The sequence below is a fragment of the Convolutriloba macropyga genome, chromosome 2, assembly GCF_964194025.1.
Source record: "Convolutriloba macropyga chromosome 2, txConMacr16.3, whole genome shotgun sequence".
NCBI classification, from domain to species: Eukaryota; Metazoa; Xenacoelomorpha; order Acoela; family Convolutidae; genus Convolutriloba; species Convolutriloba macropyga.
In genome coordinates, this window is record NC_134469.1 from 32,780,625 (window position 1) to 33,045,837 (window position 265,213).

The window sequence follows — 265,213 nt, forward strand, 5'->3', positions numbered from 1 at the left end:
AAATTGATGCATCACAAATATGTATATGTATTATTTGTGTCACATACTAGTAAATATAGATATATTTTGTGTCACATACTTGTAATTGTAGATAGATTATCTAGATATCCTTATGCACAAGTCTGTAAAGATTGTGACAAAAAACGACCAGTTCATACTTAGAAGATTATTACTCATTTCACGCGATCCATAGGTTATAAGGATGCGACCAAGCGCAATCATTTAACGCATGAATTATCAACCCTGGCTTTAGATAACAAACACTCAAGAATCCGACCAACCGCAGAGAGGTCATGTCGAACTACCACAAAGATTCATAAACCGAACTGCAAATCCAGTACAATTGAGTACCAACAAGAAGAACTCCCAGTGACGAGCCAAAAACTTGACTCCGAGGACTCAGAGAACGCGCCATTGTTTAGCCAGAAGCGCGCCTCTGGTAAGACCTCACCAATAAAACTAACACCATAAAAATTAGAGACAACATTCGGTGATAAAACACAAACAGTAATATTCGATAAGAAAAATGTAGCTCGAAAAGCAATAGCTCGTAGAGCATCAGAACCCAGAGGCACACTCAAGCCGCTATGGAATATCATCCTTGACCGAACAATTACAAAATGTTCTCCACATACTATAACTCTAGATACCCCAGTAGGGAAAAATAGATTTTGTGGCATGTAAGACCGTAGAGAATTACAAAAGAAATGCAGAAAAAATATTTTATGTAGATGAGGAGAAAGCAAAGAAGAAACCAGAATCCCTAGGAAAACAGCTGAATGCAAATAGGAAACAAACAAGCTCAACAGCCAATGCATCAACAACAATGCACAAACAAGCAAAAAAGTCAAACGCCGGACCCATAAACACCGCTTCGATCTCTCACAACAACTTCGTTCAACTAGCCAGACAAAATCAGCGTCAAAAGAATAGACGACCAATTCTAAAGACCCACGAAACGATGAATATTAAAATAACCTCTCAAACCAAGTGGAACAATACTTTCCTATGTAATTTTGTGTTAGTTTTTACTAATTAAACAACTTTTTCAACTTTTTCTCTATGTCTTGTACCCTAAAAGGGTAAAAAATGATAAATAATTGACCTTTGATAAACCACATAAACTTTATCTGAACAATATCGATATTTCCAAAGCAGTTTTGTGGTAGCTTTGACTAATTAAATAATTTATTTAAGAAAATTTTCTCTATGACTCGTACATTAGGAGCAATAAATGCCGTATAAATGACCTTTGGTGACTTACATTTACTTCTTGTGAGCAAAATTGACACAGAATTGACACAAAATTGTTAGTTTTCTTAAACGAAACACCTTTTTCTTAAATTTTTCTCTGTGACTTTACATTAGGAGAAAACTGATGTGCAATTGACCTTTGATGACTCATATTTAATTTAATTGAACACTATTGCTTTGTTCAAATTAGTTTTGTGTTAGTTTTCACTAATTAAACACATTTTACTGAAAATTTTTTCTATGAATTGCACATTAAGAGGAGAAAAATGATGTACAATTGAACTTTTGTGACTCACATATACTTTTTGCGAACAATATTGACATTTTTAAGTAGCTTTGTGTAGTTTTCACTAATTAAACGACTTTTATTTAAGAATTTTTCTCTATGGCTCGTAGATAACGAAAAAAATGATTTAAAATTGACAGCTCATATATATATATATATACTTTGTGGATAATATTAAAATTTTTTATGTAGTTTTGTGTTAGATTTCACTAATAAGCCAAATTTTACTTATAAAATTTTTATGAATAGTAAATTAGGATAAAGAAATGATTAATAATGTTCGGTCCGGACCCTCCGGACCGAACATTATTAATATTTTCTTATGTAGTTTTGTATTAGTTTTCACTAGTTAAAGGAAAATAATGTACAATTGAAGTTTGATGACTCACAAAAATTGGTGTGAGCAAAATTGACATTTTTTAGGTAGATTTGTGCTAGTTTTACAAGGTACTATTTCAGGATTTATTGTTTTAGGGGGTACTATTTTGAAAACCAGGTTTAGCGAACCTGGTTTTCGATAAGCTAAATTGGTGCATCACAAATATGTATATGTATATTTTGTGTCACATACTAGTAAGTATAGATATATTTTGTGTCACATACTAGTAATTGCAGATAGACTATCGAGATATTCTAATGCAGAAGTCTGTAAAGATAGTGACAAAAAACGGCCAAGTCATACTTAGAAGGTTATTGCTCATTTCACGCGATCCTTAGGTCATAAAGATGCGACCAAGCGCAATCATTTAACGCTCGTGAATTCGAAATATTCTTTAAAGACAGGAATTTTAAACTAATACTCGCTCCCGCGGGAGACCATAGAGTTACAGGCATGGTTGAACGCATAATTAAAACAATGAAAAGAAGACTATCGGTAGTGGAATCCGACCCGTTATGGTCAGATGCGGACCAAGCAGAAATGGTAAAGAAATTAATCGAAAATATAAAGTTTATCCCAAACAAAACAACAATAACTCCATTCGAAGCTCATTTCGGCCGCAAACAAAACACAGAGTTATCAAATATCATAACTAAACCATCAATATTGAACCTATCATACAAACAAATACGTTTGTTCGCTTTAGATAAACAAACACTCAAGTAGCCGGCCATCCGCAGAGAGGTCATGTCGAACTATCACGAAGATTCCAAACCCGAACTGGATATCCAGTACACTGAAAACAAAAAGAAGAATCCCCAGGGATGAGCCAACAACTTGACTCCAAGGAATCAGAGAAAGCGCCGTGATTTAGGCAGAAGCGCGCCTCTGGTAAGACCTCACCAATAAAACCAACAACATCAAAATTAGAGACAACATTCGGTGATAAAACACAAACAGTAATAATCGATAAGAAAAATGTAGCTCGAAAAGCAATAGCTCGTAGAGCACCAGAACCCAGTGGCACACTGAAAGCGCTATGGAATATCATCCTTGACCGAACAATTACAAAATGTTCTCCACATACTATAACTCTAGATACCCCAGTAAAGAAGAATAGATTTTGTGGCATGTAAGACCGTAGAGGATTACAAAAGAAAAGCAGAAAAAAGTTTTATTTAGAAAAGGAGAAAGCAAAGAAGAAACAAGAACCCCTAGAAAACAGCAGAAGGCAAACAGTGCAATTAGGAAACAAACAAGCTCAACAGCCAATGCATCAACAACAAAGCACAAACAAGCGAAAAAGTCAAACTCCGGACCCATAAACCCCGCTCCGATATCTCACAACGACATCGTTCAACTAGCCAGACAAACTCAGCGTCAAAAGAATAGAAGACCAATTCTAAAGCCCCACGAAACGAGGAATAATAAAATAACCCCTCAAACCAAGTGGAACAACACTTTCCTATGTAGTTTTGTGTTAGTTTTTACTAATTAAACAACTTTTACAGAAGAAATTTTTCTCTATGTCTTGTACCCTAAAAGGGAAAAAATGATGCGCAATTGACTTTTGATAAACCACATAAACTTTATCTGAACAATATCGATATTTTCAAAGTGGTTTTGTGGTAGTTTTGACTAATTAAATAACTTATTTAAGAACGTTTTCTCTATGGCTCGTACATTAGGAGCAAAAAATGCTGTATAAATGACCTCGGTGACTTACATTTACTTCTTGTGAGCAAAATTGAGACAGACTTGACACAAAATTCTAAGTTTTCAGAAACAAAACAACTTTTCTTAAATTTTTTTCAGTGACTTTATATTAGGAAGAGAAAACTGATGTGAAATTGACCTTCGATGACTCATTTTTAATTTAATTGGACATTTTTGCTCTGTTCAAATTAGTTTGGTGTTAGTTTTCACTAATTAAACAAATTTTACAGAAAATTTTTTCTCTGACTTGTACATTAAGAGGGGAAAATGATGTACAATTGACCTTTTGTGACTCACATATACTTTTTGCGAATAATATAGACAATTTCAAGTAGCTTTGTGTAGTTTTTCACTAATTAAACGACTTTTATTTAAGATTTTGTTCACTATGGCTTGTAGATAACGAAAAAAATGGTTTAGAATTGACAACTCTTATATACACTTTGTGGAAAATATTAATATTTTTCAATCAGTTTTGTGTTAGATTTCACTAATAAGCCAACTTTTACTTATGAAAATTTTATGAATTGTAAATTAGGATGAAGAAATGATGTACAATTGACATTTGATTACTCATTTCTACATTATTTGAACAATATTGATATTTTTTTTGTTGCTGTGTGTTTCAATAATTAAACATTTTTTGGTTAAGAAGTTTTTCTCTCTGGCTTATGTAGTACAAAAAAAAATGATGTACAATTGACAACTCATATATACTTTGTGAACACTATAAATATTTTTTAAATAGTTTTGTATTAGCTTTGTGCTATTAAACCCACTTTTACTTACGAATTTTTTTCTTTAACTCGTAAATTAGGACAATTGATGTAAAATTGACCTTTGAAGACTCATTTATATATTATCGGAACAAAATTATTGTTTATTTTGTAGTTTTGTGTCAGTTTTCACTAATTAAACAACTTTTACTGAAGATTTTTTTTGTATGACTTGTAGATTCGGAGGAAAAAATTATGTACAATTGGCCTTTGATGACTCATATAAACATTATATGAATATTATTGTTACTTTCTTATGTAGTTTTTTATTAATTTTCACTAGTTAGGGGGAAAATGATGTACAATTGAAATCTGATCACTCACAAAATTTGTGTGAGCAAAATTGAAATTTTTTTACGTAGCTTTGTGCTAGTTTTCACAAATGAAACAACTTTTACTAAAACAAATTTTATCTGTTACTTTTCATTAAGAGAGGAAAAACGATTTGCAATTGACTTTTGATGACTCATATTTACTATAATTGAACATTATTGCTGTTTTTTAAGTGTCTTTCTGTTACTTTTCACTAATTAAACAAATTTTACTTAACAAAGTTTACTCTTGGCTTGTACATTAAGAGGAGAAAATGATGTACAATAGACCTCTGATGACTCCTATATACCTTAGGCTAAGAATATTGACATTTTTGAAGTAGTTTTAAGTTAGTTTTCACTTGTTAATTTTAAAGTAGTTTTTTGTTAGTTTTCACTAATGAAATAAATTTACTTAAAAAATTTCTCTATGAATCGCCCAATGAGACGGAAATAACGATGTACAACTGAGCTCTGATGACTCATATATATATATATATATATATATATATATATATTATGTTAACGATATTGCTAATTTTAAAGTAGCTTTATGTTAGTTTTCATTATTTAAACAACTTTTACTTTTTTCTCTATGACTTGTGCATTAAGAGGGGAAAAATGATGTAAAATTGAACTTTGAGAAGTCACATATATTTAAATGATATGCATTTGACCTTTGATGGCTCATATTTACTATAATTGAACAATATTGCTGTTTTTAAAGTAGTTTTGTGTTAGTTTTCACTAATGAAACAAATTCTACTTAAAATGTCATCTATGGCTTGTACATAGATGAAGTACAATTGACCTTGATGACGCATATAATTTTTAGGTGAATAATATTGATTTTTTTAAAGTAATTTTGTGCTAGTTTTCAATAATCAAAAAACTTTTACTTAAATTTTCTCTATGACTAATGCAATAAGAAAAACTGATTGACCTTTGATGACTCCCATAATTTATGTGAAAAATATTGATTTTTTCATAAAGGAACTGTTTCAGCTTTAATTATTAAGAAATTTTTCTCTGACTTGTAAATTCAGAGAGAAAAATATGTACAATTGACCTTTGATGACTCACATGAAAACTATCTGAATAATATTGGCATTTTAAAAGTATTTCTGTGTTAATTTTGACTAATTAAATACCTCATTTAAGGAAACATTTTCAATGACGCTTACATTAAGAGCAAAAAGATTTATTTGCCCTACGATGACTCACGACACAAAACTGGTAGTTTTTACAAACAAAACAACTTTTTCTTAAGTTTTTCTCTCTGATTTAACATTAGGAAAAACCGATGGGCAATTGACCTTCGATGACTCAAATACATTTTATTTGAACAATATTGCCATTTTTAATCAGTTTATTGTTAGTTTTCAATAAATAAACAACTTTTACAAGACATTTTTTCTATGTCTTGTAAATTAAGAGGAAAAAATCATGTACAATTGACCTTTGATGACTCATATATACCTTATGTAAACAATATTAAATTGTGTATTAATATTCAACACGTAGTTTTATTATAGCTTTCGTTAATTAAACATCTTTTATTCAAGAAATTTCTCTCTATGTCTTGTACATAAAGAGGAAAAAAATGATGTTCAATTCACGTTTGATGACTCATATTTATTTAAATGAACATTATTGCTGTTTTTAAAGTAGTTTTGTGTTAGTTTTCGCTAATTAAACAAATTATACTCTACGACTAGTATAGAATGTACAACTTATATTCAATACTAGTCTCTAAGTATCTTTTCCATGAGAACATTAAGATGGAAAACTGATGTACAATTGACCTTTGTCGACTCACATACTTTATGTGAACAATATAGATACTTTTAAAGTAGCTATGTGTTAGCTTCCACTATTAATGTTTTTCATCTGAACTTAGAGCAAAAAATCATGTACAATTGACCTTTGATGACTCATATATACCTTATGTAAACAATATTAAATTGTGTATTAATATTAAACACGTAGTTTTATTATAGCTTTCACTAATTAAACATCTTTTATTCAAGAAATTTCTCTCTATGTTTTGTACATAAAGAGGGAAAAAATGATGTGCAATTCACTTTTGATGACTCATATTTATTTAAATGAACATTATTGCTGTTTTTAAAGGAGTTTTGTGTTAGTTTTCGCTAATTAAACAAATTATACTCTACGACTAGTATAGAATGTACAACTTATATTCAATACTAGTCTCTAAGTATCTTTTCCATGAGAACATTAAGATGGAAAACTGATGTACAATTGACCTTTGTTGACTCACATATTTATGTGAACAATATAGATACTTTTAAAGTAGCTATGTGTTAGCTTCCACTATTAATATTTTTCATCTGAACTTAGAGGAAAAAAACATCTACAATTGACTTTTGATGACTCATATATACTTCATAAGAACAAAATCAAAATTTTCTTATGTAGTTTGGTGTTAGTTTTCATTAACGAAACAACTGACTTCAAAAACTTCTCTATGACTTACACTACATTAAGAGGGAAAGAATGATGTACCACTAAATTTTGATGACGCACTGATAAAATGTGAACAATATTGATATTTTTTGAAGTAGTCTTTTGTTCTTTTTAACTAATTAAACAATTTTTACTCGACAAAATGTTCTCTTTGACTTCTTCCTAATGAAGAAAAAATAATGTACAATTGACCTTTGATGATAGACATAAGTTTATCTGAACCACCTTGTGACTCATATTTACTTTTATTGAACAATATTGCTATTTTTAAATCAATTTTGTGTTAGTAAGACATTTTTTCCCACGACATGATAATTAGGAGGAAAAATCATATAAAATTGACCTTTGATGACTCATACATACCTTTTATGAACAACATTAATTTTTCTTATTTGGTTTGGGTTAGTTTTTACTAACTAAACAACTTACTTAGAAAATTTTTCACTGACTTGCACATTAAGAGGGAAAAATGATGTACAATTGACCTTTGATGACGCTCATATACTTTCTTTGAACAATTTTGATGTTTTTAAAGCAGTTTTTTGTTTATTTTCATTAAGGAAATAAATTTTACTTAAGAAGTTTTCTCTGTGACTTGACCTTCAGAGCGAAAAAAATATGTACAATTGACCCTTGACGACTCATATATATTTCATGTGAACAATATCAATAGTTTCCTATACAGATTTGTGTTAGTTTTCACTAATTAAACACCTTTTACATAAGAAACTTTTCTCTATATCTTGTACCCTAAGAGGGAAAAAATGATGCGCAAATGACATTTGATGACTCACAAAAACTTTCTGTAAGCAAAATTTATATTTTTAAGTAGTTTTGAGTTAGTTTTCAAAAATGAACAATTTTACTTAAGAAATTTTTCTCTGTAACTTGACATTCAGAGGGAAAAAATATGTACAATTGACCCTTGACGACTCATGTATATCTCATGTGAACAGTATCAATAGTTTCCTATGTAGTTTTGTGTTAGTTTTCACTAATTAAACACCCTTTACATAAGAAATCTTTCTCTATTTCTTGTACACTAAAAGGGAAAAAATTGATGTGCAAGTGACCTTTGATGACTCACATAAACTTTATCTGAACAATATCGATACTTTCAAAGTAGTTTTGTGTTAGTTTTGACTATTTAAATAACTTATTTAAGAAAATTTTCTCTATAACTCGTACATTAAGAGCAAAAAATGCTGTATAAATGACCTTTGGTGACTTACATATAGTTTTTGGGAGCAAAATTGAAACAGAATTGACACAAAACTGTTAATTTTCTTAAAACAACTTTTTCTTAAATTTTTCTCTCTGATTTGAATGTTAAGAGGAAAAATTGATGTGCAATTGAGCTTTGATCACTCACATTTACTTTATTTGAACAAAATTTCAATTCAATCAGTTTTGTGTTAATTTTCACTAATTAATCAACTTTTAATTAGGACATTTTTTAAGACATGTAAATTAGCAGGAAAAAATCATGTACAATTGACCTCTGATGACTCATATATATTTTAAAAAAACAATATTAGCATTTTCTTATTTGGTTTCTGTTAGTTTTCACTAATTAAACCAGTTTTACTTTAAAAAATTTTATCTATGAATTGTACATTAAAAATGGAAAATGATGTGCAATTGACCTTTGATGATGCACATATAGAGTTTGTGAAACTTTTTGATGCTTTTAAAGTAGTTTTTTGTTAATTTCCATAAATGAAATAGCTTTTACTTAGGAAAATTTTCACTAATACTCTTACATAAAGAGGGAAAAAATGATGTACAATTGACCTTTGATGACGCACATATACTTTCTGTGAACAGTTTTGATGTTTTTAAAGTTGTTTTTTGTTAATTTTCATTAATGAAATAAAATTTAATTAAGAAAATTTTCACTATGACTAGTACACAAAGAGGGGGGAAAAGATGTGCAATTGACCTTTGATGACTCACCAAAAAGTTTGTGTGAGCAAAATTGACAAATTTTAAGTAGTTTTTGTGTTAGTGTTTACAAATGAAATAATTTTTACTTAAAAAGTTTTTCTCTGTGACTTGACCTTCAGAGCGAAAAAAATATGTACAATTGACCCTTGACGACTCATATATATTTCATATGAACAATATCAATAGTTTCCTATGTAGTTTGTGTTAGTTTTTACTAATTAAACACCCTTTACATAAGACATTTTTCTCTATATCTTGTACTCTAAGATGGAAAAATGATGCGCAAATGACATTTGATGATTCACATAAACTTTTTCTGAACAATATTGATACTTTCAAAGTAGTTTTGTGTTAGTTTTGACTAATTAAATAACTTATGTAAGAAAATTTTCTCTATAACTCGTACATTAAGAGCAGAAAATGCTGTATAATTGACCTTTGGTGACTTACATATACTTTTTGTGAGCAAAATTGAAATAGAATGACACAAAACTGTTAGTTTTCTTCACGGAACAACATTTTCTTAAATTTTCCTCTCTGATTTTTATGTTAAGAGGAAAAATTGATGTGCAATTGAGCTTTGATTACTCATATTTACTTTATTTGAACAAAATTTCAATTTAATCAGTGTTGTGTTAATTTTCACTAATTAAAATACTTTTAATTAGGACATTTTTTAAGACATGTAAATTAGGAGGAAAAAATCATGTACAATTGACCTTTGATGACTCATATATACTTTTTATGAACAACATTCATTTTTCCTATTTGGTTTGGGTTAGTTTTCACTAAAGAAACAATTTACTTAAAAAAATTCTTTTTGACTTGTACATTAAGAGGGGAAAATGATGTACAATTAACCTTTGATGACGCAAATATACTTTCTGTGAACAGTTTTGAAGTTTTTAAATTAATTTTTTGGTAGTTTTCTTTAATGAAATAAATTTTAATTAAGAAATTTTTCACTATGAGTAGTACACAAAGCGGGGAAATAAGATGTGCAATTGGCCTTTAATGACTCACAAAAATTTTCTGTGAGCAAAATTGATATTTTTAAGTTGTTTTTTGGTTTTCAAAAATGAAACAATTATTACTTAAAAAGTTTTTCTCTTTGACTTGACCTTCAGAGCGAAAAAAATATGTACAATTGACCCTTGACGACTCATATATATTTCATGTGAACAATATCAATAGTTTCCTATGTAGTTTGTGTTAGTTTTTACTAATTAAACACCCTTTACATAAGAAATTTTTCTCTATATCTTGTACTCTAAGATGGAAAAATGATGCGCAAATGACATTTGATGATTCACATAAACTTTATCTGAACAATATTGATACTTTCAAAGTAGTTTTGTGTTAGTTTTGACTAATTAAATAACTTATGTAAGAAAATTTTCTCTATAACTCGTACATTAAGAGCAGAAAATGCTGTATAATTGACCTTTGGTGACTTACATATACTTTTTGTGAGCAAAATTGAAACAGAATGACACAAAACTGTTAGTTTTCTTCACGGAACAACTCTTTCTTAATTTTTTTCTCTGATTTTTTTGTTAAGAGGAAAAATTGATGTGCAATTGAGCTTTGATTACTCATATTTACTTTATTTGAACAAAATTTCATTTTAATCAGTGTTGTGTTAATTTTCACTAATTAAAATACTTTTCATTAGGACATTTTTTAAGACATGTAAATTAGGAGGAAAAAATCATGTACAATTGACCTTTGATGACTCATATATACCTTTTATAAACAACATTAATTTTTGCTATTTGGTTTGGGTTAGTTTTCACTAACTAAACAATTTACTTAAAAAAATTCTTTTTGACTTGTACATTAAGAGGGGAAAATGATGTACAATTAACCTTTGATGACGCAAATATACTTTCTGGGAACAGGTTTGAAGTTTTTAAATAAATTTTTTGTTAGTGAATTTTTTGTAATTTTTTGTAATTTAATTAATTTAATGAAATAAAATTTAATTAAGAAAATTTTCACTATGAGTAGTACACAAAGCGGGGAAAAAAGATGTGCAATTGGCCTTTAATGACTCACAAAAACTTTCTGTGAGCAAAATTGATATTTTTAAGTAGTTTGTTGGTTTTAAAAAATGAAACAATTTTTACTTAAGATTTTTTCTCTGTGACTTGACCTTCAGAGCGAAAAAAATATGTACAATTGACCACTGACGACTCATATATATTTCATGTGAACAATATCAATAGTTTCCTATGTAGTTTGTGTTAGTTTTTACTAATGAAACACCCTTTACATAAGAAATTTTTCTCCATATCTTGTACCCTACGAGGAAAAAATGAAGCGCAATTGACCTTTGATGACTCACATAAAATTTATCTGAAAATATTGATACTTTCAAAGTAGTTTTGTGTTAGTTTTGATTAATTAAACAACTTATTTAAGAAAATTTTCTCTTCAACTCGTACATTAAGAGCAAAAAATGCTGTATAATTGATCTTTGGTGACTTACATACACTTTTATTGAGCAAAATTGAAAGAGAATTGACACAAAACTGTTAGTTTTCTTAATGAAACGGATTTTCTGAAATTTTTCTCTCTGATTTTTATGATAAGAGGAAAAATTGATGTGCAATTGAGCTTTGATGACTCATATTTACTTAATTTGAACAAAATTTCAATTTGATCAGTGTTGTGTTAGTTTTCACTAATTAAACAACTTTCAATTAGGACATTTTTTAAGACAGGTAAATTAGGAGGAAAAAATCATCTACAATTGACCTTTGATGACTCACATATAGCTTTTATTAACAACATTAAATTTTCTTATTTGGTTTGGGTTAGTTTTCACTAAATAAACAACTTACTTTAGAAATTTTTCACTGACTTGCACATTGAGAGGGGAAGAATGATGTACAATTGACCTTTGATGGCGCACATATACTTTATGTGAACAGTTTTGATGTTTTTAAAGAAGTTTTTTGTTAGTTCTCATTATTGAAATAAATTTTAATTAAAAAAATTTTCACTATGACTAGTACACAAAGAGGGGGAAAAAGATATGCGATTGACCTTTGATGACTCACAAAAATTTTGTGTGAGCCAAATGGATATTTTAAAGTAGATTTGTACGAGTTTTCAAAAGTGAAACAGTTTTTACTTAAGAAAGTTTTCTCTGTAACTTGACATTCACAGGGAAAAAAAATATGTACAATTGACCCTTGACGACTCATATATATTTCATGTGAACAATATCAATAGTTTCCTATGTAGTTTTGTTTTAGTTTTTACTAATTAAACACCCTTTACATAAGAAATTTTTCTCTATATCTTGTACCCTAAGAGGGAAAAAATGATGCGCAATTGACCTTTGATGACTCACATAAAATTTATCTGAAAAATATTGATACTTTCAAATTAGTTTTGTGTTAGTTTTGATTAATTAAACAACTTATTTAAGAAAATTTTCTCTTCAACTCGTACATTAAGAGCCAAAAATGCTGTATAATTGATCTTTGGTGACCTTCATACACTTTTATTGAGCAAAATTGAAACAGAATTGACACAAAACTGTTAGTTTTCTAACGGAAAAACTTTTTCTTAAATTTTTCTCTCTGATTTTTATTTTAAGAGGAAAAATTGATGAGCAATTGAGCTTTGGTGACTCATATTTACTTTATTTGAACAAAATTTCAATTTAATCAGTGTTGTGATAGTTTTCACTAATTAAACAACTTTTAATTCGGACTGTTTTTAAGACATGTAAATTAGGAGGAAAAAATCATGTACAATTGACCTTTGATGACTCATATATACCTTTTATGAACAACATTAACTTTTCTAATTTGGTTTGGGTTAGTTTTCACTACTTAAACAAATTAATTAAGAAATTTTTACCTGACTTGTACATTAAGAGGGGAAAAATGATGTACAATTGACCTTTGATGACGCACATATACTTTCTGTGAACAGTTTTGATGTTTTTAAAGTAGTTTTTTGTTCGCTTTCATTAATGAAATAAATCTTAATTAAGAAATTTTTCACTATGACTAGTACACAAAGAGGGGACAAAAAGATGTGCAATTGACCTTTGATGACTCACAAAATTTTTCTGTGAGCAAAATTGATATTTTTAAGTAGTTTTGTGTTAGTTTTCAAAAACTACTATCAGTTGCGAAGTTTGAGATCTGTGGACCGATCGTATTTTCTATTAAAAATGGGTTTTATTCCCCAATTCATTTGTTTTTCTAAAGTTGTGAGTATTGACTTTTGCAGCTCTATCAAAATTAAAGCGGAATAGTGCAGATGACTTGTTACGATTGCATTAAATATAAAGATTTTAGTTTTCTCTGGTAAACTTTTACTAAGTTTATTTAAAATTTTGTTCTAAAAGTCATTCTCTGGAAAATCTTTTTCACTTCTCCAGCAAATTTTAGTTTGCCATCAATAATTACGCCAAGATACATCACACTATTTATTCTGCTGTTTTTTCATTGTCAACATTCAGAACAGTATTCGTTAACCTCTTCCTGGTGCTGAACACAATATGTTCCGTTTTTTGTTTTTTCACCATTAACTGGGACTTCGCAAAAAATCGACAATTTTGAGATGTTATGTTCAAGTTTCAATTTTGACGTTATTTCATCAGCGTCGGATTTAAAAAGAAAAGCGTCGTCTGCATACTGGACGACCGTGCAATATTTTTCTACAGTCTCTATTAAATCGTTGACATGAATGTTCAATAATAGAGGTCCTAAAATAGTTCTTTGTGGAACTCTTCTTTTTACAAGGTACTATTTTAGGGTTTACTATTTTATGGTACTATTTTGGAAAACCAGGCTTAGCGAACCTAGTTTTCAATCCGCTAAATTGGTGCATCACAAACATGTATATGTATATTTTGTGTCACATAATAGTAAGTGTAGATATATTTTGTGTCACATACTAGTAATTATAGATAGACTATCTAGATATCCTAAGGCACAAGTCTGTAAAGATTGTGACACAAAAACGGCCAGTTCATACTTAAAAGATTATTGCTCATTTCACGAAGATTATTGCTCAAAAGTACTGCCTAAAAAAGTCATTAAGATGCGACCAAGCGCAACTAGTAACTGTAGATATATTTTGTGTCACATACTAGTCAGTGTAGATAGACTATCTAGATATCCTAGTAAGTGTAGATATATTTTGTGTCACATACTAGTAAGTGTATATAGACTATCTAGATATCCTAATGCACAAGTCTGTAAAGATTGTGACACAAAAACGGCCAGTTCATACTTAGAAGATTATTGCTCATTTCACGAAGATTATTGCTCAATAGTACCCCCTAAAATATTCATTAAGATTCGACCAAGCGCAATCATTTAACCCGCACGATTTCGAAATATTCTGTGAAGACAAGAAAAATAAACTAATACTCGCTCCCGCGGGAGAACATAGAGCTACATGCATGGTTGAACGCATAATTTAAAAAATTAAAAAAAGACTATTGGTATTTGAATCCAACCCGTTGTGGTCAGATGCGGACCTAGCAGAAATGGTATAAAAAACAATCGAAAATATAAAGTTAATCCCAATAAAAGGACAATAATTCCATTCGAAGCACACTTCGGCCGCAAACAAAACACAGAGTTATCAAATATCATAACTAAACCATCAACATCGAACCTATCATACAAATAAATACGTTCATTCATTTTAGATAAACAAACACTCAAGAAGCCGGCCATCCGCAGAGAGGTCATGTCGAACTATCACGAAGATTCCAAACTCGAACTGGATATCCAGTACAATGAAGAACAACAAGAAGAATCCCCAGGGATGAGCCAAGAACTTGACTCCGAGGACTCAGAGAACGCGCCGTGTTTTAGCCAGAAGAGCGCCTCTGATAAGACCTCACCATTAAAACTAACACCATCAAAATTAGAGACAACCTTCGGTGATAAAACACAAAAAGTAATATTGGATAAGAAAAATGTAGCTCGAAAAGCAATAGCTCATAGAGCACCAGAACCCAGAGGCACACTCAAGCCGCTATGGAATATCATCCTTGACCGAACAATTACAAAATGTTCTCCACATACTATAACTCTAGATACCCCAGTAAAGAAAAATAGATTTTGTGGCATGTAAGACCGTAGAGGATTACAAAAGAAAAGCAGAAAAAAGTTTTATTTAGAAAAGGAGAAAGCAAAGAAGAAACAAGAATCCCTAGAAAACAGCAGAAGGCAAACAGTGCAATTAGGAAACAAATAAGCTCAACAGCCAATGCATCAACAAAAAAGCACAAACAAGCGAAAAAGTCAAACTCCGGACCCATAAACCCCGCTCCGATATCTCACAACGATATCGTTCAACTAGCCAGACAAACTCAGCGTCAAAAGAATAGAAGACCAATTCTAAAGCCCCCCCGAAACGAGGAATAATAAAATAACCCCTCAAACCAAGTGGAACAATGCTTTCCTATGTAGTTTTGTGTTAGTTTTTACTAATTAAACAACTTTGACAACTTTTTCTCTATGTCTTGTACCCTAAAAGGGAAAAAATGAAGCGCAATTGACCTTTGATAACCCACATAAACTTTATCTGAACAATATCGATATTTTTAAAGTAGTTTTGTGTTTGTTTTGACTAATTAAATAACTTATTTAAGAAAATTTCCTCAATGACTCGTAAATTAAGAGCAAAAAATGCTGTATAAATGACCTTTAGTGACTTACATATACTTCTTCTGAGCAAAATTGACACAGAACTGACACAAAATTGTTAGTTTTCTTAAACGAAACACCTTTTTCTTACATTTTTCTCTGTGAGTTTACATTAGGAGGGAAAAAAATTATGTGTTATTAACCTTTGATGACTCATTTTTAATTTAATTGAACATTATTGCTCTTTTCAAATTAGTTTTGTTTTAGTTTTCACTAATTAAACATTTTTTTTAACCTTTATCTTGTACCCTATAGATTGTATTGTCGTAAAGAATACTGGTTGTATACTTTACGACAATCGTTTAATGATACCAAAACAAATTGAACAACTAGTTATCGGTTCAATACATCAGACCCACCCGGGTCAAGCCGGGATGCTCAAATAAGCAGATTTAGTGTGGTTCCCCTGCATCCAACGGGACATCACAGCTCACGCACAAGCATGTCCAGACTGCATAAAGGTAAAAAGCTAAAACCCGTTGTTAACAAAACAAAAATAGGTACTCTTCCAAAATTAAACAAAACTAACGAAGAAGTACAAAGACATTTCGTAACCACAAAGACATTTCGTATCCACATCCCATTTCGTAACCACAAAAATATTTACTGCATACAAAAAATAGGAACATTGTTAATTTCCTCTGATACAGAAGAGAATAAAATGCAAATGGTAAAATAGACAATGTAACGTTAAATATATAAAATTATGTAAAATTAAAAAAAAATTTATATTACTTAACTAATAATTTGACCTTGCGTTAGTAAAAAAATGCTAGCATAAAATGTTCTCACATTTTTGTCTGTACATAATGAAGGTTAAAAATTAAAATCTAATGCTCTCAATGTCATCTTTCATATCAGTTACTTTGGGTCATTCAAACGTTCCTTCCAAAAATATTCTTTTAGTTCTTTTTTAAGGAAGCTTTCGATGTTGTTTTCAGTCTAATATTAGAAGGCAGACTTTTATAAACTGGAATGGCTTGTGCAATAAAAGAATCAGTTAAAAACTTATTGTTATTTCTTCTATCGAACCTTATTTTTTTGACGCGCCCTGTCGTTTTATTCTCATGGTAGAGAGGCTCATTTTTATATGCTGGAAGAGGGTTGCTGAGTAAGCGAAAAAAATTTTGCGCAATGATATTTCAAGAGATAAGAGACTGTTAAAACTAAGTTGCGAAGTTTGAGATCTGTGGACCGATCGTATTTTCTATTAAAAATGGGTTTTATTCCCCAATTCACTTGCTTTTCTAAAGTTGTGAGTATTGACTTTTGCAGCCCTATCAAACTTAAAGCGGAATAATGCAGATGACTTATTACTACTGCATTAAATAAAAAGATTTTCCTTTTTCTCATCGTTTTCAATTCTCCAGAAAACTTTAGTTTGCCATCAATATTTACGTCAAGAAACATCACACTATTTGATTCTGCTATTTTTTCATTGTCGTCACTTAGAACAGTATTTGTTAGCCTCTTCCTGGTGCTGAACACAATATGTTCCGTTGTTTTGTTTGTTCACCATTAACTGGGACTTCGCAAAAAAATCGACAATTTTTGAGATGTTATGTTCAAGTTTTAATTCTGACGATATTTCATCAGCGTCGGATTTAAAAAGAAAAGCGTCGTCTGCAAACTGGACGACCGTGCAATACTTTTCTACAGTCTCTGCTAAATCGTTGACGTGAATGTTGAATGACAGAGGTCCTAAAATAGTTGTTTGTGGAACTCCTCTTTTTACAAGGTACTATTTTAGGATTTACTATTTTAGGAGTACTATTTTGAAAACCAGGTTTAGCGAACCTGGTTTTCAATACGCTATATTGGTGCATCACAAATTTGTATATGTATATTTTCAGCCACATACTAGTAAGTATAGATATATTTTGTGTCACATACTAGTAAGTGTAAATAGACTATCTAGATATCCTAATGCACAAGTCTGTAAAGATTGTAACACAAAAACGGCCAGTTCATACTTAGAAGATTATTGCTCATTTCACGCGATCCCTAGGTCATAAAGATAAGACGAAGCGCAATCATTTAACGCGCGCGAATTCGAAATATTCTGTAAAGACAAGAATATTAAACTAATACTCGCTCCCGCGGTAGATCATAGAGCTACAGGCATGGTTGAACGCATAATTAAAACAATTAAAAGAAGACAATCGGTTGTCCAATCCGACCCGTTATGGTCAGATGCGGACCTAGCAGAAATGGTAAAGAAAATAATCGAAAACACAAAGTTAATCCCAAACAAAGAGACAATAACTCCATTCGAAGCACATTTCTGCCGCAAACAAAACACAGAGTTATCAATTATCATAACTAAAACATCAACATCGAACCTATCATTCAAATAAATACGTTCATTCATTTTAGATAAACAAACACTCAAGAAGCCGGCCATCCGCAGAGAGGTCATGTCGAACTATCACGAAGATTCCAAACCCGAACTGGATATCCAGTACAATGAAGAACAACAAGAAGAATCCCCAGGGATGAGCCAAGAACTTGACTCCGAGGACTCAGAGAACACGCCGTGTTTAAGCCAGAAGAGCGCCTCTGGTAAGACCTCACCAATAAAACCAACAACATCAAAATTAGAGACAACATTCGGTGATAAAACACAAACAGTAATAATCGATAAGAAAAATGTAGCTCGAAAAGCAATAGCTCGTAGAGCACCAGAACCCAGTGGCACACTCAAAGCGCTATGGAATATCATCCCTGACGGAACAATTACAAAATATTCTCCACATACTATAACTCTAGATACCCCAAAAAGGAAAATTGCGGTAATAAGACTAAACGAATTAGCCATAATAACAGAAAAAAACCCAGACTTATAGATTGTATTATTAGTTGTGGCATGTAAGACCGTAGACGATTACAGAAGAAATGAAGAAGAAAAATTTTATTTAGTAGAAGAGAAAAGAACGGAGAAACAAGAATCCCTAGGAAAACAGCAGAAGGCAAATACTGCAATTAGGAAACAAACAAGCTCAACAGCCAATGCATCAACGACAAAGCACAAACAAGCAAGAAATCAAACTCCGAACCCATAAACACCGCTCCGATGTCTTACAACGACGTCGTCCAACTAGCCAGACAAAATCAGCGTCAAAAGAATAGACGATCAATTCTAAAGCCCCAAGAAACGAGGAATATTTAAAAAAACCTCTCAAAACAAGTGGGACAATATCTTCCAATGTAATTTTGTGTTAGTTTTTACCAGTTAAACAATTTTACATCAGAAAATTTTCTCTGTCTTGTACCCTAAAAGGGAAAAAATGATGCTCAATTGACCTTTGATAACTCACATAAACTTTATCTGAACAATATTGATACTTTAAAAGTAGTTTTGTGTTAGTTTTGACTAATTAAATAACTTATTCAAGTACATTTTCTCTATAACTCGTACATTAAGTGCAGAAAATGCTGTATAATTGACCTTTGGTGAATTACATATACTTTTTGTAAGCAAAAATGAAACAGAAGTGACAAAATTGTTAGTTTGATTAAACGAAACACCTTTTTCGTAAATTTTTCTCTGTGACTTTACATTAGGAGGAGAAAACTGATGTGCAATTGACCTTTGCTGACTCATATTTATTTTAATTGAACATTATTGCGCTTTTCAAATTAGTTTTGTTTTAGTTTTCACTTATTAAACAAATTTTACTGAATATTATTTTCTATGATTTGTACATTAAGAGGGGAAAAATGATGTACAATTGAACTTTTGTGACTCACATATACTTTTTGCGAACAAAAATTGACATTTTTAGTAGCTTTATGTAGTTTTCACTAATTAAACGACTTTTACTTAAGAATTTTTTCTCTATGTCTTGTAGATAACGAAAAAAGATGATTTACTTTGTGGAAAATATTAAAATTTTTTAAGTATTTTTGTGTTAAATTTCACGAAGAAGCCAACTTTTACATATGAAATTTTTATAAATCGTAAATTAGGATGAAGAAATTGTGTACAATTGACATTTCATTACTCATTTCTACATTATTTGAACAATATTGAAATTTATTTTGTATGTGTTTCACTAATTAAACAGCTTTTGCCTAGGAATTTTTTCTCTCTGGCTTATGTATTACGAAAAAAAATGATGTACAATTGGCAGCTCATATATACTTTGTGAACACTATAAATATTTTTTAAATAGTTTTGTGTTAGTTTTGAGCTATTAAGCCCACTTTTACTTACGAATTTTTTTTCTTTGACTCGTAAATTAGGGGGGACAAATGATGTCAAATTAAACTTTGATGACTCATTTATAAATTATTTGAACAAAATTGTTGTTTATTTTATAGTTTTGTGTCAGTTTTCATTAATTAAACAACTTTTACTGAAGATATTCTTGTATGACTTGTAAATTAGGAGGAAAAAGTCATGTACAATTGGCCTTTGATGACTCATATATACTTTATATGAACATTATTCTTATTTTCTTATGTAGTTTTGTATTAGTTTTCACTAGTTAAGGGAAAAATGATGTGTAATTGTAATTTGATGACTCACAAAAATTTGTGTGAGCAAAATTAACATTTTTTAGGTAGCTTTGTGCTAGTTTTAGAAGGTACTATTTTAGGATTTACTGTTTTAGGGGTACTATTTTGAAAACCAGGTTTAGCGAACCTGGTTTTCAATCAGCTAAATTCGTTCATCACAAATATGTATATGTATATTTTGTGTCACATACTAGTAAGTATAGATATATTTTGTGTCACATTCTAGTAATTGTAGATAGACTATCTAGATACCCTAATGCACAAGTCTGTAAACATTGTGACAAAAAAACGGCCAGTTCATACTTAGAAGATTATTGCTCATTTCACGCGATCCCTAGGTCATGAAGATGCGACCAAGCGCAATCATTTAAAGCGCGCGAACTCGAAATATTCTGTAAAGACAAGAATATTAAACTAATACGCGCTCCCGCGGGAGACTGTAGAGCTACAGGCATGGTTGAACGCATAATTAAAACAATTAAAAGAAGACTATCGATAGTGGAATCCAACCCGTTATGGTCAGATGCGGACCTAGCAGAAATTGTAAAAAAAATAATCGAAAATATAAAGTTAATCCCAGACAAAACGACAATAACTCCATTCGAAGCTCATTTAGGCCGCAAACAAAACACAGAGTTATCAAATATCATAACTGAGCCATCAACATCGACCCTATCATACAAACAAATACGTTCGTTCGCATCAGATAAACAAACAATCAAGAATCCGGCCATCCGTAGAGAGGTCATGTCGAACGATCAAGACGATTCCAAACCCGAACGAACTGGATATCCAGTACAATGAAAAAACAAAAGTATCCCCAGGGATGAGCCAACAACTTGACTCCGAGGACTCAGACAAAGCGCCGTGATTTAGGCAGAAGCGCGCCTCTTGTAAGGCATCACCAATAAAACTAACACCATCAAAAGTAGAGAGAACATTCGGTGATAAAACAAACCGTAATATTCGATAAGAAAAAGATAGCTCGAAAAGCAATAGCTGGTAGAGCATCAGAGCCCAGAGGCACACTCAAACCGCTATGGAATATCATCCCTGACAGAACAATTACAAAATATTCTCCACATCCTATAACTCTAGATACCCCAGTAAGGAAACATATATTTTGTGGCATGTATGACATTAGAAGATTACAAAAGAAATGCAGAAAAAAAACATTTTTTTTATAGAAGAGGAGAAAGCAAAGAAGAAACAAGAATCCCTAGGAAAACAGCAGAATGCAAATACTGCAATTAGGAAACAAACAAGCTCAACAGCCAATGCATCAACAACAAAGCAGAAACAAGCAAAAAGTCAAACTCCGAACCCATAAACACCGCTCCCATATCTCACAACAACATCGTTCAACTAGCCAGACAAAATCAGCGTCAAAAGAATAGACGACGCTGATTTTGAAAGAATTCTAAAGCTCCACGAAATGAGGAATATTAAACTAACCTCTCAAACCAAGTGAAACAATACTTTCCTATGTAGTTTTGTGTTAGTTTTTACTAATTAAACAACTGTACAACTTTTTCTCTATGTCTTGTACCCTAAAAGTGAAAAAAATGATAAACAATTGACCTTTGATAAACCACATAAACTTTATCTGAACAATATCGATATTTCCAAAGTAGTTTTGTGGTAGTTTTGACCAATTAAAGAAAAGTGGTAGTTTTGACCAGTTTTGTGGTAGTTTTGACCTACTTATTTTAGAAAATTTTCTCTATGACACGTACATTAGGAGCAAAAAATGCTGTATAAATGACCTTTGGTGACTTACATTTACTTCTTGGGAGCAAAATTGACACAGAATTGACACAAAATGGTTAGTTTTCTTAAAAGAAACACCTTTTTCTTAAATTTTTCTCTGTGACTTTATATTAGGAGAAAACTGATGTGCAATTGACCTTTGATAACTCATATTTAATTTAATTGAACATTATTGCTCTGTTCAAATTAGTTTTGTGTTAGTTTTCGCTAATTAAACAAATTTTACTGAAAATTTTTTTCTGTGAGTTGTACAATAAGAGGGGTAAAATGATGTACAATTGACGTTTTGTGACTCACATATACTTTTTGCGAACAATATTGACATTTTTAAGTAGCTTTGTGTAGTTTTCCTTAATTAAACGACTTTTATTTAAGGATTTTTCTCTATGGCTTGTAGATAACGAAAAAAAAATGATTTAAATATGCCAACTCATATACATACTTTGTGGAAAATATTAAAATTTTTTAAGTATTTTTTTTGTTACATTTCACGAATAAGCCAACTTTTACTTATGAAATTTTTGTAAATCGTAAATTAGGATGAAGAAATGATGTACAATTGACATTTGATTACTCATTTCTACATTATTTGAACAATTTTGATATTTATTTTGTAGTTTTGTGTTTCACTAATTAAACAGCTTTTGCCTCAGAAGTTTTTCTCTCTGGATTATGTATTACAAAAAAAAATTATGCACAATTGCCAACTCATATATACTTTGTGAACACTATAAACATTTTTTAAATAGTTAGTTTTGTGCTATTAAGCCCACATTTACTTTCAAATTTTTTTCTTTGACTCGTAAATGAGGGGGGACAATTGATGTAAAATTGACCTTTGATGACTCATTCATATATTATTTGAACGAAATTGTTGTTTATTTTGTAGTTTTGTGTCAGTTTTCACTAGTTGAGGGAAAATGATGTACAATTGAAATTTGACGACTCACAAAATTTTGTGTGAGCAAAATTGACATTTTTTAGGTAGCTCTGTGCTAGTTTAACAAGGTACTATTTGAGGATTTACTGTTTTAGGGGGTGCTATTTTTCAAACCAGGTTTAGCGAACCTGGTTTCAATAAGCTAAATTGGTGCATCACAAATATGTATATGTATATTTTGTGTCACATACTAGTAAGTGTAGATAGACTATCTAGATATCCTAAGGCACAAGTCTGTAAAGATTGTGACACAAAAACGGCCAGTTCATACTTAGAAGATTATTGATCATTTCACAAAGATTATTGCTCAAAAGTACCCCCTAAAATAGTCATTAAGATGCGACCAAGCGCAACTATTAAGTGTAGATATATTTTGTGTCACATACTAGTAAGTGTAGATAGACTATCTAGATATCCTAGTAAGTGTAGATATATTTTGTGTCACATACTAGTAAGTGTAAATAGACTATCTAGATATCCTAATGCACAAGTTTATAAAGTTTGTAACACAAAAACGGCCAGTTCATACTTAGAAGATTATTGCTCATTTCACGCAATCCCTAGGTCATAAAGATGCGACCAAGCGCAATCATTTAAGGCGCGCGAAGTCGAAATATTCTGTAAAGACAAGAATATTAAACTAATATTCAGTCCCCCAGGAGACCATAGAGCTACAGGCATGGTTGAACACATAAATAAAACGACTAAAAGAAGACTATCGGTAGTGGAATCCGACCCGTTATGGTCAGATGCGGACCTAGCAGAAATGGTAAAGAAAAAACTCGAAAACACAAAGTTAATCCCAAACAAAGAGACAATAACTCCATTCGAAGCACATTTCTGCCGCAAACAAAACACAGAGTTATCAATTATCATAACTAAACCACCAACATCGAACCTATCATACAAACAAATACGTTCGTTCGCTTTAGATAAACAAACACTCAAGAAGCCGGCCTTCCGCAGAGAGTTCATGTCGAACTATCAGGAAGATTTCAAACCCCAACTGGATATCCAGTACAAAGAAAAACCACAAGAAGTATCCCCAGGGATGAGCCAACAACTTGACTCCGAGGACTCAGAGAACGCGCCGTGTTTTGGGCAGAAGCGCGCCTCGGGTGAGACCTCACCAATAAAACTAACAACATCAAAATTAGAGACAACATTCGTTGATAAAACACAAACCGTAAAATTCGATAAGAAAAATGTAGCTCGAAAAACAATAGCTCGTAGAGCATCAGAACCCAAAAGTACACTCAAACCGCTATGGAATATCATCACTGACAGAAAAACTACAAAAAATTCTCCACATACTATAACTCTAGATACCCCAGTAAGGAAAAAAAATTTTGTGGAATGTAAGACCGTAGAGGATTGCAAGAGAAATGCAAAAAAAAGTTTTATTTAGAAGAGGAGAAAGCAAAGAAGAAACAAGATCCCCTAGGAAAACAGCAGAAGGCAAATACTGCAATTAGGAAACAAACAAGCTCAACAGCCAATGCATCAACAACAAAGTACAAACAAGCAAAAAAGTCAAACTCCTGACCCATAAACACCGCTCCGATATCTCACAACGACATCGTTCAACTAGCCTGACAAAATCAGCGTCAAAAGAATCGACGACCAATTCTAAAGCCCCACGAAACGAGGAATACTAAAATAACCTCTCAAACGAAGTGGAATACTTTCCTATGTAGTTTTGTGTTAATTTTTACTAATAAAACAACTTTTACATAAGAAATTTTTCTCTATGTCCTGTACCCTTCACCAATAAAACTAACAACATCAAAAGTAGAGACAACATTCGTTGATAAAACACAAACCGTAAAATTCGATAAGAAAAATGTAGCTCGAAAAACAATAGCTTGTAGAGCATCAGAACCCAAAAGTACACTCAAGCCGCTATGGAATATCATCACTGACAGAAAAACTACAAACAGTTCTCCACATACTATAACTCTAGATACCCCAGTAAGGAAAAAAAATTTGTGGAATGTAAGACCGTAGAGGATTACAAGAGAAATGCAGAAAAAATTTTTTACTTAGAAGAGGAGAAAGCAAAGAAGAAACAAGAACCCCTAGGAAAACAGCAGAAGGCAAATACTGCAATTAGGAAACAAACAAGCTCAACAGCCAATGCGTCAACAACAAAGTACAAACAAGCAAAAAAGTCAAACTCCTGACCCATAAACACCGCTCCGATATCTCACAACGACATCGTTCAACTAGCCTGACAAAATCAGCGTCAAAAGAATCGACGACCAATTCTAAAGCCCCACGAAACGAGGAATACTAAAATAACCTCTCAAACGAAGTGGAATACTTTCCTATGTAGTTTTGTGTTAATTTTTACTAATAAAACAACTTTTACATAAGAAATTTTTCTCTATGTCCTGTACCCCTCACCAATAAACCAATAAAACTAACAACATCAAAAGTAGAGACAACATTCGTTGTTAAAACACAAACCGTAAAATTCGATAAGAAAAATGTAGCTCGAAAAACAATAGCTCGTAGAGCATCAGAACCCAAAAGTACACTCAAACCGCTATGGAATATCATCACTGACAGAAAAACTACAAAAAATTCTCCACATACCATAACTCTAGATACCCCAGTAAGGAAAAAAAATTTTTGTGGAATGTAAGACCGTAGAGGATTTCAAGAGAAATGCAGAAAAAAAAATTTTATTTAGAAGAGGAGAAAGCAAAGAAGAAACAAGAACCCCTAGGAAAACAGCAGAAGGCAAATACTGCAATTAGGAAACAAACAAGCTCAACAGCCAATGCATCAACAACAAAGTACAAACAAGCAAAAAAGTCAAACTCCTGACCCATAAACACCGCTCCGATATCTCACAACGACATCGTTCAACTAGCCTGACAAAATCAGCGTCAAAAGAATCGACGACCAATTCTAAAGCCCCACGAAACGAGGAATACTAAAATAACCTCTCAAACGAAGTGGAATACTTTCCTATGTAGTTTTGTGTTAATTTTTACTAATAAAACAACTTTTACATAAGAAATTTTTCTCTATGTCCTGTACCCTAAAAGGGAAAAAATGGTGCGCAATTGATCTTTGTTAAACCAGATAAACTTTATCTGAACAATATCGATATTTTCAAAGTGGTTTTGTGGTAGTTTTGACTAATTAAATAACTTATTTGAGAAAATTTTCTCTATGGCTCGTAGATTTGGAGCAAAAAATGCTGTATAAATGACCTTTGGTGACTTACATTTACTTCTTGTGAGCAAAATTGACCCAGAATTGACACAAAATTGTAAGTTTTCTTAAACGAAACACCTTTTTCTTAAATTTTTCTCTGTGATTTTATATTGGGAGGAGAAAACTGATGTGCAATTGACCTTTGATAACTCATATTTAATTTAATTGAATATTATTGCTCTGTTCAAATTAGTTTTGTGTTAGTTACTGAAATTTTTTTCTATGACTTGTACAATAAGAGGGGAAAAATGATGTACAATTGACTATTTGTGACTCACATATATTTTTTGAGAAAATTATTGACATTTTTAAGTAGCGTTGTGTAGTTTTCACTAATTAAACGACTTTTATTTAAGAATTTTTTCTCTATGGCTTGTAGATAACGAAAAAAAATTATTTAAATGACAACTCATATACATACTTTGTGGAAAATTTTAAAATTTTTTAAGTAGTTTTGTGTTAGATTTCACTAATAAGCCAACTTTTACTTATGAAAATTTTATGAATCGTAAATTAGGATGAAGAAATGATGTACAATTGACATTTGATTACTCATTTCTGAATCATTTAAACAATATTGATATTTATTTCGTAGTTTTGTGTTTCACTAATTAAACAGCTTTTGTTTAAGAAGTTTTTCTCTCTGGCTTATGTATTACGAAAAAAATGATGTACAATTGACAACTCATATATATACATTTTGAACGCTATAAATATTTTTTAAATAGTTTTGTGTTAGTTTTGTGCTGTTAAGCCCACTTTTAATTACAATTTTTTTTCTTTAACTTGTAAATTAGGGGGGACAATTGATGTAAAATTGACTTTTGATTACTCATTTTTATATTATTTGAACAAAATTGTTGTTTATTTTGTAGTTTTGTGTCAGTTTTCACTAATTAAACAACTTTTACTGAAGATATTTTTTGTATGACTTGTAGATTAGGAGGGAAAAAATCATGTACAATTGGCCTTGGATGACTCATATATACTTTATATGAACATTATTATTATGTTCTTATGTCGTTTTTTATTATTTTATTATGTAGTAGGGAAAAAATGATGTTCAATTGACCTTTAATGACTCAAAAAAATTTTGTGTGAGCAAAATCGGCAATTTTTAAGTAGTTTTTGTGTTAGTGTTTACAAATGGAACAACTTTTAATCACGGCTGTTTTCTGTGATTTGACACTAAGAGGGAAAAAACGACGTGCAATTGACCTTTGATGACTCATATTTACTTTAATTGAACATTATTGCTGTTTTAAGTAGTTTTGTGTTAGTTCTCACTAATTAAACAAATATTACTTAAAGTTTGTCAATGGCTTGTACATTAAGAGGAAAGAACGGAATCACAATTGACTTTTGATGACTTTAGGTGAGCAATATTGATAGTTTTCAAGTAGTTTTACAATAGTTTTCACTAATCAAATAACTTCTAGTTGAGAACTTTTTCTCTATGACTAGTACTTCATGACGGAAAACTGATGTACAATTGACCTTTCTTTACTCATATACTTTATGTAAACAATATCGATTTTTTTAAAGTAGCTATGTGTCAGCTTTCACTATTAAGCATTTTTTCTCTGAATTGCACATTAAGAGGAAAAACACTTACATTTGACCTTTGATGACTCATATATATTTCATGTGAACAAAATCAATAGTTTCCTATGTAGTTTTGTGTTAGTTTTTACTAATTAAACACCCTTTACATAAGAAATTTTTCTCTATATCTTGTATCTAAGAGGGAAAAAATGATGCGCAATTGAACTTTGATGACTCACATAATCTTTATCTGAACAATATTGATACTTTCAAGGTAGTTTTGTGTTAGTTTTGACTAATTAAACAACTTATATAAGAAAATTTTCTCTATAACTCGTACATTAAGTGCAGAAAATGTTGTATAATTGACCTTTGGTGACTTACATATACTTTTTGTGAGCAAAATTGAAACATAATTGACAAAAAAATGTTAGGTTTCTTAAAGAAACAAATTTTTCTTAAATTTTTCTCTCTGATTTTTATGTTAAGAGGAAAAATTGATGTGCCATTGAGCTTTGTTGACTCATATTTACTTTATTTGAACAAAATTTCAATTTAATAAGTGTTTTGTTAATTTTCACTAATTAAACAACTTTTAATTAGGACATTTTTTAAGACATGTAAATTAGGAGGAAAAATCATGTACAAATGACCTTTGTTGACTCATATATACCTTTTATGAACAACATTAACTTTTCTTATATGGTTTGGGTTAGTTTTCACTAACTAAACAACTTACTTCAGAAATTTTTCACTGACTTGTATATTAAGAGGGGAAAAATGATGTACAATTGACCTTTGGTGACGCACATATACTTTCTGTGAACAGTTTTGATGTTTTCAAAGTAGTTTTTTGTTAGTTTTCATTAATGAAATAATTTTTAATGAAGAAAGTTTTCACTATGACTAGTACACAAAAAGGAGAAAAAGATTTGCAATTGACCTTTGATGACTCACAAAAACATTATGTGAGCAAAATTGATATTTTTAAGTAGTTTTGTGTTAGTTTTTGAAAATGAAACATTTTTTACTTAAGAAATTCTTCTCTGTGACTTGACATTCAGAGGGAAAAAAATATGTACAATTGACCCTTGACAACTTATATATATATATTTCATGTGAACAATATCAATAGTTTCCTATGTAGTTTTGTGTTAGTTTTTACTAATGAAACAACTTTTACATAAGAAATTTTTCTCTATATCTTGTACCCTAAGCGGGAAAAAATGATGCGCAATTGACCTTTGATGACTCACTTAAACTTTATCTGAAAAATATTGATACTTTCAAAGTAGTTTTGTGTTGTTTTGACTAATTAAATAACTTATTTAAGCAAATTTTCTCTATAACTCGTACATTAAGAGCAGAAAATGCTGTATAATTGACCTTTCTTTGGTGACTTACATATACTTTTTTGAGCAAAATTGAAACAGAATTGACACAAAACTGTTAGTTTTCTTAACGAAACAACTTTTTCTTAAATTTTTCTCTCTAATTTTTATGTTAAGAGAAAAAATTGATGTGCAATTGAGCTTTGATTGCTCATATTTACTTTAATTAAATTTAATCAGTTTTGTGTTAATTTTCACTAATTAAACAACTTTAAATTAAGACATTTTTTAAGACATGTAAATTAGGAGGAAAAAATCATGTACAATTCACCTTTGATGACTCATATATATACTTTAAAAGAGCAATATTAGTATTTTCTTATTTGGTTTGTGTTAGTTTTCACTAATTAAACAACTTTTACTTAAGAATTTTTTATCTATGAATTGTACATTAAGAGGTGAAAAACGATGTACAGTTGACCTTTGGTGACGCACATATACTTTCTGTGAACAGTTTTGATGTTTTTAGAGTAGTTTTGTGTTAGTTTTCAAAAATGAAACATTTTTTACTTAAGAAATTCTTCTCTGTGACTTGACATTCAGAGGGAAAAAAATATGTACAATTGACCCTTGACGACTTATATATATATTTCATGTGAACAATATCAATAGTTTCCTATGTAGTTTTGTGTTAGTTTTTACTAATGAAACAACTTTTACATAAGAAATTTTTCTCTATATCTTGTACCCTAAGCGGGAAAAAATGATGCGCAATTGACCTTTGATGACTCACTTAAACTTTATCTGAAAAATATTGATACTTTCAAAGTAGTTTTGTGTTGTTTTGACTAATTAAATAACTTATTTAAGCAAATTTTCTCTATAACTCGTACATTAGGAGCAGAAAATGCTGTATAATTGACCTTTCTTTGGTGACTTACATATACTTTTTTGAGCAAAATTGAAACAGAATTGACACAAAACTGTTAGTTTTCTTAACGAAACAACTTTTTCTTAAATTTTTCTCTCTAATTTTTATGTTAAGAGAAAAAATTGATGTGCAATTGAGCTTTGATTGCTCATATTTACTTTAATTAAATTTAATCAGTTTTGTGTTAATTTTCACTAATTAAACAACTTTAAATTAAGACATTTTTTAAGACATGTAAATTAGGAGGAAAAAATCATGTACAATTGACCTTTGATGGCTCATATAAACTTTAAAAGAACAATATTAGTATTTTCTTATTTGGTTTGTGCTAGTTTTCACTAATTAAACAACTTTTACTTAAGAATTTTTTATCTATGAATTGTACATTAAGAGGTGAAAAACGATGTACAGTTGACCTTTGGTGACGCACATATACTTTCTGTGAACAGTTTTTATGTTTTTAGAGTAGTTTTGTGTTAGTTTTCAAAAATGAAACATTTTTTACTTAAGAAATTCTTCTCTGTGACTTGACATTCAGAGGGAAAAAAATATGTACAATTGACCCTTGACGACTGATATATATATTTCATGTGAACAATATCAATAGTTTCCTATGTATTTTTGTGTTAGTTTTTACTAATGAAACAACTTTTACATAAGAAATTTTTCTCTATATCTTGTACCCTAAGCGGGAAAAAATGATGCGCAATTGACCTTTGATGACTCACTTAAACTTTATCTGAAAAATATTGATACTTTCAAAGTAGTTTTGTGTTGTTTTGACTAATTAAATAACTTATTTAAGCAAATTTTCTCTATAACTCGTACATTAAGAGCAGAAAATGCTGTATAATTGACCTTTCTTTGGTGACTTACATATACTTTTTTGAGCAAAATTGAAACAGAATTGACACAAAACTGTTAGTTTTCTTAACGAAACAACTTTTTCTTAAATTTTTCTCTCTAATTTTTATGTTAAGAGAAAAAATTGATGTGCAATTGAGCTTTGATTGCTCATATTTACTTTAATTAAATTTAATCAGTTTTGTGTTAATTTTCACTAATTAAACAACTTTAAATTAAGACATTTTTTAAGACATGTAAATTAGGAGGAAAAAATCATGTACAATTGACCTTTGATGGCTCATATAAACTTTAAAAGAACAATATTAGTATTTTCTTATTTGGTTTGTGCTAGTTTTCACTAATTAAACAACTTTTACTTAAGAAATTTTTATCTATGAATTGTACATTAAAAATAGAAAAATATGTACAATTGACCTTTGATGATGCACATATAGAGTTTGTGGACCATTTTGATGCTTTTAAAGTAGTTTTCTGTTATTTTCCATAATTGAAATAACTTTTACTTTGGAAAATTTTCACTATGACTTGTACATAAAGAGGGAAAAAAATGATGTTCAATTGGCTTTTGATGACTCATATTTACTTTAATTGACCATTATTGCTGTCTTAATTAGTTTTGTGTTAGTTCTCACTAATTGAACAAATTTTACTTAAAGTTTATCAATGGCTTGTACATTAAGAGGAAAGAAAAGAAATACAATTGACTTTTGATGACTTTAGGTGAACAATATTGATATTTTTAAGTAGTTTTGCAACACTTTTCGCTAATCAAATAACTTCTAGTTAAGAACATTTTCTCTACGACTAGTACATCAAGATGGAGAACTGATGTACAATTGACCATTCTTTCCTCATATACTTATTGTAAACAATATTGATATTTTTAAAGTAGCTATGTGTCAGCTTTCACTATTAAGATTTTTTTCTCTGAATTGCAAGAGGAAAAACACTTACATTTGACCTTTGATGACTCATATATATTTCATGTGAACAATATCAATAGTTTCCTATGTAGTTTTGTGTTAGTTTTTACTAATTGAACAACTTTCAATTGGGGCATTTTTTAGGACATGTAAATTAGGAGGAAAAAATGATGTTTAATTGACCTTTGATGACTCATATATACCTTTTATGAACAACATTATTTTTTTATCTGGTTTGAGTTAGTTTTCACTAACTAAACAACTTAATCAAGAAATTTTTTACTGACTTGTACATTAAGAGGTGAAAAACGATGTACAGTTGACCTTTGGTGACGCACATATACTTTCTGTGAACAGTTTTGATGTTTTTAGAGTAGTTTTGTGTTAGTTTTCAAAAATGAAACATTTTTTACTTAAGAAATTCTTCTCTGTGACTTGACATTCAGAGGGAAAAAAATATGTACAATTGACCCTTGACGACTTATATATATATATTTCATGTGAACAATATCAATAGTTTCCTATGTAGTTTTGTGTTAGTTTTTACTAATGAAACAACTTTTACATAAGAAATTTTTCTCTATATCTTGTACCCTAAGCGGGAAAAAATGATGCGCAATTGACCTTTGATGACTCACTTAAACTTTATCTGAAAAATATTGATACTTTCAAAGTAGTTTTGTGTTGTTTTGACTAATTAAATAACTTATTTAAGCAAATTTTCTCTATAACTCGTACATTAAGAGCAGAAAATGCTGTATAATTGACCTTTCTTTGGTGACTTACATATACTTTTTTGAGCAAAATTGAAACAGAATTGACACAAAACTGTTAGTTTTCTTAACGAAACAACTTTTTCTTAAATTTTTCTCTCTAATTTTTATGTTAAGAGAAAAAATTGATGTGCAATTGAGCTTTGATTGCTCATATTTACTTTAATTAAATTTAATCAGTTTTGTGTTAATTTTCACTAATTAAACAACTTTAAATTAAGACATTTTTTAAGACATGTAAATTAGGAGGAAAAAATCATGTACAATTGACCTTTGATGGCTCATATAAACTTTAAAAGAAAAATATTAGTATTTTCTTATTTGGTTTGTGCTAGTTTTCACTAATTAAACAACTTTTACTTAAGAAATTTTTATCTATGAATTGTACATTAAAAATAGAAAAAGATGTACAATTGACCTTTGATGATGCACATATAGAGTTTGTGGACCATTTTGATGCTTTTAAAGTAGTTTTATGTTATTTTCCATAATTGAAATAACTTTTACTTTGGAAAATTTTCACTATGACTTGTACATAAAGAGGGAAAAAAATGATGTTCAATTGACTTTTGATGACTCATATTTACTTTAATTGACCATTATTGCTGTCTTAATTAGTTTTGTGTTAGTTCTCACTAATTAAACAAATTTTACTTAAAGTTTATCAATGGCTTGTACATTAAGAGGAAAGAAAAGAAATACAATTGACTTTTGATGACTTTAGGTGAACAATATTGATATTTTTAAGTAGTTTTGCAACACTTTTCGCTAATCAAATAACTTCTAGTTAAGAACATTTTCTCTACGACTAGTACATCAAGATGGAGAACTGATGTACAATTGACCATTCTTTCCTCATATACTTATTGAAAACAATATTGATATTTTTAAAGTAGCTATGTGTCAGCTTTCACTATTAAGAAATTTTTCTCTGAATTGCAAGAGGAAAAACACTTACATTTGACCTTTGATGACTCATATATATTTCAAGTGAACAATATCAATAGTTTCCTATGTAGTTTTGTGTTAGTTTTTACTAATTGAACAACTTTCAATTAGGGCATTTTTTAAGATATGTAAATTAGGAGGAAAAAATGATGTTTAATTGACCTTTGATGACTCATATATACCTTTTATGAACAACATTATTTTTTTATCTGGTTTGAGTTAGTTTTCACTAACTAAACAACTTAATTAAGAAATTTTTTTCTGACTTGTACATTAAGAGGTGAAAAACGATGTACAGTTGACCTTTGGTGACGCACATATACTTTCTGTGAACAGTTTTGATGTTTTTAGATTAGTTTTGTGTTAGTTTTCAAAAATGAAACATTTTTTACTTAAGAAATTCTTCTCTGTGACTTGACATTCAGAGGGAAAAAAATATGTACAATTGACCCTTGAAGACTCATATATATTTCATGTGAACAATATCAATAGTTTCCTATGTAGTTTTGTGTTAGTTTTTACTAATTAAACACCCTTTACATAAAAAATTTTTCTCTATATCTTGTACCATAAGAGGGAAAAATGATGCGCAATTGGCCTTGGATGACTCACATCAGCTTTATCTGAACAATATTGATACTTTCAAAGTAGCTTTGTGTTAGTTTTGACTAATTAAATAACTTATTAAAGAAAATTTTCTCTATAACTCGTACATTAAGAGCAGAAAATGCTGTATAAATGAACTTTGGTGACATACTTATACTTTTTGCGAGCAAAATTTGAACAGAATTGACACAGACTTTTAGTTCTCTTAACGAAACAACTTTTTCTTAAATTTTTCTCTCTGATTTTTATGTTAAGAGAAAAAATTGATGTGCAATTGAGCTTTGATGACTCATATTTACTTTATTTGAACAAATTTCAATTTAATCAGTTTTGTGTTAATTTTCACTAATTAAACAACTTTTAATTAGGACATTTTTAAGACATGTTAATTAGGAGGAAAAATCATGTACAATTGACCTTTGATGACTCATATATACTTTAAAAGAACAATATTAGCAATTTCTTATTTGGTTTGTGTTAGTTTTCACTAATTAAACCAGTTTTAATTAAAAAAAATTTATCTATGAATTGTACATTAAAAATGGAAAATGATGTGCAATTGACCTTTGATGATGCACATATAGAGTTTGTGAAACATTTTGATGCTTTTAAAGTAGTTTTTTGTTAATTTCCATAAATGAAATAGCTTTTACTTAGGAAAATTTTCACTATGACTCTTACATAAAGAGGGAAAAAATGATGTACAATTGACCTTTGATGACGCACATATACTTTCTGTGAACAGTTTTGATGTTTTTAAAGTTGTTTTTTGTTAGTTTTCATTAATGAAATAAATTTTAATTAAGAAAATTTTGACTATGACTAGTACACAAAGCGGGGAAAAGAGAAGTGCAATTGGCCTTTAATGACTCACAAAAACTTTCTGTGAACAAAATTGATATTTTTAAGTAGTTTGTTGGTTTTCAAAAATGAATCAATTTTTACTTAAGAAATTTTACTCTGTGACGTGACATTCAGAGGGAAAAAAGTATGTACAATTGACCCTTGACGACTCACATATATTTCATGTGAACAATATCAATAGTTTCCTATGTAGTTTTGTGTTAGTTTTTATTGATTAATCACCCTTTACATAAAAAATTTTTCTCTATATCTTGTACCCTAAGAGAGAAAAAATGATGCGCAATTGACCTTTGATGACTCACATAAACTTTATCTGAACAATATTGATAATTTCAAAGTAGTTTTGCAATAATTTTCACTAATCAAATAACTTCTACTTAAGAACATTTTCTCTATGACTAGTACATCAAGATGGAAAACTGATGTACAATTGACATTTCTTTACTCGTATACTTTATGTAAACTGTTAAGGCTTATTCAAAACGAATTGGTTTGAATCTTCAATTTCTCTTTTCACCGAGGGATTCGGTTAAATTTTCTTTAAGTTCAATATAACATTCAATGTCACAGTTTATCTCACAACGATTCAGTTCAAGTTTTTGCGCTAGTCAGTTTTAAAGTGGAGAGATTCAGACGATAACAGAAGGTACCTGTCAAATCAGTTCCTAGTTACAGTTTGCAAATAAGTTCAATAACAGAAAGTTAATATGAGCAACAGAAGGAAATGAAAGTTTAGTGACATGAGTTTTAATGTAGATTACTGTAAGTATCCCTGGGGATTGGTGATTCCCTCACCACACACCCCCGTCGACCAAGAATTTTAGCGCAGTTAAAATTCGTCGGGGTTGTAGAAATCGTTGGGGTGGATGCTGGAGATGGAACTTTTAGTTGGTGATGTTGACAGGGGAGCATGTTCCTCATCCGTATTTTCGTTTGGATTGTCCGATGTTAACTCATTTCCCGTGATAGCGGGGGTTTCAGCTTGGTTCGTGGTTTCATCCTGTGTTCCCGTGTTTTGCGTGTTTTCGGATGAGTCGAGAAACACAACTGCGATTTGTTTGATTGGGGGTTGTACTGGAGAATCTTCAGTCGAGCTATCCCCGAGGATTATAACTTCGTCATGTCCTGGTGATTTCCATATCTTTTCGACGATCTTGTCTATTTTTGGGGACGACTTCATGATTCCTTTGGGGGGAGTGTACGAGCAATAGGGTAGACCGGGAGAATGTTGGAAGGTGAGTAGTATTGGTTGTCGGCTGTGGTTGTTCGTTCGTGTCTTGCATAAAGTCGTTTGGGTTTGACGACGTTAAAATTTCGATTGGTGGCGTCCCTGGGGACTCGATGCTCATGATCTTCACCGTTGGTGAGAATTTAAGTTTTTGCTTGTTTATGCTCGCGTAGCTTACGTTGTCGGAGGAACTCGAGTAGAGTTGTTTCCGTTTGTTTAGGTTGTCTTCTCTTGATTGTTGCAACGCAGCCGCTTTTGATTGTTGCAACGCAGCCGCTTTTGATTTTTGATCAAATTCAGAGGGTTTTGTAAGGCGTGCTTTAGCATTCTTTAGCCATTGTGGCCTCGTTTGCGTCACTGGGGATTTTGGTTTGAGCGGACGTTTTTGGGATTTTTGTACTTGTTTGGGTTGATGAGTTGTTGGTGCGGTTCGGGGTCGTTTTTGTGCTCTCTGGTTCTTTGTCGCCATAGCTACCACTTCCTCGTGTCCCATTGGTCGAGTGTTGATGATGTTAGAGGGTTGTGGGATTGCTGCTTGATGGAGGGGTGCGGACCTTGACTGTATTGCTTTGGCCTCTTGCTGTCTGGCCTGTTCCGCTTTTTCTTCTAAACAGAATTTTTTCATTTTTTCTTGATTTTGTTTGTGCCGACTGTTTTACATGCTAACATGTGTATTAAGCGTGGTTTTGGTTCCGGTTCATGATGTATTTTTTCTGTTACTATTGCTAAGTTGTTTTTTCTTATTACTGTATTCTTTCTATTAGTAGTGTCTAGTGTTATGGTGTGGGGGGAATAGTTTGTTATTGTACCGTCTTGAATTATGTTCCATTGGGGTTTTAGAGTTCCCCTGGGTTCAGGTGCTTTTCGTGCTATTGATTTACGAGCGATGTTTTTTCTATTGTATATTATTGTAGACGTTTTATCACCGAATGTTATTTGAAGTTTGTCGGGGATAATTTTACCAGGAATGCGCATGTGGCTAAGCAGCGGCGCGTTCTCTGAATCATCGGGGTCACTCGTGTGGGGCGTTGGCTGCGACTGAGCTTTGTATTCGATGTTTAGTTCCGGCTCTGAGTCGTTATCCCAGTCCCACATAATTTCCCTGGGGAGCACTGGGTGTCGGTGTCGGAGCGTCGCTTGATCTGAAGCAAATTTGTTTTTTAGTTTGTATGACAGATTTTTGCTTGACGGTTTGGTTATTATGTTTGACAGCTCCGTGTTTGGGGGTCTACCGAAATGTGCTTCGAATGGTTTTAATTTTGTTGTTGTGTTTGGAATAAGTCTTATGGATTCTATGATCTTGGCTACTATTGTTGCTAGGTCGGATGATGACCACAACGGGTCATGTTCCATAACGGCGATGCGACGTTTAATTGTTTGTATTAGCCTCTCTACCATGCCGGTTGCTCTATGATCTCCCGCGGGAGCTAGGATTAGTTTGATGTTTTTGTTTTTGCAGAATATTTCAAATTCTCTAGCTTTAAATGCTCGCGCTTGGTCGCAGCGGAGGGACCTAGGGATTCCGTGCAATCGGCAATATTCTTCTAAGTAATTCAAAGCTGTTTGTGTGTCGCAATCTTTGAATACTTGGGCGTGGGGGTATCTAGTTAATCTGTCGACTGATACTAAAATATAATAATTTTGTTTATGTTCCCTAAAAGGGAAAGTCTATTTGGACCTCTTCGTTTGGTTCTGTCAGTTTAGGTAAAATCCCTAGGGATTGTTTCGGAATTATTGGTTTTAAGTTTTTACCTTTTTTAATGCAATCTGTACATGATTGTGCTTTGGCGGTGACTCTCCTGTGGATTCGAGGGAACCAAACTAAGTCCGCCAAACGCAACATTCCTGTTTGTCCCGGGTGCGTTTGGTGTAGTGCATTTATGACTAGTTGTTTTAGGGCAGCCGGGACCATTAGGCGGTTGTCATAAAGTACACACCCTGATGGTGTGACTGCGAGGTCCCTTTTTAAAGAATAGAAGTAAGGGCTGACTCGTTTCAGCGTTTCCCAGTCCTTTTCTTAAATTAATTTGATAATTGGGGCCATGTTTTTGTCTTTTTGTGTGGCTTCTGCCAGAAATTCCTCGCCGAATACCTGACAGAGATTTTTTCGGTATTGCGGCAAATCCACGGTGTTGCTTAGAGGAAATATCGGGTCTTCTGGGTTCGGTCTTAGGGCTGATCTTCCTAGGCCTTCATTGGATACTTCGTCCGTTTGGGTAGCAATTGTGTTTTGTTTATGATTCATTTTTGTAAGTTGTTTATTTGTGGAACGTTTGCGTCTAATAATCTTTTGTTCCAATGTGTTGTGTTTCGGCCGATTTCTTGTTGTTACGTTTACTGAACTATATCCCTGGGGAAGGTAATTAGAATTTTTGTTTTGAAAGTTATGATTGGTAGGATGAATTGAGCTGATGGAATTAATTGAATTGTAATTTGGAGATGATATTCCCTGGGGATTGAATGTTCTAGTAGAATGAAGTTGATATTTTTTGAAATTTTGACTTGGATTAATGTTGTTTAATTTTGATTCAATTAGCGGATAAAGAAGAGGCGACTGTAAATTGGAACGATTACGGCAAAAAGCGCTGTCGCTATTATACGCGTGCGTATTATTATTTGCTGTTAAGTATGTTGTCTGGTATTTGTCTGTCATTGTGCGCGTAGCCGAACAGTGGTTAATCGAATTTTGTGTTAGGATTTGAAATTATTTATTAAGTTTATTATATATTGTGTGTCATCGGAAGCTGGTGGGGGTGGTTTTTGTTTTGGATGGCGGCTAAGGTAGTCCGCAAATCCCATGTTTTTCCCCGTGATATGTTCGAGGATAAAATTAAACGGAAGTAGTCTATCTACCCATCTAGTTAATCTACTTTGATATATTCCGTTCCCGCGGTTTTCGTTAAGAGCCGTAAGTAGTGCCCGGTGATCTGTTTGTAACGTGAATTCGGTGCCGTACAGATAATGTTTAAAGTGTGCGAGTGACCACACTACGGCGAGTAATTCGAGTTCGTTAGTACTGTATCTAGATTCATGGTTGTTTAGGAATCTGCTTGCGAATGCGATTGTATGCCACTCATTATTATGTTTTTGTTCGATGCTGGCACCTAAACCTTTTGCGCTTGCGTCGCATTTTACGCGTGTTTGTTTTGTAGTGTCGAAATGTTTGTTTTCGATCATTTGGTGTATTTTTTCTTTGATATTATTGAATGCTGAGCTATGTTCTTCTTTCCAATCCAGTTTATTTTTTCCCTCGGGATTTTTCTTTAGTAGGGGTCGGAGTGGTTCCGAAAGTTCCGCGAGTTTCGGGATAAATTTAGTTAGGTGATGTACGCTCCCTAGGAACGACCGAAGTTGTTTTAGTGTTTTTGGGTTATCGAGTTTTGTTATGGCTTCTGTTTTGGTGATTAATGGTGTTATTCCACTTGGTGTTATTGTAAAACATAACCATTCTATATTTTGTTTAGCGAACTCGTGTTTTTGAAGGTTAATTGCGAGTCCTTCGTTGTCTAGTTTTTTGAGAATTCTATTTAATTCTTTTTCATGTTCTGAAATTGAGCCTTTTGTGATAACCAGAATATCATCCAGGAAAGCGAATTTTGAGCTGATACCTTTCAGTGTTTTGTCGATCGTTTTTTGGAAAGTTGCGGGCATATCTGTTAATCCATAGAACCCATTTAGAAATCTGTAAGTTCCTGTTGCCCTGCCTCCAAGGATGCTAAAGTTAGTGCTTTGATATTGATTCGTCAAGGGGTATTTGACTGTACGCATACTTGAGGTCTATTTTTGAGAACCAAAATGTCCCTGGGGAATTTTCTCTTTGAGTAATATATAGTCCTACGGCATCCACTAGGTGGTCTATACTTTGCATTTGGTATTTGTTTTTGTGAAATGCCTTGTTTAGCTTTTTTGAATCCAGAGCAATTTTTACTGTCTTATCCTTTTTTTACCGTTATAACGACGGGGCTAACGAATAAGACGTCGGACATTTTTCAAGTTTTGTGATTTGTTTGTCTTGTATTAGCTTGTCGAGTTCCATCTCGACTTTTTCTAATAAATGTAGTGGGACTCGGCGTCCTTTTTGTTGTATTGGGTTTTGATTTCGTTTGAAGATTGACTTTGCGATGTGATTTTTTGATTTTCCGAGTCTTGTGCAAAGATGGGGGTATTTGTTGTATATCCATTTTATAACATTCTTTTCCGTTTCAACTGAATTAATAGCGTGAATTTTATTACCTGGGTATTTGCATTGTTGTTGCTGGAGGGTAATTCCCAGCTTCCGCAAAACATCTCTTCGCATCAAGTTGTTAGTTTTGTGGCCTACCACGAGGATTCTACATTGTTCTGCTGTCCACGATCCGGAACACAGTGTTAGACTCAATTCTCCCTCTATTTTGATGTTGTTGTTGTTGAAATATTTATATTTTGTTTGGCTTTTGTATGGCTGGAGTTGAATCTTGGGGTTGTTGGCCATGATTGTGTTTGCTTGCTCTTTGGATACAAATGTCCTTGGGGATCCTGTGTCCGCCAGCATTGTATTTTCGGATTGTTTGCTGTCACTGTTTCAACCCAAATTTCTTTGGTTAGGGATGTATTGAGTTGTGTATTTTTGACCTCTGACAATATCTCTGGGGCGATATGATTTATGTCTGCCCAGTCCTCTGATAATTCCTTTATGTACAATGCCGACTCAGGATTAACCGATTCGACTTCTTCGTCCTCTTGTTCTTCTTCTGTTATTAGCTGCTCTTGAATTTGTCGGACTTTGAGTTGGCTGTTTTGTCCCTGGGGACGTTGGTACGGTCCTCTTTGCTTTGGTTTCCGAGCTGGTAAGGGGGGGAATTTTTGATCGACACATTTTCGCGAAGTGTCCGGTTTTCTTGTAAATATTGCATATCGCTTGTTTTGCGGGGCATTGGTTCATGTGACCCGCTGAGAACGTTCCACCACATCTCCAGCATTGTTCGTTTGTTTTATTTGTTTGAGGACTTTGCTGTTGTTGAGGGCGGGGTGCCGGGCGTGTGTTGTTGACGGCATTGATTTGGTTATTCCAGTTGGGGGCCGATGACCAAAGAATTTCTTTCTGATTTTCCTGGCCTCTTGCTCTGGATAGTGCGAAATTGAGAAATTGGGCTGGTGTGCGTACCTCTGAGAGTAGTTCCATTTGGATCGCTGTATTATTCATTTTAGCAATGAAAAAATCTTTGATCAAATCTTCTTCTACGTTCCCCAGGGCCGCTTTTGAACCGAGTTTGCAAAGTCTGCTGAAGAAAGTCTCCAGGTTCTCGTTTGGGTTTTGTTGGACAGTGATTAATTGAAATCTGTCAAAGGTTAGATTGCGGGGACGAGTGAAGGTGAGGCCCAATTCATACACCAGTTCGGCGGTAGAACACTGATTTATCATGGTGTGTGGATTTCTCTGGTGGAATATCCTAGTTGCTTCGGTCCCTAGGGACAAATATGTTAAACTTTTGACTTTAAGTCGGCCTCGTCCCAGGTGAAACGATCAATCATTGGTCCTCTATTCCTAATTTGTTTGCACTCGTTCTCCCAGTCTGCTTTGCGACGTTCATCTTTTTCTTTCCTCTTCTTCGTTTGCGTTTTCTACCCGTTCTTCGAACGTTGGCATACTGGGGTAGAAGAGGTCGTTTATTGTGGGTTTTAGTCTAAGGAGGAGGTCCACGTGCATGTTTTCTTTTGCCATTACTGCCATTCGTTTGTTGGATTGGCTCCGCTTTCCCAGAATAGGGGTAAACCAATTGGTGATATCATTGTTGACTGCGCCATGTTAAGGCTTATTTAAAACGAATTGGTTTGAATCTTCAATTTCTCTTTTCACCTTGGGATTCGGTTAAATTTTCTTTAAGTTCAATAAAACATTCAATGTCACAGTTTATCTCACAACAATTCAGTTCAAGTTTTTGCGTTAGTCAGTTTTAAAGTGGAGAGATTCAGACGATACCAGAAGGTACCTGTCAAATCAATTCGTAGTTACAGTTTGTAAAAAACTTCAATAACACAAAGTTAATATGAGCAACAGAAGGAAATGAAAGTTTAGTGACATGAGTTTTAAAGTAGATTACTGTAAGTATCCCTGGGGATTGGTGATTCCCTCACCACAAACAATATTGATGTTTTTAAAGTAGCTATGTGTCAGCTTTCACTATTAAAAGTTTTTTCTCTGAATTGCAAATTAAGAGGAAAAACACTTACATTTGACCTTTGATGAATCATATATATTTCATGTGAACAATATCAATTTTTTCCTATGAAGTTTTGTGTTATTTTTTTACCAACTAAACACCCTTTAAATAAGAAATTTTTCCGCTATCTTGTATCCTAAGAGGTTTCAATGTAGTTTTGTGTTAATTTTGACTAACTAAATAACTTTTTTAAGAAAATTTTCTCTATAACTCGTACATTAAGAGCAGAAAATGCTGTATAATTGCCCTTTGGTGACTTACATATACTTTTTGTGAGCAAATTGAAACAGAATTGACACAAAACTGTTAGTTTTCTTGACGAAACAACTTTTTCTTAAATTTTTCTCTCTGATTTTAAGAGGAAAAATTGATGTGCAATTGAGCTTTAATGTCTCATGTTTACTTTTTTTGAACAAAATTTCAATTTAACCAGTGTTGTGTTAATTTTCACTAATTAAACAACTTTTAATTAGGACATTTTTTTAAGACATGTAAATTAGGAGGAAAGATCATGCACAATTGACCTTTGATGACTCATATATAACTTTTATGAACATCAATTTTTTTATTTGATTTGGGTGAGTTTTCACTAACTAAACAACTTACTTAAGAATTTTTTCACTGAAATGTACATTACGAGGGGGAAAATGATGTACAATTGACATTTGGTGACGCACATATACTTTCTGTGAACAGTTTTGATGTTTTTGAAGTAGTTTTTTTGTTAGTTTTCATTAATGAAATAAATTTTAATTAAGAAAATTTTTCACTATGACTAGTACACCAAGAGGGGAAAAAGATGTGCGATTGGCCTTTGATGTTTCTCAAAAACTTACTGTGTGCAAAATTTATAGTTTTAAGTAGTTTTGTGTTAGTTTTCGAAAATGAAACATTTTTTACTTAGGAAATTTTTCTGTGACTTGACATTCAGAGGGAAAAAATATGTAAAATTGACCTTTGACGACTCATATATATTTCATGTGAACAATATCAATAGTTTCCTATGTAGTTTTGTGTTAGTTTTTATTAATTAATCACCCTTTACATAAAATTTTTTTCTGTATATCTTGTACCCTAAGAGAGAAAAAATGATGCGCAATTGACCTTTGATGACTCACATAAAATTTATCTGAACAATATTGATACTTTCAAAGTAGTTTTGTGTTAGTTTTGACTAATTAAATAACTTATTTAAGAAAATTTTCCCTATAAATCGCAAATTAAGAGCAGAAAACACTGAATAATTGACCTTTGGGACTTACATATACTTTTTGTGAGCAAAATTGAAACAGAATTGACACAAAACTGTTAGTTTTCTTAACGAAACAACTTTTGATTAAAATTTTCTCTCTGATTTTTATGTTAAGAGGAAAAATTGATGTGCAATTGAGCTTTGATGACTCATATCTTTTTTTTGAACAAAAATTCAATTCAATCAGTTTTGTGTTAATTTTCACTGATTAAACATTTTTCAATTAGGACATTTTTTAAGTCATGTAAATTAGGAGGAACAAATCATGCACAATTGACCTTTGATGACTCATATATACTTTAAGAGAACAATATTAGTATTTTCTTATTTGGTTTGTGTTAGTTTTCCCTAATTAAACAAATTTTAATTACATTAAAAATGGAAAATGATGTACATTTGACCTTTGATGATGCACACATGGATTTTGTGAACCCTTTTGATGCTTTTAAAGTAGTTTTTTGTTAGTTTCCATTAATGAAATAACTTTTGCCTAAGGAAATTTTCACTATGACTTGTACATAAAGGAGAAAATGATGTTCAATTGACATTTGATGACTCGAAAAAACTTTGTGTGAGCAAAATTGACGATTTTTAGGCAGTTTTTGTGTTAGTTTTGACAAATGAAACAACTTTTACACACTAATTTTTTCTGTGGCTTGACATTAGGAGGGAGAAAACGATGCGCAATTGACCTTTGATGACTCATATTTATTTTAATTGACCATTATTGCTGTTTTTTAAGTAGTTTTGAGTTAGTTCTCACTAATTAAACAAATTTTACTTAAACTTATCAATGGCTTGTACATTAAGAGGAAAGAAAAGAAGTGCAATTGACTTTTGATGACTTTAGGTAAACAATATGGCTATTTTTTAAGTAGTTTTGCAATAGTTTTCACTAATCAAATAACTTCTAGTTAAGAACATTTTCTCTATGACTAGTAAATCAAGACGAAAAACTGATGTACAATTGACCTTTTTTGAGTCATCTACTTTATGTAAACAAAATTGATATTTTTAAAGTAGCTATGTGTCAGCTTTCACTATTAAGAATTTTTTCTCTCAATCGCAAATTAGGAGGAAAAACACTTACATTTGACCTTTGATGACTCATATATACTTTATGCGAATAAAATCAGCATTTTCTTATGTAGTTTTTGTGTTAGTTTTTACTAATTAAACACCCTTTACATAAAAATTTTTTCTGTATATCTTGTACCCTAAGAGAGAAAAAATGATGCGCAATTGACCTTTGATGACTCACATAAATTTTATCTGAACAATATTGATACTTTCAAAGTAGTTTTGTGTTAGTTTTGACTAATTAAATAAGTTATTTAAGAAAATTTTCCCTATAAATCGCACATTAAGAGCAAAAAACGCTGAATAATTGACCTTTGTGACTTACATATACATTTTGTGAGCAAAATTGAAACAGAATTGACACAAAACTGTTAGTTTTCTTAACGAAACAACTTTTACTTAAATTTTTCTCTCTGATTTTTATGTTAAGAGGAAAAATTGATGTGCAATTGAACATTGATGACTCATATTTTTTTTTGAACAAAAATTCAATTCAATCAGTTTTGTGTTAATTTTCACTGATTAAACATTTTTCAATTAGGACATTTTTTTAAGTCATGTAAATTAGGAGGAACAAATCATGTACAATTGACCTTTGATGACTCATATATACTTTAAGAGAACAATATTAGTATTTTCTTTTTTGGTTTGTGTTAGTTTTCACTAATTAAACAAATTTTAATTACATTAAAAATGGAAAATGATGTACAATTGACCTTTGATGATGCACACATGGATTTTGTGAACCCTTTTGATGCTTTTAAAGTAGTTTTTTGTTAGTTTCCATTAATGAAATAACTTTTGCCTAAGAAAATTTTCACTATGACTTGTACATAAAGGAGAAAATGATGTTCAATTGACATTTGATGACTCGAAAAAACTTTGTGTGAGCAAAATTGACAATTTTTAAGCAGTTTTTGTGTTAGTTTTGACAAATGAAACAACTTTTACACACTAATTTTTTCTGTGGCTTGACATTAGGAGGGAGAAAACGATGCGCAATTGACCTTTGATGACTCATATTTATTTTAATTGACCATTATTGCTGTTTTTTAAGTAGTTTTGAGTTAGTTCTCACTAATTAAACAAATTTTACTTAAACTTATCAATGTCTTGTACATTAAGAGGAAAGAAAAGAAGTGCAATTGACTTTTGATGACTTTAGGTAAACAATATGGCTATTTTTTAAGTAGTTTTGCAATAGTTTTCACTAATCAAATAACTTCTAGTTAAGAACATTTTCTCTATGACTAGTAAATCAAGATGAAAAACTGATGTACAATTGACCTTTTTTGAGTCATCTACTTTATGTAAACAAAATTGATATTTTAAAAGTAGCTATGTGTCAGCTTTCGCTATTAAGAATTTTTTCTCTCAATCGCAAATTAGGAGGAAAAACACTTACATTTGACCTTTGATGACTCATATATACTTTATGTGAATAAAATCAGCATTTTCTTATGTAGTTTTTGTGTTAGTTTTTACTAATTAAACACCCTTTACATAAAAATTTTTTCTGTATATCTTGTACCCTAAGAGAGAAAAAATGATGCGCAATTGACCTTTGATGACTCACATAAAATTTATCTGAACAATATTGATACTTTCAAAGTAGTTTTGTGTTGTTTTGACTAATTAAATAACTTATTTAAGCAAATTTTCTCTATAACTCGTACATTAAGAGCAGAAAATGCTGTATAATTGACCTTTCTTTGGTGACTTACATATACTTTTTTGAGCAAAATTGAAACAGAATTGACACAAAACTGTTAGTTTTCTTAACGAAACAACTTTTGATTAAAATTTTCTCTCTGATTTTTATGTTAAGAGGAAAAATTGATGTGCAATTGAGCTTTGATGACTCATATCTTTTTTTTGAACAAAAATTCAATTCAATCAGTTTTGTGTTAATTTTCACTGATTAAACATTTTTCAATTAGGACATTTTTTAAGTCATGTAAATTAGGAGGAACGAATCATGTACAATTCACCTTTGATGACTCATATATATACTTTAAAAGAGCAATATTAGTATTTTCTTATTTGGTTTGTGTTAGTTTTCACTAATTAAACAACTTTTAATTACATTAAAAATGGAAAATGATGTAAAATTGACCTTTGATGATGCACACATGGAATGTGTGAACCCTTTTGATGCTTTTAAAGTAGTTTTTGTTAGTTTCCATTAATGAAATAACTTTGCCTCAGAAAATTTTCACTATGACGTGTACATAAAGGAGAAAATGATGTTCAATTGACATTTGATGACTCACAAAAACTTTGTGTGAGCAAAATTGACGATTTTTAAGCAGTCTTTGTGTTAGTGTTGACAAATGAAACAACTTTTACACACTACTTTTTTCTGTGGCTTGACATTAAGAGGGAGAAAACGATGTGCAATTGACCTTTGATTACTCATATTTACTTTAATTGACCATGACTGCTGTGTTCTAAGTAGTTTTGAGTTAGTTCTCACTAATTAAACAAATTTTACTTAAAGTTTATCAATGGCTTGCACATTAGGAGGAAAGAAAAGAAGTACAATTCACTTTTGATGACTTTAGGTGAACAATATGGATATTTTTAAAGTAGTTTTGCAATAGTTTTCACTAATCAAATAACTTCTAGTTGAGAACACCTTCTCTATGACTAGTAAACCAAGATGGAAAACTGATGTACAATTGACCTTTCTTGAGTCATATACTTTATGTAAACCAAATTGATATTTTTAAAGTGGCTATGTGTCAGCTTTCACTATTAAGCATTTTTCTCTCAATCGCAAATAAGGAGGAAAAACACTTACATTTGACCTTTGATGACTCGTATATACTTTATGTGAATAAAATCAGCATTTTCTTATGTAGTTTTTGTGTTAGTTTCCACTAATGAAAAAACTTTTACTCAAATAACTTCTCCAGGACTTGTACATTAAGAGGAAAAATTGATGTACAACTGACCTTTGATGAATCATATATACATTATGGGAACAATATTGATATTTTTTAAAGTAGTTTCTTGTTAGCTTTCACTAATTAAACAACTTTTATTTAAGAATTTTTTCCCTATGACTTGTCCATTAACAGGGGGAAAATAATGTAAATTTGACCTTTGATGACTCACATACTTTTTGTGAGCAAAACTGAAATTTTTAAGTAGTTTTGTGTTAGTTTTCACAAATGAAATAACTCTTATTTGAGAAAACTTCCCCTATGACTTGTATATAAAGATGAGAAAATGATGTACAATTGATCTTTGATGACTCACAAAATTTTTGTGTGAGCAAAATTGACAATTTTTAAGCAGTTTTTGTGTTAGTGTTGACAAATGAAACAACTTTTACTCACTATTTTTTCTGTGGCTTGACATTAAGAGGGAGAAACGATGTGCAATTGACCTTTGATGACTCATATTTACTTTAATTGACCATTACTGCTGTGTTTTAAGTAGTTCTGAGTTAATTCTCACTAATTAAACAAATTTTACTTAAAGTTTATCAATGACTTGCACATTAGGAGGAAAGAAAAGAAGTACAATTCACTTTTGATGACTTTAGGTGAACAATATGGATATTTTTAAAGTACTTTTGCAATAGTTTTCACTAATCAAATAACTTTAGTTAAGAACATCTTCTCTATGACTAGTAAATCAAGATGGAAAACTGATGTACAATTGACCTTTCTTGAGTCACATACTTTATGTTAACAAAATTGATTTTTTTAAAGTGGCTATGTGCCAGCTTTCACTATTAAGCATTTTTTCTCTCAATCGCAAATTAGGAGGAAAAACACTTACATTTGACTTTTGATGACTCATATATACTTTATGTGAATAAAATCAGCATTTTCTTATGTAGTTTTTGTGTTAGTTTCCACTAATGAAAAAACTTTTACTCAAATAACTTCTCCAGGACTTGTACAGTAAGAGGAAAAATTGATGTACAACTGACCTTTGATGAATCATATGTATATTATGGGAACAATATTGATATTTTTTAAAGTAGTTTCTTGTTAGCTATCACTAATTAAACAACTTTTATTTAAGATTTTTTTCCCTATGACTTGTACATTAACAGGGGGAAAATAATGTAAATTTGACCTTTGATGACTCACATACTTTTTGTGAGCAAAACTGAAATTTTTAAGTAGTTTTGTGTTAGTTTTCACAAATGAAATAACTCTTATTTGAGAAAACTTCCCCTATGACTTGTATATAAAGATGGGAAAATGATGTACAATTGATCTTTGATGACTCACAAAAACTTTGTGTGAGCAAAATTGACAATTTTTAAGCAGTTTTTGTGTTAGTGTTGACAAATGAAACAACTTTTACTCACTATTTTTTCTGTGGCTTGACATTGAGAGGGAGAAAACGATGTGCAATTGACCTTTGATGACTCATATTTACTTTAATTGACCATTACTGCTGTGTTTTAAGTAGTTCTGAGTTAGTTCTCACTAATTAAACAAAATCTACTTAGAAGTTTATCAATGGCTTGCACATTAGGAGGAAAGAAAAGAAGTACAATTCACTTTTGATGACTTTAGGTGAACAATATGGATATTTTTAAAGTAGTTTGCAATAGTTTCACTAATCAAATAACTTCTAGTTAAGAACATCTTCTCTATGACTAGTAAATCAAGATGGAAAACTGATGTACAATTGACCTTTCTTGAGTCATATACTTTATGTAAACAAAATTGATATTTTTAAAGTGGCTATGTGTCAGCTTTCACTATTAAGAATTTTTTCTCTCAATTGCAAATTAAGATGAAACACACATACATTTAACGTTTGATGACTCATATATACTTCATGGGAATAAAATTAGCATTTCTTTATGTAGTTTTTGTGTTAGTTTCCACTAATGAAAAAACTTTTACTCAAATAACTTCTCCAGGACTTGTACATTAAGAGGGAAAAATGATGTACAACTGACCTTTGAGGAATCATATAAACATTATGTGAACAATATTGATATTTTCTAAAGTAGTTTCTTGTTAGCTAACACTAATTAAACAACTTTTATTTAAGAAATTTTCCCCATGACTTGTACATTAACAGGGGGAAAATGATGTAAATTTGACCTTTGATGACTCACATATACTTTTTGTGATTAAAATTGATATTTTTAAGTAGTTTTGTGTTAGTTTTCACAAATGAAATAACTTTTACTTGAGAAAAAGTCCCCTATGACTTGCATAAAAGAGAGGAAAACAATGTACAATTGATCTTTGATGACTCACAAAACTTTGTCTGAGAAAAATTTATATTTTTAAAGTAATTTTTTGTTAGTTTTCACTAGTCAACTAACTTTACTTGGGAAAATCTTCTCTAAGACTAGTATATTAAGATGGAAAACTGATGTACAGTTGACCTTTGATAACTCACATACTTTATGTGAACAAAATCGTTATTTTTCAAGTAGCTATGTGTTAACTTTCACTATTCAGAATTTTTTCTCTGACCTGTAATTTCAGAGGAAAAATAACATGAAAATTGACCCTTGATGTCTCATATGTACTTTATGTGTGTAAAACTGTTATTTCAAAGTAGTTTTGTGTTAGTTTTCACAAATGAAACATTTTTTACTTAGGAAATTTTTCTCTGTGATTTGACATTCAGAGGGAAAAAATGTATACCATTGACACTTGACGACTCATATATATTTCATGTGAACATTATCAATACTTTCCTATGTAGTTTTGTGTTAGTTTCCACTAATGAAAAAACTTTTACTCAAATAACTTCTCCAGGACTTGTACATTAAGAGAAAAAATTGATGTACAACTGACCTTTGATGAATCATATATATATTATGGGAACAATATTGATATTTTTTAAAGTAGTTTCTTGTTAGCTATCACTAATTAAACAAATTTTATTTAAGAATTTTTTTCCCTATGACTTGTACATTAACAGGGGGAAAATAATGTAAATTTGACCTTTGATGACTCACATACTTTTTGTGAGCAAAACTGAAATTTTTAAGTAGTTTTGTGTTAGTTTTCACAAATGAAATAACTCTTATTTGAGAAAACTTCCCCTATGACTTGTATATAAAGATGGGAAAATGATGTACAATTGATCTTTGATGACTCACAAAAACTTTGTGTGAGCAAAATTGACAATTTTTAAGCAGTTTTTGTGTTAGTGTTGACAAATAAAACAACTTTTACTCACTATTTTTTCTGTGGCTTGACATTGAGAGGGAGAAAACGATGTGCAATTGACCTTTGATGACTCATATTTACTTTAATTGACCATTACTGCTGTGTTTTAAGTAGTTCTGAGTTAGTTCTCACTAATTAAACAAATTTTACTTAGAAGTTTATCAATGGCTTGCACATTAGGAGGAAAGAAAAGAAGTACAATTCACTTTTGATGATTTTAGGTGAACAATATGGATATTTTTAAAGTAGTTTTGCAATAGTTTTCACTAATCAAATAACTTCTAGTTAAGAACATCTTCTCTATGACTAGTAAATCAAGATGGAAAACTGATGTACAATTGACCTTTCTTGAGTCATATACTTTATGTAAACAAAATTGATATTTTTAAAGTGGCTATGTGTCAGCTTTCACTATTAAGAATTTTTTCTCTCAATTGCAAATTAAGATGAAACACACATACATTTGACGTTTGATGACTCATATATACTTCATGGGAATAAAATTAGCATTTCCTTATGTAGTTTTTGTGTTAGTTTCCACTAATAAAAAAACTTTTACTCAAATAACTTCTCCAGGACTTGTACATTAAGAGGCAAAAATGATGTACAACTGACCTTTGATGAATCATATAAACATTATGTGAACAATATTGATATTTTCTAAAGTAGTTTTTTGTTAGTTTACACTAATTAAACAACTTTTATTTAAGAAATTTTCCCCATGACTTGTACATTAACAGGGGGAAAATGATGTAAATTTGACCTTTGATGACTCACATATACTTTTTGTGATTAAAATTGATATTTTTAAGTAGTTTTGTGTTAGTTTTCACAAATGAAATAACTTTTACTTGAGAAAAAGTCCCCTATGACTTGCAAAAAAAGAGAGGAAAACAATGTACAATTGATCTTTGATGACTCACAAATCTTTGTCTGAGAAAAATTTATATTTTTAAAGTAATTTTTTGTTAGTTTTCACTAGTCAACTAACTTTACTTGGGAAAATCTTCTCTAAGACTAGTATATTAAGATGGAAAACTGATGTACAGTTGACCTTTGATAACTCACATACTTTATGTGAACAAAATCGTTATTTTTCAAGTAGCTATGTGTTAACTTTCACTATTCAGAATTTTTTCTCTGACCTGTAATTTCAGAGGAAAAATAACATGAAAATTGACCCTTGATGTCTCATATGTACTTTATGTGTGTAAAACTGTTATTTCAAAGTAGTTTTGTGTTAGTTTTCACAAATGAAACAATTTTTACTTAGGAAATTTTTCTCTGTGATTTGACATTCAGAGGGAAAAAATGTATACCATTGACACTTGACGACTCATATATATTTCATGTGAACATTATCAATACTTTCCTATGTAGTTTTGTGTTAGTTTTTACTAATGAAACAACTTTTACATACGAAATTTTTTTCTATATCTTGTACCCTAAGAGTGAAGAAATGATGCGCAATTGACCATTGATGACTCACATAAACTTAATCTGAACAATATTGGTACTTTCAAAGTAGTTTTGTGTTAGTTTTGACTAATTAAATAACTTATTTAAGAAAATTATCTCTATAACTAGTACATTAAGAGCAGAAAAAGCTGTATAATTGACCTTTGGTGACTTACAAATACTTTTTATGAGCAAAATTCATACAGAATTGACACAAAACTGTAGTTTTCTTAACGAACCAACTTTTTCTAAAATTTTTCTGTGATTTTTACGTTAAGAGGAAAAATTGATATGCAATTGAGCTTTGATAACTCATATTTACTTTATTTGAACAAAATTTAAATTTAATCAGCTTTGCGTTCATTTTCACTAATTAGAGAACTTTTAATTAGGACATTTTTTATGACATGTAAATTAGGAGGAAAATATCATGTACAATTGACCTTTGATGACTCATATATATTATAAGAGAACAATATTAGTATTTTCCTAATTGGTTTGTGTTAGTTTTTACTAATTAAACAACTTTTACTTAAGAAACTTTTCTCTGTGAATTGTACACTAAAAATGAAAAAATGATGTATAATTGACCTTTGATAACGCACATTGATCTTGTGAACACATTTGATGTTTTTAAAGTAGTTTTTTGTTCGTTTCCTTAAATGAAATAACATTACGTAGGAAAAGTTTCACTATGACTTGTACATAAAGAGGGAAAAAATGATGTTCAATTGATCTTTGATGACTCACAATAACTTTGTGTCAGCAAAACTGACAATCTTTAAGTACTTTTTGTGTTAGTGTTCACAAATGAAACAAATTTTACTTTCGAATTTTTTCTGTGACTTGCCATTAAGAGGGAAAAAACGATGTGCAATTGACCTTTGATGACTCATATTTACTTTAATTGACCATTAATGCTGTGTTTTAAGTAGTTTTGTGTTAGTTCTCACTAATTAAACAAATTTTGAAGTTTATCAATGGCTTGTACATTAATAGGAAACAAAAGAAGTACAATTGACCTTTGATGACCTTAGGTGAACTGATCAAATAACTTCTAGTTGAGAACATTTTCACTATGACTAGTACATCAAGATGGAAAACTGATGTACAATTGACCTTTCTTGACTCATATACTTTATGTGAACAATATTGATATTTTTAATAGCCATGTGTCAGCTTTCACTATTAAGAATTTTTTCTATGACTTCTAAATTAAGACAAAAAACAGTTACATTTGACTTTTGTTGACTCGTATACACTTTTTCTGAACAAGATTAGCATTTTCTTATGTAGTTTTTGTGTTAGTCTCCACTAATGAAATAACTTTTGCTCAAAAAAACTTCTCCGGGACTTGTACATTAAGAGGGAAAAATGATGTACAACTGATCTTTGATGACTCAAATATACATTATGTGAACAATATTGATATATTTTTAAAGTAGTTTCTTGTTAGTTTTCACTATTTAAACAACTTTTATTTAAAAAATTTTTCTCAATGACTTGTACATTAACAGGGGGAAAATGATGTATATTTGACCATTGATGACCCACATATACTTTTTGTGAGCAATATAGATATTTTCAATTAGTTTTGGCTAGTTTTCAGAAATGGAGAAACTCTTGAGAAAATCTTTGTCTGAGAATTGATATTTTTAAAGTAATTTTGTGTTAGTTTTCCCTAATCAAATAACTTTACATGGGAAAATTTTCTCTAACACTAGTACCTTAAGATGGAAAACTGACGTACAATTGACCTTTGATAACTCACATACTTTATGTGAACAATATCGTTATTTTTCAAGTAGCTAGGTGTTAGCTTTCACTATTAAGAATATTTTCTCTGACTTGAAACTTCAGAGGAAAAAGAACATAGAAAATTGATCTTTGATGACTCATATGTACTTCATGTGAAGAGTATTAAAATTTTCTGATATAGTTTTGTGTTAGTTTTCACTAATTAAATAATTTTTATTAAGAAATTTCTCTCTATGGCGAAGGAATTAAACCTGTCTGATTCAAAATGGAGTTGAGGCAAGTCTTTTACATATTCAGGCAACAATCTTAACATACAGGAAATAATTGACAAGAACTTTCAATCCGCGCGCATGATCGAACATGTTTGGGGAAAACCAAAAAGTGGCCTAGGGTGTATAGGTTTGTTACTACTCATGGTTCTGAGTACAAAACTTTCCGGATTAAAAGAGTAGCTTGTAATAAATTAATTTGAAATAATTTAACAAATTGAATTAGTTCTTTTTCATAACCAATTGAAACCTTTTCGCTGCAACCGGGACACTTTTCATTGCAGTCAATGACATCAAAACATTCCAGTTTAGTTGACTTTTGAGTTGCAATCAGTAGCAAAAAAATTCCAGGATCAATTAATTTGAGTTGAATATGAAGCACATTTGAGCTAGCTACTCGGTAGAAAGAGCGAATAAAAATAGGGCAAATGAGAACAAAGCAGTCTATAATAGAAATTGAATTTGGACATGATAACAGTCGTCAATGGTTGACATGACATGTTGTTGTTGTTAGTACCATTGTAGCCTTCGATAGATGACACTATTGTAACCACCACGCACATGCAAGCCAATCAATCAGTCTGAGGAGTTGCGATCCTAGCATTTCTATTCATATTATTCATTTACTGCTCCGTTCACTCCTTTGAGAGCTTCAGGAATTCCCACAGGTTGCTATCTTCAACTGCATTGTAGAAGGCATCGTAGTCCTAGAAAACAAGTACATCACTTCTATTACTTCGTCGAATAACACTGCGTCAACTTCTTCGACAAAATGGTCGGAACAAAGAAAAATAATATAACTGTCAAAATAACTGCAATTTTTCTCAAATATTTAAAACATTTTTGTGCCCTTAACGTTGCCCAACAGTTCATAAAATTGACTTTGACACAAAACCAACTCAAAAAATACCCGGCAGATTGCCAGAAAATAGCCGCCGTTGATACCCATAGCTAAGATTGGGATTGAAAGAAGAGAAAAACTAATGAAAAAAATGATTTTTGTAAACTAACAATTTTATGCAAACTTTTTTGGTGTCAATTTGGAGCTGAATATACTCCTGTTTCCTAATGAGCCGACACAGGGGCTAGTATCAAAACCAATAAGAATTAGTATGGTAACAAACAAAGTTTGAGAAACGGCCATCTAAAATTGCGCTTCTTGGGTTTATCTCCTTTCTATTTCTGATTTCGTTTTTTGATACTGACTCTGTTCATTTTGAATTGCGTTACTGAGCAACTGCAGTTTTAAAACGCTTTTACCAGGATGAGAGAACAGTGAAATTTGCCTAAAAGATTCAAAAAGATTGAACGCAAAATGTTGAACAAGCTGTAAACTAAGGTAAAGCGAAAAAAATTTAGTACGACAGTAAAAAATAACTAAAATCTGAGCGCTATAATAGCCGGCTCACAAGCTTAGGCGGCTATTAACAAACGTAGCCGGCATATTGCCGAAAAATGGCTGCCGTTGACGCGCTTGATGCACATCGGGATTGCAACAGAAAAAAAAGAAGACACATTGACTGAATTTTTTATTTCTTTTTGTCAAATGTTCAAATTTGGCGTGCAGTTTCAGTTAGAGTCTAATACCATACTTAATTGAGCTTGTAAAAAGGAAGCTAATAAGCTTAATACAGATATCAGCCAGCAAACGCTCTAATGAACTTTGATAACCTAATTCTCAATGACTTTATCGGTTTATCCCGTCTCTTTTGATTTTGATCTTTTGACTTTGCAGTATTCAATACATCGCCTAATTCATTGAAAGAAATAATTTAAAAACCATTCAATTGAAACAATGAGAAGTAGGTCAGAAGTCAAACGTGAAAATCGTGATTTTATATATTCGTGTAAAACGAAAAACGGGATCAAAAGGAAAAGCGAAAACAGGAGAGCGCCTAAATAATAGCCGTTTCAGAGGCTGACGGCGGCTATTAACCACAAAAGATTGAAAAGCCTATAAACTACCATAAAAACAAAACCAACGCACACTAACTTGTGTCGGTAAAAAAGCGTAAAAAACTCCCTAGAAAGAGCAGGTGGACAAAAAAATTAATCGTCGACAGAAAATCTTCTTACACCTACTTCTCTCGCTCTTTTAACATAGCGGCGAGAACTTTTATGCTCTGCACTCCAATTGTGTTCAGCATTTTGACGGAAACACTTTCCCGTGCAGATTTCAAGTACACAACAACAAATTTGTCGATGAAAAAACAAGCCGAAAGATTTCCTGTAACAACTCAAAGAGTACTCTTTGGCAAAAATAACCTTTCGATTAAAAACCTAAAGACCTTGACGCAACAAATAAAGCCGCCAACTTTTGCGGTTGATCCGGCTGACGCATATCGGGATTGAAACAAAAAATGACCAAAATTGTTTCAAAGTTTCAAAAAATGTTCTTATTTGGTGTGCAGAGTCAATCAGATTCTAAAATTATACCTAAATCAGTCTCAAAGACCAGCTAGTAGTAAGAAATGAGGGCGTCTGTCGCCAACTTTTGACTCATTTCAAATATGTATAATACATGTATGGTACGCGTATAACACGCATAAACTGCAATTCGACGAAAACCATCAAAATCGTTTCAAATCTAACGCAAAGCATTCTCTCAAAATCGCTATCACCAAAAGAGCAAATTAAAAGTCTCAAAACCATTTCCATCACAAGTTTTTGTCAAAAAATGGAACATCACGTAGTTTCAAAAAGATTTTTGATAAATTTTGTCCCGAAATTTGAATTTTTCAACAAATGTCTGTCTCAGCTGTACTCCACGGGTAAGTTTGTATTTTGTTCCTCTTAAGTCTGAGGTTTTTCCTGGCTGCTTGGGTGCACCTTCTGACTTCAGAGGTCTTCTCTTTTTGGGGGGCTGCAAAAGTGGCCCTCAGCTCTTAAATCTTCGAAAATGAAAATTTCAGAACTAGAATTGTATTCTACAATGCTTGAACTATACAAAACAAATTCTCTCGCTACTAACTTGAAAATACCTAGCTATTTGATAGCAGATAATTAATCCAGCTTTGTGAATTTTCAACACAAACATCTTAATAGCTATTAACTCAACGGGCATATTCTAAAAAATTTTGCCCTTGACGACTTCAAGAATTTAGTTTTTCTGAGCCCAATCGAGCAATTGAAGTGCAGTATCATCCTAACTATTGAACTGTAAGCGGAACACCGAGAAAAACAGTCAACTTACATTAATTTCGTACTTATTATGATCCTAAATGTTTTAATACCCCATATAATCAATTTTTTGGGGTTTCTCAACAACCTTTCTTACTTTATACGTGTTTGAAATGGCAAGTAGGACTTAGTTCCTTAAGTCACGGCGGTGTCAGGGTTCCGCCGGCCCCAATAATCGGTTCGGGCTGCGCTTCCCAAGCTGCTACAGTAAGGTTCAGTTCTAATATTCAGCCTCGGGTTAATGCAAATTAGGTGCCGGGGTTGTCCGCCTGGAAACAAAAACCGTCTCGAGTCTCTAGAACGTCCCCCATTGTAGTATAGATGGCATGCTCTCTTCGTTTTGCTATAAATTGTATTTAATATATAGAACACACGCATCAAAGAAATGTGTTTCAACTGTTTCATTCAATGTAATCGCAATGCTAGTTCTCAAATAAGAATGGCTTTTTGCTGAATTATAGCTTAAACCAAACAGCTACGAAGAAACGATCCAGGGACTTTATTGACCCATTAAAGTTTTAAAAAAATAATTGCAGAGTATCATACAGATTTTAAGCCGCAACATTACTTAACGGTAAAATGAACAAAAGTGTTTTGTCAATTGTCTTTGCAGTACATTGCCTTGGAGAATTTTCTTTTCTGGGCTCTCTTCGCGCTGTGTTAAGCGCATTTTTGGGAATGATGTATTCGTTTTCATTATTTCGGCCGGAGCTTGATTCAGGCAAACTTCTGATGAAATTTGACCTCTTTTGATCACAGTGATAAAGAAAGAGGCCAAAGAACTCCCTAATACTCAGCGTCGCGTTGAATTCGGTAAAAATTTTGAAGTGAAAATTTGTGCTCCTCCTGTTTACTTCGGGATTGAAGACCACATAGTTGAAGCCAGCATACTTCTTTGCGTTTACTGATGCCGACTATGTATCGGCTATGCCAGAACAAACAATTTGAAAGTCTGGTTTGCAGATTTTCGTGCAGAATTTTAATGAAGCTTTAATCTCACCTGATACTGATGCCGACTATGTATCGGCCATGCCAGGACAAACAATTTGAAAGTCTGGTTTGCAGATTTTCGTGCAGAATTTTAATGAAGCTTTAATCTCACCTGATACGTCATAATTGTTCCTTCGTTGGCTTCTTGATTCAATCTTGCGTGGTCGGCAAACTTCACCACATGAGGGGATGAATAATATAGATCTCCATGGACAGTCACATATGCTGCCGGTATAGAGAGAATGTCTCCATCAGCCTCTCTTTAGCTTTTTTGCAACACCCAGCCTTGATGTAGTTTCCCCGATCTCTTGTGAACTTCTATCAAGTAAGTTTAACGACTGACTCTCGTTTCACAAACACTTCGCGAGAGAGAAAAAACTCTCAAAGGAGTCGACTTCCACAGTAGTCAATTTCCACAGTTCTCGCTCATTGTAGCAAATAAAGATTAGCTAAGTCTTAATTTAAAGATTTAATTTAGTTTTGGAGCAGATTTTCATTTGGCTGGTTAGAGAACAATTTAAATTAAATCAATTCACTGTGTAAACCGGGACAGGTGACAATATCAACCAACATATAACATCGTTCAAGCAAGGAAAAATGATTTTCAACTAAAAAATGGTAGAAACATTGGAAAAATGATATTATTATTCAGGGAAAATTAATTAAGTGATTAAATTTTCCACTTCTATTTAATCTAACGACATTAACGATCAAAAGGGCTTTGTTCAAGCTCCGAAAACCCATTGGCTTTATCTGAAACAACAGATTGAAGCAACAAAGACCAAGCACAGCAAATTTGAGAAATATCTATCAAGAAAAACTTTCGCACTAGAGTTAAGCGATACAATTTTTCGCCTTGAAGTACTTTGATACGTTACGTTCAAGAAAATTCAATACAAAAAACATGAATTAGGTAAAAAGAAAAAACAAAAGTTCTAAACACCGCCGCTTAGAGATAGGATTGACGTTCAACTTCAGTTAGGGTCAAATTCCCTGTGACAAGCATTTTGGGCGTCAATTTCAAATTAGTAGCAAAGACAAATCCATTTTGTTAATCAGGCTCGGAAAACATTTCGCTGAGAGAGCAGCCAAGCTAAGCGCAATCTAATCTGTAGCTGTTTCGGGATGAATGAGTCCCGGTATTTCGGCACGCGCCCATCCAAATGAATTTAGAAGTCCTCTGGCCGACGTCGGATGTTGAGCCATAGTAAAATAAATTCAAGCGCTGGCAGTATTCTACATGTTCATTGTATGATCCAAAAACTCCGTAAGAAGTGGCAATTACTTATATCGTCAACTAAAATGTTAGGTTGTTTCAGGCACCTACTGTCGCAACTTGATACACAAATGCACAAGTTGTAATGAATCCTTTGCCATTCTGTATGAACTCACTATACATAGAGGTCAACAGCATCCCAACAAACCAATAACGCATTTTTGTTACGAGCATTGAACGAGCGTATGTTCTTAGCTCGTAACATAGTGCAACACCTAAAAACACAGCATAAATTTCCACGATCTGAAATGAGTGCTCGAGCTTCCCGACCTTTTTCGGCACCCAAAACGCGTTGACGGAACGTTCGCATTTCAATCAATGTCAAACAACAACCAACGAGCTAGTCAAGGACTTTGGGGATAAGTCATTTGAACATTGAAAAGGTCGGCAAACGGTTTTTTCCGCACGTTTCGATTTACAATCAAAGACGAAGAGCATTATGATCCGTTCAAATCTTTGGTCAATTTGCAAATTGTTGAATCATGACCTCTGACCCAATGAAGTTCTCACTGCCTTCAAAATGAATTCGAAAAGCAGCTTAAAGGTGAAAAAACGATCTGTTTTTTCAATCGTAACATGGCGAATGTGTCATCATTAGGATTGTAAACACTAAAATTAGCGTATTGACCAAGTTCTGACGCAAATCAATTTTTTTGGGGGCGGATGGGCCATTAAGAGACTCCAACTGATCGACATAAAGATATAAAATTATCGTTCACTGGGCATTGGCTGCTTTATTACCAGGCCAAGATTCAGCCTCTCTGATGGACCATTCTTACTATTGAAAAATTTGAGATGTCTGGATTTACTGAGTCTCGGCAGCCCTCTTTCCAGTGCGTAACAATCAAGAACGCCCGAAAATATACTCCTCATGTGAAAAAATGAGGTTCAACAAGGATCGTATGCCACTGCCCCTCAGCCAAATAACGCGTTTTGAAAAAACTAACAGGGTGAATATTAACGTTTACGCTTTTGAAGAATTTTGCACAATGTTGAGCCATAGTAAAATAAATTCAAGTGCTGGCAGTATTCTACATGTTCATTGTATGATCCAAAAACTCCGTAAGAAGTGGCAATTACTTATATCGTCAACTAAAATGTTAGGTTGTTTCAGGCACCTACTGTCGCAACTTGATACACAAATGCACAAGTTGTAATGAATCCTTTGCCAGTCTGTATGAACTCACTATACATAGAGGTCAACAGCATCCCAACAAACCAATAACGCATTTTTGCTACGAGCATTGCACGAGCGTATGTTCTTAGCTCGTAACATAGTGCAACACCTAAAAACACAGCATAAATTTGCACGATCTGAAATGAGTGCTCGAGCTTCCCGACCTTTTTCGGCACCCAAAACGCGTTGACGGAACGTTCGCATTTCAATCAATGTCAAACAACAACCAACGAGCTAGTCAAGGACTTTGGGGATAAGTCATTTGAACATTGAAAAGGTCGGCAAACGGTTTTTTCCGCACGTTTCGATTTACAATCAAAGACGAAGAGCATTATGATCCGTTCAAATCTTTGGTCAATTTGCAAATTGTGGAATCATGACCTCTGACCCAATGAAGTTCTCACTGCCTTCAAATTGAATTCGAAAAGCCGCTTAAAGGTGAAAAAACTACCTGTTTTTTCAATCGTAACATGGCGAATGTGTCATCATTAGGATTGTTAATTAGCGTATTGACCAAGTTCTGACGCAAATCAATTTTTTTGGGGGCGGATGGGCCATTAAGAGCCCAACTGATCGTCATAAAGATATAAAATTATCGTTCACTTGGCATTGGCTGCTTTATTACCAGGCCAAGATTCAGCCTCTCTGATGGACCATTCTTACTATTGAAAAATTTGAGATAGTCTCTCTCATTTACTGAGTCTTGGCAGCCCTCTTTCCAGTGCGTAACAATCAAGAACGCCCGAAAATATACTCCTCATGTGAAAAAATGAGGTTCAACAAGGATCGTATGCCACTGCCCCTCAGCCAAATAACGCGTTTTGAAAAAACTAACAGGGTGAATATTAACGTTTACGCTTTTGAAGAATTTTGCACAATTTACCCTGCATATCTCTCAAAGATTAAAGGCGGAGGAAAACCAGTCAATCTTTTGCTTTTGAATGACGACAAAAGGTCTCAACAATTTACCCAGCATATCTCACAAAGATTAAAGGCGGAGGAAAACCAATCAATCTTTTGCTTTTGAATGACGACAAAAGGTCTCATTTTTGTTTGATAAAAAATCTGGATAGGCTTTTAAAGACATTTTTTGCGGTCTGACAGAACAGCTAGTTCTAAAAATGATCTCAGAAAACTTTGTGAGCAGTGTCTTCAGAGGGTTGCGGGAACAAAAAAGAAACAGCACCCACAATTTCGCCTTAACCAGCAACCCTTAAGGATTGAGATGCCACTTGAAGGCGCCGTCACTAAGTTTACAATCTGGTACAAGACAACAATGTCCTTTCGTTAATTACGCTTATCTGGAGGCATTCAAGTTAGAACAGATGGCTGCGATGATTTAACAATGCATGTTATTGAACAGCAATTTCTTCGCAGTTTTGGAGCCGTTCTGGTTGACGTGCAAGATGGAAAAGTCGAAAAAGAACAACGGAGAAAATTGTATCAAGTTTTTGGACACAACGAGCCATTGGTTAAGAACAGCGGTAGAACGGCACCTACATCGAAAAATACAAACAACTGATATTGCGAGACAGTTAATGATTGACAACTGGGTAGAGCCGTGTTGTATATGTGAAAGCGGTGGAGTCTCTCCAGACGATGGTGTTGAGGTCAAAGTTGTGCATCATTGTCATTCAACGGAAAATTTATTGGTGTCGCGCACTCTAATGTAGCTTGAAGGTTACTGCAAGTTATTTTGTTCCTACTTCTTCCAACAACCTTTCGCGTTACGCCTCGCACCACATAATAAAACATCCTTGACGCTTGAGCACATACAACTTTCAGTGATAGCTCGCACCGACGAAACGTTTAGTTCCTTTTCCATTAAGGTTCCAACTCGGACGTAATTTGACAAATTTGGTAAGGAGAAAACGATCAATTATGAACCACGTTTTCTCGACAGCATGAATTTTATGGCTTCCATCCTTGACTCGCTCAGTAAAACTCTTCAACAGGCAGATTTTCGAGTACTACGCCCAGGGTTTCAGCATCTCAATGACAACGATTTTAGAAAGATTGCGAAAAAAAGTGTATTTCCCCATATAGTTTTCCTGACAGCCAAGAAAAAATCAACGCCCTATTTCCTGTATTTAGCATGGGGTGGAAAAACACTCTTAACAGTAAAACTTGATATTTCAGAGCAGCAATATAACGAAGCGGTGCAGACTTATGATTTTGGAGAGTAATGACTTTGGAGACAATCACGATGCATAACTTAAAATTGATATTCTTGTTCTCGCTGACGTTTTTGAAAAATTCAGAGATGTTTGTATGAAAGCGTATAAACTTAATCCTGCTCATTTCTACAGTGCATCTAATCTCAATTGGTACGCAATGCTAATAACAACAAAAGTGATAATTGAGCTACTTGATGACATTGACAAATATATGTTTTGTGAGAAAGCAATAAGAGGGGCATTTGAACGGTTTCGGCTCTTTGCGGTTTTTTAAAGCAGACAACAAATACTTGAAAACCTATAATGAAGACGAGATATCGGCCCTGGAAGCTTTCTTTGACGCAATGTCTCTCGACAGTGAACTATCAGAATACCGGGAAGATAACGACCATGCTTACTTTTTGAGGTGAATTTATAACATCCAGCATCCTTGCATATCGCGCATCAAGACCTCCCTCTAGCACCTGCAAAACTTAGTATTCAAACCGACTGGCTGCCATCTTACAGCTCTCAACAAAATCTCAACGGGTCCCGATCTGAGCAAGTGCCCAAGTTGGTTGAAAGGCTCTTTGATAAAAACTCCTATGTTCATCACATCAACAATCTGATGTTCTATGAGCGGCACGGCCTCATCATAAAAAAATTCATCGAGCTCATCGCTTCAAAAAATCTGAATGGCTTCATTCGAACATTGAAATAGAACAGTTATGAGGAAGCAAGCTAAGACATTTGACAAGAAATTTTACAAGCTAAAGTCCAACGCGTGATTTGGAAAGACAATGGAGAACAACCGCAACCGTAGGCAAATTATTACCGTTTCAAAAGAACGAAAAGCAGAGCAGTCGACATCAAAACCGAATTTCAAGTCACTCAAAATTATTAGTAAAGAAATGCTTGGTTTTCAGGTCACAACCAGTCATAACATGGGACAAACAAAATGCTGTCGGTGCAGCAATTTTAGGTCTATCCAAATTGGCACTTAATGGTTCCACTACGATCAAATGAGACCGAGATACGGTAATCGAAGAATAGTTGTTTACAAGGACACCCACTTTCTACTTTATCGAATAGAAACGAATGACCTATGACGGAATTTAAGCACCTGCTTGATCATCCGGATTATCCATCGGACCAAGTCTTGAACGATCCATCGAACCAAAAAGTTCCACTAACAATGACAGACGAATTGAAAGTGCAAGCTCAGAAGAACGCAATTTGCTGAGATCGAAGATGTACAGCATTCAATTTGGATGGAGTGAAGCGGAGTACAAAAAACGTTCAACATCTTCATCACCATAAAAAACAGCAGTTGAAATCCACGATAAATATCACGATAAATTTCGAGATCAAAAACAAAGTAGCCCTTAATTGCTTTGATGACAAACGTTTCATCCTAAGCAATAGAATTAAACCTCTGCCTACGGACATTTCTGGCTCCAGCAGTCTGGCGATGAAAATAACCAAGGCTTTCTGAACGATGGCAACATGTCATCATGTTCACATGCTGACGATGGAAGGGCTAATAGTGAGAGCTAAGATTCCTCGGACAACCTATCAGAAATTTCCGTGAATGGCCGCTCTTTATTGAAATCTTCAATTCTGCAAGACTTTCGGCAACATGTTCACGGTAATTGTGCTGATTAAAGCCATCATGTTCCAAATTATAATATTGTACATCTGCCATTTCTTTCTGTTTGAATGTGTTTTTCGTCTGTTTTGCGTCTGGCTCTCTAAGACATGTTAGACAAGGCCAGCTTAGATGGTATTGCTTTTATAAACTCCATTGTGTTAAGTGTGTTTGCTGTAGATGTTTATTACTCAAAAAGATGGTCGGTTCCGGGGCAAAAACGGAAAATCATGAACATCAAACTCACGGAAAAACAAACATTAGCTCTTTAACTTTACTAACAACATTAGCAATTGAGTAATTATTAACTAAAAATTTATTGATTCTTAGCAGATGTCACGCTCACTGTTAACAAGACCTTGGCTAATTTTTTCAACAATTCGATAGAAGTCAACTGCTTCGGGAAGTGCTGGATTGAACGCAAGTTTCAGTTATTGGTTTCCTTGTAAGTTCGGAGAAAAATCTCAGGTTCTTCGATGCCTCTTCTGATGTCAAATCAAACGATAGCAGAAAATGGTCATCAAAATCTTCAAGTTCAATCCCTCGCTTCTTGAAGCCCAGAGCGGTTAGAGTGTTGTGATATAGTCGTGTATTGTTTCGAATGTCAACAGGTGTGCCGGCAATTGGGAGCCCGTTACAGCCACCGATCTCTAGGCGCGTTCATCAAAATTGGAGGTAATGAAAGGAATCTGTTGGCAGGGAGCTTCTGAAATTAGAGTTGGCTATCACGCAAACAGTTAGCCTTCGAATAGGTTCGGTTCCAAAAAAGGATTCTTTGATAAAAAAACTCTGTCCAAAACTACTCTGTATGCTGAAGCTTTTGTAAAGACATCAAGGCTCTCTATGTAAAGATATCAAGCAGCGGCCTTCATTAATGCCCTTTCTATGGAAAGTTTCACTGATTCTGTTAACGTGACTTTGCGAAAAAGGGACTCCTTCCCGACGACTGCGGTGAATTTATTTTTGGCGTCATCTCCCAGGCCGATGAGACTGAATTCGCTAATGGGACGACAAAGTTTGATCCGCATATTGACATCGCGCAAAAGAAGCCTTTCACAAGTGAACAAATCAACAGTGCCAAAAAAATTCATCCGAATGTCTGCTGCGATAGTTTGTTTAAATCTGTTCGCGTACCACTCAGTTCTTTGCTTATCGTAAGGAACCGGATTATTCGTGTAACCCTGGCACGCAGCCCACGTTTACTTGCTGTCTTGTTTTGTTCTGAGCTCTGTTTCTATAGAGGCCGGTGATATGTGTTGTTGCTTTCAGATATCAGGGAACAGTTCAAGTATAAAGTTCAACTTGTGAAAAGAGAATGTGAATTTAGTTGTTAACAAAGAAAAATCCCGCTCCATCGCTTGCTTTGATTTTGGTGTGACACTTCAACGTAGATAGCAGCCAACAGATAATCGGATGTAATTTAAGCCAATGCAATTTTCGTTGTCAGCGCTCACTACAAAATCCAAAGTAGGTCAATTAGCTCCCACCTGAGGGAACACCTGCTGGTCAAAAGCGCTCTCATAATTGACTACAACACTTGGTTTTTCAAAACAATCAAGTGCGGCATGTTTTACCGGATTTGCAATGTCGTCGGCACAGCTCTTGAATACTGTTGTTGTTGTAGTTGAGTGAGTGCGACTGAGCTTCATGTGGTTTGCCGGATGACTAAAAGTGGCAGATCTTTTCCGCTTGAGATTAACCGTGGTTGCAGCAATTTTTCTTATCTCTTTGGGCCTGCTCCCAGAAGTCAGTGACTCACCATCGGCTCCTCGGCCGCGTGTTTGCCCAAGATCAACGCCCCCCCGCGCGCGCTCGCTCAGAGCCAACAGCGAGCTGCCCCTAGAAGTGCCCGCTGTTGAGCCCGCTTCACTGGAATAGTTTTTGCAATAACTTGCGCACGGAGGATTTTACTGCGCTCTTCAGTTTATTTTTACCAGAAATTTTATGAAATCTTTTTAACTAGTGGCAACGCATACTTCTTCAGCAATGGGAAAGGAGTTCGACCAACATGAACCAACATGAGCTCCAGGTGCCGCGGCACCTGATGTGAACTGGCGCGCAGGTCCCCCAACATATTTGTGTTGCAGTATTTGAGCATCATAATGAGATTCCATGCATAGATAGATTTAGAATACAGACTCCAGTCGTACTTTTTGAAAACGCGAGGGGCTCCGACAGCGCTTACTGACTGTAGTAATAGTAATTTGTCTTCTTGTTCATTTCCTCAAGTTTTAATGACAACGGCGACGACAACCGTTTCTCATTTGATTCATCTCCAAAATGATCAAATTAGTGAGATGTTTCGGAATTGAAGTGTTAGAATAGTTCTAGCACGCGCTAAAAAGAGATCAAGACTTCCAGTTTCGTTCCGGAGACTGATCGATACGGACGGAAAGGATGATTCAACCAGTTTTCCACCGTAGTTTAGAGAAAGCGGTAGCGTGTGGTTGCACTTGCGTTTGTTTTATTCAGCGTTATACTGTGCAACAATGATGTTCTCTTGTCACCGACTACGTCGTCTTGTACCAAGTAACAGTACACGTGTAGAGTAGTGTATATAAAAAAGTGAAAAAAAGGCAGACCGAGGACAAAAACCAGTTTGTCTTTTACTAACTGCCGAGAAATTATATTTTGATTCAGAAAGAAAAGTATTAGTTGTGTAGTTTCTACGAGCTACCCTCAATTGGAGTGAAACATACTCAATTGAAATTCGCTTGAAGTAAGCAGAAGTCTCTTTAGAGTTAGCAAAGTTATTTTTGAGAGCAAGGTGCGTCACAGCAAAACATAAAAACAGCAAAATAGCAATGAAAGAGCGGTATGAAATAGTGAACAAAACCTGCTTTTTGAGGTTGGCGTCGTGAAAAATTGTAAAACGAAAAAGAGCGGCATTGCAACATTGCTTTGCAAAACTTACAGCTATAAGAACATCGATGAGAGCAATAATAGCCTCGCTATTGCTTTACGGCTATTGATAAAAACAGAAACAATAAGGACTCTTTGAGGTCCACTCAGCTCTCCACCAATACTGTTGTTCCAGTGGCGCAGTAATAGCCACCTGAGAAAATGGTGGCGGTCATAAAACATTTTACCATAGTATCTCACCGAGTTATGAAAAGGCGCCTAAGAAGTGTTTGGAAAAGTTTTATACACTATACTCTGGTATCGATAAATATTTCGCTTAATGATCCCAATTTTTGTGAGACTTTATGTGAGTCGCAATCATGTCGAAACTATAGTTATCTTATTTTTTTTATAATAGATGCTTATTGCAGAGTTAGTTGCTTACTCCCAAGTATCCGTCATCGTTGAAGAATTGAGGCACTGACGCCTTGTGATCATTCATCTTAGCCCTCATCTCCTCTAGGTGTTTGGAGTCTTGGGCGACATCTACCTCCTCGTAGTCTATCTTGCACCCTCCCAGTGTATCCTGAATCTTCTGCACCTTCTTCTTCACTTCTCGACTACCAGAGATGCTTGTGATGTACACTTTGATACCACTACTCATTTTAGCTAGTACTGCTGTCCTTTCGTGTTATAGCACTAATTTTGCTTGGGCACAGAATTGGGATTAGACAACTATGGTAGAACTGAGTGCCTCCTCTGAGAAATTACAGGCAACTGGTATAGCACCAGCACAAATTTATCTGAAAATGAATCTACAATCTTAACTTTGTACTCATCGACAGGACCAATTACAAATTCCAATTTACATTACCTGAGTGCTTTAAATTCAAAGAGATTCTTCAAATATTGTTAAATGATTAAAGCAGAATTCTTTTCTATCAAAGTTTGTGAGTCAATCGATCATTCCCTCATATTAAATTTAGTCCGTATAAAAATGTGTTCAAAAAGTCACGCCGATCAAATGATTTGAATTCCATCCACAAGTCAAAGTTCAAATTCTAGGAGTTCCGAATTTCAAAACACTTTCTTGAAATCATCGGAGGAATTTGGGTGGCGGCCAGGGTGCCCACCCGTGGAACACCCTCTTGAACTGCCACGGCTCGAAGCCCTTCTTAGTGGCCAGTAACTTTGCCGGCTTCTTCCTCTGCCTGTACTGCATGTACATGACAGCCGATTTGTACGCCAATCTAACTACAGTGTCAGAGGCATTCTCACCCAGCCATAGATACACATTGGTGCCAGTGTCCAAAATCATTACGTCACTCGAGGTCAAATCAGCCTACACACAAATTGGTTTCGCATTAACATAGATCACACTCGTATGAGAGCAGCTCGACTGAAAATTCGGTATCTTAAGTGAACATTTAAAGTTTAAAGTAGTGTATAAGTGTATAATAAGTGCTATTCAAACACTAAATAAATTTTTTCGAAGAATTTCCTCTTTTCAAGCATTTTTTTTTAAATAAATAAATTCCAAAAAACCACTTCTTCGGCGTATTTTCGGGATCTATTTTTTCGTAAATATGGCTTACAACATTACCCAAACACCTTGTCTAGTGATTATGAATAGCACTTATTATACACTACTCTAGCATAAAATAAATAAAAATAAAAACACTGTTCTAACTGTAAAAAATATACAAACAAAAACTTCCCATGTTGATGCGAGGCATATAAAATTTGGATAATATAAGATTACAACGGATGTATATAATTTGATAATAGTAAACTAGATCCGTACAATTGTTACATCTAAAGCAAAAAGAATTTGAACATCACAGGGTTACTCAAGGCCTAATTATCATATCACATGATCCGGCAACCTGCTTTGCAGACCAGTTTTATTAAATTATATCATAATTAAATTTATGACAACAAAATATGGCTAAAACTAAAGTACTTTATTACAACAGATGTAAAGTATAACTTAGTAGATCTCCATTAAAATCAATTGGTCTACCATGTTCATCTCTAACACCAAATTCAATATATTCTATTCAATCTTTCGTAACATTTTGATACAAAACATTTGTTGGTATAATAATTATAAAACCTGGTGGTTGTTAGATTAATTGTATACAACAGATCAGAGTTATTACCAATATCTTTAATACCTGATATAATATTACAGTGGATAACAATTGTATCAAAACACACTATCAACAACACTACTGGCTGTGCAATTACCAAAATGATACACTTGTTTTGAAAACCTAATAAGAATGCTATTCATTAACCTAGATCAAAATTAAGAACACGTTCTATTACATTCATCTTACATTCCATTGTAATCCAATTCAGTTCTATTATAACATTATCATTCGTTTCTTGTTTTATAATATTTGTTATTTCAGACACCTCATAAGATCCAGGTGATATTTCTATGATTGTACCATCATCAAGCCAAACTTCACCAGTAGAATTTACATTAAAAAAATTATATTCATTCCTACTCTATATGCAAATTTGTTATCAATCTCATTTATTTTAAACACTGAATTATAAACAGATAACCTAAGTAAATATACATGACTTAGGCCTAGAATAAATATACATAATTCTTATCTTGAGATTGATTTTATTGTATCAGTTATTACTGGTGGTGTTCAAAGAAATTGCTAGTTACCAAAGAACCTGCATTTAATTTGTAATAGAAACTGGCCATAAGCATTCAGCCTAAAAGTAGCAACAAGTAACAGCAACAAAACATAACAATGGGCCACAGATCGCTAAACTAGCCTTGGAACCGTAGGATTAGTTAAAAAAACTTTCAAATTAGCGTAAAACTATCATTAATTACTTAAATTCTTCGAAACACTATCAGAACAACCTGAAAAAACATAGCCGCCGTTGACGAGCTTGAAGCACACTGAGATTGAAACAGAAACATAGCCAGCAAATTGCCGGAAAACAACCGCCGATGACCCGCTTGACGCATATTGGGATTGCAGCAGAAGAAAAAATTGAAACTGACCGGATTTTTCAAAGCGTCAAAGGTCGAAGTTCTTATCGGTGAGTCAATTCTGTGTATAGGCCTAGATTCTAGAATTTAGCCTCTAAACTGAAGGCTGATATACATAATACTTCTTTGGACTTTGACCGTATTCATTACATTACGTAATTAAATACGGTAAAAAACTCAAAAGGCATTTAGTTGAAACAGTGAGTGAAGTAAGTCACAAGTCAGCTGTAAAAATCGAGACTTATGTAAAACGAAAAATGTGATCAAAAGGTACAGCGAACTTAAAAAAGCATAGCAGGACAAGTCCTGACGTAATATTCAAAAAAATTCCTTGACTAAACAAACAACTACACTTCGTTCAAACTATGAACTATGAGTGAATTGGGAAAACCATTTCTAAAAAATCAGATGAAAAAAAATCAGAAAATCAAAGTCAAATTGCCGCTAGCGAGAACAAAAACCACTAGCGAGAAATGTAAATATGATTCTAACAAAAAACTAGGCCTAGAATGAAAAATTTAAAAATTGAAAAAATTGAAAAAAAACCACTAAAACCAAAGTGAAATTGCCGTATGTGAACAAAAAATCACTAGTGAGAAAATCACTAGCGGAGAAAATCTCTTTTCTCCGCTCCTCGAATTAGTTCACTTAAACAACTGTTTCAAGTCGCTCAATTATAAAAAGCTTGCTCCGGTTTTCTTGCTCGCTCACTTATAAAACAAACCGAAAACCACAAAGCCTCTGCGAGTCTTAAAAACAGAAAACCATAACGCCTCTTCGATTCGTGAAAAAGACAGCGCCCCAATACAGTTCAAGTACTTTGAATAGTAAAAAAAAGACAGCGCCCCAATACAATTCAAAATCTTTGAATAGTAAAAACAATAGGAGCGCTATAAAAGCCGGTTTAGAAGCTGAGGGCAGCTATTAATAACAACTCGGTATCACAGCCATTAAAAAAACACTGCTGCCGAATTTGAATTACTCATTGAATATATGAATGCTTGAAGTATAAGGCGAACCTGACTGAAGTCGTTGAACTTGAAGGAGACACCAAAAAATCCGTGCAGGTTGGAGCATCTGAAGAGTTGTGAGTTGAGGATATAGGAGTTGTCAGTCTCGTAATCCTGCTTGCCTCCCAGAAACTCCCAGAACAGATCTCTTGGCTCACTTCCTTCGCTCACTTCTTGCACCGTGTAATTCTACAACGAACCATCATAAAATGTGGAAGTATTGCCTTCAATTAGCAGCTGATCTTTGCAACAAATTATCCACATATTGGCCACAAATGTTATGACTAAAAAATCTCAAACATAAAACGCTCATTTGTCTCAACTCAGTTATTGCACATCATTAACTTCTTCATCGACGCCTTAAATCAACAATAATACAATAATAAGCATAATCCGACTAACATGGGACGAATTGATCTAGATCGATTGGCGACGGAATCAATTTAGAAGGGGGGCATAGGCTAGAGAAACTTTCATGATGCAAAAAGTCCTGATTAGTCAGGCGTTCGAACCCCGTGATCTCCCTGCACAGATTCCTACACAGTTACCACTACGCTACAAAGGATTTTAATTTAGCAAGACTTATTTTCTGAATCCTTGAATCCAATTGAAATCTCTCAGAAACAATCAAGTCACTCGAGAAGTGAAATCAACAGAACTAGCAGGCCCGAAAAGCATCACTAGAAAATCATTTAAAAGAATAAAAGGTTTTAATAAAAATCAGATTCTTTTTGTACTACATCGGCCTGGAACCCATGCCCCTCGTTCAACAGCCATCGGTAATACGTTACGTCAACGATCTGCTTGGTTTAGTATATTTACCCATGGACAAGCAACAATCTGTTCAACTTCTGGCTTTGATATCTCGCATATTTAAGGAGCATCTTGCAAAAAAAGAAAATAACGAGAAAGAAAAAAGAAAGAGAAAAGAAAGACAGAAACGAAAACCACATAAGAAAGGAAGTGAAAAAAGACCGAACAGAAACACTGATAGGAAAGATAAAAGCAAGAAAGAAAAGGAGAAAAAGCAAGCGAGAAAAGGAGAGAAAAAACAACATTAAAGGAAGAGAGAAAAGAAAGACAGAAAAGAAAGACAAACGAAAGAGACAAGAAATAAAGAAGGCGACAGAAAAGAACTAAAGAAAAGCAAGAGAGAAAAAAGACAGAGGCAAAGGAATGAAAGAGAAAAGGAAAATAGAAACAAAAAAAAAACAGAAAAGCAAAAAAGAGAAGAGACCGAAACGCAAGGAAAAGAAAAAAGATAGACAGAGAAAGGGAGAGAAAATAAATAGAAGCGAAATTGATAATCCAAAGGGGAAAGAAATCGATAAGCACAGATAGAAAGGAACAGAAAAGAAAGAGGGAAAAGAAAGAGGAAAGAAAGACCAAAACGAAAGACAGGAAACATAAAATCAAGAGAGAAACAATAGACAGAAAAGGAAGAAGAAAGCGAGAGATAGAATAAATACCAAATGAAAGAGAAAAGAAAGGGAAAAAAGAAATCGCAGAAAAGCGAAAAAAGAGGAAATGAAGAGAAAAGAAAGAAAGACAGACAAGAAAAAGACAAAAGAAAGAGCGGAAAGACAGAAATGACAGAGAGAAAAGCAAGAGAAAAGAGACAGGAAAGGGAGAAGAGGGAAACAAAGGCAGAAAAAAGAACAGAAGAAAGAAAAGAAAAAGTCGGAAACAAAAGACAGAAAAGAAAGATGAACGAGAAACTGAGGAGATAAACGATTGAGAGGAACGAAATCTCTCAGTCAAATTGACTTAACAATCACAAGAAGGCAGATTGTACCTTTCCTTAATTGGATCAGTTAACTAGAAGAGAAGGGGAGCAAAGTTCAATTTGGCTTTTGTAACCAAATAATGTCAAAGCCATAAAAACCATTAGCCCCCAATTTCAGTTTTAACAAAAAACACTTGACTACAATAAAACTCCTAGCGAGGTCTGGTCATTGGTGCGACTATGACGTCGGGCGAATTGCTCTCAAACGACCAACGAGCGGTTGGCCTTGTCAATAGCAACCCACGGTTTAGTGAGCACCAGGAGTGCAGCGGCAGGGCAGCTGATGGTGGGCAAAATTTCGGGCGGGGGGGACAGGGGCTGGTCAACGGTGGGAGGGGTTTTGGCTGCACGGGACCCTTACGGCCTGTACGATGTACGGGGATGATATACGGCCTGTACGATGTACGGGGATGAGGGTAGGGTTTAAGTGAGCGGGGACTAATGGGGGGGGGGTGGAGTGGGGTTAACCTTTAAGAACCGCCCTTAACACCATAAGTACAAGTCTCCAAAACAGTTTCTGTGAATTGCATACTTGGAGACTAGTGAGCTGAAAGGCTCTAAGAGCACTTAATGCCTGCTAGGCGCTACCTGTTTATACCGTTCTTGCGGCCGGAAAGTCAAATGCGTCAGACGAAAAATCGCATAACAAAAATATATCGCATGACAAATATGATTGCTACGAACTTGTGAGAGCAATAAAAAAAGAAAAACAAGATAGAAAAGATAGGCAGAAAATAACAGAAAAAGAAGAGAAAGAGAAAAGAGAGAAAAGAACGACAGAAACGAAAGACAGAAAAGAGAGAAGAGAAGGAAGGAAAGAAAACCAGAAGGGAAAGAGAAAAGAGCCAGGAACCAGAAAAAAAAAGAAGACAGAAAAGAAAGAAGTTGAGAAGGGAACAACAGAATATAAAGAGAAAAGTAGAAAGAAAAGAGAAAAACAGCAGAAAAGAAAAAACAGAAAGGAAAGAAAAATGAACAATAAACTGCACAGGGAATCGAATGAGATAGACGAAAGAGACAAAATGCACAAAAGAACAGAAGAGAAAAGCAAAAAAGATAGAGATAGATAGATAGATAGATAGATAGATAGATAGATAGATAGAGAGAGAGAGAGAGAGAGAGAGAGAGAGAGAGAGAGAGAGAGAGAGAGATAGGTAGAGAGAGGGAGGGGGAGAGACGAAAAAAAAGAGAAAAGAAAAGAGAACAAAAAGGGAGACAAAAGAAACAAAATAAAAAAGATTGGAAGAAAGAAACAGAAAAAAAAGAGAAAAGAAAGACAGAAACGAAAAACAGAGAAGAAAGAGAGAAACGAAAGACAAGAAAAAAAGAGAAAAACGAGAAAAGAAAGGCAAAACTGAAAGAGAAAAGCAAGAGACAAAAACAAAGGAAACAGAATTAAACGGGAAACTGAAAAGTAACGAGGGAGAGGAACGAAAGATAACCACAATCAGAAAATAAGAAAGGCGCAAAAGAAGAACAGGAAGATAGAAAAAAAGGCAATCGAAAGGGGCAGACAAAAGACAAAAAAAAGAGAAAAGAAAGGGAGAGAAGAAAGAAAAGTTGAGAAAAGAAAGACAGAAGAAAACCAAAAGAAAAGCAAAACAAAAGAATAGAAAAGGATAAATGCTAAAAAGGAGAGAGAGAGAGAGAGAGAGAGAGAGAGAGAGAGAGACGAAAAAAAGATAGGAAGAAACAGAAAAAAAGAGGAAAGAAAGAGGAAATAAAGACAGATACGAAAAACAGAAAAAGAGAAACGAACGACAGGAAAAAAGGAGAAAAACACGAGAGAAGAAAGGCAAAACTGAAACAGAAAAGCAAGAGACAAAAAAAAGGAAGCAGAATTGAACGGGAAACTGAAAAGAAACGAAGGAGAGGAACGAAAGATAACCAGAATCAGAAAATAAGAAAGGCGCAAAAAAGAACAGAAAGATAGAAAAAAAGGCAGACGAAAGGGGCAGATAACGACAAAAGAAAGAACAGAGAAAAGAAAGGAAGAGAAGAAAGAGAAAAGGTGAGAAAAGAAAGACAGCAAAGAAAACTGAAAGAAACAAATCCCGCGAAAGGAACGAGAAACCGCAGAGAAACGAATGACAGGAACAAAAGAGAAAAAGAATGCGAAAAGCGAAAAAGAAGAACAGAAAAGGATAAAAGCTTAAAAGGAGAGAGAGAGAGAGAGAGTCAGACGAGAAAAGCAAAAAATATAGAGATAGATAGATAGATAGATAGATAGATAGATAGATAGATAGATAGATAGATAGAGAGAAATAGGTAGAGAGAGAGAGAGGGAGAGACGAAGAAAGAAAAGAAAAGAGAACAAAAAGGGAGACAAAAGAAACAAAATAAAAAAGATAGGAGAAAGAAACAGAAAAAAAAGAGAAAAGAAAGACAAACGAAAAACAGAAAAGAGAGAAACGAAAAACAGGAAAAAAAGAGAAAAACGAGAGAAAAGAAAGGCAAAAATGAAAAAGGAAAGCAAGAGACAAAAGCAAAGGAAACAGAATTAAACCGGAAACTGAAAAAAAGGAGAGGAACGAAAGATAACCACAATCAGAAAATAAGAAACGCGCAAAAAGAAGAACAGAAAGATAGAAAAAAAGGCAATCGAAAGGTGCAGAAAAAAAGACAAAAGAAAGAGGAAAGGGTGAGAGAGAGAAAAGGTGAGAAAAGAAAGACAGAGAAGAAAACCAAAAGAAACAAATCCCGCGATATGAACGAGAAACTGAAGAGAAATGAATAACAGGAACAAAAGAGAAAAGAATGGGAAAAGCGAAACAAAAGAATAGAAAAGGATAAAAGCTTAAAAGGAGAGAGAGAGAGAGAGAGAGAGAGAGACGAAAAAAGAAAGAGAAAAGAAGAGAGAAAGAGAAAAAAAAGAGAGACAAAAGAAAAAAATAAAAAAGATAGAAGAAACAGAAAAAAAGAGGAAAGAAAGAGAAGAAACGAAAAACAGAAAAGAGAGAAACGAACGACAGGAAAAAAAAGAGAAAAACGAGAGAAAAGAAAGGCAAAACTGAAAGAGAAAAGCAAGAGACAAAAACAGAAAGGAAACAGAATTGAACGGGAAACTGAAAAGAAACGAACGAGAGGAACGAAAGATAACCAGAATCAAAAAATAAGAAAGGCGCAAAAAAAGAACAGAGAGATAGAAAAAAAGGCAGACGAAAGGGGCAGAAAACGACAAAAGAAAGAACAGAGAAAAGAAAGGGAGAGAAGAAAGAGAAAAGGTGAGAAAAGAAAAGACAGCAAAAAAACCAAAAGAAACAAATCCCGCGAAATGAACGAGAAACTGAAGAGAAACGAATGACAGGAAGAAGGAAAAGAAAAGCAGCAAAAGAACGAAAAAAGAGAAAAGAAAGAAAAAAGAGAGAAGAAAAAGTGCAAAAAAACAGAGAAAAGGAAGAAAAGAAAGAGAAAAAGGGAGAAAACATAAAACCAAAGAAGAAAAGATCAACAGAAAAGAACAGAAAAAAAGCGAAAAACGAGAGAAAAGAAAGGCAAAAATGAAAAAGGAAAGCAAGAGACAAGAGCAAAGGAAACAGAATTAAACGGGAAACTGAAAAAAAGGAGAGGAACGAAAGATAACCACAATCAGAAAAAAAGAAAGGCGCAAAAAGAAGAACAGAAAGATAGAAAAAAAGGCAATCGAAAGGTGCAGAAAAAAAGACAAAAGAAAGAGAAACGAAAGGGAGAGAAAGAGAAAAGGTGAGAAAAGAAAGACAGAGAAGAAAACCAAAAGAAACAAAACCCGCGATATGAACGAGAAACTGAAGAGAAATGAATAACAGGAGCAAAAGAGAAAAGAATGGGAAAAGCGAAACAAAAGAATAGAAAAGGATAAAAGCTTAAAAGGAGAGAGAGAGACGAAAAAAGAAAGAGAAAAGAAGAGAGAAAGAGAACAAAAAGAGAGACAAAAGAAAAAAAAATAAAAAAGATAGAAGAAACAGAAAAAAAGAGTAAAGAAAGAGAAGAAACGAAAAACAGAAAAGAGAGAAACGAACGACAGGAAAAAAAGAGAAAAACGAGAGAAAAGAAAGGCAAAACTGAAAGAGAAAAGTAAGAGACAAAAACAGAAAGGAAACAGAATTGAACGGGAAACTGAAAAGAAACGAACGAGAGGAACGAAAGATAACCAGAATCAAAAATTAAGAAAGGCGCGAAAAAAGAACAGAAAGATAGAAAAAAAGGCAGACGAAAGGGGCAGAAAACGACAAAAGAAAGAACAGAGAAAAGAAAGGGAGAGAAGAAAGAGAAAAGGTGAGAAAAAAGACAGCAAAAAAACCAAAAGAAACAAATCCCGCGAAATGAACGAGAAACTGAAGAGAAACGAATGACAGGAAGAAGGAAAAGAAAAGCAGCAAAAGAACGAAAAAAGAGGAAAGAGAAAAAAGAAAAGCAAAAAGAACGGAAGAGAAAAGCAAAAAAGAATAAAGAGAGAGAGAGAGAAAGAGAATGACGAAAGAGAGAAAAGAACGAAGAAAAAGAGAAAAGAAAGAAAAAAGAGAGAAGAAAAAGTGCAAAAAAACAGAGAAAAGGAAGAAAAGAAAGAGAAAAAGGGAGAAAACAAAAAACTAAAGAAGAAAAGATCAACAGAAAAGAACAGAAAAAAAGCGAAAAAAGAGAGAAAGGAAAGACAGAAACGAAAGACAGGAAAGAAACAGAAATGAAAGAAAAAACGACAGAAAAGAAGGGCAAAAAGAAAGAAAAGCAAGAGACATAGAAAAATAAAAAGGAAAGAAATGAACGAGAATCAGAAGAGAAGCGAATGAGAGGACCGAAAATGGACAGAATGAGAAAATAAGAAAGACAGAAAAAGAGGACAAAAAGAGAAGAGAGAGAGAGAGAGAGAGAGAGAGAGGAAAAGAAAAGGAAGAAGAGAAAGAAGGGCACACAAAAAACAGAAAAAAAAGAGAAAAGAAAGGTTAGAACAAGAAAAGACAAAGACAAACAGAAAAAGTCAGAAAGCAAAATACAGAAAAGAGGGAGAAAAGCAAGCAAGAAAAGAAAGAGAGAAACGCAAGAGAAACGAAGAAACAAAAGATAAAACAAAAAAGAAGGGAGAAAAGAAGAGAAAGCGAAAGAACAGAAACACAGAAAAGAAAGAGAAAAGCAGGAGTTAAAAGAAAAAAGAGAAACGAAAGGCAACAGATAAAGAATAGAAGAAAAAGACAGAAACGAAATTGAGAAAAGAAAGGCAGAACAGACAACAAAAAGAGAATAGAAAGAGAAAAAGGGAGAAAAGAAAGAGAAAAAGAACGACAGAAAAAAAAGAAAAGTAAGAGAGAAAAGAGACGCATAAAAGTAAAACCAGAAGAAAAGGCAGAAAGAGAAAAGAGAAGAACGCGAAACTAAATACAGAAACGAAAGAGAAACAAACGACAGAAAAAAGAAAGAAAAACGACAGAAAGGAAAGAAAATCAAAAAATGAAATATATATGAATTATATATATAATGAATATGGAAACCAAAGGAAGAGAAACGAAAGAGAGAAAATAGAGAGAAAACAGAAAAACAAAGAAAAGAATCTTTCTTCGAGAGTAAAAAGAGAAGTGATTCTTCGCCGCCTGACTCTGAGTTATTGAAAACTTTTATGAGAGTGAGATTAAGCAAAACCGAAAAAAACCCTTTAATAAAACCTTCTACGCAAAAGCAAAAAATTCTTTAAAAGATCAAATCTGCCACCCAAAAATTTTGCCTAAAAAGTTCTGATTAGAAGAATCACAACAAACTATGTTGAAAGTTTGAAAACGTTACGCAAAAGCTTTTCCCTGCCGATTACAATCTAGCTAATTTAAACCTTTTTAGAAGGACAATTTACCATCTTCGGTTTTATTTCGGTAACTCACCTTTACTCAGATAATCTCTTTATTGTGTCAATAAAAGATGCAACAGCAAATGTCATTCAAGGACCGCTTTCGGTTAACAACTCATTTTTTATTAGCAGGTTTTCAGCCATTGAGTTATTTTCGCATCCGCAGCTTTTCTGTCACCGTCATTGACCCTTTTGGCACAAGCAACTTTTCGGTTATTGGCAGCTTTTCAGTCAACGACCTATTTTAGCATACGCGACTATTCCGTTATTGACCTCTATGGCATAGTTCGCTTCTCGTTCATTGACTCTTTGGCAATGGCAGCTTTCAGTCAGTGACTATTTTCGCAATGGCAAGTTTTCGGTCATTGACCTTCATCAAACTGCATGCAAAACGCTATGCTGCATGTTTAGGAGCAAAACAAAATATGCGAGAAAAGGAGGGAATTAGTTAAAGAAGGAACGGGTGGGACATTAATGGACAGAAATCCCGATAAACTACGCGCCTCGCCTGCTCGTTAGCTCAAATCATTGCACTTCCGCTCTTCAAACCCTAAACCCATGTTCAAACCCGAATGTTGAGTCTTTTTCTCAGAGAACCATGTTTAAGGGCCCTTAAAAAACGTTAAGATAGGCGCCTAAACATGGTGTTCAGTGGCCCTCTGTCGACGTTGATTTAATATATAGATATCGATGTTGACCGAAAAAGGTCAAGCAAAAATAACTGCTTTAAATTGCGCCTACAATAATTGCTACAAATTGCGTTCGAGAGTAATTAATAAGTGATCATCTTGCTTCTGATCCCTTACATTTTTCCCCAGTTTATTTTATTTAGGTATGCACAATCCCAAAATGTCTATTCTCCCAAACCAAACGTGTAAAACTATCATTGAATTGTATAATTTTAAACGAATATGTGATCTGTGCGTGTTTTGAACACAATTAATTTTCACCTGCTTCCGCCTCACTGTACATGAAATCTTGAAATCGTCTACACTTCAAAGGAACTCAATAACCTTAAAGAATACTTGATACTTAAGTTCAAATTACGTCACCAAAACACGTCCTCGCAGATAGAAAAATCAAACGATTGAGGCGTGCACATTATTTTCAAATACAGACCAGTGGCCCATAGATTTTGTTGGCATCCTCTCTGGCCACATTTTGCATGAATTCATCTGATTCGGACCCCGACCACACATATGCGATGCCTTTTGAAGAGGAAGAGTTGTCATCAAATGGCACTCCCAGAATGAAGCTAAAAAGGCCACATATTGTGAAAAACTTTGAAGATCAAACGTAAATGCCATATGAGAAATCAATGTTGTAGAAGAGCGCCGCTTTTGCCTCCACTTCACTTAGTCCACTATGTTTCGGAGGCATCACCAAATTTGGGTTCTCATTCACATTCAGATCCTAGAACCAACACCAAGGTCGCCATAAATTACAGTTGAGAGACTATCAAAGCTCAACAACAGCCAGAATTCATTTAATTCTTCTTTCAAACTAGTCACTTTCACCAACAGCAACCAGTAGTAAAGACATTGGCTTCATCCGCTGATCTTTAAAATGTAAATTCAGAGAATGACATATCACATTCGACAAGAATAACTTACATCACATCACATATGGACATAAAGTCAACCCCGGACAAACAGAGTTGATAGCTCATATTTCATATCCTTTTATTTATTTATGATTAAAAAAACATTGATAGTAGCTCTCTATTTTCACGCAAGTATCTCCGAACATAGCTGGCAGATAGCCCAGAAAATAGCCGCAATAGCTTCGCAGATCTGTAGTCTCAAAAAACAGTAAAAAAGACAGACCAAAAAAATCTTCTTTTCATTGAAGGCTGCTATGTTATATTTTGATTAAAAATCTGTATAAGTTTTTACTGCCTCTATTACTTGCTCTCAAATAACCTTTATTTAGAGTGACACACACCCATTTGACTTTATCTCTTTGAATTAAAGTAAATAAAAGTCAATTTCAAAGTGAGGAAGTCATTTTTGAGAGCGAGGTAAGTCAAGTGAGACCAAAAATTTAATCACACAAATGAACAGAAAAACTCGCACCACTGAGAGTGAAAATGACGTCACACACGCACTTCAGTTGAAATTGCATGAACGAATGAACAAAAAGCAGATTTGAAGTGGTTGCGACGTCATATGGTCGTAACAAAAATCGCGAGGACGAAATAAAAAAACATAGCCGGTGGAAAACCGGAAACGACTCGAATCGTCGTGCATTATAATCTCTAACCTAACCCTACCGAAATCAGAACATCAAAATAGACAAGAGAAAAAAAAACAAAAGTAGCCCAACAAACCACATTAAAGTGTTTTAAAAATGCCGACAAATTTTTAGGTGCGGGGGAGCTAGGTGGGGTGGGTGGGTATATAGGTTGGGGAGGTTGGTAGTGCTGGGGTAGTTGGGGGGGGGGGGTAGGTGGGGGTAGTTAGGTGAAGGCAGGGGGTAGTTTGGGGGGTAGGGGTAGGTGGGGGGCGGGGGAGGGTAGGTAGGTGTTGGAGGGGGGGGGGGTAGATAGGTGGTGGGGGGTTTGTGTGGTGAAGTTTAGATAATTAGGGGTGACTTATATAGGCACAAAAAATCTCAAAATGACCTCTTCACCTTGAACATTACCAGCAGTTCCTAAATACTATACATTACAAACGAGGCTACTGTTAAAGTCCAATGTTCGAAAACAGAAGTCAACAATCAAAAACGGAGGTAAATGCTCGAACAGAAAGGAACTTTAACTTTACACTTCAAAATTCAAGTCAGGAACAAACTTGCTTTCTGCTAAGAAAAAAAACCTGTAGAATCTCAATACTCCTCTTCGAGTCCTAAAAACCAAGAGAAGGCCAATAATAGCCCCAGCTATCGCTGTGCGGCTATTAAAAAGTAAACGCTACTGTTAGCAGCTATTAGTGTTGTTCCAATTTAAAAAAATCATTCCTCATTTCAAAATCAACGACAAATTGTTTGTGCTATTTGATTTCTGATGCATCAAAAGATATAGACCCTGCCAACGCAATTTATAACAGATTGCAGGAAGCCGCCATTGACGCGCTTGACGCACATGGGGGGAATTGAAACAGAAAGAAAAAAGAGATATAAATAGATAGAGAATTTTGTCTATTCAGAGCTAAAAAAAAAAGAAATAAACTGACCGAAATTTTCTCTATTTTTTTTTCTGTGTAAAAAAGTGTTCTAATTCGCTGTGCAGTTTCAGTTAGATTCTTAAACTATACTTAATTCAGTTTCAAAACTGTAGGCTATTAAGCTTAATACTAATGCCAGCAAGCAATCGCAGTAATCAACTTTGATAGTAGTAGTAGTAGTAAAAGACTTGAATTACCTTTAACAGGATGTACAGTAAAACAAATAATACTATAATCAGGTGCTTTACACAAATTTTGTTTTTTTTAAAAAAAAGCTACAATTAACTGTAAAAGTAAAGAGTTGAGCTATACAGAAGTTACATCTACATTTTAGATACCCAGCGCATGTTACACAAATGTCCTATTTAGATCGCGTTAAGTCCAGCAGCAGGTTATGAAATGTGGTTTGTCGGGAAAATTTTGACTTGAAGAAATTAATACTGACATTCAGGAGATCGGCAGCGTCGTTTATCAGTCTCTCAACGCGGAAGAAAAAAGATTTTTTGGTGAGTAGTTTTGTCGATCTTGTAAGGACCAGGCGTTCCAGATTCTGCGTTCGTAAGTTAACGGATTTTTTTTTCAATTTTGAAGTAATAATCGAAACTAATGCAGTTCTTTTTATTCTCTATTGCCAGAAAAAACCGGCAACAGTGAAGCACTATGACTTAATGACCGGGCTTTATCGGGTTATCCAGTTTCTTTTGCATTTTTCTCTTTTGACTTCGACCATATTCACTCATTACATGAAAGAATTTAAAATAGCTGCAGATTGCCGGAAATTAGCCGCCGTTGACGCGCTTGGTGCACATCGGGATTGAAACAAAAACATAGCCGGCAGATTGCCGGAAAATAGCCGCGATAGACGCTGGTGGCCTTCCATGAATTGAAACACCTAAAGAAATAAGATAGACAGATCGACCACCAGTCCTTTAATAGACCACTAGACTTTTTGGGTTAGCTTCGGACTGTCAGTTTTTTGACACATACGTTCTATAAGGAAAAAGCCCTTAAAGAGCTATTTCAAAATTGATATTCGAAATCAAAAACTCAAGACTAATAATCACGAATTAGGGCATATAAGATTGGCACTACTTAGATGCACACTATTAACTAAAAAAAATCTTCATAAAAAATTAAAGTTCCATAAGTGAGTTCAGAAGTCATTTTTTTTAGTGAGGTAAGTCACGCAATTGACCTAAAAGCAGAAACGACGTCAGGTACATAAATTTTAACTGCAAAGCAATAGAAGTCACTGAAGTCAATTTCAAGAAGTCAGGTCGTAAGAATCATCGAATTAAAAAAAAAACCACGATGTCCCCAATAATAGCCGCCATCGCTTCGCGGCTATTAAAAAGAAACAAAACAGAAGAGACAAATTGACCAAATTTTTTTCCGTTTTTTTTCAGTGTCAAAACGTGTTCCAAATTGGCGTGCAGTTTCAGTTATATTCTAAAACTACATATAACTCAGTTTCTAAACTGAAAGCTAATAAGCTGAATACCGATATCAGCTACCAAACACTCTAATCAACGTTGATAACCTAATTCTCAAGGACTTAATGACCGGGCTTTATCGGTTTATCCCGTCTCTTTTGATTTTGCTCTTTTGTCTTTGACCGTATGACCGTATTCACTATATAGCGTAATGCATGAACGAAATTAAAATCCATTCAGTTGAAATAGTGAGTGAAGTAACACAGAAGGTAAACGTGAAAATCGTGACTTAAGTAAAACGAAAAACGTGATCAAAAGGTACAGGGATTTAAAAAATTAGTGCCTAAATAATATCCGTTGAGAGGCTGACGGCGGCTATTAATAATCTTAATACCAAACACTCAGCTAGCAAACACTCTAATGAACTTTACTAACCTAATGCACTATGACTCAATGACCGAGCTTTATCGGTTTATTCCGTCTCTTTTAATTTTGATTTTTCGACATTAACCGTATTCACATTGCGTAATTCAATGCGTGAAAAAAGATAAAATCCATTCAAATGAAACGGTGAGTGATGTGAGAAGTCAAACGTGAAAATCGTGACTTAAGTAAAGCGAACTAAAAAAGGAGAGCACCTAAATAATAGCCGTTGAGAGGCTGACGGCTGCTATTAAAAATCCATTCAGTTGAAACAGTGATTGAGTTAAGTTAAAAGTCAAGCGTGGAAATCGTGACATATATGAAAAACGAAAAACGTGATCAAAAGATAAAAGTGAATTTCAAAAAGGAGAGGACCTCAATAATAGCCGTTGAGACGCTGACGGCGGTTATTGAAAACCATTAAAACAAAATTAATGAAACTCTCCGATTAATGAAACTAACCTAATGCACTATTACTTAATTATCAGGCTTTATCGGTTCATCCCGTTTTTCTGCTGCTCTTTTGACCATGACCATATTCATTAGATTCCGTTATTCAATGCGTGAAAGAATTTAAAATACATTCGGTTGAAATAGTGATTGAAGTACGTCAGAAGTCAAGCACCAAAATCGTGACTTCTGCAAAAAACAAAAAAATGATAAAAAGTTAAAGCGAATAATAGGATTAAACGTGATTAAAGGGTAAAGCTGAGAGATTGCCAGAAAATAGCCGCAATAGTTTCGTAGCTTGGCCGTCTCAAAAAGATAGTAAGAATAGACCAAATTTTTATTAAATGCGGAATTGTAATATTGATCAAGAATCTGCATGACTGCTACTTCTATTAGCTGCTCTCAAATAACCTTCAATTAGAATGAACACATTCAATTGAACTTTTCTTCTCAAGTCAAGAGAAGTCAATTTCAGAGGGAGGAAGTAATTTTCGGAGAGTAAGTTAAGTCCCTTATGACCAAAAACTTAATCACGTGAAAGAAAAAACTCATTCCATTAAGGGTGAAAGAACACGGCACGCATAAAATTCGGTGCAAATTGGATGAACAAAAATATTGGAAGAGTTTGTGACCCCTTTTGTTCGTAACAAAAATCTTGACGAAAGAAAAAAAGAAACAAGACCAATAACGGCCCCAGCTATCGCCTAGAGGCTATTAAAAGCAGAGGACTAATTCAAAATTACCATCGAAAAAATTGATGGATCAGTCTCTCTGCAAAAACAGCTCCTACGATAAACAAATCACTGACCAAGATGTCTGAGGAATAACGCAAAAAGTAATCTAAAAACAAACTTACTTAATTTTCCTCTTTAAAAAACAGGATTAGCGAGGTTAATACTTCCAACAACATCAACATTGAAAGTCCTTTATACAACAATAGTTTCAACAGCAAACGCTAAATTTCTAGAAAACCACTGAGGGAAAAAGTACAAGGACATGAAACACCTTTGTCAAATACCTGTTTTTACGACGTCATTGAAAACACTTGGCATCAAAGTCATTAAAGCACTCAACTAAAGCTTGAGCTCTTCAACTTCAATTGCACCATCGATAGATAGATAGCATGTATCAGATTCAATGAAAACAGATGAGTGACCAAGTAATAAAAGTAGCAACAAACGCAGTTAACATTTAAAAATTAGTCAACAGATGGTGTCAAATTAAAAATTATTAGCAATCAACTATAACCCTTCAGTGAACTCAATTATGCCTAATTAGAGAGGAAATGCAACCTCTCAAAAATGATGGAGTGGCAACAAAAAAAACAATGAAAAAACGGAATATGCGAAAACTCCGAAGAAAATCACCGACAGTCTTAAAAAGACGTTTCGAAGTCCTGAACACCTTCAAAAAAAGTATTAACAATTTTTTGTAAAATCAAGTACAAAAACAAGTAAAAACATTAACAAAACCGATAGATTTCTATTCCAATTAGTATATTATTTGTAAATGCATCAGAAGATCCATTGAGACCTATCATTCATGTAACGAATCAACAAAAAGAACGCAAAAACAAACAAAATCCAAAAAATTATTAATTTTTTAGAAAAATTTCGTCTAATTCTTGAAAAACAATTAGTTGGCTTTTGAATGGTCTAAAGAACTGCAATTACGCAGAATAGTAACACTAGACGCTAATTAGACGCTAATTTTTGCAGAACAATTGCGTCTAATTCCTGAAAAACTAATAGTTGAGTTGTCTAAACTACTGCAATTACGCATTATAATAACACACATTACAACTTTTAGAAGAAATCGTACACAAAATTAAGAGAAAAAAGCGAAAACAAGTCAAATGGAAGCACGTAGAATTCGCTTTCAAAACAAAATCTCTTTAAACACCTTTTTCCTACTTCACTTAAAAAGAAGTTTAAAACAAATCACTCACTAAAATTTCAATTTTGCTCCGCTTACTACTCCAGGCGATTCAAATCACTACTCCCATCGAATATTAAAAAATTGAGTTGAAAAATCATGGATTTTTTGTTATTTAGCAATCGAGGTTCGGGAACATTACATAGCCATCGTCCTGTCCCAGTATGAAGTGAAAACAGCTCAATTGCGAAATAGTAAAATAAATTGGAAAAAAAATGTTCAAAATATGGTTAACATCTTTACATCATTTCAAATAGTTATCGCCAAAACCAATTCACTTAGCAGCAAAACAAAGCCAAAAACACCGATGGTTCACCAAAGGCTTTTTTATGGCAAAGAAACTCAAAGTACAAACAAAAAACAGCAAAACTTAACAAAAAACAGCCAAAATCGGATTAGTATGTGTACAAATTCATGAAACAAAACACCTCACGTTAAAACGAGGCACCCAAATCAGGCATTATCAACAAGACGTTGACATATTTACTAATTTGATACAAGAGGCCGCTTAAGAGGCCAAAACTGAAGAAATTAGTGCAAAAAAAGCCAAAAAAGAGAAAAAAAAATAGAAATATTTGCACTTGAAACGAATTATTAAGCTCACAGAAACATTGCGGTATCAATTTCAGATGTTTGCAAATTCTTGCGGCATCGATCAAAATTTACTTCTACAAAACCCAAGTTTCAATTTAAAAAAATTGGGCCAAATGGACAAAAACACGGCTTAAAAACTGTCATCTATATGCGCCAAGCTCTCAAAAACTCTTTTCGAAGTCAAAAAGTCATTCACTGAACAAAGCACAAGAACAACAAACTTCTCTCGCTCAGAAAAAGTTATTGATACGGCAATTTTACTCACTTTCACTATTAGGGCAAAACACCGCCTGAAAAAATGGTGCTTCCGGTAAAAAAAACCTTCGAGTCGTAAAAAAAACCAAGAGCACCGCAATATAGCTACGCTCAGCTTATAGCTTCGCAGCTATAAAAAACCACTAGCGAGAAAGCAAGTTTTTGTTCATACACCGTTTTCTCACTCAACTATAAAATTAGAGCGAAAAAGTGTCACGTCGCAAAACCACTCGCTTTTTCGCTCCACTTCCTGTTTCGGCGTGACCAAAATCAGTACTCCAATTTGATTTCAAAGATCATGAAAATGTGTGAATAACTTAAAAAGACAGTGCCCAATACAATTGACATTTTTGAACTGTAAAAAATGGGAGCGCTATAATAACCGGTTGAGAAGCTGAGGCGGCTATTAAAAAGACAGAGCACCAATGCAATCCAATTCTTGGATTGCAAAAATAAGAGCGCTATAATAGCCGGCTGAGAAGATCAGGGCGGCTATCAAAAACTTAACGGAGCATCTCGCAAGAAGCCCCGTTATATTCAATTTGCACATATTTACCAGTGATAGGAGTGAAGCATCCGTGCACTGCACTCAATCTCAATGCACCTGATGAAGACTGAGCCCGCGTTGGATCTCACACAGTGTAGGCTGGGCTCTTTGGTGCCTTCAAAGATCCTCTTAACAGCTTCGCTCCGGTTCCCTTGATGAACTATAATTTGCTGATTGAATGAGATCAGCAGTGAAATATCCTCCGCTTGTTGATTGACCACAAGGTGAGGCTCTACACTTGCCTCGAGATCTGGCAGATTGAGCCCTGTTCTCAGTTTGTCAATCTGCTGGTTTATGTACAGTGGTAATTCGTGCTTGCTAAACTGCAAATTGAAATTGAAGAAGGCTTTGTTTGACGCGTCGCGGCCTTTCCAGAACACAGGGCGGAATTCCTGAAGTACGACGGAAACAAACATCCAAACAATTGCCCACACGTTACATAACATCAAAGAAACATCTCTTGAAAGATCTATGATTAGTCAAAATTCAAGTTGACATAAAAGCGTTTAAATTTTGAAATCACCTTTCTAACATCAGATACATATTGACATCGCCTTTTCATTTAAAACGGAAAGCGCATACAAAAATTCAGAGCTATGGATCTTCAGAGCAAGAACTTAAAGAATATTTTTTTCAACGAAAACTCCAAAACCAAAAATAGCTGGCAGATTGCCAGAAAATAGCTGTGATAGCGTTGTTCGTGATAGCGTTTGCTGTGATGCTATCTCCAAAAAAAAGGATTTTTCGGTCTATTTTCCTTAATTGCTAAGATGTTAACTTTTGATTAAGAATCTGCGGATCTTTTCCGTTTGTGCCCCCACAGCTTAGTAGACGCATATTATTTGCACCCCCAGACGCACGTGCCATATTTTTACACAATGATTTACTATGTAATGACACGTGCTCTGTAACTGGTAACTGGGGGGCTGCATAACGTACTGGGGGGCACAAACGGAAAAGATCCGAATCGGTATAATTATTGCTGTTGACATTTTCCCAGTTGACCTGATCTCCTTGAATTAGAGTAAAAGCACCGAGTTGACCTTATCTCAACCGGGGGCGGGGGGTGAGCGGACGTAGGGGGCATCACAGTGGTGGGTCAAACTTTTAAGATTCAGATCTGCCCTGCTCACCATGAAACTGTCTCATCAAAAGTTTTGGTGAATCGCATTCTTAGTGACTGGAAAGTCGTAAGGCTCTAAGAGCCCTCAATGCCGTCCGGGCGTTACCTGCTTATCGTGTTTTTGAGAACTAAAAGTCAAATGGGTGAGACAAAAATCCGTCGAGCGGAAATTCGCATAAGGCCATAGGAACAATTAAAAAGTTTGAGACCAATTAAAAAGTTATTTTAAGAGTGAATGAATTTTTCGAAAAATTCGCGTGTGACCAATAACTTATTCACACAAGTGACAACAGAACTCGCTCTAATATTAGTGAAAATGACGAAACTGTCAAAATTGCATGAATGAAGAACCAAAAGCAGATTTGAAGTGACCCTGACATCAAAAAGAAAAACAAAGCAAAACAAGTCTTGAGTTAACATCCTAAGAGTAATTGAATAACGCCAAGACCTGACTATCAAAATAGAGAAAAGCCTTTGGCGGTTTGCAGAGCACAGAGCCGTTCATGCAAAAAAAACGAAAAGCAAAAAAACAACAACAAAATCCCGTTTTCCTCTTCTTTCATTTAACCAGTATTGTCAAAGTCAAACATAGCCGTCAAATTGCCTGAAAATAACCGCCGTTGACGCGCATTAAGCACATTGAGATTGAAACAGAAAAAGAACAAAAGGAGATAGAAATCGGCTGATTTTTTTTTGCTTTTTCAGTATCATAAGTGTTCTAAATTGGCGTGCAGTTTCAGTTAGATTCTTCAAAGATACTTAAGTCAGCTTCTAAACTGAAAGCTAATAAGCTTTATACTAATGTAAGCTAGCAATCACTCTAATGAACTTTGATAGCCTAATGCACTATGACCCAATGACCGGGCTTTGTCCCGTTTCTTTTGATTTTGCTCTTTTGACTGACTGAATTCGCTACATTTCAATGCTCGAAAAAATTTAAAATCCTTTCAGTTGAAACAGTGACAGAGTCAAGTCAGAAGCCAAGCGTGAAAATTGTGACTTATGTAGAACGCAAAACGTAATCAAAAGGTAAAGCGAATTAAAAAACAATTACCAGAGAATTTTCATCGGCTAAACAAAAAAACTAGATCTAGAATGGTTTATTACTGAATTGAGAAAACAATTTAGAAAAAAACTCTTAAAATTGAAAAAAGTGAAAATCAAAGCGCAAACGCCGCATGTGAACAAAATACCACTATCGAGAAAGCCAATATTTGTTCATACACCGTTCTCTCACTCTACTTAAAAATTAGAATGAAAAAAAATTCAAGTCGCAAAACCATTCGCTTTTTGCTCCATTTCCTGTTTCGTCGTGACCAAAATCATCTCATCGCTTCAATTTGACTTCAAAATTCATGAAAATGTGTGAACAGATCTTAAAAAAAAACGAAGACAGCGCCCCAATAGAATTCAGATTCTTTGAATTTTAAAAAAGGGGAGCGCCTAAATAATAGCCGTTGAGAGGCTGACGGCGGCTATTAATCAATCTGATAACATTTAAATTACCGATCTTATTATAAGTCTTCAGCAAGCATACACTAAATTTGAAAAAACCAAATAACACAAAGCAATAGAATACGAATATGACAAAAATCGGTTTTCACTTATCTTTCACAAAACTGCTTCGTAGTCTGTGAAAAACAGAAACCTATCGAAAAGAAACTTTGAACCAGAGCACACTCGCCATCCTTAGAAAGCAACAAGACCCCCTGAGACCTTGTCATTGCAAACACTGAGGTAAACATACAAAAATCAGATAAACAAGTAATTTAAAAGTTAATAAAATGTTAGCTCTAAACAAAACAATACACTCATTCAACTTTGGCTCAGTAAGACTAATCAAATAGGATCTGGCAGTAAAAACAGTGAACTGAGATTATAACACCAACAACAAATACGGGCGAAACTCAAAAACCACCAGTATCAAATATGGTAAAAAAGGATTACATAGCCGGCAAATTTCCGGAAATTAGCCACCGCTGACCCACTTGACGCATATTGGGGTTGAAACAGAAAAAAAATAAGAGATTGACAAAACTTTTCTAAGTGTCAAAGTGTTTTTATTTCGTGTGTAAATTCTGCATATTCAGATAGATTCTACAATTACACTTAGTTCAGCCTGCAGACCGCAGGCTTTTAAGCATAATACTAATGCAAGCAAGCAATCACTTTAATGAACTTTGCTAACCTAATTAACTTCTACGTAAAGACAGGGCTTTATATGTTTATCCCGTTTTTTTTATTTTGATCTCTCGACTTTGACCGTAATCACTACATTACTTAATTCAGTACGTGAAAGAATAAAAAATCCATTCAGAAGAAACAGTGAGTGAAGTGAGGCCGAAGTCAAGCTTGAAAATCGTTACTTATTTAAAAAGAAAAACGTGATCAAAAGATAAAAAGGAACTAAAAAAACATAGCAGGACAATTCCTGAAATACAATCCAAAGAATTGAATGAAAAACTGAGAACCAAGGTACCTGACCAGCAGATCAATTGAACAATCCCAGCCAAAAAGACAATATCAAAAGTTGAGAACCTGAAATAATCAACAAAACTAAAAAAATATTCGTTGCTAAAACTCTTGAAGCTTTTACCCTGAAGACCAAATATGGTAAAATTCAAAATACTCATTAGCTCACACACAAGACATGAAAGAGATTTATTATCCACTAAAGGTAGATAAACTCCAGAAATATGACAAATTTTTCAAAAAAAAATGACAAGTGCAAAATTTAAAGAAAGTTTCTAAATTTTGCGGAAATAACATGTTCAAATCCATGTTTTGGTTTGTGGAGTTCTGTCATGTAACCATTCTGCAAGACCTAAAAAAGTGTCTGTAAAGGGCCTGTAAAGATCGTTAAACTCAGAAAACGACAAAAAACATCAAAAAATTAAAAAAAAAAAAACAATGACAAATTTTAACATCTTGCTAAAAATTTGTGTTATTAACAACTTCAGAATAATTTCATTGTCTTCAGAGACTATCCAGTATTTTAAATCTTAGAGTTTCTAGGCTCATAAAGATCATACAATTGGAACAATAATTTTCAGAAATATTTAATTTAAATTTTATCAAAGAATTGCTAAAACTCGTGTCATTAATTTATTGATAACCAATCCATTAACTCCAGCAATTATGCAGTAACTTATTATCAAACCCACGAGGAGATTTCGGGAACCATGTTGCCGAAAAAAACTCGTTGATTAAAACTTTTCAAAATCTCTCGAAGATCAAAATATCTTGAAAAAACTTGCCTAAAATTAGTAATGTTAAAAAATTGAGAAGTTTTATTGCCATTAGAAGCTATGCAGTAACGCATAATCGAACCCTGAAGAAAATTCCGTGGCCCTAGAGCTTGGAGAAACCTCAAAAAGAGAAAAATTTGCAAGCTTTATAAAAAAAAATTGCCGAAATTCGCGATAAGATTTTAAATTAAAACCATATTCTTACCGCTAGAAAGTAGATAGTAACCTATTATCAAACCCTAGAGGAGGTTCCGTGACACCTAGGCCTAAAAAAAGACAAAAATTTTCAAAAAACGTACAAAAAATATATAAAAATAAGTACAAATTTTCGAGTTTATGTTTGGAGTACCAAAAATATAGCTCTTAAAATGGCCATAAAATGTAATTATTTCTTTCAAAAGACCTTTGTCGACGTTCACAAACCTAAATTTTAGACTGGTTCATAAAAAAACTAAAAAGACGAAAACACGCAAAAAATTAGGCTCAAAAACTGACCCTTTAACCTTGAAATACGGCCTTCCATGTAGCTTTACCACTCTAAGCACTTGAAGGAATTCTAAACGCGTCTAAGTGCCTCTAATGAAACTTACTGCCCGCTGAGCTTTACCGGTTTATCCCGTTTTGAAGGCAAAAAGTCGATGAAGAAAAGGCGTGAAAACATCATACAAAAATTAAAAAAGACAGCACCAATACAATCCAATAAAAGGAGAGCGTCTAAATAATAGCCGTTGAGAGGCTGACGGCGGCTACTAAAAACCAATAAATTTACTATGACATCTTTGTTGGAACTAATTAAAGAGGATCGAGAGCGGACGAAATAATTTTCATAAATTACATTAAATAACAAAATTGGCATAAGCCAAAAAGACAAATCCAAAAGACTCCTTATTTTCAACTAAATGATGATATACAAAGACAAACAAATAATTTATACGTCACTAGTCTTTCAAGTCTAACCAACGGGAAAATTGAAAACAAACAAAAACATAGCTGGTAAAATGCCGGAAAATAGTCGCAGTTGAAGCGCCAGACGCACATCGGGATTGAAACAGAAAAAGAAATAAGACTGAAATCGACGAATAATTTTCGTAAGTTTCAAAAAATTGCTCTAATTCAGCGTGCAGTTTCAGTTACCTTCTACACCTATACTCACTTCAGCTTCTAAACTGAAAGGTATTATGCGTAAAACTAATATCAGCTAGCAATCACTCTAATGAACTTTGATAGCCTAATGCACTATGACAGGGCTTTATCGGTTTCGGCCGTTATTTTCATTTTGCTCTCTTGACATTAACCGTATTAATTGTAAAAAAGGAGAGCGCCTAAAAAATAGCCGTTGAGAGGCTGACGGCGGCTATTAAAAAGCAATAAATTTACTATGACATCTTTATTGGAACTAATTAAAGAGGATGACATTTTTCCTCGAGAGCGGACGAAATTATTCATAAATCACATTAAATAACAAAATTGACATGAGCCAAAAAGACAAATCTAAAAGACTCCTTATTGTCAAATAAATGATGTACAAAGATAAACATAGCTGGCAGATTGCCAGAAAATAGCCGCAATAGATTTGTAGATCGGCAGTCTAAAAAAAACAGTAAAAAAAGACAGACCAAAAAAATTTGTCTTTTCATTGAAGGCTGATCTGGTATATTTTGATTAAATATCTGTATAAGTTATTGCTGCCTCTATTAGCTGATCTCAAATAACCCTCATTTAAAGTGACACACACACATTCGACCTTATCTCTTTGAATTAAAGTAAATAAAAGTCAATTTCAAAGTGAGGAAGTCACTTTTGAGAGGGAGGTAAGTCAAGTGTGACCAAAAATTTAATCACGCGCATGAACAAAAAACTCGCTCAACTAAGAGCGAAAAATTACGTCACACATGCAATTCAATTGAAATTGCATGAACGAATGAACAAAAAATGGCTGTGACGTCATATGGTCGTAACAAAAATCATGACGACGAAATAAAAAAAACCAAGAGAAGGCCAATAATAGCCTCAGCTATCGCTGTGCGGCTATTAAACAAATAATTTATACGTCACTAGTCTTCAAAGTCTAACCAACGGGAAAATTCCAAACAAACAAAAACATAGCTGGCAGAATGCCGGAAAATTGTCGCAGTTGAAGCGCCAGACGCACATCGGGATTGAAACAGAAAAAGAAATAAGACTGAAATCGACGAATAATTTTTGTAAGTTTTAAAAAATTGCTCTAATTCAGCGTGCAGTTTCAGTTACCTTCTACACCTATACTCACTTCAGCTTCTAAACTGAAGGGTATTAAGCTTAAAACTAATATCAGAGAGCAATCGCTCTAATGAACTTTGATAGCCTAATGCACTATGACTTAATGACTGGGATTTATCAGTTTATGCCGTCATTTTCATTTTGCTCTCTTGATATTAACCTTATTCACTACACTTTTCACTACATTTCAATGCATAACAGAATTTAGAATCCATTCAGTTGAAACAACGAGTGAGGTAAGTCAGAAGTCAAAGATGAAAATCATGACTTGTTTAAAACGAAAAACGTGATCAAAAGGTAAAGCGAATTAAAAAAGGATAGCTCCTAAAAAATAGCCCTTTGAGAGTCCGACGGCGGCTATCAAAAAGGTTTCTTACAAAAATCCTTAAATAGCTTTTAAAAACAATTTAAAACTTAACAACCATTAACCATTTGCTAAAACAACATCGATCGCCAACTGCTATTGATCGCACTGTAAGATATTTCGTCAAAAAGATCAAACACATGCAAAACTCAGAAACTGCACAAAACTCCTTTAATCAAACAATGTCGAGGTCATAAATCATAATTTATCAACGAAAAACAACAAAATACGTGCACTATTGCCTCATTAGAAAAACAAAGGACTTGCAAGCAAAGATACTCAAAGATGACAATAAAGCGAAACGAAACTGGCAGAGTGCCAAAAATTAGCTGAGATAGCTCAGGCGTCCTGCTGCCCCAAGAATTATAAAGATCAAAGAAAATTTAATAATTCCCTAATAATTGTTGAGACATCAAAATTATTTCGAAAAAAAAGGTACATCGTATGTGTTGTTTCTATCAGCTGACTTCAAATAACTTTCAAGTAGAGTGACATACAATGTTAACCTAATTTCATTCTGTTAAAATTAGCAAAAACAATTTGAAAAAAAGGAAAGTCATTGTTGTGATAAAGTCATTGTTGAGAAACAGATAATCCTATTTGCAAAAAGCGACGCCGCTCAAAAAGCTATGTAAAGAAACATTCCGCGATATGTAACTAAAGATTGCTAAAATTCACTCCGCAGAAGCCTTTTTATTAGGGACCTTTACTGCAGATCTGAACTCCTTTGACCCTAAACTTCAGTTTTAATGTGCAAAAGTCCTTTTATTGAGTACGGTAAGCCACGTATGATCAAAATGTAATCACTCAAACGATTTAAAAAACTTATTGGGAGAGTGAGAAATGACGTCACGCGCGCAAAAGCCGTTAGTGGGAAAAAAGTCATTCAGAAGTCAGACTTTTTCAGCTTTGCTGTCTGAACAAATGTAAAAACGAAAAAAGATCGTCAGACGACAAAGCAACAGAAACCAAGATCAACGCCATATAGCCCCGATCAGCTCAGAGCTTCGCAGCTATAATTTTAAAAACCACCAGCCCGCAAAACGACTCGCTTTTTCACTCCCTGTTTCTGCGTGATCAAAATTCATCACGTCAATTTGACTTCAAAATTTATGAGAGAACAGATCAATAAAAAAGAAAGCGCCCCAATACAATTCGAGTTCTTTGAATTATAAAAATTACAAACACAGCAATATAGCTCCTCTGCTTACAGCATCGCAGCTAAAAAACTAATAGCTGTCCATTGAGACTTCAAATAAATGAAATTACGAATAGTCCAATCATAGCCGGCAAATTGCCGAAAATTAGTCGCCGTTGACCCGCTTGCCGCACAATGGGATTGAAACAGAAAAAACATACCCGGCAGATTGCCGGAAAATAGCCGCCGCTGATTCCCATAACTCTATTGGGATTGAAAGAAAAGAAAATATCAACAAAAATTGCTTTTTGTACAAAACATTTTTAAGTGCGGTTTATTTTGATGTCATTTCGTGGTTGAACATACTACTGTCTCTCAGTGAAAGGCTACAGGGTCTAGTATGAATACCAATAAGCATTATAGATAGTAACTAAAACTTAGTTCAAGTACCGGGCATCTAAAAGATTTCACGCAAAATGTCGAAAAAGCGGCAAAAAGGTAAAGCGAAAAAAAGTTCGACGAAAAAAATAGGAGCGCTATAATAGCCGGCTGAGAAGATGAGGGCGGCTATTAAAAATAAGAGGTAGAAATTGACAAATTTTTTTTTCCTTTTTTTTCAATTGGAGTGCAATCTCTGAATATTCGGTTACATTCTAAAATTACGCTTAATTTAGCGTCTAAACTTAAAAGCTATTAAGCATAATACAAAAACCAGCTAGCAATCGCTTCAATGAACTTTGATAACGTACTGCATTAAGACTTAATGACAGGGCTTCATATGCTTTTAACGTTTGTTTTGATTTTGCTCTTTTGACTTTGGCCGTATTCACTACATCACGTAATTCAATACGTGAAAGAATTTAAAGCCCATTCAGTTGAAACAGTGAGTGAAGTAAGTCAGAAGTCACACGTAAAAACTGTGACTTAAGTAAAACAAAAAACATTATCAAAAGGTAAAGCGAATTTAAAAAAAGGAGATCACTTAAATAATAGCCGTTGAGAGGCTGACGGCGGCTATTAAACATTGGTTACATTTTAGAGGTATCTGACAAATAGGGGAAAAATATCCACCCTTGAGCCCCTGTCAGAGGTTGGTATTGAAACATTTTAAAAACCGAAAATATTGTCATCAGCATAATTTTTTTTAGTGACAGAGTGTCTTCATTTGGTTAGCGTTATATTAGATCCGAACGATGCGAATAGTGATTTGAGCTTCTATGTGGGAGGATCATACGCGTAATACTAAAACGAATTAGATGGACATTTCAAGGAACGTTAATAACTTAAAGCGCGAGAAGCCTAGTTTTTTCTAAGTGTCAAAAAGTGTTATAATTTTGTCCGTAGTTTCATAGGATTTGATATGGTGAATTCAGCACCTAAATTGGAGGACAATGAGATTAATACTAGCAGCAATCAGCAGTATACACTAAGAAACTTTCATAGCCTAAAGGACCAAGTTTCTAAACAGTCATGGTGCCCGCCCTTTATTGATTATTCCGCATCGTTTGATTTTGCTTCTTGAATTTGAACTTATTCGCGTAATGCTGCTAAATGCATTCTAAATTCCATTGAGTTGAAACAAAGAGTGAGTTAAATCCGAAGTCAAAATGAAAGTGGCGACTTATGTAAAAACGGGAGAGCGCCTAAATAATCGCCTTTGAGAGACTGACGGCTAAAAATCGTTCAATAATCAAGTTCACACTCCACTTTAAAACGGTTTGAGATTTAGACTTTTTACTATTTCAGCGTTACTAAAATTATTAATCTAAATTTGACTTTTCATTGATATAAAAAAATCGAAAAGGGTGAACAGAATTAAAAAGAAGAGCCCCAATGCAATCCCAATCAATAAATTTTGGATTGTAAAAAACCAAGAGAACGCCTATAATAGCCAGCTATCGGAGTTATTAATAAAATCTATAAAAAAAAGAACATTGTTAATTTCCTCTGGTACACATAAGTATAAAAAGCAAATGGTAAAAGAGGCAATGTAAAGTTAAGAATATAACATTATGTAAAATTATAAAATCATTAAATTACTTAACTAAAAATTTGACCTTACATTATTAAAAAATGGCCTAAAATGCGAACATAAAATGTTCTCACAATTTTATATGTACATCGTGAAGATTAAAAATTAAAATTAAAATCTAATGCTCTCAATATCATCTTTAATATCAGTTACTTTTGGGTCCTTCAAAAATTCTTTCCAAAAATATTCTTTCAGTTGTTTTTTTAAGGAAGCTTTCGATGTTGTTTTCAGTCTAATATTAGAAGGCAGACTATTATAAATTGGAATGGCTTGTGCAATAAAAGAATCAGTTAAAAACTTATTGTTCTTTCTTATATCGAAAGTTACTTTTTTTGACCTGTCATGTTGTTTTATTCTCATGGTAGAGAGAGGTTCAATTTTATACGCTGGAAGATCGTTGCTGAGTAAGCGAATAAAATATTTTGAGCAACGATATTTCAAGAGAAAAGAAACTGGTAGTATTTTGTTGCGAAGTTTGAGATCTGTAGACCGATCGTATTTTCTCCTATTAAAAATGGATTTTATTCCCCAATTCAATTGTTTTTCTAAAGTTGTGAGTAATGACTTTTGCAACCCTATCAGAATTAGAGCGGAATAATGTAGATGACTTATAACTATTGCATTAAGTAATAAGACTTTCGTTTTCTGTGGTAAACTTTTACTTAGTGTATTCAAAATTTTTATTCCACAAGCCATTCTCTGAAGAATCTTTTTCACTTCTCCATCAAATTTTAGTTTGCTGTCTATAATTACGCCAAGATACTTCACACTATTTGATTCTGCTATTCTTTCATTGTCAACATTCAGAACAGTATTTGTTAACCTCTTCCTGGTGCTGAACACAATATATTCTGTTTTTTGTTTGTTCACTACTAACTGGGACTTTGCAAAAAAATCAATAATTTTTGAGATGTTATGTTCAAGTTTTGTTTTTGCCGATATTTCATCAGTGTCGGATGTAAAAAGAAGGGTGTCGTCTGCGTACTGTACAACCGTGCAATCCTCTTCAACAATCTTTGCTAAATCGTTGACGTAAATGTTAAATAATAGAGGTCCTAAAATAGTACCTTGTGGAACTCCTCTCTTCAAATTTATCCAGTCCGATTCAATTCCATTCAGAACAACTCTTTGCGTTCTTTTACTCAAATAATTCTCTACTAAATTGGTAGCATGTTCGTCGAAACCTATATTTTCTAGTCTCCGTAACAGTATTTTGTGGTTTATAGAATCAAAAGCCTTTGAAAGATCTAAAAACGCCCCTGTAACATTTTTTTTCTTGTTGAGTTCTAATCTTATTTGTTCTGTCGATTTCAGGATAGCATCAATTGTTGAAATTTGTTTTCTATAACCAAATTGACTAGCCGACAATAATTGCTCCCTTTCGAGGAAACTTGTGATTTGTGAACTGAACGCCTTTTCAAAAATTTTTGACAAAGCAGAAGTGACAGAAATAGGTCTATAATTGAGTGGGTCTTCGGGATTCCCTTTTTTGAAGAGTGGAGTTACACAAGCTTTTTTAAGATCTTCTGGAAATTTTCCTTCTGTAATGAATTGATTAATGAGATAACATAGTGGTTCCGCTAGCGCTGCTTTAGCATCTTTTATTGCCCAAGCTGGTATTTTTGAAGGACCGACTGGTTTACTTGTATTCAAAGAATCTATGAGCACATTTGTTTCCTTGGTTGTTATATATCGGAAATTGAAACACTTTCTCGGAGCAGTTTTAGGAGGAATGTTGTTTGTTTGTTGCAAGCCAATAAACTCTCCTAGAGTCGAAAATCTGTAATTTAGAAGATTTGCGATTTCCATGGGCTTTGTTATCTTATCACCAAAACTGTCTAATAAAGATTGAATTCTTGCTTGAGTCTTTTCCTTATTACGAAGATCTTGAATGAATTTCCATCTGGCTTTTTCACTGTTTAACTCCATAAAACTTGAAAGAAGTTGTTTTTCTTTTTGACGGATTAAATCATTTTTAGTTTCATCATCGCTAATTCTTGAAAACTGTCTTTTTGTTTCCTCACATAACCATTTTTCTTGAAGCAAGAATTTTGGTTTATCTGTTCTAATATAACAGGTTTTAATTGGAGCATGTAGTGCTAATGCTCTTTCAATAATTCTTTGAAATTCTAATAACATCATATCTCCTGTCACTGCACCGTAAAAGTGTCTCCAGTCTGAATTTTTAATAAAATTTTGGAATGCTATGGCTGAATATTTTTTTTTGTCAAAAAACTTTTTCTTTGTTGTTTTTGATTTTAGCATCACAGATTTAAGAACTGTGATTGTTGCAAAATGATCAGTTTTCAAAATCGTATCCGCTACTATGCCAGTTTCGAAATCGTCTGTTATGATATAATCGATAAGTGTTGAAGAAGAGTTAATCATTCTTGTAGCTGTGTCATTATTCGTTGGTTTAAGGTCATATGGAGAAATTACAGATTGCAGCAGACTTCTGTCGCGCTTTGCAAAATAGTTTAAATTGTAGTCTCCAGCAAGTATGACAGATTTTCCTTCAGCCATAGCAAGATCAATTCCCAGGACCAATTTTTCCAAAAACATCTTAACAAGTTTTTTTTCCGGACAGTATGATAAATTCAAAACGCATTTCTTTTTTTGTATGCTCAACTCAACCCATAAACTTTCAAAAATTGTATCCGGAAAGCAGTTGAGATCATCGCGGAGACGAGGTTTTAATAATTTTGGAATGTACATGATAATACCACCACCTTTTGTTTTTGTTGTTTGGATGCGATCTTTTCGAAAACAGTCAAAGTTTTGCTTATCTATATGCCAAAATTCTTCCGGATGGTTTTGTGACAACCATGTTTCACTAAACGCATATATGCAGTTGTAACCAATGTCTTGAATGAGTTCTTTCAACAGCAGATGTTGTCCTGCTAAACTTCTGGCGTTTTGATGTAGAATTTTTATTCTGGAATCAAATAATTTTAACTTTTTCATCATAAGTGCATATGGCAGAACTGGTCCAGGGTTTATTTCGATATCACCACTTTTTAGTAGAAGATACCATATAACAACCAAGAAAAAGGAAAAGTTGAATTTGGATGGTGAAGCACATTGTTTGCTGTTACAGATTCCTTTGAATGAAGGTATTCGAGATGCATAAGGAAGACTGTAAAAACATTCTGAAATACTATCGGAGGATGTGAGTAGTACACATAGTATAACTATGAGTCGAATACCTGCCATTTTTGGTTATATCTGATTATAAATCATTACACGTTGCAAAATAGCTTAAAAACAACAGAAACTGCAGCTAAAATCCATTTGTATAACGATATGTTTGTCTCCATGGTTTGTAAGTGTTAGCCCTACTCACGTATGCACTTTGAGAATATTGCAAAGGTTGTAATCGAACAAGATTACAAGAAGTTAAAAGAAAATGACTTAAAACTGCGTTTTTAATAAACGGAATTCCCTGCTGAAAATTAAAATGTATGTCATCGTAAAAGAGAGCGTTGTAATTTGCCATTTGACTCAACATGTTGCACACAGGAAGTATTTTGATTTTTTCAGTGTTTTCTTGTGTAATATACTCTCGCAGTTTTTCATTGAATTCATAAATTTTGTTGTTTGTCTGTTCGTTTTTCGGCAATTTTTTTAAAGGAGGCACTTCCATCAGTACCAATGATTCTGGGCTGAACTTTTCCTGTATTGCAGAGACAAGATCTTTGTAATCTGAGAATAATGTTTCTAAATGATCACTTTTTTGTTTTAGAATAGCATTGGTCCCATCCTGTAAAATAACTGTTTTCATCTTTTTTTGATCGTAACCCTGTAATAATTGCAATTTCTCCTTTGTTGTCGAGCCTGGGTAAGCATGTATACTGCAGTCCTGAGGAAATGTCCGATCTCTTGCCAGGTGTTTGATTATACTACTACCAATTAAAAAATTTTCTGTTTTCTCCTCGATCTCTAATGTTTCAAACTTTCGAATAAAAACGTCATTTTTTGCACTCGTGTTAATCGTTGGTGTTATAATAGCTGAATTAGTTGTTACCTGTGTCGATTTTTTAAGGAATTCACTCACGGTTACCACATGCTCGGCGATGAGACTGTCCTTCTCCTCTAATTTTTGATAAAGTTCGCAATAAATTTTATAAAGATCCGCTTTTGAATAACTATTAAACTTTTCTGCAGTCATCATCATGATTGGAATATATTACAGGAGGATATTTACAGGAGTAATTTACAATTATTGATATTCACAATTAGAACTATGTTACAGAATCTGTTGTTTAAAAAGAACTATTGTGCTAACGTTTAAAACTAGCAACGCATAAGAAAGTGTTTAAAAAATGAAGGTCAAGAAGCAACTGTACAGAATGAAAGAACTTGTGTGTTCCCTATACATCTGGGAACACACAAGTTTTTTCTCAGTAGATGATAATAGTGCGTGTCCTTCGAAGATTTCAAAATATCATTGGAGAGAAATATCAATCTCATGGAGAAATATCAATCTCGCAGCTATTAACCTGATTGACTAAATTAATTGCACGAAAGAAACGTACATGTTTATAGCTTGCAAATCCTAAGCCACCCGATTTTCCGTTCATCTTTGGTGCTGCATCAACTTGGCTGGCACTCTCGTCGTCATCAGCAAGGTCTTGCTCAGTTGCAGTATTATCGGTAGCATCTGAGTCCCCACTCTCGTCATCTTCGTCCTCGTCCGGGGGATGCACGAAGTAGAGAATCAACACATACGAGTCACCAGAATAAAACTGGCCAATCTCATTCTCCGGCAACTTCACAAAGTTCTGTCCATTGAACCAGAAGCCTACTGCCTACAATTAAAATTAATGTTAATAGGACGTGTTATCATGCAAGCACATGCAAAACTGAATCACCGCTACTGATATGAACAATATCTCCAGAGTTTGAGCCAAAGTGTTGCCTGGGCAGTCCGCCGTGGTAATAGTAGTTTATAGAAGGCGCTATTGAAACAATCAAATAAATTTTTTGAAAAATTTCTCCTTCTAGGGCTCTTTTTAAGAAAAATAAATACCAAAAAACCACCTAATGCTGTACTTTTTGGTATATGTTTTTCTCGAATTTGGCTTAAAAACAAATTCGGAAAAGAAGCTAGTTTTCTGAATAGCACTATATATACACTACTCTAAAAAACATAGCCGTCAGATTGCCGGAATAGCTGCGAAAGAATAGACCTGAGTGCCATACCAGAGATAGAAACAGAGACAAATCTAAATTGAAAAAAAAAAGATGCCGCTCAAAAAGCTAGGTAAAAAACATTCAGCGATACATTAGTAAAGCTTGTTAAAATTCATCCCGCAGAAGCCTCTTATTAGGGACCTTTACTGCACATATGAGTTCCTTTGACCTTAAACAAATTCAAATCAAACTTAAGTTTTAAAGTGCAAAAGTCAGTTTATTGAGTGAGGTAACTCACTTGTGATCAAAATTTAATCACGCAAAAAAACTTTTGCTAAAGAGAGTGAGCAATAACGTCACGCGCGCAAACGCTGTTAGTGAGAGGAAGAAGTCATTCAGAAAATTTGACTTTCAGCTTTGCTGTGTGAACAAATGTAAAAAGAAAAAAGAGCGTCAGACGACGAAACAAAAAAAACAAGAGCACCGCAATACAGCTACGCTCAGCTTACAGCTTCGCAGCTATAATAAATAAAATAATATTAGCTAAAACACTAATATCACTCGATATAGTTTTTCATTTTAATATTAACTAAACCTGCTAATATTATTTTACTAAATAATATATTAAGCAAAACATTAATCTTAACCAAAGCAATAATATTGACCAAAAACACAAAATTATTAAATTACAAATCTTATGATCAATTAAAACTTTATTACACCATATGTAAACTAAACCCTAATACATTACCATTAGAATCAATTGGCCAACCATGTTCATCTCTAGCACCAAAGTTAACATCTTCTATTCTATCTTTTGTAACATTTTTGATAAAATAGCCGGAAGGTTGCCGGAAATAGCCGCATAGACGCTTGTGGCCTTCCATGAAATGAAACAACTAAGACATAAGATAGACAGATTACCACCAGTCCATTAATAGACCACTAGACTTTTTGGGTTAAATGCTGACTGTCATTTTTATGAGACACATACGCTCAATAAGGAAAAATCCCTAAGAGCTTTTCCAAAAATCATATTCAAATTCAAAAACTCAAAGACTGTAATACACACTATTTATCTATGACTAGTAAATATTCATAAAATTCAAAGTCCCATAAGTGAGTTCAGAAGTCATTTTTTGAATGAGGTAAGTCACGCAATTGTCCTAAGAGCAGATATGACGTCACGCACACAAATTTTAATTTAAAAAAGCACGATGTTCCCAATAATAGCCGCTATCGCTTCGCGGCTATTAATAAAACAATTGTTGGTATATTAGCTATCATATAACCTGGTGGTTCAGTTCGATTGAATGTGTATATTATATCAGAGTTGTTACCATTATCTTTAAAACCAGATATAATATTACAGTCAATATTAATTGTATTATAACCCATTATACAATATGGCTGTATATTTACCAAACTGATATGCTAAAATCCTAATAAAGATGCTAATCCTAATAAAGATGCCAGGTGTTAATTCAATGATTGTACCATCATCAAGCGAAATTTCACAAGAAGAATCTACATTAAAAGAGTTATATTCATTCTCTACACTATAAGCAAATTTATTATTCTCAATTTTATTAAACACTGAATTATTAACAGATAATCTACTTAAACCAAATTTTGTTGTATTAAGCATAGGTTCAATAAAATGAATTCTTTCTGTTAGTTTTGTCACTCTAAAGTTAAGTGTATGTTCATCTTTAGATTTAGTTAAAGCATCATGTATCTTTTGTAGTTCCCATAATATAAGGTAATCCATCATTTTTATTATTTAAATAATAACCAGTGTGATAACCAATGTATTAACCAATTTAATAAGCAATATCAAAACCAATGTAATAACTTAAAATTAACATTTTACCATAAAAAAGGACTTTAAATTAGATACAGCTTATGGTTATATTAATGATATACACATAAATTAACAAAAATAAATCTAATAATCTAGCAGCTAATACTAATGTTAGAATTAATATTAGAATGAACACAGTTAATACTAATATTAATTCTCAATAGAGAAGAGAACCGTTTAAATATACATGATTCTCATCTTGATATTGAGTTCATTGTATCAGATAAAGCTGTTGAACAGTTAAACAGATAAAACAGTTAAACCAATTAGTAGTACCTGTCATAACCATTGTATTAAGCAGTTTCGTAGACAATATCTCAACGGATGTAATAACCAAAGTATTAACCCATGTATTAACCAATGTAATAATTTAGATTCATCTTTGTGTTAAAAAAATTGAATTTTAAAATAGATACAATTTCTGATTATAATAATGATATACGCAAGAGTAAGATAATAAAAAATAGATAATCAGAATACTATAAACACAGAAAACTGTATTGACAAATCATTCTCAATAGAGAAGTGAACCACTTAAATATACACGATTCTTATCTGCAAACTGATATGCTAAAATCCTAATAAAGATGCTAATCCTAATAAAGATGCCAGGTGTTAATTCAATGATTGTACCATCATCAAGCGAAATTTCACAAGAAGAATCTACATGACTTTCAGCTTTGCTGTGTGAACAAATGTAAAAAGAAAAAAGAGCGTCAGACGACGAAACAAAAAAAACAAGAGCACCGCAATACAGCTACGCTCAGCTTACAGCTTCGCAGCTATAATAAATAAAATAATATTAGCTAAAACACAAATATCACTCGATATAGTTTTTCATTTTAATATTAACTAAACCTGCTAATATTATTTTACTAAATAATATATTAAGCAAAACATTAATCTTAACCAAAGCAATAATATTGACCAAAAACACAAAATTATTAAATTACAAATCTTATGATCAATTAAAACTTTATTACACCATATGTAAACTAAACCCTAATACATTACCATTAGAATCAATTGGCCAACCATGTTCATCTCTAGCACCAAAGTTAACATCTTCTATTCTATCTTTTGTAACATTTTTGATAAAATAGCCGGAAGGTTGCCGGAAATAGCCGCATAGACGCTTGTGGCCTTCCATGAAATGAAACAACTAAGACATAAGATAGACAGATTACCACCAGTCCATTAATAGACCACTAGACTTTTTGGGTTAAATGCTGACTGTCATTTTTATGAGACACATACGCTCAATAAGGAAAAATCCCTAAGAGCTTTTCCAAAAATCATATTCAAATTCAAAAACTCAAAGACTGTAATACACACTATTTATCTATGACTAGTAAATATTCATAAAATTCAAAGTCCCATAAGTGAGTTCAGAAGTCATTTTTTGAATGAGGTAAGTCACGCAATTGTCCTAAGAGCAGATATGACGTCACGCACACAAATTTTAATTTAAAAAAGCACGATGTCCCCAATAATAGCCGCTATCGCTTCGCGGCTATTAATAAAACAATTGTTGGTATATTAGCTATCATATAACCTGGTGGTTCAGTTCGATTGAATGTGTATATTATATCAGAGTTGTTACCATTATCTTTAAAACCAGATATAATATTACAGTCAATATTAATTGTATTATAACCCATTATACAATATGGCTGTATATTTACCAAACTGATATGCTAAAATCCTAATAAAGATGCTAATCCTAATAAAGATGCCAGGTGTTAATTCAATGATTGTACCATCATCAAGCGAAATTTCACAAGAAGAATCTACATTAAAAGAGTTATATTCATTCTCTACACTATAAGCAAATTTATTATTCTCAATTTTATTAAACACTGAATTATTAACAGATAATCTACTTAAACCAAATTTTGTTGTATTAAGCATAGGTTCAATAAAATGAATTCTTTCTGTTAGTTTTGTCACTCTAAAGTTAAGTGTATGTTCATCTTTAGATTTAGTTAAAGCATCATGTATCTTTTGTAGTTCCCATAATATAAGGTAATCCATCATTTTTATTATTTAAATAATAACCAGTGTGATAACCAATGTATTAACCAATTTAATAAGCAATATCAAAACCAATGTAATAACTTAAAATTAACATTTTACCATAAAAAAGGACTTTAAATTAGATACAGCTTATGGTTATATTAATGATATACACATAAATTAACAAAAAATAAATCTAATAATCTAGCAGCTAATACTAATGTTAGAATTAATATTAGAATGAACACAGTTAATACTAATATTAATTCTCAATAGAGAAGAGAACCGTTTAAATATACATGATTCTCATCTTGATATTGAGTTCATTGTATCAGATAAAGCTGTTGAACAGTTAAACAGATAAAACAGTTAAACCAATTAGTAGTACCTGTCATAACCATTGTATTAAGCAGTTTCGTAGACAATATCTCAACGGATGTAATAACCAAAGTATTAACCCATGTATTAACCAATGTAATAATTTAGATTCATCTTTGTGTTAAAAAAATTGAATTTTAAAATAGATACAATTTCTGATTATAATAATGATATACGCAAGAGTAAGATAATAAAAAATAGATAATCAGAATACTATAAACACAGAAAACTGTATTGACAAATCATTCTCAATAGAGAAGTGAACCACTTAAATATACACGATTCTTATCTGGAGATCGAGTTAGTTGTATCAGATAATGCTGGTGGTGTGGTGGTGTTTTCAAGAGTGATGCTAATATTAGGTTAGTTAACTATGGTACACTAACACCATTTAGTTCAGCTAAACTTGCAACTAGTGGCGGTAGAACTATTGATTATATAGATCATTGTCACCCTAATCTATTCAAGTATAAATTACTTACTTCTACTGATGATGAATATGAAAGTGGTTTTGTTAGAGACCAAAGTGATAGAGAGAGTCAACTTAAACGTAATCATACTGTTGCTGAACGTGGTCATACGTATATGATGACTAAGAAGAGTGATCTATTTGTGCTTGTAAATGAATTAGATTATATATGGTTTAGGATTTAAACTAAACTAAAAAGAAATAATGATAGAGCATTGTATAGAGTTAATGCTGGTGCTGGCGCAGTAGCTAATGATGGTAATATAGAAACCGAATAGAAAAGATATATAATGGTGTGTACCTCCAATAGATCCTAGTAAAGAATAATTGCACAGAAAGGATTCAATAAAAAGAAAATTACAAATTTTAGTTGCTATGAAAGAAAGACCTTCTACAAGAATGTACCTAATGCAACTAACTTCTTATTTAATCTCGGTATGTAGAGTGGTATGGAAAGACCTCCATATATAAAAGTTTGTTTTGAAAATGATATTGTTAATGAACAAACCCATGATGCGAGTATACTCAATGCAATAGATGTAAAAGAAGTCATTGTAAGATTGGTATTGATTCTTAACCTGAGGAAAGCCTACTGCCGACAATTGAAATTATTGTTAATATGACGTGTAACCATGCAAGAACATGCAAACCAGGATCCCAGCTACTGATATAAACAAAACTGCTATGAACAATATCTCCAGAGCTTGAGCCAAAGTGTTGCCTGGGTATTCCAGCGTGGTGAAATAAATTGATCGAAAAATTGCTTCTTTTAGGGCCTTTTTTTAAGAAAATAAATACCTAAAAAAACACCTAACAGTGGACTTTTTGTTATTTACGTTCTTCTCAAATTTGGATCAAAATAAATAGTCGGAATAAGCTAGTTTATTGAATCCCATTTTCTATACACTACTCGAACTGTATAAATAACGTATTAGCAAATAACACCAAAATCACAAAATATTATTTTATTATAATATTAACTAAAACTGCTAGCAAGAGCACAAAAAATTATTTAACTATAAGATTAGGCAAAACACTCATATTAACCGAAGCATTCATATCAACCAAAACCACAAAATTAATCAAAGCATTATTGTTAACCAAAACCAACATCTCACTATAATATTAAACGAAAAACTAATATCACACTAAATATAAATTTTACAATAAAATAAACTAAAACATTCACTGGTATATTAACTATCATACAGTATATCAGGCGGAATCCACTTTGTAGATATGTAAAAACGTCAGAGACCAGTTTTTATTAAATTACAAATAATTTTATGATCAGATAAAACTTTGTTACACAATATGTAAATTAAAACTTAATATAACACCATCAAAATCAATTGGCCAACCATAATCATCACTAAAACAAAATTCAATATATTCTATTATATCTTTTGTAACATTTTGATATCAAACATTTGTTGTGTATTAACTATCATATAACCTGGAGGTTCAGTTAGAATGAAAGTGTAAAATATATCAGAGTTATTACCATTATCTTTAACACCAAATACTCGGAACAAAATGAAGACTCGTGTACTTCAATTCAGTGAAAAATTGCCATGGCACTTCAATCTTAATTTCAGCATAACGACAACTGAAGAACAAATCATAAATAAGAATTGATCCAGAAAAACATGCAATCAATCAAAAGAATTAGACAAAAATCCTTAAAAAACAAAACAAAATTTGATTAAATTGCGGCATTATCTTTAAATTACCCCGCACATTGCCGAGAAAGAGTGGCTAATGATTCTCATAACCACGATTGCATTAAAACGAACAGAAAAAAAGGATAGTTGTCCGTTTTAAAATTTTCATGTCAATTTGTAGCTGAACATACTCCTGTTTCTTAGTGGAGACCGTACAAGGACTAGTATGTATACCCATAAGCATTAGAGGTAGTAAATAATACCTACAAGAACAATGTGCAAGAAACAGTACAATAAAACTGGGCTTAATGGGTTTTTCATGTATTCTTTTTCATTTAGTTTTCCTATACTGAATCTGTTGGTTTGCCTTGCTGAGCAACTGCTGCTTATAACCAATTCCGAGCAGAATGAGAGAAGAGTGAAACTAGCCTAGAGAAGTAAAACAATTTTGACGTAAAATGCTGAACCATCTGTAAACTAAGGTAAAGCGAAACTAGCTTTTATTCGACAAAGTAAAAACATAGTAGGACAAGTCTTGACCTACAATTCAAAGGTCGATGACTAAATAAACAACTAGACCCAAATTGAGCTATCAATGGATTGAAGAAAAGATTTTAAAACATAGCTGGCAGATTGCCAGAAAATAGCCGCAATAGATTCGTAGATCGGCAGTCTATGAAGACAGTAAAAAAGACAGACCAAAACAATTCGTCTTTTCATTGAAGGCGGATCTGTTATATTTTGATTAAAAATCTGTATAAGTTATTGCTGTCTCTATTAGCTGATCTCAAATAACCTTCATTTAGAGTAACACACCCATTTGAACTTATCTCTTAAAGTAAATAAAAGTCAATTTCAAAGCGAGGAAGTCATTTTTGAGAGTGAGGTAAGTCAAGTGTGACCAAAAATTTAATCACGCGCATGAACAAAAAACTCACTCCACTAAGAGCGAAAAATGACGTCACATGCAATTCAGTTGTATATGCATGAACGAATGAACAAAAAGTGGCTTTGACGTCATATGTTCGTAACAAAAATCATGACGACGAAATAAAAAAGCATAGCAGGACAAGTCCTGACGTACAATTCAAAGAATTTTCATTGACTTAACAAACAACTAGACCTAGAACGGACAATGAGTGAATTGGGAAAAACAATTTCTAAAAAAAAATCAGATGCAAAAAAAATAAAAAAAACAAAATCAATGTCAAAATGCTGCTAGTGAGAACAAAAAACCACTAGTGAGATATGTAATTTTGATTCTAACAAAAAACTAGGTCCACAATGAGCTGTGAATGGATTGGGAAAGCTGTGAACTTTTTAGAAAAAAAAATCCCATCACAAAAATCGAAAAAACGATAAAAATCAAAGTGAAATCGCCCCATTGAACAAAAAACCACCACCGATAAAGCGAATTTTTGTTCAAACACCGTTTTCTCACTCTACTTTAAAATTAGAGCGAAAAAAATTCACGCCGCAAAACCACTCGCTTTTTCGCTCCATTTCCTGTTTCGGCGTGACCAAAATCACTACTCTAATTTGACTTCAAAAATCATGAAAATGTGTGAACAGATCTTAAAAAAAAAGACAGCGCCCCAATACAATTCAAATTCTTTGAGTTTTAAAAAAACCAAGAGAAGGCCAATAATAGCCCCAGCTATTGCTGTGCGGCTATTAAAAATGATCACAAAATCCAAACAGTAAAAACAAATAAAGGCAAGTTGGTGCACGTGAACAAAAAATCACAAGAGTGAAAGCAAACTTTATGCTCAAACACCATTTTGTAACTCTTTAAATTTAGAGCGACAAAAATGTCACACAGCAAACCATTCTATTGTTCGCTCCACTTTCGTCGTGATCAAAATCACTACTCCGATTTGACTTCAAATATGTTTGAACAGCTCGTAAAAAAGACAACCCAATACAATTCAAATTTTTTGAATTTAGGAAATAGGCCCACTATAATAATCGGCTGCGATGATGAGGGCGTCTATGAAACAAACAAACTCAAAAACAATCTCATCAAAATATAAAACCACTCGAATAATTAATAGCAACCACAAAACTCACCAAATTCTATAAAAATCGAAAAAAAAACTGCTCAAAAAGCTCAAAACGAGTCAAAATGGTCAAAACAGCTGAAACATAAATACTAATATGTAATTTTTGGTGGTGGTGATATAGGTGGTGGTGGTGTCGGCAAAGACTTGGAGATATACATCCAAGGGTTTGTCAGACCCCACTCAGTTCGGCCAATAATTTGTGAATTTCGTCTAGTTTACTCCAGTTGTTGCAGAAGTCACATTTATAAGCAATTCTTCAGGTGCATTTGTCCCTCGCGTCATATTTCCTGATAAAGTAATCCCAGTAAATTTACGGAGGAGTGCTCGGTTGAGATATCCGTAGTCGGTTTACATACTGACAACAAAATTGTAGAGCTAATTTGTGCGACGGAAGAAACTTTTGTCCGTTTTGAAAAAACGATCTGTTCCGATGGTCAATTCACCTCTAGTATGCTGTCGGGTTTTCTCTTCAGTGACTCTAGGTTGCTCTACAGTAACGTCGTATTCATTTCTGTCCAGATAAATGAGAGGGAGATTGTGCATTTCAACGTAGAAGCTTAGGGGCAACAGCTTAAGTTATACCAGTCGATCTTTGTAATCAAAATTTACAATAAGTTCCATTTGGTTGCAATTTCTTGTACTCGTTCAAACCTTACAATCTTTGGTTTGTTTGACTGCCAGGCTTGAAAGCAGATCTGCACCGCGACAACGTAGCCAACCTATGAGTTTAGCTTACTGTTTCGCGAGCTGTTGAAAGGTTTCTTTTCAGTTGGCATAGTGCAATTAATCCCTTCTTCATTTCGTAGTGGAGTTATCACTCAAAGAGGAATTTGGGGTGAGCATAAATTCTAGATCACTCTGCATAATTGTTAGTTCGATAGTGAGTTCATTTATCGCGGCTGTCATCGACCAATTTTGTATACTTTTAGCAACGTTTGCAAGTTGGCTCTGATTTGATTCAATAGTCTTGAAATATTCCGCATATCCAAAACTCTTACAATTCGACAATGCATCCGATAAATTAATTATGAACAGCGACAAAAGGAGACCTTTGCGGAACTCCGCTACTGAAATTAACTGGGTCCCAAATTTTCGCAATTTTTTGTACATATTGCCCTTTTTGGTTTTCTAAATTGAGCCGTCGTACTGCTGGTATAGTGAATCAAGATCAGTCAAAAACGATACCACAACTGACCGCTTCGTTCGAAAGCCGATGATTTTCAAAGAAGGCATCTTAGGAGCAATTATTCCGCCCCTGTAAAGTCCAAAACGAGCAAAACAATTATTCAAACAGCAATGCTTTTTTCATCTGATATTACGTTATAGCCTTCTTTCAGCTTTGCAATTTTTTCTGTCTTTTTATTTGAGTTAATTTTGTTGCTGATAAACTTCCATTGTCCTTTTGAAGTTGGGAGATTCTCGAAAAATTGTTTTGTATAATCGTCAGATGCTTCACGTAATTTTCTATTTACATCTCTTTGGATCTTTTTCCCATTCATTGAACACACGATGCTTTTCGTTAATGAGACTACGCAGTTATTTTGATAGCCATCTTTTGTGTTCCTTTTTTGTTTTCACTTCTATATTTTTCAAAGGTGCGTGATTGTTTAATACATTTTGCAAAATTTCAATGAATTTATGAAAAATTCCATTTGCTCCAATGTTTTTGTACATTAGTGAACAGCTTGCAAAGCAATGTCACGGTTAAACTTACTTCTTGAGTATCTTCTTTTATCGCGCATAAAGAATTTTGTCTTTTGCTGTTTACGTTCTAATTCCAATGATGATTGATAAACAATAGTGAAATGATCATTTTCAAGTATTGACTCCATTATATCTGCTTTATAAATTTGATTTTTAGAAATAAAGCAGTGGTCGATTAAGGAAAATTTGCCTTCATTTGTCTATTTTGCTTTTTTGGTGTTCACGTACTTAGGCCCGTTATCTGCAATGAAGTTAATTAGTAATTGTTTCCCAGTTTCTTTTAGTAAATTTATGTTGTAATCTCCAAAAAGGATTAGATTGTCAGTGCTTAGTAAATTTATGTTGTAATCTCCGAAAAGGATTAGATTGTCAGTGCTAAAATAAACATTTGAGACTTCTGATGTCATTTCGTCAAGGAAGAATATTGAAAGTTTTGCATTTGAACAATACGCCACATTTATGAGCAGTTTTTCTTTCAGAGGTTCAGTTACTTCTACCCATAATGATTCAAAAAAAATTCCGGTTGATGGTGTTCAAGTCGCTTCTTATTTTGATTGAAAACTGCTTGGGTATCCATATGCCTACACCTCCCCCTCTTTCCAATTCAGTTGATGATGATCTCGGCTGGTGCATAAATTGATGACTACTGCATAGAAAGGAATCTGGAATAGCATTGTTCTCTTTTATCCATGTTTCGGTAACAGCTAGGAAAGACAACTGGTCGAGAGTTGCCAGAAAAATTGATAGCTTTCGTATTTATTATTCAGGCTTCTGCAATTCATGTACCAGAACTTGAGATCGTCTTCTGTTCTGCTCTTTTCTTTGTAGTACTGGTCTATTGTTTTCAATTTTTCTACTTTGCCAGGGTTTATTTCAATATCTCCACTTTTATGCAGTATAATTACTATTACGGATAATAAATACCGAAACATGGTTTTCCCAAGAAACCACGCAAACCTAGCATCAAAATAGAATTTTGCGCATCCACATAAGATAACCAGGTGTTTACTCACATGCTTGAGGTCCTCGAAGAAGTACAGTCTATCGTATTCCATATCTTCCACATTGTGGTCTGGTTGTCTGCTAGCAAAAAGGGCACTCAAACTGGCCTTGGCCTCCTTAAGTTTACCACCGGTCCCTGCCTCTTCCCCGCCTCCTACAGCAGTCGTATCAGAAGAGGGAAGATGCTGATTGTCTTTCGTGTAATCTACAGACACCTTGTCAGAGGTCCACGTTGAGAAGAAGCTCTTGAAAAACTCGCTCTCAAACCTAAACGTGCAGCAAGTTGATATCTAACAGAACCGAAATTTATTACTTATGAAAACATAGCCGGCAGATTGCCGGAATAGCTGCGAAAGAATAGACCTGCGTGCCGTATAATAGAGATAGAAACAGATTCAGATCTAAATTGAAAAAAAATCGACGCCGCTCAAAAAACTAGGTAAAAAAACATTATTCAGCGATAAATTAATAAAGCTTGTTAAAATTCATTCCGCAGAAGCCTCTTATTAGGGACCTTTACTGCACAAATGAGTTCCTTTGACCTTAAACAAATTCAAATTAAACTTAAGTTTTAAAGTGCAAAAGTCATTTTATTGAGTGAGGTAAGTCACGTATGATCAAAATTTAATCACGCAAATAACCTAAAAACTTTTGCTAAAGCGAGTGAGAAATGACGTCACGCGCGCAAATGCCGTTAGTGAGAGGAAGAAGTCATTCAGAAAATGTGACTTTTTCAGCTCTGCTGTGTGAACAAATGTAAAACGAAAAAAAGGCGTCAGACGACGAAACAAAAAACATAGCCGGAAGAATTCCGGAAGCGACTCGAAGCCGCAAAACCTCACAAACAAAACCCTAATTGCAGCTGAAGCCATTACCATTCGAATTCAACCATTAACTCATTACCTCCCCTGGTCTGATCTAAAAATTGTTGAAACTTAAACCACTGTCACCAAGAAAAAAATGCAGCAAAATTTTATGTTGTTGAAAATGTTTGATAACGATAAAAAATCCGAAATAGACAAGCAGGTCAAAATACTGATGGCCTAAAACAGCTGAAAGGGCTAACAATTGCCCTCAAATAATTCATGATTCTGATCTCAAAAAGATCAGAAAAGCAAACGGCAGATAACAATCTTAGAAACTAAGTTAAATTTTTTTTTTTTAAAAAAAAGAATACTCAAATTTAAGAATCAGAAAACCACTATAATTACAGTTATAATCACTGCAATTAAAACAAAAAACGGCACATACTTCTCCCTTGTTCTGCATATGCTGGACAACATGATTTAAAACTAATTCAAAAATTAAAATAATCATAGAAAAGACAAGCAGCAGAAAAATGTTCAAAGGCAAAAAATCGTTTAAATTAACACCAAGGCCGGAAAGAAGTTGCAGTAGATAGTATTCAGTAGAGCTTTTGGAAAAAGCTGGCTAGCAAACTCTCGGTACTGCCTTGTGTTGAATGAAATCAATTGCAAACAAAGAAATGACGAAAATCTAAGAAAATGCTGAAATCATTCAATTTTTTAACAACTGAAACAACCAAAAACAAATGTGCCATAAAAAGCTGCCAGGACAAAACTAAAATGATACTAACTAGAATGATAAGAACATGGACACAATATGAGGAACACCGTAATAAAAATACATTCTTGATTTTTGAAAGTCAAAAATAAAAAAAAAACAAAATTCAAGAAAAACAAATACATTTCATTGTTCAGCATTAGAGACATAGAAAAGATAACTAGTCGTCCAATATAAAGATCTGTCCTCCTGAAGTGAACAAAAAAATAAGAAAAACCAGATATCAAACATACGAAACATTAAATATTTTATTGAAAAAGGTCAAAAAACTTTTAATACTGCTTTCATGAAAAATGGAAGCTGAAAAAATCAATATACCAAAAATAAAAATAGGTGCCAGGACAAAGCTAGAATGATACTAACTAGAATTTTAAAAATATGGGCACAATGTAGGGCACACCGTAACAAAAAGGCATTCTTGTTTTTTAAAAATTTAAAAATCAAATTAAAAAATCAAGAAAAACAAATACAGTTCACTGCTCAACATTCGAGACCTAGAAAAGATAACTAGTCATCCGATACAAAAATCTATCCTCCTGAAGAGAACAAAAAAAATAGGACAAAGCAGAACTCAAAAATATAAAACATTGGAACATTTTGCAAAAAAAAATTATCAAAAAACTTTTCAGACTGCATTTACGAAAAAGCTTCAACTGTTTTTCAAGAACTGAACTCCAAAAAATGATTGAATTTTTATTAAAACGCAATTAAGGTCCCTCATGTTGCACAAAAAGACTATTTCTAGTAATTACAATCAAAATACAAACAAAAAACTGACAAAAATCGGGAAAAAACTACCAAAATCGGATTAGCATATGTACAATTTTATAAAACAAAAATACACCGAGGTAGAGAGAGGCGTTAAGTATATGAATTATCAAAGGGAAGTTGCCAAATGAACTGATTTTTGACAAAAAGACGGTTATCTAAGAATGAAGAAATTAATAGTAAAAAAGTCAAAAATTAACTAAAAAATCAAAAAATATGTGCCAATTTTCAAATTGAAACCCATATTCAGGCTCTGCAAAACACTGTGGCATCAATCTCCGATGTTGGCATTTCAATATAGTATCGAATAAAAATTATTTCTACAAAAAACCAAAATACAAGCAAAAAAAATTGGCCACTTAGACGGAAAAAACGGCTAAAAACGGTTATCTATATATGCCATTCAGTCAAAAACTACTTTTCAAAGTCAAAAAGTCATTCACTAAACGCAGCGCATGATCAAAAAACTTCTCTCGCTTAGCGAAAATTTGTTCACCAAGACAGCTTTTCTCACTTTCGCTTTTAGGTCAAAATGCCGCGTGAACAAATCTACTTCCTGTAAAAAAAAACCGAGAGAAAACCAATACTCCTCTTCGAGTCGTAAAAAAACCAAGAGCACCGCAATATAGCTTCGCTCAGCTTACAGCTTCGCAGCTATAATAAACTGTTTTTATTATGCCCACATATGAAATTAGGGCACTAATATTATTGATTGGAACAACGAGGTAAGCATTTCTCGACGACACACGTCCGGCTTGGTTGCAGAAAACGGTTGGTTCTCCAATAAAAAAATTAAATAGTCCGAGTAGCTTGAACATTAAAACTGCATCTACGCTACCAAGACTCTGGATGACATGCAACAAAAAGCGAGCTATCTTTTTGTCTTTGATGAATCTATGTATATTTGCCACCCAATTTATTATTACTGTTAAGCAAAGCATGAATATTTCAAGTTAAATTGATTATCACCCTTTGCCATTGATATAATAGTTTCGTTGTCTTTCTGAACTGTTATGCGCATCATTTGAAATATCCTCATTGTCAATGAACATCGTAGGTAGTCATAGAAATTTGAGCATACAATAGTACTAGTTCGTGATCAAGAATAACATCGGTGGACCATATTTGCTTACCATCTTGCTAGTTTGCAGTATATCAACAATTTTTCGGTTTTCAGTGATACAACTTCTTGACGAGTCAGCATTATAGCCCAACTTAGGCAAAAGGCAAACAGAGTTGCTAGTGACGACGAAAGGTACAATGGAAACGTTCATTGATTCGGTATTTCTCTACAAATCAAAAAGCGAATGATTACACCGATCAGAGCTATTCTTACTGAATAAACTAGAACATAGCCGGCAGATTACAGAGCAAGTCTTGACCAGCAATTCAAAGAAATTTCATTGACTAAACAAAACTAGACAGAATGCACTATTATTTGACCGAGGAAACCGTTTAGAAAAAAAATTCCAGCAAAATCGAAAAAAAGGTAACTGTCAAGGCGAAAATGCCGCATATGAACATACATAGCCGGCAGATTGCCGGAATAGCTGCGAAAGAATAGAGTTGCATGCCGTATGATAGAGATAGAAACAGATACAGATATAAGTTGAAAAAGTTATCGAAGCCGCTCAGAAAGCTATGTGAAAAACATTTAGAGATAAATTAATAAAGCTTGTTTATATTCATTGCGCAGAAGCCTGTTCATTAGGGAGGCTCTTTACACATTTGATTTCTTTTGACCTTAAACTAATTCAACTTACACTTAAGTTTAACAGAAAGTGAAAGAGTCATTTTATTGAGTGAGGTAAGTCACGTATGAGTACTGTCTCAAGAGAGGGGGTTATCCTCCGATACCTAATTATAGTATAATGGGGGGTTATCCTAGACGGAATAGGATTAGGCGACTATACCGCCTTGCAACTCATTTTTGCGTTATGACACCACTAGCAACGGTTCATTTGAAAGTTATTTACGAAATTTACAATGAATTGAAAAAGGATTATTCTCAAGACGGTGAAAGATTTCATTATTTCTTGGTAGCATGCCTGTACTTGGATCCTGATATTGATTTAGATATTGCGATGAAAATGAGACCCTTTTGTGGACTGATTATTATTGATAATTCTTCTCTGGACATGGACAAGTATTTTAAGTGAAAAAGGGCCGTGCTACTCGTATGTCCAACCCTGTCGTGTAAAACAAGTACTTTGGTCACGTGAAAGGACTTGTCTTCTGTCTTTATTGGAAAACTTTTAAAAGCAGTTTATTCAGTTTGTTGGAGTGTTGAAATCAAGACCAGTTCTTGATTTGGATAGCTTTCAACATTAAAAAGTCTGGCATTATTATTAAAGAACTAGCTGTTTAGACAGGAAATTATTGCGATACTGTGTCATGTTTACCCCCAACACCATTCAACATATTCTCTTCGAGTGAAAGACGATCGCACCGTTGGGTGTCAAAATTTCTTCATGGTTTGAATTGGGAGAGTGGAGTTTAAACCCTTCTATATTCTGATGAAAAATTACCTAAAGGCTATTTTTAGAACACAAACTCAAACTCTAACTTGACTCGTTCACACTGTGAATAGATTTCCCTTTCATGTATTACCCAACAAGCTATATGATTTAAGCGTATTAAGGTTTGAGGAAATTCTTACTCGAATACAACAAGTTTGAACACGATAAAAGCAAGTAATTGATTCTTCAATTTAGTTTATGTCAACAAGCTACGGAACAAAAAAGCGTTCCCAAAGATAAAAATCTAAAAGCATTTAAACTTCGGTTTGACTGATTGATATTTTTCCGGCAAAGTTCAGTTGTTTTTGACAGAGAAGACAATTGCCGAGTAGGAAAAACAATTGTAAGTAGAGAGTAGCTTCTACCCCGGAAACAGCAGTTTAATTCGTCAATTATTAGAAGAACTCGTCGTTTAAAGTGATACTAAGAAGTTAAAACAAAGTCCTCAAAGGGTCCTAAGAAGTTAAAACAAAGTCGAAAGGTATAGAAACCCCTGGTTTTTAGTTTTATAAAGAATCTATCAGTAGAAGGAACGAGTAGTGTCAAGAAGAACATTTGGAAAGCAGCGGAAAAAGATCTCGCCACTGTGGTCGCAGAAAGCATCAGGACTCCCTCGGAAAAAGTAGTACTGTACAGAAAGCAGGCAAAAGAACAAAAAATCCGGAGGACAAAATAAAACCTGTTTAATTTCCGACCGCATCAAGATTCCCTCAGAAAAAAGTAGTTTTTGAGACGCAAACTGGTATTGGTAGACAATTTATATATGCAGTAGTGGTGTTGATAACAAAAATAGCACTAGCACTAACACTAGTTCTAACACTAAACCACCAGCATTGATAAATAATATATCACCTGGATCTTACAAAGTGTCTGAAATAGCAGAGATAACATATAATGTTATATTAGAAGCGGATAAGACTAAAATGCATGTGATACAAGGTGGTCCTAGTTTTGATCTAGAAAATTCAAAAGCGCCATTACTAGGATTTAATCATTTTGGTAAATATGCAGCAAGTAAAACAATGAATTTGATTATTAAAGATGAACATGGTAGACCAATTGATTTCAATGGTGATGTATTAAGTTTTACTTTACATCTGACTTAGTCAGCAAATTTATTGTTTAGTATAATAAAAAGCACTCTAGGTTTCAGTCATAGTTTTGTTTCATTTAAACATAAAAATTAACTATGATGCTGAATTTCAAATTTCAATTTCCAGTAGGTGTTACAGAAGTCATGCATTAACTAAAAGGTTAATAGTGTTGGTGATCTACTCGTTAATATGCTATTTGTAATAATTTTAGCCATCATTTTCTCAAATCTAACTGAACGCTGATATGTAAAACTTATTATTTTAAAGATTAAATATAAAACTTATTACATTATTTGGATTAATATTGTGTCTTCTTTTAGATAATATCTTTGAAATATGATTATAATCATAACAATGACTAACAAAAATCATCTACATCATCATATAACTTTTTACAAGAAAAAACATCTTTCTCATTTTCGTTCTTGAACGTCTTGAATTTCTTACGACCCATACTAATAAAGTTACATTATATAATAGTAGTAGTCTACTCATTTTAACTAATTAATGAGAGAATTTTTGCTTAGTGTTTGATATAGTTGAAACAGTATTTTTATTGTTAGAGTAGTGGAAGGAAAGTGTGATTCTGTCGCCCCATGCAAAACGTTTCAGAAGTGCTGCTTTTAGGCCAATTTTAAGGAAAAAAAACGAAGGCTGGAAATCTGCCGAGTAGGCAGTTTCCGTCTTTTTTTAAAAAAAAAATGGCTTGAAAAGGGTGTTTTTGAAAATTTTTTTAATGGGTTGATTTATCATGCAAACACGCAAATTACGCGTTTTTTTAACAAATATTTTTTGGATAGCACATATTACTCACTACTGGTATAGGTATGGAGTGGTGCTCCGGCTTTACCAGTTCATCTTACGTCTCAAGACCAAATCGCGAAGTTTGTTGATCAGATGAAAAATCGGCGGTACGAAAAATTGCATACAAATACAAACAGTGGAAATATAACTGCTAAAACATAGCCGGCAGATTGCCGGAATAGCTGCGAAATAGACTTGCGTGCCGTAAAATACAGATGGAAAAAGATACAGAAGTGAGTTGATAATAGTTATCGCCGCTGCCTATAAAACTTACAAGTTTATTTCAAAGGAGGTTGTTTTTGGGTGCAAAAAATTTTCCCTGTCGCGTCTCGAACCGGCGATCTCCGGATTAACAGCCAGTCGCCTTAACCACTCGGCTGTCGGACCATACAATCTGTTTTCTTACAATCAACTTTGTTTTAGGAACAGATTCTGTTTCTGAATAACCGCAATTTAGGTCACGCAGAAAGCGTGAAATCAAGCGCGAAAAAGCCATTTAAGCAGTGACGAGAAAGAATGTTCTAGAACAAATGTAAAACGAAAATGAAGCGTCAGACGACGAAACAAAAAACATAGCCGGAAGAATTCCGGAAGCGACTCGAAGCGCCAGAACTTCACATAAAAAACCGTAAAAGCGGCGGAAGCCATTACCATTTGAATTAAACCATTAACTTGTTACCTCCCCAGGTTTTTTCTAAAAATTGGTGACCTAAACCACTGTCACCAAGAGAAACAAAACGTAGCAAAATTTTATTTTTTTTTTTGAAAACGTTTGGTAACGTTAAAAAAATCTGAAATAATTAACAAGATCAAAATGCTGATAGGCTAAAAAAGCTAACAGGTCTATCAATTGCCCTCCAATAATTCATGATTCTAATCTCAAAGATCACTAAAGCAAACGCCAGATAATAATCTAAGAAACTAAGTTAAATCTTTTCAAAAAAGAATGCTCAAATTAAAGAATCAGATAACCACTACAATACACTTCTAATCACTGCAATTAAGACAAAAAACAACACATACTTCCTTGTTGTACATATGCTAGACAACATGATTTCACACTAATTCAAAAATTAAACTGATCATAAAAAGACATAAGCAGCAGAAGAATATTTAAAGGCAAAAAATCGTTTAAAATAAAACCAAGGTCGGAAAAAATTTGCAGTTACCATTAATAAGCGGAAATTTTGGAGAAATTTTAATAGAAGACTCTCAGTACTGCCTTATGTTGAATGAAATAAATTGCAAACCAAAGAAATGACGAAAATCTAAGAAAAAGCTGAAATCATTCGATTTTTTGACAACTGAAAAAATCAAAATACCAAAAAAATAAATGTAGGTGCTAGCACAAACCTAGAATTATACTAACTAAAATATGAAAAATGGGCAAAATGTAAGGAACACCGTAACAAAAAGACATTCTTGATTTTCGAAAGTTAAAAATCAAATTAAGAAATTCAATACATACAAATCATACAAAAAAAACGAATACATTTAATTGTTCAGCAATTTGGAACATAGAAAAGATAAAGAGCCATCCAATACAAAGATCTATCCTCTTGAAGAAAACAAAACTTAGTAAAAAAGTGAATAATACGAAACATCGGAGTCAACCGAGAAAAAGATTCATCCTCCTAAGCAGAATAAAAAAGAAAAGCAGAAGTTAAAAAAGTTTAAAAGTTGTTTAAAAAAATGGTCAAAAAACTTTTAAGACTGCATTGTTGAAAAAGTTTTAACTATTTTTCAAAAATTTAACGCCAAAAAATGATTGAATTTTTTTTGAAACGAAATTAAAGTCCCTCATGGACTTTTTCTGGTAAGTAAAACCAAAATACAAACAAAAAAAGTGACAAAAATCGGAAAAAAAATACAAAAATCGGATTCTCATATGTACAATTTTATAAAACAAAATTACATCTGGGTAGAAAGAGGCGTTGAGTATATGAATTATCAAAAAGAAGCTGCCATATTGACTGATTGTTGACAAAAAGACGGTTAAAAGATCCAAAAATGAAGAAATTAATAGAGAAAAAGCCAAAAAGTAACTAAGAAGTCAAGAACTATGTGCCAATTTTGAACTTGAAACGCATCTGCAGGCTCTGCAAAACACTGTGGTATCAATTTCCGAGGTTGACATTCCAATAGAGCATCGAAAAAAAATTAATCCCACAAAAAACCAAATTACAAGCAAAAAAAATTGGGCCACTTAGACGAAAAAACGGCTAAAAACGGTTGTCTATATGTGCTATTCAGTCAAAAGCTACTTTTCAAAGTCAAAAAGTCATTCACTAAACGCGGCACATGATCAAAAAACTTCTCTCGCTCAGAAAAAATTAGTTCACACGGCAACTTTACTCACTTTCGCTTTTAGGTCAAAACAGCGTCTGAACGAATAGTACTTCCGGTAAAAAAAAACCTTAAGAAAACCAATACTCCTCTTCGAGTCGTAAAAACCCAAGAGCACCGCAATATAGCTACGCTCAGCTTACAGCTTCGCAGCTATAAAAATTAAGAAGTGGAATTTAAATTATACCACGCACGGTTTACATTCGTACGAAATAAATCATCATTGCACCTCTTCCAGTAGTGAAAACCGATAGAAAACCATGCTCAAACTTTTACCATACTCAAAACCATACTTTTTGCAAACAAGTACGTCCGCTGTACAAACAAGCGCACTATGGGAAGAACTCCTTATCCTCTCTTACCCCTGTTTCTCGACAATGACGCCAGCTTCATCGTCCTGTCTGATGACGGTCCTAAGCAGGACTCCAGCCATCTGGACACTAGCCCTCTTAAGTATCCTGGCACTCTTGCGCCCCTCCCACACAAACACAGCCGTCTGTGCATCCAGGATACACACACTGCGGGGGTCCAGCTGGCTCTCGTTTAAGGACCACGAAGTCTGCTCCACTGTTAACAGAATATCACGTTAACAAGGATTATATATGAAAAAAGCGCTTATTCTTACTACCGATAATTGAACTCAGCCACTCAATATTTATTTGGTTAGATCACTACATCAATACAGCAATCAATACGTTCAAACTGAACGGTTATCAATTCGATAAAGTACATAATTTCATCTTCGTTTTAATTTTCCCGGGATATTAAAAATTGACTATTTACCTTGACTGAGCTCAAAATATTTGCCTCCATCAACTTGTTTGATGTGTACATTGTACAAGTTAGGCTTCTTTATGGTGTTGAGATCCAGCCATTCGCTGGGTTTGAATGTAAACCTGAAGCAAAAAGTTATCAGCTAAAATCACTCGGAAAAGTTCATCTTAGAAAAGGGTAATCAAAAATAATTGGAGGAACATAACTGACTAACGTCCGGCAAATTTCTCTCAAACAACCAGCGAGCGGTTGGCTTCGTTAGTAGCCAGCTGCCGGTTGGGGATGTTAGAATTAAGTGGGGGGGGGGAGAGCGAACACTAAATCACGTTCAGCTAAATTTACCTGAAAAAAAAAACACTCGAATTAACCTGAGTCGTTCAGGCAAATTATTCCCACTCGAACTAAATTTACCCGCAATTTACCTGAAAAATTTAAGCGACAATTGAAAAACTTTCACCACAAGTTGCCTCAAATTAACCTGAAAAGCCGCCTTGAAAGATCAGGTATATTTTCGGAAGCAATCGGAACCATGATAAAAGCACCAGTTTGGGTGCAAAAACCACAAAAAATGACCTTTTCACCATAAATTTAGGCCTTCCAAAAAAGGTCAAAACTATAAGCACTTGAAAAACAACTAAAAACAGCTTAGAACTTCTCAGGAAACTTAACGCCCGCTGAGGGCTACCTGTTTATCCCGTTTTAAAAGTTCAAAGTCATAGAAAAATTTTTGAACACATCTTACAAAAAAGATAGCCGGACAACTCCAGAACTACAATTCAAAGAATTTCAAATGACTAAACAAAAAATAGACATAGAATGGACTATCACTTGATTGGGAAAACTATTTAGAAAAAATCCAAACCAAAAGTTGGAAAACAGTAGAAAAGAAAGCGAAAATACCGCATGTACCACGCGCTTTTCCACTACACTTCCTGTTTCGACGTGATCAAAATCATCTTTTCAATTCGACCTCAAAAATCATGAGTGAACAGATCTTGAAAGAGACAGCGCCCCAATATAATTCGAATTCTTTGATTCAAAAAACCAAGAGAGGCCCGATATTAGCTAGAGCTGTCGTTGTGCCGCTGCTAAAAGCATATCGGGCAAATTGCAGGAAACTAGCAACCTGTTAAGCAGCTTGAGGCACGATGGGGTTGAAACGGAACACGGAAAAACAAGAGATAGAAAATAACAGAAATTTTCTAAGTCTCAAATTGTTCTTATTTGTTATGCAAATTCCTCATACTCGGTTAGATTCCAAAATTACACTTGATTCAGCTTTTAACTTACGGCTATTAAGCAGAACACCAATGTCAGCTAAAACCTGCAGTTATACACTTAGCAACTAAAAAACTCATATTTAACTTAGTGGGGGGACTGAGCGAACACTAAATCAAGTTCAGCTAAAATTACCTGAAAAAAAAAACACCCCGAATTTACCTGAATCCTTCAGGCAAATTGTTCCAACTGGAACTAAACTTACATGTAATTTACCAGAAAAATTCAGGCGACAATTCCTGAACTTTTACCTGAAGATGCCTCAAAATAACCTGAAAAAATGACCTTGAAAGTTCGGGTATATTTTTGGAACCATGAGAAAACGAACCAGTTTGGGCGCAAAAACTACAAAAAGTGACCTTTTCACCATAAATTCAGGCCTTCCGAGAAAGTTCAAAACTATAAGCACTTGAAAAACTACTAAAACCAGCTGATGAATTCTCACGAAACTTAGCGCCCGCTCAGGGTTACCTGTTTATCCCGTTTTGAAAGAAGCTTAAAAACATAAAAATTTTTGAACAAATCATACAAAAAAGATAGCAGGACAACTCCAGAACTACAATCCAAAGAATTTCCAATGACCGAACAAAAAATAACATAGAATGGACTACCACTTGACTAGTACAACTAAGAAAAAAATCCAACCCGAAAAATGGAAAACAAAAAAAAATCGAAGCAAAAAGGCCGCATGTTAACAAAAAATCTCTAGCGAGAAACGAATTTTGGTTCATAGACCGACTTCTCTCTACTTCATTAGATTGAAAGAATTTAACGCAGCAAAACCTCGGGCTTTTCCACTCCACTTCCTGTTTCGGCGTGATCAAAAGCATGAAAAATGTGACTCGTGTAATACGAAGAACGAGATAAATAGATCAAGCAAAATAAAAATAACTTAGGAGGAGCAGTCTTGAAAAACACTTCATGAAACACAACAAATCAGCCTTCTTAAAAGAACAACCACTGATGACAAACAAAACACCAAGGCGTGAACTAAATTAAATACAATACTACATAAATAAAAAAAAAGTGATTTTGTTCATTATTGGAAAATAGTGCTACTGAAGTCATTATTCCTAACAACGTCAATCTAAAGCCTTTTACACAAGCAGTTTAGTCAGCAGAAACTAATTTCTGCCAACACAAGCATTTGGCAAAACGATTTTTAAGAACTTCATTGAAAATAAGTGCAATCAAAGTCACCATAAATTTTTTCACCATAAATTTAGGCCTTCCAAAAAAGTTCAAAACTATAAGCACTTGAAAAACAACTAAAAACAGCTTAGAACTTCTCAGGAAACTTAACGACCGCTGAAGGCTACCTGTTTATCCCGTTTTAAAAGTTCAAAGTCATAGAAAAATTTTTGAACACATCTTACAAAAAAGATAGCAGGAGAACTCCAGAACTACAATTCAAAGAATTTCAAATGACTAAACAAAAAATAGACATAGAATGGACTATCACTTGATTGGGAAAACTATTTAGAAAAAATCCAAACCAAAAGTTGGAAAACAGTAGAAAAGAAAGCGAAAATACCGCATGTACCACGCGCTTTTCCACTACACTTCCTGTTTCGACGTGATCAAAATCATCTTTTCAATTCGACCTCAAAAATCATGAGTGAACAGATCTTGAAAGAGACAGCGCCCCAATATAATTCGAATTCTTTGATTCAAAAAACCAAGAGAGGCCCGATATTAGCTAGAGCTGTCGTTGTGCCGCTGCTAAAAGCATATCGGGCAAATTGCAGGAAACTAGCAACCTGTTAAGCAGCTTGAGGCACGATGGGGTTGAAACGGAACACGGAAAAACAAGAGATAGAAAATAACAGAAATTTTCTAAGTCTCAAATTGTTCTTATTTGTTATGCAAATTCCTCATACTCGGTTAGATTCCAAAATTACACTTGATTCAGCTTTTAACTTACGGCTATTAAGCAGAACACCAATGTCAGCTAAAACCTGCAGTTATACACTTAGCAACTAAAAAACTCATATTTAACTTAGTGGGGGGACTGAGCGAACACTAAATCAAGTTCAGCTAAAATTACCTGAAAAAAAAAACACCCCGAATTTACCTGAATCCTTCAGGCAAATTGTTCCAACTGGAACTAAACTTACATGTAATTTACCAGAAAAATTCAGGCGACAATTCCTGAACTTTTACCTGAAGATGCCTCAAAATAACCTGAAAAAATGACCTTGAAAGTTCGGGTATATTTTTGGAACCATGAGAAAACGAACCAGTTTGGGCGCAAAAACTACAAAAAGTGACCTTTTCACCATAAATTCAGGCCTTCCGAGAAAGTTCAAAACTATAAGCACTTGAAAAACTACTAAAACCAGCTGATGAATTCTCACGAAACTTAGCGCCCGCTCAGGGTTACCTGTTTATCCCGTTTTGAAAGAAGCTTAAAAACATAAAAATTTTTGAACAAATCATACAAAAAAGATAGCAGGACAACTCCAGAACTACAATCCAAAGAATTTCCAATGACCGAACAAAAAATAACATAGAATGGACTACCACTTGACTAGTACAACTAAGAAAAAAATCCAACCCGAAAAATGGAAAACAAAAAAAAAATCGAAGCAAAAAGGCCGCATGTTAACAAAAAATCTCTAGCGAGAAACGAATTTTGGTTCATAGACCGACTTCTCTCTACTTCATTAGATTGAAAGAATTTAACGCAGCAAAACCTCGGGCTTTTCCACTCCACTTCCTGTTTCGGCGTGATCAAAAGCATGAAAAATGTGACTCGTGTAATACGAAGAACGAGATAAATAGATCAAGCAAAATAAAAATAACTTAGGAGGAGCAGTCTTGAAAAACACTTCATGAAACACAACAAATCAGCCTTCTTAAAAGAACAACCACTGATGACAAACAAAACACCATGGCGTGAACTAAATTAAATACAATACTACATAAATAAAAAAAAAGTGATTTTGTTCATTATTGGAAAATAGTGCTACTGAAGTCATTATTCCTAACAACGTCAATCTAAAGCCTTTTACACAAGCAGTTTAGTCAGCAGAAACTAATTTCTGCCAACACAAGCATTTGGCAAAACGATTTTTAAGAACTTCATTGAAAATAAGTGCAATCAAAGTCACCATAAATTTTTTCACCATAAATTTAGGCCTTCCAAAAAAGTTCAAAACTATAAGCACTTGAAAAACAACTAAAAACAGCTTAGAACTTCTCAGGAAACTTAACGACCGCTGAAGGCTACCTGTTTATCCCGTTTTAAAAGTTCAAAGTCATAGAAAAATTTTTGAACACATCTTACAAAAAAGATAGCAGGACAACTCCAGAACTACAATTCAAAGAATTTCAAATGACTAAACAAAAAATAGACATAGAATGGACTATCACTTGATTGGGAAAACTATTTAGAAAAAATCCAAACCAAAAGTTGGAAAACAGTAGAAAAGAAAGCGAAAATACCGCATGTACCACGCGCTTTTCCACTACACTTCCTGTTTCGACGTGATCAAAATCATCTTTTCAATTCGACCTCAAAAATCATGAGTGAACAGATCTTGAAAGAGACAGCGCCCCAATATAATTCGAATTCTTTGATTCAAAAAACCAAGAGAGGCCCGATATTAGCTAGAGCTGTCGTTGTGCCGCTGCTAAAAGCATATCGGGCAAATTGCAGGAAACTAGCAACCTGTTAAGCAGCTTGAGGCACGATGGGGTTGAAACGGAACACGGAAAAACAAGAGATAGAAAATAACAGAAATTTTCTAAGTCTCAAATTGTTCTTATTTGTTATGCAAATTCCTCATACTCGGTTAGATTCCAAAATTACACTTGATTCAGCTTTTAACTTACGGCTATTAAGCTGAACACCAATGTCAGCTAAAACCTGCAGTTATACACTTAGCAACTAAAAAACTCATATTTAACTTAGTGGGGGGACTGAGCGAACACTAAATCAAGTTCAGCTAAAATTACCTGAAAAAAAAACGCCCCGAATTTACCTGAATCCTTCAGGCAAATTGTTCCAACTGGAACTAAACTTACATGTAATTTACCAGAAAAATTCAGGCGACAATTCCTGAACTTTCACCTGAAGATGCCTCAAAATAACCTGAAAAAATGACCTTGAAAGTTCGGGTATATTTTTGGAACCATGAGAAAACGAACCAGTTTGGGCGCAAAAACTACAAAAAGTGACCTTTTCACCATAAATTCAGGCCTTCCGAGAAAGTTCAAAACTATAAGCACTTGAAAAACTACTAAAACCAGCTGATGAATTCTCACGAAACTTAGCGCCCGCTCAGGGTTACCTGTTTATCCCGTTTTGAAAGAAGCTTAAAAACATAGAAAAATTTTTGAACACATCATACAAAAAAGATAGCAGGACAACTCCAGAACTACAATCCAAAGAATTTCCAATGACCGAACAAAAAATAACATAGAATGGACTACCACTTGACTAGTACAACTAAGAAAAAAATCCAACCCGAAAAATGGAAAACAAAAAAAAATCGAAGCAAAAAGGCCGCATGTTAACAAAAAATCTCTAGCGAGAAACGAATTTTGGTTCATAGACCGACTTCTCTCTACTTCATTAGATTGAAAGAATTTAACGCAGCAAAACCTCGGGCTTTTCCACTCCACTTCCTGTTTCGGCGTGATCAAAAGCATGAAAAATGTGACTCGTGTAATACGAAGAACGAGATAAATAGATCAAGCAAAATAAAAATAACTTAGGAGGAGCAGTCTTGAAAAACACTTCATGAAACACAACAATTCAGCCTTCTTAAAAGAACAACCACTGATGACAAACAAAACACCAAGGCGTGAACTAAATTAAATACAATACTACATAAATAAAAAAAAAGTGATTTTGTTCATTATTGGAAAATAGTGCTACTGAAGTCATTATTCCTAACAACGTCAATCTAAAGCCTTTTACACAAGCAGTTTAGTCAGCAGAAACTAATTTCTGCCAACACAAGCATTTGGCAAAACGATTTTTAAGAACTTCATTGAAAATAAGTGCAATCAAAGTCAACTAACAAGTAACTAAAACTTAAATTCTTCAAATCTATTGCACTATCTATCAACGGAAAAAAATATTACCATTAAGGAAAAACGCAGAAAACACTTGAAAGAAGTAGCAACAAGTTCTGCCACAATGAAAAGTTCAAAAACAGTCGAAATTAAATAGTGTCGCAGACAATTAAACTGTTATCTAAAACTCTAAACTATTATCTAAAACTCTATTACATAGATCGTTAAACCTAATTGGCGAGAAAATGGGACCTGTCAATAATGAGACCGAACGACGGGACAACGAACACAAAACGGTCAATCCAAAAAAATCTTGACTGGTTTATGAAAACAGGTCTTGTCAAAATTGTTAAAACCTGTGGTTTTAAACTTAGAAACTAAAAAAACTCAAGTATTCCAAACAATTAAAGCCAATGGGACCTATTAGAAATTAGATTAAGTGACAGAAAAAAAAACAAAAAATGTGCAAAATCCGAAAACTGATTTTTAAAAACAAGTGTCAAAAAACAAGTATTTAAATTGATTAGATGGGACACATATGAGAGCTGGTCATTTTGAGACCAGGTGACAGAATAGCAAAACATATATAGCCGGCAAATTGCCGGAAAATAGCTACCACTGTCACGCTTGACGCGCATCGGGATTGAAACCGAAGAAAAAAGAAAGAGCAGAAATTGACAGAAGTTTCAAAAACTGTTTCAATTCGGTGTGCAGTTTCGGCGAGATACTATGAAACTTATGTCCGCTAGCAATTGCTATAATGAAAGTTGACAACCTAATGCAGTCCACTTCCTGTTTCGGTGTGATCAAAAGCATGAAAATTGACTCGTGTAATACGAAGAACGAGATAAATAGATCAAGCAAAATAAAAATAACTTAGGAGCAGTCTTGAAAAACACTTCATGAAACAACAAATTAGCCTTCTTAAAAGAACAACCACTGATGACAAACAAAATAAATACTAAGGCGTGAACTAAATTAAATAAAATACTACATAAATCGAAAAAAAGTGATTTTATTTGTTCATTATTGGAAAATAGTGCTATTGAAGTCATTATTCCTAACAACGTCAATCTAAAGCCTTTTACACAAGCAGTTTAGTCAGCAGAAACTAACTTTTGCCAACTCAAGCATTTGGAAAAAACGATTTTTAAAGGACTTCATTGAAGTGCAATCAAAGTCAACTAACACGCTACTGAAACTTAAACTCTTCAAATCTATTACACTATCTATCAACGGAAATAAAATACTACCATTAAGGAAAAATGCAGAAAAAAGGGAAATCTTGAAAGAAGTAGCAACAAGTTTTGCCACAATGAAAAGTTCATAAACAGTCGAAAACAAAAAGTGTCGCACACAATTAAACTATTATCTTAAACTGTAAACTATTATCTAAAACTCTATTATATAGATCCAATTAAGCCTAATTGGCGAGAAAATGGGACCTGTCAATAATGAGACCAAACGACGGGACAACGAACACAAAACGGTCAATCCAAAAAAATCTTGACTGGTTTATGAAAACAGGTCTTGTCAAAATTGTTAAAACCTGTGGTTTTAAACATAGAAACTAAAAAAACTCAAGTATTCCAAACAATTAAAGCCAATGGGACCTATTAGAAATTAGATTAAGTGACAGAAAAAAAAAACAAAAAATGTGCAAAGTCCGAAAACTGATTTTTAAAAACAAGTGTCAAAAAACAAGTATTTAAATTGATTAGATGGGACACATATGAGAGCTGGTCATTTTGAGACCAGGTGACAGAATAACAAAACATATATAGCCGGCAAATTGCCGGAAAATAGCTACCACTGTCACGCTTGACGCGCATCGGGATTGAAACCGAAGAAAAAAGAAAGAGCAGAAATTGACAGAAGTTTCAAAAACTGTTTCAATTCGGTGTGTAGTTTCGGCGAGATACTATGAAACTTATGTCCGCTAGCAATTGCTATAATGAAAGTTGACAACCTAATGCAGTCCACTTCGTTTCGGTGTGTTCAAAAGCATGAAAACTGTGACTCGTGTAATACGAAGAACGAGATAAATAGATCAAGCAAAATAAAAATAACTTAGGAGCAGTCTTGAAAAACACTTCATGAAACACGACAAATTAGCCTTCTTAAAAGAACAACCACTGATGACAAACAAAAAATACTAAGGCGTGAACTAAATTAAATAAAATACTACATAAATCGAAAAAAAAGTGATTTTATTTGTTCATTATTGGAAAATAGTGCTATTGAAGTCATTATTCCTAACAACGTCAATCTTAAGCCTTTTACACAAGCAGTTTAGTCAGCAGAAACTAACTTTTGCCAACTCAAGCATTTGGAAAAAACGATTTTTAAAGAACTTCACTGAAGTGCAATCAAAGTCAACTAACACGCTACTGAAACTTAAACTCTTCAAATCTATTACACTATCTATCAACGGAAATAAAATACTACTATTAAGGAAAAATGCAGAAAAAAGGGAAATCTTGAAAGAAGTAGCAACAAGTTTTGCCACAATGAAAAGTTCATAAACAGTCGAAAACAAATAGTGTCGCAGACAATTAAACTATTATCTTAAACTGTAAACTATTACCTAAAACTTTATTATATAGATCCAATTAAGCCTAAATGGCGAGAAAATGGGACCTGTCAATAATGAGACCAAACGACGGGACAGCGAACACAAAACGGTCAATCCAAAAAAATCTTGACTGGTTTATTAAAACAGGTCTTGTCAAAATTGTTAAAACCTGTGTTTAAATTTAGAAACTAAAAAAAACTCAAGTATTCCCAACAATTAAAGCCAATGGGACCTAATAGAAATAAGATTAAGTGACAGAACAAAAAAACACAAAAAGGTGCAAATTCCAAAACGTGATTTTTAAAAACATGTGTCAAAAAACAAGTATTTAAATTGATTAAATGGGACACATATGAGAGCCGGTCATTTCGAGACCAGGTGACAGAATAACAAAACATAGCTAGCCGGCAAATAGCTACCACTGTCACGCTTGACACGCATCAGGATTGAAACCGAAGAAAGAAGAGCAGAAATTGACAAGTTTCAAAAACTGTTTCAAATCGGTGTGCAGTTTCGGCGAGATTCTATGAAACTCATCTCCGCTAGCAATTGCCATAATGAAAGCTGATAACCTAAAGCAGTATGACTTAATGACCGGGGTTTATCCGTTTATCTCGTTTCTTTCGATGTGGATCTTTTGACATTGACCGTATTCACTACATTGCATAACTCAATGCGTGAAAAAACATTCTCTTAAAAGAGTGAGTGAAGTAATTCACGCGTCAAAAGTGAAAATCAAATAATGTGCTCACAATCTTAAGTGGAAAAAAGAGGAGAGCGCCTAAATAAACGCTACATATTTTGATCTTTTTTCATTTTCCCAAGATATTAAAAATTGAGTTATTTACCTTGACTGAGCTCTAAACATTTGCCTCTATCAATTTGTTTGAATCAAGTTCAGCTTAATTTTCCTGGAAAACACCCGAGATTACCTGAATCGTATAGACAAATTGTTCCCACTTGAACTAAAATTGAAGGCACATTGGGATTGGAAAGAAACACACAAAAAAAGAAAAGCTGTCAGAAATTTTCTAAGTCTCAAATTGTTCTTATTTGTTGTGCAAATTCCTCATATTCAGTTAGATTCGATAATTATACTTGATTCAGCTTCTAAACTTACGGCTATTAAGCTTAACACTAATGCAAGCTAGCAATCGCTTTAATGAATTTTGATAAACTAATGCACTATGACTTAATGACCGGGCTTTATATGTTTATCCCCTTTGATTTGATTTTGCTCTTCTGACTTTGACCGTATTCACTACATTACGTGATTCAATTAGTGGACGAATTTTCAATCCATTCAGTTGAAAGGGTGATGTGAGTCAGAAATCAAGCAAGAAAATTGTGACTTGTGTAAAACGAAGAACGAGATAAAAAGTCGAGCGAATTGCAAAAAAAAAGATAGCAGGACCAGTCCTGAAAAACAATTCAAAAAACAAAGCAACTGATGACAACAAGATTAGCCTCTTTAGTAACTGATAGCAAACAAAACAAATACCAAGGCGTAAACTAAATTCAATAAATTACTACAAGAATTGAAAAATTGATTTTAATGTTCATTTCAGAAAATAGATATTGTTTATTTTTGGTTTTATTTGTTCGTTCTTAGAAAAAAGTGCTATCAAAGTTAATATTCCTAACAATGTTAATCTAAAGTTTTTTACACAATTGGAGTTTAGGCAGCAGAAACTAATTTTGTAGAAAAACTTTGGTTAAAAGAAGGACAACACAACCATTTGACCATAAAATCAAAAAATGAAAAAACAGTAAAAACCGAAGTGAAATTGCCGCATGTGAACAAAAAACCACTGGCGAGAAAGCCAATTTTTGTTCAAACACCGTTTTCTCACTCTACTTTAAAATTAGAGCGATAAAAATTTCACGCCGCAAAACTACTCGCTTTTTCGCTCCATTTCCTGTTTCGGCATGTCCAATTTGACTCCAAAAATCTTGAAAATGTGTGAACAGATCTTTAAAAAAACATAGCCGGAAGAATTCCGGAAAAGACTCGAAGTGAAAATCAACCTAAATGCCCCCCAACTACTCATCACACAAAACGCGCCTCCACTAATTTAGGATTATCTTGAAACAAAACCGTAATACAAAAAAGTAAAAAAAAACATCAAATCTATTTAAAAATATGTTAAAAAAGTAATCAAATTTTGTCATAGCTTGAGGTCCCGAATCAACTATCTCTGCTAAAATTACTTCGTCAACACATTTAGTTCCTACTTAAACCACCCATGAGAGTTTTTTAAAATACTTGAAGCCAAATCATGAAAAAAATAAGCTCTTAAAAACAACTTTGACTAAAAACTGGAAAAAGTTTACAAATTTTTTAATATTACAAAAGCAATTAAAATCAAAGAAAAATTCTTTCCAGCCAATAGGGTACCCAAATGCTCGCAAAACAATAGGAAAACCATAATAGTCTAAGAAATTTGTCTAGGTCCAGAAAAAACGAAAAACTGCAAAAAATTTTAAAAAATAGTTCCAATTTTCGAAATTTTTCGTCATATTTTTCAACAAAAAAAACTTTATATCAACAAAATTGTATCTACTTGTAAACTAAAAATTGCTCAAGTAATAGGAGTCTTTTCAGTGCTCATTTGAGGCACAAAAAACAAGTCCAAAAATCATCAAAATACATGAAAAACCACTGAATTAGCATAAAAATTAAATAAACTAGCAGGCCCGCAAACGCATCACCAGAAAATCATTTAAAAGATAGAAGGTTAACATATTTATTGGATTTTTTTGCACCACCTGCGGCTGGAACCTATGCACCTCGTTCAAAAGCAATAGGTATTACGTTTCGTCACCGATGTGCTTGGTTTGAGTATATTACCCTATATGCCAACAATTTTTTTGTTCAACCACGTTTTCTGCTTTAACATTTTGCATAATTAAGGAGCGCTAAGACTTGTACAGATAATGATGTTCTGCATGGTGGCATAGTGTAACTCATGTTCTACGTTAGGTTGCATGTATGAGGAGCGTTTATAACATGCGATGAAACGCAGCTTAAACATACAAAAGAGATAAGAAAGAAACGAAAGAGAAAAGACAGAGGAAAGAGAAAACGAGCGCAGAAAAAAAGAACAAGAAAGAGATAAACAAAAGAGAAAAGGAGAGAAAATAGAAAAAAACAGAGCAGAAGAGAAAAGACGGAGAAAAGAAACAAAAAAAGACAAATGAAAGTGGGAAAACAGAAAAACAAACGGAAGAAGCAAGACAGAAAAGAACGAGGAAAGAGAGTAAAGAGAGAAAAAATCGAGAAACGAAAGACAGAAATGATAGAAAAGAAAAGCAAAAAAGAGAAAAGCAAAAAAGAAAATAGAGAAAAGCGAGAGAAAAGGAGAGAAGACAGACAAAAAGAAAAGCACAAAAAGAACACAAGAGAAATGAAATAGAAAAACAAAAAAGCGGAAAGACACAGAGAAAAGCAAAAAGAAAAGTAAAGCAAAGAAAAGAGAAGAAAGAGAGAAAAGAGAAAAAAAGGAGAAAATAGACAGGAAAAAAATACGAGAAAAAGACGAAAAAAAGAAGAAACAACAGAAATAAGAAAGGCAAAAAGAACAGAAAAAAAAGAGAAAAGAAAGAGAGAGACAAGAGAGACGAAAACGACAGAGAGAAAAGAGAAAAGCAAGACAAAACCGAGGGATAAAAGAAAAGCAGAAAAGAAAAAACGCGAGAGAAAGGAAAAACAGAAAAGAGAAAAGAACAACAATCTAAACAAAAAATGAAGGATAGGAACCAAAGGAACAAAAGAGAGAAGAATGAGAAATAAAGGCAAAAAAAAAGAACAGAAGAGAAAAAGAGAAAAGAATGAAAAAGTTGAGAAAAAGAAACAAAAAGAAAAAGGCAGAAAAAAACGAGAAAAGTAAGGAAGAGAAAAGCAAGTGAGAGAAGAAAGACAGAAAAACAAAAAAAAAGCAAGAGATAAAAAGAAGGAAAGAAGAGAAAAAAACAGAGAAAAAAGGAAAAAAATAAGACAGAGAAGAAAAGGCAGACAAATGAAAAAGAAAATACAAAAAGGAGAAATTAAAGCGAAAATCAATTCAGAAAAGAAAAGAGAAAAGCAGGCGAAAAATGAAAGAAAATAAAAAGAAAGTCAGTAAAGAAGGAGATAGAGAAAAAAGGAACAATAGAAAAAAAAGGCGTAAAAGAACAAAAAAGAAAAAGAAAATGACTGAAACGAAGGACAGAAAAGAAAGTGAAAAGCAAGACAGAAAAGAGAGAAAACGAAGAAGGGCTGACAAGAAGAAAAACAAGAGATAAAGAAAACAACAATGGAAAGAGAAAATAGCAAAAAAACTAAAGAAAAAACCTAAAAGAGGAACGAGAGAGAAGCATGGGAGAGAAAGGTAAAAAACAAAAGAATTGAAAAAGAGAGAAAAGAAGGTGAAAAAGGAGAAAGTAAACAAAAAAAGAGAAGAAAGGCAGCAAAAGAAGAAAGGCAGAAAGACAAAAGCCAAAAAAACACAAAATAAAGAGGGCAGAGCAAAGAAATACAGAAACGAAAAAAGAGAGAAAACCAAGAGAGAAAAGAAAGAGAAAAAAAGACAGTAAAGAAAGAGCAAAGAAGATAAAAAAAGATAGTTGAAAGCGAAAGAGAAAGAAAGCGAAAAGAAGAGAAAAGGAGAGAAAAGGACAGAAAATATAGGTAGGTAGCTAAACGAAAAAAATAAAGACAAAGAATGTAAAGAAAGCCAGAAAAACAAATCAGAAAAGAAGAGAACAAAGAAAGCATAAAGACAAAAGCAAGAGAAAAAAGCAGAGAGAAAAGACAGAAAAGAAAGAAAAAGAAACGATACAGAGAACAGAGACAAAAGAGAAAGATAGAGAAAGAAGAAAGAGAAAAGACAGAAAAGGCAGAAGAAACACAGAACAGAAGGAGAAAAGCAAGAGAAAGAAGAAATGGAGAGGAAAGCGAAAAGAACAAAAAGAAAAAACCAAAGAGAAGGATTAGAAAGAAGGTCAAAAACGAACATTAAAAAGAAAAAAACAAAGAAGCAAAAGAAAGAAGAAAGGCAGAAAAAAGAACAGAGAAAAGAAACAACAGAAAAAAAGAAGAGAAAAGAAAGAGATAAAGAGAAAGACAAAAAGGAAAGAAAAAAAAGAGAAAAGAAAGCAAATAGAAAGAAAGAAGCAAAAGAGAAGAGAGATAGAAAAGAAAGAGAAAGGAACGAGAGAGAGGGAGAAAAGACAGAAAAAAACAGAAAAGAGAGATCACAGAAACTGAAAAAAGTACAAAGAAGATAAGGAGAGAAAACAAAGCAAGGAAAGCAAATCAGAAAAGAAAAAAAAAGAAAAACAAGATACAAATGGAGACAAAAAATACAAAAGAAAAAGAAGGAAACAATACAGAGAAAAGAGACAGAAATGAAAGATAGAGAAAGAAGAGAAAAGCAAGAAAGTTGAAAGGCAGAAGAAAGGCAGAAAAAAGGAGAAAAACAGCAATGAGAGCGACAAAACAAAAAAGAAGGCGATAAAAGCGGAAAAACAGAGAACAGAGAAAAGAGACCAAAGACAGAAAAGAAGGAAAAGCAAGATAAAAAAGAGAGGAAAGAGAGAAAAGCATGAGACCAAGGTAGAGAGAACAGAAAGAAAAGAATGAGAAAAAGAAACGATAAACAGAAAAAAGACAGAAGAGAAAGACAGAGGAAGAGAAACGAAAGAAATGCAGAGGAAACTCAGAACAGAAGAGAAAAGCAAGAGAAAGAAAAAACGGAAAAATGAAATCGAAAAGAAAGAAAAACTGAAAAAAAACGTAAGAGAAGAACAAAAGAGAGAAGGGTTAGAAAGAAAGGCGAAACAAAGAGAAACAAAAGAATAGAAGAAAAAGAGAAAAAAGAGACAAAAGAGAGCAGAAAGGCAGAAAGGAGAATAGAAAAGAGAAAAGAAACAAAAGAGAAGAAAGGCAGAAAGAAGAACAGAAAAGTGAATAGAAACAAAAGTGAAAAGAATAGAATAGAAAAGAAAGAGATCAAGAGAAAGACAGAAAGGAAAGAGAAAAGAGAGCGAAAAAAAGAAAAGCGAAAGAGAAGAGAGACATAAAAGAAAAAAATATGAAAGAGAGGGAGAGAGAGGAAAAAGAAAGAAAAAAAAGAGTAAAGAGAGAAGACAGAAACAAAAAAGTACAAAGACGGTAGAGAAAACAAAGCGAGAAAAGAAAATCAGAAAAGGAGAAAAGAAAACGAAGAGAAGCAGGATAAAAATGGAGAGAAAAAAGACAGAAAAGAAAGAAAAAAGAAACAATACAGAAAAAAAAAGAAATGAAAGATTGAAAAAGAAGAGAAAAGCAAGAAAACAAAAAGCAGAAGAAATGCAGAAAAAAGAAAAACAGAAAAGAGCGAGAAAAAAAGAAGAAACAGATAAAAGAAGGGCAGAAGAATAGAAAGAGAACAGAAAAAAGAGACAAAAGACAGAAAAAAGCGAGAAAGAGAGAAAAGCAAGAGAGAAAAGAAATAAACGAAAGAAAGGAAAAGCAGAAACGGACAGGAAAAAAGAGAAAGGAAAATAACGACTGTACCGAAAAGAAAAAGAGAAAGGAGAGAAGAGATAGAAAAATGAGAAAGACAAAAAAACTAAAGCGAGAAACGAGAGAGAAGAACAAAAGAGGGCACAAAGAATAAGAAAGGCAGAAAAAGAACAGAAAAGAAATCGAGGAAAGAAAAAGAAGAAAGGCACAAAAAAAGAAAAACAGAAATGAGAGCGAGAAAAAACAGAGATATAAAAGAAAGGCAGAAAAAGAAAAAAAGGAGAACAGAAAAGAGACGAAAGACGGAAAAGCAAGAGAGAAAAGAAAGAAACGAAAAAAGGAAAGGCAGAAAAGAAGGACAGAAAAAAAGAGAGACAGAAACGAAATACAGAAAAGAAAGAGAGAAGCGAACGAGAAGGGGAGAAACTGAAGAGAAACGAGAGAGAAGAACAAAAGACGGCGAAAGGAATCAGAAAGGCAGAAGAAAAGGAGAAAAGAAAGCGAGAAAAGAAAGACGGAAGAAAAAAGACAAAACAAAGACAAAAAAAAGACAGGAAAAACTTGAAAAGAGAGAGAAGCAAGACAGAAAAGCAAGAGATAAACCAAAGAGAGAAAAGCTACAAGAGACAAAACAGACCGAATAAAACTGGAAAAAAAAGAATAGAAGGAGAAAGGAAAGAAAAAGAAAGGAGAAAAGAAAGACAACAGAGAAAAACAACGAAGAAAAGAAGGGCAAAGAGATACAGAAAAAAGAAAAACGGAAAGAGAAAAGATATTCAGAAGAATACACAAAAAGAAATGCGAAAGAAAAGAAAGAGAAAAAAAAGCAGAAAAGGAGAGAAAATGGAAAGAGAAAATAAAGACAGAAAGGAAAGACAATAGAAAAAAGAAAAAAAGACATATAAAAGAGAGAAAAATCAGAAACGAAAGAAAGAAAAGACAAAGACAGCAAAGAGAGAAAAAGAGAAAATGAAAAGAAAAAAACGGTAGAGAAAAAAAGCAGAAGAAGAACAGAAAAAAAGACGAAAGACAGAAAAAAAAGAAAAGTAGGAGCGAAAAGAAAGAGAAAAGCATGAGAGAAAAGAAAGAAATAAAAAAATAAAGGCAGAAAAGAAGGACAGAAAAAAAAGAGGAAAGAGAATAAAGGAAGACAAACGAAAGACAGGAAAGGCAAAGAGGAAATACAGAAAAGAGAGAAACGCAAGAGAGAAAAGCACGAGATAAACGAAAGAGAAAAAAGAAAGAAGAGGACAGACAGAAAACAGAAAAAAGCGAATAGAAAGAGAAAAGAAAGAAACCAAAGGAGAAAAGAATGACAGAAACGAAAGACAGAAAAGAATGCGAGAAAGGAGACGGACGAGAACAAAACAAACGAAAAGGAAATGAATACAGAAAAGACAGAGGGAAAAACAGAAAAGAGAAAGAAAAGCAAGAGATAACCGAAAGAAAGGAAAGAAAGGAGACAATGGACAGACGGACGAAAACAGAAAAAAAGGAATAGAAAGAGAAAAAAAAGAAACAGATGGGAGAAAAAAACAGAAAAGAAAGAGAAAAGCAAGAGAAAAAAGATAGACAGAAAAAAAAACACAGGAAGGAACGACAGAAAAGGACCAGGCAAAAGAACAAAAACAAAGAAAAAAGATACGAGAAACTAAAGAGAAGCGGAAGAGGAACAAAGAGAAATAATGAGAAAAAGAAAGACATAAAAAGAACACAAGCAAGAGAGAAAAAGAAAGGAAAGAAAAGTAAAAGACAGTAAGAAAAAGTAAAAAAAAATGACAGAAAAAGATTACAGAAAAGAAGGAAAGAAAAGCCAAATAAAGGAAGGGAAAGGGAGAAAGAGCGAAAGAGGAAATACAGAAAGAAAAACGAAAGAGAAAAGCAAGAGAAAACGGAGACACAAGAAAGCAACAGAGAAAAGCACGACAGAAAAGAAAGAGAATCCAAAGAAAAACAGAAAGAAAAAAGATGCAAGAAACTAAAGAGAAGTGGAAGAGGAGCAAAGAGAAAAAAGAATCAGAAAAAAAGAGACATATAAAAAAACAGAAAAGAAAGAGAGAAAATAAAGATAAAAAAAAAGACAGAAAAGGAATACAGAATAGAAAGAAAGCAAAGAGGGGGAGAAGCGAAAGAAATGCAGAGGAAACTCAGAACAGAAGAGAAAAGCAAGAGAAAGAAAAAACGGAAAAAGGAAATCGAAAAGAAAGAAAAACTGAAAAAAAAAACGTAGGAGAAGAACAAAAGAGAGAAGGGTTAGAAAGAAAGGCGAAACAAAGAGAAACAAAAGAATAGAAGAAAAAGAGAAAAAAGAGACAAAAGAGAGCAGAAAGGCAGAAAAAAGAATAGAAAAGAGAAAAGAAACAAAAGAGAAGAAAGGCAGAAAGAAGAACAGAAAAGTGAAAAGAAAAAAAAGTGAAAAGAATAGAATAGAAAAGAAAGAGATCAAGAGAAAGACAGAAAGGAAAGAGAAAAGAAAGCGAAAAAAAAGAAAAGCGAAAGAGAAGAGAGACAGAAAAGAAAGAAAAATGAAAGAGAGAGAGAGAGAGAGAGAGAGAGGAGAGGAAAAAGAAAAAAAAGAGTAAAGAGAGAAGACAGAAACAAAAAAGTACAAAGACGGTAGAGAAAACAAAGCGAGAAAAGAAAATCAGAAAAGGAGAAAAGAAAACGAAGAGAAGCAGGATAAAATTGGAGAGAAAAAAGACAGAAAAGAAAGAAAAAAGAACAGAAAAGAAAGAAAAAAGAAACAATACAGAAAAAAAAAGAAATGAAAGATTGAAAAAGAAGAGAAAAGCAAGAAAACAAAAAGCAGAAGAAATGCAGAAAAAAGAAAAACAGAAAAGAAAGAAGAAACAGATAAAAGAAGGGCAGAAGAATAGAAAGAGAACAGAAAAAAGAGACAAAAGACAGAAAAAAGCGAGAAAGAGAGAAAAGCAAGAGAGAAAAGAAATAAACGAAAGAAAGGAAAAGCAGAAACGGACAGGAAAAAAGAGAAAGGAAAATAACGACTGTACCGAAAAGAAAAAGAGAAAGGGGAGAAGAGATAGAAAAATGAGAAAGACAAAAAAACTAAAGCGAGAAACGAGAGAGAAGAACAAAAGAGGGCAAAAAGAATAAGAAAGGCAGAAAAAAGAACAGAAAAGAAATCGAGGAAAGAAAAAGAAGAAAGGCACAAAAAAAGAAAAACAGAAATGAGAGCGAGAAAAAACAAGAGAGATATAAAAGAAAGGCAGAAAAAGAAAAAAAGGAGAACAGAAAAGAGACGAAAGACGGAAAAGCAAGAGAGAAAAGAAAGAAACGAAAAAAGGAAAGGCAGAAAAGAAGGACAGAAAAAAAAGAGAGACAGAAACGAAATACAGAAAAGAAAGAGAGAAGCGAACGAGAAGGGGAGAAACTGAAGAGAAACGAGAGAGAAGAACAAAAGACGGCGAAAGGAATCAGAAAGGCAGAAGAAAAGGAGAAAAGAAAGCGAGAAAAGAAAGACGGAAGAAAAAAAGACAAAACAAAGACAAAAAAAGACAGGAAAAACTTGAAAAGAGAGAGAAGCAAGACAGAAAAGCAAGAGATAAACCAAAGAGAGAAAAGCTACAAGAGAAAAAACAGACCGAATAAAACTGGAAAAAAAAGAATAGAAGGAGAAAGGAAAGAAAAAGAAAGGAGAAAGGAAAGACAACAGAGAAAAACAACGAAGAAAAGAAGGGCAAAGAGATACAGAAAAAAGAAAAACGGAAAGAGAAAAGATATTCAGAAGAATACACAAAAAGAAATGCGAAAGAACAGAAAGAGAAAAAAAAGCAGAAAAGGAGAGAAAATTGAAAGAGAAAATAAAGACAGAAAGGAAAGACAATAGAAAAAAGAAAAAAGACATATAAAAGAGAGAAAAATCAGAAACGAAAGAAAGAAAAGACAAAGACAGCAAAGAGAGAAAAAGAGAAAATGAAAAGAAAAAAACGGTAGAGAAAAAAAGCAGAAAAGAAGAACAGAAAAAAAGACGAAAGACAGAAAAAAAAGAAAAGTAGGAGCGAAAAGAAAGAGAAAAGCATGAGAGAAAAGAAAGAAAAAAATAAAGGCAGAAAAGAAGGACAGAAAAAAAAGAGGAAAGAGAATAAAGGAAGACAAACGAAAGACAGGAAAGGCAAAGAGGAAATACAGAAAAGAGAGAAACGCAAGAGAGAAAAGCACGAGATAAACGAAAGAGAAAAAAGAAAGAAGAGGACAGACAGAAAACAGAAAAAAGCGAATAGAAAGAGAAAAGAAAGAAACCAAAGGAGAAAAGAATGACAGAAACGAAAGACAGAAAAGAATGCGAGAAAGGAGACGGACGAGAACAAAACAAACGAAAAGGAAATGAATACAGAAAAGACAGAGGGAAAAACAGAAAAGAGAAAGAAAAGCAAGAGATAACCGAAAGAAAGGAAAGAAAGGAGACAATGGACAGACGGACGAAAACAGAAAAAAAGGAATAGAAAGAGAAAAAAAAGAAACAGATGGGAGAAAAAAACAGAAAAGAAAGAGAAAAGCAAGAGAAAAAAGATAGACAGAAAAAAAAACACAGGAAGGAACGACAGAAAAGGACCAGGCAAAAGAACAAAAACAAAGAAAAAAGATACGAGAAACTAAAGAGAAGCGGAAGAGGAACAAAGAGAAATAATGAGAAAAAGAAAGACATAAAAAGAACACAAGCAAGAGAGAAAAAGAAAGGAAAGAAAAGTAAAAGACAGTAAGAAAAAGTAAAAAAAAATGACAGAAAAAGATTACAGAAAAGAAGGAAAGAAAAGCCAAATAAAGGAAGGGAAAGGGAGAAAGAGCGAAAGAGGAAATACAGAAAGAAAAACGAAAGAGAAAAGCAAGAGAAAACGGAGACACAAGAAAGCAACAGAGAAAAGCACGACAGAAAAGAAAGAGAATCCAAAGAAAAACAGAAAGAAAAAAGATGCAAGAAACTAAAGAGAAGTGGAAGAGGAGCAAAGAGAAAAAAGAATCAGAAAAAAAGAGACAGATAAAAAAAACAGAAAAGAAAGAGAGAAAAGAAAGATAGAAAAAAAGACAGAAAAGGAATACAGAATAGAAAGAAAGCAAAGAGGGGGAGAAGCGAAAGAAATGCAGAGGAAACTCAGAACAGAAGAGAAAAGCAAGAGAAAGAAAAAACGGAAAAAGGAAATCGAAAAGAAAGAAAAACTGAAAAAAAAACGTAGGAGAAGAACAAAAGAGAGAAGGGTTAGAAAGAAAGGCGAAACAAAGAGAAACAAAAGAATAGAAGAAAAGAGAAAAAAGAGACAAAAGAGAGCAGAAAGGCAGAAAAAAGAATAGAAAAGAGAAAAGAAACAAAAGAGAAGAAAGGCAGAAAGAAGAACAGAAAAGTGAAAAGAAAAAAAAGTGAAAAGAATAGAATAGAAAAGAAAGAGATCAAGAGAAAGACAGAAAGGAAAGAGAAAAGAAAGCGAAAAAAAAGAAAAGCGAAAGAGAAGAGAGACAGAAAAGAAAGAAAAATGAAAGAGAGAGAGAGAGAGAGAGAGAGAGAGAGAGAGGAGAGGAAAAAGAAAAAAAAGAGTAAAGAGAGAAGACAGAAACAAAAAAGTACAAAGACGGTAAAAGAAAGAGAAAAGCGAAAAAAAAACAAAGGAAAAAGGATGCGAGCAACTAAAGAGAAGCGGAAGAGGAACAAAGAGAAAATGAGAAAAAGAAAAAACAGAAAAGAAACAGACAAAAGAAACAGAAAGAAGACTGAAAAAGAGAGAAAAGACAGAGAAACGAAAGAGAAAAAACAGACAGGAAATACAGAAGAGAGAGAGAAAAAAAGAAAGAGATAAACAGAAGATACAAAAGAAAGAAGAGGACAGACAAACAGAAGAAAACAGTAAAAAAGCGAATAGAAAGAGAAAAGAAACAGAAGGGAGAAAAGAGACAGAAACGAAAGACAGAAATAAAAAAAGCAAGTAAAGAAAAACGGAAGAGAAAAAACAAGAGAAAGAGAAAAGAACAACACAAAAGACACAGAGGATACACAGAAAAGAGAATGAAAAGCCAGAGATAATCGAAAAAGAGAAAAGAAAGAAGAATAGACAGACAGACGAAAACAACAAAAAAATCGAATCAAAAGAGAAAAGATAGAAACAAGAGAGAAAAAGACAGAAAGGAAAAACAAAAAAAAGAAAAGCAAGAGAGAAAAGAAAGACAGAAAAAAAGCAAGACAGAAAAGCGAGACTTAAGAGAGAGAAAAGCAAAAGAGAAGAGCCGAAAGGAAAAAAAGATACGAGAAAGAAAAGACAAGCGGAAGAGGAACAAAAAAGAAAAAGAATGAGAAGAAAGACAGATAAAGCGAACAGAAAACAAAGAGAGAGAAACAGAGAAAAGATAGAAAAGAAAAAGACAAAAGAGAGAACAAACAGAAAAGGAGCACAGAAAAGAAAGAAAAGATAACGAGAGAGGGGAAGAAAAAAAGAGCGAAAGAGAAGAAATACAGAAAGAAAAAAACGAAAGAGAGAAAAGATAAAGAAGACAAAAGAAAGAGAAAGGAAATCGCATCAATCTTTGTTGAGAATTTAAAAACAAAATCTCGACCGTGTTGCACTTCTATCTAGGTAATTCAAATTTCTTTATCATTCTTTTATCATTTAAAAGGACAATTTTTCATCTTCGATTTCATTTCGGACTTTTTCTTAAAGAATCTTTATTCTGTCAATATCTGTGATGCATCGCAAATTTCATTCAAGGACTGTTTTCGTGTGACAAATTTTTCGGAGATGAAATGAATTTTTATAAGCAGGTTTTCAGTCATTGACCTATTTTTTCATCCCCAGTTTTTCGGTCGTTGACCTTTTTGGCACAGGCAGCTTTTCGGACATAGGCAGCTTTTTGGTCAATGACCTATTTTTGCACCCACGGCTAATCATTCATTGACCTTTACCGCATAGGTAGCTTTTAAGTCATTGACCTATTTCGGCATCCGCAGTTTTTCGGTCGTTGACCTTTTTGGCACAGGCAGCTTTTCGGACATTGGCAGGTTTTCGGTCAATGACCTATTTTTGCATCCACGGCTAATCAGTCATTGACCTTTACGGCATGTAGCAACAATGCATGCAAAACGATGTGGCGCATGGTGTTCAGTGGCTCTGTCGACGTTGAATTAATAGATGCTTAACAGAACGGGATTTAGCCTAGTGGTTTGCGAACGTTTTTATACCCTGATTGAACTCAACAGACCCCGGTTCGAATCCACCTCGCAGCGTTCAAAATCCATGCAAAACGCTAGACTACATGTTTAAGGGACGCTAAAACATGTGAAGATTAGGAGCTTAAACATGGTGACATAGCATTCGAGTTAGAATTAATATATAGATAGATTTCCAGAAACTTCAAACCAGTACCAATACCAGCCTAAAATTTGAAGAAAATCATAACCAAACCTCTTACCAAAAGAAAATTAAAAAAAAACTGCTTGAAAAGCCGCACGTGAACAAAAAATTTCGCTCGCTTACAGAATTTTTTTTTTCACACCTCAATTTCTCGCTCTCTAGAAAACAGCGATATGAACAAAAAACCACTCTCTTTTCGCTCCACTCTCCATTTTGTTCAGCAACAAAACCACTCCAAGTTTTTTCACGTGTTTCATTCCCCGCTTCAAAATTCACTCCAATAAAATTGATTAAAAAAGAGGACTTTTCCAATACTCCTCTTCGAGTCGTAAAAAGACAGCGCCCCAATACAATTCAAATTCTTTGAATTGTAAAAAAAATTAGGAGCGCTATAATAGTCGCCTGGAATTGCTGACGCGGCTATTAATAACATATTAACATTAAGGAAAACAATGGGGGAACACTTGACAGAAGTAGCACCAGTAGTACAAAAAGCTGACAGGGGTCTCTACGGGGGGAGGGGACACTATGTACTAAGATAGGGAATGCATAAAATGTCCTCCTAGAGCATAATTGAGTAAAGTATTTCCGTTATAGCATACATCTTTTAGTTTGCGGTACTATGCTCTCCTCTCAACATTCAATACACTGTTGAATACAAAAAACTGTTAGCTTGCATCAACTAGTAAACCAGGTGCTAGAAAAGGGTTATGAAAACTGGTATTCACGTTTCAGGTCTGTCAACAATTAGTCCCTTCCAAAACTGACTGGGTTCAGCCCCCTGTCGCACGACAAGCACTCGCCCACGACCCCTTCGTTCATTCTTGATTATCTTCTCTCCCAGCAGCTTTGCTTTGCTCAGCTTTGTCTTCGGAGTCTTGTTGCCAACCCACAGGAAAAGAGCACGTCCAATATCCAACATGAAGATGTACCTAACAAAAACAAAGATTTTAAACATTTAAGATTACAAGACTGCTTGTGCGAGTCCATACGTGGCATAAAAATGCCACCATAGATCAATTAAGAACAGCTGGAAAGTTGAATGAAGATGGAATATGCAATCGAGACAGTCAATTAAACCCCACAAGTCTCTCATTTAGCTCATGAACGTTTTTTGTTCCGACCTCAATTTTGGGGGTTGGAACGTAATGTCAGGCAATATCTAGTAATGTGTATATGTATGATGAAGCGGTAAGAGAGGAGAGAATATGAAACAAATATTCATTTTTATATAGCTTTGATATCAATAACAAAAATACGCTAAAATCACAGTTTTAACGATATTTTTCATAACGTTCAAAACAAAAAAAAGAACCACTTACCATAAAATTCCATTGAATAAAACAAAATATCAGGCATAAAATTGGTTAAAATAAACCATCCAAAACATTATGGAAATATTCTCGAATATTCTTATTGAGACAATATTTTTAAGCTCTTCGCGCATTTTCGAAATTTTTTGATTCAACTAAAAAAACATTTAGGTTGAAACAAGTGTTGAAGCAAGTAAGCGATGGTTTTGCGTTGTAGTACAGGAGTAACGTAATAATAATATGTTGAAGTATTAGGAATAGATAAAAAACAATCAGTTTTTCCTTAATACATCAAAATCTTTTTATTTTTGACTATAGGTCATGTAGTATCAAAATTTAGCCTAATTTTTTTTTCCTTTTCTGATGACAAAAAATCAATTTAAAAAAATAATTACCAAAGATTTATTAACCTTTGAAGTAGTAAAAAAATAACCATTGTCTACCCAATTTTGTGGTTTTTCTTTCTCACTATTTTCAAAAATATTAATTTGTTACTATAGGTTATGTTGTATTAAAATTTAGCTTAGGTTCCATTCTTTCCAATGAAATAAAATACAGACTTTATCAACAGATTCATCTATGTTATAAGTGATAAAAATGACTTAATAATATGGTTTTTCTTGAATAATTTCTTAAATATTAATTTAGGCTATTGGTTAAGTAAGAAATTTATCTTAGGTTTAACTCATTCTAATGATATAAAGTACGTTGAAAAAAAACTATCATCAAAGATTTACCAACGTTATAAGAGATCAAATAATTCTTCTATGTTACCATAATATTCTTGTTGTTCTATTTTATCTTCTAACCTATTTCCTCTGCCTTCTTTTTCCAGACAATTTAATTCTATTAGTGTTTCTAGTTTCTTCAAAGACACAGTCATAGCTTCGCTTAATTTATATTAAGACAATATTAGGTCAATTTTCGAATGTAAAATAAGCTAAGCTATGACTGGGTCTAACAATAAACTAGAAACACTAGTAGAATTAAGCAATCTAAAAAAGAAAGCAGAAACAGATTAGAGGATCTATAAAAACAACAAGATTATTATGGTAAAATAGAAGAATTATATGATCAGTTAACAAAAACATTAAATTCACAAATTGATGCACCAATAGAAAACAATAGAATATTAGATGAAGCTTTGACTAATGCAACATATGAACCAGCTTTTACCAAACCCAGATAAAAGATGATGGTAATCCAATTAGAATAACAATTGAAATGATAGGAGTTTTCTTAAGGGCAAATGCGCAAGGAAATTCTCAATTGGGGATATTAACAAAAAGAGGTATTGGTTAAAATAAAGTTCAAATTAATGATGCTCAAGCTCAATTATTACCAGCCGGATTCACAATAAGTGGCAAAGAAAACTTATTCACAGAAAAATGCATTTAATTTCTATGACGCATTAGTGTGAACCTGGATGATATAGAAACAGAAGAAGATAACAGCAGATTTCCGAAGAGATATAAATTGAGATTACAATAAGGGTGATATGAAAAGTAGAGGACTTGATGAAATAAAATAACTATTGAGTCCTATGGTTATAGCATATCCGTAGGACTCATGCTATCCGTATATTATGGCTTGATCAGCAAAGCTGCCACTACGTTGATGAGTCAAACTCCTTCGGTGATCAGTGAAACTGCTTCGGAGATTAACCCAAATGATTTGCAGGAAAATTAGAATTACTTATACTAGAAACCAAACCAGGATATGATGGATTATATGATGTGATGTTAATTGCCGAGCAACTATTATCAGCAAATGATGTTTCTCAATAACCTGATAAATTTGTTTTTAATTGTGGTAAATAGGCATTGCCACAACTTCGTTGATGAAACAACGTCAACTAGCTAAAGTGTTATTCTCCTCACAAATAAAAAAGGTCGAAAGAAAGAATACTACCATTAAATAAGGATGAAATATGGTGACCCAACTTAACTGATTAATCGTCTTTAGGCAAATACAATAATAATTTTTTATCTATAACTAATGGTTTTAAAACAGTTTTACTAGAAGGTAGAACAACTGAAAAATTATGGCTTGATAGAGGTAGTGAGTCCAATAATAAAACATTTAATTCTTTGCTTAAAGAACGTAACATTGAAATATACTCAACATACAGTGATTTCAAAGCAGTAATTATAATAGAGATTAAATCGAACATTATTACACAATTAATAGCCAATGTTTATAAAGGTTGATGCAATTGAATAAACATAAAAATACTAAACGATTCCATTGCACTAATATAATAATAACTTTCATAAAACACTAAAATGACGCCTGTTGATGTATCAAACAATCCACAAAAGGTTATGTATTGCTACTCCTAGCAAAACTACACTCAAACCTAATGTTGATTATGTCAGAAATGCTGATAAACGTACCATCTTTTCAAAAGGAAGTACATCTATTTGGAAGGGAATTATTGGCAATTGATGAAGTTCTAAAACACAACCACCAACTTATAAAATACAAGACATTAATGACAGTATTTTAGAGAATGGTTTTTCTGGCTCCATTCTTTTTGCTATGCTGCATGTATAATGAGCGCAAAATGGGCAGATTGGGAGCATAAATAGGTCAAGAGATGGAAAAAGAGAAAACGGAAATGAGCGAAAAAGGAAACAAAAAAAAGACATGCATTTTTTTCAGGCCTGGAAATAATGCATGTTTTTGCGCCCCCAACAAGGAACCGAACCCCTGTCTCTCGCTTAACGGCCGTAGGTCGTATCCCTTACGCTTCCAATGACTAATGCTTACGTCTATTGCCCATTCTACATCAATAAAATTTTGGTCAGTGGCTATTTGAATCGCTTGATTTTGCCATGAGCAGGCTCTATGAGCCCAAAAACATGCGCCAATTAGGAGAATAAATATGGCAGTATAGCGCGCCTCAGAACGCATGAATGACGCAAGAGTGCATGTTTTAGGACCATTAAAACATGACAAGGAGCACTGTTAAACATTGCGCTCAGGTGCGACTAAGTTTAAAAGAATAGATCAAAAAATAAACAAAGATAAGAAAACTGAAAGGAAACAGGAAAAAAGATAGTCAAAAGCGAATGAAAAACAAGAGCTAACCAACTTTTGTTGCATAGAAAACAATAGCAAATTTGGTCACCACCTCCAGCGCGAACTTGCACCCCTCGCTTAGCAGCCATAGGTCTCGTCCGTTACGCTACCAATGCCTATTGCATCTGTCTATTGCTTTTCCTACATCAGCAGTATTTTGGTCAATGGCTTTTTGACTCGTTTGTTTTTTCTCTGCTGCATGCTTAATAAGCGCAAAAAAATGTGCAGATTATCAGCCTCGATATGGCGGTAAACCGCATCTCAAAACGCATGTATTACACTAGACTCCATGTTTGAGGACCATTAAAACAAGCGATGGAAGCTCTGTTAAACAATTCCCTTCGAGTGCCACTGTAATTATAAAAGATATATAGAAGAATGAAAAAATTTTAACAAAAATATAAAAAGCATTACATAGATAGAGATATAAAGACAGACAAGAGTGGATGAAAAACAACGATGATCCAATTTTTGGGCCCAGAAAATGGTAGCCATTTTTCGCAACAACTTGAACGGCATATCATGCGCATTGCTATTGTCTCTAGTCATTGATGCATCAGCAATTCTGGACCATGGCGGTTGTGAGTCGTTTGAGCTCAGCCGCATAATTGATAAGCGCACAAAAATGTCTCGATTAGGAGCTTCAAATTGCTGTAAAACGCGTCTCAATAAGCATATATGACGCTGGGCTCCTTTTTAAAAGAAGCTCTTTTTTAGTGAAAATGGAAGCTCTGTTAAACCATTACGCTCAAAAGCGTTAAAGAGATAGAAAAAAGAAAGATATACAGACAGACAGGAGTGGATGAAAAACAACGATGAACCAATTTTTGAGAACAAAATGTTGTAGCCATTTTAGCACGAACTCGGCCACGACCCTCTCTTAACAGCCAGGTCATTTCCATTACGCTACTCATTCGCATTGCTATTGTCTCTTGCATTTTGTACATCAGCAAATGTTGGTCACTGGATTCATTGGCACTTCTTTTTGCAATGCGGAATGCTTAAAAAGCATAAAAACATGTGACGATTAGAAGCTTAAACATAACGAATTGGCGCGTCTGAAAACCCATATATTACTCTAGCCTCCTTGTTTATGGAACACTAACACATGTAGAGATAGGAGCGCTGTTAACAAATGCGCCCAAGATCGACTTAGATCGCCGCACAGAGGATTGGATGAAAAACCAACAACTATCCATTTCTTGGGCCAAGAATTTCGGAACCTCATTCGGTCACATACCCTTGTTTAACAATCATAGGTCTTATCCTCTACGCTAACGATGCGTATTGCTCTTGTATATTGAACGTTGTACATCGGCAAATTTCGGCCAAAAAATTTTGGCTGCTTTCTTTGCTATGCTGTATGCTTGATGTTCGCAAGAAAATGAGCAGATAAGAAGCGCAAACATGGAGTAATAGCGCGTCTCAAAACGCTCAAATGAGCTCAAATATTCCGCTAAGAAAAAAGTGACAATAGAAACACACAGAGAGGAGGCGACTAAGAAAACAATAACCCAATAACCCTTACGCTACCCATACTTTTTGCTATTGTCTGCTATACGTAGTTTACAGGCCAATTTGTGGTCAATGGCCACTTTGGCTTGTTTGTTTTTGGTACGCGGCATGCTTAGTTAGCGCAAAAACGTGAGCAGATTAGAAATTTAAAGTGTTTGTACTACGCTAGGCAGCATGTTACGCTAATCAAAACCCGCGTAGTAACCAGGACAGTAGATCCTGCCTCTCGGGCGAGGCCTCGTGGCAACTGCACCTGACTAACAGTAATTTCCCCAGGTTCGGTTCTCATCCATCTACTTTGAGCTTTGTAGGTCATTGATCTCTCTCGATATGTTTGCTTAACCGTGCTGCTTAATGCGGCTCTTAAAAATGCGCTTCGAGAGGCCCCATTAACATGCTAAAATTGTGTCCAATTTCAGCTCAGGCGTTTACTATATAGGACTAAGAACGAAAGCGAGAAAAAGTCACTTAAGAAAGAATGTTCTAAAAGAAAAGCGAAAAAACGGTCAAACCAAAAAAATTTGCATAAGAAATACCAACAATTTTACAACAATTGCTTCAAACTATTAACAACTTCGAAAACACGCAGCAAAGCTTGAACGTTGTAATTACCAGCTTCCAAAAAACAAAACACAGCTAGCAGATTGCCAAAAAATAGCCGCAATAGCTTTGTAGATCTGCATTTTCAAAAAAGACAAAAAAAAATCATCAAAGGATGATATGTTATATTTTGAATAAGAAATGGTATAAGTTATTGCAGCCCATATTAGCTGCTCTCAGACAACCTTGATTTAGAGTGACACACATTCACTTGACCTGTTCTTTGAATTAAAGTAAAGAAAAGTCAATTTTAGAGTGAGGTAAGTCACATGCGACCAAAAAAATAATCGAGCGAATGAACACAAAACTCGCTCCACGAAGAGTGAAAAATGACGTAAAGCTTGCAATTCAGATGAAGTTGCATAAATGAATGAACAAAAAGCAGATTGAAGTGGTTGTTACGTCATATGGTCGTTACAAAAATTTTGTCGATGAAATAATAAACATCGCCGGAAGAATTCCGGAAGGGATTCGAAGCTTAAAAACTTCACAAATAAACAGTAATTGCAGCTGAAGCCATTACCTTTCGTATTAAACCATTAGCTCATTGCCCGCAGGTCTGATCTAAAAATTGCTCAAATTGAAACCAGTCACCAAGAGCAACAAAATGCAGCAAAATTCTATATTATTAAAAACGTTTGGTTAAAAGTCTGATATAATTAGGATGGTCAAAATGCTTATAGGCTGAAGAAACTGACAGCGCGATCAATTGCCCTCAAATTATTTATGATTCTAGTCCCAAAATAGTCGCGAAAGCAAAGTTAAATTTTTCAAAACAATGCTCAAATTTAAGAATAAGAAAAACACTACAATTAGATTTCTAATCACTGCAAGTAAGACAAAAACAACACATACTTCTTCCTTGTTGTTTATATGCTAGAAAACATGATTTCAAACTAATTTAAAAATTAGAAACATAGAAAAGACATAGGCAACAGAATAAAATTCAAAGGCAAAAAGTTGTTTAAAAAGACTTGAAAGACTTACAAAAAACTAATTAGCGGACACTTCTAGCAAACTCTCAGTACTGCCTTATGTTGAATTAAATCAATTGCAATCCAAAGAAATAACGAAAATCTAAGAAAAAGCTGAAATCATTCAATTTTTAAGTACCGAAAAATCAATATAACCAATATAAATAAAGGTGCCAGGAGGGAGCTAGAATCATACAAACTAGAATGCGAAGAATAGGTACACAATGTAAAAAACACCGTAACAAAAACTAATTGTTGACTATAGAAAACTAAAAATCAAGAAAAACGAATACATTTCATTGTTCAGTATTTGTGACATAAAAAATACGATGAGTCATCCGAGACAAAGATCTACCCTCCTGAACAGAACAAAAAAAGAAAGCAGAATTCAAAAATAAAAAACATTGAAATATTGTGCAAATGCTCAAAAAATGTTCAAGACTGCATTTATGAAAAAAAATTTTAACTGTTTTTAAAAAACTTAACGCTACAAAATGATTGCAGTTTTTGTTGATACGAAATAAAAGCCACTCCTGCTGCACAAAAAGACCATTTTCAGATATTAAACCCAAAATACAGAAAACGGAAAAATTGGGAAAAAAAACTACCAAAATCGGATTAGCATAAGTACAATTTTATAAAAAACAAAATTACATCGAGGTAGAAAGATGCGTTCAGTAAATGAATTATCAAAGGGAAGTTGCCACATTAACTGATTTTTGGCAAAAAGAAGGCTAAAAGATCCAAAAATAAGGAACTTAATAGAAAAAAGCCAAAAATTAATTTTAAAAAAAACCAAGAAAAATGTGCCAATTTTGAACTTGAAACGCATTTTCAGGGTCTGCAAAACACTGTGGTATCAATTTCAGAGGTTTATATTTCAATATAGCATCGAATAAAAAACATTTCTACAAAAACCCGAATTACAAGCAAAAAAATTGGGCCACTTAGACGAAAAAACGGCTAAAAACGGTTATCTATATGTGCCATTCAGTCAAAACTACTTTTCAAAGTCAAAAAGTCATTCACTAAACGCAGCGCATGATCAAAAAACTTCTTTCGCTCAGAAAAAATTAGTTCACACGGCAATTTTTCTCACTTTTGCTTTAAGGTCAAAACAGCGTCTGAACGAATAGTACTTCCGGTAAAAAAAAAACATTAAGAAAACCAATACTCCTCTTCGAGTCGTAAAAACCCAAGAAAAGGCCAATAATAGCCCAGCTATTGCTGGGCGGCTATTAAAAAAACTGATCACACAACCAGCAAAAAATGACAACTGTGAAGTTACAATTGCACTTGAGACAAAAAAAGGTAAATATGATTCCGGTACAAGCATCCAGTTTCTTATTAGACAGAAAATTGTTTGAATTGAGAAGCTCACTAGATTTATTTAGTTGGTGTCATACTTATTGGTGTTCTACCCTTTGAAGTTGCTAATTTAGCCTCTGCTAAAGAAGAATGTTAAAGGGTACTGTTTTTACCTCGGATCTAAAGATTCCGGACTCAATTCCACTAAATGCATGCCCATATGAGTGGTTGTAGTGTTGAGACAAAACAGGTATTGGTTGGCGGCCTGTTGTTCGTAGTGGTTGAAGCCACTCTCCCCATGACCACCCTCCAGGATTTGGAAGTCGTAGAATGAAGAGACAAAGACAGACAAGAACTCCTCGCTCTCCTCGTCCTGGTCCTCTCTGACTGTGCGGCAGGTGGCCTTAATGCAGTTGCGGAGATTCACTGCATGGATAGCTACACACGTCTGCTTATCTTGCTGCAAATAAATCAACTGAATCAATACCAATTAGAATGCATTTATTCATTAGTTACAACTAACGTGGTTATGCCTGTATTCTATTATTTTATTTCTCTACAACGCCAACCATTTTTCAATTTAGAAAACAGTTATCGAGGAGAAACAAAACTAACAACAGTCGGACGAAATTCCTTCGAATGACATCAGAGAGCATTTCTCTGGTTGTCGCTAGCTTAGGCATATGGAGACTAGCATAAAGCATGCATGAAGCAAGTAAAATGGGGGGGGGGGGGTTAAAACTGCCGCGAGGGTTAAAAGGGTCACGATCGCCATTTTCTTAAAAAAAAACAGGAAACAATTTTGACATTAAGGAGCATAAATTAGTTCAAATGGCATACCCAACTATCGAGAGAAAATTTTACGTTTAAGCTATATTCTGTAATCTATACATTTATTTGACGGGGTGTAATACGACAAATTGGAGTTCCAAAATAACTAACTTTTTATTTTTCTAAGCTTTCATCATTCTAATAAATGCTTCTTTCTTTTCATTTTTCTTACAAACATTGTCATTTTTATGCAGTACATCACCAACCTAGCGTCGTTCTGTCTTCCTTGCTAAGACCTCGTATTCAAAATGCTTTGAAAAAGTTAAAAACACTGAAAAAATTTTAAATTATTCATCCTTTCTACCATCAAATTTTTTGTCGAATCATGCATTTGATTCAACGGCCAGAAATGCATGCTGAAGTAATGGGTTTTGTTATAACCAAATCACACTTGGGATCACTTTTAAACAAAGCCGGCAGAAATAGCGCACCGTTGACCCCATTGACCGACGTTTGCATTAAAAAAGTTGGTGAAAGGGATCTAATTTGACATCGTAAAATTTTGTGTCAAAAAAAGTTTTGAGGTCCCCAGTTACAATAGATTTGTTAAAAAGGGTCAACAGTTGATGTTTATTGAATGACGTTAAGTCTTTATACATTAGGTCTTATTGCCTGGGCTTTATTGTTCCGATCCACTTTAATGGGGGGGGGGGGGAACTCTTGGCTTAATGGGGGGGGGGGGGGGGTCAATCTTGGCCGATCGATTTATTCATCGTAGAGAGTTGTGATTGGTATCCTTAGAAAACCCGTACAGCGTAGAATATGGAATTTAAAAGATTCTTTTGAATTTCGCCTTTAATAGGCAGTTATCGAGGTTCAAAGATTTGTTAACATTCGCGCTTTGTTAAAAATTGTGCTATTGATTTTGCCTAAGGGCCCAGAGAAGGGTTGCTGGCTATTCTGATCCGACATTTTTTTTCAAAATTTAGCCTTTTTTCCATCAAAAATGGCAAAATGGCGCCAAATGTTTCTTCGGCCCACATTTTTTTCGAAGTTGCCGGAGATCCAGATCTCAAACAGTGGCTTGCGAGCTAACCTCTGCGTCTTTTCCGATCCAAAAGTAGATGGTGTTGGTTATTTCAGCTCCGTTTGAAGAGTTCTAAAACCATAATTGATTCATAATTTTTGCCCAACTTTCCCAATGAAGTGAAGTCATTGTTACGATTATTACCTTGAGCACTATATAGCAGTCTTTCTGGTGAAACCGTCCGTTTTCTTCCTCATCTAAACAATCACAGACATTGGATGTTCCGGCAAATCGAAGACTACCGTAAAACACGGACAAAGATCTAGTTTAAATTACGCCACCCCAAAATTCCATGTGATAAATATCCAAAATTTACACGCTATTGTACTCAATAGCCTCAACTTACGGAAAGACTGCAGGCGTTATTATAGACATGCGAGCACCCGAGGCGTATGATACTTTTTATTTTCTTAATGACTTCATAATTGTTTTCCAAAATTGAAGATTTTTTTGTGGGCTTCTAGCACGCATAGGATCAGAGGATTGAACGGAAATCTAAACTGAAACAACTTTTATATCACGTCTTTTCGCAGAATGACAAAGTGCTTTTCAGAACAAAAACAAAAAGCCCTGTTTACAAATAACAAAATAGCAGCTTCTCTTATAGAAAATCGGAACACCTTTAGAATGCTGTCACGTTAAACAGGTTTCAAAAACACATGCATGGCAGTAGTCAGATGTGCTCGGTGTGGTGTGAATGCACTGACCTAGCATAACAGGGGCAAAGTTTGAGATGTACCAGGTGTGCACCCCTTCAACCTCCCCAATGTCATCCTCGAAATAGTTGCTGTAGTCTATTGTCACTGGCCCACCCAGCCGCTCATCCCATCGCAGAGGCCTAACAATTACACAGCTCTATTGAAATTCATCAAAATATAAATAGATTTTACGAGCATACAAACAAAGCTGTACATGGAAAAAAATTGTTGATCAAGTAATGCTATTACGTATTGAATTAGTTATGGCAATACGTTTGAAAGAGGGTTAGTTTATTTGATACTAGCAGGCCAGCAAAATCATAACAAGAAAATCTCTTGAACATGCGCTTCGAGTGGCCCCTTAAACATGCAAAAACTTTGTCCCATTTTAGAGCTAACACGTGTATTATATAGGATTACCATTTTTAATCCCCTAAAAACACACAGGCATAAACGGACGCGCGTCGCAAGGATTAATCTCGAACAACAGGCAGCATGGTGCTGAGTAGAAATTGTCATGTCAACATAAGGGAAGGTAACCGACACGGGTTCAAACCCCCGACACTCAGAGTAGCAGTCCTCCATCTTACCAACTGTTCTGTAACCACTAACGACCACCGTTTCCCCACAATTGCTTTTATCGTATCAGAAATCATATTTCAGATTGAGCGCATTTGAGCTCACGCAAAATTCAAAAAGTAAAGCGTGGAAAACTTAGTTGAAAGCTGAGTGTTCTAGAATAGAGCGCAGAATCTGTAAAGCTGAAGTTTTGCAGAAAAGCACGTTTACAATAAATAATTCAAACTTCGTTCGGGAGCAATTAAAAAACACGTAGTACCCAGGGCAGTAAGTCCTCCCACTGGGCGACTATTCTTTCAAGCCCTCATAGCCTCAAGGTAACTGCACCTGACTAACAGTCTCTCGTTCCAGGTTCGGTTCTCATCCATCTACTTTGAGCTTTGTAGGTCATTGATCTCACTCGATATGTTCGCTTAACAATGCTGCTCAATGTGGCTCTTAAACATGCGCATCAAGAGGCCCCTTAAACATGCAAAAATAATTTCCCTTTTTTAGCTCATGCTTTTATGATATACGATCACCATTTTTCATCTCCCAAACACACAGGAACATAAAACGACTCATGTCGCAAGAATTGCTCTCAAACAACAGACGGCCTGGTGTTGATTAAAAATGTCTACAAAAGGGAGGGTACCCGACACGCGTTTGAACCCTCGATCATCAGAATAGCAGTCCTCCATCTTACCATCTGCGCTATAACCACTAAATACCACCGATTCTCACAATCAATTTTATTGTATCAATAAACATATTTCAGATTAAGAGCACTTGAGATCACGCAAAAATAAACAAGCGTGAAAAACTTAGTTTAAAGCTAAGAGTGTTCTAGAATAGCGCATAATCTGTACAGCTAAAACTTTGCAGAAAAACACGTGTTTACAATGAGAACTTCAAACTTAGTTCGGGAGCAAGTAAAAAACACGTAGTACCCGGGACAGTTAATCCTTCCTCTGGGCGAGCATGCTTTCAAGATCTCTCAGCCTCGTGGTAACTGACCCTGACTAACAGTCCTTTGTCACAGGTTCGGTTCTCACCCACTTATTTTGAGCCTTTTAGGTCATTGACCTCTTTCGGTGTGTTCGCTTAACCATGCTGCTCAATGCGGCTCTTCAACATGCACTTCGAGATGCCCCTTAAACATGTAAAAAAAAATTTCCAATTTTAAAGCTCGCGTTTAATATAAAGGATAAGATGACATTTTATTTTGCAGAAGAATGCCATTACACACATTTTATTTTCACTCCCTTTTTACACTGCATTTTTCACAATGCTGAATTTAGATGAGAGGCGTCCCAGCAAAATGCTATTAAACGTTTTTTAGAACTACGCATCTAGAATCAAGTTTTATTATATAAACAGCTGGGAGATGGGATATCGGCCGAAAACTCGATAAGGCGAACGAAATTTTTGTAACCATTAGGCGAAAATCCTGAAATATAGTTTTGTGGAAATTAGGCGAACAGCGGTGTTTAACAGTGGTTTTTACATGCAAAAAAGTAGATAAAATTACATGCAAAATGTATCACTCATTTTAAAGTTTTGTTGGCATCTCTTACTGTTCTGTGTCATCGCGGCCAATGATTAAAAATAAAAAGAGAACATAAACCGACTAATGTCGGAAGAATTGCTCTCGAACGACAGGCGGGTGCAAAAACATTTGACCCCAACGGGATTCGAATCATTGACCTCCCGCTTCACAACCATATGCACTGCCGACTGCGCTACTTGGCCCTTATTGTTGCTATTTTGCTACAGACTTTATATTAGCAACAAGCTTTATTTCGGAGTGGGAGCAATAGAGATCACTCAAAAATGAAGAACGAAAGCCCGAAAAAGTCACTCGAGAAGTCAAAGAATGTTCTCGAAGAAAAGCGCAAAAAGGTCAAGCAAAAAATTTTCATAAAAAATACAAACACGTTTACAATAATTGCTATGAACTTCGTTCAAGAGCAATTAAGAAAAATGCTTAAAAAACTTATCAATAGCTTTAATATAAACAATTTTAAACTACTGGTTGCAAAAAACGCATGAAAAATTGGAGAATTTGGGGTTAATCTACTTATCTTGAAAATTATCAATATCCGAAAACTTTTTTCACTTTTTGATGACTTTTAAAACATCTTTTGAACGAAGTTAATGTTATTATCATTTAATTACACTATATTACCCAGCGGAAAAATAAGTGTCTTAATAAGTATTTGCCTAATTTCCACGACATCTTAGCTCAGAAACTTAGCCTAATGGCCACAAAAATTCCTTAGGCCTGATCGAGTTTTTGCTTAATATCCTACGCCCCAAACAGCTATCAGGTTTCCAATTTAACAGAGAAAGCCGTTTTTGTTCAACGCCGTTTTCTCACTACGCCTTAAAATTTGAGTGAAAAAATTTCACGCCCCAAAAAAAGTGGCTTTTTGCTGGGCTTCCTGTTTTGGCATGAACAAAATCATCATTTCAATTTGACTTCAAAAATCATAAAAATGTGTGAACAGATCTGAATTGAAAACGAGACTCTAAATAGCCGCTGAGAGGGTGACGGCGGCAGTTCTTAAACAAAACAAACACTTCAAGTTGGGACACAAACGAAAAAAACTGCGTTGAAAATACCAAGTTTGGCGAAAATTATTTCAACCAATTTCTTCGCTCTCTCAAAAATGCGACATGAACAGAAAGCCACTCTTTTCTATGCTCTTCAGCGGCAATTCGCCCTAAAACTTAAATCTTCTTTCACTTCCTGCTTTAAATACACTCCAACAACAAGATACCCAGCAGATTGCCGGAAAATAGCTGCCATTGATTCCCATAATCAAGATTGGGATTGAAAGAAGAGAGAAAACTAATTAAAATAAATTTTGTAAACAAACAATTTTCAAGTGCGAGCTATTTTGAGGTCATTTTGGTGCTGAACATACACTGTTTAGTACTGAGAAGACACAAGTTCTAGTATCATTACCAAACATCATTAGATATGGTAACTAATAACAATGATCGAGCAACGGGAATCTGAAATTGGGCTTTAAAGGTTTATATCCCGTTTCTCTTTCTGACTTCATTTTTTGAAACTGACTTTGTTCATTTTGAATTGCCTCGCTGAGGAAATGCTGTCTAAAAACACTTTTGGCAGAATGAAAGAAGAGTGAAACTAGCCTAGAGAAGTCAAAAAAGATTTCACCCAAAATGTTGAACAAGCTGTGAACTATGGTTGCACAAGCGAGCAAAATTTAGTACGACGAAGTAAAAAAAAAGGAGCGCTATAATTGCCGGCTGAGAAGCTGAGGCGGCTATGAATTACCAATAAAAAACGCTCCACCAATAATCCTCTTCGAGTCGTACGAAAAGGAGAGCCCCTGAATTATAGACGTTGAGAGGCTGACGTCGGCTTTTAATAACTCGATACGAAAGTTGAATAAAGCTTTTTCTTTTATGCTGAATTCAGAAAATGCATTAAGTCGAAAACTACCCATTACAAAAACAATAGAATATAGCTGGCAGATTGCCAGAAAGTTGCCGTAATAGCTTCGTAGATCTACAGATAGTTAAACGAACAGACCGAAAAAATTCCAATTAAATGCTGAGATGTTATAATTTGATTAGGAATCTGTATGAGTTATTGCTTCTTCTAGTAGCTGCTCTCAAAAAACTCCAATTAGAGGGACACGCACTTGACCTTATCTCTTTGAAGTAAAGAAAAATCAGTTTCAGAGCCAGGAAGTCATTTTTGAGAGCGGTAAGTCACGCGTGACCAACAGCCTAAATATAACTGACTAACGTCGGGCTCATTTCTCGCAAACGACCGGCGAGTGGTTAGCTTCATCAGTAGCTAGCCACAGTTTAATGGGGCTAGCTTTAGCTTAATTGAAAGAGCATGCTTCACGCCACATCGCAGCAGCTGAAGTGCGGCATCAACAAAAGAGTTAGAGAGATTATAGTGTGCGAGAGGTAAAACGCGAAATGGAAGGAAACTCCAACCAACATTTTCCATGATGAGCTTGGAAAACTTTCTATTATGAGATTCGACTTTGCAACTTCTAGTTTTTTAGCCCTGTTAGTAATTAAATCATATCGAAAAAAAAAACAAAGTACAAAATTCAAAAACATTAAACATTACGCAGTGAAAAAAAATATTCAAAATCACTTTTTTTCTCTGGAGTTCTGTCATGTAACCCATCAGCAAGACTTAAATAGTTTTGTTGGCCAGTAAGGATCGTTGAACTCATGATAATAATATCTTCAGAACCATTTCATTGCCTCAAGAGACTATTCAGTATCCCTATTTCAAGCCCTGAAAAAGATTCACTGGCTCATAAAGACACATAAACTTGCAAAATGATAATAAATAGCAGTTCCGCAAAACCATAACAAGGAAATCATTTACTATATAAGAGGTTTAAGAGAAGTTTTTTGTTTCGCACCGAAACAGACTCGAACCCAGAACCCTCCCTTAACAGCTATAGGTCTCACCCCTTACGCTAACTATGCGTATTGCACTTGTCCTTAGCTCTTTCTACAGCAAATTTCTGGACAATGGCGTTTGTGACCCGCTTGTTTTCGCTATACCGCATGCTTAATGAGCTACAAAATATGCATATTAGGAGCTTAGATATGATGGCAAAGCGCTTCTCAAAACGCACTTAATATGCTCTAGGATGCATGATTAAGGACCCCCAAAACATGTTACGATAGGAGCAATGTTAACGATTGTGCTCAATTGCGACTGATATTTAATATAATAGAGGAAGATTAGAGAATACGACTAAAACTGTTCAAAATTTAGATTCATAGCAATTTTATCGATAATGGTAGTAACAGAACCGCAAATCAACAGCTATAAAACTCAACCTGTGGTTATCCTAGAGGACAGAGAAAGCTGTTTGATTTTTCCAATTCAGTATGTTTGAACCTCTTGTTGTATTCTGCTTAGGCCTGCCGTTTCTTGGGGGTGACTATTTGCTCAACTGGTTTTCTTGATCATCAAAATTTGAGAAGAGAAAAAGAGCAGTAAACACAGGGAAAGAGCGAGAAAGAGAAAAAAGAAGGAAAGAGGAGATAGAGAGCTCGAAACGGAACGAAGGAACGAGAAAAAAGAGGACGAAATACATACACAGAGCGAGAGAAACAGAGAGATAGAGAAACAAAGAGAGAGAGAGAGAGAGAGAGAGAGAGAGAGAGAGAGAAAGAAAAAAAGAAAGAAACAGTAAGAAAAATGATTGCTCTAAAATTCGTTTGGGGGCAACAATACTAACGTGAAAATCCCAGTCGTTTTTACGAAAAACAATCGTTCAAAGATTTGAAATGAAAAAAAAAGAAAAGACCAAGCGAATGGAAAGAATAATTTCTACAAAGAGGAAACAATTGCCATTTTTTATCCCCCAAATACACACAAATAGGAATATAAACCAACTCGCGTCGCAAGAATTGCTCTCAAAGGCCAGGCGGTATGGTGTTAAAAAATTTTCATGTCTACAAAAGGGAGGGTACCCGACACGGGTTAGAACCCTCAGAAAAGCAGTCCTCCATCTTACCAACTGCGCTATAAATACAAGCAACTTTTTCACCCAATCACTTATTTTCACCAATAAACATATTTCAGATTGAGAGCATTCGAGAACGCAAAAATCCAAAGTTAAAGCGTGAGTGTTCTACTAGAATAGCGCAGAATTTGGACACCTGAAACTATGCAGAAAAACACACGTTTACAATAAGAACTTCGAACTCAGTTCGGGAGCAATTAAAAAACACGTAGTACCCAGGACAATAAATCCTCCCTCCTGGCGAGCATATTTTCATGCGCTCTTAGCAACGTGGTAACTGCACCTGACTAAAAGTCTTTTGTCCCACGTTCGGTTCTCAACCATCTACTTTGAGCCTTTAAGGTCATTGACATCTCTCGATATGTTCGCTTAACCATGCTGCCCAATGCGGCTCTTAAACAGCCGCTTCGAGAGGCTCCTAAGACATGCAAAAATTTCGTCCCATTTTAGAGCTCACGCGTTTAATATATAGGAGGATAAGCATTTTTCATCTCCAAAACACACACAGGAACATAAAACGACTCAGCGTCGCAAGAAGTGCTCTCGAACAACAGGCGCCATGCTGTTGAATAGAAATTTTCATTTGTACAAAGAGGAGGGTACCGACACGAGTTCAAACCCTCGACCCTCAGAATAGCAGTCCTTCATCTTACCAACTGCGCTATAACGACTACACACCACCGTTTCTCAGAATTTTTTTATTGTATCATTAAACATATTTCAGATTGAGAGCATTTGAGACCACACAGAAATCAAAAAGTAAATTGTGAAACACTTAGTTGAAAGCTAAGAGTGTTCTAGAATAGCGCATAATCTGTACGGCTAAAACTTTGCAGAAAAACACATGTTTACAATGAGAACTTCAAACTTAGTTCGGGAGCAAGTAAAAAACACGTAGTACCCGGGACAGTTAATCCTTCCTCTGGGCGAGCATGCTTTCAAGATCTCTCAGCCTCGTGGTAACTGACCCTGACTAACAGTCCTTTGTCACAGGTTCGGTTCTCACCCACTTATTTTGAGCCTTTTAGGTCATTGACCTCTTTCGGTGTGTTCGCTTAACCATGCTGCTCAATGCGGCTCTTCAACATGCAATTCGAGATGCCCCTTAAACATGCAAAAAAAATTCCAATTTTAAAGCTCGCGTTTAATATAAAGGATAGGATGACATTTTATTTTGCAGAAGAACGCCATTACATACATTTTTTCACTCCCTTTTTACACTGCATTTTTCACAATGCTGAATTTAGATGAGAGGTGTCCCAGCACAATGCTATTAAACGTTTTTTAGAACTACGCATCCAGAATCAAGTTTAATTATATAAACAGCTGGGGGATGGGACATTGGCCGAAAACTCGATAAGGCGAACGAAATTTTTGTAACCATTAGGCGAAAATCCTGAAATATAGTTTTGTGGAAATTAGGCGAACAGCGGTGTTTAACAGTGGTTTTTACATGCAAAAAAGTAGATAAAATTACATGCAAAATGTATCACTCATTTTAAAGGTTTGTTGGCATCTCTTACTGTTCTCAGTGTCATCACGGCCAATGATTAAAAATGAAAAGAGAACATAAACCTACTAATGTCGGAAGAATTGCTCTCGAACGACAAGCGGGTGCAAAAACAATTGACCCCAACGGGATTCGAATCATTGACCTCCCGCTTCACAACCATATGCACTGCCGACTGCGCTATTTGGCCAGTTGCTATTTTGCTACAGACTTTATATTAGCAACAAGCTTTATTTCGGAGTGGGAGCAATAGAGATCACTCAAAAATGAAGAACGAAAGGCCCCTTAAACATGCGAAACTTTTGTCCCATTTTAGAGCTCACGCGTTTAATATATCGGAGTTTTTGAAAATTTAAATTTTATCAAAAAATTGCTAAAACTCGAGTCATTAAATTATTGATAGCCATTTCAATAACTCTAGAAAAAATGCAACAGCTTAATATCAAAACTCGGATGAGGTGTTTGCGCCCCTGGTGCCGAAAATAAAAATTCAAAAAATTTGAAATTGCAAATATTTTTCGCAAAATTGCTTAAATTCGTGAAATTAAAATTTGAATAACATTACATTACATCTAAAAATGTGGTAACCTATTATCAAACCCTAAAGGAGGTTACTTAACTCTTGAAGCTGCAGAAACCTAAAAAACGACAAACAATTTTAAATGAGACTTCAAAATTCATTTATTTAGGAATTGCTTAAATTTGTGATACTAAAATCTTGAAAACATTCCAATAACAAGCAGTAACCTAAGCAGTAACCCTAGAGGAACTTCCTCCGCTCTTTCGGCTGGAGAAACCTAAAAAAAGTTCAAAAAAACTGCACAATTCATCAAAAAAGTTCTAAAAATTGTGATATTAAGAAGTTGAATACTATTCCAGGGCCAATAAAAAGTAGCAAATTCAGTAACTTATTATCAAACTCATTATGTAAAATCGTGATGTTAGAATTCCATTACATCTGGAAACTGTGCAGTAACATATAATCAAACCCTAGATGAGGCTCCTTGGCTCTTGAGGCTGGAGAAACCTTAAAAAGCACAAAAAAATTTCAATTAACTTGAAAAAAACTGCAAGTTTTAAAAAAATTGCTAAAACTTGTGATATTTAAAATTTATTCTATGGTTATTAAAAAAATTTCAGTAACTTTTTTATCAAACCCATAAGGTGGTTTTCTGTCCCCTTGGGTCTCGAAAACCTTGAATAATGACAAACATAGCCGGCAGATTGCCGGAAAATAGCCGCTTGTGGCCTTCCATGAATTGAAACAACTAAAGAAACAAGATAGGCAGATAGAGCAAAAGTCCTTTATTAGACTACTAGATTTTTTGGGTTAGAAATGTACTGTCATTTTTATGATACACATACGGTCTATAAGTAAAAAGCCCTAAAAGAGCTTTTTCAAAATTGATTTTCGAAATAAAAAAAATCAAGACTAAAACTCAAGAATTAGGGCATATAAGTTTGGCATTACTTAGATGCACACTATTGATCTTTAACTAGTAAAGGTTTATAAAATAAAGTTCCATAAGTGAGTTCAGAAGTCATTTTTTCGAGTGAGGTAAGTCACGCAATCGACATAAAAGCAGAAATGGCGTCACGCAGACAAATTTTAACTGCAAAACAGTAGAAGTAACTGAAGTCATTGAAAAAGTCAGGGTAAGCCAAAACAAAAATCTGTTAGACGAAGTAAAAAAATTAGGAGCCCAATAATAGCCGCCTGGAATTGCTGGCGCGGCTATTAATAAATGTCTGAAAAATTGAATAAAATGCGAGTTTTATAAAAAAAAATGCTAAAATTCGTGATGTTAAAATCTTGAGAAACAATCCATTACTTCTAGAAACTAAACAGTAATCTATTATCAAACCCCCGAGGAGGTTCCTTGGCTCTTGAGGCTGGAGAAACCTAAATACTGACAAACATTTTCAAAAAGCTTGAAAAAAAATTGTAAAAATTAGTATAATAATTTTGCGTGTTTTTGTTTGGATTACCAAAACATATAGCTCTTAAAAAGGTCATAAACATATAGCTCTTACCAAAAAAGACCATTTAGAGTAATTAAGAACTCGTATATCAAGTGTTGTTCTTTATACATTTAACACGCAAGAATACGCTATCCTCACTTTGATACGTGCTCATCGAAATCCGCTGCCAGTTGGTTTGTGTTGTCGACATCCGCAGTCTTTGCGTCTTCCGCCACTTTGCGCATTGCAGATAGCACTTTGGCCGCATCCGATCTGCCAGCTTCCTCTTCCTTACGTCTCTGTATACGCAGCTTCCTGTTGCCACCCCCGGCTCCTGTACTGCTAGTCCCTAAAACGGCAAATATCGGGTGCTTTTTAGATTAAAGCATGAGGGTTAATTTAGAAAAATATATAGCTTCAATTTGGTAGACAAAAATAATTCTAGAAAACTCATACTCATGTAAAAAAGCAGCGGAAATCGTCAGATTAGAACATACCCGGCAGATTGCCGGAAAATAGCCGCCGTTGATTCCCATAACTCTATTGGGATTGAAAGAAAAGAAAAGATCAACAAACATTGATTTTTGTAGAAAAACATTTTTAAGTGCGATTTATTTTGATGTCATTTCGTAATTGAACATACTCCTGTCTCTCAGTGAGAGGCTACAGGGCATAGTATCAATACCAATAAGCATTATAGACAGTAACTAAAACTTATCAGAACAAAGTTCAAGTACCGGGCATCTAAAAATGGGCTTTATGGGTTTATCCCGTTTCTATTTCTGACTTTAATTTTTTTAATACTGACTCTCTTTCATTTTGAATTGCTTTGCTGAGCAGCTGCTGCTTACAAGGACTTAAAGCAGAATAACTATTGGGATTGAAAGAAAACAAAAAAAGATCAACAAAAATTGATTTTTGTACAATATTATTTTAAGTGCGATTTATTTTGAAGTCATTTTGTAATTGAACATACTCCTGTCTCTCAGTGAGAGGCTACAGGGTATAGTATCAATACCCATAAGCATTATAGACAGTAACTAAAACTTATGAGAACAAAGTTCAAGTACCGGGCATCTAAAATGGGCTTTATGGGTTTATCCCGTTTCTATTTCTGACTTTGATTTTTTTTAATACTGACTCTCTTTCATTTTGAATTGCTTTGCTGAGCAGCTGCTGTTTAAGAGGACTTAAAGCAGAATAACTATTGGGATTGAAAGAAAGTAAAAGATCAACAAAAATTGATTTTTGTACAATAACATTTTTAAGTGCGATTCATTTTGATGCCATTTCGTAATTGAACATACTACTGTCTCCCAGTGAGAGGCTACAGGGTATAGTATCAATCCCAATAAGCATCATAGACAGTAACTAAAACTTATGAGAACAAAGTTCAAGTACCGGGCATCTAAAATGGGCTTTATGGGTTTATCCCGTTTCTATTTCTGACTTTGATTTTTTTAATACTGACTCTCTTTCATTTTGAATTGCTTTGCTGAGCAGCTGCTGTTTAAAAGGACTTAAAGCAGAATAACTATTGGGATTGAAAAAAAAAGATCAACAAAAATTGATTTTTGTACAATAACATTTTTAAGTGCGATTTATTTTGAAGTCATTTCGTAATTGAACATACTCCTGTCTCTCAGTGAGAGGCTACAGGGTATAGTATCAATACCCATAAGCATTATAGACAGTAAATAAAACTTATGAGAACAAAGTTCAAGTACCGGGCATCTAAAATGTGCTTTATGGGTTTATCCCGTTTCTATTTCTGACTTTGATTTTTTTTAATACTGACTCTCTTTCATTTTGAATTGCTTTGCTGAGCAGCTGCTGTTTAAAAGGACTTAAAGCAGAATAACTATTGGGATTGAAAGAAAGTAAAAGATCAACAAATATTGATTGTTGTACAATAACATTTTTAAGTGCGATTCATTTTGATGTCATTTCGTAATTGAACATACTACTGTCTCTCAATGAGAGGCTACAGGGTATAGTATCAATCCCAATAAGCATCATAGACAGTAACTAAAACTTATGAGAACAAAGTTCAAGTACCGAGCATCTAAAAATGGGCTTTATGGGTTTATCCCGTTTCTATTTCTGACTTTGATTTTTTTTAATACTGACTCTCTTTCATTTTGAATTGCTTTGCTGAGCAGCTGCTGTTTAAAAGGACCTAAAGCAGAATAACTATTGGGATTGAAAGAAAATAAAAGATCAGCAAAAAATTGATTTTTGTACAATAACATTTTTAAGTGCGATTTATTTTGAAGTCATTTCGTAATTGAACATACTCCTGTCTCTCAGTGAGAGGCTAAAGGGTATAGTATCAATACCGATAAGCATTATAGACAGTAACTAAAACTTATGAGAACAAAGTTCAAGTACCGGTCATCTAAAATGGGCTTTATGGGTTTATCCCGTTTCTATTTCTGACTTTGATTTTTTTCAATACTGACTCTCTTTCATTTTGAATTGCTTTGCTGAGCAGCTGCTGTTTAAAAGGACTTAAAGCAGAATAACTATTGGGATTGAAAGAAAGTAAAAGATCAACAAAAATTGATTTTTGTACAATAACATTTTTAAGTGCGATTCATTTTGATGTCATTTCGTAATTGAACATACTACTGTCTCTCAGTGAGAGGCTACAGGGTATAGTATTAATCCCAATAAGCATCATAGACAGTAACTAAAACTTATGAGAACAAAGTTCAAGTACCGGGCATCGAAAAATGGGCTTTATGGGTTTATCCCGTTTCTATTTCAGACTTTAATTTTCTTCAAACTGACTCTCTTTCATTTTGAATTGCTTTGCTGAGCAGCTGATGTTTAAAAGGACTTAAAGCAGAATAACTATTGGGATTGAAAGAAAATAAAAGATCAACAAAAATTGATTTTTGTACAATAACATTTTTAAGTGCGATTTGTTTTGAAGTCATTTCGTAATTGAACATACTCCTGTCTCTCAGTGAGAGGCTAAAGGGTATAGTATCAATACCGATAAGCATTATAGACAGTAACTAAAACTTATGAGAACAAAGTTCAAGTACCGGGCATCTAAAATGGGCTTTATGGGTTTATCCCGTTTCTATTTCTGACTTTGATTTTTTTTAATACTGACTCTCTTTCATTTTGAATTGCTTTGCTGAGCAGCTGCTGTTTAAAAGGACTTAAAGCAGAATAACTATTGGGATTGAAAGAAAGTAAAAGATCAACAAAAATTGATTTTTGTACAATAACATTTTTAAGTGCGATTCATTTTGATGTCATTTCGTAATTGAACATACTACTGTCTCTCACTGAGAGGCTACAGGGTATAGTATTAATCCCAATAAGCATCATAGACAGTAACTAAAACTTATGAGAACAAAGTTCAAGTACCGGGCATCGAAAAATAGGCTTTATGGGTTTATCCCGTTTCTATTTCTGACTTTGATTTTTTTTATTCTGACTCTCTTCATTTTGAATTGCTTTGCTGAGCAGCTGCTGTTTAAAAGCACTTTGCGCAGAATGACAGAAGAGTGAAAAAAGCCTAAAGAAGTCAAAAAGATTTTACGCAAAATGTCCAAAAAGCGGCAAAATGGGTAAAGCGAAAAGTTTGACGGAGTAAAAAAATGAGCGCTATAACAGCCGGCTGCGAAGATGAGGGCAGCTATTAATAACATACCGGGCAGATTGCCGGAAAATAGCCGCCGTTGATTTCCATAACTCTATTGGGATTGAAAGAAAAGAAAATATCAACAAAAACTGATTTTTGTACAAAAACATTTTTAAGTGCAAATTATTTTGATGTCATTCCGTAATTGAACATACTCCTGTCTGTCAGTGAGAGGCTACAGGGCATAGAATCAATACCAAGAAGCATTATAGACAGTAACTAAAACTTATCAGAACAAAGTTCAAGTACCGGGCATCTAAAAATGGGCTTTATGGGTTTATCCCGTTTCTATTTCTGACTTTAATTTTTTTCATACTGACTCTCTTTCATTTTGAATTGCTTTGCTGAGCAGCTGCTGTTTAAAAGGACTTAGAGCAGAATGATAGAAGAGTGAAACTAGCCTTGAGAAGTCAAAAAGATTTCACGCAAAATGTCGAAGAAGCGGCAAAATGGGTAAAGCGAAAAAAAGTTCGACCAAGTAAAAAAAACATAGCAGGACAAGTCCTGAAATACAATCCAAGTAATTGAATGAAAGACAGACTTAATGAACCTGACCAGCAGATCAATTGAACAATCCCAGCCAACAAGACAAAATCTCAAAAGTTGAGAAACTAAAAGAATCAAACTAACCAAAAAAAAACTATCATTGCTAAAACCCTTGAAGCTTTTAACTTGAAGGCCATATATGACTCATTTTAAAATAGTCATTAACTCACGCAAAAACCTTGAAAGAGATGAATCGGCAATAAAAGTAGATAAACTGGACAAATATGACATATGCATCAAGAAACAGAAGAGAAAATTAAAGAAAATTTCCAAAAAATAGGGCTATAAAAAAAGTTTTGTTGACTCTGGAGTTCTGTTCTGTAAACCGTCAAAAACATTTGAAAAGTTTCGTTGGCCAGTAAAGATAGTTAAACTCAGAGAATGACAAAAAAAATCGAAAAATTTGAAAACAATGGGTAAAGCGAAAAAAAGTTTGACGGAGTAAAAAAATGAGCGCTATAACAGCCGGCTGAGAAGATGAGGGCAGCTATTAATAACATACCCGGCAGATTGCCGGAAAATAGCCGCCGTTGATTTCCATAACTCTATTGGGATTGAAAGAAAAGAAAATATCAACAAAAACTGATTTTTGTACAAAAACATTTTTAAGTGCAAATTATTTTGATGTCATTCCGTAATTGAACATACTCCTGTCTGTCAGTGAGAGGCTACAGGGCATAGAATCAATACCAAGAAGCATTATAGACAGTAACTAAAACTTATCAGAACAAAGTTCAAGTACCGGGCATCTAAAAATGGGCTTTATGGGTTTATCCCGTTTCTATTTCTGACTTTAATTTTTTTCATACTGACTCTCTTTCATTTTGAATTGCTTTGCTGAGCAGCTGCTGTTTAAAAGGACTTAGAGCAGAATGATAGAAGAGTGAAACTAGCCTTGAGAAGTCAAAAAGATTTCACGCAAAATGTCGAAAAAGCGGCAAAATGGGTAAAGCGAAAAAAAGTTCGACCAAGTAAAAAAAACATAGCAGGACAAGTCCTGAAATACAATCCAAGTAATTGAATGAAAGACAGACTTAATGAGCCTGACCAGCAGATCAATTGAACAATCCCAGCCAACAAGACAAAATCTCAAAAGTTGAGAAACTAAAAGAATCAAACTAACCAAAAAAAAACTATCATTGCTAAAACCCTTGAAGCTTTTAACTTGAAGGCCATATATGACTCATTTTAAAATAGTCATTAACTCACGCAAAAACCTTGAAAGAGATGAATCGGCAATAAAAGTAGATAAACTGGACAAATGCATCAAGAAACAGAAGAGAAAATTAAAGAAAATTTCCAAAAAATAGTGCTATAAAAAAAGTTTTGTTGACTCTGGAGTTCTGTTCTGTAAACCGTCAAAAACATTTAAAAAGTTTCGTTGGCCAGTAAAGATAGTTAAACTCAGAGAATGACAAAAAAAATCGAAAAATTTGAAAACAATCAAAAATTTTAAATTGCAAGCTTTATTTAAAAAATTCCCGACAATTGCAAAATTAAAAAATTGGAAACTATTTTATTGCCCCTAGAAACTATGTAGTAACATACTAGCAAATCCTATAGGAGGTTCCCTGGCCACTGAATAAAAATTTCAAAAATTTAAAGAAAAAAATTGCAAATTTATCAAAAAATTGTTAAAAGATATTAAATATCTTGAATAATGACAATAAATGTCAGAAAATTTGAAAAAACCAAGTTTGATTTTAAAAAAATTGGTAAAATTCATGAAGTTAAAATGTTTAAAACCACTTCATTACCACTAAAACCTATGAGAGCTGAATGACGCTAGCATTAGAGAGGGAGGGGGCGGGGTGAGTGGCAGGTGAATGGGGGATGAAACTCAAGATTAAAGAACGCCCTTGACACCACGTTTATTTCTCCTGAAAACAATTTCGGTGAATCGCAAACTTACGAGACTAGTAAGGCTCTAAGAGAGCTACTCAGCCACTAAACCTTCCGGGTTTAACCTGTTTATCGAGTTTTTGAGGGGAAAAGTTAAAAGAGTCAGACCAAAAAACGGTCAAGCAAAAATCGCATATAAAAAGGCCGCAGGACTAATATAATTGCTCTAAACTTCGTTTGAGAGCAATTAACAACCTTGATTTGAATTTTACGAGAAGCAGCATGCTAAAGTTTCCCCCGTAAAATGCTTCAATTGTTTAGTGGTTTACTATGCAAAAAAGGACAGGGGCCTCACTTGGTCTTGGCAGAGATCCACTACCACTGACGCTGTCGATTGATGAGGAGTGGCTGAGGAGTCTCTCCGACTTCTGCTCTTGTCTTGCCTTTGCCAATTGGTGTTCCACTGAGAAATCAATGTTGTAGAAGAGCGCCGCTTTTGCCTCCACTTCACTTAGTCCACTATGTTTCGGAGGCATCACCAAATTTGGGTTCTCATTCACATTCAGATCCTAGAACCAGCACCAAGGTCGCCATAAATTACAGTTGAGAGACTATCAAAGCTCAACAACAGCCAGAATTCATTTAATTCTTCTTTCAAACTAGTCACTTTCACCAACAGCAACCAGTAGTAAAGACATTGGCTTCATCCGCTGATCTTTAAAATGTAAATTCAGAGAATGACATATCACATTCGACAAGAATAACTTACATCACATCACATATGGACATAAAGTCAACCCCGGACAAAAAGAGTTGATAGCTCATATTTCATATCCTTTTATTTATTTATGATTAAAAAAACATTGATAGTAGCTCTCTATTTTCACGCAAGTATCTCCGAACATAGCTAGCAGATTGCCAGAAAATAGCCGCAATAGCTTTGTAGATCTGCAGTCCCAAAAAAACAGTAAAAAAAGATAGACCAAAAAATTTTTTACAGAAAGAAACTATTGAATTAACTTGGTTACCATGACTAGGTTTATAAAACAGCAGATCACCAAATTAATAAATCAATTTTCAACAGCTCATTTCCGTTTTCCAGATATGAAATATATGTTTCTATTCTCCACACGTTGGTCAGGTAAGAATAGAAACTCAAAATTCTAATCGGTTTACACAAGTCATTTATTGAGAGAACTCTGCAATAATCAGGTACAAGCATCCATTGTCATTATTTAAGCGAAACGGGTAATTAGCATGTTTGCGTTCCCACGCATTAATTGGATTGAAATGGATTGAGTCAATCAAAAAAAATTCGTCTTTTCATTTGAAGGCTGATATGTTATATTTTGATTAAAAATATGTACAAGTTTTTGCTGCCTCTATTAGCTGCTCTCAAATAACCTTCATTTAGAGTGACAAACACCCATTTGACCTTATATCTTTGAATTAAAGTAAATAAATATCAACTTCAAAGTGAGGAAGTCATTTTTGAGAGTGAGGTAAGTCAAGTGTGACCAAAACTTTAATCACACGAATGAACAAAAAAACTCGCTCCACTAAGAGCAAAAAATGACGTCACACACGTACTTCAGTTGAAATTGCATGAACGAATGAACAAAAAGCAGATTTGAAGTGGTTGTGACGTCATATGGTCGCAACAAAAATCGCGACGACGAAATAAAAAAACATAGCAGGACAAGTCCTGACGTACAATTCAAAGAATTTTCATTCATTAAACAGGAAAACTAGACATAGAATGGTTTATGAGTGAATTCAGAAAACCATTTTTATAAAAAATGAGATCAAAAAAATAAGAAAAAAAACAGAAAATCAATATCAAAATGCCGCATGTGAACAGAAAAACCCCCAGCGAGAAATGAAAATTTAATTCAAATAAAAAACTAGGCCTAGAATGAGCTGTGAATGGATTGGGAAAACCATTTAGAAAAAAATCCAATCCAAAAAATCGAAAAAACAGTAAAAATCAGAGTGAAATTGCCGCATGTGAACAAAAAACCACTACCGAGAAACGGAATTTTTGTTCAAACAACGTTTTCTCACTCTACTTTAAAATTAGAGCGAAAAAAAATTCACGCCGCAAAACCGCTCGCTTTTTCGCTCCATTTCCTGTTTCGGCGTGTTCAAAATCACTACTCCAATTCGACTTCAAAAATCATGAAAATGTGTGAACAGATTGTGAACAGATCTTAAAAAAAAAAAGACAGCGCCCCAATACAATTCAAATTCTTTGAATTCTAAAAACATAGCAGGACATGTCCTGACGTACAATTCAAAGAATTTACGTTTACCAAACAAAAAACTAGACCTGTAATGAACTTTGAATGGATTGGGAAAACTATTTAGAAAAAATCCGATCCAAAAAATAGAAAAAACATTAAAAACAAAAGTGAAATTGCCGCATGTGAACAAAAAACCACTAGCGAGAATGCGAAATTTCTCAGTCTACTTTGAAATTAGAGAGAAAAAAACTCACGCCGCAAAACCACTCGCTTTTTCGCTCCACTTCCTGTTTCGGCGTGACCAAAATCACCACTCCGATTTGACTTCAAAAATGAAAATGTGTGAACAGATCTTAAAAACATAGCAAGAATTCCGGAAACGACTCGGAGAAAATTGGTCATACTTATGACTAAACAACTAGAACAACTGTTGTGAACCCTGAACCTCCACAAATGCCATAAAAAATTAAGGAAGAATAGAAACGGCATTCAAAAACCAAAAACAAATTGAAAAAAAAACTAGAAAAATTAATGACTTTTTTATAGTACAAGGAAACATAAAACCGAATAAAGTTCATTTGCAATTAGAGCAATGAAAATCTCGAAAAACAATGGGCAAGTCATAATAGGCTAAGAAACTTGTCTAAGACTTCAAAAAAACAAAAACTGCAAAAAAAGAAAAATGGTTTAAAATTTCTAAATTTTTTCTGTCAATTTTCCTAAGAAAAAAATGATTTACACCCAGAAAATTTTAGCCAATTGGCATCTGAATATTCCTTAAGTGACAAGCTTCTATTCAAATCCCACTTGAAGCATTAAAACAAAAAACAGGCAAAAATCATTAAATTTCGTCTAAAAATTATCAAAACTGATCAAAAAACCTCCAAATTAGCATTTAACTCAAATTAACTACTTGAAACCGTCAATTCCTATCAAAACAAGCCTAAAACTAAAACAATATCATAATCAGACCTCATAACCATGAAAAGTTGCAAAAAACTGCCTTTAAAAGGCTGCACGTGAACAAATAAAAATTTAGCTCGCTTAGAGAAAATTTTTTCACACATCAATTTTTCGCTCTCTCAAAAACAGCGGTATGAACAAAAACCACTCTCTTTTCGCTCCGCTCTTCACTTTTGTTCAGCACCAAAATCACTCCAAATTTTTTCACGCGTTTCATTTCCCGCTCCAAAAATCACTCCAATAAAATTGATTTAAAAAAAGGACTTCTCCAATACTCCTCTTCGAGTCGTAAAAAAAAGACAGCGCTTCAATACAATTCAAATTCTTTGAATTATAAAAAACCAAGAGAAGGCCAATAATAGCCCCAGCTATCGCTGTGCGGCTATTAATAAACCAAGTCACTAAGATGAACTACTGCTCTTTTTTCCAACGACTCCACCTCCATAGGCAAAACATTTAGCCGAATCAAACTGACCTGCAAGTTGAGAAAATGGATCGACTCGGGTAAGTTGACCAGTTTATTGTGCATAATATTGAGTTTGCCCAGCCTCGTACATCGACAGAGAGCTTCAGGAATGGACTCGAGGAGGTTGAATGCAGCCGAAAATACTTCAAGATTGCTCATTTTACTCAGATTGCAGTTGAGAAGTCCATCCAAAGTCAGCTGATTACAATCCATATAGAGGCTGCGCAGATTCAACAGCTTGCCAAATCCACTCTTAAAAATGAAAAAAATACAACAGTAAGTCGAGATTGACAAATTCTGAAGAAATCACGTACGGGAATCTTCTTGAGTTCGTTCCTCGAAATACAGAGCGTCTCTAAGTGGATCAGAACATCTAAAAACAGTCAATTTTCAGTCCCACTAGAGCAGTCCGTGGCTCCTGCATTTAGTATAAATCTATCTATCATACCAAATGACTCTGGCAATTCAGCGATGCAGTTGTCACTCAAGTTCAGCCGCTTCAGTGATCCGCACTCGAACAGGGATCTGGGGACGGATGGGAGCGAATTCTCGCTAAGATCCAAATCTAAAAACATAGCCGGCAGATTGCCGGAATAGCTGCGAAAGAATAGACCTGCATGCCATAAAATAGAGATAGAAACAGATACAGATCTAAATTGAAAAAAAAAAAATCGACGCCGCTCAAAAAACTAGGCTGAAAAACATTCAGCGATAAATCAATAAAGCTTGTTAAAATTCATTCCGCAGAAGACCCTTATTAGGGACCTTTACTGCACATATGAGTTCCTTTGACCTTAAACAAATTCAAATTAAACCTAAGTTTTAAAGTGTAAAAGTCATTTTATTGAGTGAGGTAAGTCACGTATGATCAAAACCTAATCACGCAAATAAACTAAAAACTTTCGCTAAAGCGAGTGAGAAATGACGTCACGCGCGCAAATGCCGTTAGTGAGAGGAAGAAGTCATTCAGAAAATTTGACTTTTTCAGCTTTGCTGTGTGAACAAATGTAAAACGTAGAGCGTCAGACGACGAAACAAAAAAAAACCAAGAGCACCGCAATATAGCTACGCTCAGCTTACAGCTTCGCAGCTATTAAAATAAATCAATTCATTAAAAAAGTATATATGAGTGCTTTTAAACATAACCGGCATATTGCTGGAATAGCTGCGAAAGAATAGACCTGCGTGCCATATAAAAGAGATAGAAACAGATACAGATCAAAATTGAAAAAAAATCGACGCCGCTCAAAAAACATTGAACATATGGAGGTAAAAAAAATTCACCGATAAATTATTAAAGCTTGTTAAAACTCATTCCGCAGAAGCCTCTTATTAGGGACCTTTACTGCACAAATGAGTTCCTTTGACCTTAAACAAACTCAAATTAAACTTAAGTTTTAAAATGCAAGTCATTTTATTGAATTAGGTAAGTCACGCATGATCAAAATCTAATCACGCAAATAACTTAAAAACTTTTGCTAAAGGGAGAGAGAAATGACGTCACGCGCGCAAATGCCGTTAGTGAGAGGAAGAAGTCATTCAGAAAATTTGACTTTCAGCTTTGCTGTGTGATTAAATGTAAAACGAAAAAAGAGCGTCAGACGACGACACAAAAAAACATAGCCGGACAAGTCTTGCCGTACAATTCAAACAATTTACATTGACTAAACAAAAAACTAGACCTAGAACGGACTGTGTGAATTGGGAAAACCACTTCTAAAAAATCAGATAACAAAAAAAAAGAAAATTAATGTCAAAATGCCGCTAGAGAGAACAAAAAACAACTAGCGAGAAAGGTCAATCTGATTCTCACAAGAAAAACTAGGCCAATAATGAATTACGAATGGATTGGTAAAACCATTTGGAAAAAAAAATCCCGTCACAAAAATCGAAAAAACGGTAAAAATCAAAGTGAAATCTCCGCATGTGAAAAAAAAACTAGCGAAAGCGAATTTTTGTTCAAACAAGAATTTCTCACTCTACTTTAAAATAATTAGAAAGAAAAAAAATCATGCCGCAAAACCACTCGCTGCTTCCCTCCATTTCCTGTTTCGGTGTGACCAAAATTACTACTCCAATTTGACTTCAAAAATCATGAAAATGTGTGAACAGATCTTTAAAAAAACATAGCCGGAAGAATTCAGGAAACGACTCGAAGTGCAAATCCACTTAAATGCCATCCAACTACTCATCAGACAAAACCTGCCTCCACTAATTTAGGATTATCTTAAAACAAAACCGTAATACAAAAAACAAGTCCATTAAAATATGATAAAAAATCTGATCGAATTTTGTCAAAACTTGAGACCCCGAAATAACTATCTCTGCCAAAACCACTTCATCAACACAACTAGTAACTATTAAAACCACTTTTAGCCAAATCATGAAAAATAAGCTCCTACAAGCAACTTTGACTAAAAAACTGGAATAAGTTAATAAATTTTTTAATATTAAAAGCACTTAAATCCAAAGAAAATTCTTTTCAGCCAATAGGGTATCCAAATGCTCGGACAACAAAAGGCAAGCCATAATAGGCTATGAAATTGGTCTAAAGACCAGAAACAACACGAAAAACTGCAAAAAATTAAGAAAAATAGTTCCAATTTTTCGTCATATTTCTCAACAAAAAATTCTCTATATCCACAAAACTGTAGCCACTTGTAAATTAAAAATTGCTCAAGTAATAGGGGTCTTTTCAATGCTCATTTAAGGAAGTAAAACAAAAAATAACTAAAAATCGCAAAAATTCGCCCAAAAATCAGCAAAATACATGAAAAACCACCGAATTAGGATAAAATTCATATAAATTTCCGGAAACCTTCAAACCACTACCAAAACCCGCCTAAAAATAAAAGAAAATCATACCCAAACCTCTTTACCAAAAAAATTGAAAAAAATGCTGCACGTTAACAAAAATTTACTTACAGAACATAACGCGCTTACAGAATATTATTTTCACACCTCAATTTCTCGCTCTCTAGAAAACAGCGATATGAACAAAAAATCACTCTTTTCGCTCTATTCTTCATTTTGTTCAGCAACAAAATCACTCTAAATTTTTTCACGCGTTTCATTTCCCGCTTCACAACTCACTCCAATAAAATTGATTTTAAAAAAAGGACTTCTACAATACTCCTCTTCGAGTCGTAAAAAGACAGCGCCCCAATACAATTCAAATTCTTTGAATTGTAAAAAACCAAGAGCACCGCAAAATAGCTCCGCTCAGCTTACAGCTTCGCAGCTTTAATAAAATAGCTGGCAGGGCACCTTAAGAATCCAATACCTTAATGCTGCTTTTACTAGCTACTCTCAAATAACCATCAAGTAGATTGACACACTCGGTTGACAAAATTTAGTAGGCAAAATTTTATATCAAAATATGGTTTCGCAGATGTCAGGCAGCGTAGCGTAACACTAGGTTAATATTTCGTCGTACTGTTTCCCACCACACCAAATAAAACGAGCTAGTGGCTTAAACTGATTCAAAACGGGGAACTCATATTTGTGATTTGGTAGTAGCATATACACGCGTCTTACTGATAATACAGGGAGACATTTGCACTTTTTGACCGAAAGTTCACTTGTCCAAAAACTTTTCGGTCAAAAGTGCAAATGCCCCCCCTCCCCCCCATGGTGCATAATTGAGGAGGTGAAAAAATCGATTAGGGGTACAAAAAAATGTTTTCCGGTTTTTGTCCAATCGACCCGTTGAAAAATCGTTCCGATTTTGTTCTTCGCTTGTGCAAATAATGTCCCCTTTTATGCCTGGCTATTGCTAAGGGCGGTTTGTATTGGGTTGTTTATTTAGCGTGACTGTTATTCAGAAAACTAATTCCATTCATACCTGGTCCCCCTGTAGCCCACCTACTCGATGCTTAGAGTTTCTAAAGGGTTATAGTGGGTAAAAAAACTTATTCATTCCTGGTCCCCCTGTAGCCTACCTAATCGATACTTAGCGTTTCAAAGGCGTTATAGCGGGTAAAAAACTTAATCATTCCTACCTGGTGCACCTGTAGCCTACCTAATCGATACTTTCTCAAAATAGCATTTCTCAAAAGGGGTATAGGGGGTTCAAAAACTTTTTCATCCATACTAAGTCAATCTGCAGCTTACCTAATCGATACTTCGCGTTTCTCAACTGATTAATAGAAAGGAAAGCAAAAAGCCATCAGAGAAGTTCTGCTTTCGGTGATGAAACTTTCTCGTGAAGTTTACTAATCAGTTAAAAGGAAACTCATTTTATTTGTTCAAGTAATCTAGAATCACAATCGTGTGAAGTACCTAATAAATGGTGTCACACTGCGAATCTCTTCGAAGATCACAGGAAGACTTTGTTATGATGATTGAAGAGGGTGCAAACCATTATAAAGTGAAAATCGACGAAACTAAAATGACAGTTTTTCCGCAAAATGACAGCATCGGATACTGAAGTGGGGGCAATTGAAAACCCCAGCCAAGTATCGATACAACGAGGTCATTTCAAAAGCACTCTCGCGACAGCTGGACAACAAAGCTAAAAACAAGATAACTTCAAGGAAACAATTCTGTCTTTTCTTTGCGAGGTCTGCAAGCTCCGTTTTCATTGGAATCATTGAAAATCCGTTTTCATATCAAAAATTTGCTCAGAATGAGGTTTTAATTGCCGCAACGGATTTGCAACTGCTAGTACGCCGATGTCGACTAGAGATGATAACAGGCTATATTTCAATTCAAAGGGAGCCCTGGATTTCGATGAAAATGGCCACAGTATATCATTGAACTATTTCCCCACTACATAACGGTGTTTGATCTGACCCAAGAAGCCACACATAACTTCATTCATCCCGAGTTAACAAACTCATCATTATCAGCCGAAGTCACGCTTGGTGCAGCTTGGGAGAACAATTTTCAATAGTTTACATCAATTCTGCGAGAAACGTTTGCAAAAACGCTCTTCCTATGAGCTAACGGAAGATAAGATATTCAAATTGATACATCAATGCAAACACTTGAAGAGTATTTGAGTTACCAGAGGAAAGTTGTCCGCAGCATAGACATCGTTGAATTTACGTTTCAAGTGTTTTCATTGCTGTATCAATTTGAATATCTCAGCTTCAATTAGCTCATAGGAGGAGCATTTTCGGAAACGTTTCCCGCAGAATCAATGTAAACTGTTGAACAATTCTCCCAAGGCAACAAGTACCTCACGTTAGGCAAAAGTAGCGTTTGGAATTGCTGTAGGATCAGATTTGTATTCGCATCCTGTACATATAAGCCATGTTCTTTTTGCTTCTGAACCGAGAAAAATCAATATCATGAAGCACTCGTGCTCGTAGTGCCCACTAGCCGATGAAATTTTGATGCCGTTAGCTGTCACTCTGCAATCAGCGAATGAAGATTGTAAAGTATTATCAAAAAGGTGTCTCACTTGAACTAGCACCTCCAGCGGTATACAGTAAAAAGTGCCCATTGCTTTGCACAATACGGCAGGTCACCTCAAGATAAATTTTCTAAGTCTATGAAATTGTTTGTCTCCAACAATTTTAAATTCCAGTGGAGATCCAATAGGGGAATACAGGAGGCCAGTTTTCCTGCCAGAAAGCTAGGTCAAATGTAAAAAGCAGTGGAGATTTCTCATGTCTAATGAACTGTGTTGTCTCAGATGTGAAAACGTATGTTAGCGCGCATTTATGACTCCTGAAAAATCTGATCTGATCGACTTCCTTTCAGCTTGGTTTTTGATGAAATGGCAGTATTAATTGAAGGTCGGTTCGTGTAAGCTATAGTTCCACTGGATTTATGTCGTCTGACGATACGTCGACTGTTTGAAGTGATCCTTCTACTTGTTTATTTTACAGTTTTTGCTACTGTATTTTTTAATCCCTCTCGCGCTCTTCTTTTTGCTGGAGCTCCTTGCACACGTAGATCTCCGCCAATGCTCTTCGCCGCCGGCCAAAAAATGCGTCTTCTCAAGGTTAAGGCCACTCGTCCAATGCCAGCAGCCAATGCTCCAAAACCACTACCTCTGCCTGTAATGTCCTGAGAAAAGAGATAGTTGATTTCAAAACGATGCCACTGGGTTTTCTGGAAAAAAAATTATTGGAGCGTTTGATATTAATTCTAATGTAAATTGATTGCTGGATGCAAGAGTAATGCTGTTTGTTTAACGTCTACTTTGGCAATTCCACGCTCGTAGAGTTTTCCCAGTATCTTTTTGTTGTGCGCAATCACACGGTTTTAAGTGGGCGGACTGACAATGGCAGGTTTTTCTATTCAGAAAACTTCGTTCGTTTAATTTTGTTTATAACGTCAAATGTTTTGCTCTGCAAATGCCGACGTGGTATCGTTTTCAGTTGTGTTTAAATGAATTTGCGTCTCGTCGCAGAAAATTTTGTATTCGCCTTTGAATTCAGATCCCTAATCTGTCCACAATTGGTTGTTTTTTCGCAACCATCTTTCAAAAGGCTTCGACATAGTCTGCAGCATATAAACATTTCACTGATTGCACAAGTAGGTACCACGATAAAACGATGAAGGCGACTAGAAAATACTAAACTCCATTGCAGCGTTTGGCCAACTTGTCCATATAGGAAACCTCAAAAGACCATATTTCGTTAAAACTGTGAGCAATAACTTTTAGTCGTGGAAAACTTTTTGAATTGTTGATTTTTGGTACAAGAGTTTTTTGTTTGCAAGAACTTTTTATTTTTTTCCTTTTCTAATGCACTCTTTTTGCAGATTGGCGACGCTTCCAAATGATGCTTCGCTAGATGTATAGATTTTGTTTGGCTTTTTCATCCGAAAAACTTTTCTAGTTTGACGGTGGTTTGAATTCTTCCGCGTTTACAAAGCCTTCCTCATCAACGCTAGCAGTCTGATTCTTCTGCTCTTTTGACAGCAGTGTTTTCTCTCTTGTCTGTAGATCCAGCTTCAGTTTAGTTTTCCAGCTTCTGTTTCTTTTGTGCTTCAGGAAGTCTCAGGAATTTTTTGCCTTTGAATTCATAGCCCTCATGTGTCCACACATGGTTGTTTTTTTTGCGATCATCTTTCTAAAGGCTTCACAGTCTGCTGCATATAAACATTTCATTGATAGTACACGTAGGTATCATGACAAAACGATGACGGCGGCTAGAAAATATTTAAGTCCATTGTTGTGTTTGGCCAACTAGTCCATATAGGCAATGTCAACAGAACATATTTTTTTATGTAGAGTTTTTTGTTTGCAAGAACTTTTTAATTTCTTTCTTTCGTAACATTTTCGACGCTTTCAAATGATGCTTCGCTTAATTTGATGGAGGTTTGAATTCTTCCCCGTTTGCAAAGCCTTCCTCATCAACGCTAGCAGTCTGTTTCTGCTCTTTTGACAGCAATGTTCTCGTTCTGGTCCGCAGATCCATTTTCCAGCTTTGCTTCTTTTGTGATTCAGGTAGTCCGAGGAATTTTTTTGCGTAAGTGTTAGAGGTAAATTGTGTGGGAGTTTAGTAGAATATATGATAACGTACATCTGCTGGCTTTGAGGTCTGCTGTAATGCGTACAGAAATTTGAATGCCGAAACCTCAGTTTATTCAGAAAATTAGGTTGCCTTTGTTGTCAATGGAAGTTATTTAAGAATCGTTAATTGTTTCTAAAATCTTTGTTGCTTTTTGGAACTATTCGTCTTGCAGAAAAGCGATATCATACAGAACTTTGCTGCAGATGATTATCATCGATTAGTTTTCTTTATCAGCAGTTGTTACGTTATCAGGTCGCTGTTCTGAACTGAATTGTATTGTCGCTGATGGTGTTCGTGGATTTGAGTCTCTTTGCAGGAGTGACATTTGCTAGGCTGAATTCTGAATCACTGGTTTCTGGTGAGACCTGTCATTACTACTGTATTACCATACGGCGCGGAATCATCACGAATTCTTTAATTGACATTTTCCTGTAAATATTGTAGACAATGTTTAGCCAGAGACCTCTTGCTGTTTGGGAAAAGCTTACTTCTCCACTCTGCGCTGAATTCTTTGTTAGATAACTGTCGTAGCTCAGTCTCGAATTTTTCTATTTTCATCTTTTTAGGCACCACGCCGGAGAGCACGTTCAAAGAACACCAGCTGAAAAACCAAATGGACACCAAATCGCTCGTCAGAATATTTATCTTAGTTTTTGATTTCGAGTTATTGCTAACGCACCAAAGCTTCAACATACCAAGTTTTTCCTTTTCATTTGCTATTGGTGTGATGACTGCTTCCTGCGAACAAATGTCGAACACCAATGCTTCGGGTGCAATGAAGTTCGATGAAAGCGCAAGCCTTGTGTTGTTTTCGGTTTCAGATCAATTAAATGCCCGTACAACTAAGTTGTCGCCAATTCATATGCTTCTTTAAGCAGTTGGAGCCAATTGAAATGTCTCCTAAGATATTCTATCTGCAGAATGTCACGTACTGACTTGACGTCGGAATTTTGAGATAATCATGACCAACTTGGTATTCTAACCATAAGATGAAAATGTTCACAAATTTAAAGTGAGACAAACAAAATTTACAACTCAAGGATTGTTTTTTATTACTGTTAATCAGAATTCAAAAATGTTGATAATTTTTCTCTGTTGCCGGTCTAACCGGTGCCAAAAAACGACTTAACTCCATCCTTTTCGTATCAAGTTCCCGATGAGGGTGTCTTCCCTTGTAGGTTTAGAAATCAGGCTTGTTATAAAATCTGGCTTCCTGCTTGTTTTTACTTAAAGAGTAAATCAACATTTTCAACTAATCCTTTCTTAGCTATCGTTTGTTTTATTGAGATTTTCATTTTCTGAATACAAGCGCGATTACCAAATTTTATCTATGTATCTACGAGACAGCATCATATCTTTCCCAAAAAAAGCGTAATCCTTAAAATGTGATTGAAATGGTTATAATATGTATTTTAAAACCTATGACGTTGTAATATTCGGCATTTTTGAATGTCGGAAGACAGACATAGGGGTCCACATACACCGATCAATTCTCGTTAGCAATATCATTCCTTAATCACGGAACAAGAACAAGAAACTCGCACACAATTCAATTAAATTTCAGATTTGAAAAAAAGCAGGTTTGAAGTAAGCATGACCTCATATGATTGCAAAAAACGTTGACCAGGAAATAAAAACCAATCCTTAACAACAAATCAATCAATTTTCTTTGACTAGAACAAAAACCTACGGCTAGAAAAGACTAGTCGATTCGGAAGAACGTTTGGGAAAAACAGAAAAAAATAACCCAACGAACGGTGAAAACTGACGTCAAATTGCTGCACGTGAACAAAAAAATATAGTCAACAGATTGCCGGAAAATACCCACGATAGACGCTTGTGGCCTACCATGAATTGAAACAACTAAAGAAATAAGATTGACAGATCGACCACCAGCTTTTAAGAGACCACTAGACTTTTTGGGTTAGATTCGGACTGTCATTTTTATGAGATATATTTGCTCTACAAGGAAAAAGCCCTAATGGAGCCTTTTCAAAATAAATATTACCTCTATGGTGTGAAGCATCAAAACGAGAACCTGAGTCGATAACAACAATGATTTCTGCTGAGTTGACATTGTCCATATTTGATGGGAAGGATATAGACGTTAAAGCGAATTTCTACTGTCCGTATAGCTTTACCAGCCGAGATAGTTGATTTCGAAACGATGCCATTGTGTTTTCTGGAAAAATTTCATTGACCCGTTTGATATTAAGTCTAATGTAAAATGATTGCTGGATGTAAGAGTCAGGCTGTTTTTCATTGAGTGTGTACGTTGACATTTTCAGTTTCCTAGAAGTTTGCCAATAGCTTTTCGTTGTTTGCAATCACCCGGTTGTAGGTGGGCTGACTGACAATGTCAGGTTTTGTTATTCCAAAAACTTCGTTCGTGTAATTTTGTGTAACTTTTTCAAAATGTTTCATTTGGTCTGGCGATTTGAGCAAAGTCACTTGATTTGAAATTTGGCGAGTAAAGTGCCAGTGAAATCCAAGAACGTTCGAGCTTTATAGAAAAATTATTAGGTGCTAATTTAGTAGTAACACAGTTCTCTCAACTGTTAATCAAAAATATACAAATTTAGGGATTTCTGTTAAGTAAGACCATGACCACTTTTTCTCCAAAAAACGGTAAATAATGTTTTGAGCGACCGAATCTTCCGTTCTGCAAATGCCGACTTGGTTTCGTTTTCCATTGTATTTCAATGAATTTTATTGTCACAGAAAGTTTTGAATTCGCCTTTGAATTCATAGCCCTCATGTGTCCCCACTTGGTTGTTTTTTTGCGATCATCTTTCTAAAGGCTTCACAGTCTGCTGCATATAAACATTTCATTGATTGTACACGTAGGTATCATGATAAAACGATGACGGCGGCTAGAAAATATTTAAGTCCATTGTTGTATTTGGCCAACTAGTCCATATAGGCAATGTCAACAGAACATATTTTTTTATGTAGAGTTTTTTGTTTGCAAGAACTTTTTAATTTCTTTCTTTCGTAACACTTTCGAGGCTTTCAAATGATGCTTCGCTTCATTTGATGGAGGTTTGAATTCTTCCCCGTTTGCAAAGCCTTCCTCATCAACGCTAGCAGTCTGTTTCTGCTCTTTTGACAGCAATGTTCTCGTTCTGGTCCGCAGATCCAATTTCCAGCTTTGCTTCTTTTGTGATTCAGGTAGTCCGAGGAATTTTTTTGCGTAAGTGTTAGAGGTAAATTGTGTGGGAGTTTAGAAGAGTATATGATAAGGTACATCTGCTGGCCTTGAGGTCTGCTGTACAGAAATGTGGTTGCCAAAAGTTGTGTCTTCAAAAAATAGGTTGCCTATGTTTTCGAAGGAAGTTATTCGAGACTCCTCAATTGCTTCTTAAATTTTCGTCCCTTTTTGGAACTTTTCGTCTTACAGAAAATCGATATCATACAGAACCTTGCTGCTGATGTTATTAATTAGTTTTCTTTATCAGCAGTTGTTACGTTATCAGGTCGCTGTTCTGAACTGAATTGTATTGCAGCTGATGCTGTTTGTGGTCTTGAGTTTCTTTGCAGGAAAGACATTTGTTTGGCTGCATTTTGAATTTCTGGTTTCTTGAAAATTTGTGAGACCTGAAATTCCTACTGTATAAAAATAGAGCGCGGAATCAACACGAATTCTTCAATTGACAAGTTTCCGTTAATATTTAGACAATGTTTAGCTAGAAGCTGAACCATACGACCCCTTGCTGCTTGAAAACAGCTTATAGGCACCACGCCCGACGGCACGTTCATAACACACTCGCCGAAAAACCAAATGAAAACCAAATCGCTCGTCAGAATACTTGTCTTAGTTTTTGATTTCAAGTTATTGCTAACGCACCAAAGCTTCAGCATACGCAAGTTCTTCCTTTTCATTTGCTATTGGTGTGATGACTGCTTCCTGCGAACGTAGAAAACCAATGCTCCGGGTGCAATTAGGTTCGATGAAAGCATAAGCCTTGGGCTGTTTTTGGATTCAGATCAATCAAATGCCCGTACTCAGCTGTCGCCAATTTATATGCTTCTTTAAGCAGTTGGAGCCAATTCAACTGTCTCCTAAGATGATAATCTATCTGCTGAATCTCACGTAATGATTTGGGGAGAACAAACTGAGTTGTGCTGAGGTCAATTGTGCGAGACCACTAGATCTGGTGAAACAAATTGTGTTTAACATGACTGACATGCAGTTTTCGATGTCAGCCAGATCTTAATTTTGACAAATTCTTTATCGTTCAACATTTCTTTGCAAGAATCATCAAAAATCAACAACAGTTTGATAAATTTTTCGTTATTTCAAATCCAGAAGATTAAATAAGCTCGACATGCGGACATGCTGACGTTGTACATCTCTGAAGAGTTCTTGGTACTCTTTATAAAACTAATAGACTGTTGTAAAACGGGGATAGAATGTTAACCCTGGAAATATGTATAACACGAGGTTAGTTTTTCCACATCCAATGGGTCCTACAATGACCATAGAGACCCGGTCATGCGTGAGAACAACTTTAATTATAATTTAGGATTTCGAAGGATGTAACCAACTACGACCCTGCGACTTGAAAGCGGCAAATAATTTATTGCTATAAATAGAAACCTCCTGACTCTAAAACGTGTTTGATCAAAATTTTTGTTGATGACTCATCCATTATTCTCGACCTCTCATCTCGAAAGGTATAACTGGACATGTTCAAAGTTATTGTAGGAAATGTCCCCAATGTCCCTCTCTATCCTTCCTTATATAATATCCCACCGTAAAAGTTACTACAAAGCTATATATATATATACTTCTGCTAACGCTCTGCTAACCCTCTCTAACTACTGTTTCCCTACTCAAAACTGGATTTATAGGAAACCACATGTCAAATTGGCAATTTGAGATAATCATGACCAATTTGGTATTCTAACCATAAGATGAAAATGTTCACAAACTTAAAGTAAACAAATAAAATTTACAACTCAAGGAGTGTTCTTTATTACTGTTCATCAGATTTCGAAAATGTTGATAATTTTTCTCTGTTGCCGGTCTAACCGGTGCCAAAAAACGACTTAATTCCATCCTTTTCGTATCAAGTTCCCGATGATGGTGTCTTCCCTTGTAGGTTTAGAAATCAGGCTTGTTATAAAATCTGGCTTCCTGCTTGTTTTTACTTAAGAGTAATACAACATTTTCAAGAAATCCTTTCTTAGCTATCGTTTGTTTTATTGAGATTTTCATTTTCTGAATACAAGCGCGATTACCAAATTGTATCTATGTATCTACGAGAACCCCAACTGTCGGTTAGAAATCTACCACTGTAAGTGATGTGTTCCACAATATTCAAGGTAGGCTTCAATGGATATTGCTATTCAAAAACAGAGAAGAACCACTCCCAACAAAGAGAACTACTCTCAAAGACTATGTCTTATTGTTGTATAAATTAACATCTATTTTCAATTCATACCAAATCGTATGTGTCATTGGTGTATTTTGTCATCTTGAACCATTCATCTATGACTAACTAATCTCTGAAAACCTTTTTTTGAAGTTACGAACGCGTTATGCTGTAACCAAGCAAATAAAGCGATTAAGCGAAATATCGAGAAAAAAAATTAAGGCCTTAGCTCGTTTCTGTGTTTAGCAATTATCTCCCGGCCTGTTTACATAATACCAATGATGCTGACTATTCGACAGATTAACGTTTTATTAGATTGATATTAGACGTTTTATTAGATTGTTTAGATTGATCCGCTCGCTCAGTTAAAATATAAACTGCGATTGAACTGTTTAATACTTCGAAGCCATGCGTATAACAGCTTATACAATAGAATGCGATCAGTTCTGGTAAAATTATTCACTTCTGCAAAAAAACTATTGTTGCACAAATTATTATTATTGCACCAAATAACATGTTGCTGCTCCTAAAACACGCAAAAGTTTTCTATTCAATTTATCATATAGAATCCCAATGAGACAGCATCATGTTTTTTACAGAAAAAAGCGTAATCCATCCTGAAAATGTGATTGAAATGGTTAAAATTTGTAGTTTAAAACCTATGACGTTGTAATAATCGGAATTTTTGAATATCGGGAGACAAACATAGGAAACCACATACACCGATAAATTCTCGTTAGCGATACCATTCCTTCATAGCGGAACAAAAACAAGAAAAAAACACGGACACAATTCAATTAATTTGCAGATTTGAAAAAAAAACAGATTTGAAGTAAGCATGACGTCATGATTGCAAAAAACCTTGACCAAGAAAAAGACCAATCCTTAACATTAAATCAATTTTCTTTGAATAAACAAAAACCTACGGCTAGAAAAGACTAGTCGATTCGGAAGAACGTTTTGGAAAAACAGAAAAAATAACCCAACAAACGGTGAAAACTGACGTCAAATTGCTGCAAGTGAACAAAAAAAATAGCCGGCAGATTGCCGGAAAATACCCACGATAGACGCCTGTGGCCTACCATGAATTGAAACAACTAAAGAAATAAGATTGACAGATCAACCACCAGCTTTTTAAGAGACCACTAGACTTTTTGGGTTAGATTCGGACTGTCATTTTTATGAAATACATTTGCTCTAGAAGGAAAAAGCCGTAATGGAGCTTTTTCAAAATTAATATTCCATATTAAAACTCAAGACTCAATTACTCAGGACTTAGGACATATAAGTTTGGCACTATTTAGATGCACACTATTGACCTTTATTTAGTAAATGTTCATAAAACTTAAAGTTACATAAGTGAGTTCAGAAGCCATTTTTTGAGTGAGGTAAGTCACGCAATCAACCTAAAAGCAGAAATGACGTCACGAACACAAATTTCAACTGCAAAGCAGTAGAAATCATTGAAAAAGTCAATTCCAAGAAGTCAGCGTAAGACGAAACGCAAATCTGTTAGACGATTAAAAAAATTAGGAGCGCAATAGCCGCCTCAAATTGCTGACGCGGCTATTAATAAACAAATTGAGGAAGCGAAGTTTTTATCAAAACCGTTTTCTCACTCCACTTTCAAACTGGAGTGAAAAAGTTTTACGCCACAAAGCAATACTCTTCACTCCATTTCCTGTTTCGGGCTGACGAAAATCACAACTCTTATTTGATTTCCAAAATCAAAAAGAATGTGCGAACAGATATTAAAAGACAGCCTTGATACACTTCAAATTCTTTGACACCACGAGAAAGCCAATAATAGCTTGCCAAAACATATCTTAAACAGACCAAACGGAGGTTTTAAATTTTCAAATATACTAGTCATTAGCATCAATTTTTTTTATTGCTATGATTTGCACCTTTCTCTCATTATGTCACCCAGTGAGAGGGAATAAATCTTGATTATTTTTCGCACCCAATGAGCGATTTGGCAAATAGTAGTCAGCATGACACGATTAAAAAAACAGAGAAAATCAGATAGAGGCAAAGCTTCCGAGCAGATCAGGAATATTCGAGACTCCTCAATTGCTTCTTAAAATGTCGTCCCTTTTTGGAACCTTTCGTCTTACAGAAAATCGATATCATACAGAACCTTGCTGCTGATGTTATTAATTAGTTTTCTTTATCAGCATTTGTTACGTTATCAGATCGCTGTTCTGAACTGAATTGTATTGTAGCTGATGCTGTTTGTGGTCTTGAGTTTCTTTGCAGGAAAGACATTTGTTTGGCTGCATTCTGAATTTCTGGTTTCTTGAAAATTTGTGAGACCTGAAATTCCTACTGTATAAAAATACAGCGCGGAATCAACACGAATTCTTCAATTGACAAGTTTCTGTTAATATTTAGACAATGTTCAGCTAGAAGCTGAATCAGACGACCCCTTGCTGCTTGAGAGCAGCTTATAGGCACCACGCCCGACGGCACGTTCATAACACACTCGCCGAAAAACCAAATGAAAACCAAATCGCTCGTCAGAATACTTGTCTTAGTTTTTGATTTCAAGTTATTGCTAACGCACCAAAGCTTCAGCATACGCAAGTTCTTCCTTTTCATTTGCTATTGGTGTGATGACTGCTTCCTGCGAACGTAGAAAACCAATGCTCCGGGTGCAATTAGGTTCGATGAAAGCATAAGCCTTGGGCTGTTTTTGGATTGAGATCAATCAAATGCCCGTACTCAGCTGTCGCCAATTTATATGCTTCTTTAAGCAGTTGGAGCCAATTCAACTGTCTCCTAAGTTAATCTTATCTGCTGAATCTCACGTAATGATTTGGGGAGAACAACGTGAGTTGTGCTGAGGTCAATTGTGCGAGACCACTAGAACTGGTGAAACAAATTGTGTTTAACATGACTGACATGCAATTTTCGATGTCAGACATTTCTTTGCAAGAATCATCAAAATCAATAACAGTTTGACAAATTTTTCGTTATTTCAAATACAGAAGATTAAATAAGCTCGACAAGCGGACATGCTGACGTTGTACATCTCTGAAGAGTTCTTGGTACTCTTTATAAAACTAATAGACTGTTGTAAAACGGGGATAGAATGTTAACCCTGGAATTATGTTGAACACGAGGTTAGTTTTTCCACATCCAATGGGTCCTACAATGACCATAGAGACCCTGTCATGCGTGAGAACAACTTTATTTATAATTTAGGATTTCGAAGGATGTAACCAACTACGACCCTGCGACTTGAAAGCGGCAAATAATTTATTGCTATAAATAGAAACCTCCTGACTCTAAAACGTGTTTGATCAAAATTTTTGTTGATGACTCATCCATTAATCTTGACCTCTCATCTCGAAAGGTATAACTGGACATGTTCAAAGTTATTGTAGGAAATGTCCCCCATGTCCCTCTCTATCCTTCCTTATATGATATCCCACCGTAAAAGTTACTACAAAGCTATATATATATATATATATATATATATATATATATATACACTTCTGTTAACGCTCTGCTAACCCTCTCTAACTACTGTTTCCCTACTCGAAACTGGTTTTATAGGAAACCACATGACAAACTGGCATTTGGAGATAATCATGACCAACTTGGTATTCTAACCATAAGATGAAAATGTTCACAAATTTAAAGTGAGAAACAAAATTTACAACTCAAGGAGTGTTCTTTATTACTGTTAATCAGAATTCAAAAATGTTGATAATTTTTCTCTGTTGCCGGTCTAACCGGTGCCAAAAAACGACTTAATTCCATCCTTTTCGTATCAAGTTCCCAATGATGGTGTCTTCCCTGGTAGGTTCAGAAATCAGGCTTGTTATAAAATCTGGCTTCCTGCTTGTTTTTACTTAAGAGTAAATCAACATTTTCAAGTAATCCTTTCTTAGCTATCGTTTGTTTTATTGAGATTTTCATTTTCTGAATACAAGCGCGATTACCAAATGATATCTATGTATCTACGAGAACCCCAACTGTCGGTTAGAAATCTACCACTGTAAGTGATGTGTTCCACAATATTCAAGGTAGGCTTCAATGGATATTGCTATTCAAAAACAGAGAAGAACCACTCCCAACAAAGAGAACTACTCTCAAAGACTATGTCTCATTGTTGTATAAATTAACATCTACTTTCAATTCATACCAAATCGTCTGTGTCATTGGTGTATTTTGTCATCTTGAACCATTCATCTATGACTAACTAATCTCTGAAAACCTTTTTTTGAAGTTACGAACGCGTTATGCTGTAACCAAGCAAATAAAGCAATTAAGCGAAATATCGAGAAAAAAATTTAATGCCTCAGCTCGTTTCTGTGTTTAGCAATTATCTCCCGGCCTGTTTACATAATACCAATGATGCTGACTATTAGACAGATTAATGTTTTATTAGATTGATATTAGACGTTTTATTAGATTGTTTATTAGATTGATCAACTCGCTCAGTTCAAATATAAACTGCGATTGAACTGTTTAATACTTCGAAGCCATGCGTATAACAGCTTATACAATAGAATGCGATCAGTTCTGGTAATATTGTTCACTTCTGCAAAAAAACTATTGTTGCACAAAATATTATTCTTGCACAAAATAACATGTTGCTGCTCCTAAAACACGCAAAAGTTTTCTATTCAATTTATCATATAGAATCCCAATGAGACAGCATCATATTTTTTCCAGAAAAAAGCGTAATCAATCCTTAAAATGTGATTGAAATGGTTAAAATTTGTATTTTAAAACCTATGACGTTGTAATAATCGGAATTTTTGAATATCGGGAGACAGACATAGGAAACCACATACACCGATCAATTCTCGTTAGCAATACCATTCCTTCATAACGGAACAAAAACAAGAAAAAAACACGGACACAATTCGAATAACTTGCAGATTTGAAAAAAAAGCAGATTTGAAGTAAGCATGACGTCATGATTGCAAAAAACCTTGACCAGAAAATAAAGACCAATCCTTCACATTAAATCAATTTTCTTTGAATAAACAAAAACCTACGGCTAGAAAAGACTAGTCGATTCGGAAGAACGTTTTGGAGAAACAGAAAAAATAAGCCAACAAACGGTGAAAACTGACCTCAAATTGCTGCAAGTGAACTAAAAAATACAGCCGGCAGATTGCCGGAAAATACCTACGATAGACGCTTGTGGCCTACCATGAATTGAAACAACTAAAGAAATAAGATTGACAGATCAACCACCAGCTTTTTAAGAGACCACTAGACTTTTTGGGTTAGATTCGGACTGTCATTTTTATGAGATACATTTGCTCTAGAAGGAAAAGGCCGTAATGGAGCTTTTTCAAAATTAATATTCCATATTAAAACTCAAGACTCAATTACTCAGGACTTAGGACATATAAGTTTGGCACTATTTTGATGTACACTATTGACCTTTAATTAGTAAATGTTCAAAAAACTTAAAGTTACGTAAGTGAGTACAAAAGCCATTTTTTGAGTGAGGTAAGTCACCCAATCGACCTAAAAGCAGCAATGACGTCACGAACACAAATTTCAACTGCAAAGCAGTAGAAATCATTGAAAAAGTCAATTCCAAGAAGTCAGGGTAAGACGAAACGAAAATCTGTTAGACGATTAAAAAAATTAGGAGCGCAATAATAGCCGCCTCAAATTGCTGACGCGGCTATTAATAGACAAATTGAGGAAGCGAAGTTTTTTTCAAAACCGTTTTCTCACGCCACTTGCAAACTAGAGTGAAAAAGTTTTACGCCACAAAGCAATAGCCTCTTCACTCCATTTCCTGTTTCGGGCTGACGAAAATCACAACTTTTATTTGATTTCCAAAATCAAAAAGAATGTGCGAACAGATATTAAAAGACAGCCTTGATACACTTGAAATTCTTTGAAAACACGAGAAAGCCAATTATAGCTTGTCAAAACAGATTTTAAACAGACCAAACGGAGGTTTTAAATTTTCAAATATACTAGTCATTAGCATCAATTTTTTTTTATTGCTATGATTTGCACCTTTCTCTCATTATGTCACCCAGTGAGAGGAAATAAACCTTTATTTTTCGCACCCAATGAGCAATTTGGCGAATAATAGTCAGCATGACACGATAAAAAAAAACAGAAAATCAGATAGAGGCAAAGCTTCCGAGGAGATCAGGAATATTCGAGACTCATCAATTGCTTCCTAAACTTTCGTCCCTTTTTGGAACTTTTCGTCTTACAGAAAATCGATATCATACAGACCTTGCTGCTGATGTTATTAATTAGTTTTCTTTATCAGCAGTTTTTACGTTATCAGGTCGCTGTTCTGAACTGAATTGTATTGTAGCTGATGATGTTTGTGGTCTTGAGTTTCTTTGCAGGAAAGACATTTGTTTGGCTGCATTCTGAATTTCTGGTTTCTTGAAAATTTGTGAGACCTGAAATTCCTACTGTATAAAAATACAGCGCGGAATCAACACGAATTCTTCAATTGACAAGTTTCCGTTAATATTTAGACAATATTTAGCTAGAAGCTGAATCATACGACCCCTTGCTGCTTGAGAACAGCTTATAGGCACCACGCCCGACGGCACGTTCATAACACCCTCGCCGAAAAACCAAATGAAAACCAAATCGCTTGTCAGAAAACTTGTCTTAGTTTTTGATTTCAAGTTATTGCTAACGCACCAAAGCTTCAGCATACGCAAGTTCTTCCTTTTCATTTGCTATTGGTGTGATGACTGCTTCCTGCGAACGTAGAACACCAATGCTCCGGGTGCAATTAGGTTCGATGAAAGCATAAGCCTTTGGCTGTTTTGGATTCAGATCAATCAAATGCCCGTACTCAGCTGTCGCCAATTTATATGCTTCTTTAAGCAGTTCGAGCCAATTCAACTGTCTCCTAAGATGATAATCTATCTGCTGAATCTCACGTAATGATTTGGGGAGAACAAACTGAGTTGTGCTGAGGTCAATTGTGCGAGACCACTAGATCTGGTGAAACAAATTGTGTTTAACATGACTGACATGCAGTTCTCGATGTCAGCCAGATCTTAATTTTGACAAATTCTTTATCGTTCAACATTTCTTTGCAAGAATCATCAAAAATCAATAAAAAATTGATAAATTTTTCGTTAAAGATTAAATAAGCTCGACATGCGGACATGCTGACGTTGTACATCTCTGAAGAGTTCTTGGTACTCTTTAACTAATAGACTGTAGTAAAACGGGGATAGAATGTTAACCCTGGAAATATGTTGAACACGAGGTGACTTTTTCCAAATCCAATGGGTCCTACAATGACCATAGAGACCCTGTCATGCGTGAGAACAACTTTATTTATAATTTAGGATTTCGAAGGATGTAACCAACTACGACCCTGCGACTTGAAAGCGGCAAATAATTTATTGCTATAAATAGAAACCTCCTGACTCTAAAACGTCTTTGATCAAAATTTTTGTTGATGACTCATCCATTAATCTCGACCTCTCATCTCGATAGGTATAAATGGACATGTTCAAAATTATTGTAGGAAATGACCCCCATATCCCTCTCTATTTTCCCTTATATGCTATTATCCCACCGTAAAAGTTACTACAAAGCTATATATATATATACTTCTGCTAACGCTCTGCTAACCCTCTCTAACTACTGTTTCCCTACTCAAAACTGGATTTATAGGAAACCACATGACAAACTGGCATTTTGAGATAATCATGACCAACTTGGTATTCTAACCATAAGATGAAAATGTTCACAAATTGAAAGTGAGACAAACAAAATTTACAACTCAAGGAGTGTTCTTTATTACTGTTAATCAGAATTGAAAAATGTTGATAACTATTCTCGTTTGCGGGTCTAACCGGTGCCAAAAAACGACTTAATTCAATCCTTTTCGCATCAAGTTCCCGATGATGGTGTCTTCCCTTGTAGGTTCAGAAATCAAGCTTGTTATAAAGTCTGGCTTCCTGCTTGTTTTTACTTAAGAGTAAATCAACATTTTCAAGTAATCTTTTCTTGGCTATCGTTTGTTTTATTGAGACTTTCGTTTTCTGAATACAAGCGCGATTACCAAATTGTATCTATGTATCTACGAGAACCCTAACTGTCGGTTAGAAATCTACCACTGTAAGTGATGTGTTCCACAATCTTCAAGGTAGGCTTCAATGGATATTGCTATTCAAAATCAGAGAAGAACCACTCCCAACAAAGAGAACTACTCTCAAATACTATGTCTCATTGTTGAATAAATTAACATCTACTTTCAATTCATACCAAATCGTCTGTATCATTGGTGTATTTTGTCATCTTGAACCATTCATCTATGACTAACTAATCTCTGAAAACCTTTTTTGAAGTTACGAACGCGTTATGCTGTAACCAAGCAAATAAAGCAACTAAGCAAATTATCCAGAAAAGAAAATTAACGCCTCAGCTAGTTTTTGTGTTTAGCAATTATCTCCCGGCCTGTTTACACAATAACAATGATGCTGAATATTAGACAAATTAACGTTTTATTAGATTGATATTAGACGTTTTATTAGATTGTTTAGATTGATCCGCTCGCTCAGTTAAAATATAAACTGCGATTGAACTGTTTAATACTTCGAAGCCATGCGTATAACAGCTTATACAATAGAATGCGATCAGTTCTGGTAAAATTATTCACTTCTGCAAAAAAACTATTGTTGCACAAATTATTATTATTGCACCAAATAACATGTTGCTGCTCCTAAAACACGCAAAAGTTTTCTATTCAATTTATCATATAGAATCCCAATGAGACAGCATCATATTTTTTCCAGAAAAAAGCGTAATCAATCCTTAAAATGTGATTGAAATGGTTAAAATTTGTATTTTAAAACCTATGACGTTGTAATCATCGGAAATTTTGAATGTCGGAAGACAGACATAGGAAACCACATACACCGATCAATTCTCGTTAGCGATACCATTCCTTCATAACGGAACAAAAACAAGAAAAAAACACGGATACAATTCAATTAATTTGCAGATTTGAAAAAAAGCAGATTTGAAAGTAAGCATGACGTCATATGATTGCAAAAAACCTTGACCAGGAAATAAAGATCAATCCTTAACAACAAATCAATCAATTTTCTTTGACTAGAACAAAAACCTACGGCTAGAAAAGACTAGTCGATTTGGAAGAACGTTTGGGAAAAACAGAAAAAATAACCCGACAAACGGTGAAAACTGACGTCAAATTGCTGCACGTGAACAAAATAGCCGGCAGATTGCCGGAAAATACCCACAATAGACGCTTGTGGCCTACCATGAATTGAAAGAACTAAAGAAATAAGATTGACAGATCGACCACCAGCTTTTTAAGAGACCACTAGACCTTTTGGTTTATATTCGGACTGTCATTTTTTATGAGATACATTTGCTCTACAAGGAAAAAGCCGTAATGGAGCTTTTTCAAAATTAATATTCCATATTAAAACTCAAGACTCAATTACTCAGGACTTAGGACATATAAGTTTGGCAATATTTAGATGCACACTATTGACCTTTAATTAGTAAATCTTCATAAAACTTAAAGTTACATAAGTGAGTTCAGAAGCCATTTTTTGAGTGAGGTAAGTCACGCAATCGACCTAAAAGCAGAAATGACGTCACGAACACAAATTTCAACCGCAAAGCAGTAGAAAGCATTGAAAAAGTCAATTTCAAGAAGTCAGGGTAAGACGAAACGAAAATCTGTTAGACGATTAAAAAAAATTAGGAGCGCAATAATAGCCGCCTCAAATTGCTGACGCGGCTATTAATAGACAAATTGAGGAAGCGAATTTTTTTTTTCAAAACCGTTTTCTCACTCCACTTGCAAACTAGAGTGAAAAAGTTTTACGCCACAAAGCAATAGCCTCTTCACTCCATTTCCTGTTTCGGGCTGACGAAAATCACAACTCTTATTTGATTTCCAAAATCAAAAAGAATGTGCGAACAGATATTAAAAGACAGCCTTGATACACTTCAAATTCTTTGAAAACACGAGAAAGCCAATTATAGCTTGTCAAAACAGATTTTAAACAGACCAAACGGAGGTTTTAAATTTTCAAATATACTAGTCATTAGCATCAATTTTTTTTTATTGCTATGATTTGCACCTTTCTCTCATTATGTCACCCAGTGAGAGGGAATAAATCTTGATTATTTTTCGCACCCAATGAGCGATTTGGCAAATAGTAGTCAGCATGACACGATTAAAAAAACAGAGAAAATCAGATAGAGGCAAAGCTTCCGAGGAGATCAGGAATATTCGAGACTCCTCAATTGCTTCTTAAATTTTCGTCCCTTTTTGGAACTTTTCGTCTAACAGAAAATCGATATCAAACAGAACCTTGCTGCTGATGTTATTAATTAGTTTTCTTTATCAGCAGTTTTACGTGATCAGGTCGCTGTTCTGAACTGAATTGTATTGTAGCTGATGGTGTTTGTGGTCTTGAGTTTCTTTGCAGGAGTGACATTTGTTTGGCTGCATTCTGAATTTCTGGTTTCTTGAAAATTTGTGAGACCTGAAATTGCTACTTTATAAAAATACAGCGCGGAATCAACACGAATTCTTCAATTGACATGTTTCTTTTAATATTTAGACAATGTTTAGCTAGAAGCTGAATCAGACGACCCCTTGCTGCTTGAGAAAAGCTTATAGGCACCTCGCCCGACGGCACGTTCATAACACACTCGCCGAAAAACCAAATGAAAACCAAATCGCTCGTCAGAATACTTGTCTTAGTTTTTGATTTCAAGTTATTGCTAACGCACCAGAGCTTCAGCATACGCAAGTTCTTCCTTTTCATTTGCTATTAGTGTGATGACTGCTTCCTGCAAACGTAGAACACCAATGCTCCGGGTGCAATTAGGTTCGATGAAAGCATAAGCCTTGGGCTGTTTTTGGATTCAGATCAATCAAATGCCCGTACTCAGCTGTCGCCAATTTATATGCTTCTTTAAGCAGTTGGAGCCAATTCAACTGTCTCCTAAGATAATCTATCTGCTGAATGTCACGTTATGATTTGGGGAGAACAGCGTGAGTTGTGCTGACGTCCATTGTGCGAGACCACTAGATCTGGTGAAACAAATTGTGTTTAACATGACTGAAATGCAGTTTTCGATGTCGGCCAGATCTTAATTTTGACAAATTCTTTATCGTTCAACATTTCTTTGCAAGAATCATCAAAAATCAATAACAGTTTGATAAATTTTTCGCTATTTCAAATCCAGAAGATTAAATAAGCTCGACATGCGGACATGCTGACGTTGTACATCTCTGAAGAGTTCTTGGCATTCTTTATAAAACTAATAGACTGTTGTAAAACGGGGATAGAATGTTAACCCTGGAAATATGTTGAACACGAGGTTAGTTTTTCCACATCCATTGGGTCCTACAATGACCATAGAGACCCTGTCATGCATGAGAACAACTTTATTTATAATTTAGGATTTCGAAGGATGTAACCAACTACGACCCTGCAACTTGAACGCGGCAAATAACTAATTGCTATAAATAGAAACCTCCTGACTCTAAAACGTCTTTGATCAAAATTTTTGTTGATGACTTATCCATTAATCTCGACCTCTCATATCGAAAGGTATAAATGGACACGTTTAAAGTTATTGTAGGAATTGACCCCCATATCCCTCTCTATCCTCCCTTATATGCTATTATCCCACCGTAAAAGTTACTACAAAGCTATATATATACTTCTGCTAACGCTCTGCTAACCCTCTCTAACTACTGTTTCCCTACTCAAAACTGGATTTATAGGAAACCACATGACAAATTGGCAATTTGAGATAATCAAAACCAACTTGGTATTCTAACCATAAGATGAAAATGTTCACAAACTTAAAGTAAACAAATAAAATTTACAACTCAAGGAGTGTTCTTTATTACTGTTCATCAGAATTCAAAAATGTTGATAATTTTTCTCTGTTGCGGGTCTAACCGGTGCCAAAAAACGACTTAATTCCATCCTTTTCGTATCAAGTTCCCGATGAGGGTGTCTTCCCTTGTAGGTTCAGAAATCAGGCTTGTTATAAAATCTGGCTTCCTGCTTGTTTTTACTTAAAGAGTAAATCAACATTTTCAAGTAATCCTTTCTTAGCTATCGTTTGTTTTATTGAGATTTTCATTTTCTGAATACAAGCGCAATTACCAAATTGTATCTATGTATCTACGAGAACCCCAACTGTCGGTTAGAAATCTACCACTGTAAGTGATGTGTTCCACAATATTCAAGGTAGGCTTCAATGGATATTGCTATTCAAAATCAGAGAAGAACCACTCCCAACAAAGAGAACTACTCTCAAAAACTATGTCTCATTGTTGTATAAATTAACATCTACTTTCAATTCATACGAAATCGTCTGTGTCATTGGTGTATTTTGTCATCTTGAATCATTCATCTATGACTAACTAATCTCTGAAAACCTTTTTTGAAGTTACGAACGCGTTATGCTGTAACCAAGCAAATAAAGCAATTAAGCAAATTATCGAGAAAAGAAAATTACCGCCTCAGCTCGTTTTTGTGTTTAGCAATTATCTCCCGGCCTGTTTACATAATACCAATGATGCTGACTATTAGACAAATTAACGTTTTATTAGATTGATATTAGACGTTTTATTAGATTGTTTATTAGATTGATCCGCTCGCTCAGTTAAAATATAAACTGCGATTGAACTGTTTAATACTTCGAAGCCAAGCGTATAACAGCTTATACAATAGAATGCGATCAGTTCTGGTAATATTATTCACTTCTGCAAAAAAACTATTGTTGCACAAAATATTATTATTGCACAAAAAAACATGTTGCTGCTCCTAAAAGACGTAAAACTTTTCTATTCAATTTATCATATAGAATCCCAATGAGACAGCAGCATATCTTTTCCAGAAAAAGCGTAATCAATCCTTAAAATGTGATTGAAATGGTTAAAATTTGTATTTTAAAACCTATGACGTTGTAATAATCGGAATTTTTGAATGTCGGAAAACAGACATAGGAAACCACATACACCGATCAATTCTCGTTAGCGATACCAATCCTTCATAACGGAACAAAAACAAGAAAAAAACACGGATACAATTCAATTAATTTGCAGATTTGAAAAAAAAGCAGATTTGAAAGTAAGCATGACGTCATATGATTGCAAAAAACCTTGACCAGGAAAAAAAGACCAATCCTTAACAACAAATCAATCAATTTTCTTTGACTAGAACAAAAACCTACGGCTAGAAAAGACTAGTCGATTCGGAAGAACGTTTGGGAAAAACAGAAAAAATAACCCAACAAACGGTGAAAACTGACGTCCAATTGCTGCACGTGAACAAAATAGCCGGCAGATTGCCGGAAAATACCCACAATAGACGCTTGTGGCCTACCATGAATTGAAACAACTAAAAAAATAAGATTGACAGATCGACCACCAGCTTTTTAAGAGACCACTAGACCTTTTGGTTTATATTCGGACTGTCATTTTTTATGAGATACATTTGCTCTACAAGGAAAAAGCCGTAATAGCTTTTTCAAAATTAATATTCCATATTAAAACTCAAGACTCAATTACTCAGGACTTAGGACATATAAGTTTGGCACTATTTAGATGCACACTATTGACCTTTAATTAGTAAATGTTCAAAAAACTTAAAGTTACAAGTGAGTTCAGAAGCCATTTTTTGAGTGAGGTAAGTCACCCAATCGACCTAAAAGCAGAAATGACGTCACGAACACAAATTTCAACTGCAAAGCAGTAGAAATCATTGAAAAAGTTAATTTCAAGAAGTCAGGGTAAGACGAAACGAAAATCTGTTAGACGATTAAAAAAATTAGGAGCGCAATAATAGCCGCCTCAAATTGCTGACGCGGCTATTAATAAACAAATTGAGGAAGCGAAGTTTTGTTCAAACACCGTTTTCTCACTCCACTTGCAAACTAGAGTGAAAAAGTTTTACGCCACAAAGCAATAGCCTCTTCACTCCATTTCCTGTTTCGGGCTGACGAAAATCACAACTCTTATTTGATTTCCAAAATCAAAAAGAATGTGCGAACAGATATTAAAAGACAGCCTTGATACACTTCAAATTCTTTGAAACAACGAGAAAGCCAATAATAGCTTGTCAAAACAGATTTTAAACAGACCAAACGGAGGTTTTAAATTTTCAAATATACTAGTCATTAGCATCAATTTTTGTTATTGCTATGATTTGCACCTTTCTCTCATTATGTCACCCAGTGAGAGGGAATAAATCTTTATCATTTTTCGCACCCAATGAGCGACCTGGCAAATAGTAGTCAGCATGACACGATTAAAAAAACAGAGAAAATCAGATAGAGGCACAGCTTCTGAGGAGATCAGGAACAAATTTTCGGTGATAAGATGTGGAATGCTGTAATACCGGGGTACATTTAATTTGCTTTGTAATTGAAGCATGGAAGATTAAAAAAGATCTAAAAATTTACATTTTACTTCTATTGTGAAGATTAAATATCGACATTTTCTTTATTCTATTCAAAAATGGCAAATAAAGGCCAGAGTACAAAAAAGAGCAAATCATGAGACAATAGAACGTAACTAACCATATAGGTTTGCACACTTGGCGATCTCGACAGGAAAATTTTCTAACGATCTACCAGTGTTCTTCAAGTGAAGCACTTCCAGTGATGTGAAGGCTGCTATCTGCCTGAAAACAGTTACAGCATTACCTCAGCCAACCTGAATCTATTAACCTATATCACACACAAAAATTGTCAACCCACTTCCAAGCCCTAATCTGCTCTGAAAATGAGCTCCCAAAACAAATTTGGCGCAAACTTTTGAGTCGCATAAAATCATTACAGGTGTGCAGTGTAAATATCAGTTTCGTCTTTTAATAGAAAGATTGCCTCTAAAGTAAAGCGCAGGTCACTGTTCACAGAACAAGCTGAGGTAATATATACTTGAGATTAGTGCTGATGAGGCCTGGATTGTTGTTGAGGATGAGTGTCTTGAGGCCCACAATACGTCTGAGCTGAACAGGCATCTGGTCCAAGTCATTGTCACTCAAGTCCAAATATGTCAGACTAGTAAGGGAGATGAATAGGGTAGGAGGCACGGCAGTTATTCTGAAACAGCAGGTCATGCAATAGATAGCGAAAGTTCAACACCACTCAAGTTTCTCGGAGACCCTCCACAGATAGTTAACGTGGTATCAAACTGTAGACAAACTGCTATTCACAAAACGATAAATTTTGTTGACAAGGATTTCCTGGATCTATTTATGTAGCCCAAATTCATTTCTGTAGCCCATCAAACTTTCAGAAAATTAAATGCACATTTTACGAAATTTGCAGTAACTTGCTAAAAATTGGGTCAATTGGTCACCAGCTGACTTGACTTTGAACTAGATAAAAAAAAGAAAAACATTGTTAATTCATTTGAGTATGAACTATAAAATACAGAACATAGTTTGAAGGCAATTTAGTGTTAAAAAGTATAAATGAAACAAACGTCACATATTGTGAAAGTTTAAAATTGTATTAAATTTACAATGTGCTAAAATATCGACAAATTAAGAGAGATGAATTATAATTGAGAAAAATTTTTTAAAATGCTAATTCTACAATTAACATTTTCGAGAAGAGAAAATTTTAAAACATGCTAATCCTCCAATTAACATTTCATAGAAGACTAAAAGACGCCCTAAAACTAAATCAAATTAAGATTGAACTTGAAAGATTTGAGATTAGAATTCAATTCAGAAACCGTTGGGTCTTTTAGAAACTCATTCCAGAAATGATTTTTTATTGTAGTTTTGAGAGCCCGCTTTTTAGGGATATTCCGCCTCAAGGTGAGATGCAAATCGTTATACCAGTCAATTGCTTTTTTTGAAAAACAGTTTTGCATTATATTTGTTTTTTGGTTTGCTCCAAATGACAGCTTGTTTGTACGGTCATTCAATTTAGCACTTAGGGTGGCTAACTTGAGTTGTTCATCGAAAGCTGGTAGATCTGCTTTTAGAAGCTTTATAAAATATATAATAACCCGATACTTTATGAGGTATTCTACTGGTAAGATTTTGTGTTTGATCTTGAGATCAGTGGTCCTGTCAAATTTGGTTCTATTGAAACATGCCTTTATTCCCCAATTCAATTGTTTATTTAGAGTAACTCGAAGTGATTTTTTAAGACCTGAGAACAGAACAATTGGGTAATGCAGATGACTTAAAACAAGAGCGTTCAGTAAAGCAGATCTAGTTTTTTCAGGAAATATATTTTTGATGGAGTAAATGACCTTTATGCCAACAGCCGTTTTTCTTAGTACATTTTTTATTTCTTCATCGAAAGAAAGATTACAGTCAATATGAACTCCCAAGTATTTCACAACTTTTTTCTCGAGAACTGTACATCAGTTAACAACGATTTCTTCGATTTTGTTTCTTTTAGGGGCTCCAAAAATAATGAATTTGGTTTTGCTTTCATTTACATTTAACTCATTTATCCTGAAAAAGAGAATGAGTTTAGCAATACTTTTTCCAAGATGTAACTTTGATTCAGAAATTGTTTTTCCACTGCAAAAGATAAAAGTATCATCAGCGTACTGGATTATATTAGAATTCACATCAGTATCATCTTTCATATCATTTACATATATGTTGAAAAGCAGTGGGCCTAGCACAGTACCTTGTGGTACTCCACGGTTAAGTGCTATCCAATTTGATTCATACTTCGAGAATTTGACTTTTTGCACACGGTTTTCTAGATAAGATTTTAAAATTGTATTTGCTTGTGCACTAAAACCTAAAAGTTTAGTTTTGTGCAGAAGAGTAGGATGTGATATCGAATCAAAAACTTTTGATAGGTCTAAAAAAGCTCCTGTGACGATGCTTTCTTTATTGAGATCATATCTGATTTTTTCAGTGCAATATAAAAGAGCATCTGTAGTTGACACTTTTTTTTCTGTACTGTGTTGTTGCAAGCAACTTATTCTTCTCTAAATAAGCTAATATTTGATCTCGAAGAAGGATTTCGAAAATTTTAGCTAGAGCTCCAGTAAGCGAAATTGGTCGATAATTTGTCGGATCTTCAGGATTTTAACTGAACAATTGTTCATAATCCAACTCAAAGCAATCAAATTAGGATGTTCAGAACTCTAGAAGAAACTATACGATTAAATACTTTGTGATAAAAAATCCGCTTTGCAATTCATAATTAAATCATTGCATATCACCCAGCATCAATTCATTTCTCCAATCATAAAAAAAACCCTGTCTTCAACCGAGTCAAAATACCCACACACAGTGCAATTCACGGAAGTTTAACACCTAAGCCCATTTGCTTCTTTTCCTAGTATTAAGATTTTATGTACAGCACTGGCGGATGTTGAGAATAACTTTAAACGTTCAATCCACGCAATTGGAACTTCATTGCCAACAAAATTGTTGGTAAGGCGTGAATCGTTAATCTCTATACAAACGTGGAAGGCTGCTAGTATCTTGCTTGGAATCTACCTTGGAATTTGCATGGCCATGGTACCCTTTCTCAAAACCATTGACATCAATTGCATCTGTCTGAGAGTTAAAGAAAGTCACCAAGCGTTTCCTCATCTAATGGAATGAATCGTCGTCATCTGCAGTTCACGAAATGAACATTATTCTTTCTTTCTCCTGTCAGTGCCAAAGATGAAGATGTCAGTGAAAAAAAAAACAATTTCTCCTGCAACTGATGTTTTTATGCACTATTAAGACAATTTGCTCATCGAAAGCTGCTGGCATTCCGCTTAGCCACAAGGGCCGGTAAATATCACATATTAAGTGAAAGACTAGCTATCCAGTAGGCTGAGAACATACAGCCCCTAGCACGGTTGTTGTTGTTGTTTTAGCCATCTGCAATCCGATTGGCTTTCTTTGGTGAAGATCTAAGGCCTCGTCTCGTCCTGGTGTTCCGGTTGTGACTCTCCGGAGCACTGATTGTAGTGATCAGCTGGGGCGCACTTTCCTTGCCGCTGGTCAATGCAAAGGAAACCCTGGTTTTCTGAGGAGGCCCATAACTCCTTGGCAGATTGACGAATGTCGCGCCCGTTTACGGCGTCTCCTCTTTCGCGCAGAAAGCGGCATGCTCTCCATATTTATTTAGTAATCTGTCCTTGCAGAAAATACATCTTCCGAAGATTCCGAGAACTGTATTTGTAGCTCAACTGATATTCTTTCATATGGAGGTATAGTGAAGGCAAAGGTCGAGGCGCCAGCATGATGTATGGGTGCGGCGTTTTCACGTTGATTAAAAGTCTCATCAAGGCATTTTTTGTGCTGTTGTGCATCAAAACTTCCTGAATGGAATATTAATCAAAGTTTTCAAGTTAGTTGTGAACTGTCTCGGATCACTTTTGGAATAGTGCTGTTGTACATGCGTCACAATCAACGATTTCTGTAGTTCTTGAGCATGATAGAACACTGATATTAGCCAATAGCTCGATCTGTGGCTATTCTAATACCCCAACCACAAAGCTCCGAAATTTTGGAAACTTCTGGGCAAGGTTTGCTGCTTCGAAGGTTGTAATTCAGGTTTTGAGAACTCTGTATGCGCAATGGCAATTGCTCAATGAGCATTTCCTAGCATCAGATTCATGTTGACAACTTTGTTTCAACTTTTCGGCTCTAAAATCATTTGACCAAGAGCTGCTTCTAGAACTTTTCACAGTGATCTGTCTTTCGTTGCATGTGTTTATCAATTCTAGACATATTTGTTCCAGAAATTTAAAACGATTCCTTTCGACTTCGATGAATTAAAAAAAAACATCTGACGGGTTGCCGGAAAATGAAAATCATAAGAAACAACTTTAAGCCTCTGAAATCAAAAACCAATGATAGAATCAAAAGAAAGCAAATTGAGGAAGTATAGGGATGCTAATAATGAAAAATTTTTTGGATGGAAAAATTTTGCTGAACGTTAATTGACGCAAAGGCCAAAGACATGACAAACAGATTTTTTACACTGTACGCACTTACTTGGTTGCTTTAAGTGAAAGATAAGTGAGCTGCTTCAATTTTTCGAGGAAGCTAGGCACCAATCCAATCGCATTGTGACTGAGGTCCAGCACTTTCAAACTAGCAAGGTGTGCTAAATGCTCGTTTGATGCAAGTGTGTTGTTCAGCCTGTTCCAGCGCAGATCCAAAACTTTCAGTGAATCCGCGGAGAGGTCAGCAAAGTTGTCGTCTAATTCGCTGATCTTGTTATAGGCCAGAGACAGATACTCCTATAAAAGTAAGGCAATAATATTACTCAAACCAGTTAAAACTAATTCCACGATACTTGGATCAATTTCGATCTTTATCTTTGATTATACACTTCAGATGCAGAACACAACAGTAACCAACTTTCAACAGATTAAAATATATTCCCTTCCCCACCTATTACTTTAATTAATTTACTTGAGCGTGATCTATTTACACGTCAACAAGCACATTCACTACCAATGTACCCGAAAATATCAAAAACATAGCCAGGTTCACAGAAAATAGCTGTGACAGCTTCACAGACCTCTAGTCCCAAAAGTGCAATGAAAATAAGACCAAAGAAGAGAAACTTCAGTTTTTAACTTATTGCTGAGATGTCACATTACAATTTCGAAGCTATTTTATATTGTGTTTTTCTGTTGGTCGCCCTTAAATAACCCTCAATTAATGTGACAAATACTGAGTTAACCTTACCTCAATAAATTAAAATAAGCAATTCATTTATGAGTGTTAGGTAAGTCACTTGAGACCAAACCTTAATATCACACGAATGAACTGACACCGAAGGACAAATGCTGAAATACAATCAAACGAATTGTATGCAAAGCTTAGAACTACTGTATCTGACCAGCATATCAATTGAACAATTCTAGTCAAAGAAAAACAATCTCAAAAGTTTATCAGGTTCTAGAGGATGTTACCTGGCCGACGAAGCAGGAGCAACTCAACAATAGACCCTTTTTCAAACAAAGAATGATAAAAAATAAAATTTGATCCAAAATATTGCTCAAATTCGTGATATTTACATTTTCAGAAACATTTTATTGTCTCCAAAAACTTTCCAAATGAAAACCAAAAAAAGTTTCACTGACCAATAAAACGCAATAAGCTTTAAAAATGATGATAATTTTTATATCATTGGAAAATGCAAATTTTATCGAAAATTGAAAATGTCGTAATATTTAAATCAATTCTAGTACCACTGAAAACTATGCGGTAACCTGTCTTCGAACTTGAGAGGAGGTTAACTGGCTGCTGAGGCACGCAAAACGTATATAATTAATGCAAAACTCCTGAAGCTTTTACCCTGAAGGCCAAATTCGATTCATTTAATTAAACATATTGACCCGCGCACAACCCTTGAAAGCGGTTTTTTGGCCACTTACGACGGAAAAACTCAAGAAATATGACAATGAATTTAAATCAAAAATTGCTGAAGTTCACCTAATTTGTCCAGTAACACATCTGCAAAGCCTAAAAAAATTTCACTTGCGCTTAAATATGGATAAACTGAAAAATTCAAGAAAAGCAAATTTAATTGAAACATTGCCAAAAATCGAAAAATTGACATTTTCAGGATCATTTCATTGTCTCCGGCAACTATGTATTGACTAAATTTGAACCATGAGTTTCACAGGCCCATAACGATCATGATAAATTGCAGCAAATTTGAAAAAAATGCAGATATTATTTTAAAAAAAATTGCAGAAATTCGTCATATTCAAAAGTTGTAAAGCATTCTAAAGCCGCTGGAAACCATGCAACACTCTATTATCAAGTCCTAGAGGAGGTTAAATGGCCGCTAAGGCAGGAACAACACAACAATCGAAAATTTTTCAAAAAAAAATTGATAAAAACAAAATTTGATTCCAAATTACTCAAATTCGAGATATTATCATCTTCAGAACCACTTTATTATCTCCGAAAACCTTCAAATTGAAAAGGAAAAAGTTTTACTGGCCCAAAAATAACGCTAAAATTTGAAAGTGATAATTTTCAGATAATTGGAATATGCAAACCAAAAATTGCAAAAAATTCGTATTAATAAAAAATTCGTAAAGAATTCGTATTAATAAAAAATTCGCAAAAAATTTGTAAAATTCGTAAAGTTGCAGTTCTAGTACCACTGAAAACTATGCGGTAACCTGTTTTCAACCCTTAGAGGAGATAAACTGGCTGCTGAGGCACGCAAAGCGCAACAAGACCAACCATTTTCTATAATAAACTTGCAAAAATTAGTGATATTAAAATGTTGAAAACAATGCCATTGCCACTAAAAACTATGCAGTACACTATCATCAAAACGTGTTGTCTCCTGAGGCTATAAAAACTCCAAAAACTACTTATCAAATTTGAAAGAAACTGCAAAATTTGTATAATTTTAGTTCATGTCTGGAGTACAAAAACATAGCTCACAAAATTGTCATAAACAATTTTGTCATGCAAAAGACCTTCAACAAAACTGACAAAGGTTATCTTAAGACTGATTACACAAAAAACCTCGCAAAGTGACTCAAAATATAAAAAAACAGAACCCTTTTGGGCTCAAAGACTCTTAAGATCACTTTTTAAGCTTGAATTGGGGCCTTTATTATTATTATTATTATTTATTATCATTACTATTATTATTATCATCATTATTAAAATCATTATTATTATAGGTTTATGCACCATTTACAAACTCAAAAGTGATTTCAAAATCAAAGATTAAAAAAATTTCAGTTTTTTCAGATAAACTAATGGGGTAATCGTTTCATTTCAAAAGGCAACTTCCTCCAATCAAAAGGAACACAAAACTGACTGATTTTCAGCAAAATGCAGTCAAATTGTATGCATGTTGGCATCAAGTTACCTTATCATTTCGGAAAACTAATGCGCCAAGATAAACGGTCTCTTCCACGGATGGTGAGCCAAACGGGGACCAAAGGAAGCATTTTGTAGAGGACACGTTTTTTCGTGGGTAGCCAAGGAAGCTGTTTGATAAAATTTGACATTATACGCTGTTATTTCTTTATACTATACACAGGTAGTCCATAGTAAAGTGAGTAGCAGTAATCTAGTCGCTAGAGTATCATCACCCGAGCTAACTCAATCAACGATTTTCTGTCGACTGATATCTGATGGAATAAAATTTTCGAAGGAAATAACAACTTCGACACACAGAACTAACTTGTTTCGTATATGAAAGTCTGGAATCTAAGTTGAAGCCCAACAAAGTAACATTGGCAGAAAAATTGACGTCTGTTGGAAGTCCAACAACTCTATTTAAAATATTCTTCCTACTAAAAAACATGTACGCAGCTTCATTAGAGTTTAATCGGAGCTTGGCACCACTGAACCCCCTTTGTAGAGTCTTAAGTAATAAATCAAAAGCGAAGCACGGTGAACAAAAAAAGATAAGTGTCAACGGCATTACAACGATAATTAACATCAATACAATCACACAGAACTTCCAGAGGAACAAGATAACATGAAAAAAGAACGGGGCCTAGAACACCCGTTTTTATTGTTCTTGGCATTAAATATCGACAATAAATCAACAATTTTTGAGATCCACTACTCAGATAACATTTTTAAAAGCTGAGCACTTTATCTTGGAAACCCAAAATTGTTTCAAGAAGTAATTCAGGATCGAGAGTGTCAAAGGCAGCTGATAGATCAAGTCCAATATAAAAAGTTCTTTGTCTTATCTAAATTGAGAAAATCAATCGTCATCTTATCGAGGGCTGTTTCTGTACAAAGAACTTCCTGTAGGCACTTTGGTAATCACTAAATAGACTATTCTTTTCATTGTGTTCACGCATTTGCATAAAAGCCGCCCGTTCTAATAGTTTTGAAATGTAACTTAGGTTTGAGATAGGTGGATAATTTGAAATATCTTCAATATCAGAACTCGCTTTCTTCAAGTGGAACTTAACCATGGCCATTTTAAAGGACTGGAGGAAACATCCCGCCTTCAACAAAAGATGTTCTATAAAACTCCAACACTAATTTCATTTACTACCAAGAGGGTATTTACATCTTTCGTTTTGTTCCTGACAGCGTACAACATGTAGACAAATATTTAGTTCTGTAGATCTTTGTTTCGTCCTTTGCTTAAACTGAGGACTGGCTAGTAGTCAATTTTGATCCACTTTTTTAGCCAATCACGGGCGGCCTCATTCAGGTGAAATCTTGACACCGTAACGTTGTCAGGCCAGAAATCAGGTAACTCAACTTTCTCCTCACCAAACTTAAATACACAATGGAAAGCTTTCAGGTGACCTTACGAATTCGAAATTTGGCGAATATGAAGTTCAACGTTATTTTCTACACAGTACTCCTCCATTTGTGATGCTGGTATGTTCTGACTCAATCGACCTACATATAAATGACGACAATTCGGGGGGTTTATCGACACACTTGATGACTGCTGGATTGGTGTTTGTTCCCGTTTTCACCTCCTTAGTTGATCTCCTTTTCTCTGTACAGTTTCAAATTCGAATTCATCCACCTTTCTCATTGGTTTACTGTCGCACTGTGATAACTGGATGAGCTGTCGTTTCGATTCCTGGCGGGTCCACTTTTTGCAGCTGTTAGAAAAGGGAATTCCGGTTTATCAACTCTATCTCATTGCGTATCATTGTCACCTCGCGGATCAAATAATCTACACATTCGAGCTTTATCTCACAGGCCGTAATTCTTTCCAGCTCAGATAGTTCTGCAGTAAAGGTAGGAGTACAACCAGCACATGACCAGTAGATCATTCCTTTGACACGTGCGGTACATGAAATTATCAAACAACCAAAGTGAACACATTTTCTTATATTTGACACAAAAAGCACTCACTAGTACATTGCAAGGCTCGTTACAAACATTGCAGAGGTTCGGGCCGTGGCGGCTGTGGTAGAAACAATCCAGCAGATGCGGAGAACTTTCTAGCCAAATGCTTGAAACCAAATATGAAATCATAGATAACTGTCGTATAAATTCGTCCGCCTGAACCTGAAATTCCCGGTAACTGGGGCTACCCAATTTAAGTCCGACCCATGATACCATAGTAAATAACTACAATTAAGAGGTGAAACAGAAAAAAATAGCCACCCGGCTGCGCTTGGAGACTATTCAATAAGTTTATCACAACAATTAGGCTACACAATAACAAAAATTAGGCCTTCTCATCAGCTGCATCAACCTAAGCACTTGAAGGACTACTAAAACCAGCTATGGGCCTCAAATGAAAAGAGCCTACTGGGCGTCCCCTGTTAATCAAGTTCCCAAAGGTCTTACAAAATACATAGCAGGAAAAGTCCTGAATTACAAAATAAAGATTCGAAAGAAAAACCTCCTGAATTGGCTTAAAGAATATAATTGGATAACACCATCCAAAAATTATTTTGCATAATCTGAAAATCATCAAAACAGAATTTGTTTTGAAGATACTCTAGTTGTTAAGATAAGAAGAACAGAAAGTTAACCATTTTTTTAATGTAAAAACAATTTTTTAATGAAATCTCTTATATTTTTAGTGTTATTGTCCTCAAAAACAATTTTCTGTTGTTAAAAAAACTCAAGAAAACAGCAGCATGATAGGCAACTGTTTAACTGACAGTTTTCACTATAGAAAACAGGTTGAAAATCTGCGGTCATAAAACCAGAAAAAACGAGACTTCTGTTATATTTTGAAATTAACTAATAAATTAGTTACATTCAGAGACACTAACTTCAAAACCTCCAATTTCATGACGACAAAAATATTCGCTATAATAAAAAATTCGGGTGGTATACGAGCAAAAAAGGGCAAAAACTGATTCAATTAAAAAGGTGCTATAAAACATGGAAAACATGCATTCAAAATAGCTCCTGTATTGCTAATACCTACAGTTTTACTATAGTTTAGAAAATTCATAAAACGTTTCAGTAAAATAGAAAAAACTAGCAAAAATAAATAAAAAAAAATTCATGAAACCTGTGATTTTTGTATCCACCAAATTTATTTGAGTCATTAAGAAATTTCAATAAAACTGTTTCATTGGTCAATAAAAATAAGTAAAAGTAATAAAATAAAAATAAAGTAAAAAAAAATTAGCAAAAATTAAATAAATGTTGCAGGAATTAATATCCATATCGTAAAAATCATTATCTGTCGCTAAAAACATTCCTTTGACGGATTTTTAAGCCTTAAAAAATATCTTTGCCCAATAAAAACTAAAACAAAAAAAATTTTAAATTCAGAAAACTTGACAAAATTATTGAAAAATGCTCGAATTCTGGTGCCAAAGTTGGCACAAACAACAAAAAGAAACCAAATACATTAGCATAAAAAGACATTTGGCATAACTTAATAGCCATAAAAACTATTATTGGCCTTTTAAAAACCGAATTTGAAAATTAAAGAAAATTGACAACAATACCCGGCAAATTGCCGGAAATTAGCCGCCGTTGATTCCAATAAGCATGATTGGGATTGAAAGAATAGAAGGTATTGAAAAAAAAAAGATTTTTGTACAAAAACATTTTTTAAGTCCGATTTATTTCGATGGATTATATATATTTCGTATTTGAGCATACTTCTATTTCTTAGAGAGAGGCTACAGGGTTACTATCAATACCAATAAGCATTAGAGATGGTAACTAAGACTTATAGGAACGATGTTCAAATAGCGGACATCTAAAATTGGGCTTTATGGGTTTATCCCGTTTCTACTTCTGACTTCAATTTTTTATACTGACTCTGTTCATTTTGAATTGCTTTGCTGAGCAACTGATGTTCAAAATCACCTTTAGCAGAATGAGAGAAGAGAAAAACTAGCCTAGAGAAGTCAAAAAGATTTCACGCAAAATGTTGAAAAAGCGGCAAAATGAGGTAAAGCGAAACATTTTTTTATTCGACGAAGTAAAAAAAAAATAGGAGCGCTATAATAGCCGGCTGAGAAGATGAGGGCGGCTACTAAACACAAGGAACGATTGTTGCCATCAGGGCTCAAAAACAGCAAAAACTGACCTTTTCACATTGAAAATAGGACTTAGAGCAATTTCAGCACATCATGCACCTAAAAAACAACTAAAGCTCAGTGAGGTCCTCTATGGCAACTCAAGGACCGCCGCCGCGCATTACCTGTTGATCCCGTTTCAAAAACTAAGTCACGGTTAAGGTGTGAAAACATCTCACAAAAAAAGACAGAGCACCGATACAATCCAAAATCTTTGGATTGTAAAAAGACAGAACCAATACAATACAATTTTTGGATTGAAAACAACAGGCTGTAGTAGGAGTGAAAAACTACGTCGCACACGCAATTTAGTCGAAATTGCATGAACAAAAATCAGTTCATCGTAACAAAAATCTTCACGGAAGGTATTGCATAAGGTATTGGGGGACCAACCGGAAACCATCCAGAAAAACATAGCCGAAGAATTCCAGAAGTGACACGAAAGGCTCCATCTTCGCGAAAACATCATTGAAGCCGGGACTTTCTTCCCGGGCATTGACGTAAACAAAAATAATAACGCTGTCATTCAAAAACATTACAGAAACGTCAAACAGATCTAAATCTTGAGAAAAATTTTCTTCCCGTTGAAATTTGAAATGCCAACATTTTACACCATAAGAAACATCTGGCAACTTAAACAAATTTAAAATTGATAAACATAGAAAACTGATTGACATTAAAATTATTCCAACACAAGTGGTCGCAAAATGAGAACTCGACAATTACTTCTCCGACCAAAAAGATAAATTAGGACTAACCTGAACTGAAAACTAAATTTTAGGTACATAGAAAAGACATTTTCAGTTTTGGTGACACAGTAAGGTGAAAAACTTAACAGCTAAATGTCTCTTGCTGAAAACACCTTTGATAAAAGTAAATTCAATCCATTTTAATTTAAAAATTAGTAAAGAGACAAAGAAAAGAGATCAAAACAAAAAAAACATAGCAGAGATTGCGAAAAATTGCCGCTATAGCTTTTTACATCTTTAGTCTCAAGAAAATTTAAAAAAACAGACCGAAAAGAAAAAAAACTATCATTTTGATTACTTGCTGAGATTACTTGCTTGTTATATTTGGATTAAAAATCAGTGGTTTATTGCTGTTCCTATTAGCTGGTCTGAAATAACCTTCAAATTAAGTCACATATACTCAGTTGACCCGATTTCTTTCAGCAAATAAAGAGCAAAAGTCTCTTTGGGAGTGAAGAAGTCAATTTTGAGAGCGAGTTAAATAACAAGCGAGAAAAAACTTCATCACACAAACGAATGAAAAAAAACTTGCTCCATATAAATGAAAAAAGACGTCACGCACGCAATTATATCAAAAAATTGCCAAGAAGATTTGAACTGATCGTGACGGTTCATATGACCGTAACAAAAATCTTCACGACACAAAAACACCAAGAGAAGCAATAATATTATCGCTAGTAATGTGTATATGGGTACCTCCGCAACATAGAGCCGCGATACGGTACCCATATACACATTACTCTAATTCCCTTTATATATCCACTACTCTATATTCACTTCTTTTATATTTTAATTCTATCATTTCTTGTCTCACTTAGTGCAAGCCACTAGTACAGAGTTAAGCTGGTAATTAACCATTATCAGACGGATAGTTCGGGTTCTATAAACCTTCGGTCATGCTTCGCCATCCCCACTGACTCCAGTGGACGTCCCCAGATACTAGTATAAAACTAGTGAGACCGTGTAACAAGCACGTAAACAAACTTGCGAAAAAAAACTTGAACAAAAAAGAAAACTTGAACAAATATTGAAAAAAAAATATTAAAATAATAAAATTTTAAAATATCCCCTAATCAATATTTAATCAATTTAAAAAATAAAACTTTCTGTCTCACTTGGTGTAGTGGTTAAATCATCGAGTCTAGTTAAGTTGCTTTAGCAAACGGAAGGTTTTGGGGTTCCTTCCTCACTGACTCCAGTGAACGTCCCCCGACTCTGATGAAATACTATAAAACTAAAAGAGATAAAAAAAAAACCAAATTCACAGTTCTTAAAAAGGATGATCCCTGCTGTGAGATTGTATATGGGACACACTGTGATGGGTATACAGTCAAAAACACTGAGATCGGTGGAAACACAGTGATTAGTGTTTTTCAGTATAACTAGTGAGACCGTGTAACAAGCACGTAAAACCAACGAAAATTGTTGTAACCACTTCGTGGATAACTTGAATAAAAAACCAGCTTAACTCTTTTATAAATTTTAACTTTTGCTATTATTTTAAAAAAAAATTATTTATCTGCGAAGCAGCTTCACTGGTAAAACCTAAATTCAACATTACTATCTCTAATGCCCTTATCATCAAATGGATCTATAGCTATCTTATACTGTTCCTTAGATTCTAAATGATGCCTTTTGCTATCAATAGTATAATTAGTTACATATTTACTGACACCACCATATATATCATTTTTTATAATCTTCCAAATTAATCTGTTTTTTTTAATAGTGGCTTTAGTTATACCTTTTAACTTCAAATTTTGCTATTGGCTGAATACCTTGTTTTATCCACTACTATATATTAGCTCTAAATTCAATAAAAAAAATCAATTAAAATAAAAAATAAAACAAAAAAAATCAAAAAAAATCATTTCACTCTTAAAGAGTGATTTACTCTCATTCGGAGTGATCCTCCAGTAGAAAACATTGCTCTTTTTTGCTCTTAAAGAGTGATTCCCTCTTTTTTGATATTTTTTAAATTTTTTTTATACTTTTTATTTCAAATTATCTATACTCTTCAATAAATTTACATTTTCTTTTACTTTTTCTATATTTATTCCATTATTAATAAGAAATGATACAAAATTATAGTATTTACATGAACAACTATCAGTATAACTGCTTCGAAGATCCCCAGTTTGGCTAATAACTAACGGACTTACAGCTCTAGTAATAATTGTTTTCTCACCCAGATCAGTGTAACTGCTTCCCAGATTTCTACTAAATCCTCTAGATAATTCTACTTTTGGATGTTGTTTCTTTAAATGAGCCCTTATCCCACCATATCTCACAACAGAAGGACAATATGGACAACTAACTTTAGCTGAAGTACAATTTCTACATGTATACTTACCCTCATCAAAATTATTTAGTGTTTTTATAAAATTACACTTATTACAACATCTATTTAAAACTTTTGAGCTTGGGTTAAGGTTAGGGGTAGGGTTGGGGTTAGGATCTGAGTTAGGGTTGGGGTTAGGATTTGAGTTAGAGTTATAGTCATAGATAGAACCAGAACCAGAACTAGAGCTAGAATTGGGGTTAGAACTAGAACTAGAACTAGGGTTAGAACTAGGGTTAGAAATAGAATTAGAACCAGAACTAGAACCGGAACTAGAATTAGAGCTAGAACTAGAACTAGATTCATTTTTTAAAGAACAACCCCATGGAGAAAAATTATTAGCACAAATACCACTTAGTATTATATTACCACACATACATTTATCAGTTTTATCTTTATGACATGATTCATAATGATTTTAAAACAGCAATATTTCCATATTTATAGTTACACTCTAAACATCTTAAAAGCATTTATAATAGGGTAAACTTTAATGTTTACCTGATCATAGGACTTTATCCATCAGTGGAACTGCTTCGCGGGGTAATATTTAGCCATGATTTCAATTAACTCTTTAGTATTATCTTTAGATGTGATACACTCTATTAAATATTTATTTCCTAACGTATTGAGTGTATTAGTTTTACATCTCTTATCCAAAATCAATTCAAGGTCTAACTCTTTTTTATCTCTAACAAAATTTATAATCTTTTCTCTAAATTCTTCATTATTTCCATATAGTCGGGTTAAAAACTTTCCTCCCTTTTTATTCAAAATTCCCATCTCTTCATTGACGAAGTCACAGTTACACTGATTTACATATTCTTCTTGTATCAGGGAACCTGCTTCGCAGATTGTATTTAGTGAATCAGTGAAACTAATTCGCAGATTGGGCTTTACCCATGTTTCACTATTAGCAAAGCTACTTCGCAGATCATTATTGGTGTAACCACTTCGTGGATCGGACTTTGTCCGTGTTTCTCCATCTAACTCTTCTCCATATCCAACGTTAACTAATGTATTTACTCTACTCAACATTGTGCTTGCTCCCATTGCTACACTACCAGCATTTCTTGATATTATATCAGGATAAATATAACTAAATATAAATAAACCTGAGCTTATAATTCCACCAATAGTTGACAAACTTTTTATACCCTTTCCCATAATCATTTCTTTAGTTAAAACATCATTCTGTATTTTAATATTATTTAATTTAAGAAGTTTATTAAAATAGAATATATAGTTATCGTGATTAATAACATTTCTATCTGTTGCATTTATCATGAGTGGTTTCACATATGCTATATAACTAATTATTTTACTAAAGTCATATTCACATTTATATATCTCATTAAAGTTTTTAAATAGATCAGGTCAATTATAAGTTGTTAAATAAATAGTATAACAACTCATTCTTGCTGTATTAATTATTTGAGCTGGTTTATGACACATTACAATCATTTGAATATTATAATGTCTACATTCAGTAAAATAATAAGCTATATCCTTATTTAACCTATCACCCATATCATCAAGTACTATTACACAATTTTGAAATTTATGCATATTATTTTTTGTGATCATATTTATATCACATTTATTAAACCCAGTATAAAACTTATTAGACTCAGGATCTATCCAGTCTCTGTCATCTTTACACACTTTAACTATATTTTTAGCTTGGCCTTGGTTTTGGTTTTGCTTTTGGTCTTGTTCTTGATTTTGGACTGAGTATAATTTTAAATATTGTCTAATAAAATATGTTTTCCCTGTTACAGTTCCACCATAAACAATAGTATGTAGTGGTGACTTTTCATATTCAAATCTAACTAGACGCCTATTCATAAATCCACCAAAGCTTTCTTCTAGTTTTGTATATTCACTTGGTATTGAATCATATATTATATAACAAATTCCAATTATAATAATAAGAAAAAAAAGTATACCTCCTTTATCCATTTTTATATATAAAATTTATATATATAAAAATGCTTATCCTAACTTTTGAGGAATTCAATAATAAATTTAGTATTGATAATAATGCTATGATTGATATCAGAATAAAAGATATAGGCAAAGATATAAGTCTAACACCAATTGAAATTGTAATGAGAGATGATAAACCAGAAATGGTAGGTGAACCTAACTCTAACATTATTGTAAATCTACATCCAACTGAAGGTACACATTGGGTTTTAGTTATAAGAAGAGAAGATGGTCCTGTGTATTACTTTGATAGTTTTGGTGTAGAAACTCCACCATTATTCCTAGAAGAATATGTTGATCTGAGCTCTAATGAAAGAATACAACAATATGATGAATCTTATTGTGGGGCTTATTGTTTATATATGATCTATCTTATTGATAGAGGATTTAGAATTAAAAGTGCTTTGAATATTCTAGTTAATCAATGTAAATATCCAGGAATATATAATGAGTGTTTTTGTTTAAGTTGTAGTAGAGGTGGTGATAAAGATAAGGATAAAGTTAATGATAATGATTATGATCTACGAAGTAGCTTTGCTAATAATGATAATGATAATGATCTGCAAAGTAGCTTTGCTAATAATGATAATGATAATGATAGAGATAATTTTATATATCAGGGAACCTGCTTCGCAGATCTATTTGATGAAAAAAATCAAAGGAGTAAATATAATAGTAATAGTTCTAACAGTATCCACGAAGTCGTTTCACCAATCCGCGAAGCGGTTCAACAGAGTTGTTTGGTTAACCACGAGCGAAGCTCGTTTGCAAATTCACCGATCTCTGTTAATATAAATGATGATCTATATTCATGGCTAAATGATGATGCTATAATTACTGAAGCCACATTCCCAGATAACTTTAGATGTATAATATCTGGTCCTAGTGAATGTGGTAAGACATTCTTATTAAAAAAACTAATTCTAGCTAGTATATATTTTGATAAGCTATACATCATTGGACCTACTGGGATCAGTACCATGGTATAGAAAGAATAAACCCCAAAGCAGATGTTGAATTTATTAAAGATATAAAAGATTTACCATCTCCCGATAAACTACCCAAAGACTTAAAGAAACTAATGATATTCGATGATGTTAGAGCCAAAGAACCAGTTATTAATGAATACTTTTGTAGAGGTAGACATAATAATTGCAATATGATATATCTTAATCAAAACCTGTTCTCTCTGGATAGACAGAGTGTTAGAGGGAATTGTAATCTATTTATTTTATTTGAACAAAGAGGTAAAGTCCTTATATCTATATATCAAGATTTCTTTAATAATGTTGAACTTAGTTATAATGATTTTGCTAATATATGTAATAAGGTATGGAAAGAGCCTTATAATTATATTGTCATTGATATAACTAAAAATAAAAAAATTAATGGTAAACTAAGAATTAATTGGGATCGGAGAGTTTTGTAGTTAAGTTTGTATCTAAATCAAATGGACCCCCGGTCTGCTAGTTACACTAGATCAATGAAGTTGTTAACACAAACAGTCTGCTGACTACGTCAGATCAACGAAGTTGTTGTTGGTTACACCAGATCTGCGAAGCCGCTTCACTGATGGGGCTTCGCCCAGCTGACTACGTCAGATGTAAAGTAAAACTTAATACATCACCATTAAAGTCTATAGGTCTTCCATGCTCATCTTTAATATGAAATTCAATATATTCTATTCTATCTTTAGTTACATTTTGATATAAGATATTAGTTGGTATAATATTTATCAAATAGCCTGGTGGTTCTGTTAGAGTAAAAGTATATAGTATGTCTGTGTTATTCCCATTATCTTTAACACCAGATATCACATTACAATGAATGTTAATAGTACTAAAACCCATAATATCAACAAATTTCTGAGATGTATATTTACCTTTTTTATAAACTACTTTTCTAAATCCTAGTAATGGGGATATTGAATTTTCTATGTCAAAGTTAATTGCACCTTGTTTTATTTCCATAAAAGTTTTCATTGTATTCTTATCAGGTTCTATTATAACATTACCATTAGTTTCTTCTTTTATTAATCCTGCTATTTCAATAAATTCATATGCACCTGGTATAACAGCTAAAATACGGGTATCTGTCCATGTTTCACCTGGGTATCATATAAGAATTGATTGTTCCTTCTATTCACATTAAACACCGAATTATAAACAGATAATCTAATTAAACCTAATTTTGACGAGTTAATTATAGGTTTACTAAAGTTAAACTTTTCAGTTGGCTTTATCATTCTAAAGTTAAGTGTATGCTCTTCTTTAGTTTTAGTTAAAGCTCTGTGTATATTTTGTAGTTCCCTTAAGATAAAATTGTCTGTCATTTTTTATCTTATAAGAATGGATTTTAATTTGGATACAACTTATGTTTATAATAATGATATACATAAAAGTAAGATTATAAAATATAAACCTAACTATCTAGCAACAATGAATACGGTTAATACTAATATTAATATCATTCTCAATAGAGAAGAGAATCATTTAAATTTACGTGATTCATATCTAGAGATAGAGTTTGTTGTATCAGATGATGTTGGTGGTATATTTCCTAATGATGGTAATATCAGATTAGTTAATTATGGTATGATGGCATTGTTTAGTTCAATTAAGCTTGAAACTAGTGGTGGTAGGACTATTGAATATATAGATCATTGTCATCCTAATCTATTGATGTATAAGTTATTAACTAGTACTGATGATGAATATGAGAGTGGTTTTGTTAGAAATCAAGGAAATAAAGATAGTCAACTAAAAAGTGACCATATTGCCGCAGAACGAGGTCATATGTATATGATGGTTAGGATGAGTGATCTATTTGGTTTCGTAAATGACTTAGAAAACATTATATATGGTTTAGGATTTAAGCTAATATTAAAAAGGAATAATAATGATAGAGCTCTATTTAGAGTTAATGCTAATCCTGTTGCAGTTGCTTATGATGGTAATATAGAAATTAGAGATATATCATGGTGTGTGCCTAGTATTGATCCTAGTAATGATAATATAATTATTGTGCAGAAAGGATTAAATAAAAAGAATAATGTAGACTTTAGCTATTATGAAAGAAAGACATTTTATAAGAATGTGCCCAATGCTACTAACTTCTTGTTTGATCTAGGTATGGAAAGTGGTATGGAAAGACCACAATATATAATAGTTGGTTTTGAAAATAATAATGTTAATGAACAAACTCATGATGCAAGTACATTTCATATAATAAATGTTACTGAATGTTATTGTAAGATTGGTAGTGAGTTTTATCCTGAGGATAGAATGAATATTAATTAGGGAACCAACAATTATAATGAGGCTTTTAAAGAGATTGTTAGCTTTAATAAAGATTATAATGGGCTACCACATAATAAAAAACCATATATAAATCATAGAACATTCAAAAGCAGTTATAGAATATATGTATTTGATACTAGACATCAAAGTGATCATATAGGTCCACAACCAATACAACTTAATTTCAAATTTAGTGTTGCAGTTGCAGATGTTATATGTCATGCATTAGTATTAACTAGAAAGGTTACAAGTGTGAATAGTGATGGTAATAAGATGGTTGATATAATATAATAGATATAATTTAAGTCATAGATATAATTTAAGTCATAGATATAATTACAATTTTAGATATAATTATAATTTTAGATATAACTCTAGCGATAATTATAATTTTAGATATAACTCTAGCGATAATTTAAAATTATAGTATAATATAGTTATTGTTATAATTATATACTTTTACTTATACATAACCATATACTTATACTCATACTTATAGCTAGTCAGCTCTAATTGTTACTCTTGTTAATACCTAACTATTTCTTATTAGTATTAACAAAACCTTTAGCATAAATATTATCTATTTTTTTTATTCTCTAGAGATAGGACGCCATCCATCCTGGATAAACCTCCAGCCTGAAGCTTTGGTTTAGATTTAGACCTAACCTTGGGTTTGGGCTTAGGCTTGGGCTTGGGTTTAATAACAACAAAAGGATTATACTTTCTAACTTCCATTATTTTTTATATATAGAAATGAGTCTTTTAAATAAGTTCAAAACTAATTCATATTGTGTTGGAGGTAGACATTATAGTGGTACTAATAATATAAGTGGAGCCATTCCTTCAAAAGGTACTAAGATGTTAAGAGAATCCTGCACTAAATGTAGAAGGAATAAATCAATGACAGTATCTGATGCAACAATAGAAGCTGAGGGATTGAAAGATTTCTTCAAAAGTTTTGGTAAAGCTACGGTTAACATTGGAAAGAAAGTTGCTAATAATCCAGTAAGAGCATTAGAAATAGCAAGCAAAATAGGAAGTGCAGCTGCAAGTAGAAACCCTAGAGCTGCTTTATCAGCCACACCCGATTTAATTAAATTTGCAACTACTGGTGAAGGTATAAAAGTAGTACAGAAAGGTAGAGGGTTATACTTAGGTACAAAGAAAAGATAATTATTTGATTATGATTATATTTATGATTATGTTTATATTTATGTTTATGATTTTGATTATATTATACTTATGATTATGATTATAACTAAGATTATGATTATGATTATATTATATTTATGATTATCGATCTGTGAAGCAGGTTCCCTGATCGGTGCAACCGCTTCGCGGATAAATATTAATACTAATATTATTATTACTAATTACTAAACATACTATTATTACTAAACACTAATATCTTTAATCTAAAAAAATACTCAACTTATTTTTCTTGTTCTTCTTATATTCTTCATATACCTTAACTAATTCATTATACTCGTCATTATCTATTTTATTATCATTCATTGATTTAGTATATAGTTTATTAAACTTGTCGCTAAACTGTTTACTTAAAATATACATATGTGAATACTTTATAATTTTATTTCTTATTTTAGTATTAATTGTTTTTGATAATGAACCACAAACAGTTGCTGTAGCAAAAGCTGTTGGTATAGAATAAGGTAATCCTATACCTGTCAATGCAACTGATGTTGTTGTTGCAGATGTTGCTATTGATGATAATAATATTTCTGTTATCTCAGCTACGTTAATATAATTTTTATATCTACTTAATTTCTTATTATAGTTATTAGTTTCAGTTTCATAATAATTTCTAATATCTTTTATAATGTTAATATTGTTGTTAAATTTATTATTAGCTTGGATTTTTTCGTTTATCAACTGTTCATTGGCAGTTGCAGCATTGCTGATCTGTTTCTCAGCCGCTTCGCGGATCAATCTTTCTGACACTGATGACAAATCTGGATATAGTAATCTCTCACTCGGTGCTGTTGGTTGACTCATTTTTAGTAAAATAACTTTCTATTTCTTTCGTTATATCTTCTTGTTTAAAACATAATGCATCTCAAGTCTGTCTTTCTCTTTATTATCAAGTAAAGTACTTCGTAAAAGTATAGCAATTATATATTGTACTATTGTCCTTTTATTCATTAAAAGGGCTTCATCTATAAAAGAATTAGTCTTTTTGTTAACTTCTTTGAATTGTTTTAGCCCAGTAGTAAACATTTCATCTAGTTGTATGTTAGTGATATTCTGATTAAACTTATTATTATCAAATTCTTGTTTTAATTGATTATACTTAGAGATCAGCAGCAACTTTATTACAAAACTTAACAGTATTTGTGACTTCATTTGTTGATTCAATAAACTCATTAATTAGTTCATCATTAACTTGTGTTTCATTTAGTTGTAATGTTTTTTTGGTTGTAACTTTATCAAAGTCATCCTTTCTTAGTTCAGTTATGTTTTTACTCAAAATGTCTATTTTAATATTAGAGGATAATAAGTTATTGTCACAATACTCTTTATTAACAACATCTTTTTCATCTATCGGAGGATGAACATTTGTAATTTTATATGTATCCTTCATATCAATATTATCATTATCTTCTAGGAATAACCCACGAGCCTTACTTGGTGTTAAGTTGTTTGTTGATGTTGATATTGATTGTTTAGCTTGATTGAATCTATTTCTTGTCATCTTTGTATTTGTTTACAGAAATTACAGAATCATACCTAATGATTCTAAAACATTATTATTAGATTCAAAATCAAACTCGGATTTTAAAAATTCCTCTTCGTAATATTTACCTTCTATTATCTCACCATTAATATCTTCTATTTTATATGTTGGTGGTTGTGTTTTTAGAACTTCATTAACTTTAAACAATTCCCTATTCCAATTAGAAGTGTATCCCTTAGAGAAGATATTACGTTTATCTGCATTTCTAACATAATCACCAACTTTAAGTTTAGGTTGCGCGTAGCCAGGTTTACCCTTAATATTCTGAAAACTAAAAGTGTATTCAACTTTATCAGTATTATTAGAAGCGTCAACTGGTGTCATTTTAATTGTTGAGTGAATGTTATTGTTATATGTTACAACAGCACCATTTAATATATTTACCCAAGTACCATCGCCCTTGATGAACATAGGTTTATTTATTATGTGTAATAATGTTCTATTGAATCTCTATAAACACAGCCTTTAAATCACTATAAGTAGAATATAGCTCTATCCCTGAAGCGGCTTTGCCGGTTTCAAGTAAAGATTTAAATGTTTTATTGTAAAACTCACTACCTCTATCTACCTATAACTTTTCTGGTTTTCGTCCTTCTGATAGGATTGTTTTAAAACAATTAGTTATAGATAAACCAGATTTATTCTTTAATGGAATAGCCCGTGCATATTTTGTGAATATATCTATAACTGTTAATATAAACTTATAATTATTATTGTATTTACTTAGAGATGACTTATCAATTAAATCAGCTGACCATGTTTCATCTTTATATAATGGTATTATTCTTTCTCTTCTAAACTTTGTTATTCGAGGACTGAATACTTCTTTAGCTAGTTGTTGTTGTTTTTCCACATTTTTTATGGATGTAGTCATCTGCGAAGCAGGTTCCCTGATGGTTTCACCTATCTGCAAAGCAGGTTCCCTGATCAACGAAGTTGTGAGCTTGCTCATGGACGTAGTCATGATTTCACCTATTTACCATAGTTAAAAACAAAATTATCTAGTTGGTCTTGATTAATAATATTCATAGATAATAGTTGCTTAGATATATCTCGCATTTCATCATATAATCCATCATGAGCAGCTTTTGTTTCTAGTATTAATAATTCTAATCTTTCTATTAAACTATTTGGGTCTGGGTTGCTATTTAATCCCCTACCATATACATCATCTTTTACCTCCATTATACGTTTTATTGCTCTATATCTAGCACTTTTCTTATCCCCCTTTCCTAAATCATATCCAATATCCTTTAAAAACCTTTTAATTTTGCTTTCATCTTCCTCAATATTATCATCATATGTTACGTTTGATTTAGTAAGAAAGTTAATAAATCCATCTGAAAATTCATATATATTATCCTTAACTAAAAATGCGCCCTGCTCTAGGGTGATATCAACATCATTCATTTTATATCTTGTAGTAGGCAAATCTATGAGTTCTAATCTTAATTGAGGATTAGTTTGAGCCCCCATGTCATGAAGAAGTTTGGCTGTTTTTGTATCAACATAAACTGGTGCCATATCTTGAGTTTCCTCCACGGTTTCATTGGACAAATTTGGCTTCATTAATGCCCCGTTTCTAGTTTGCTCTATCATCTTAGTTTGTTTATCTAACTCTTGATTTAGCCAATCTATTGCTCTTAATGTTTGTTCACTTAATGCTAGATTGCGTTCATTGTTTGCATTTATCTGCGAAGCAGTTTCACTGATAGTTTTAGTTAAAGGATCAAATAACTCTTCTATTTCTCCATAATATTCTTGTTGTTTTGATTTATCTTCTAATCTATTCTTTCTGTTTTGTTTTTCTAGATTGTTTAATTTTATAAAGTTTTATATAAAAATTTATAGTTTCTAGTTTAGTCATTTTTATAAAAATAATTATCACAGACATTATATAATCTAATAGCGGCTTCAATAAACTTTCTATCATCATTAATTGTTAATTCATTCTTCAATAAACTTATTATAATTAGATATAGCTTTACTTCAATCTGGGAACCAGCTTTGCTGATTGGTGAAACCACTTCGTGGATATTATATTTCTTTGCATGTTCTAAGAATCTTTCTTTTGTATGATGAAACCTATATCTATGGAGATATATGCATAACCTACAATAGAAAGGTTTAAATCTATACTGAGAGATGTGTTTATTTACTTTACACATTCTGCATACTAAATATTTATTGGGATTATTAAAATGAACAACCATATGATTATGTTTTTCTCTATATGTAATGATTTCATTACATATGAAACATTGGAATGGTTTACTTTGACATTTATCACAACTCCAACACCAAGCCTTATTTTTACATATATCACATTTGGTACTAATCATTTTTATAGTATTGAAAAGCTATATAAATAATATTATTTCAAAATTTGGCATATAAAAATGAATCAACAAGATTATACCGGTTACATTCATTCCACGAGTGAGCGAGCTCAATCTCATGGACAAGTCCAATCTGGAAGTGAGCGAGCTCAATTTGGAAGTGGACAAGTCCAATCTGGAAGTGAGAAAGCTCAATCTGGTTCTACTAGCATGGCGGTCCAAATGTTAAAAAATAAAAACAAACCAAGGGAAGAAATCAAACCAGTAGATAAGGAAAGATAAAAGATAGAATTAGAAAAATCTTTAGAATCAATCAGAATGTTTAATCGTGTAAATGAAGAAATAAAGGAGTCGTATGATAAACAGGATGCAAAATAAAAACAAAGAGAAGAAGATATGCGTGAGTCATTGCGAAAGGCTGAAGCAAAATACTTTCCAGATTTAGATCCACGAAGTGGTTACACCAATAAGGTTTTAGGTTATGATAAGGATAAGGATAAAGATGTAGATTCTGACAAAGATAAGGACTCAGATTTAGACTCATTTGATGATTTTGTCTATGTTCAAAAGTCTAAAACAAGTAGGATTAGATGTGAAGAATGTGATGAAGAGATGACTCGAAAGAATTATAACAGACACATTCAATCACTTAAACATAAAAAGAATGAGCGAATGTATAAGAGAAATAAAATTATCGAGAGTGCTAATTAGGATGGAATAAAAGTTACTAATGAGGATATAGAACAAAAATTGGATGAGCAGTATATAGAAGAAGGAATAAAGTTTTGTGATAGTTGTGATATGTATCTTGATAATAATACTGCTTATAATAAACATGCAACAACATTAAAACATAGGAATAATGTAAGATTTGTTACTGGGGAAATAGTAAGGAATGGAAGTAAGTTTGATTGTGTGACATGTAAGACAAGTCTGAGTCAATATAGTGTTGACCAACAATTAAAAACAAAGATGCATCTAGATAATGTAGAGGGAAAGGATAAGGATATAGATAAGAATATAACTGAAGGATATTGCAATATATGTAATAATAGATATAACAATAAAAATGAACACAATGAATCAGAACATAAAGAAAATGTTAAACAGAAAAAACTTGTTGATGGGAAGTGGCGAGATAAAGTTAATGAGTTAGGATTAGATCATAACATGAAGCATAATAAATAATAATAACTAGTAGTAATTATGAAGATCCTAAATTCTTGAATATACTGGAGTCATTGCATAACATACATCCCCATATTAAGTTTAACGCCTTTGATGTAGTTAAGTATACAAAACCTACAGATGATAAGTTAGAAGAAAACGAATTCACCTTTCGGTTACTGACTAGGCAATATAATGGTGCACATGACTTGGATTTATTGAATGGGGAACTAGAGACAAGAATGCAGGAACAAGAAATGAATCAATCTCGATGGAGCATGCAACGATTTGTTAAAAGGACAATGTATATTCATAGGTTTTATCCAAGTGGTGGATGTAATACTGAGTTACCATTCACATCTAGATATATACTTAATATACATAATACTGATAATACGTGTTTGCTATGGTGTCTAATTGCTTATCTACATTCTGCGCCACATAATCCCAGTAGAGTTAGTAATTATAATAAACCAGAATATATTAATGAGATAAAATTACCAATAGGAGTTACACCCCCATATGATTATTATCACTTAAAGAAAATACAAGAATTAAATAGAGATAAAATATTATTCAATGTGTTTAATCTAAATAAAAATAAAACTATTAATCCTGTATTAATTAATCATAATGATCCTAAAGGATGTAATATATTATACTGGGATAATCATTACTTCCTATGTAAAGATGTATCATCCTTATTAAGAAAATCGTCTAAACATATATGTTATCCATGTCTAAAATGTTGTGTATCATTTAGAACAGAAGATGCATTAAATAAACATTTAGAATTATGTAATACACAGAAACATGTAGGAAGAAGAACATTCCATAAAGATGATTACCTAAAGTTTGATAAGTTCCATTATAAAAACAGAGTACCATTTGCTATGTATTATGATTTTGAATGTATAATAAAAGATGGTAAACACATTCCTATTGTTTGTGGTTTTATATATAAAAAGTGACTATCCTGATATATTAGAAGATAAAAATGAATGTAACTGTGGCGATAAAGTAGTTGATTGGTTTGTGGATAGAGTAGATCATTATAATAAATTTTTTAAAGATATATTTAGTATAAATATTCCATTGAAAGAAGATAGTATTACTCCGTTATATAGTAGATGTTACTATTGTAATGAGAACTTGGGTGAAGACGTCGTTAGAGATCATGATCATCTGAATGGTAAAATTAGAGGATAAGCTCACAATAAATGTAACCTCCAAGCTAATACATTCGTACCAATATATGCATTTAATTCTTCTAATTATGATAATCATCTATTTATAACTAAACTAGCAAAGAAGATGGGTGAGAAACACCATGGACAGAGACCCATTAGACTTAAAGTATTAACTAAAACTGATGAGAATTATATTAGTATTGATATGGGTTAAGCTAAAGCATTAGATATGTTTAGGTTCTTCCATCCACTTAGCTTAGATGCTATAAGTAAAACATTGAGTAATGAAGAATGTATAACATTAAATAAATGTGGCTTAGAAAGACGTAAAGGTATATTCCCATATGAATGGTTTGATAGTATAGATAAACTATATGAAACAACATTACCACCTAAGGAAGCATTCTATTCTAAGTTGAAACAAAGTTGTATTACAGATAAAGAATATAAGCAAGCAATAGATTGTTGGAATAATACTGGATGTGAGACAATAAAGGATTATATGATGTTATATCTTAAAACAGATGTATTATTATCAGTTGATGTATTTGAGAAATTTAGAGCTATGTGTTTAGAATATTATGAAATAGATCCATGTTACACATATTCTACTCCTGGGTTAACATGGTTGTGTGAGTTGAAGTATACTAATGTTAGACTTAAGTATTATAAAGAAAATACAGTTAATATTTATGATACAATACAACATGGTATTAGAGGTGGGTTAGCTTCAGTATTAGGTGATTGTCATGTAAAATATAAAAATAAAGAAATAGATCCTGAGTATACAGGGAAAGAGAATTATTTAAAGTATTTAGACTTCAACTCATTGTATGCTTCTGCTATGGTTCAAGCTTTACCTACTGGTGAGATCAAAGTATGTGACACTCTCGATCCAGAAACTGGCTTAGCAGATACAGTATATACTAGATCTAGCTCTAATACTGGATATATCTATACCATTGATATAAATTATAATGATGAGTTGAAACAGAAAACAAAGAAATATCCATTCTTTCCTGAAAAGACAAAAGCTAACATTAATCAGTTTACAGACTATCAAAATGAAAATAAAAAGGATATAAACCCAATGAGAAGTTAATGTTGAAGTTAACGGATAAAAACGATTATGTAATTGATGGTGAGATATTAGATTGGTATTTAGTTAGTGGTTTGAAATTAGAAGATATTACAATTAAGCAAAAGTTAGAATATAGTAAGAGAGAGTGGTTGAAGCCTTATATTGAGTTTAATATTAAGAAAAGAAAGGAGGCTAAAGCTAAGTGTGATAAATTTGGGGATGTATTCTTTAAGTTAATGAATAATGCCTTCTATGGAAAAACAATAGAGAATGTATATAATAGACAAGATGTAGAGTTAGTTAATGATGTAGATACATATATTAAATTAGTAGAAAATATTGGTTTCAAATATTATGTAGAGTTTGATGATGATTTAGTAGCCATACATAAAACGAGAGGTAATGTTAAATTAGATAAGTTTAATTATATTGGATTTGTTATATTAGAAAAAGCTAAACTATTCATGTATAAAGCTATATTTGATTACTTTGAGAAAGAGTTAGATTGTAGTTATCATTACACAGATACAGATAGTATATTTATAAACATAAATATACCTTTAGATAGTAATATAGTAACTGAAATGAATAAGATAAAAGATATTTTACATAATAATGAGTTGCGTAAGATGAAGGATGAATTACCTAATGATACTATTATAGAAGCCTGCTTCCTTAAAGCTAAAGCATATTGTTATAATACAGTTAAAGGAGAAGATGAGAAAAAGTTAAAAGGTATAACTAAAGCCACTATTAAAAAACAGATTGCAATTGAAGATTATACTAATGCTATACATGAAGGTAAAACTAAATATGTAACTAATTATACTATTGATAGTAATAAACATCATTTAGAAACTAAAGAACAATATAAAATAGTTATAGATCCATTTGATGATAAGGGCATTAGAGATAGTAATGGTGAATTTAGGTTCTATCAGTGAAGCTGCTTCGCAGATGGGTCTTAGACCATGCTTCACCATCAGTGAAAAAAAACACTGACCACTGTGTTTCCACCGATCTCAGTGTTTTTGACTATATACCCATCACAGTGTGTCCCATATACAGTCTCACAGCAGGGATCATCCTTTTTAAGAACTGTGAATTTGGTTTTTTTTATCTCACTTAGTTTTATAGTATTTCATCAGAATCGGGGGACGTTCACTGGAGTCAGTGAGGAAGGAACCCCAAAACCTTCCGTTTGCTAAAGCAACTTAACTAGACTCGATGATTTAACCACTACACCAAGTGAGACAGAAAGTTTTATTTTTTAAATTGATTAAATATTGATTAGGGGATATTTTAAAATTTTATTATTTTAATATTTCTTTCAATATTTGTTCAAGTTTTCTTTTTTGTTCAAGTTTTTTTCGCAAGTTTGTTTACGTGCTTGTTACACGGTCTCACTAGTTTTATACTAGTATCTGGGGACGTCCACTGAAGTCAGTGGGGATGGCGAAGCATGACCGAAGGTTTATAGAACCCGAACTATCCGTCTGATAATGGTTAATTACCAGCTTAACTCTGTACTAGTGGCTTGCACTAAGTGAGACAAGAAATGATAGATTTAAAATAAAAAAGAAGTGAATATAGAGTAGTGGATATATAAAGGGAATTAGAGTAATGTGTATATGGGTACCGTATCGCGGCTCTATGTTGCGGAGGTACCCATATACACATTACTATCGCTTTGCAGTTATTATTAGCACTTCATTACCAGAACCTCGGAGTAGAATCGGTACTTTGTCGTAAAGATCAGTCATAAAAATCTCAACACTAAATCCTAAAGATCCTCAGAACTGACTCATTATTATATGAGATAAAGCAAACGAACATTTGAAAAACTCAAATAGGAGCCAAATATTAGTATGTTATGGACACAATGACACAAAAAATAGGATGGACAAAACCAAACAAAAGAAAGGCATCTTAATAAATTTGAAGACAAAAAACGGGTTTCAAATTGTGACTTTGAAAGCTAAGTAATTTTATTGTCATCTTCCTTTTAGAAGAAGAAAACTTTGTTCTATAATTCGAAATAAAAACGTTTTCCAAAAACGGAATAACTATCCAAAAAATGGAAATAATTATCCAATTAAAATTGAAAATATGAAACGCTTTTCAAATGAAACGAATTAATTTCATTGTAAAAAAAAAACGAAATTTAAATTCCAGACGTTGAACAAAATGAGTATTTCTAGAAAAGGAAATCCAGCTGAAAAAAAAACAATTTAGGAAAACTTCAACGAAAACCACCTAAGCAAAAATATAGATCAGCTCACGGATTGAGAAAAAACATTGCATAATTCAAAAGGCCGTTAAAATATACACCGATAGCAAAAAAATCAGAAATATCAACCGATGTTGCCGTTGAAAGAATTATTCGACTCCCTCAAGAACACTGCTATACCAATCGCTGAGGGTTAAATTTTTATGAGGTTTCGATCAAGAATTATTTTTGTTCAAAAAAAAAACGAGAGTAGCTACAAGAAATGAGCCAAATCAACGAATGAACGGCTAAAACGTTTAGCTGTAAACAAAAAAACTTCGAAGTCAAAGAACCATTCATTCAAAGGTAGTAGCAGAAGAGGCTTCAGGGTATCGCCCATGGGTGTTCAACCCTTTCATTTATCATCTAGCACAAGTTTTCAGGAGGTTACAGCTTCCACAGTTGCACAAGATTTTCTAGCTACACCAACACCCTACCCAAACTCATTGTAGCTGTCAAGTTCATTGTAGCGTCTGTAAAAAAAAGGTCGTATACATTTGCGTCAGAAGCTTTTTGCTCAGTGAGTTCTTGGTCGTTTTTCTCACTATGTTGTATAGTCTCGTTGCCCGTGTCCAAAAATTTTTGTCGCATTTTCTCAGTCTAATTCTGATCTTCGAATTCTTTGCTTTGTCTTGTTTCGGTTAATCTAAAGTTGAGTATCGTCGACCAATTGTTGTTGTAGTTTCCATTTATGACAGAGAAGAAACAGGACATCATGTAGTTCGATGAACATAGAGATGGGGAGTATGTTGTGTCGGGTCAGTCTTGTTTTGTAGTCGTCTATTTAACTGCATATCCACTTAGTGGCCGTTTTTTTTCTATCTCGAATGCATGGGACTCAAGTTTGGAGTGGTACCACACCTGAGATGCATAAGAAAGTACTGGTAAAACATAGTCAATAAAAGCATATAGCTTGGTTGACAGGTTTGCGATGTGTGAGATGTTTCTCTTTAAATCATAGAAGACCTCCAGTCCTTACTAGCTCGTTTTCGGCAGTTTTCAGCCAAGGACAAATTTGAAGACAAGATTACCTCAAGGTGTTTTTGGGTTTTCACGATACTTTGGTTTTCTTCAGCGGTTGCGTTTTCACATTTGATTGACAGGATTTTGCTCTTGTACAGGTTTAGCCATGTCATTGCCGTTGCTACATTGTTGAATGCATTTGGCTGATTGATCAGCTTCTTGGAGACTTGATGTTTTGACTTTGAAGTCATCATCTTATTAATATGCCGGTGTTCTTTGTACGCATTTGGGCAGGGTGTTGATGTACACGATGCGATGAGCATTAAAGGCCCCAGGATTCAGACCTGTGGTACTCCACTGGTGACATTGGACGCTTCAGACTTCTTTTGTCTAATTTTGAACGTATGTTGCCGGTTTGTCAGAAAGCTTGCGAGCAGTTTCCCACCGATTCCCATTTCACCCAGCTTGGATATGAGTTTTTGGTGATTAACTTAATCGCAGGCTTTGTGGAAATCGATATATAGGGCGCTGAACACTTCGTGTTCTTTGTTTGTTGTCCATGCGGCCGAAAATCTCAACGAGGTAGAAAACTAGTTAGAGGACTACTGATCGTGCCTGACGAAAGTCGTATTGCTCGTTCCTTAGTTGGCGTTCAGTCAGGGGGTACATCCTGGCAAACAGAATTTTCTCAAAGACTTCGCGGTCGTTTTTTGTATATTGGTGTGATCTCACAGAACTTCCAGCTAGTCGGAAACTTTCCTTTGTTTAGGGTACTCGGGAAGACCAGTTTAAGGGATTTTGCTAACGCTGGTGTGTTCTTTATAATTATGTTACTCATGTCTATGTTACTAATGTCTTTGTGTTACTAAGGAGGGCAGGTAAGGTTTGTTTGATTTCTTTTTCGGATATGTTAAAGTAATTGAGCTTTGATTTTGAGTATGTTTGTTCATACTGTATTTCTCCTTTGTCGATGAAGACATCGAAGAAGTCATTAAACAAATTGCACTTCTCGGTGTCCGCATTTGCAATTGTCTGTTTGCAGCGGTGGGGTAGTACATTTCGTCAGGGAATTATTTTGTCTAGTGGAGAGATATTCAAAGGTATTTTTGCAAGTCGGACATACGTTTTCCCTTGAAGTCGGACATACATTTTCCCTTGAAAAGTCTTTCTTCGTATGCAGTTTAGTTACTCAACATCAGGTCTTTGATGTCTTCATTTTTTGCCAATCAGTTTTTTGATACGCATGTTGGATTTTGGGTGGCGGTGGCTTGGTGGATAGATCTGTCGATATGGTGTTTTGGAATGGTCGGTTGCTGGGGCACCGTATTCCCTTAACAGAATAACCTGCTTAGAGTTTTGTATCCATTTACGCTATTTCGATGCTTTCAGATGACTCGTGAGTAATGGGTCAAAGGGTGGTTTGTCTCCATGTGGTAAAGCTTGTTTTATGTTAATTTCGTTCACATTGCGGACCATATATTCCTCGTATTTGTCCTGGGACGTCATGGTCTCCCAGTCAATTTCCTCGAGGTTTAGCGCACTAGTGATGACAATCGCGGAGTCCATTTCTGCTGCTGTTCAATTTAGTTCTTTTAGGAAAGCTTCGAGATCGTTTTCGCTGGCTCTTTATGGACTGTTTTTTGGTGGATTGTATATGAAGCAGTGTATTGTTGGTTTTGTAGGTAGTTTGCAAACTTTATTTCTTTCTCTTTCTCTTTCAGCTCTGAGCAGTGTTTACTCTGTGTGGCAGGTAGGTCTTTGAATGCAATTAGTACTCTTCCATGTTTGATTTTGTGGTTGCAAGATGGCCTGTCCTGTTGATTCCGTATCCGCTGAGGAACAGGGCTTCATCCGGTATGTCATCGGTCAGTCACGTTTCGGTGAGACAAAGGATGTCAAATCCCGATTTTGCGATTTCGTTCGCAAAGGTGAGTTGCCTGTAGAAGTCGAGGACGCCTCTAACTTTAATGATTAGCGTTTCGACCTTTGGTTTTGTTTTTTCAGTCAATCAAACTCGAGTGACAAATATTTTTGCTTCGATTCCTCTTAGTTGTCTATGAAGACCTATTTGTTGTCAAATTTCTCTTGTAGCCTCAAGTGTCTGATGCTTAGTTCTCTGGTTGACCGAGTCTTGACTTCAGGGGTGCCATGGAAGCGCATTCCGTCGTAGTTCTCTTTGAATCCGTGGTGTCTTGTGGGTATCGACTGGATTTGCTGTTTCATCCAAACAGGGATCTGGGGCTTTATTGGCTCGTGCTGGTTTTGCCCTAACTTCATTTTTGATTTGAGCCAGTTCTTGTTTCACCTCTTCTGAACACCGGGTGACTGCTTCAACATCTGCCCTTTCTCTGGTACTTGCGATTTGGTCGAGCACATGATCGGGCTGATTGTTTTGTGCGCAAGAGTTGCACATAAGGAGAACGTTCTAGCTAATTTCTTGGGTGCCATATATAGTCTTTTCCCTCATTCCAGTGCAGCTGAGTGGGAGATGCATCAAGTCACTGCATGAGATAGTGGAAGACAGCTGCGCGATTGCTGAGGGGGCTTTTGCAGATTTTACAGTTGCTTTTACTACGGACACGGGCCATTTTGACTACCTCTTGCAATTCCGATACTCCGGGGAGCCTCCGGATTCACGAATGCAATTCCGATACTCCGGGGAGCCTCCGGATTCACGAATAGATAGCTTTGGTGGTGGGTGAAAAAGTTCAACTATCTTTCGAATACGATTCCGATACTCCGTGGAGCCTCCAGATTCACGAAAAGATATATTTGGGGGAGGGGGTTCCTACTTCTACTACTACCTTGTTCTGATGCCATTCCGATACTCCGAAGATCCTCCGGATTCACTAAGAGAAAAGGCAGAAATTCAACTCACTTAGGATTGGTGAAGCTTTCTTTTCTTCATCCTGTCCTTCTGTTTGTTGTTCGGCTTTTTCTTTGGTTTCTTCGGTAGTTTCTTCTTTATCAATCGGCGTAGGTTTCCACTATTGCGTTAGGTTTCCACTATTGCGTAAAAAAAAGAAACGAAGCGGCTCTCGAGGATGGAATCCGGATGTACTTTTGCAGGTTCTGTTAGCAGGTTTAAATCTTTCTCCCTTTTTTGGGGGGATTATGTTCTTAAGACACTCCACTAGAATGCCAATTTTGCGCAGCTCGGAGGACAGATCGTGGGTACCACCTCTACGAGTGTAGACAAATGCGATGATGAGATTGTTGATGTAAAGTTCCTTTAGGATTGCGACCAGCTGGTCGGGGAGAGGCGGCGGCAAGCTTTTGTAATTGAGTTGTTACTTCTGTGTTCAGTAATGCTGTTATTAAAAACGTTGTGCCAGATGATTAGTTAGTTTCTATTCTTGAGGAAAAATTTGTTTTTGAACAAATACTGTACAGTTTTTGTAGGATTCTTCGTGATTGGTGATGCAGCTTGCTCCGACAATCGAAACCATTCCCGGTCTAGCAAACAGTTTTGTCATTAAATGCACCCATTGGTGCCTTCCACACAAGACTTTCATTTCAATCTATTTAATGAGTTTACAATGCAGCAACGCAATTGACTGACGTCGGGTGAATTGTTCTCAAACGACTGCCGAGCAGTTGGCTTGTCAGTAGCCAGCTGCGCGTCTTAGGGAGGCTAGGTTGAACTTTAACAAGTGGGAGTGTGCTCGGGGTTACGTGTGGGATTGGGGGGGGGGGGGGGGTGAAGTCGGGGAGGGAGGAAGTAGTGGAGGGGAGGGGGGTCAAACTGTGAGAACCAACCATCATATCATAACATTATGTCTCTCGCCCTACTGCAGTGAATGGCATACATGGAGACTTTAAGAGCCGTACGGCTCTTATAGAATTTAATGCCCTATCAGCTGTTTATTTCGTTTCCAAGGACGAAAATTGAAAATGCTCAGAGGAAAAACTGTAAAGCGAAAAATTGCATTAAGTGCAGTACTGGTACAATTGCTACAAACAACAATTGAGAGCAAATAAAAAACGTTTCTCCCTCAGCAAAAAAATTTCACATCATTTTAATGTTTAGCTGGTATGTCAAAACGCCGCCTGAATATATATTAGTTCCAGTAGAATTCCTCAAGAAAACCAATACTCATCCTAGAACACAATGAGTCCTAAAAACTAAGAGAAGGCCAATAAAAGATCCACTGAGCTATTAATAATAAAATAGCTTTGGCTTACCAGCTCTATGAGTTCAGGAATGGGATCAGGCAGTTGTCGCAGACCATTCCTCTTCAGATTAAGCCACTCACACCTTTTCAACTGCTCCAATTGACCACATGGCACTGTTGATTCCACCTGCACCAATAGAAACATTAATTAAACCATAGACAAAATCGCGCGTTTTGGAGGAAAATTGTTGCCAATAGTAACGTGACCATTTTTCCGCTCATCCAAAAACTTTTGAAAAACTTTGAAATTTAAGATATAAAACTAGTCTATACTAGTGCAACTGAAAAAATATTAGCAAATCAATTTGGGCCAATGGCGACAAAAATGAAACAATCACCGTTTGGATGACGCAGTCAAAATTCAATCGATACAACGAGTTAACTTACGTCAAATGGGTAATTGCTCAAGTCCATGCCTTTCAATAAGGAGAGTAACTTTTTGTCCACTTCCGTTGGTTCTCCCATTGTCAACTCTATCTGAAAGTATCAAACAATCCCTCGTGAAGTGATGAGCGGATTCAAAACTTGCAAGATATCAATCGAAGCAAAAAAATAAATCATGGCACCATTATTTTAGAAAACATAACCGACTACTGTTGGGCGAACTGCTCTCAAACGACCGGCGAGCGCTTGGCTTCGTCAGTAGATAGCCACGATTTAGTAAGGCTAGTCAAACATTTGGTGAGTGTTCTCCACATTTGTTTGACTAATTAGTTTAGGCCCCAAGCGGCCACTTCCCTTCGTCCCCCTTTTATTCCAAGTTGCAATAGTGTCCCCGTCACCGCCCGAACCTCTGCAATATTTATAACGAGCCTTGCAATGTACTAGTGAGTGCTTTTTGTGTCAAATATAAGAAAATGTGTTCACTTTGGTTGTTTGGTAATTTCATGTACCTCACATGTCAAAGGAATGATCTACTGGTCATGTGCTTGTTGTACTCCTGTAATATCCGTGCACTGTCTACGGTTACGGTTTGGGTTGGATGTTATTCTTAAGCACTTTAAGCTCGAGGCAGCTCGATTGTGTAAGGTTTAGTTTTGAATACATTCTTTGGTTTCAGTCCTATCAATGGTTAATTAATCTTAGGTTCTTTTTAACCATTTTCGTTAATCTCCTTGGGATTTTCTCATAGTTATTTTCTACCGCACGGGTCCCTGTTAGTTAAACTAACAGATAACAGGTTTACCTGCTTGACGAATCCCGTCATGAACAAACATTCCTTGACGTGTCCCGTCAAGATGGAATTCCATGATGATTCCCATCATTATTTATGATGCTTTCTCTATATTGTTAAAATCCGGTTTACTATTAGTAACCATCTCTTTTCGTTCTCCTAATTGTTTGTGAAAACTTCGAATTATGCGTTTAGTATGTAATTTATGAGCATGTCATACATTATGGTTCAATATACTGCCTCCCTCTTAGAAAATGTGAGTGTTCAAATCACTCACACAGAAAGATTTTGAAATGTCCATTTTCGAGTTCATATATTCTAGTGCTTTTTCAATGCCGTACTTGTCATAAATATTACAGGCCTCCTCGTCTTCCATAGTTTTCTTTGCTTGAAGAATGATTTGGAACATGTCCTCACGACCACCCTTGTCCGGATGACAGAGCATTGCCAACGTTATGAAATGTTTCTCGATAGTACTGGTTGTGGCCCCCTGTGGCAGGAATAGAAGTTCATAAAAGTTTGGAGGTTGACTGAACGGGCGCTGCGCGTTGATCGCCTCCAGCCTCCTCTGTATGACCTTCTTTGAGGTTTGCTCTGTTTTTACTCTACCCCTAAGCTTTCTATTGTCTATCTCGGCATTCTCCAACTCCCGAGCTAAGCACTCCCGCTCGTCCACCAGAGCGACACATTCCCTTGTTTTTGTTTCGGCTACATTTGCAACCTCCTCCAACTCCTTTTTCAATGTTTCCACCTGCCTCCTGCAGGACTCCCGCTTTTTCCCAGCGTATTCAAGTTGCCGTTTGGTCTCCAGCAATTGATCACCTAATCTTTGTTTTTCAAGTTTTAACTGCCGGAGCTCCTCTTCAAGCCGAGCCCCGGCTGTTCCCAGCATTTCGCTGTTGTCAATCCTCTTTTGTTGTTCCTCGATTCTGTTTTGCATCTCACTTAACTCCCCAACGCTAATTGCGGCTCTATCCACTATATTGGGTGGTTGCAGCTGCGTCAGTGGCACCACGTACCTTTTGTTTGAGGTTACTCCGATAATCCGATACACTTAGTGCCTGACTATCGACCTGACCCCGAACAACTCGGGTAGATAGTAGCAATAATCACCGATTTTCGGTTCTGCCATTCCTACATATCATACACGTAAATTAGTCTAATGTATCAATCTCAATTTCTGCCATATCTGGTACAGATTTTGCCTTCTTTGCTTTTATAACTACGATGTTTGTTTCACCATCACACCGTTCAACTGTCCTTTTTCTGGTCAATTTTTGTTCCTTTGTACGTTGTTTTAGATGATGAAAATAACCTAGTTCCCGCATTGGGTTAATGGGTTGCAGTGCAATTACAAGATTGGTGCCACTGCGTAGCATATCGATTGAAAGAAACACGCGTACCAAACAAAATATTATTTTAGATCCAAAAAAAATAGTCATCAAACTGATAGTTATTTCCCTGGCCATCATCCCATCTCTGTCGCCAATGTAATATCCGTGCACTGTCTACGGTTATGGTTTGGGTTGGATGTTATTCTTAAGCACTTTAAACCTCGGAAATACTGAGGAAAAATTTCCAGGTTTCAGACTTGATTTTAATTGAGCAGATGTAAATGTACAATCAGTTTAATACAAAGTTAGATCTATTGCTTGTAAATATTAGAAGTTTTGTGAAGATGAGAGATGTAAAGCAATTAAAGAGAGGCAGCTCGATTGTGTAAGGTTTAGTTTTGAATATGTCCTTTGGTTCCAGTCCTATCAGTGGTTAATTAATCTTAGGTTATTTTTAACCATTTTCGTTAATCTCCTTGGGATTTTCTCATAATTATTTTCTACCGCACGGGTCCCTGTTAGTTAAACTAACAGATAACAGGTTTACCTGCTTGACGAATCCCGTCATGAACAAACATTCCTTGACGTGTCCCGTCAAGATGGAATTCCATGATGATTCCCATCATTTTTTATGATGCTTTCTCTATATTGTTAAAATCCGGTTTACTATTAGTAACCATCTCTTTTTGTTCTCCTATTTGTTTGTGAAAATTTCGAATTATGCGTTTAATATGTAATTTATGAGCATGTCATACATTATGGTCCACTATACTCCTATCTTTACTGCAGAACTATGTGCGCTGCACAGAATTACGGCCATTGAGAAAAAGCTGGATTGTGTTGATTTTCTGGTCCCCGAGGTGACAATGCTACGCAATCAGATAGCGTTGATAAAGAAGCCGGGTTTCTCTTTTCTAAAACCTGCAAAAATTGGACCCGCCAGAATTCGAAACGACAGCTCATCCACTTATCACAGTGCGACAGTAAACAAAACCAGAAAGGCGGATGAATTCGAATTTGTAAGTGTACAGAAAAAAACAAGATCAACTAAGTATAGTACTCGCCCGTGCGCAAAACTCTATAACCTTGGCTAATTGAGCGTAATACTTGGTTAAAATGCAAAGTTATAAGTTAAATTTTTAGGTAGATTATCATGAAGAAAATTTGGTTTAATTAGACTAGATTCAATAGAGTGGTTAGCTCTGATGGAAGTTTGGTGTTCAATGAATTTTTTCCTCGCTTTGTTTGGCACCCAATATCGGTTCTCTCATTGCAGTAAATTAACTTAGTCAACAAAGATATGTCAGAGTTGTTGATTTTGCTCGAAGCCCAAGCTTTGTCTAATCACAGGTCTATTTTATTTTCTCACACCTATCAACCTTGTGTCAGCCATAAATCAGCTAATGAATTAAATTTTAAACTAAATCTTTAACCTTGAAATCCACGGTTTTTAGTACATTTTTTATATACGTGTGACACTCACATTGTCCCCCCTCTTAACAAGAATAGAGTGCACCACTCACTCAAAACCAAACAATGTTTTCATTCACAGATCTTGCTATGTGAACGCCTTACTAAAAAAAAAGTTTGTAGCTTCATATGGACAGTTTATTTATCAGTTTTGGTTGCTCATAACTTTTTCTGCCTCGTCAAGTTCAAATATGTTGTACGCGTTCCGTGCCGCATCATTTGTCAGAATTTGATATGCCCGGTTGATAGTCTTGAAGAATTCTTCGTCTCCATCAGCATAAGGGTGCGTCAACAGGCTCATTTTGTGGTAGTGTTTCTTCTTGATCTGATCTTTTGATGCAGAACTTTTTACCAACAAATCTCGTATAGCGTTGCAGGCCGGTTCATAATGTTTTTGTTCCAAATCTCGAATAAACATTTCTCCGTCGCCTTTGTTTTGGCTTTTTCATTCCGTTGAGTACTCTTTTGTCGATCAATGAGAGAATCTTTTTTGGCATTCCTTGGCCAGAAACTGATTGTTTTGTTCCAGCTGCTCAAGCTCTGACCTCGATTGGTCATTCATTTTCTCCATATTTTCGATGGGTTCGACCTTCTTAGCAACTTTGACTTTCAAATCGGCCAACTCTTGCTTCAATGCTTCAATGGATTGCTCTTGTTCAGTATTTCTGGCTGCTGCTGCCTTTAAGTTATCTTGTAACGCCTCACACTCAGCGCTCCATTTACCCAAACTTCTTTTGTTGCCTCTTTGGTCGTGTTGCAATAGTTATCCAGTTCCTGTTGAAGCTCGACGAGGTCTTCTTGAAGTGAAGAGTTAACACTCTTCAACTTCTTTAACTGTGAGCACTGGTTTTGCAGATCCACTTCAGTCTGCAGAGCACGCGACCGAATGTTGGCTGGTGCCAGATGTTCTAGCGTAGATAATTTCCGGGCCGCGACAGACAGCATTCCACTCAATACACTCCCAGGGAAATCTCGGAAATAATTTTCCATATTTCTGGCAAGTAGTATACATATTCAACAACCTGTGGGATCTCGTTACCCGCTATATTGGATAAAAACCCTTATAGCTTCTAAAGTTTCTCGGTATTTTCAATCTTGAACTCAAAATTTTTCCTCTATTTTGGTCTCGAACTTGAGACGTTGCCTTTTCTTCTTTTTCTTGGTCTTCAACTCATGTCAACTTTTTTTTGGTCTTGAACTCGAGACGTTCCTTTTTTAGTCTTGAACTCAAGACAACTTATTTTTCTTTTTCTTTTTTTCCCTTTTTTTAAACAACTGACTCTTTTAAGGACTCTTTGTCTTCAATCATTTTCTTTGTTCACTCATGTTCTCGGCGTTCATTTATTAATTTGAGTAATTGATTATACATACGTGTTCTCGTTATAGGGTCAAGAATTCGCAATAGCTGTCGCCAAGACGCTCCATTAATAACTAATCCTGAATATATGAACATTTTAGGAAAATTTTTCACAAACTGAAAAATGAGGTAAACCGTTAAGATTGGCACAGCAATGTCCTTCGCTTTTAACCAAATGTATAAGCTTTCGGTTCTTAAATTCCGAAAAAATTGTTGTTTCATTTGTTAGAAAAATTGTTGTTGGAACTGATCGTTCCAGTGAATAAAATTTTTATGACTCTATTTTCCATCCGAATCTCGAAATGTTTCCCGATTGATAAAACCTCTACTATTATGGCGAATTGTTCGATCAATTTGACTCTGTTTTACGTCTGATATGGAGAAAAAGCTGCGATGCAGGCTTTCATCACTTACATTTAAGTTACTGTTCATCGACCACTGATATATCTCACAACTGAATTTCTTCAGCGTTTCTCCATATTGTTGAAAACTGCCGTCTTCTAATTTGACAACATTTGGGAACAGCGGGTTGCATGCAGCAATTGTATAACTATGATACAAAACTTCTGTAATAGGGTCCATATATCTATTAAAAGAAAAATTCTGACCCTCTACTAACACAGGAACTTCTTCTGAGCAAAAAGGAAGTTTAGTTATTGTTGCTATTATCTTTGCACATTTATGAACATATAACACAGATCCTGCTCTTTCGACGTGAATTCATTTCCCGAAGAGCTTTACTGATGTACTAACAATGTTTTTTGATATTTCAATCATAGTTTGAACTTTTAATCGCTGAATCTCGCATAGGAGCGTTCTAGAAGTTTCATTAAAAATTTCTCTCTCTCTTTGAGAAGTTCGAAATTTAAGTCGTCAACAACGCTTGAAAGAAACATTTCCATGATTATTTTAAGATTACCAGTATTCAATTCTAAGCTTTCCTCGGAGTAAAAAACAACTGGAATTTCGGTTGTTTTCACCTGCTGTCCACACAAACTAATAGCTTTTTCCTCTAAGATTTCTAATTCAAAATCTTCATATTTGTTTCTGTGTAAAACTTGCAGTGTCCTTCTTATTTAAGTGTTTGATCGTTTGACATGTTTCCTTAACTTGATCTTCAAAAAAATATTTTACTAAATCGTGTTCAAATTATGTGGTTCTGATAAAAACAATTTTCGAGAAACCTGGGGATCCTTAAAATTTAATAATTTTCTTGGTAGCAACCTTCCCCAAATTGTTCCGATGTAAATTTTTGCATTAATTACCACATTTCCAATAAGTTTTTGTCCTCTAGGTGAAGTTCACTCTACAAGCTCCGCATACATAGCGCCTTCGCGCCCATCTTTTCTCATGAAGCTTTGACTATGCTCTTCGACAAAAGTGGTTTTACTGGACTGTCCTAAATGGTTTTCAGTTACCGAACTGTTAACTTTAAATGTCCTATCTCCAAAAGCTGGTATGGCGAAATTTTTGTTCTGCCAAGTATTCCTACAAACTCCCTCATTTAAAGTGTATATTGCTTTTAGTAGTCTCGAATTTTTTTTGTGAGAAAAACGAAATTGTCACATACATTGCTTTTTTAAGTGCCGACACCGTTTATACCGCTTCAAACATGCAAAATTTTAGTTTTATCTCAGGCTGAACCTCAGCATATATCAAACTACATTCTTCCTTTGTTTTCGATACTCGAATTTTGTTATCACAGTTTGTACTGTGATCTATAGAAAAGATCATTGTTGATACGACATTGTCAAAATCATTACCGCATAAAAAGATACAGAGTGATGGAGAAGTAAAAATGGCTAGCAATGCCGGTTACAATTATAATGATACTCCATCACACGATGCTCCGGACGAACTCGTCTTTCTTTTCGATTCCATTCTTCTTTCTGGATTTTCCTGAAACAAAAACATCATCAGTTTCCTGGCTGCTAAAGCACTCTTCATTTTGCTCAGTGAAGTAATTTTTTATATTCTCAGGCACCGATTTTAATCGGCTGCTAGACCTTTTAGCCATTTTGGAGCCTTGGGATCACTATTAATCTTTTCTTCAGTACTTTTTGTTTTACTACTAGATTCCTGTGGCTTTTTTTTCTGGTTTTGAAATTTTTGTTTCTCCTGCTTTTTTCCAGTGTACTCTGAAGGTTTTGATGAAGTGGCACCTCTTCCCTCGGCAACATTTTGTGCCTTCTTTGGCCCTTTAAAGGTTGCTTGCTCTGATTGTTTAGCTTCATTCTCAGACGTGTCATTTGTAACATTTAGTGAATCGATAGCATTCTCAGCTTCGGATTGATTTTCTGTGTTTAGATTGCTTTCAGTGTCTGTTGATGATTCTATTTCAATTATCTCGCCATTGTCTGAGCTGTTCAAATTGTTATTCTACTGCTACCTAATGGTTGTTTTTCGTTTCGCCTGAGGCTCGGGCGTGAATGGCTTTTCTTGTGTTTTATATTTTTCAATTGGTCATAATGGACCTTAATAGCTTTCTTCGTCTTTTTAACTTCTATCTTGAAATTCAAATTCTTCATAATTTCAACAACTATGTATGGTCCTCTATAGAAAGAAGTGAATTTTTTTTTTCTCTTTTTTTAACCGTTGGGTTGAAAACTAACAATTCTCCGCCAGATTTATAGTTTGGTCCATACTTAATGCGATCATAATAGGTCTTCTAGCGTTCTTGTTCGACATCCATATATTCTCGCATCAACTGATGCGTTTCCGGTAGTTTCTGTTTCCTTGTGAAAATATAGTCACTTGGTGTTGCATATATTGCAGTCTTTGGTGTGCTATAGATGCAGTCTATAGGTAGTGACAGTGGAAAACCCAGTACCACATACGCTGGGCTGTATTTTGCTACACTATGAATTGATGATCGATATGCCATTATCGCTAAAGGTAGAAATTTTGTCCACTCTAGTTGATAATGGCCTATGTGTTTGGAGAGAAATTTTTCTATTGTCCGATTTGTTCCTTTAATCATCGCGTTCCCTTGTGCGAGGTAGGAAGTTGTTGATGTCCGCTGAGTTCCTAGTTCACTGCAAAGACTTCGAAATAAATTTTACATAAAATTCGACCCTCGGTCACTGTGTAGGTTGACTGGACAGCCGAATCTCACTATCCAATGTTCAACAAACGCTTTTGACCCGGTTTTGCCTCTTGATTGGGTAAAATTATGGCTTCGTACCGCTTACTGAATTGATCACCGATAAGCAAAATGTACTTGTTTACTTGAGACTCGGGAAGTGGACCCATGATATCAAGAGACAATTGCCCAAATGGATGACTAGGTTTCCATTTTGTGAGTGAATGTCGATGTTTCTGCTTAGTGCCTTTTCTATCACACGTAACAGCTTTCTATCCAATTTCTTACGTCCCTTCTCACGCACGGCCAATAAAATCTTTCACAAACCCTTTAGTAGATTTTCTAAAACCCAAGGTGACCTGCGCAAGTAGAGTCATGCAACTGCTCAAGCACGTTGGACACTCTCTCCCATGGTACAAGCATTTGGTAAACAGTCTCAAAGTTTGCTTCTGTTTGGTGTTTACGATAAAAACTCCCGTCTATGAGACAAAGATTTATATACTGAACCCAGTATTTCCATAACTCCTTTGATGATCCATTTTTCATCTGAAGCGATTCCGGTCGTTATTTGTTTAGTACCCAGGACTATACTTTTTGAGTAGTTATTCATTTTGCTGCGAATCTCGCAGTTTTACTCTCTGCAGTTTGTGTAACTGCCAACCTCGACTACCATAATCGGTATTGTCTTGCTCTGCGTCAATCGCAATAACGTTAACAAAAGCTGTTTGTTCATCGCCTTCTGTGTTTATGCGCGACAGACAGTTTTCGTGCGGGATTTTTTGCCTGGTCTATGCTTGATGTCAAAGTTAAACTGCCCAAATTTCTCTATTCATTAACACCATAGATCAAGACAAGCGCCCGGTGGTCCGTTTTAATTAAAAGTGCTGACCAAGTAAATAGTTTTTAAAAGGCTGGGTAAAATGAACGATTGCAAAAAATTCCCGCTTAGTGGCTGAATAATTTCGCTGATTTTTACTCAGACTCAGAGTTTCGCTAGCACATGCAATAACTCTATCCTCCGTTCCTTGCTTTCGGGTAAGAATTGCTCCAATTCCTGTCAATGAAGCATCCGTAGTTAATGTGTACGGATCCCTATCGTTTGGATATCCTAAAACTGGGGCGTCCAAAATCTTCTTTTTTAACCCGGTTACCGCATTTTTGTACTCTGTACTCCATTCATATTTGACTTATTCAGTTAACTGTAAAGAAGTTCTGCTGTTTTCCCGAAACCCGGAATAAATTTCCGATAATAGCCCGCAAGGCCTAGAAAGGCCCTGACGTCCATCAGGGACGATGGTTCTTTCATTGTTTGTACCGCTCTTACTTTCTCTGGGACGGCCTCGACTCCGCTCTCCGATATAATGTGCTCCAAGAAGCTGGCACGTTTTTGGAAAAAATTGCATTTTATCCCTTAATCTTTAAAACATTTTCCGCTAAACGTTGGAAAACCAGTTCTAATCGTTTCAGATGTTCGTCAAAATTTTTTCCGAAAACGATAACGTCATCTAGATACATTAGAGCCATTTCATAAGAGAGGCCAGCAAAAAATAACTGCATTAGGTTTTGAAAAGCACCCGGAGCGGACGCTAGTCCCATAGGGAATCTTTTCCATTTATACAGGCCTAGAGGCGTTATGAAATCTGATAAATTCTGACTCCTCGATCGCCATCTGAAAGTATCCCGACAAGCGATCTATCTTTGAAAAGCACATATTTCCCTCAAGTGAATCAATAACCTCATTAACTCGTGGTAAAGGCCAGCATGTTTCTATTTGTTTGTTCAGACCACGATAGTCTGAAACCAAGCGATAGGTTCCATCCTTTTTGGTACAATTAATGATGTTGCTGCCCAGTCGGAATGTGCTGGTTCGATTTGGTCGTCTCGTTCCAAGTTTTCAACAATTTTTTTCATGGCTTTTTTTTCTCAAAGCTCATGCTACCGTATGTACGTCTGAATGCGCATCATCCTTTTTTAATTTCATTTAATGATAAATTCGGTCGCGAAATCGCATATGATTTGAGTTTCGCGTAAATATTACTTCAAATTTTGTGAAAAGTGACCTCACTTTTGTCAATATCCTCACAAGACAAGCTCAATGAACTTGAGTTCACATGTTTCTCAAAATGAAATTCATCCCTATGTTTTCTATTACTGTCAGGGTTACATTGTTGTACTCTTGAAATTTTTTCAATGTTTTCGGCACATGCGATTCTCGAATTTTTGTAAACTTTCATGGGTTCTAATGTAGGGCTCAGAACTCGAACCCATACAACATCATCAACCATATCATTCAGCGATCTCGCTTTTAATAAGTGTGATTTGTCTTCAAACTCTTTCATGGGTTCGACTATAATTTCTGTTTGCTGTGTTATGTTATTCATCATCGATGATTTTTCTCGTAATGAATTTGCAGTGACGATGTAATTCGTGATCCTCAGCAGCAATTAAAAACAGACTCTTATTACTTTGTTGGAATGTGGACAATTGTAATGTGTTCCCAATTGTCCCGCAAAAAATTTCTTTCGTTCTGAGGTTTAAAATACAGTTCAAAAAGTAGAAGAATTCCATGCTCAAAAAAGAAGGCCTTATCTCAATTTTGGTCACTAGAAACTCAACTGTTATCCCAGGTGTAAATGTCCGAAAATGGTCCTGAATAGCTGTTGAACCTTTCACAGGCATTTTTTCATTGTTGGCAGCTATTATATTTTTATTGCAAACTCTGATCTGGCTCGGTTCTCACAATTGCTGGTAGAGTGTGCCATTTAAAAGATTAACACTACTTCCACTATCAATTAAGGCCTTTATCAGTTTGTCTTTTATCATTATTTTGGCAAACAAGGCCTCCACTGGGCTCTTTCCGCCACGCAAAGTTTTTACGTAGCTAGTTGAAAATAAAGCCCTGCCATCTTCAGACAATTCTCGTTTGAATACGGGCAATTTCGTTTGAAATGATTTGGATTCCCACATTCAAAACATTTCCTGCACTCCTTGGATGCATGATTTCGCTGACCACAACGGCGACATTTTTCTCTGTCAAAACACACCTCTGTCTTTGACTGCTCGGCACGACTCTCGTGCGACCGATCTGGGCCTCTGTTCTAGCCTCCTAGTGTTGGCAATCACGCTCTACTGTTGCAATTGGTTCGTCTATTATCAGCGCTGCTTCTGTTATAGCTATTATAGTTTCTATTTCTATCTCCGGTTTCTTTTGAACTACTTTCAGTTCCGCTCAGAAACTCTTTTGGCCTCGCTCCTTGCGATGAAAACTTTTGATTATCTTGCCTGTTAGATTGGTTAGTCTGCAGCGTTCGCACTAAATCGTTAATCGAATTAACTAGTTGAGTGTTTTCATTCTACTGGATGGCAAAAACCCGCGGCTCATTACCCTCCTCCTCAATTCTCGTGACTGCTTCAATATGTAGTGCTAATTCTAAAGCTTTGTCCAAATTCATATCCATGTCACCCAAGTTCTTTCTCAGGTCGAATTGCACCTGACTATTTCCTATGCCTTCGAGGAATCCCTTCAAAATGAGATTTTCTCTTATCTCATTAGACTCCTGAGGGTATGCTTTCAAGGTTAAAGTTTGCAAATCACCGCAAAAATCTGTTAATTTTTTGTCGTGCTGCTGGACACTCCTAGCTAGCCTCCCTCGAAAAACTACAGGTTTCTCATTATAATGTTGTCTGAAAGCTTGTACGTTCTCATCATAGCTCTTCCTAGTGTCCTCCCAAAGTGTACAATAGAACTCAATAGCCGACATTTGTAGCCTTTTACCGCAAAATAATGCGGCCCTTCATCAATTTCGGTTACGGCGCCGTATACTGTTTCCTTTCTTTGCCATTTCTGAAGTTGTGACAAGAGCGCAAAGTGGCTAACATAACTTTCAAAATCATTTGAACCCGTAAAACGCTCCAGTAACAGCGTTTTTGAGGAGTGCCGCGCCATCAGTGTTTTATTTAAAAGCTGCTGTTTGTCACATTATTTCAGTAATTTTGTTCGAAACCCGAACTACTTTTTGACACTCTAAATCAGCAGCTTTTGAATCTTATTGACACTGTATTTTTTTCTTAAAAAATTTCAAAAACTCAAGGTTCAATGGTGTATTTTAACTCAAATTATGTCGAATTCACATTTGCTTAATTTTGAACGCTATTTTATAATCGAAAAAAACATGTACGAACCGATTTGCGATATTCAAAATTTTAGGGAGTACTGGCTTGAAAGTTCGAAGATGGAAGTGTTGCTTGTCGAATCCCAACACCAATACAAAATTGCTCTTTCGGGTCGTGATGTTAAGACGTCAGACTCGTGTCAAAAGTTGATTTTTAAACAAAAATAGATTTAATTTATATGTAGGTCAATTGAGTCAGAACATAACAGCATCAGAAATGAAGGAGAACTGTGCAGAAAATAACGTTGAACTACTTCATGTTCACAAAATTTCGAAGTCAGAAGCTAACCTGAAATCATCCCATTGAATATTTAAATTTGATGACGAGAATATCGAGTTACCTGATTTCTGTCCGGAAAACGTTACGGTGTCAAGATTTTACCTTAATGAAGCCTCCCGTCAGTGGCTAAGATAGGTGGATCAAAAATGACTACTAACCACTCCTCAATTAAAACACAAAACGAAACAAAGATCTGCCGAACTAAATATTTGTCTACATAATTTACGCTCTGTCAGGAACAAAACGAAAGATGTAATTGCCCTCTTAGAATTAAACGAAATTGGTTTTGGAGTATTTATTGAATCGTTGATTACGAACAACTGAGATGAGGATTTTATTCTAAAGCTGTGTTGTCCACAGTGATTTTTTTCTAGTGCTCCTTGGGTTAGTAAAAGAGGAGGTGGAAATTACCTCTTATACAGATGTTATCTCCATTTGGAAAAATCTGAATCTTTTGAACGCTGTTATGCCTCTTTAAATGTTGAGGCAACAACTTACTTATTAATCGCTGTTTATCGATCACCTGGATTAAATGTAAAATCCTTCCTTGACCACTTTACTATTCTTTTTGAAAAAAAGGCTGCAATTCGACAAGATTGATCTCCTGGGTGATTTCAGCTTTTCACTGAATGTAAATAACGATGCATCAAAAATATGGAAGTCATTTTATGAAGATTCTGGCCTAACTCAGAACTTCTGCAAGAAAACGCATGCGATGTCGAAAACATTTGTACTAAAATTTGAATATGAAAATCTTGCACATATTTGTTTTGAAAAGTTCTTAGGAAGCGAAGACTCTACACTGAGAAAGTGTTGATGGAAGATTGCAGCCGTAAAAATTTTGCCACCTTAAATTTGCTTCTTGGTTAAGATGTAGAGTAGCTCCCTAAATATGAAAGCAAGAAAAAGCTTGCAAACGAACTCAACGAGTTCTTTATCTCTACAGCGGAAACTATTATTGCATCGGTTCCCACTGCGATAGATCTTGAATTTCTGAAAGCTGAAGTTAACTCAATGAATTCGTTCACAGAGTTTTCGATAAGTCAATTAACAGATTTGTTTTCGGCGAACAGTACCTCTCCACTGGACATCATTCCGAAACATCTTGTTAAGTCATTTCCAGATTATTATTTTGTCGACCTCCTGAAGCTTTTCTTTTTTTGATGAAGGTGGGATTTTTCCCCAGTTTGTTAAAACGGCAACTGTTAAACTCCACTTGGAGAAAGCAAATTCTAATAGCCAAGATTTTTCAAATTAACGACCTATCTCAAACCTAAGTTACAATTCGAAACTGTTAGAACGGGAGGCTTTTATGCAAATACGTGAACACCCTGAAAAAAATAGACTTTTTAGTAAATACCAAAGCACCTACAGGAAGTTTTTCTACAGAGATAGCCCTGGTTAACGTGACCAATGATTTGCTCCTCAATTTAGATATGATTAAAATCTTTTTTTGTATCGGACCTGTTCTATAAGCTGCCTTTGACACTCTCGATCATGATTTACTTCTCTCGATTCTTGAAACATGTTTGGGTTTCAAAGATATAGTGCTTACTTTTTTAAATAATTATCTGAGTAGTAGACTTCAACAAATTTTAATTGATGGTTAATATTTGATGCAAAGAACTATAATAACGGGTGTTCCTCAAAGATCTGTTCTAAGTCGCGTTCTTTTTTCATGCTATCTTGTTCCTCTTGTAGTTCGTTTACCATGCTTCGATGAATCAAGGGGCTTTTGGTTTAATACTTACAACTCTGCAAAAGTGGTTGAGGGGTGCTGAGCTCCCATTAAAATCGAATGAAACTGAGTACAAATATATTAGTAGGAAGAATAATCTAAAATGCGATATACAACTTCCAGCAGAGGCCAACTTTTCTAATGATGCCACTTTGCTCGGCTTCAACTTAGATTTCAGCTTAGATTCAAAGCCTTTGAAACTAGTAATAGCTAGTTCGTTAAGCTAGATAAACATTATAGTTGTGGCAATATGTTTAATAGTCGAAGCTGGTTTTTATTTTCTGTATCTTTATTTCCCGTTATCCAATTGACTACCTTTTTTAAAAAATTTTCCAGAATTGGAATTTCACTTCTTCCTGCAATCACCCACTTGAAACCATACAGCGGTTCCGGAAAAATTCAGGACCTATATAATACCAATTGTATTTGCTTTATTTCTCACTAACGCATTTGCTTTAATTGCAACATTTGGCTTAATCATGTACCAAATTTGCTTTGCTCTTTTAATTCTTTCTTCATTGTGCTCCTTCCACTATACATCAGCCGCAAGGTGTTTTCCAAGATCTTTGACAGTTGTGGAGTTTGTCAAATATTTTCCCATCAAATTGTACTGTTGTTCGCTACATCTGTATTTAAGATATGCGCATTTGTCTACCGCCAGCTCCGTTTTATTTTGGATTACCCAGTTTTCAATCCCATGTAGACCATCTTGAACTTCCCAGTATCTTCTTTGCACAGCCAAATTTTTAGGATCATCAGCGCAGACAAAAATCTCAGAAAACATCAGGACATCTGGAAGATCGTAAATGATTATACAGAACAGTAATGGGCCTAGGAGTGCCCCTGTGGTACCCCGCTTGTTATATTGAGTATCTTCGAAATGGTATTGCCCACACTCACATACTGTTATCAATCTTTCAATCAGTCGAATAGTATTTCAATCAAAGATCCACCAACTTCAATGTCAATCAACTTTTGAATAAATTCTTATTGTGGTCAAAAGCTTTTAAGAAGTTAGTGTACAAAACAATTATCTTTGAGAGAGGGTCGTGATCAAGAGCTTCATATATTCTTTTTTAGAAACAGCATCAAATTTGTTTGCCCAGATCTTTTCCTGAAAAAACCACGTTGACTCTTAGTTAGAAACTTTCGAAAATGATTGTACAATGCAATGTATATACATTTGCCCCAGAATCTTGCGATCAATGTCCAATAATTAGACAGGCCAGTAGTTTTCAACTCTTCTTCGGTCTCCTTTTTTATAAAATGGCAACTTTCCAGCTGTCGGGTATTTTTGCAGCCTCTTTTTTTTTCCTAAAGACTGAATGCATGATTTTGCAGAGATTCTTGCTAGCCTTTACGTAAAAACTCGAAAGTATACCATTTGGCCCTCTGAGTTTTTCAAAATTTACTTCCTCTTCATCCCCCTCTAAGCTAGGATCGACAGACCGATCCTTGTCCCACTGAATATCTCCAGTGTGCAGATGGAGGTGCAACGAAGTGTATGTTTGGACATACATCCAACCTTCTTTACAGAGACTGTATTGCCGACAAGCTGATAAATCGAGAGCCGACACCGGAGGAGAGTCAGATTTTGGATCACCTACTGGCAATGCAGCCCCATTGCAAAATTGATTTATACCCCTGAGCTTTCGCCGCTTGTCTCGCACGGTACAAGTAGTTCCATGAACACTTCTGGGACCCTGACATTCGTTCCTCGGATTTTGAATTCGATTTTCGCTGATGATCACAGTCCCACTACTAGGATCACTGCCCCGCCATCAAGGAGACACACTGTTCTCCGCAAAAAACTCAAAATATTTTGATTTTGCTTTTTTCTACTTAATTTCCTCCTTTATTATTTATTTTTTCTGTATTCTTCTCTTTTGTCACTCTAATTGAAGATAAGGATCATTTTCTTTTCTCCCTTTTCTCCGACGGAGCTTACTCAGTAGGCATTAAACTTATAATGTTTGAAGGGTTAAGTATCTCACACTGCTGCTGAAAATGGATTTCCACGAGAAGGTAAGCTGTTAAATCCGATTGGAAAAAACATTTTACCAGACGGAGATGAATTGAAATCCCCTTGTACATATCCGAGAGAGACTACAGACAACAAAAGTTCCACCAATTGGAAACAAATCCTCAATATGAGACAGTGGGAGACAGCTTTGCACTTTAACAGGAATGACGTTACTGGCCAGCATATCCTGTAACTGGCACCTTTACTGGATCCACATCTGAGAAGATGTGGATTACTCACTGACGACTCTAGTCACAACTTCACTTGACAGGGCCTTCAGACAACGGCGGTATTCACCGACTCCACACAGCAGTGAGGGTGAAAGAAAAAACGTATTTCAGCTACAACTCACAAATTCTGATGAAAACCCTCAAACCCGGATGGATGTAGCAGTCGAAATACTGGACGTACACCTCTAGCTAATCTGAAACCGAGAAGACACTATTCTTTTTTATATAGCGCTAACTCCAGTAACTGTAGTCAGTCTATTCTATAGTTGCACGATGTGTACTTATGACTCCTGTGTTTTACTATATTATCACCGTTATAATTGAAGTTCACCGTCAGTGTTTGTCGGAGTCGGTTAGTCTGAGAGAACTAGGTAAGCCTACTTCGCGCGAAGAATTAAGTAGCCCTAACTCTTTATACTTTAAGGCCGTAAAAGGAGCCCACTTCAGGTCTGCCTTACATTGTCTTCTATATGATTGGCCAGTTTGAACAGCCTCCTTTGTTTAATATACATGTGGTGAGCACCAAGCTCACGTTGCAACCAAGAACTCAAATATAGTATAATAAACTCTCCTGAAACTGCATATGTTATTATTATACTTTATTCGTTTTTGTAGATATGTATACGGCGCATTGCGCATTTATGATTATCTGGTTGCATCTGGAGTTATCTACATGTGGTTTGTTTCTGGTGATAACATCAATTTTGTTTAAACGATGTTTTTATTTAGAAGAATTTGGTACTGCTAAAGAAAGAGAGAGAGTAATTAGAATGAGAATTATAGTGCGACTGATTTGCACTAAAGAATTGGCAAAAAGCGTCTGCTTAAGTGTGTGTTGGTTGAGAATGGTTTATTGCATCATGTGATTTACGCGTGTCGCTTTATGGAGTGATTTGATTGGTTCAAATCTTTTCTCGGTCTATGATGAATGATAAAAGTGTAAGGGAAAAATTTGTCTACCCAACGGGTTAATCTGCTTTGGCGGGATTCATTGGCCCGGTTGGTTTTGGGAGCTGAGAGTAGTCTTGTGTGGTCGGTGACAAGATTGAATGATGACTCTAGTAAATAATACTTGACGTGATCTGTCGCCCATGCTACGCATAACATTTCAAGTCCATCAGTGCTGTATTTTAATTCTGCCTCGTTTACGAAGCGGCTGGCGTACGCTATAGGGAGCCAACCTTTGGGGTATTGTTGTTCTAGTACTGGCCCGAGGCTTGTGTGCCTCGCATTGCACTTTAGACGTGAATTTTTCTGTTTGTCGAAAAAATTTTCCAGTTATTTTAGAGATTTCTGTCTGTATTTTTTCGAAAGCTATTGTATGCGAATTTTGTCATTGTATGTTGTTGTTAATTATGTTTCCTTTTTTGAGTAATGGTTGTATGGCGTCTTGTAAATTTAAAAATTTGGGCATAAATTTTAATAATTGGTGTATTGAGCCCATGAGGGAGCGTAGCTGTTTGAGAGTACATGGTGGTTTTAGGATGAGTATTGAGTTTGTATTTTTTGCCGTTGGGGTGATGTCCAATTGGGTAATCTTGTAACCGAGCCAAGTGATGTTTGGTTGTGCGAATTCGCATTTTTCGTTTTTCATTGCAAGGCTCTATTTGTCGAGTCTCCACGGGACTTTGTCTTTGTCCGCTTCATGGTCATCAGGTGAACCCTTGGTTATAATTAGTATGTCGTCTAGAATATTGAATTTGTTGTGAATGTTTTCGAGGGTTCTGTCTAGCGTTTTTTTGAAATGTTGTGGGCATGTTGGAGAGTCCGTAAAATCCGTTTATGAATTGGTATGTGCCTGTGGATTTACCCCCTAGGATGTTGAAATTGAGGTGTTTTCTGATTTCGGGATGTAGGGGGATTTGACTGTAGGCAAATTTTAGGTCGATTTTTGAAAAAAGGAAGTTTCCCAGGTGATTTTTGTAGTCAGATTTATACTTTGCTAACGAGTCCATTGGGTTATCAATTGATTGCATTTGGTATTTGTTCTTTTCGATTGCGCCGTTCAGGAGTTTTGAATCTAATGCTATTTCAATAGACTTGTCATGTTTTACTGTAATAACTACCAGAATTTTGAAGACGTTATCTGAACATTTGTCTAGTTTTATTATTTGTTTTGTGTCTATTAGGTGGCGGATTTCCTTGTCAACTTTGTCGGTCAGTTGTAGCGGGACTCGTCGTCCTTTATGTTGGTATGATTGTATGTTTTGTTTTATTGTTGATTTGGCGATGTGATTTTTCTAACTGCCACATCGGGTGCATAGGTGGGGGCATTTCTTTATTATACGAATTTGTGTGGGGGTATCCGTTTGGATATTGTTTATATGCGTACCTTTGTTTTGAGAGTGGGTGAATCCAAGTTTCCCAAGAACATCTCGTCCCAGCAGGTTGAGTGTATTGGATTTGACCACCAGGATCTCGTTCTCAATCGCCTCCCTGTGTTCAGACTTTAGTTTCAGTTGGATTGCTCCTATTATAGGTATTTCGAGATTGTTGAAGCATCTATATTTCGGGGAGCCTTTCTGGGGTTTTTCCATTTGGAGTTTTTGCAGTTTTGTAGTATTTTGTCTGCTTCTTCTTTGTTGATGAAGCTTCTAGGGCTCCCTGTGTCGGCTAGCCAGTCGATTTCAATTCGGTCAGATGTTGTACATATCCGTATTTCGTCTGATACTTTGGGTGAGTATTTGGCGGGTTTGTCGTTATTGAATGTATTTGGTTTGACCGTGTTTGAATTTTTGAAGATTTCTTGTATAAAGAAAGTGTTTTCGAGGTCTATTGAGTCGTCGTTTTTGTCCGACTGGGAATCTTGATTTGTGTTGGGTATGGTTTGTGTGTTTGTTTTTTCTCGTACTTTTCTTACCTCTTGAGTTTTTGGGTAATTTTGTTGTGGGGTGATTTGTTGGCTCTGCCATAGGAATTTGGCCGAACGACATACTTTACGGTAATGTCCGATTTTTTGTATAGGTTGCATTGTACTCTCTTTGCCGGGCATACTTGTAAGTGTTCTGGTGTAAACTGTATCCCGCAGCGTCAGCATGGGTTTGAGGGTGTGACGTTGCGTTGTTGTTGTGGGTTCCGAATGGGAATGCGTTGACGAGGTTTTTGAGTTGGTGGTTGGTTTCTTTGGATGTAGGATATTTGGTTGGGTGGGAGGAGTGGATGACGGTTAAGTTGTGCATTGATTGCCCTTTGGTTTTGTTGGCCACGTTCTCGATTTAGTGCGAATTGCAATACTTGTATTGGGGTGCGTGTTTCCATGACGAGTTCTTGTTGTATGTCTGCATTGGACATGAATGCGACGAAGACATCCTTTATGAGATCGTGTTCTGCGGTTTCCATTCGGCATTTGGTGCCTAGGGCTTTCAGGCGGCAATGAAATTTTCGAGTTTTTCGTTTTCTTTCTGTTTGCATGTGAACAGGAGGAAGCGGTCATATGTAGTGTTTCTTGGACGAGTAAAGGAAAAGGCTAGTTCATGGGCCAGCTCGAATGCTGAGATTTGATCTATGGCTGAGTGTGGGAAACGTTGATGGTAGATCCTTTGTCCTTCTGTTCCGAGGCTTAGGTAAATGAGACTCTATATTTTGTATCGGCGTCGTCCCAGGGGATTCCATCGACTGTGGCCTTTGAATTCTATCGTTTTACATTTTCCCAGTCCACTTTTCGTTTGTTATTTCTGAGGTCTCTCTCGATCTTGGGCTTGGGTTTCGTTTTCCGTTGGGGGTTCGTATTTGGGTTCAGCTGGGTAAAAGACGTCTTTTGCCTCGGGTTTTTGTCTGAGTAGGGAGTCTACGTTGATCGAGTCTTTGGCCATGATGGCCAATTTTAGAGTTGTAGCCCACGTGAGCCATTCGACCGGGGGGTCCATGCCGCTGTCCCAGAAGAATGAGATGCCCACTGGGGAACGTAAAAATGGTACTAGAACTGAATGCGCCATGATGTGTCGGGAAAATACCGACTATAACTGGAACTAGAAATGACTGAGAATAGGCAGTAAAAAGACTAACGCGAGAAGAATTAACTTTTGCTTGTTATAGACACCGTGTGCAGTTAGCTATAACGCTCTGATCGGAGCTACAGAAGAATGACTGGTGCAACCAGATAACCATAAATGCGCAATGCGCCGTATACATATTTACAACAACGAATAGAGTAATATAATAAAATATGCAGTTTTAGGAGATTTTATAATACTACATTTGAGTTCTTGGTTGCAACGTGAGCTTGGCCCTCACCTCAATACACATAGAAGACCTATATAGAAATGTTGAGTACTCCAGCTTCTGTTGAGTACTTTAGAAGACTGTTGTCCTTTAAAATGAGTACTCTAAAAGAAGTACAAAAATAGATAATCCACATCGAAACTTGGTTACTACAGCTATAGGTGTAAATTTATTGACTATGAGGGTTTAGATGTTGTGCTGAGTGAACTTGTCAAATGCAATCTTTAACTAATGTTTTGCAGGGCTCGAGTCCTCAAATTATTTTTTCCTAAAATGTGTAAGTAGATCTGTATAATTCGGTGATGACAAATTCAAAGTTCTCTATGTCCACACTTTTGTGCGTTCAAAGTCGTCTATGTCCAGACTATCGTGCGTTCAAATATACCTGTGTCCAAACTTTCGTGCGTTCATTGGTGTTTCCAGACCGTGTGATTTTGAACGCACGACACCCCTTTGTGCGTTCATTTCGGTCTGGAGATATCAACTTTCGGTCTGGGACCTCAACCTGGGCATTTTCATACGTTTTGTCTAAGTTCCAATTTACATGTCAAAATTTATCAAAACCTTATACTTTGGGAAGCGATTTTTGTTTGCTGCTCTAATCAATAAATCTAGCAAAAAATCTCACTCAACGCAGTATGTTAAATTCTAAAATGTTTTGTACTTTTGCTCGGGCCTTGTTAGTCTCTCTTTACCTAAATATACCTTGCTCATCCTTTGGTTTCTCTTTGTAATAAAAATACAATTTTTGTAATCCGTTGTTTTTTATATCCCTAGCCGAGACCTGGAATTATTAAAGACTGTCCTCGACAGATTTAAGGTATGAAAAGACTGTCCTCGACAGATATTGAGTATGAAAAGAATTTGTCTGGACCTAATGTGATGTCCTGGACTTTGGCTGGAACTAAAACATACGTCCTGGAATTTGGCTGGACAATAAAATTGTTCTGGAGTTTGGCTGGACAATAAAACAGGTCCTGAAATTACGCTTGCGACCGTTATAATTACTTGTTTTCAATTTCCTCAAAATTTAAGGACATGTATTGCAATTGGTTAAGCATTGGGTAAGATTGGAGAAGGTCACGCGATTGAATCCAGGTGTTGTCGGAAGTTTTTAGTTTGCCCCATTTTTGCATATGAAAAGAATTTGGCTGGACTTATCAAAAGAATTAGCCTCGAATTTAACTAGGGTTCTCGACCGTGTAATTTCATTCAATATTTACCCCCTCACCTGGAGGTAATAGGTCTTTTCATAAATTCCAGGTCTTGACTAGGGATGTGTTTTTCCATTTCTAGGACCAAAGTTCATTTTCTGGAACCCTTTACCGATACACCAAAAAAATTGTACATGCCAAAGGGGATCTCTTAGAAATGTTTAATGGACGGTCGACTTTCTACACCGTAGTATTTATGTACAATTGACGTAATCTTTTAATGTAATTTTACACTTTATGGTTCTCCCTTTCTGGTATTTGCGACACTTGATTCGGCCAGGCAATTAAGTCTTAACATGTGACCTGCTCTGAACATATGTTTTATGCCCTCATTGTTTGTTCCCGGATACTATAAAGGTGAGAACAATAGGAACCATGGGCATGTTAATTGGTGGATTTAACATGAACGAATGAAATGAGCTAAGTGGGACAGGACAGTTAACAAATAGCTGATGCGTAAACATATTTGCGGAGATCGTTTAGCGCACAGTGGTGACATGAACTATTTTGAGTGAGGCGTGATATTTATGCAACAAACAATAGTGAACAAAAGGCACCGACATCCTAGTTGGTACATTTGGATATTTGGAATTGCATTTGAGAGACATCAATTGGGTAATTGTTGCAACTAAAAGTAGCAATCGAGATGTTGTGCTCGAGGTGTTGCAGGAAGACTGAGGGACGCGAGGAAGAAATTACAGTAAGTGGCCTACTTGACATGTCACTTAGAAATTGGTATACATCAATTGCATACGGTGCCGTAGAAAACTTATTACGGCCTTAATACGGTGCCGTACAAAGATGTGTAAGTTTTCTACGGCAGCGTATAAGTCTTAGTAAGTTTTCAAAGTTTCGTCTAAGGGGGCAACCTGGGTATACCATGTTCTAAATCACCCTATCATGCCACAATGACCTCACGCTAAACTTAAACACACATCACGAGTGAAAACCTCCCGAGATGTGGTGTCTTGACAAGCATTGGTTGCATGCAGGCCATGTAAAATTAGGTAGGTCTTGTTACATGGCTGTCTGGAATTCGTAGTTGACCAACATTTCATGACTAATATTAGCATATGTTTCATATTCATTTCTATTTAACTCAGCTTGTTCAAAAATAATTTAAGCAAATATGTATAGCATAGCATCTGGGGCAGCCAAGGTTTTCGTATGACATTAAGGAACCGACGTCATAAATGGCATGTACATGGAAAGGATGAACGTTGAAAATAAGCAAGAGACATCTGAGTACTCAACTCAGCGATTTATAAATTTTTGACAAACAAATGAAGCAAAATTAGAACCTTGCTGCAAGCGGGGCAACGTCCAAATAGGCTGAAGTGAGCTCAGCTAACGTCAAAGAAAGTCGACAAAATTGTGAAACAAACCCATAGACAAAAATTTGTTAAAAATACGAGCAACTTGCACTAATAAACCAATTGTTCAAGCCAGCTATTTCGCCCAATAAAATTGCAATTTTATTCGGCTGATAACTAGCCGCCCTTATATTAGCCGCCCTATTATAGCGGAAATATTGTTCTTACAATTCAAAGAACTTGAATTGTTTTGAGGCGCTGGCTTCACGAATGGAAGATCTTCAAACTTCCAGTTTTATTGAGGCGCTGAAGGTGTAAAAATATGAAAGAGAATCCAACATTTTCTGACACCTGAAAAAGACAGCACACCATTGCAATCCTTGTCTTTTATTATTATGCAAGAAAGCAATTTCTCGGCAAATATTTATTTCAAAAACTTAAGAAAAAAATGCAAATCAAATATCAGAAAAAATGAGAAAAATTCAGGGTTTTAAGGGAGCTCTGAAATAAGCCCTTTTTTTTCTTGCGAACCTTGTTTTCTTTTTTTCCACAAAATTAG

The 265,213-nt window shown here is 34.5% G+C and overlaps 2 protein-coding genes and 1 pseudogene across 2 annotated transcripts; 1 reads left to right on the plus strand and 2 right to left on the minus strand.

The window, feature by feature from the left end:
- Positions 1-54,693: 54,693 nt before the first annotated feature.
- On the minus strand, positions 54,694-68,615 carry LOC142358613 (SH3 domain-binding glutamic acid-rich-like protein 3). The gene is made up of 2 exons (XM_075410059.1): positions 68,227-68,615; positions 54,694-55,220 (listed from the first exon to the last, which is right to left on the minus strand). Exons 1-2 carry the CDS (start codon positions 68,443-68,445, stop codon positions 55,149-55,151), a joined length of 291 nt encoding a protein of 96 aa, XP_075266174.1. The 5' UTR covers positions 68,446-68,615; the 3' UTR covers positions 54,694-55,148.
- A 64-nt stretch (positions 68,616-68,679) lies between these two features.
- Positions 68,680-241,544, minus strand: LOC142358612 (protein flightless-1 homolog). Its single transcript, XM_075410058.1, has 23 exons — positions 241,434-241,544; positions 241,057-241,173; positions 209,750-209,997; positions 205,704-205,868; positions 205,344-205,447; positions 178,374-178,490; positions 178,240-178,298; positions 177,935-178,177; positions 174,609-174,822; positions 168,364-168,553; positions 158,635-158,765; positions 158,072-158,124; positions 157,937-157,999; positions 156,243-156,529; positions 148,004-148,207; positions 124,568-124,680; positions 124,147-124,351; positions 114,681-114,936; positions 102,912-103,184; positions 88,222-88,604; positions 80,531-80,666; positions 71,826-72,005; positions 68,680-69,123 (listed from the first exon to the last, which is right to left on the minus strand). Exons 1-23 carry the CDS (start codon positions 241,509-241,511, stop codon positions 68,878-68,880), a joined length of 4,065 nt encoding a protein of 1,354 aa, XP_075266173.1. The 5' UTR covers positions 241,512-241,544; the 3' UTR covers positions 68,680-68,877.
- LOC142335535 (uncharacterized) lies at positions 133,789-147,050 on the plus strand (annotated as a pseudogene).
- Positions 241,545-265,213: the final 23,669 nt, after the last annotated feature.

Bases quoted from the DNA above. Each gene is read 5' to 3' on its own strand.
- LOC142358612 (XM_075410058.1), bottom strand. From the start codon at position 241,511: ATGGGAGAACCAACGGAAGTGGACAAAAAGTTACTCTCCTTATTGAAA. The intron at 174,823-177,934 runs GTCAGTTTGATT...TGCTGGTTCTAG, and splicing joins TCCATTTTCTCAACTTGCAG to GATCTGAATGTGAATGAGAA. The intron at 124,352-124,567 runs GTAAATAGTCAA...TTCTGTTAACAG, and splicing joins ATATTTTGAGCTCAGTCAAG to TGGAGCAGACTTCGTGGTCC.
- LOC142358613 (XM_075410059.1), bottom strand. From the start codon at position 68,445: ATGAGTAGTGGTATCAAAGTGTACATCACAAGCATCTCTGGTAGTCGA. The intron at 55,221-68,226 runs GTAAGCAACTAA...CTTGTTTTCTAG, and splicing joins ACGATGACGGATACTTGGGA to GACTACGATGCCTTCTACAA.